This window comes from Anastrepha obliqua, chromosome 4 (genome assembly GCF_027943255.1).
Source record: "Anastrepha obliqua isolate idAnaObli1 chromosome 4, idAnaObli1_1.0, whole genome shotgun sequence".
Lineage (NCBI taxonomy): Eukaryota > Metazoa > Arthropoda > Insecta > Diptera > Tephritidae > Anastrepha > Anastrepha obliqua.
In genome coordinates this window covers 54,569,822-54,814,961 of record NC_072895.1, presented here as the reverse complement: position 1 = coordinate 54,814,961, position 245,140 = coordinate 54,569,822, and the positions used below count along the sequence as shown (strand labels likewise).

Here is a 245,140-nt window from a genome sequence, read left to right as displayed (position 1 = left end):
ATAAATACTGTTCACGGAGAGGGTACCGTGAGTGTAAGGACTGCGCAAAGTGGTTTTCAAAATTCCGAAATGGTAACTGCGCCGTGGAGGATGCCCCGCGCGCTGGTCGTCCTTAAGTCTTTAACTCCGACGCCTTGCTCGAACTCGTGGAGCTGAGCCTAATTTGACAATCGATATGATAGCTCAGAGGTTAAATTCATCGAATAAATAGTTCACAGGCATCTGATTCAGTTGGGAAAGGTTTCAAAGCTGGGAATAGACTTTCTGTCGCCAACCTTTAGCAGAGAGTGAATGTGTGTTCTCAGCTGCTGCAACGGCTTGAAAATGAAAGTTTTTTGAACGGTAGCGTTACTGGTGATGAAAAATGGGTCCTTTACAATAATCCTGTTTGCAAACGCCAATGGTTAGATAAACATGAAGCACCAGAACCGACCCCTAGAGATGGCCTTCACTCCAAGAAGATTCTCCTGCTATTTGGTGGCATATGGCTGGTATTGTTTATTATGAACTTCTGGAACCAAACCAGTCGATATCTGTTGATTATTATTCCCATCAGCTATCAAACCTGAATGAGGCACTTAAAAAAAAACGACCGTCTTTAGTGAATAGACCCAAAGTTTTGTTTCACCCCGACAACACAAGACCTAATACCGCAAGGCAAATATTAGGCAAGCTGAACGAGCTCGGATGGGATCTAATGCCACATCCACCATACTCTCCGGATATTGCACTTTGTCATTATCACCCTTTCCGTGGACTTCAATCCCATATGAGTAACAAGAACTACTCCTCAAAGGAAGCTACAAAAAGGGATATCGAAGCGTATTTTGGCTCCAAGGACAACCATTTTTTTGAGCAGGGAATTAATATACAAATTTGCCTAAACGTTGGGAAGACATTGTAAATAATGAAGGAAAATATATTATTGATTTATAAATACCTACTTTAAACATCTTTTTTATTAATCTCAAAACCACCTTTAAAAAACGAACAAACTTATGGACTGACCTGATAAGTGCAAATACTTATTTTTCACCAGATGAATGCAGTTTTTAATTAAAATTATAATAATGATAATAATATCCTATAATAATAATATTTTTTTTATTTTTTTATTTTATAAAGGTTTACATAACAATAAAATTATTATACAAACTGAAAGTAGTGCAGGGCTAGCATCGGGGGCTTTCGGTTGGAAATAATAATAATAAAATCCTAAAATTTAACGAAATACAATCCAAGTATTTTCAGTTAATTCATTTATATAATTTTTATTCGCATTAGCTTTATTTTAATTAGCACTTTTTTTATTCTTTCATTTGTTTATGCGTGAAAATATTGTTGCTGTTGTTTATTAGGGTGTATAAGTTTTTTTGTTGGTGTTTTTTTTTTTAAATTTAATTGGAAGGATGTTGAGTGAAATGAAAATTAAATATTTTACATTTACATTTAAATGTATAGTCGAATATGTGTATGTATGTAATAACGTATGTATGTAAATATCAAAGTTGGTCTCTGATAGTTACACTAATCGGCATTTAGGAATATCTTATAAAAATCACATTAATTAGGCAAGTTTGTAGGGGGTAATGTCTTTTTGGTTACAAACAACAGTATATACATTTTTCATTTGCGTACCTACAATACTTATAAACAATTAGGTCATTCAACATGTTACACGTATATTATCGTATTATGCAGAGCCGAGGCGAGAATTTTATGAACGAATTTGTTCATATTAATTAATTTTTTTACATGCATATAATTAGACTTGTAATGTGTGTATGTATAAGTTAATAATTAATATACTCGGACTGTTCACTTGTGATCTCTGCACGAAGTTAAATCAGCGAAATAGAATTATTACTTGTTCGTTTATTGGTCAAATCCGTACTGAAATATAAATGACAAAATATTCTTAACATAAGCTAGCCCTGACCTATAATCGCTGTGTCAGCGATTATGCTGAATGGATTATGTTTCAACGTCGCGACGGCGCATGGAATGTTGACGGCAACGTATTGTGGAGTTTGGCATAATTGGCATTAAACATTGTTGCAGCTTTGCTGATCGTGCAGAACTGCAGTCGTTGACTTTGTCTGACCGGATGTGTTAACTTATATATAAGTAGATACAATACATAAAAGTATTTGTTAACGAATATTCATCAGTCCTCGCTATGCATATTGAGAATGAGAAATACATTTTTGAATATATACAGTGAGTGTCACTAGAAATCGCACAACTTTTCTGAGCTTTTATATTTTCAATGACAAATTTTGTTTGGTGGTTTATTATTTTAAATGATTAGAATTCAAAGTCAATGACTTTTTAAAAATCTTTTAGAAATCCACAAATTTTAAATAATTATAACCGAAGTTTGTGTGGCTGCGTAGTTTTTAGCATATTCAATTATCCTACAACACAGTTCGACAAATTTTAACTTTCAACTCAACATTTAAATCATTGCGTTCTAGTTTGTGCTGCAGTAGCTGTGTTGCTGAACAATGTTCTTAGGCATTACTGAATCGACTGTGTGGCGGATATCACCGATAGACGTGCTCATGGGGGCATTTAAATGATGTCATTTCTCACAGATAATTGATAAGAGCTGTATTTCGAATAAAAATAATGAAATCTGAAAGTGCCTAAATTTGTACATGTTTGTTTTAAAACAACATTTGGGCGCGTCTTTTGAAATACCCTTTAGTAGATTTGAATAAAATAATAATTACTTACTGCTGCAGGCATGCTCTGGATAATTATTCAATGAATATATGTGCATACATATGTACATTGCCATGTATGGCTGTGGGTGTACTTATATATGTATGTATAATGTAATTGTCAAGTCTAAACCACGCTGAATGTGGCCCATCCCATCTCGCCGAGCACCGAAATTAAGCAGCGTCGGGCGTTGTTAGTAGTTGGATGCGGGACCGCCTAGGAAAACCACGTGATGGTTGTGCGGTCTTAACAACTCCTTTTTTATTGTCTAGTACTTTTTGTTTCTAGATAGGGTAGATAGACTCTTTATTTTCTTTTGGTTTGACCTTAACAAATATTAAAATAAAATAATAATAATAAAGAACTTACGACAATTATTTTGTCTTCGTCTGTCGGTATATACAACAAATTGAAATGCACATATAAACATAAACATTTTTGTTTTTAATATTTAATAGTATTTCTTCACATTTAAACTTCTACATTTCAAGGCATCAGTGATGTACCAAAAATTTGTCAAATATACGTATCGGGATCTTTTCAAAATTGGACACCTAGCACTAGCAAAAATATTGGAAATAAAACTCGTGAGTTTTTGAACCGTCAAGCATTCTTCATGCTTTCAGAAACCTTTAAACACAAATATGTTCTTGATAAATTTTATTTTATTCTACGTACACTATCAGCGTCATAAAAAATATCAGACATTCGTTATATGAAGAAAATTGTCAAAACTCAACGTCAACCTTACACTTTATTGAAGTCAAATTTAAGGGGATATACAACTGTATAACCTGACTTTTTCTAAACATTTTGACATGAAGGTGAAAAATATTTATGGAAATTTGCCAATATTTTATAAATTTTATAAAAAGTTTCAAACTTTTTGTATTAGTTTTTGTTATAGAATGATTTCGAATGGTATGATTTTACAAGCAAAAACAAAATAAATAAATAGTCAAAACTTGTAAATACACATTACAGTACAGCAGATATTTAGAATATATACATATTGCGAACATTTTCCATAAAACAGAAAAAGATAATTCCAATACTTAATATTTTTATTGCACTTTTTGTTTGATCTTTCCATGGTTGATTCTTCGTAAAACCCATCGCACTGACGCAAGCGCAACTCCGAGCGCTACAACTACAACAGCTACCGCCAGTGCGATAACATCCAGTAAATAAAATTGATACCATTTCAGATCCAAACCAGCAGCGCGCAAATGACGTGCGCCTTTGTGACGTATCACATAATCGATCCAGTAGAGTGCCGTCTCCCGTGGACCCATGGGACGATCGCGGAAAATTCGCGAGATCCGTTTGATAGCGTCACGATAGGTTGAGTTGTAGAGCAATTGCTGCAGACCATTCTTCAAATCCTCACTTGTAATTGTCTTGAAATCCAAAGTAATGGCATAGCCGCCATGCTCAGCTTTCTTCAAATTTAGATACTATGTGGAGGGGAGAGAAAACACAGATAAAGTTAAAAATATTGTATTGAAATATGCGCTCTCAAGTATTTAGAACTTTTTTACTGTATGTAAGGTACTCGTATGAGATCTTTTCGCTGTAAGTTTATTTTCATCAATGCCTGACAAAGCGTTCAATATGGAATTAATTGGCAGTTGGCTACAAAAGTGCTAGTTCAATATTTGGGCTGTCTATATCTGTAAACTATCATCGTAATAAGTTTATCAGACTGCTATACTACCTGTGAACTCCTAATTTGACGCTGACATTTAAAATATTCACAAAGAGCGAACTAATTCGTCGCCAGCTATCCAGATCTTAGTGAAAACTAAATTGATTTAATGAAAAAAAAATTTGATGAAAAAAAATTGGAAATTAAGTTGATTAAAATCGTTGGAATAAATAAGTATACTATAAGTTGCTTGGGGAGTGTTTGGTAAGGACATCGTATTGCTCAGTAAAATACGACGTTCGCTGGCATTATGATTAAGCTAATAAAATACAAATTTCAAATATTACTTTAATATATACGTGAACAGTCAAGCAGCAACAAGGGCAATAAGCCCATATTGTATTAAGTCCAAAACTGTTCGACGGATCAGGGAGGCCATAGAAAGGCTAGCCGCAAACAGTAGGCTGCATATCTATTGCGTGCTTGGTCACAAAAGCATTATGGGTAACGAAATAGTAGATAAGATAGCAAAAAGTGCTGTTAGACTACCTTTTGAACAAGAGAACGACATACCAAAACCGCTAAATACAATATACAATGAAATGTACGACTATATGAAAAGGCGAGTGGAAGATAGGTGGACCAATCTAACCATATGCAAAACAGCAAGAGCCATGTGTGGAACTAACGACAAAAAACTGACTCAATTCGTACTTACGCTCTCGCGAAAGGACTGCAGAACTATCATAGGTATGCTAACAGGTCATAATCTATTGGCTGCATATGCGTACAAGATAGGGAATGCTAACACGCACAAATGCAGGAAATGCAGAGAGGATGTTGAGAAAACTTTAGAACACCTCCTGTGCGATTGTCTGGCATTATCAAAAATGCCTTTCAAATGCCTGGGAGTCCCATTGTTTGAGAGTCTGGAGGACGTCTCAAAAGCGGATCTCCCAGCGCTGCTTAGATTCGCCAAAACCGCTAACATCCTACATGATGTCTACTTTAGGTATTCATAGAGGTCGGTCTTCATCTGGTATCGTTAGGGACCAAAAGGTCTATACGTGGCTTGTTGCCAACCAGGCTAACCTAACATAACTTGATAGTGGAGAGTGAAGGCGATAATGTCCTCCTTTTTTGATTTTAAGGCTACTGTTCACAAAGAATTTATACCACTGGGTTACCGTTGCTGCACAATTGCTTAAAACCGTCATTTTCGGCATAGTCAATGTTTTCGTTCAAAGTCCGATCCTATATTCAATTTACCTGATCAAAGAAAAATGGTATTCCTAGTATTGGCACGGCATGATACACGGCTTCTTGTGTGCCAAAGAGCCCACCGTGAGCGATGAAAATGCGCACATTAGGGTGTGCCAAGATATCATTTTGTGGCATCCATTTTTTTATCATAACATTTTTTGGTAAATTTGCAATGCTATCATTTTCGAATTTCCATAAGACGCGTTGTTTCAGTTGACGGAATACGTCAAGGAAAACCTTCAGCTTTTCTGGAGCCATATCCTTACTCTGAACTTGAGTGCCCAAACTGAAGTAAATTGCACCATTTTCTGCTTCATCCAAAAATTTCTGTAGATCAGTGGGAAGTGGCTTTGGTGGATAAATATGCATGCCACCGACATTGATCATGCTATCTATTGTGGGAGCGGCCGACGATAACGGTGTATAGTTATTAATTAATATAGCAGACAAATTCCTATCCATAGCCGATACACTTGGGAACTTTACTGGGGAAGAGGTGGAAATAAATATAATAAGTTGACTTTTTCATTTCATTCATGTTTGCGAAATATTTTCAGTTTCTTACTTGGTAAATGTCCAAAGTATTTCTTCACCAGCTCATCCATTTCTGGAAAGATTTTAAATTCTCGATAGAGGTCATAATGTAATGAATGATAGGTATTTTGTACACGTTCCCAGAAAGTCATATGCTCGGTAAATTCTAGGATATTAAGAGGCACATAAGACCAAGGTGTGATAATGCCAAACATCTGACTCATATAGGCTTGTTGGGCAAATGTTGCAGAGCTCATTACTGGTATATTGTAGATGTGGGCCAATGCTAGAAATGCTTCTTGTTGGCATTGTTCTACCAGTAACAAATCGTAAACACCTTCGGTTTGTTTGGCATTGATGATGTCTTGCACTTTGGGCTGTTTGAGCGCATGTTCCGTGCCAGTTAAGGAAATGATTTTCGCAAATTTCAATAAATTTGATACATCATTTTTCATTTCAAGGAGCGGATTTGCGCCAAATTTTTCCGCACCTGTAAGGAAAAAGGCATTAAAGTTTGGAATATCTCATATATGTGTGTACATATAGTATAACAACTCACTATCCTTCCAGTAATCGTATTCTGGTTCAATAAGTATCTCTGTGTAGTTGCTGCCCAATTTCTGAGGTTCTAGTGTTAGTGCGGTTATCATGGTGACCTATTAATTATTTGGTAGAGAAATTAGTTTAATTTCGTTGACTACAATTTAGATAAAATAATAGTTCTACCTGATGGCCATGTTTAACTAACTCGCTAATCAGCGCACGATGCATCATGAAGTGACTTCTGGCTGGGAGTGCGTACACAGCGAGTATTTTGGCACCATCAGTAGATGGTGTTTGAGCGACTAGAATAGCCAATGCTAATACAGTAAAAACGATTTTTGAAAGCTATTTGAAAGATAATGAAAAATAAACTTTAATAAATGTTTCGCAAAAATATGTTTAATTATATCTGCTTAGGTGTACTGTGCTAATATTGATTAATTATTTTTTTGTATTTTACTTTTTGATATATTCACTGCAGTGTTGAGTATCTTGTTTAGGGCATTACCGTAGACGTCCTCGTTGGTTAAGGCCAGAAAGGAAGCCAGAAAGATATCGGAATAAATGGGAATGAGCTTGAGATCGATAATTTAATTAGGGCTAAGAGCCCTACGACTAAAAAACGTGCGCAGATATGGCACTAGCCAGGAACTCGATTTCAGCTATGTCCAACTTAAACTCGTGCTAAAAAATACTAAGAACTATCACTCAAAATTCCAAAAATTTATAGTTATCTTTAGTCATTAAGGAGACCCGGTGGTTTAGAAATTTCAAAGTATGGTATCTTAAGAATGTACTGTGAAATTTTCATGCGGAAATTCCCAATATTATAGCTTCTACAGCCCATCAGCTAGGTAGAGAGCGGTCCGTGCGCTCCTATATCTCAAATTTTGAACTTATTTATCTGGAAGCGACTTTCCAATAAATAATTACAAAGTGACTTTTGTAGTATATATCAAAAAATAACCTCATCACGGATAAATAACTGGCTTTTAAAAGAAAACATGGAATTTTAGTCGCACTTTCACCTAACCAGCGTTTTATTAGTGATTTGCACTCAACCAAAAATCATGCATAAAAGCCCATGTAATCCTTGTACTACTGTCCTCCTGAGGTAACGGACCAATAGTATATAATATAAAATTGTTAAAACATTCTTAACTGACCACAAATGCCAAGCCCAAGTCAAAGGTGCATACTCCTCCGCATAGTTGTCTTGAGAAAGCTCAACCAAATGTAATTTAAATACGAAACAAAGGACTTCAGAATCTATGCAGGTACCGCCATTTTTTACACAAAGATGAGAAACATCTCATCAGAAAAAGCTATGTTCACTCATTTACGCCGGAACATAAATTCTTGGGTGAAAATTTCAATGCTAAAAACGACAAATATAAAGTTCTGCATATTTTTATCGTATGTCGGAACCATAGCTGCCATCTCATGAAACTAACAAATATGTAGGATATGTTACGACTCTCAATAATGTTACGACTTGGCAAAACTTTGCCAAGTTTATACCCTAGTTAGTAATTTTCTTTCAAACACTTTTAGAACAGTATCCCGATGTAAACGCACTAACAAGATGTAGCCCAAAATTAACAAGACTGGCGTGATAAAAATGTTTTTGATGGCGCCATCTTTCTAATGAGTTAGTTCGTTGAAAGTTACATCCCTAGCTGACTTCCAGTGAAAGATTGGTGACATTCGGTTCAGTGGAAGCGAAGTTATTGCGTCTAAAGTGTCAGTATGTTTGTGTCATCGGTACAAAAATGAGTTTCGAACAAAGAGCTAATATCAAATTTTGTTTTAAAATCGGTAAAACCTTTTACCGAAACATTTGAATTGATGAAAAAAGGGTATGGCGATGATTGTAGATCCCGTGTCAGAGTTCATGAGTGGTTCACACGTTTCAAAGATGGTTGTGAGGACAATGGGGAGTTTTTTAAGGCGGCAATATAACTTTTGGGAAGCATACTTGTATTTTGAATCAAGGCTATATAAGTATATAAGTATAAGTTTTTTATGTACCAATTAAGTGTTTTTTTAGTTCGTCGAATCGACAATCATTCATACTAACGTACGCAAAATAGGGTTGGTACTCTAGTTCGATTAGCCACACTTCTCAAAACTTTAATAAAGTTTATCTATACTATTCAAAAGCAAATCTTCTTTGTAGGCTCTTAAAATAGGCAGAGCTAGCCGACGTGCATCCTTTAGTGTTTTTAGAGATGCAGCGCATTATTGCTCAACAACATGGTTTTGGAATTCCAAAAAATAGCAGCCGTTATCCTTGCAGCCAATTTTGACTCCTTTAACTTACAAGACGAAGCCGCACCACATGGATGTCTGATCCAATGCAGATTTCTTGGGTTGAACAAATGTTTCTTCTCTAGTAAGAGTTTGGTTCATAAAGACATTTCCTTTCTCGTGCAACTTTGATGAACTCTTGACCCGCTATTGATGTGCTGACTTTGACATACTAAAATTTTTTTGAAGTACGTTCAAAATGGTACATAGATGGTAGATACTCCAACTATTTCCACGATTTGCCTCATTTTCAAACGTTCGTTTTCCAGAATAAGTTTTTCGATTTTTTCTACGATGTTTGAGGACGCTGATCATACTAAATTCTCTCACTGTTTTGCCTGAACAGACTACGCCACAAAAAATCATTGCTTTTCAGAATAAAGGTATCCACAAATAGATGGTATATCTTCCGTAATTTGTTTTTTCCGTAGAGAAGAAATTAATCAGGCAACGAGAAGGATTTGTTAAAGTATAAAATGCAAATATTTTAGTTTGGTATAATGAATAAATATATCTATTTGTTTTGATTTTTTATTATCTAGCATTTTTTAATAATTATTGTTTTTTGAATTCTCCACCTAATTACTATTATCAATAATGTTTCTTTATTAATTCATAACTTCGAAGTAATCGTGAAAGCTGATTCATGAATACTTTGTTGCACTTGAGTTGTCTGCATCAGCGCGTGGTATCATACGTTGATTATCTTAATTTGAATGCCGTGCAGGCACAGTATTAGACCGGGGAAAAACTAAAAAAACTGTGTGCTATTTTATTTGTGGCTTACCAGATCTCAATCGGACGTTATTGTGAAATTTAGAGCAGCTGCAAAGTAGGGGTGACAAGCAAAAATGTTTATCAAAGCTTTTTTCTGTGTATAGTGTGGACAACTATAAAATGATACGCCCACCAATGTTCAATCGACTGTTTTGTCACTTATGTAAATAAATTATTATTATAAATCCCGATTATTTACTTTTAAGTTTGTAGTAAAGCATATCTCGCTACCCAATTCCGTTTTAATATGCAACATTGCTCAAGAAAGTTTTTTCTTTGCCTACCAAAGTGTTCATTAGAAGTGTCGGTTAGGAGAGGGCACACTGTATAAAGGAATCTGCTTAAAAAATCTGCCTTCTGGTCCAAATAGATTTATTTTTACTTCATCTGCAAAAAGTACGGTCCTCCAAAACGGTCAAGTCTTATTTGGATGGTTACGCGCAAATTGCAATCTCTTGCTTCTATTTCTTGCACTTAAGAAACGTTACGGGCTATTCTACAATTTAAATTTGCCTACCTCAGTACTCTTCGAACAGTTTCTGGATGGTCTTGCCTAAATACTTTTTGGCCATTTCAGTTAACTTTTCAGCGCTTGTTGCTGCATTTTTCTACACTCGTCGCATTAGTCACTGACACTCATTATCGGAGAAAATTTGATTTGGAGCCTGTCCCTTATTTACCACACGATTTTTATGCATAAGGCATTCAATAATGAGCTGAACTTTTGACGAACTTAAATATACAATTTGACTTATTTTACGAGGCGACGTGTCGTTTTTGAAATGCTCTTAAACTAGATCACACTTTTCTATTGAAGTACGATCTCGCATATTAAAAATAAAATTGTTTAAGCTTGCGCCGGAAATAGCTGCATCATGTAGGCTGTGGAGTGAATTCCATGTATGTTTTTGTTTTGTTATATTAATTTTTTTTTATATTACAGTTAAGGGAGTGGGCACGTTTTGTAATTTATGTACGTTGAGAGATGTAATAAACCCAAATAAATGAGATGTCTGCTTATTCCGTTTCTGCACTTTCGTAAAATATTCGGCAATATATAAAACTTCACTTCACCTTTTTCTGGGTATTTAGCTTCTAACGGAGTCGATTAATACATTTTTTTACAATCCTTACATGCATCCGAAGCTGATTGTCAATATTGGTTTTCATCATCAAATTTGGTGAACTTATCAGGCTAGCAAGTTTAGTGACTTGAGACTGGCATAGATTACTGATTGTCAGCCTGAGCCTCATTTGATTATCAATTGCTTTCGTCGATGCTCGGTTAGGGCACACACTATTTAATTTTTAACGAAAACGTAGAAAAATCACTCGGTGATTAGTTTGGCTCAAAGGACGAACAATTTTTGGCAAAACCTTCACGAATTGCTTGAGAGATGTGAAAGTATTATATATGTATCCAGTACTCTTCGGTTTCATAGATATAAATATAACTGGTGGTTGAAGTTTTATCCATTCACTTTATTTTAATCCACTTAATTTAATCCACCATGAAATGAGTTTTATGATTTTTCTATCGGTTTTGTGCCACCTTTTGAGCTCAAATCAAGGAAATCAGGATTGTCATTGCCTGCCGAGGATAACCACTAACCTTGTCTATTATTTGATGTTTCATGTCCGGGGCTCGAAGTACCGAATGGTTTAGGGCTGGCTGCCGTAGCTCGGACTTTTTTTTAATTAATTTGAAATAAAAAAAAAAAAATTTATATTGAAATTTCAATTTGATATTTAATTTCACATAATCAGTACAAACTTGCCAACAAATGGTTGAATGATAATTTTAAAATTTTTGGCGACAGAGAACAAACGAAAAAATAAAAAATTTCATATCGACACTTCCTTTGCGTTTTGTAAATTAAATTTGAGTACGAGTATATCCCACTCCAATTACCATTTTTATTTCCTACGATTAAAATAATTACTAATTTATTAATTTCACTTTTAATTTCATTGGCGGGACTTAGTTAAGTACAAGGCCACCGCACTCTTTAGAATAAGTTCTTCTACTAAAATCATAAGTTAATTTTCTTTCAATTAGGTCTAGCTTTTATTGAAAAGTCTTGAGAATATTTTTTTATGCTTCTAAGACTACCAAGTGTAAAAACGTTTACAAAGAGAGTTGCCAACCGTCGTTGAAACCGAAATTTCATTTCATATTTGCTTAGAAGTGCAATAATTGGCGCTTACACTCTTTTTGAGTGTTTGGCCGAGCTCTTCCTCCTATTTGTGGTGTGTATGTTGTTGTTGTTCCACAAATGAAGGGACCTACAGTTTTAAGCCGACTCCAAACCGCAGATATATTTTTATGAGGAGCTTTCTCATGGCAGAAATACACTCGGAGGTTTGCCATCGCTTGCACTTTCTCGTTATTTTGGTGTTTCACCGAGATTCAAACCTACGTTCTCCGAATAGTAGTCACGCACCAACCCAATCGGCTACGGCGCCCGCAGTAATGTTCTTTGCGATTATTCTGCTGAAAATCTGCTTGCGTCAGCTCTTTTACAGCTTCAATGGATACTTCGGTATAGAATAGACGTTTTTTTCGATCTTAGTTCTTATAAAACAATTGAATGATATTGGTGGATATTACAAGACATATCATATGTTCATATATACTCAATTTTAAGGGCAATAAATGATAAAATGTAATGAGATTATAAAGATGAACATAGGTTATTTATTATATCATTATTTTACTGGTTAGAATAAATTCTAAATCATATCTAAAAAGCCGTCATCTATCTTGTGGAGAAAATCCAATTGCTTGTGGCTCTGAAATATGAGGGTTCTGGCTTGACTTAACCCGGTGCATAAATCCAAAAGGTGTGAAGTTGGAAAATTCATAACCCATAAATTGGGCAGACTCTTTACCGCCAGCAGAGGATAATGAGGGATACGGCCAATTCTAAAAGGAACAAATGAACAAAGGAAAATTTTGAAACCAAATGCTTTTCGTTGGCGTTACTAACAAATTGTAATGCAATGTAATGAGGCTTTACCACCAGTTTTAACCGCCTGATCTGCATATTGGATTTCTTAGATTCAAACATGTCCAGGTGCACATATAATCTGTATTGATTTTCTGTTTTAACAGAGAATGTCACGAGTTTTCGAAATTATATTTGATATGTGGGAGCTGTTTAAAAGTGCTCCGATCAGCTTAGGAAATAGTAGAGCGAAGATCGCATGACGCAAGGGCCGGTGGGTAGGGCAATTGATTTCACACTGGAGTGCTTTACTTGGCTAGAAAGCACTGAGTAGTCGCATTGTCTCCGATGTTTCCTAAAGCTTTTGCGGGGATCGCATATTTCCATCCATTAATGATATTTCCATCCATTTCTAACGTGAAAATTAATTTTGTTGGTCTCTAATCTGTGAAATTTTGTTAAACCTATTCTAAACTTTCAATCTTTGTTTACTGCCTTGTTGTTTTTGCCTCACTGCTATTATCCATTCAAGGCGCCTTCAGTGCTACTAAATTTCCATATGATCGCATATTCTGCAATATTAATATAATGATATTAATGATTGAATAATTTGAAAATTTTTGTACGTCATATATGTATATCAAATTATTCTCCTATAACGGCAACACTGCTTCAACCATATAATCTAATTTAAAAGCGTGTTGCTTAATACCGATAAGAAAACTAGACGAACTCATGTGGACAAATGTCTCTTTCTTTTAACCAAATATAAAATTTACATAGGCATATGTGTACGTATTAACGATGTTTGATATGCTAAATGGGTAAAGGGTAGTCCGAAATCGACTAGTGTATTACGAGGTCTTTGGCTTTGTGTGATTGTGGCTTTGTGTTTGGATACTATTTACAATTATATCCCACAAACGATTTTGTTTAATGCCTTTATAAGTGAAAAAGTATATATTTTATTAGATGTAAAATGTACTGAATTTTCTCCTTGTTGACTTTCGTTGTTAATTTCTTGTAACTCACAATTGAATGAAAACAAAAAAATTAACCCAGCAAAAGAATGTTTTAGTGTGTAATGTCACCTTGACAACGAGCATAAACTTTAAATTGTTTAACCGATATATCGATCACTGCATCTACAGAGAAGATAATGTATAATATTTTGGCCGTTAAGCCATCATTAATTCAAGGGGACAAACATGAATATTGGTGCGTGCCGTAACTGTACATATTGCTGGTGGAAACCTGATCCATCACCTCCGCGCGGTAACAGCTGGTAACGTCTGTGTATTGGTCAAATAATGTGACTTGTTGCCCGATACACACTTGCCCGGTGCACAGGTGGCTAAAATAGACAAACTTCTAATTCAAGGAGGAACAGCACATGTTGAGGGATGAATGGCTAAGAAGAGTCATTGAAGGATATGCCAGTGGGTAAATATATTAGAGTGTCTCCCCATGTCAGAGGCTTCTTTCCACAATAATCTAATCGGCTTCGAACTAAGAAGACGTAGAATGATTTCAAGGTCAAGGGATTAGTGAAGTCTTCCACATTACGACGTAAAATTCCAGCCCAATCATAGAACAAGCTTTGGACACAAAGTTATCAATATGTTTCGAGAACATCAGTCTTTAATATCCTCTCGGCGAAAGAATAAACTCTTTATTTGCAAATTCTTAATGCAGAATGTAAGCGATCATAGTAATACATTGATGTGATTTGCTTAGACATTCATTGAAGTGAATTGTATTGCGTTACGCTATTGAAGAGGATACGAGTTTTCAAAACATGGGGCAGACCCTGCCTGATCCGTGTGTGCGAATATTCAGTTCTGACGTTGCTTGCACAACATTTGTTGAAAGAGCAAATCATCACATGATTGCGAATAAAGTAAAAATATGTGATTTGTCGCATTATAACATCATAAACTGTTTGGAAAAATTGTGTAAGAATATCACAAGAATCCGGCTCATTATCCAAAACAGCGCCGACATAGTTTAAACAATTTTAAAGCTAAAGGGAGTATAGATTTGATTCAATTCTAAACACATAATGTTTAATCAAGTGCTCGTGAAGATAATTGAACTCCCTTTTCAAGCGGAGTGAGCATATACAAAACATAGTCAACAAAATTAAAAAAAGCACAAAATTACTTAAAGGATAGCGAATGAAGAATGAATTTACATCACCACATTTGTCGTGTTATTTTCTTTCTTTTGCTTTCGATTATCTATTTTATGTCTCAAATTAAGTCAAAAATCATACAGATATAGTAACCATGAGAAGAGAAAATACAAAATTACTCCTTTCCGAATTACTATCAAAGAATGCTCACGGATATTCTCAAAGGTCACTGCAAATTGTGTAGTCTTCAGCACAGTATTCGCATATGGTCCACAAAAATCCTGTTGTTTCTGTAACCCAGCACACGCTCTTCTCTAATGTGAAGATTGAGCCATCTCGGTCTGGTGCGGCCGGAATAAAGGCACATACGCTGTGCCCAGCCCAACTCAATCTTAGGTTTATTAAGAGAAGTGGATTTGGATGAGGTACGGTGAAGAGTAGAGGGCACAAAAACCCATGAGGTCGAAGTGCAAGCCTCATTTACTTTCACTTATTCAAGTATATACGTGATTCAGCATATATGAAAAAATATTCAAGTCTAATGACAATAAAATACAAATTTGTTTTGGCTGATAAGAACACTATTTATGGCAGATAAGAACACCAGACAAATGTCTTTTTTTATACCGATTATGATATGTGCATACTACTACCTACTTATATGCATATTAATGGTATTCGATATGCTAAATGCGTAAAGTGTAGTCCGACTAGAACCACTAGTGTACCACGAAGCCTAATAATAATCACTCTACACCTGGATCCATCGGACGACATGATCCAGCCAACGTAGCCGCTGGATCCAGGTATGGTAGAGGTAGGTAGAGGTAGAGTGATTATTATTCGCTGTATTATGTCTATGCTCATACAGCTCATCGTTCCATCGCCTGCGATATTCACCGTTGGCAATGTGCAAAGGTCCAAAAATCTTCTGCAGAATATTTCGCTCAAACACTCCAAGCGACGCCTCATCGGATGTTGTCATCGTCCACGCTTCTGCGCCATACGTTAGGATGGTCATGATGAGAGCCTCTTAGAGTGTTAGGTTTGTTCGTCGAGAAAGGGCTTTACTACTTAATTGTCTACTTAGTCCAAAGTAGCCATTGTTGGCAAGAGAGATTCTATATTGGATTCCAGGGCAATGTTGTTTATTTAATTTTAGCAAATCTAGAAATAATATACGTTATTTTTTACAGACTACAAAAACAAACACTCTATAATAATGTGCATGTATATGTGTATATATAGCCCTTGCGTGAGTATTGATGTTGTTCCACAAATAATTCATACTTATCTATATAATTCAAAATATGCGCCGAAGGTGCAAAAGATTCAGCTGAAGAAGCGTGCAGCAAGCAAGCCGACATCAACACTGGCACGACAGAGACAGGTGAAGAAACGACCGAAAGTGAATTCACTGTAGACAACTCGCTGCTACCTCACGAAAATGAGGGAATCGGTGACTTTAACAGCGAGTTCGACTCGTTGATACAAGCATCGTGCCCAAACAACTAGGTAAACAAATTTGAAAGTTTACTTAGAAGATGGAAAATTAAAAGCCAATGAATATCAAATTTTATTAAATTCTTACAATGTTTCATGTATTCGAGCATAGAAGTTATGAGCCGTTCTACGTCCCTCCAGTAAGATTAAATCATCACTCCCCAGCAATTACACCACTGATGGTAACAAAGATAAAACAGAGTGAAAGAATACTTGTCGTATTTCTTAAAGACTTCATAGACAGTGCGACATCAAAAATCAAACCGCACCGGACCTTTTTTTTCTGAAAATATACCTATTCAATAGCAAAACCCTCGCTGGGTTTTTAAAAGTTAGCTCGACTTTTTTTTTATTGCGTTTTGAAGTTTTCTGTTTTCATGAGATTTTGGAGTTTTACCTGTACGCTAAATTTGACTTATAAATCGACCTTTGTTTGATTTAATCGATTTATTTTGTCATAGCTTGATGCAGAAATTTCGTACATGTACAAATAAACTTATTTTGAGAAGAACCTATATCTCAATACGCAATTTTGAATACCAAAATTTCGAAAAATTGTATGTTTTTACCATTTTTTACTGTAATTATGAAAATATTTAAAATTTCTCACTATTTCTTCTAGCAAAAATGTTGCAAAATGTACTAAAAAAGTCATTTATAAGATAAAAACATAAAACTGAACTTTAAGTTTGTTATTTTCTAAAAAAAATTAATTTTTAACAAGATTTTTCTTCATAAAAATAATTTTTTTTAAATATCTAAAAACTCTGTAGGTAAAAATATTAAATAGATTAAGTAAAAAGAATATAGACTTGAATTCTTATAATTTTTTTTTTTTTATTAAAATAAAGAATTTTTACGTACTAAAACCTTAGAGACGAGCTCTTTTCGACAATGATTGAATTTCAACATCATCATTATCAGAGTAATCAGATTCATCAGTAAAGAATTCCATGCCTGTCTCTTCTTCTTCTACCTCATATTCTTTTTCCTCCTGGTTACTCCATTTTCCTTCATTTTCTTCCTGGTCGTATTGAAAAATATGTTTACTCCACCAACATATTTCGGCTAGTATGGCACCTGGAGCTCGATTTCCTCGGTATCTTGACTCAAATGGCATCGCAGTTTGATGGTAGCGCTCTCCTTGCTCATCTGATTCTGTCGACAATTGTTGACTAAAATAGTCCAAATGTTGGTGAAGAAAGTGAATTTTTAGCGACATATGGACCCCAATTTTGGAAAAAGCATCTAGCATTCGTCGCACAGATTCTTTGTAATTTGGAGAACGATGTTTGCCTAAAAGTCCAACGATTATTTCTTTTAACGATTCCCACGCAACGATTTCATTGTTTATTAGGACCCTATTAAAGTCTTCAGACTTTACCAATTTGCGAATGTCAGGACCATTTAAAACGCCTGAAAGAAATTAAAAAAAATATGAAAAAATATATATACAAATAAATGATATATATGTTTGCATCTGGAAATAAATGTATCTCAGAATCTCACCATTTTTCAATTTTGCATCACTGATCTTCGGAAAAATGTCACGTAGGCAGGAAAACCGCTCATCCCTTTTAGCAACAACCATCAGGAAATTTTTCACAATTCCTAGCTTGATGTGAAGTGGTGGCAAAATTATTTTTTTGGATGATACAAGTTCTTTGTGAATTCTATTGGCGTCTTTCTTTTCACTTTCATCTCTCATTTTCCAATCGTTTTTTTGGTAGGGGATCACCCTTTGTAACGACTATCCCAATCACACAAAAAACACATGTGTTTAATGTAGCCAACTTGAAGACCGGTAAGCATAGCAATCACCTTCAAGTCACAACATACACGCCAATTGTGATTTTGATAATCGACCAATTTTAAAATGCGATCCATTTTTTCAAATATTTCTTTGGTATCGGTTCCGTACGCAATTGGTACCGACGGCTTTGAGTTGGTTTTGTCAAGTAAAACAGCTTTTAAACTAAATTTCGAACTGTCAATAAATAGCCTCCAGTCGTCTGGACTGTATTTAATTCCCATTTCACTCATCAACTTTACAATATTGTGACAATGAGCAAACGTCTTTTCCTCATTAACCGTAAAACAATGATTGAATTGTTCTTTCCTATTTCGATACGCCGTAACTTTCGTACCTCTTTCTAACAAGTTATTTGATTTTAACATTGATGCTAATATTTCTGATTTCCGCTGTGTTAGTTCCAATTTAGCAGCAATTTCATCTAATTTACTTTGCGTTATTAGAATCGGCTGGTCTGACGTTGATGGTTCGGGAACATACTCGGAGTGTATATGAAATAATGATGGCTGTGTCATAACAGAAAAAGATTCACTTAAAGCATCAAAATTGGGACATTTTGGCACTGGAATATTTTCATTATGATCAAGCGGTAATTGTACACACTGGACTGAAACGTATTTTTTGTTTTTCGCTTTCTTTTTGTTCAATCCGATCACAGTATTTGCACAACTATAACAATTTTTTGGATCATGTTCTTCTGGATTGTGCCATAGCATTGGCATTCCAAAAGGCATTCTGCTTTGTTTTTTGTGCAACCAATTAACTAAACCAACATAACAAGCTCTACACACTATGTTTGGCGCCCAAGGTACATTCAAAATAACTTCACGATCAAAATAATGTCTGTATGCCACAGTAAAATCATCACTGATTGATCCATGCTTTTCACTCGCTGGTGTGAAACGTCCACAACAATAGCAGAAAACGTTAATATTTGCCGGACAATTGTACATTTTTTATTTTCTTAATTCATAAAAAATTCACGTAAATGAAATTAATAAATTCAAATATATATTTATTATTTTTACTGATAGTATAAAATATTTAAAAGAATTTAACTATGGAAAATATTTAGCGCGTCAAATGTGTTTTACGAGTTGTTATGCACGAACCTGATCTCCAAAGACTGCTGCGATCTTAGAACAGGTAAAAAAAATTATTTTCATAATTACAGTAAAAAATGGTAAAAACATACAATTTTTCGAAATTTTGGTATTCAAAATTGCGTATTGAGATATAGGTTCTTCTCAAAATAGGTTTATTTGTACATGTACGAAATTTCTGCATCAAGCTATGACAAAATAAATCGATTAAATCAAACAAAGGCCGATTTATAAGTCAAATTTAGCGTACAGGTAAAACTCCAAAATCTCATGAAAATAGAAAACTTCAAAACGCAATAAAAAAAAAATCGAGCTAATAAATTACTCAGTAATAGGATTTTTGAATCAAATATTACGCACAGATCCGAATTATCATACAGAGTAGTGAGAAGTGATTTCTTAACTAAATATTCCTTAGACTTTCAAAACGATATTTGAAAATATTTCCTGAAATTTAGGTGAAGGAGATTTTTTATCACACCCTGACGTGACGTGCGAGATTTGGTCGAGAGATGAGTGGAGCATGCACGAATCGGAAAAACTTGAAATTAACTTAAAGCTTTTTATCTGCATATAATATCGGCCGGCGTAGCCGAATAGCGTAACTACCAATCGGAAGGGCGCAGGTTTGAAACCCCAGAGTACGTAACACCAATTAATAGAAAAGGTTTTTTCTAATAGTGGTCGCCACTCGGCAGAGAATAAATGTATTTCACAAAAAAATGATTTGTCGTTCGGAGTGGGCTTAAAACTGTAGAAGATCTAGTGAAAGAATGCGAAGAAACTTTAATAAATTCAAACCACTTTGATTTCGTATATAGTTTGGAAACAGGCATGCAATTAACAACATCATTTTTATTGCCAACCTTCAGTATAGATGTGATGGATAATAAGCTAAGAAAAACCATAATTTTCCGCAAACGGAGAGCTTTAATACCCTAAATTCCATTGCAAACATCATCGATAGTTAGCGAGAAATTTGCATGTAGATTGCATTTGTAACATAGCATATGATAGAGTTTCTTTAAACCTCTTATTAATTAATACTACTACAGGCATCTATTACAAGAGTCAATGGCATCATTTCCCGGTAAGAATTAAGTGAGACTCGGTGCTGTCTCAAAGTCTCCAGCCTAGTGCTGGTCATGAAACAGTTCAACTTTCTGCAGGGAAGTGAGCCGCTTAAATATATGTATGTATGTAGTACAATAGCACAAAAATACATTTGTAAATTGGCGTAATAGTAAACGTAAAACGTGTTTCTAAGATTTGTGGATTTTTGCAAGTCATTCCGTGATTATTGACTTTTATATCATTCAACGCATATGTGCGTTTTTATCAACGATGATTTGCAAAAATCCAGTATTACAATTACCCACCCGTGAGCACATAAGGGTGGGTCTATCGGTAATTTCACATTCAATTTTGAATGAAATTTGTGAACAATATTTAAGAAGTTCAAATAAAGAAAATATCTTTGGAAAATATTAAAGGGTTTGCCAATAACAGGTGTTAGGTGTTAAAAAGTAGAGATGATTAACGATTTTTTATGGCCGGAACTGGATGATATTGATCTGGACAACGTTTATTTTCAACTAGACGGCGCTTCGTGCCACACAAGCAGCGAAACCACTGATCTTTTACGGGAAAAAATTCCGGACCGTGTTATCTCTCGAAGAGGTGATCACAATTGGCTACCGAGATTTTGTGATTTAAAACCTTGTGACTTTTTTCTTTGGAGCCACGTGAAAGAGAAGGTCTACGCCAACAGCCTAGGGTCGATTCAAGACCTCAAAGATGGAATTCGTGAGGCTATCGAGGACATAGGGCAGCCACTTTGCAATTCGGTTATGGAAAATTTCATGAAAAGGATATTGTCCTGTAAGCGTGATCGTGGTGGTAATTTGCCTGATGTTATTTTCCACTATTACTTGCACACCTTTCTCTTTATAATGAAATAAACATCCGACCATTTATATTAAAAAATAGCATTTTTCTTTGAATATCAAAATAACACCTCTTATTGGAAAACCCTTTATATAATATTTACCTGCGTTTTTATAGCAATTCTAAAAAGATATCATTTCAAAGTTCACCCTTTATATGTGAATACGCGTAGATCATAGATGATTTGCGTGCAAAAATTATTTCAGCATGGCGTTGGCACCTGTTGTGTTTAAAAACAAATTAATTTATTAAAAAATAGACAAAGGTATTACAGCTTAGTATTACAGACAAACATTTTTAAGAAATATGTATATAAATTTATTTAAAAAAATGTATTGATGATAAAAAAGTGTACAAAAGTAGATTAATATCAGGCTTTAACTCAATAATATGTATTTTTATAGAGCGTTGCCGTCTAATTTAAACCAAATGTATTTAGTATAAGGGTATCAAATAAATAAAAATTTAGTATAAGGGTATCAAATAAATGGTGCTAAAAACTCCTAAGGCGTAAATGGTAAATAATAGTACAGCTGAAAAAAGTATTAGATGTCAGTATGGCGTAAATTATCACTGAGAACATTTTAATTTTTCAAAAATTAATCAGCCAATATTGAGTTTGAATAACTTTTGTGTTAAATAAAAAAAAATTGTATATAATTTTGAGTGATGGAAATGTTTATTTTGAATTTTACGCGCTCCATTTTGACTGTTTGTACATACACTACAGCTGTCGACTTCACAATTGCCACATCGGACGCCATTTGCAGAAATTATAAGTCTTCCGATGGGCTTATTAATTGTGGTCCTCCTTGTATAAATAAGGAAACATTTTCTTATGCGATTTGCGGTACGGTATCGTTGAAAAGGTTATACCTATGTCAGACAGTTAGGTTAAGTTAGCCAGGTTGCTTGTCTCAGACAAGATACTTGGTGGCCCTAAGGCCCATTTTGGTACCTGCATTTGATGTCCTTACCCTAACTGAGTTGCTTAAAAAATACAATGGAATCTTCGAACGCGTATAAGATGCATATTTTATATTTTTTTTTATAAAAGTGGTAAAAATGCAACAACTGCTGCTGCAGAAATAAATACTGTTCACGGAGAGGGTACAGTGAGTGTAAGGACTGGGCAAAGTGGTTTTCAAAATTCCGAAGTTGTAACTGCGACGTGCAGAATGCTCCGCGCGCTGGTCGTCCTGAAGTATTTAACTCCGACGCCTTGCTCGAACTCGTGGAGCTGAGCCTAATTTGACAGTCGATATGATAGCTCAGAGGTTAAATTCATCGCATGGAACAGTTCACAGCCACCTGATTCAGTTGGGAAAGCTGGGAAAATGGGTTCCGAGTAGACTTTCCGTCGCCAACCTTCAGCAGAGAGTGAATGTGTGTTCTCAGCTGCTGCAACGGCTTGAAAATGAAAGATTTTTAAACGTATCGTTACTGGTGATGAAAAATGGGTCCTTTACAATAATCCTGTTTGCAAACGCCAATGGTTAGATAAACATGAAGCACCAGAACCGACCCCTAGAGATGGCCTTCACCCCAAGAAGATTCTCCTGTCTATTTGGTGGTATATGGCTGGTATTGTTTATTATGAACTTCTGGAACCAAACCAGACGATAACTGCTGATTATTATTCCCATCAGCTATCAAACCTGAATGAGGCACTTAAAAAAAACGACCGTCTTTAGTGAATAGACCCAAAGTTTTGTTTCACCACGACAACGCAAGACCTAATACCGCAAGGCAAATATTAGGCGAGCTGAACGAGCTCGGATGAGAGCTAATGCCACATCCACTATACTCTCCCGATATTGCACCTTGTGAATATCACCCTTTACGTGGACTTCAATCCCATATGAGTAACAAAAACTACTCCTCAAAGGAAACTACAAAAAGGGATATCGAAGCGTATTTTGGCTCCAAGGACAAACATTTTTTTGAGCAGAGAATTACAAATTTGCCTAAACGTTGGGAAGACATTGTAAATAATGAAGGAAAATATATTATTGATTAATAAATTCTTTAAACATCTTTTTTATTAATCTTAAAACCACCGTTAAAAAACGCACAAACTTATGGACTGACCTGATAAGTGCAAATACTTATTCTTCACCAGCTGAACGCAGTTTTTTATTAAAATTATAATAATGATAATAATATCCTATAATAATAATATTTATTTTTATTTTTTTATTTTATAAAGGTTGTAGTGCAGCGCTAGCATCGGACGCTTTCGGCTGGAAATAATAATAATAAAATCACAAAATTTAATGAAATACAATCCAAGTATTTTCAGTTGATTCATTTATATAACTTTGTTCGCATTAGCTTTATTTTAATTAGCACCTTTTTCATTCTTTCATTTGTTTATGCGTGAAAATATTGTTGCTGTTGTTTATTAGGGTGTATAAGTTTTTTTGTTGGTGTGTTTTTTTTTTTAATTTAATTGGAAGGATGTTGAGTGAAATGAAAATTAAATATTTTACATTTACATTTAAATGTATAGTCGAATATGTGTGAGTACACACGTATGTATGTATATAAATATCCAAGTTAATCGCTGGTAGTTACACTAATCGGCATTTAGGAATATCTTATAAAAATCACATTAATTAGGCAAGTTTGTAGTGGCCAATGTCTTTTTGATCTCACAATTACAATTTTATGGTTACGAACAACAGTACAGTAGATTCTGTTTTTATGCGGTAGATACGTTCCGCAAGAAGCAGCATAAAAAAAACAGCATAAAAAAAGCTACTAGTTCTATAGTAAAACTATAGATACGTTTCAAATGCTAAAACCGCATAAATCTGAAATAATGTAATAAAATCGCATAAAAAAGGGCACTAGTCCCATATTATAACTATAGGTACGTTCCATAGACCGCATGAATCTGTGATGAGTTTTTGCTTAGCTGGTTTAGAATCTTGTTTATATGTACAATTCCCGATAGGTCGGCATGCATTTTGTAATTTAAAAAAAACCGTACTATTTCAAAACCGCATAAAAAAAAGCCGCATAAAAACAGAACCTACTGTATATACATTTTTTATTCGCGCACCTACAATACTTATAAATAATTAGGCCGTTCAACATGTTACACATATATTATCGTATTATGCAGCGTCCAGGAGAGAATTTTATGAAAATATTTATTCATGTTAATTAGTTGTTTTACATGCATATAAGTAGAAACATAAGAGTATTTGTTAACGAATATTCATCAGTCCTCGCTACGCATATTGAGAATGAGAAATACATTTTTGAATATATACAGTGAGTGTCACTAGAAATCGCACAACTTTTCTGAGCTTTCAATGACAAATTTTGTTTTTTATTATTTAAAATGATTGTAATTCAAAGTCACTGACTTTTTAAAAATCTTTTAGAAATTCACAAATTTTAAATAATTATAACCAAAGTTTGTGTGGCTGCGTAGTTTTTAGCCTATTCAATTATCCTACAACACAGTGCGACAAATTTTAACTTTCAACTCAAATTTTATATGATTGCTTTCTAGTTTGTGCTGCTGTAGCTGTGTTGCTGAACAATCTTCTTAGGCATTACTGAATCGACTGTTTGGCGGATATCACCGATAGAAGTGCTCAGGGTGGGCATTTAAATGATGTCATTTTTCACAGATAATTGATAAGAGCTGTTTTTGACCAAAAATAATGAATTCTGAAAGTGCCTAAATTTGTACATGTTTATTTTAAAACAACATTTGGGCGCGTCTTTTGAAATACCCTTAAGTAGATTTGAGTAAAATAATAATTACTTACTGCTGCAGGCATGCTCTGGATAATTATTCAATGAATATATGTGCATACATATGTATGTGCATACATATATATAATTCAATTGTCAAGTCTAAACCACGCTGAATGTGGCCCATCGGATCTCGCCGAACACCGAAATTAAGCAGCGTCGGGCGTTGTTAGTATGTACTTGGATGGGGAACACCACGTGATGGTTGTGCGGCCTTAACAACTCTTTTTTTATTGCCTAGTATCTTTTGTTTCTAGATAGGGTAGATAAACTCTTTATTTTCTTTTGGTTTGACCTTAACAAAGATTAAAGTAAAATAATAATAATAAAGAACTTACGACAATTATTTTGTCTTCGTCTGTCGGTATATACAACAAATTGAAATGCACATATAGACATAAACATTTTTGTTTTTAATATTTAATAGTATTTCTTTACATTTAAACTTCTACATTTCAGAGCATCAGTGATATACCAACCATTAATGACTTAATTAAAAAAGCAAAAATATTGGAAATAAAATTCGTCAGTTCTTGAACCGTCAAGCATTCTTCATGCTTTGAGAAACCTTTAAACACAAATATGTTCTTGATAAACGTTATTTTATTTCAACGTCAACCTTACACTTTATTGAAGTCAAATTTAAAGGGATATACAACTGCATAACCTGACTTTTTCTAAAAATTTTGACTAGAACGTGAGAAATATTTATGGAAATTTGCCAATATTTTATAAATTTTATACAAAGTTTCAAACTTTTTGTATTCGTTTTTGTGAATGATTTCAAATGGTATGATTTTAAACAATCAAAAACAAAACAAATAAATAGTCAAACTTGTAAATACACATTACAGTACAGTAAATATTTAGAGTATATACATATTGCGAACATTTTCCATAAAACAGAAAAAGATAATCCCTATACTTAATATTTTTATTGTACTTTTTGTTTGATCTTTCCATCGTTGATTCTTCGTAAAACCCATCGCAATGACGCAAGCGCAACTCCGAGCGCTACAACTACAACAGCTACAGCCAGTGCGATAACATCCAGTAAATAAAATTGATACCATTTCAGATCCAAACCAGCAGCGCGCAAATGACGAGCACCTTTGTGACGTATCACATAATCGATCCAGTAGAGTGCCGTCTCCCGTGGACCCATGGGACGATCGTGGAAAATTCGCGAGATCCGTTTGATAGTGTCACGATAGGTTGAGTTGTAGAGCAATTGTTGCAGTCCATTCTTCAAATCCTCACTTGTAAGTGTCTTGAAATCCAAAGTAATGGCATAGCCACCATGCTCAGCTTTCTTCAAATTTAGATACTATGTGGAGGGGAGAGAAAAAACACAGAAAGTTTAAAAATATTGTATTGAAATATTCGCTCTCAAGTGCTTAGAACTTTTTTACTGTATGTAAGGTATGCGATGTTTTCGCTGTAAGTGTATTTTCATCAATGACTGACAAAGAGTTCAATATGGAATTAATCGGCGATTGGCTACAAAAGTGTTCGTTCAATATTTGGACTGCCTATATCTGTAAACTATCATCGTACTAAGTTTATCAGACTGCTATACTACCTGCGAACTCCTAATAAAAATAAACGCTGACATTTAAAATATTCACAAAAAGCGAACTAATCCGTCGCCAGCTAGCCAGATCTTAGTGAAAAATAAATTGTTTTAGACTATGGTTGGAATAAATAAGGATGCTGAGGAAACTTTAGAACACCTTCTGTGCGTTTGTCCGGCATTATCAAAAACGCCTTTAAAATGCGTGGGAGCCCCATTGTTTGAGGGACTGGAGGACGTCTCAAAAGCGGATCTCCCAGCGCTGCTTAGATTCGCCAAAAGCGCTAACATCCTACATGATGTCTACTTTAGGTATTCATAGAGGTCGGTCTCCTATCGCTCTATCCTCTCCTATCCGTCTGGTATCGCTAGGGACCAAAAGGTCTATACGTGGCTTGTTGCCAACCAGGCTAACCTAACATAACTTAGTAGTGGAGAGTGAAGGCGATAATGTTCTTCTTTTTTGATTTTAAGGCTATTCTTCACAAAGAATTTACCGTTACCGTTGCTGCACAATTGCATTAAAACCATCATTTTCGGCATAGTCAATGTTTTTTTTCAAAGTCCGATCCTATATTCAATTTACCTGATCAAAGAAAAATGGTATTCCTAGTATTGGCACGGCATGATACACGGCTTCTTGGGTGCCAAACAGGCCCCCGTGAGCAATGAAAACGCGCACATTAGGGTGTGCTAAGATATCATTTTGTGGCATCCATTTTTTTATCATAACATTTTTTGGTAAATTTGCAATGCTATCATTTTCGAATTTCCATAAGACGCGTTGTTTCAGTTGACTGAACACATCAAGGAAAACCTTCAGCTTTTCTGGTGGCATATCCTTACTCTGAACTTGACTTCCCAAACTGAAGTAAACTACGCCATTTTCTGCTTCATCCAAAAATTTCTGTAGATCAGTGGGAAGTGGCTTTGGTGGATAAATATGCATGCCACCGACATTGATCATGCTATCTATTGTGGGAGCGGCCGACGATAACGGTGTATAGTTATTAATTAATATAGCAGACAAATTCCTATCCATAGCCGATACACTTGGGAACTTTACTGGGGAAGAGGTGGAAATAAATATAATAAGTTGACTTTTTCATTTCATTCATGTTTGCGAAATATTTTCAGTTTCTTACTTGGTAAATGTCCAAAGTATTTCTTCACCAGCTCATCCATTTCTGGAAAGATTTTAAATTCTCGATAGAGGTCATAATGTAATGAATGATAGGTATTTTGTACACGTTCCCAGAAAGTCATATGCTCGGTAAATTCTAGGATATTAAGAGGCACATAAGACCAAGGTGTGATAATGCCAAACATCTGACTCATATAGGCTTGTTGGGCAAATGTTGCAGAGCTCATTACTGGTATATTGTAGATGTGGGCCAATGCTAGAAATGCTTCTTGTAGGCATTGTTCTACCAGTAACAAATCGTAGACACCTTCGGTTTGTTTGGCATTAATGATGTCTTGCACTTTGGGCTGTTTAAGCGCATGTTCTGTGCCAGTTAAGGAAATGATTTTCAGGAATTTCAATAAATTTGATACTACATTTTTCATTTCAAAGATCGGATTTGCGCCAAATTTTTCCGCACCTGTAAGGAAAAAGCATTAAAATTTGGAATATCTCATATATGTACACATCGCATAACAACTCACTATCCTTCCAGTAATCGTATTCCGGTTCAATAAGTATCTCTGTGTAGTTGCTGCCCAATTTCTGAGGTTCTAGTGTTAGTGCGGTTATCATGGTGACCTATTGATTATTTGGTAGAGAAATTAGTTTAATTTCATTGACTACAATTTAGATAAAATAATAGTTCTACCTGATGGCCATGTTTAACTAACTCATTAATCAGCGCACGATGCATCATGAAGTGACTTCTGGCTGGGTGTGCGTACACAGCGAGTATTTTGGCACCATCAGTAGATGGTGTTTGAGCGACAAGAATAGCCAGTGCTAATACAGTAAAAACGATTTTTAAAAGCTATTTGAAAGACAATAAAAATAAACTTTAATAAATGTTTCGCAAAAATATGTTAAATTATATCTGCCTAGGTGTACTGTGAAAATATTGATTAATTATTTTTTTGTATTTTACTTTTTGATATATTTACTGCAGTGTTGAGTATCTTGTTTAGGGCATTACCGTAGACGTCCTCGTTGGTTAAGGCCAGAAAGAAAGTCAGAGAGATATCGGAATAAATGGGAATGAGTTTGAGATCAAAAATTTAATTAGGGCTAAGAGCCATACTACCAGAAAACGTGCGCAGATATGACACTAGCCAGGAACTCGATTTCAGCTATGTCCAACTTAAACTCGTGCTAAAAAATGCTAAGAACTATCACTCAAAATTCCAAAAATGCATAGTTATCTTTAGTCATTAAGGGGACCCGGTGGTTTAGAAATTTTAAGGTATGGTATCTTAAGAATATACTGTGAAATTTCCAGTAGTAGTATATATTATATCAAAAAATAACCTCATCACGGATAAATAACTGGCTTTTAAAAGAAAACATGGAATTTTAGTCGCACTTTCACCTAACCAGCGTTTTATTAGTGATTTGCACTCAACCAGAAATCATGCATAAAAGCCTATATAATCCTTGTACTACTGTCATCCTGAGGTAACGGAGCAATAGTATATAATATAAAATCTTTAAACCATTCTTAACTGACCACAAATGCCAAACCCAAGTCAAAGGTGCATACTCCTCCGCATAGTTGTCTCGAGAAAAAGGGGTACGTACTTTTTATTATAACATTTTATAAGCTTAACCAAATGGAATTTAAATACAAAACAATGGACTACAGAATCTATGCAGGCACCGCCATTTTTTACACAAAAATGAGAGACATCTCAACAGAAGAAGGTACGTTCACTCAGTTACGGCAGAACATAAATTCTTGGTTGAAAATTTCAATGCTAAAAACGACAAATGTAAAGTTCACTTTTAGAACAGTATCCCGATGTAAACGCACTAACAAGATGTAGCCCAAAATTAACAAGACTGGCGTGATAAAAATGTTTTTGATGGCGCCATCTTTCTAATGAGTTAGTTCGTTGAAAGTTACATCCCTAGCTGACTTCCAGTGAAAGATTGGTGACATTCGGTTCAGTGGAAGCGAAGTTATTGCGTCTAAAGTGTCAGTATGTTTGTGTCATCGGTACAAAAATGAGTTTCGAACAAAGAGCTAATATCAAATTTTGTTTTAAAATCGGTAAAACCTTTTACCGAAACATTTGAATTGATGAAAAAAGTTTATGGCGATGATTGTAGATCCCCTGTCAGAGTTCATGAGTGGTTCACACGTTTCAAAGATGGTTGTGAGGACATAAAGGACAATGAACTTACCGTCCAAAATCAGTAATCACCGAAAACTTCATAAAATTGTTCATAATTTTATCAGAAATTAACCGAAAAGTCTGTGCACGTTTTATTCCGCACAAGTTAACTGAGAACCAAAAATTTTTCAGAATTCAACATTCGAAACGTGGTGTTTCCAACATCAACCTAAACCTAAGCGTCAAAGTGCCGAATGCAAGGCCCAGTCGAACCACATCCCAAGAAATCGCGTTTGGAAAAGTCGAAAATCAAGTCGATGCTCATTTGATTTTACGATTCCAAGGTAATTGTGCACAAGTAGCTCGTACCAACGGGTCAAACCGTCAATGCAATTTTCTATTTTGGTGTTTTTAAGCGTTTGTTGCAACGCATTCGCATTATTGCATGATAATGCACCATCTCATCGATCCACTCTTGTGATTAATTTTTTGACTAGAAATCACATTTTAACCATCAATCACTCACCGTATTCGCCGGATATGGCTTCCTGTGACTTTACCTATTCGGAAAATTCCATTTGGCCATGAAAGGAAAACGTTTTGCGTGCGAAGAGGCATCCAAAAGGCTTGCAGCGACATCCTGAAAGACATTTCGGTCAATGACCTGAAACACTCTTTCGAAAAGCTTTTAGATCGCGCAAAACAGTGTATAGAGGCCAGAGGGGACTATTTTGAATAAATAAACTTGAAGTTATTAGAACAAAGACCCTGTCGTTTCTATTTTAGCTCAGTCTGGTTTATTTTGAACTTCACCTTGTATTAAGTATTTTCAGCTCTGCGTCGTTGAATCTATAACTGCAAAAACGTAGACATTTCAGTACAACCAATTTGTCCTAGAATCAACACCTAAGACACAAGACTATGGAAAACCTCTTTAATAAATAACGACTTGCATGTCCTCTGTAAAAACACGACGAATAATGATATTTTTAAACAAAACTACCATAAACTAATCAACTTGTTTAATTATATAGCTGCCTTGACAGATGGCTTCAAAATTGTCTACAGCCATTGGGTCACTTACAACTGGTGGACGGCTACTTTTCTATAGCTCCATTTTTTCAGCAGAGACATCAGCAGTTCTGAAAGCAACTCAGCACGCAACAAACAATCAGAGACAAATTCGTAATATGTATGGATAGTTTATATGTTTGTCAAGCTATAAAAAATATCTAGAATGACGACTAATAGTTTTCCAGATTAGAGACAAACTACTCGTAATTAGACATACAAACAAGTTAAAAGTCCTATGGATTCCCAGTCATAAAGGCAATAAAGACAGTGAGCACGTCGATGCTGAAGCTAAAAATAAATATTCTCTACATCTTCTACTATTGGCCTGCTTACACTAATAAACAATCACGTTAAAAAATAAGTGGGCCACATTCCACTCCTCGTGTGCTTTATTAATCCCTATCTGCAGCAAATCCTTTGTTCCGGCTTCCCTTACAAAACATTAAATTACCACGCTCACACATCTAAGGAATGGCCGCTGTTGTTTGTCGTCGCTGTAGCGGTCGAGTTTCTACCCGACATATCCTTGACTTCTGTCCATCTAATAACAAATATTGCACAAACAAATACTGTAGGCCCTAGTTGCTAGTGTGCTAGAAAGTAAGGCTTGTATTGTATATTTTGCCTGAATAATAATAATAATTGTAACAATACATTTCTTTGTTTTGATTATTCTTCTTTAAGTCTCCTCCAAAAGAAGTAGTTCTCGTCGATTCGATGACTGTCACATCTTTAGAATCAACTTCAGTTTGGTTTAGACTGGAATTCCGATAAACTTTAACGTACGGTTATGTACTGTTGAACGAGTTGGTGCGTGATTACTATTCGGAAGTGTACAGGTTCAAATCTGAGGGCATGAAACATGAATTGAAAGAAAAAGTTGTTTCTAATAGCGATTGCCCTTCGGCAGGCAATGACAAACCTCCGAGTGTATTTCTGCCATGAAAAGCTTTTCACAAAAACTATCTGCCGTTCGGATTCGACATGCATTAGGTCCCTCCATTTGTAGAACAACAACAAGACACACGACTACTAAAATGAGGAGGAGCTCGGCCAAACTCCCAATGAAAAGTGTAAGCATCAAATATAGAGTTCCAAAAAGTTCCCGGAACAACTGCCAGGTGACGCCCTTAGTCAACTGCTTTGAGTTCTGTTTTTGTTTTTTTTTTTATTGTAAACATTTGTAAAAATTACGCCGTCTTGAGTAAATGCGAAAACTTAAAAACGTTGGAAAACCTTCAAAATGTTGGAAAACTGTTTTGGTAATGATACTCTAAAGAAAACAGCCATTCACGAGTGGCATGAATGCTTCAAAAAAGATCGTGAGTCCATCGAGGATGACGAGCGTAGTCGCTGGCAGGTCGTCGACATCGAAAGCTTATGAAATCATCAATAAAGTGAAAGAAAAGTTGATCAATAGCCACTATCGGTGAGTTGGAAGAGGTCTTAAACATTGTTAGGGATCCATACAGGATATTGTAGTTAATGCTTTAGGTTTGCGCCGTATTGCTAAAGGGTTGATCCGGAAGGATTTGAATATCTTACAGCAAAGGGACCGCGTTGATATCGCCAAAGACATGATTTTCAAGGCTGAATTCGACCCAGCATTCATCAAACGTACTTTAGTGGACACGGGACGTGGATCTACGAGTATGGATAGCGTCGAATGAACTAAGACACTACGTTGTTTTCAGTCAAAAATGAAAGCGAGGTTAACGGTTTTTATGGATATACGGAATAGGACACCACGAATTTTTGCCAGAATGGCGAACAAGTAATAAGGAGTATTATTTGGGCATTATGAGATGTTAATGTGAAGCAATTCGTAAAAAAAAATTGTGGTGCTGTGATAGCACACCGTCTTACAGCGCCATCATTATCTATGAATTTTTGACCAAACAAGAAACGAATACCATCCATCGAATTCATTTGATATGACTCACTGTGATTTTTTCTATATGATCGAGTATGGAAATCTCTATTGAAAATGTGTTTTAACAGCCGCAAATGGCTATTACTAAAGCAGAGCTCCAGAAATGTTTCGAAAGCTAGATAAAACGCGCTGGCATAAATGCGTTGCAGTTAATGGGGAGTTTTTTTAAGGCGACAATATAACTTTTGGGAAGCACACTTGTAACTATTTTGAATCAAGGCTATATAAATATATAAGTAAGTGTTTTATTTGTTCGATTATCAAATGTAATAAAACAATATTAGTTCACTTTTACAACACTTCGTCGAATCGACAATCATTCATACTAACGTACGTAAATATGGTTGGTACTCTAGTTCGATTAGCCACACTTCTCAAAACTTTAATAAAGTTTATCTATACCATTTAAAAACAAATCTTCTTTCTAGGCTCCTAAAATAGGCAGAGCTAGCCGACATCACTTCATCCCCTTTGATGACTCTAGTGAACGAGCGCACTCTCATATAAAGGGGTACTTCTCGTGCCCATTTTCTATCCTTTTTGGCTTATTGCTCAACAACATGGTTTTGGAATTCCAAAAAATAGTAGCCGTTATCCTTGCAGCCAATTTTGACTCCTTTAACTTACAAGGCGAAGCCGAACCACATGGATGTCTGATTCGATGCCGATTTCTTGGGTTGAACAAATGTTTCTTTCTAGTAAGTTTGGTTCATAAAGACATTTCCAGTTTGGTTCATAAAGACATTTCCTTTCTCGCGCAACTTTGATGAACTCTTGACCCGCTTTGATGTGCTGACCTTGACATACTAAAATGTTTTTAAAGTACGTTCAAAATGGTACATAGATGATAGATACTCCAACTATTTCGACGATTTCCCTCATTTTCAAACGTTCGTTTTCCAGAATAAGTTTTTCGATTTTTATTACGATGTTTGAGGACGCTGATCATGTTAAATTCTCTCACTGTTTTGCCTGAACAGACTACGCCACAAAAAAAAAGTGCTTTTCAGAATAAAGGTCTCCACAATAGATGATATATCTTCCGTAATTTTTTCCGGTAGAGAAGAAGTTAATCAGGCAACGAGAAGGATTTGTTAAAGTATAAAATGCAAATATTTTGAGTTTGGCATAATGAATAAATGTATCAAATTGTTTTGATTTTTTATTATCTAACATTTTTTATTATTGTTTTTTGAATTCTCCACCTAATTACTATTATCAATAATGTTTCTTTATTAATTCATAACTTCGAAGCAATCGTGAAAGCTGATTCATGAATACTTTGTTGCACTTGAGTTGTCTGCATCAGCGCGAGGTATCATACGTTGATTATAATTAAGATAATTATCTTAATTTAGACCTTTCTTCTCAGTATTTTAAGACGCCTTCTTGCTGGTTTGAAAGTATACTAGTTCGACAATAGTGCGGATCCATTTAGTGTTATATTATAGTGAAAATCAAATAGGATAGTAAAAATCAACCCATGGAATATTATCGGGTTTGCGAATTCATTATCTCAGGTATGAAATATGGTATCAATGATATCAAACAGATGGCAGAATTTATTGAAGTTAGTAGTCCAACCCATGTGTATATATTTATTCTGATGCTTTGTAAGGTTTCAGTCCGCGTCTTTCCAATCGCGTTAGGTTGACTCAGGATAGCAATTATTGACTAGAGGACTTTGACTTAGATCAACTAGAGTCTAACTTTGTTTTTATGCTTAAAAGTTGCACGTGCTTGCCCATATACAAAGATGGTAAATATCCTGCTAGCTGAGGTTACCAACTTATTTTTGGTACTGGTCGACCTCAACGCGTCGATAAAGTAAACAATTCGTGTTTTATTTGATTAAAACGAAGGCGAAAATGAAACGAGGTAACAATTTCTTGAATAAAAGTTCATTGTTTGATGAATATGAACAAAAGTTAATTTGAATTATAGTATATATATGCGTATATACAGTCGCTCATACCTTACTTGATGCAGATACGGCTTTTTTGTCAAATGCTCTATATTTCATAATATTTTGCCAAAATGCTAGAACAGAGACATCTTATTTATTTTGCTTTATTTTATTTTAGTGGAGCGCCCGGGGGTTTTGACCTCGGATCTCATAGGGATTGAATGAATTGCCATGTAACCAACAGGATTTTCTTTTGTATGCTCTAAATTGTAACTTCTATCAATATTATAATATATTGTGCAGGTAATTTTTTCATTGTTTAAACAAAAAAATATGAAATATTAATACATTGGAGTATAATACTTAGTTGTTTTTTTTTAGTTCTACGTTAAATTTTTCTTAAATAGATAAAGACAAACATCTTCCCAACGTTCCATTTTATTTGAAGGGTCGAAGAGACCTTGAGCAGGTAGTCAAACTTGAAGAGGGGAACGGCAGCTGCGGCGTACTATGAATTTGTTCTGGCTAGTTCAGTTATAAGTAACCCGTGTTGAGTGAATGTTGTGAATACGCAATAGTGAAAATTTCGTGGTTTTATTTAAAACTTCCAAAATTTTGCAAAAGTGTTTAGTTATCGGAGCATCTTGAAAACCTCGCATATTTCTGACGCAAGTTTCAAGAACAATTGTTTTTTTACCGAGTGGTTTTTATTACATTGTTTAGTAAGTTATTTATAATTAAAAACTTCAATTGATAATTATGTTATTCATTAAAATAAATAAAAATTAATCATGGTTAAAATGCCATAACTTTATTATAGGGTTATTAAATTGTTTTCTATTTCAGCTTTCCGATGATGGATCAACCATCAACTAGCAGCCTTACTGATGAAGGTAGCTGTATAATATGCGAAAAATTGGGTTCATCTTCTGGTACAAATGTAATCTTGGAGAAATAGTGAAAATCAGTAGAGGGATAACAACTTTGAAAGCTACTTCAAGTGAGCGACAGGATGGTTTGTTACCTCACTTACAAGCTGAATTTGTATACGCTCATTCAGGTTGTCGTGGAAAATATATTCACCAAAAATATATTGATGCCAATAAAAAGGAAAATATTACTGCATCGTCTCCTCCAAGAAAAAACTCCGGAGTTCCATTCATTCGTCTCACTTCGATTGGGAAAATAACTGTTTCATTTGTGGACAAGAAGCTAATCCAATAAAAGAAGCCAAATTGAATAAGAATAGGAGACGAATAATTTGAGCGATGACGTCCGAAAATTTATCACTGCACAGAAGGATGATTATTATAGAGAAATGCATAAAAGAATTTCGGATGTAATAGATTTACAAGCACTTAAAGCAAAATATCACAAAGATTGTTTAAAATCGCTTCTTAAATCCGTGGAGCAGAAAGATGTTGAGAACAAAATTAACACATTAGTTTCGAAAATAGACGCAGCAATGGAAGAAATATTTAAGTACATCGAAGAAAATGAAGACTGCCAGTTTACGATGCAACAGCTCAAAAATATAATAACAACTGATCATGTCCCGGATGAAAAAACTATTCGAAAGCGATTAATAGATCGCTACCATGATGATATCATTATATCATGTAAATTTGGATCAAACACAATTATTTAAATATTGTTGTAATTTCTGAAGACATTGACGTCTTGGTTGTGTTAACGGCATTGGCGCCTAGTGATCGTGAAATACATTTTTTAAAACCATCCCGAGGCAAAGTTAATCAACAAATATTTTCATCGAAAAGTTTAGAAAAATCTCTACCAGCATGTAAAGAACATGTTCTATTTTTACTTGCTTTCACGGGCTGTGATACTACTTCTGCGTTTTACAATAAAAGTTTATCAAAAATTTTGAGAAGCGGAATGATCTACATGACTCAGCAGCAGTATTTAAAAATGTACATGAAGATGCAAATAATATATTTCAAGCTGGTATTACATGTATTTTGGGACTGTAGGGTGCTTCGGCAAAAATGACAGATTTGAATACATTCAGGTTCAATTCTTTCATCAAAGCAACTGCCAAAGATTCAAGTGTTCTTTTATCTTCGTTACCTCCCACATCTGATGCAGCATTTGAACACTTAAAACGGGTTTACCTACAAATCCAGATGTGGTTAGGGAATGATTTAATCATCGAAAATTGGGGATGGAACTATTCCAATAGGTATTATTATTATTATTATTATCCAATATTTACGAATCAATTACCTGCTCCGGAAAATTTATTAAAAATGTTATTTTGCAATTGCAAAAAAGGATGTGGAGCTGCATGCGGATGCCGAAAAAGTGGATTATACTGCAGTGTAACATGCCTACTGTGCAACGACGACAGCTGTCTAAACGTAGCGCCTATGATTAACATCAGTGAAATTGAAGATGATATTTGAAAAAATTTAAATTTTTCAATAGACAAATTTTTTTGTTAATTAATTTTTTTCTTTTAAATAGTCACAATTTTTTTTGTTTTTAATAATTAAATCGATTTTACTTTTATGCTAATATATAATAACAGAAAACATTTTTTTATTTTTTTTGTATGCTAATTATTTAAATAAACAAATAGTTTACATAATATTTTTTTGTTACCCTTTAATTATCCATAATCTATTTATTTTATCAGTTGCTTCCACTTCTGCTACAAAAAAAATAAATTCTACAACGTTATTTGCATTATAGCACATAAGTTATTGTAATCGTAAATTTTTGCTATTTAAAAATCAAATATACAACTTTTAAATAGGTAGAGATTATTATTTATGTTTTTCACAACACATTTTCGCAAAGATAATTTAATTTCATGTAGTCCCTAAGACATCCTAGGTTTTAATGTTTTTAACGCTCCAGACACTCCACTATTTCTCAACATAAAATACAAAAAAGTCTTCACTTGCTTCAATGTAATACAAAAAAAGAAAAGAAAAAACGAATACAAAAACATACAGACAATTCACGCCACAGCTTAAATGATGCAACGTAAAAGAGAACAACTATTTATTTCTAATTTCTAACATTTGAAGATATTTAGTACCTTTTTGTTATCAATTACAGCTTGAACTGTACGTGAAATAGAGGAAACAAATATTTTTGTGTATTCTGGACTAATTTGGTTCCACTCTTCAAGTAACGCCTTTTTAAGATCGGATTTGCTAAGGATGCCATAATTTCTTATATTTGTCTTCAAAAGCGACCATAAAATTTCGATGGCGTTAACATCCGGTGATTGCGCAGGAGTTTGAACAATGTGGAGACATTTATATATTAACCATATTTATATTATTTGTGACTTGTGCTTAAGGTCGTTCGCTATCTTGATAAAAACGAAAGTCATTTTCAATTTGTATTTTTCCAGCGCTTTGAACCAAATTTTCTCTTGCAGAAGTTTTAAATAAGCATAGTTTTTCATTGTTTCTTTGATAAAGATGAAATTTCCAGCTCCATTTGATAACGTGCGTGCCAAAACCATAAAGTTGCCACCGCCATACTTTATAGCAGCTGGCAAATTTTAAGTTTTGAGCTCCGTGTTGGCTTCGTGCCATATAAAAAATCTGCCATCTGATCCAAATGGATTTATTTTTACCTCATCTGCAGCAAGTACGGTCCTCCAAAACGGTGGAGTCTTATTTAAATGGTTACGCGCAAATTGCAATTTCTTGCTTCAATTTCTTGCACTTAAGAAACGTTACGGGCTATTCTACCATTTAAATTTGCCTACCTCAGTACTCTTCGAACAGTTTCTGGATGGTCTTGCCTAAATACTTTTTGGCCATTTAAGTTAACTTTTCAGCACTTGTTGCTGGATTTTTCAACACTCGTCGCATTAGCCACTGACACTCATTCTCCGTGAAAGTTTTATTTGGAGCCTGTTCCTTATTTACCACACGATTCTTATGCATAAGGCATAATGAGCTGAACTTTTGACGAACTTAAATGTACAATTTGACTTATTTTACGAGGCAACGTTTCGTTTTTGAAATGCTCCTAAACTAGATCACACTTTTCTATTGAAGTACGCTCTCGCATATTAAAAATAAAATTGCATTTGTTTAAGCTTGCGCCAGAAATAGCTGTATTTTTAATTGCATCATGTAGGCTGTGGAGTGAATTCCATGCATGTTTTTGTTTTGTTGTTTTTTTTTTTTTTGGATTACAGTTAAGGGAGTTGTAGTTTACGTTGAGAGATGTAATAAAGCCGAATAAAAGAGATGTCTGCTTATTCCGTTTTTGCATTTTCCCAAAATATTAGGCAATACATAACACTTCACAAAAAAATCGTATCTGCATCATATGGCGCTTACACCCTTTTCTGGGTACTTAGCCTCTAACGGAGTCGATAAATACATTTTCTTACAATCCTTAAATGCATCCCGAAGCTGATTGTCTGTATTGGTTTTCATCATCAAATTTGATGAACTTTTCGGGATCGCAAGTCACAGCATACCCGAATCCTCTCAAGTTACAAAAGCAGTACATAACATAAAATTACAAATTTAGTGACTTGAGACTGGCATAGATTACTGATTGTCCGCCTGAGCCTCATTTGATTATCAATTGCTTTCGTCGATGCTCGGTTAGGGTGCACAGTATTTCATTTTTAACGAAAACGTAGAAAAATCGCTTGGTGATTAGTTTGGCTCAAAGGACGAACAATTTTTGGCAAAACCTTCACAAATTGCTTGAGAGATGTGAAAATATTATATATATATCCAGTACACTTCGGTTTCATAGGTATAAATATAACTGGTGGTTGAAGTTTTATCCATTCACTTTATTTTTATCCACTTGTTACTTTGTTTTCAAATATGAAGTCAGTTTTATGATTTTTCCATCGGTTTTGTGCCAAATCAATTTTTTTTTTTGAGATCAAATCAAGGAAATCAGGATTGTCATTGCCTGCCGAGGATAACCACTAACCTTGTCTATTATTTGATGTTTCATGTCCGGGGCTTCGAACCCCGGGAAGTACCGAATGGTTTTAGGGCTGGCTGCCGTAGCTCGGACTTTTTTTTAATTAATTTGAAATAAAAAAAAAAAAATTTATATTGAAATTTCAATTTGATATTTAATTTCACATAATCAGTACAAACTTGCCAACAAATGTTTCCATGATAATTTTAAAATTTTTGGCGACAGAGAACAAACGAAAAAAAAAATGATTTTATATCGACACTTCCTTTGCTTTTTGTAAATTAAATTTGAGTACGAGTATATCCCATTCCAATTACCATTTTTATTTCCTACGATTAAAATAAATACTAATTTATTAATTTCACTTTTAATTTCATTGGCAGGACTTAGTTAAGTACAAGGCCACCGCACTCTTTAGAATAAGTTCTTCTACTAAAATCATAAGTTCATTTTCTTTCAATTAGGTCTAGCTTTTATTGAAAAATCTTGAGAATATTTTTTTATGCTTCTAAGACTACCAAGTGTAAAAACGTTTACAAAGAGAGTTGCCAACCGTCGTTGATACCGAAATTTCATTTCATATTTACTTAGAAGTGCAGTAATTGGCGCTTACACTCTTTTTGAGTGTTTGGCCGAGCTCTTCCTCCTATTTGTACTTGTTGTTCCACAAATGAAGGGACCTACAGTTTTAAGCCGACTCCAAACAGCAGATATATTTTTATGAGGAGCTTTCTCATGCCAGAAATAGTAGTCACGCACCAACCCAATCGGCTATGGCGGCCGCAGTAATGTTCTTTGCGACTCTTCTGCTGAAAGTCTGCTTGAGTCAGCTCCTTTACAGCTTCAATGGATACTTCGGTGTGGAATGGATGTTTTTTTCGATCTTAATTTTTATAAAACAATTGGTAGATGTTACAGGACATATCATATGTACATACACAATTTTGAAGGCAATAAATGATAAAATGTAATGAGATTATAAAGATGAACATAGGAGAGTAATATTTATTATATCATTATTTTACTGGTTAGAATAAATTCCAAATCATATCTAAAAAGCCGTCATCTATCTTGTGGAGAAAATCTAATGGCTTGTGGCTCTGAAATATGAGGGTTCTGACTTGACTTAACCCGGCGCATAAATCCAAAAGGTGTGAAGTTGGAAAATTGATAACCCATAAATTGGACAGACTCTTTACCGCCAGTAGATGATAATGAGGGATACGGCCAATTCTAAAAGGAACAAATGAACAAAAGAAAATTTTGAAAGCAAATGCTTTTCGTTGGCGTTACTAACAAATTGTAATGCAATGTAATGAGGCCTTAGCACCAGTTTTAACCACCTGATCTGCATATTGGTTTCCTTAGATTCAAACATGTCCAGGTGCACATATAATATTTATTGATTTTCTGTGTTAACAGAGAATGTCACGAGTTTTTGAAATTATATAATATTATATTTGATATGTGGGAGCTGTTTAAAAGTGCTCCGATCAGCTTAGGAAATAGGAGAGTGAAGATCGCATGGCGCAAGGACGGGTGGGTAGGGGGGTTGATTTCACACTGGAGTGCTTTACATGGCAAGAAAGCACTGAGTAGTCGCATTGTCTCGGTAGAGATGTCCTTTGATGTTTTCTAAAGCTTTTGCGGGGATCGCATATTTTCATCCATTGATGATATTGCCATCTATTTTGCCATCTCTAATCTGTGAAATTTTGTTGACGTATTCTAAACTTTCAATCTTCGTTTACTATCTTGTTGTTTTTGCTTCACTGCTATTATCGCTTCAAGGTGCCTTCAGTGTTACTAAATTTCCATATAATCGCATGTTCTGCAATATATTAATATAATGATATTAATGATTGAATAATTTGAAAATTTTTATCAAATTATAACGTTATCCTATAACGGCAACACTGCTTCAACCATATAATCTAATTTAAAAGCGTGTTGCTTAATACCGATAAGAAAACTAGACGCACTCATGTGGACAAATGTCTCTTTCTTTTAACCAAATGTAACATTTACATAGGTATGTGTGCACATATTAACGATGCTTGATATGCTAAATTGGTAAAGGGTAGTCCGAAATCTACTAGTGTACTACGAGGTCTTTGGATTTGTGTGATTGTGGCTTTGTGTTTGGATACTATTTACAATTATATCCCACAAACGATTTTGTTTAATGCCTTTATAAGTGAAAAAGTATATATTTTATTAGATGTAAAATGTACCGAATTTTCTCCTTGTTGACTTCCGTTGTTAACTTCTTGTAACTCACAATTGAATGAAAACAAAAAAATTAACTCAGCAAAAGAATTTAGTATGAAATGTCACCTTGACAACGTGCATAAACTTTAAATTGTTTGACCGATATTCAGGAGATATCGATCCCTACACCAATCTACCGAGAAAATAATGTATTTTGGCCGTTAAGCCATCATTAATTCAAGCCGACAAACATGAATATTGGTGCGTGCCGTAACTGTATTGCTGGTGGAAACCTGGTCCATCACCTCCGCGCGGTAACAGCTATTAACGGCTGCGTATTGGTCAACTTATGTGACTTGTTGCCCGATACACAGGTGGCTAAAATAGACATACTACAAATTCCAGGAAGAACAGCACATGTCGAGCGATGCATAGCTAAGAAGAGTCAATGAAGGATATGTCAGTGGGTAAATATATTAGAGTGTCTCCCCATGTCAGAGCCTTCTTTCCATAATAATCTAGTCGGCTTTGAACTAAGAAGACGTAGAATGATTTCAAGGCCAAGAACAAACTCTTTATTTGCAAATTCTTAATGCAGAATGTGAGCGATCATAGTAACACATTGATGTGATTTGCTTAGACATTCATTGAAGTGAATTGTATTGGGTTGCGCTATTGAAGAGGATACGAGTTTTCAAAACACAGGGCAGACCCTGCCTGATCCGTGTGTGCGAATATTCAGTTCTGACGTTGCTTGCACAACATTTGTTGAAAGAGCAAATCATCACATGATTGCGAATAATGTAAAAAATTTTCATTTGTCGCATTATAACATCATAAACAGTTTCATGGCTCATTATCCGAAACTGCGCCGTTATAGTTTAAACAATTATAAAGCTAAAGGGATTATACATTTGATTCAATTCTAAACACTTAATGTTTATTCAAGTGCTCGTGAAGATAATTGAACTCCCTTTTCAAGCAGAGAGTGAGCATATACAAAACATAGACAACAAAATTAAAAAAAGCACAAAATTACTTAAAAGATAGCAAATGAAGAAATGTTGATCACCACCATTTGTCGTGTTTGTTTTTTTTTTTTGCTTTTGATTATTTATTTTATGTCTCAACGTAAGTCAAAAATCATATAAGTATAGTATCCATGAGAAGAGAAAATACAAAATTACTCCTTTCCGAATTACTATCAAAGAATGCTCACGGGTATTCTCAAAGGTCACTGCAGATTGTGTAGTCTTCTGTTCAGTATTCGCATATGGTCCACTAACTCCTGTTGTTTCTGTAACCCAGTACACGATGTTCTCTAATGCGAAGGTTGAGGCATCTCGGTCTGAGTATGTACGTGATTCAGCATATATGAAAAAATATTCAAGTCTAATGACACCAAAACACAAATTTGTTTTGGCTGATAAGAACACTGTTTATAGCTGATAAGAACACCAGACAAACGTCTTTTTTTATACCAAATATGATATGTGCATATACTTATATGCATATTAATGGTATTCGATGTGCTAAATGCGTAAAGTGTAGTCCGACTAGAAATACTAGTGTACCACGAAGCCTAATAATAATCACTCTACACCTGGATCCATTCGGACGACATGATCCAGCCAACGTAGCCGCTGGATCTTTATTCGCTGTACAAGCAATTGGGGTAAGGTATCGTAAGTGTCGTATTCTGATATATCAGAAACGTCTAAAACTATACTGAGTGGCTTCGCAGAGTACCGCAGAAGTCAAATTAGGAATTTTCACACCGTCAAACAATACTAGGCCAATGCTTCGAGTCCTCTAAACCTCATTTAACCGTCAAAAACTCTAGAAAATATGGATAATCCGACACTTGTAACAACCAGTGAATCTCCTAACTAAATATTTAATTTTACAAGCAAATTGGAGTTGAATTAATTCGTCATCAACCTCTCGCTGTATGCAGACACAATGGCCCCTATTATGAGCAACATTCGATCTTCGACTGTAGTCGAAAGTGCTGATCGAACGAATTTTCATTTGGTATTATGGTGCTCATTCGTTGAAGAATAGGACTATTGTTAATTTCGATCGCTCGACGCATTTACAATAGATAATTTTTTCTCAGCTGATACAGCAAATCAAAATAAAAGAAAAACCGATTATGTTGAAATTCTTTGCTAACATTATTTTTAAAAGTTAAAAAAGTATTTTTTGTGAAAATGAGTACAACGGAGTTGTGGTTCGACGATTCATCGGACGATGAAAGATTAGTGGAACTAGCTAGAAGTAGAAAACAGTTGAGGGACGCATCCAACCCCCTAGAAATGGCTTCCACTGAGTAAATTTAGAATTTTCAAAATGTGTTGACGTACTTAATATTACAGAAATTTCCTTACAGATTTTTAAAGAACTTTAGATTATCTAAAGAGGCGTTGGTGAACCTACTGTCCAGTACAGAAAACCAGTTGCAGCAGTGCACCCGAGCCAAATTGATTCCAAATATTTTAAAGCTAGACACAGTTCTGCGATTTTGTGCTCAGGGATCGTACCAATTGAGTATTGGTAATGAAGATATGCTAGGACTTGCTCAACCCACTGTGTACGATGATGCTGAAGATATTGAAGTGGAGTCAAATAACGGAAAAGTAGAAAACATAAGAAATGAAATTTTGAGAATATTAAAGAAAAATCTAAAAAGTATTAAATAGAAACCTTTACGCCACAGTTTCTGTTTTATTTTTGTTATAAATTTTTTTTATTCAATTATTCGTCATTCGAAAAAAATATGTATTTCAGTTCCTCTACGTGTTTCAGCCCATACCTGCCAAGGGAAAATAAAAATGTATTTCTATAAACATCACAAAAAAAACCATTATTAAGCTTAATCCATTTTGCTGCCGTTCTCACTGGTGGTCCCAAGCAATTCAGCTCCGTTGTAAATTCCTCCCATTTTTTTGCTGCTTGAACTTTGGTGCAAATCCCTTTTGCGAATTGTGGATTCGCCTTTCTAATTGTTGTTTGGTACTCACGACTTTCGACCTACATAAAATTAACAAAATTAGTATATATTTATTATTTGGTTACTATAAAACCATAAATAATCGCAAACAACTTACACTTTAACAAGTTTTCCCTCAATACGCTACACAATCGAAAGCAAAATTGCATTCGACTCTAAATTCGGTAAACAGCGAAAATTTCGATAGGGTTGCACCGCTCATAATACCAAATTGACATTCGATTTTCGATCTTCGAAAACCAGCGAATATCGAAGATCGAATGTAACTCATAATAGGGGCCAATATTAAATTTTTCTTATTTACCCACAGACGAACCTAGTAAGCAACTATAGCAAGTGGCGAATAGATAAAGGAACATAAATACACAAATACACAATACACAAATTGCATTTGTTTGTAACGTAGTGACTTATACCAGTTTTATTAGGTATAACCATACGCGCTAGCCACGAATCTTACGATAACTCTGTTGTTGTTTTCACTTGCACGTTTTTCGTCAAACTAGACGCGTAATTATTTGTTGCATACGCTCAGGCGCAAAATGAAAAATAATGTCTCGGATGTTTACTTGCACATAACTAATGAAAATCTATACGATTTTATTGAAGCCCAAATGGTGCGAAAAGATCTTTCAAGTCTTGATGTGATTTTTCTGAGATATCCTCGAAGTAAGCATAGCGTTGAGAGATAATTTATAACTTAAATGGAATATCGCCGACTACTAGTTTATTTATATATAAAGAATCTGAGTAAACCTTATGGATATATGTATATATATAATTGGTGCTTACACCCTTTATTGCGTGCTTGGCCAAGCTCCTCCCCGAATTTATGGTGTGAGTCTTGATAATTTTGCACAAATGCAGGGACCTACATTTTTAAGCCGACTCCGAACGGCAGATGGTTTTTGTGACGATTTTTTCATGGCAGCATACACTCGGAGGCTGTGCCATTGTCTGCCAAAGAGCGATGGCTATTATTGTAGAAAAACGTTTATGTATTATTTGATGTTCATGCACGAAGATTCGAACCTGTGCATTGTCGAATGGTAGGCATTTACCAACCCATTCGGCTACGGCGGCTGCCGGCTGTGTATGTTGAAACTGAAATTTGAAAGGTCGAGCCAAGAAGCACCGAGAGATTTGGTAACTCCTTAAACCCTCAGACTAAAAGGCTCATTGTAATTAAATCTCTGGAAAGTGCAGGTGTAGACAGCCAACGAGGAAAAAGGAGAGAAGTATTAGAAGGAAAAAGATAGGATAGAATAGAGGATAGATAGTTAGACCTGTGAGAATTTTTGAGATTCTATAAAAAATCTGAAAATATCCTCCAGTTTGAGAGAATGCATCTTACTTGTTCTCATATCATCCGAACCTAAAATTTGTAGCCTTGCTCTAGCAAATGCGGGACACTCACAGAGAAAATGCTAAGTGCCATGCGCCTCCTCTAAGCAAGAGAAACAAATCGGGTCCTCAATGATTTCAATGATGGACATATGTTCACCCCATAGATTGTGTCCTGCAATAATACCGACCATCGACCGAACGTCTCTTCTTCCAAGTTTTAGAAGTTTAGAAGACAGTTTTCTCTTCAGGCTTATCACAAAATACTTAACAGTTCTGCAGCGTTCCAGACCGGGCAGTCGCTCTTAATGTAAATTGCATACATAATCGCTAAACTACTTCTTGATTCCTGCAGAACTGATTCCGATTATTGGCTCTGGTCTCTGTGGGGGAACCGTAGATCCACAGTTGGCTAATTCATCAGCAATGTCATTCCCTTGAACCCCGCAGTGTCCTGAAAGCAACATTAGTACGAGCTTATTCTACCTTGCGACAGAATTAAGCTTTTACTTACATTCTTGAACAATTTTGAGGTTTCCTTTGCGTTCTCCAGAGCCTTTAGCGCAGCCCTACTGTCACTAAAGACTCCAGTCTGTTTCCCGCTCCATCTCTGCCCAATTATCCATTCTGCTACGTTCAGAATGGCAAAATTTTCCATTTGAAAAATAATTGCCCTTCCACCCATAGCGTAATGATACCTATCACTCTAGTTTAAGTACCAGTCGGCTCCAGAATCTATTTCACACTTGGACCCATCGGTGAAGAAAATATCCGTTAAACCTCTTTGAATGCATTCTGGATTACTCCATTGCGTGACATCAAATTTTCCTTTCAAATGAAACTATAGGTATAAGATCATCCTTAGGTGCCATAGACAGTGGATACTGCACAGATATCATCTTAAAGATTTCTCTGTGCCTCGAAGTTTCGTGTTCGTGCCAGAGACGTCTTCGTGTCTTAAGATCCGGCTGTGTAACTGAGAGAAAAATAGGTGCAAATCCTTATTCTTCACCAGCTGAATGCAGTTTTTTATTAAAATTTGTTTTCCTTGTTCACTTCTCTCGGGAGCATAGGGCCTGGACAAGACTCTTCCATCGTACACGGTTCCGTGCTGTTGTTTTTGCACCGTCCCATGAGATGTCGGCAACTGCTAGTTCGCGCAGGATCCACCTTCTTCAAGTGTTTTTTGATCACCGCGACCTTTGCTTCCTTGAGGGTTCCAGTCAAGTGCCATCCTTGTGATGCTATCTGGTGGTTTTCTCAGTGTGTGACTTATCCATCTCCGCTTTCTGCGTTGGATTTGCCCAAGAATGGGTTCCTCGTTCATTAACACAATCTTTATTAAAATTATAATAATGATAATAATGTCTTTTAATAATAATAAAACCCCAAAATTTAATGAAATACAATCCAAGTAATATATTTTCAGTTGATTTATTTATATAATTTTTATTCGCATTAGCTTTATTTTAATTAGCACATTTTTTATTCTTTCATTTGTTTATGCGTGAAAATATTGTTGCTGTTGTTTATTAGGGTGTATAGGTTTTTTGTTGGTGTTTTTTTTTTATTTAATTGGGAGGTTGTTGAGTGAAATGAAAATTAAATATTTTACATTTACATTTAAATTTATAGTCGAATATGTGTGAGTACACACGTATGTATGTATGCAAATATCCAAGTTAATCGCTGGTAGTTACACTAATCGGCATTTAGGAATATCTTATAAAAATCACATTAATTAGGCAAGTTTGTAGTGGGCAATGTCTTTTTGATCTCACAATTACATTCTTATGGTTACGAACAACAGTATATACAATACATTTTTTATTTGCGTACCTACAATACTTATAAATAATTAGGTCGTTCAACATGTTACACATACATATATTATTGTATTATGCAGCGTCCAGGAGAGAATTTTATGAACAAATTTGTTCATATTAATTAATTTTTTTACATGCATATAATTAGACTTATAATGTGTGTATGTATTGTATATATAAGTAGATACGTAAAAGTATTTGTAAACGAATATTCATCAGTCCTCGCTATGCACATTAAGAATGGGAAATACATTTTTGAATATATACAGTGAGTGTCACTAGAAATCGCACAGCATTTCTGAGCTTTTTAATTTTCAATGACAAATTTTGTTTGGTGGTTTATTATTTAAAATGATAGTTTATCTTCTAACAAAAATATTATAATTCAAAATCACTGATTTTTTTTTAATCTTTTAGAAATCCACAAATTTTAAATAATTATAACCAAAGTTTGTATGGCTGCGTAGTTTTTAGCCTATTCAATTAACATACAACACAGTGCGAAAAATTTTAACTTTCAACTCAAATTTTAAATCACTGCTTTCTAGTTTTTCACCATCACGTCAGGATTACCGTTTAAAAGGCCACAAAGTTTCAGTTAAGACCCAGCATTAAAAATGTTTTATAATTCTATTAAATTATATGACATATCATTAGAGGTATTAAATGCAAAAAAAATTTATAAATAATTCAAAAATATGTATTTATTTTTTCAACACAATCCGTGCCAAAAAATTTTAAAAATATTTTTTGTCTTTCAATTTTTCGACATATAGTAGGCAAATGGATATCAACTCAAGGGAGATTGTAAGGGAAATTCGAAAATATGACCATTCCAAAAATGAGTTTTTTTCAATTTTTTTTCTTCAAATACAGAAAAGAATATAGAAACAAAAGTTTTTGTTTAACTAAAAACTTGTAAGAAAAAGCCTACATCTGCGCCAGCTCAACACATGACTATCAATTTAACTGAGAGTACAGTAGCCGTATACTCTGCATTCTCTCAACGGTAAATGAAATGAGAATTGAAATAGTTTTGTCGCAAATTTCAAGTTATTACTATTATCAATTTAGAAAATATGCGATTTTCCGGATCACCTTAAGCATTTTGTCTATAAAACGCACTCATATTCCCACTTATTACTGAGTTAATAAATTAAAGTCGAAATTGGCAAGCTTTAATAACTTTTCTGATATAAATTGAAACTTTTGTTTTCCATGGGCTACTACTTATACTTTTAACTTTATGTTATTGGGAGCACGCTGTGGTTACTTTAAATTTACTTCGTGTGGCTTAAAGAAAACAATAAAAATTGAGATTTCTAAACACAAAAGCCAATAAATTCTACGCCAGCCTCCTACACCGCCTACATTTCTGACCGCCTGATAGAAATAAAAAATAAAGTACAGAAAATCATTTTATTTGCTTTATCGCTTGAAATAGGCAACAGAAATTTTACTTAATAGTAATTCGATGTCAGCCACTTAAGCTTAATTTAGGTGCTCTTGGGTGACATCGAGAAATCAAAACTGTAGAGAAAAAAAATGTGTACGACCACGGCGGTTCTCCAAGTGTATGTCCTGTTTGTATGCTTGGAGGTGGTGGATGTACTTTTTGTAATAGGTAATAATTTTGACTACTGGCGAAATAAATACATAATTCATTGTATTCATTGACATTTCATCATGGAAAGACTGACTACTCAACAAAGTTTACAATTCGTACAATTGTATTATGAAAATCGACGCTCTGTGAAAAGTGTTCACCTCGTGCTCAGCCTAACTTGTGGTGTTCAGCGATGAGATCCATTATAGGCTTAATTACTACGTGAATAAATAAAATTGCCGTATTTGGGCTGAAGAGCAGCCTGAAGCTATTCTAGAACAGCCATTACATCCATTGAAAACAACCGTTGAGTGGGGCTTATGGGCTTGAGGAATCATCGGCTCATACTTTTTCAAAGACAAGGCGGACGCCAATGTAACAGTAAATATCTAACGCTAACGCGCCATGATAAGCGAATTTATAGCCCGTGACCTCCACAGCATTTGATTCCAATAAGACGGCGTTACTTGCCACACACCCCCTGAAATAATGGATTTACTGCGTCGTCGTTTCGGTTTACAATTCATATCTCATGATATCACACCTTTCGACTTTTATTTGTGGGGCTAAGTGGTTAAACCAGATTTGAATTAGGTATTCGAAGCCAACATATCCTCTGGCGAGTCGTTCAAAATTGGTTTTTACGGATGCCCGTATTCGGGCGCAGTTGCGGCCAACTATAGAAACGGATTATCTGTGTAAAAGTAAATGTCATGATTGTTTCTACACAAAAGTAATAAAGATTGCTCAATTCGAATTTTCGTCGTTTTATTTCAACTTAAAATCCGATACCTCTAAACTGTTATCCTTTACATAGGGTGTCTCAAAGAAAAAAGTTGCAGCTTTTCTATCGTTATTATAAAACTCAAACTTCAACACCTCATATTCAACAACAAATTTCAACTTTCATATTTCAACACCTCAGTTAAAATCATTCCGAAAAATATTAAGATTAACCTGGGCTGGACTGATTTGAAAATACCTCCAAAACGTTTTTTTTTATATTGTAAATACAAATAAAAATCAAATTTCTTAAACTTCTTATTTTTTCACTCCTTTGCCGAAATATTTCCGAAAAATATTAAAATTTACCCCGAAATATAACGTTTTTTATAAATAAAATTTGTTTTTGAAAATATTTTTTCTAAAAAATTACATCATATGATAGAAGAGTTTAAGCTTAAAATGTCCGCACAAAAATATCTATAAGTTTACCAATGGTATAAAAATAATGATCCAGCTCACATAAATCAAATCATTTCCCGGAAATATTTTGGAGGAAATTTTTAAATATATGAATTATTATAATTCCGATGGAAAACCAGAACCGAGTTTTTTTTAGTATATATGTATATTGAGTGAGAAGTACGCAAAGCGTTTTGAGGTGGTATTTTTATGCACGCATTAGAAAGGGCCGAAATTATCGTACGCCACGGCTGCAAAAGTTATTAAAAAATCACAAAAGTTTGTTGTGATGTGGACTTCCGCGAGCGTGGCATGAAGTGAGTCACGACAAAAAAGCAGGATAAGGTGATCGTCCAACTTTTTAAGCGGGACCCTTCTTTGTGACTACGCCAAACACAATCAGTTCTTCAACACCATCGAACGTCGACTAAAGGAGGCGAACATATCCTACCGTCCCACATCATCAAAACCACTGCTCTCAGAAAAACACATTGAGAAACAAGAAAACAAGAAAATGGCGTCACAGTATTGGACTGGCCTTCCCAGTCGCTAGACGCCAACCTCATTGAAAATATGTGGGGAACTATGAAAACTCATCTTGCCGGAAGGCCAGTCCATGATTTAAAGCAATTCGTGCGTCAAGTTCGCAAACTCTAGTCCTGTTTATCGACGAGCTACGCAGAAAAGCTGTTTTAAAGCATGAAGAAGATGCCAGGCTATACTCGACAACGAAGAAGTCTACACGGCTTATTGAGTAACTACGACTCTTAGTCTTGTACATACTTTCACATAAAAAAAATTTAAATATATCGTCCCCTTAGTATAACAATAGCCTATGTGCTCATAGGCTATTATTTTTTTATTGAATTTTTGGATTCTCCATCGTCGATTTTATATGTGGTCAAACTTTTGTCAAATTCTAGTTCCACAAAGTGGGTCAAAACGTCAGTCAAAAAATAATAAATATTTACAGACATAACGAGATTTGAGTGAGTGCTACTTTCGACATAAAGTTTGAAATTCATTTTCTCAAAACATCAAAAAATTTATAGGCTATTTTAATACTAAGGGGACGATATATCTTTAATACTGCATTAATAATCGCGGTTCCTTTTTTCTGACACAGACTGTTTATCAGGATATGTGTAAGGATATATACTTCTGGAAAACGGTAGAAATATAACCAAATCGCTACCTTTTGTATTTAGTTATTTTATTGCTCTAAGGTTATATCTGTGGAAAGCCCGCACTGAATTTGAGTCGAAGAATAAAAAAGCTACTCTGAAGAATGGGGGTAGTTCTGTGAAGATGTGGGGGTGCCTTTCGAGCGCAAGTATCAAAAATATCCATTGCATTCATGTGTAAAGGCAATATGGATAAATTTCATCTAAAACATCCTTAAAGCTAATGTTAGGCAAAATGCCGAACGGACGTTCTTCTCTTCTTCTTAATTGGCGCGATAACCGCTTACGCGATTTTGGCCGAGTTTAACAAAGCGCGCCAGTCGTTTCTTTCTCGTGCTAACCGGCGCCAATTGGACACACCAAGTGAAGCCAAGTCCTTCTCCACCTGATCTTTCCAACGCAGAGGAGGCCTTCCTCTTCCTCTACTACCACCAGCTGGTACCGCATCGAATACTTTCAGTGCCGGAGCGTTTGTATCCATTCGGACGACATGACCCAGCCAACGTAGCCGCTGGATCTTTATTCGCTGTGCTATGTCTATGTCGTCGTAAAGCTCATACAGCTCATCGTTCCATCGTCTGCGATATTCGCCGTTGCCAACGTGCAAAGGTCCAAAAATCTTGCGCAGAATCTTTCTCTCAAACACTCCAAGCGTCGCTTCATCGGATGTTGTCATCGTCCAAGCTTCTGCGCCATACGTAAGGACGGGCATGATGAGAGTCTTGTAGAGTGTTAGTTTTGTTCGACGAGAGAGGACTTTACTGCTCAGTTGCCTACTTAGTCCAAAGTAGCACTTGTTGGCAAGAGAGATTCTACGTTGGATTTCAAGGCTGACATTGTTATCGGTGTTAATGCTGGTTCCTAAATAGACGAAGTCTTTTACAACCTCGAAATTATAACTGTCTACAGTGACGTGGGTGCCGATACGCGAGTGCGCCGACTGTTTGTTTGAAGACAGGAGGTACTTCGTTTTGTCCTCGTTCACCACCAAACCCATTCGCTTTGCCTCTTTATCCAGTTTGGAGAACGCAGAACTAACAGCGCGGTTGTTAAGGCCGATGATGTCAATATCATCGGCATACGCCAACAATTGTACGCTCTTATAAAAAATTGTGCCTGAGCGATTAAGTTCTGCGGCTCGTACGATGCTCTCCAACATCAGGTTAAAGAAGTCACACGACAGCGAGTCACCCTGTCTGAAACCTCGTTTGGTATCAAACGGCTCGGAGAGGTCCTTCCCAATTCTGACGGCGCTGCTGGTGTTGAGCAACGTCATCCTACATAGCCGTATTAGTTTTGCGGGGATACCAAATTCAGACATCGCGGCATACAGGTAACTCCTTTCCGTACTGTCGAATGCAGCTTTGAAGTCGACGAAAAGATGGTGCGTGTCGATTCTTCTTTCATGGGTCTTTTCCAAGATTTGGCGTATTGTGAATATTTGGTCGATGGTAGACTTTCCAGGTCTGAAGCCACACTGATAAGGTCCAATCAGTTGGTTGACGGTGGGCTTCAGCCTTTCACACAATACGCTCGCTAGAACCTTATAGGCGATATTTAGAAGACTAATCCCGCGGTAATTGGCACAAATTGCAGGATCGCCCTTCTTATGGATTGGGCAGAGCACACTTAAATTCCAATCGGCAGGCATGCTTTCATCCGACCATATTTTGCATAGGAGCTGATGCATGCACCTTACCAGCTCCTCGCCGCCATGTTTGAATAGCTCAGCCGGCAGTCCGTCGGCGCCCGCGGCTTTGTTGTTCTTTAGCCGCGTTATCGCTATTCTCACCTCGTCATGATCGGGTAGCGGAACGACAATTCCGTCGTCAACGATTGGGGTATCGGGATCTTCACTTTCTCGGTGACATGCGCAGCTGTCACTGTTTAATAGGTTCGAGAAGTGTTCCCTCCATAATCTAAGATTGCTCTGTACGTCAGTCACCAGTTCGCCGTCTTTGTTCTTACAGGAAAACGCCCCGGTCTTGAAACCTTCTGTAAGCCGCCGAACTTTCTGGTAGAATTTTCGGGCGTTGTTCCTGTTGGCCAGCATCTCAAGCTCTTCGCACTCACGTATTTCGGCCTCTCGTTTCTTCTTTCGGATAATACGTCTCTCTTCCTTTTTCAGCTCTCTGTAGCGATCCCACATGGCTCGCGTTGCGCCCGATCGCAGCGTGGCTCTATAGGCGGCATCTTTTCTTTCTGCGGCAGCATGACACTCCTCGTCGTACCAATTGTTTTTTCGGGCTCGCCGGAATCCGATTTCTTCTTCGGCGGCGGTACGTAGGGAACGAGAAATGTTGCTCCATTGCTCGCGCATGCCGGGTTGTTGGGCAGTGCTCTCCGAGAGCAGGAGTGAGAGTCGAGTGGCGAATCTTCTGGCTGTCTGTTGTGATTGCAGCTTTTCGATGTCGAACATTCTTTGCGTAGGTAGATGTACGTTTTTTGCTGCACAGAGGCGGGTGCGCAGTTTGGCTGCAACAAGGTAATGATCCGAGTCGATGTTGGGTCCTCGGATCGTACGTACATCTAATACACTAGAAGCGTGTCTTCCATCTATCACAACATGATCGATCTGGTTTCGCGTTTTTCGATCAGGAGACAGCCAGGTGGCTTGGTGAATCTTCTTATGCTGGAATCTGGTGCTGCAGACTACCATGTTTCGGGCCCCGGCGAAGTCGATCAGCCTCTGTCCGTTACCGGATGTTTCGTTGTGCAGGCTGAATTTTCCGACTGTGGGACCAAAAATTCCCTCCTTGCCCACCCTGGCGTTGAAGTCGCCAAGCACGATTTTTATGTCGTGGCGGGGGCAGCGCTCATAGGAACGTTCCAGGCGCTCATAGAAGGAATCTTTGGTCGCATCGTCCTTCTCTTCCGTCGGGGCGTGGGCGCAAATTAGCGATATGTTGAAGAAACGGGCTTTGATGCGGATTGTTGCGAGACGCTCGTCCACCGGAGTGAACGACAGTACTTGGCGACGAAGTCTCTCTCCCACAACAAATCCGACACCGAATTTGCGCTCCTTTACATGGCAGCTGTAGTAGACGTCGCAAGGTCCCATGGTTTTCTTTCCTTGCCCCGTCCATCGCATCTCTTGGATGGCAGTGATGTCAGCCTTTACTCTCACGAGGACATCAACCAGCCGGGCAGAGGCACCTTCCCCATTAAGGGACCGGACATTCCAGGTGCATGCCCTCAAATCATAATCCTTAGTTCGTTTGCAGGGGTCGTCATCAGTATAGGGAGGTCTCATCCGAGGCTTTTTAAAACTTTTCATTGGGGGCGATTTTTAAGTGGCGGGTCCCAAACCCAACGCACAACCAGCTATCCTGGAATGTTTCGCCTTCTCACGTTAGCTCACTCCCGAACGGATGTTCGGAAGCTACCCAGAGGATACGTGGGCTAATCCCGGCCGTTGTGAGCTGCTTGAACCATATGCAGAAGAATCGTCCTGGCCATTCCCAAGTGAATGGCGATCAGTAACTTTCCCCACTTGCGTGGACTTCTACACATGGAACCATCCTCGAACGGACGTTTATAACGCACAATTTTGCCTATCAGGACAACGACCCGAATCACATCACCATAACCGCCAAGATATTGCTGATCTACAACGGCTCTAAAATACTCCAAATAACCGCGGAATGGCCTGATCTCAATACAATCAAGAATGCTTCGGAGGTATTGCCCAGAAAATTAAAAAATAAAGTCTTGCGGACATTTGTAAAATTTGGAAGAAGCTGTGTCAAGACGTTTATATTTTGTAATAAAAGCCAAATAATTAGCCACCAAATACTGATGAGGGAATTTTGTAAAATATTTTAAGGGAATTCTATGATACATGGTGACAAAAAATAGCTGTATACAAACTTTTCTGTGCAATTAGATGAATGTACAATTTTTTTAGCGAATGCTCTTATTTTGTGATTGTTGTGTGTGTTCTGAAGTACAAAAAAAAGTATTCGTTTCTGTTACAGCTCTTTTTAAATACTTTGTGTAACGATGTCAGGAAGTCAGTCGCTCAGCTATTATAGCCCTGCGTCAGCTAGGAGCACGCAACTGCGAGTTAGCACGGCAGCTTGGAATTGAACGTTCATTGGTTTCTCGAACGATCAAACGATTTAAGGAGCTTGGTAATGAAGGTGACCGTCCTGGAAGAGGAAGAAAACGAACTTTAAACACTTCTAACAGCCGAAAAATCATCAAAAAAAGAGTTCAACGAAATTTTATGGTCTCGATGAGGAAAATTGTTCGTGAGACAGGCATAAATCGTGAATCAGTTCGCCTTATAGCAAAAAAAGAACTTGGACTTAAGCCTTATACACTACAAAAATGCCAGCTGCTCACGGATGAAAACAAGAAAGTAAGACTCGAAAGATGTCGCTCGCTCCAACGTCGAGTCGCAGGTACGGGCTGGGAAAACAAGCTCAAAATCATTTACAGAAGCCCCTGGATCTTCGTCCATTGTTGAACATCGTCAAAATTTGCGATCTGTCATGGTATGGGGTGGAATTTGCGCCAGTGGCAAGACTCCTCTGATTTTCATAGACCAAGGCATATTAGAGGCAGTTGTTCTTCCCTGGTCCCAGCAGCACTTTAGTGACGATGAGTGGACGTTTCAATAGGACTCGGCACCAGCCCACAGAGCAAAAACAACCCAAGAGTGGTGCAAAGCCGATTTCCCCTCTTTCATTACTTCCCAAGAATGGCCACCCTACTCACCGGATTTGAATCGATCCAACAGCACGAAATCATCATTATCATCGTCCTTTAGCGTTACAACCCGGGGTGGGTTTCAGTCTTCTCTACGATATACCTCCAGGTCTCTCTGTCTCCTGCTAGATATTTTCAGTCGGGCGTACTTCGAGCGTTCTTAGGTCTTAGTTACCTACGCAGACGACCTTTAATTCTCATCATGGATTTTTGCTGCATTACAAGTTTTTAAGCATACATGCCTTCCATTCTTAGAACATGTCCAATCCTGTCCTTAGGTTTTGTGCTTTGATGAATTTGACAATGTCCTCGCCATGCATAAATTGGAGTAACTCTTCATAGGTGCATATTATGTAATTACCTCTTTCGGGAACAATCATGGACCACACTTCCGAGCCATGTGTAGCAATGGGTCTCACTATTGTTTTATATATACTCAGTTTGCAAGTACCAAATAGTCTCTTCGATTTAAATAGGTGCTTATGGCCAAAGCATGTTTTATTTGCCGTAATTATTCGGTCCTGGATACACTCTGTAGCGCGTCTGTCGTTTATGGTTAAGACGCCCAAATACACCTTTTCTCTCAATGCTTCCAGATAGCTCCATATACTTATATTTTTATTGGTTGACCGCGAGCCCAACTCTTCCTGCTGCTTTTTCCATGTTTTCGAATAAGTCGTTAAGGTAGCGCTAGTTTCGAGCAAGAAGGGCGACGTCGACCGATTGGGCAATTACTAAACCTGACCGATTGAATACGTTTTTGGAGATGGTAAAATTTTTAATTGCATGATGCACAAAATATAGCACTAAATGTGTTAGCCGCAAAAAATACCTTTGTAAAATTTGTTCTGAGACATATCTGATCGATGCTTAGTAATAGCACTACTTAGCGTAAGAACTCTACTTCTATATTTTGTGCTTTTATAAATTAGTTTTCTATTTATTAAATTAAAAATGCTATATTCCTTGAATTATATTCAAAATAGTTTCTTTCATATGCTGGGTAATATTGACCCATTAATGTCGCATGCGTTTCTTTTCACGACGATAGTATAAGGGTTGAGCTTTTTTTTGACGCACAAAATATAATAAACATAAGATGAAAATTAAATATTTGGATGCCATTAAGATAGTTTAAATTTTTATTTCAAATCATTTTGTTAATAGGCATAATTTGCTTTAAACTTACATTTGAAATCATTTAGTAGGAAACTCGTGAAAATTATTAAAATGCATGCACACATACTAGGTTGCTCAATAAGTTTTGAAGTCGATGAGAGAAGGCGTTGCTACTAGCCCGAATTCTTTTTGTTATTGTTGGTTATTTCATATGAACGTAAGTGAAGTTTCATTTCAATTACTTCTTTTTCACAAGTCATTTATTATCGACGTGTACTATTTTCTACAATGGGAAAAAATCAAGTGATTAATATTTATTTTCGGAAGGTTTAAACGCAAACGAAATTTATGAACGAAGTGTATAAGGACTTTTCGCCATCAATTAGGACAGTAGAAAGATGGGTTGCTGAATTTAAACGTGGGCGTACAAGCCGTGACCAGATCCACGTCAAGGACGTCCACAAACAGCAACAACATCAGAAATTGTAGAAAAAATACAGGATATCGTATGGGAAATCATCGAGTGACTGAAAGAGATTTTGTAGAAGCCCTAAGCATCTCATTGGGCAGTGTAAGCAATGTTTTGACTTAAGTATTGAGTTTCAGAAAGCTGTGTGCGCAATGGATGGCACATTCGCTAACAATGGAACAACAACACATTCGATTGCGACATTCTCATCAGCATTTTGAGCGTTTTCGAAAGGGTAAAGTGGATGTTGTGCGTCGATTCATTACTGTGGATGAAGCTTGGGCCTACGACTATGATGCTAAATCAAAATAAAATGCTAAAAAGTGGTGTAAAACGGGGGTTTCAGCTCAGAAACGAGTTCGTGTCTAGAAATCGGGGAAGAAGGTTTTGGCATCAGTGTTTGTGATTCGAAGGGAATTTGGTTGTTGATAACTTGCAAACTGGTAAAACAATAAATTCTGAAAGACTCAGTGTGCAAAAGAAAATAGATCTTTTTCAACAGGACAATGCACCGTGTCACAAGAGCATTTTAACAATGGCTAAAATCCATGAATAAAACTCCGAATTGTTGGAGCATCCAGATTGGGCACCTACCAACTTCCTGAAAAAATTCATGCGTGAAAGCGTCTTTCATTAAATGATGAGGTTATAACTGCTGTGGAAGCATATTTTACAGCCCTCACTACATTCTCACTTCTGGGATGAAATTCATAAATTGGAATCTCCTTGGAAGAAGTATATTGATCTTGCGGGAGACTGTACTGTATAATAAAGTGTATTTCCAACCATAAAACTGTATTTTGTTTATCGAACCGCAAAACTTATTGAACAACCGAGTACATAAATCAAAAGTAAATTCCCCACAAAATTCGAAAACCTCACTGTCTTTGCTAAAGCAAATATTTTTAATAAATAAATAGTGTTGTGTTTGTTTTTTTCGTTTATTATATACAATATTTTTATTGTAAGCCTTAATAGTATTGTTATTTAGTAGGAGTTACAAGGTATGTATTTATGTATTTATGAATTTATCGTATTCACTTCGCTTTTTTTATTTTTTTGTGCTTATACATACATTTATACATGCTTATGTATGTATTTTAGTATATAGAAAACCTTCGAAAACGCTTAAATATCAATGTTGCACATTCTATGGACACTTTCAGGCGATAGCAAAAAAACGAATGCTACCTTACATTACAAACTCTTAAAACAAATACACAAAATAAGGTTAGTCGAACTAAAGTTGCTTTTATAGTTGTACATACATACATATGTATGAAAATAAAATGTATACGAAATAAGTTATAAAATGCTTCGTACGTCACTATCGAGCGCCGTTCCTCCAACTCGCCAAATATTTTTTACTTCCAATCACCAATTTATGTTGTACTTTGTTAGCGTGCCATGTTTTCCATAAGCTGCCACAAATATTACAAATACTTGGATATGTAGTGTTTTTGTATTAGACGACCCGATTTCTTTTTACATATATAAAAACGTATTAACTGCTAATCGTTGAAATTGGAGGTCTGTGGTGGGACTCTTGGGTAGAGCTGTGAATGAGAAAGGGAACGGAAGAAAATAATATTAAATTTATTGTGAAATATAACAAACAAGGGGACACAAAGTTAATCATCCAATTTTGTTTTTCAATAACTTTTTTACTAAGTGAAAAAATAAACAAAAAAATTATTTTGAGTGATGGAAATCTTTCTTTCCACCTTTACGCGCTCTATTGCTTGTGCGTTTGTATACTGCAGATGTCTAGCTTGCAAGTGTCAAATATGATTGATGTACGCCACCACTTGCAAAAATTATAAATTTTCCGATAAGATGATTAATTTTGCGCCACCTTGTGTAATTGTGATAGTAATAAAAAATTATTAAAAATGCCTACACTGGAAAAAAAATTATTTTAGTTTTCGCAAAAATTTAGTTAGGTTTTTACTATTTTTTGTACTTGTACAGTAATGTGCAAAGCAACTGCAACAGTATTGAGCAACTTTTCGGCCGCAGTCAAACATTGCAGAGACCAACACAAATTTTGAACCGAACTCAAACCTAGGACTTTTGGTATACTAAATCCGAATCTGAAGTAAGAATAAAAACAGATTCGTATAAAGTGAGACGCAAAGCAAGCAGTATGCTTTAAATTCAACAGAGTGCCGACGAAATGTTTTTTTATACGATTAACCGATCTCCATTATAAATACTTGTACAGTGAAAGTTCCATGGAGCGATGTTCTAATAAGCAGGTAACGGGCCTATAATGGGACTGCCACAAAGGGTTCGTTGCTGCAACAAAATTGACTGAAAGAGAGTCGACTATGCCAAATAAATGCCGTACGCCAAGCCGGAATGCACAAAAACTGGCAACTTTCTACTTTTGCCGCACGGCAAGTGCGGCCAAAATGGCAACTGATTAAAAAAGAACAATTTTTTATCGCGCAAATTTTTATCGATGGTGTTTTTTATTATATCAAAGTAAATGCAGAAAATAAATGGAACTTAAATTGATTGAATCAATTCGAATGCACCTTTATCATTTCGGTAAAAGAGTAGAAAAAAGATTCCGCTTAACCAAGTTGTCCTGAAAAATTAATTCGCGTTCCGATCCGCAACCACCGGTTACGACTACGCTAAATTCTATTAAAACCCTCTTTCGCTTCAATAAACATTAGATCCATAACATATTTCACAACCAATAAAAACTTGATTATGCTCAACGAAATATATTATTTGCTTTCACGGGAAGAACATCTATTTGTTTTTATCTGCGGCAATACTTTCGCTGTGGCTCCACGGAACGCTTTCACGTCACTTCGGTCAAATGCGTTGCCACAACGAACCCATTGTGGCAGGCCTATTAATGCAATATTCGTCGCAGCATTTCGCTCAGTAAAACATAACCAAGATGAAATTCGCATCAGCTGATTGACAAATAAAAAATTAAAAAATGCAACAGCGAAAGGCGGAAGTAAGTAATATCGTTTGTACACTGAGAGCTGATTCTGTCAACCAGCGACAGCAAAATTAAAAAAAAAAAATATCATCGAATTTTACCAGAGGAACTTTGTCGTCACTTTGCTCAGAGGAACCCATTCGCGTTTCGAGAGAATTAGGATTAGGAAATTTTATTGTAGTACAACTTTTTTGACATTTCTAAAAGCGGCAGTCCCTCATAAGTAAAAAAATTGAACATCATAGTAGCTTTCATTGTACATTAAAAATGGTTGATAACGCGTACTGGCTAACTCTTTAGCTAAAAAAAATTATGAAAAATTATATTAAAAAAAAGAATATTAGTTATTGTTAAATACCCTCCCTTTGATATTCACGTTCTTTTCATGCCTTCTTAGTCACATTAATCTTGCTATACTCACCCCCAGCAGATTTCTGGGCACGTATCCTTCCTCATCGTTCGCATTCTTTGCCCACCACCATTCACTTTCGGCATCATCGCCTTTTCGCAGGATAACCAAACGATCGTTGACTTGGAATGTAAGTTCGTCGCTGTTTTGAGCATCATACGAGAATACCGCATACACTTCGCCATTATGAAGTATACCGAGTTTCTCTTGAATACCTGCAAAGAGGTAAATGAGAATATAATGATAATGTATGAATGATTATTTAGAAAGGCTTCTGCAAACACTTACTGTATAAATACTCGGAGCAACCATCGAAACCTTCTTCATCCTCCTCGCATTTCTCCGCAGGTGTTTCATGATCTGACAGTGTCGATGCAAACAGACATGCACCATTTTCCACCAAGAACTTCACCATGGACAAATTATTGCAACTGGCCGCACAATGCAGTGGCGTCCAACCGTCGGAGTCTTGTGCATTCACGTCGCAACCAAATTCCACAAGAAATCTGTAAAGAGTGCATAGAAAGTGGAGCAGGGAAATGCAAACATGCATTTTTATTTAGGCGTTCAAACTAACTTTTAATCTCCACTTACTTGACTATGTCAAAATGACCCGCACAGATGGCGTTATGCAACGCAGTGATGCCTTCGTCATTCGCTGCGCTAGGATTTGCAACCTGCATTGCGGTCTTTTTCACCAATTCCAACTCACCCTCCAGACTAGCGTCTAGCAATAAAGCAAGCGGATCAAAACTCACACGACGCGCTAATTTTGGTTTACCGTTGCTAGCCGTCGCCGATGCGAGTGAGGAGGTGTTTGGCGCACTACCGGTGGAAGCGGCACGCCGCTTGAGGCCACTGTTATCGGTGGTGGTAGATTCACTTCCGCTCACGCCATCGCTGTGCCGTTCTATCTTATCCAATTCATCCATGCTGGAACTGGATTGAGAATTGCTGTTAGGCGAATGCTGTTGGTGTGTTGGTTGAGCGCTTGTCGCTGACGGCACTTGTGGTGGCGAATACTGCGGTGGCTGTTCGGGTGAAGAGGCAGCCGAAGATGGCGCGCTATTCGCACCAGTTGAGCGATTCATACTGCTGGTACCAGCGACGCCACCACCCACACCACCGTTAACACTTTCCGGCGCATCTTTGTTGCGCTCGCCTCTGTGGCAACCATCCGCAGGGTACAGAAAAGATGTTGCAGCTGGCACATCCATTTTGCGTGCAGCTTGTAGTGGCGGCTTAGGTACACTGTTGCCTAACTTAAGACGCGGCTGCTCGCACATAGGCTGCTTACGTATTGTCAGCGGTTTCGCCTTGATCGGCAGATTATCATTGATATTGAGCGTTTGCAGGCCTTGTGTGGCTTGTTGTAATTCAACTGCTGCGGCAGCTGCTATTGAAGCCGCGTGCACGGCAGGTTTCTTTAACATCGACGTAGACGCTGTTGTTGTTGTTGCTGCTGTTGTATTCGTAGCGCCGCTTGAGCTGTGGTCGTTCGTATGCTCTGTGGGCGATATTTTGCTGGGCTTAGGTGGCAATGCGGGTCGATCAGAATACGCTGCGTTCGCTGTTGTCGATGCTGAGCTTGTTGTCGCTGTTGCTGTGGCACTCACCACATTTGGCGCAACACGGTTTACTTTTGGACTGTAGGTAATCATTTTCGGTATAGAGCTGGTCACTGATGTAGGTGCTACGCTGCTGATGGGTTTTCGCGGCGGTATCGCCAAACTACCGGATACATGCGTCTGTAGCGGTTTCGGTTTCGCATGCACGCTGTCACCACTGGCGGTTGTAGTCGTCGACGCGCTTGTATGTGCCACAGCGGTGGCCAGCGACTTATTAGCAGCGCCCAAAGGCATACTGTGCACGGTCAATTGTTGCTGCTGTTGAATGTGTTGCTTCTCTGTCAACGCTTCGTTTGCTGCGCCTTCGCATTTCCTCTCCAATTCGTTGCGTTCCTTTGCTGCCGCTGCTGCGCTATTTAATTTACTGATCATGGCCGTTGCTGAGGTGGCGGAACCGATGCTTTTCGGTATTTTACTGCCAGTTGTCGTGACCCCGGCTGTGGTGGTGGTGGTGGTGTTGACCGAGCCTGTTGACGACGATGAGGTAATTGATGATGCCTCAGTAGCACGCGCAGCTGCCTCGGCCGCTTTGGCCGCCTCCGCCGCCTTCAGCAAGTCCCGCTTTTTCGGACCCACTTCGGCATAGATGTGCATCGATGTATCCACTTCCACGGGCTTAGTTGGTTCCGCGGCTTTAGCGGCCGCCAGCGATGCTGTTAGCATTTTCTTCGCCAACTTTGATTCGTCACTTTCACCACTAAAGAACGACGTCTGCGTATTAGCGGCATTTGTGCCGCTGTTGAGCACATGCACATTTGGCGCGCCGCCTTGTGGACTGTGCGTAGCGGCAGTTATGTTGAGTTTCATGTGCGTCAAATCTTGTATCAGCTGATTTTGCTGATTGGTGTTAGCGGTGGCAGCTGCATGTTTCAATATATTGCCTGCGCCCAAGTAGCCGCTTCCAGGTGCGATCGCCGACTTCTGTGGCGTATGTATGTATGGCTCGACAGCAGCTACATTGCCGCGTTGCATACTCCGATTCGGTTCACGATTGATAATATTAGGGAACTTTGAAGAGTTATGTTGCTGTTGCGCAGTAGTTAATAGATTACTAGCTTGTTTTTGCAGCAATTGCTGTTTGAGTGCGGCCACGCCTTGTTTGTGGTGGTTGGTTTGTTGGTGATTGTACGCGGCATTGGTCTTAGGGTTATTGTACGCGTGCGCCGCAGGCTGATGTGACGGTTGCTGAGACGCAGACTGTTGGTGCTGTTGCTGTTGTTGTTGCTGGTGTAGTTGATTTTGATTTTGCATATTATTTTGTAAATTGGCGGTTTTTTTACGTTGCAGCCTTGTCTGTAGCTCGTAAATGCGCTGGTCAACGGAGCGCAGTTCAGCCTGCCGTTGCTGCAATGCCTCACGTTGCAAATGTAAGCGGGCATCTTGTTGCAGCGATAGTTGATTACGATACTAAGGGTGCAAGTTTTAAAGAATTTGTATTAAAATTGAAAAAGTTATTATAAAATATGGCCTAGGCTATTCGGAACTTACCACCAATTCACGCCGCAACTTCTCGAGTTCCCGTGATGCTTGTGGCGGCAAGGGCTGTGCATTGCCATTATTACCACCAGTTGATAGCAGATTTATTGGACAGCGACGATCGCGTCTTAATTCCTCCAGTTGTCTAGTGAGCGCTTCCACCTTCGCAACTGCCAAACTAAGCTCTTTCTCCTTTTCACTAAAAAGAGCTCGAATCGAGTCCAGATCGTTGCCTATGGTATGAAAAAATTTACATTTTGTTTAAAAAAAGGTGGAATAGACAATACAAATAAAAACACAGTAATGGAAAAGGCGACATAAATATTATTTTAAAACATTTTTCTTAATATTTGGTGTTGAAAAGAAACTCAATGTGTGGGTGCAATATTAATTACCGCATACGAGTTTTTAAACTGAATTGACGCCTGGGACTATTTGCGGAAATATAACGAAGGTGGCACTTTTTTTTAAGCGGATGGTATTCAAAGCCATTTTAACGGCCAAAGCGGTTTCGTTGTGGGTTTGGTGGAATTGATAAAAATTATTGGGATGCGAAATAAGTTCGTAGCGTTTTTATCGAAGACTTTTATTTAAACAAAAAACAATAATTCTATCAATAAGTTAATCAAGTATATATTCATGGCTACTGTTTACAACCACTTTCCACCTCTCGACCACTTTGTTAATGCCGTTCCACCAAAAATCGCTGGGTCTGGTGACAAAGAAGTTGTTGAGCCAGTTTGTAAGGACCTCTTTGTTATCGAAGGTAACACCCTTCATATGGTTTGACAGGGAACAGAAATGATGGTAAGCGGTCGGTGAAAGTTCAGGAGAATATGACGGATGCTGAAGCACCTCCCATTCCAGCTCTTAGAGTGCGGCTTTGACGATTTGTGCAACATGGGGCCTGGAGTTGTCGTGAAGGAGTCTGGTTTGACCATGTTGATCAGGCCTTTTCAGTCGAATAGCCTCATTCACGCGGTATAGGTGGGCAATGTAGAGCTCCTTGTTGACCGTGGCATTCTTTTCGAGCATTTCCCAGTGCACCATCTTCACTGGATGAAGATCCGGTTTCATTCACAGCTTTGGCGTATCTCCTGGACCCACCCACTCCTTTCTTTGCTTCATATTGAAGTATATGCACCCTTTCCAATCTCGTGTGACGATTCGGTACAAAATGCGTTGTTTATGATTTGCGTTTGAAAATATACTCGTACACTGCCGAGTATATGGGTATGAGTGCATGGTGATTTTTTTATATAATATTTAAACTGTTCTTCGAGCTAAACTTTTTTTTTAATTGTTTATGCCATAACCAAAACCAACTAAATCAAATTTTCAAACTATATACAAGATTAAGAAAACTTTAACAAATATTCCGCTAAATAATTAACTATTAGAAATTTTAGTATTCACTTACTTTAGGCTTACGAAATTTTAGTAAAATAAGTGCGGCCGCTGTAGACGAATGGGTTGGTGCGTGACTACCATTCGGAATTCACAGAGAGAACGCAGGTTCGAATCTCGGTGAAACACCAAAATTAAGAAAAACATTTTTCTAATAGCGGTCGCCCCTCGGCAGGCAATGGCGAATCTCCGAGTGTATTTCTGCCATGAAAAAAGCTCCTCATAAAAATATCTGCCGTTCGGAGTCGGCTTGAAACTGTAGGTCACTCCATTTGCGGAAAAACATCAAGACGCACACCACAAATAGGAGGAGGAGCTCGGCCAAACACCCAAAAAGGGTGTATGCGCCAGCTATATATAGTTGTAAGTGGGTAAAAAGTCGCGTTGATTTCAATTTGTTTTGTTTTTGCAGCAGGTTTGAAATACACAAATTAAAGCGATGTTATTATGAAATTAACCCAAGGGACTGCTGCGTGTTAACAATTTTTCTTTTCAGTGTAAATTTATTAAAAAACAACAAATTTTTAAAGTTTACCTTAATTCGATTGGCTTTTTTAGGCATTCTCTACGAGATTAACAACACAAGCTTTATGATTTAACTTAGCAAATAGAAACTAACTCCAATACTTATACATATCCTAACAATTACAACTTAATGGGACGTATAATTTGATAGTTTCAATTTCAACGCTTTCAAGTCACGAACCACAAGCCACATATTAAACTGAAACTTTTCACACAATGGCGCAAAAATATCCTTCCACCGAAGAATTAATTTCATCAGCAAACATTTTAGTGTAAACGGTTATTTGACGGCAGAGGTCAAACTAGTTCGCGAGTAACTTGAATTGAACTAGTTGCAAAATTACTAGTGTGAGGTGAGTATTATAACAAAATTTTCTACTAGATATTACTATAAAAGAAGAGTGTTTCATATAATGTGCGAAATGAGGATTAGATGAATAGACAAAGTGAATGTTGTTGACGTGCTCAATCATTTGCTTCTGCTTGCTCATTATGAACTAGTTAAGTAACTGGTATGACAATAAAGCGTTAATTCAATAGTTCATTAACTGTAACAGTTATGATAGAGAAGCTTACTAGTTTGTTACATCGTATTGTCACAATTGATTTTTTATAGGGATTTGCCATGTCAAAAATACCAGTCGCTAGCATGGAAAACGATGGAAGACGAACCAAGTACTTCAGCTGCAAAGCCAACTGGTACTAAAGTACCAGTGGCCACAGGGATTACTATATGGTATGACGTGCTCTGTCCAGTTGTTTAGCGCACGCACCCCCCCCAACTGATCCATGTCACGACATATTGCATAAATGAATCCCTCACCATATCGAAAAACTTTTAACCGGTTTTCGTTTTGAACACTCGTCAACCGCCATTAACATTTTAATTAGTTAACAGCTTTAAAGGTATTATGAGAGGTTTGGATGAGAAAGCGCAATTTGTGGCGTACGCAAAAGCCATAATCCAAGCGCCTCTCCACCTAATAGCCAGCTGTAGGGATGACCTTGCGCAGCGTAGTTAGATATCATTGGCAGGATAAAGATGGGATGTACCGGCATGTAAATAAGTATATGTGGATGTATATTCATGTAAATATATTCCACTAATTTCACTCAAAGGAAATTTAGCATAATTTTTTTTTTTTTGCTTTGGCAAGCGGAAAACAGGCTAGTGCTGACGAGCTGTGAATACCGAGCCGGTTATAATCCGCTTAGCAAGGATTTCGTATACCTAAGAATTCGCGTGCTTACCGGTGCCGAGTTTGACGAGTCCGTAGTACCTCAGACTGCATGCCACATGCTATACGCCAGATGTAACATTCTACATGTTACATGATATACGAATGCCCGAAGGGGCATAAGAGAATGTGAAAGTTGATGAGTAGGTGAAGTTAAATGTGTGCGTGTTAAGGCAACGCGTAGGGTTGAAGTCAAATTGTGGAACGGTTGAAAGCAACACGCTTGCCTCTCAAATAAATCCAATTACGTTTGTAGAACATAATGTAGAATAATGTTAAGAGGCAGCCTAATCTTGTGTAACAAAAAAACAAACAAAAAATTTAGCAAAGTGCAATAATGGCAGGAATAGTGCTCCTGTTGAGCACGAGCAGGAAATGGTGGCGTCGAAAAGTAGAAATTGAAACAAAGAAGAGGCGGTGAATGAAATTTTCATAACTTTACAACATGCAAATTAAGAATTTCTCGCATTTCTCCGCTTATTGCCCTACCCTCACTTGAAACCGCCAAGCAAAGCATTGTTGCTTGTCCACTTTGCCGAAAGACACTTTAGTGCTCATGACGACTGGACATGACGATGGGCTATGGCTGCTTTTGCACCGCTGGTGCATGGCAAGTGGCGGATGGCATGTAGCGTGTGGCGTATGTTCACATGTGGCACTAGTTTTTGTGGGAAAAGGAACAAGGAGCATGTGCGCCACACTAAACACAATCCCCACAGAGCTGCAATAGGTATAGAACAGTCAACAAAGCCACTTATGTATGTATGTTTATAACAGCGAAAAAGAGGAGCCACTTTAGATATCAAACACACCCACACACATATTTTCATTTACATATAAATACAATACATATTTATCACTACACTCCTGCATACCATTTCAGCTAGGTATGCAGTTTAGGGTATACCGTTGTCTTGTTTGATACTTACTCAGCGTAACATTGTAAGTCTTCTGTAAGTCCACTTGACCTCGCAGCGCACGCAAGCGTCGCAATTTGGATTCCTGCGCCTCCACGCGCTCCCGTAAACGTCGCAGGCGTTCACCTTCAGCGCTGGCGACCGCGTTGCGCACCTCTTGTGATTTAAGGAAACGCAAACGCTGCTCCTTGGTAGCCAACAGCTGGTGTTGTGAGTCGATTTGCTGTTGTTGTCGCAGTGCCATCGCCCGTAATTCGGCTGATGTCAGCCTGCCAGGCACCTACGCGAGGCGAATGTGGTTGTTGTAAAGAGAATACACAGGTATGTGTATGTACGAAGTGATGTGAGTATTGCGGATGTGAGAAAATGTTAATTTCATCATAATCAGCAGCAGCAGTAACGATGGCGACAGTTCGTCGAGCAGGTGAAGCGCGAATGCGTGAATGCGTGAATTCAATTTGAATTTTATTGATGTTGATAGTGATAGTAATGGCGGCGTAGTTGGTAAAGTTGGTGATGCCGTTGACGTTGGTGTTGACGTTGATAATCCCATAAAGTCATTGAAGTGATTGGAGCGTAGTCGAATCAGCGAATATTTAAAATGAAGAGAGAAAGAAAAGGAAGATACATTTAATGAAAATGATGTAAGCCAAAATTGTATGAATGCGACCATAAGCTGTAATAATGAAGATAAACAGTAAGCTACAAGGTAATCAATCATAAGCAATAATCAATGTAATAAATAAAAATAAATTTAAGGTAATTGCGACAGGTTTATTTAGTAAGAAAAAAAATTAAATATGCAGTGCTTACATTATACCTGTGGGAACAAGCAATAACTGCCTAAGTGCAAAATGATGCTTACGGAAAAAACAATTTCTGAGTAAGCTGTAATTTCTTCGATCTTTAAGAGAGCTTAAGAAGGCATATCACACGGTGTGTGCAAGTTCGTGACTTAATAATTCTTTCTCAAAAAAGGAGATGCTATATCGAAGCACGCCAGTATCTACAGCACAGCCAAACTTGTGTGAATGCAGTGGAATATGCGAAAATCATAATAAGTATTAACGCTAAGCATAATAAATATATTGTATTGGCAGAAGATAGGATCCAAAGCTGAATGGGTTTGAGCGCGACGACCATTAGGTAGGCCCCGGTGTCGAAACCCACAATGAAACACTAAATGATAGAAAATGTTCGTCTCTCGACAGTCAATGGCTAACTTTCGATAATATTTCTGTAATGATAAAGCTTCTCTATCTGCCGTTCGGGGGCATTGGGCGTTTATTCCCACTTTTACAGACTTGTGTCCAATTGAATCTGGACTCACTCCCATTCCTCTAAGAGAACAACAGATGAAGTGTACCATTTCAATGTGTGTTTCACTGGAAGATTTGTAGATGGATTGAGAGGAAATGGATGACGCTTTAGTAAGAAAGCGGGAATCAAAGTACTAATAGTTAAAATTAATTCTGAAAGTCTAGTGGCAATCAAGGCATCATGCTCACTCACTTGTAGTGCAATCGAAATCCGTCCAGAAATATCTGGCCTACCTTTTAGTCGCATTTAAATATTTCGTCATAGAACTTATCGTCCCCTTAGTATTAAAATAGCCAATAAATTTTTTGATGTTTTGAGAAAATGAATTTCAAACTTTTTGTCGAAAGTAGCTCTCACTCAAATCTCGTTATGTCTGTAAATATTTATTATTTTTTAACTGACGTTTTGACCCACTTTGTGGAACTAGAATTTGACAAAATTTTGACCACATATAAAATCGACGATGGAGAATCCAAAAATTCAATAAAGAAATAATAGCCTATGAGCACAAAGGCTATTGTTATACTAAGGGGACGTTATAAGGCTACCGGCCATGCTCGAGTAAACTCATCGAGCACTGGATGAAAACACGGACTTGTTGTGTTCTCCTGAGTACGGATAGATTGATTGGAAGCGATTCTGGAACTAAACAAATCGAATCTTGTGTTAGTGCTCGGGGCCTTAACCAGTCACTGTTCGATTGAAATTCAAGTGACTAAATTCAGCAAAATCTGCAGTATTTGCAAGGGAGAAAGTGGGTTGTAATTACATCGGATTCTACTCCTAAGTTGTTTTATTTTGCGAGGCTGAGTTTTAACATTTTGGCTCTAGCTTTTTAAATAAATGCAGGTTTAGATAATAGGCACCTCAGGGGGGTTTTCTCATCTGCATTTTTTCTTCTGAAATTTCTACCTGGTCACCGCTCATCTACTCCCTCATCCTTATATTTCTTTCCTATCCTAACGTGAGGTTTTTTCTTAATGGTATCAAAGTGGATGGCTTGCGCCGTACCCGAATTCACAAACCACTGTGGTCATGGAACATCAAGAGATAAAAAAAGTTTTTCTAATAGTAGTCAGCCTCTTTTTGCTAAATCTGGGGTGGCTTAGGCAATGGTAAATCTCTGCGTGTATTCATGCCATGAAAAAGTTACGCATAACTTTATCTGTCCCATGCAGTTGGCATACAACTGTAGAGGGACTCTGGAAGACACAACAAACTTAGGAGAAGTTTAAATAGAGGTTGCTTTCTGTACACAAACGTCTTCCGTTTCTCCAGAGCTACCAGAGTGAGCGTGATCTGCTGCACGACACACCAGATTGTCAGAAAACAAAAGCGATAACGTCTGGCGCAGCTCAAGGATCTATTCTTGGCCCCGATCTCTGGAATCTAAGCTACGATGATATATTGAGCATAGAAGTGCCAGAAGATACATATCTAGTGAGATATGCGGTCGACATACTTGCGGTCATACAAGCTCGGAACACTTAGGACGCTAGAAGGAAGCTAAACCAAGTCATGTTAAGGAACTCGCCAAACATAAAACCGAAGTCATCCTTATGACACGAGGTCACATGCCACTCGAGGTCAGTATGCAAATAGACGACACGTCTTTCTTATTCTTCTTAATTGGCGCGATAGCCGTTTTCGCGATTTTGGCCGAGCTTAACAAAGCGCGCCAGTCGTTTCTTTCTCGTGATAACCGGCGCCAATTGCACACACCAAATGAAGCCAAGTCCTTCTGCACCTGATCTTTCCAACGCATGGGAGGACTTCTTCTTCCTCTGCTACCACCATCTTCCTCTGGTACCGCATCGAATACTTTCAGAGCGTTTGTATCCATTCGGATGACATGACCCAGCCAACGTAGCCGCTGGATCTTTATTCGCTGCGCTATGTTTTCGTAAAGCTCATACAACTCATCGTTCCATCGTCTGCGATATTTGCCGTTGCCAACGTGCAAAGGTCCAAAAACTTTGCCATAATCTTTCTCTTAAAGTCTCCAAGCGTCGCTTTATCGCATTTTGTCATCGGGCATGATGAGGGCCTTGTAGAGTGCTATATTAGTTTTGTTGGTCGAGAGATGACTTTACTACTCATTTGCCTACTTAGTCCAAAGTAGCACTTGTTGACAAGAAAGATTCTACGTAGGAAATCAAGGCTGACATTAGTATAACTGTAAATGCTGGTTCCTAAATATACGAAATCTTTTACAGCCTCGAAATTATAACTGTCAATAGAGACGTGGGTGCCGATATGCGGCACCGGAGGTAATTCGTTTTGTCCTCGTTCACCACCAGACCCATTCGCTTTGCCTCTTTATCCAGTTTGGAGAAGGCAGAACTAACAACGCGGTTGTTAAGGCCGATGATGTCGATATCATCGGCATACGCCAACAACTGTATGCTTTTATAAAAAAATTGTGCCTGAACGATTAAGTTCTGTTCACACGACAGCGAGTCACCCTGTCTGAAACCTCGTTTGGTATCAAACGGCGCGGAGAGGTCCTTCCCAATTCTGGCGGCGCTGCTCGTAGTGAGCAACGTCATCTTGCATAGCCGTATTAGTTTTGCGGGGACACCAAATTCAGACGACACGTCCTTAGTGACCCAAAAAGTAGTGAAATATTGTACTTAGGTATTCAACTTGACTTCAGGCTTACTATCTGGGCCCAGCGGCATGCGGATACATCGGTGGGCCAACTATAGACATCGGTGGGCCAACACAGAGCAAAAGAAAGGTAATTATGGCGGCCACAAGCTCAATTCTCCTGTACGGCAGCGAAGCAATTTTTGATATCAGCGGGCAGATACCAGTCGAACTCATGGTCCGGCCACGAATGGATGTGTGCGACTTCAAGAGGAAACACGTCATCACTAGCTTCTGAGAACGGAAACTATGCTGCTGTGGCAAAGCAGATGGGGCCCTGAACCGAGTGGCCGATGGACGGGGGAACTTATTCCATCTATTGGCAAATGGGGCCAAAGGAACTACGGGGAAGTGAACTACTTCATAACTCACTTCCACTCGGGCCACGGATACTTCCGGACATACCTATACCGCATGGGCAAGGTAAGCGATTCCAAGAGCATATACTGCGAAGCGCTGAGCGATGACGCTAAATACACGTTTTTTAGTTGTGACAGATGGCTCGCGAAAAGAAATGCTCTGGAGAAGCAGATTGGCGACATCGCCCCGAGCAACATAATCAGCAAAATGCTCGAACGCGAGGATAACTGGAACGTGGTAAAGAAATACATCGAGAACGTACTAGGAAAAAAAAGATTGACCTCGACATAGTGCAACAAGGCGAAGCCGCACATATAGAGAATAAGAAGACGAGTCTATAGCATGAAAGCAGGCGATAAATATAGTGGATCCAGACGTGGGTGGGTAGAACTGGTCCTTTATGGATGCCGTTCTGGGCCCTTCAAAATATTTTTTAGATTCCTTTTTCACGCACGAAAGTTGCCTATTTTGCACTCTCCATACGAAACGGTTAAGGTGTGTACATTTTTACATTATCTTCGTAAGGATCACAGTGCTATCAAAATAGCAGCATAAATTTTAAAAATAAAACACAAAATTCACTTTCTCATGCATAATAAATAAGGATCAACCAAAGTAGCAAAGTATCAAAGCCTCATAAGCTTACTTACTTATGACTATTATCACTTTTTACTAAAGGAACTAAGAGCAGCAACGCCAAAATTGGAAGTTGAGTTGACGCAAAGAAAATCCATTTACATGATATACATACACATGCACACATACATACATACATACATACATACGAGCATACACGTACCAAGCGAAAAATATCCATTTAATGAACACTTTAACGCCATCTCAAACTTCGCCAAGGTTTTGCTGCAAATTAGCTTGGTGGTCAACACGCACAGTGTCAGCAACACCTCATGGCATGCACAGGTCACGTCTCACTAGTTAATGTATGTATGTATGTATATATTATATTACATGTACGAATAACTTACATTTAGCTTTGGTTCTGCAGTCACCACCACAGTGGGCGTAACACCTATGCCGGCAATGGCGATGGCACTGCGTGACGCTTTCGGTGCGGGCAGCATAGTCGGTGGCATTTTTGGCAAATTACCGGAGACAGGACGACACACACAGGTAAGCATTGTTTGAAACGCTGCCGAGGGATGCGATGTGGCGGTAATGCGTTGCGGTTGTCGCTAACGCACACGCGGCGCACTAATGCCGGACGCTGCGGTTTCAAATGGCGAACACACGCACACTCTGCCCGTATGACACGCTGCTGACGTATACAGAAATAATGAGAGAATTATATGGAAAGTTGTTAAAAGCACAACAACATCACAGTGAACAGCGAAAATTACATAGCAAAAATCTCACACATCAACAATGACAATTTAAGCGCGTTTGGTTTTTGTTGGTGTTGTAGTACATAATATTATACGTGAGTGCGAGCATAATCATGCACGTCCTGCTGATGCTATTATAATCATGTGACCAGCATTCGTGGCTGCAAGCTGGGCCATTGCCAATGACAGTTGTTGATGCAACTGTTTGTTGTTTTGACATTCACAAATCACTTAACCAACACACCGTGCACACGTTTCAATTTGACTCGTTTTTTTTTTTGTTTTTGGTTTTATTATTCTCGCTTCTGATATTCGAGCACTTGTTCTGTTGAGAAGAAAGCCCTTGTGCCCTTACGTTCCCTAACAGTCAAGCGATTTTATTCGTTGTTTTTTTTTTTTGGTTTTGGTTGTCAGTGGGTGTCCATTTTTGATAATTTACGGTGCTATGCCCATATATGCGCCTAATGGGCCATTAGGCATATGCTTATTCACTTAATGTGCTTCTTCTTTTTACTATTTCTTCTGGCTTTTTTTTTTTAGTTTAGCGTAGAAAACTTTTACTGATGTCTGCTGTTGACTTGCACTTCAATTTAATTCACTCCGTTAACTGCTTTGTCCATATTCACTTGTCTGCCTTCATCGCACTTGAAATTCCACTAAGGATATGTGAAGCTATTTTCATGGCTATTGTGTTGCTGGCATGTGCGTAAGGTTGGAGGTATTTGTGTGAGTGTTTTTTTGTTTTTTTTTTTGTGTAATTGTTTGGGTACCTTGCACTAACTTATTGTTGCCTATGGCAACTACAATGTGAACACCGACAATAACAATAGCAGCAGCAGCAACAACTACAGCAATTTAAATAATAAGGGTGACAGCAGCAGTAGTAGCAGCTATGTATAGTAAATACAACTGGTATTTGTTAAAAGACCCAGTAAACCACCAATAAATGGAATTCGGAAACGAAACGAATTAGAAAATAAGTTTATTCAATTTGCTAGAAAAAGTTCGAAACAATGCACTGCGTAAAATAACTATAGTGCAGGTACTCATTCAAATATCTGATTATTTATTTGTTTGTCATTTAAGTTATAAAAAAACAGTATTTTTCATAAGAATATAATTTTTTTTTTTTAAATACAGTTCATTCTCCTATAAAAACCATATTAATCCAAGTTTCAAAGTTTGCACAATTAAAAAAAAAAAATTGTAGAACTTTACCCCTAAATTTCACACTTTTAAATCAGGATATGTAGAAAATTTTCAATGCATTCGGCATTAGATAATTGGTGAAATTGGATGAATATTTAAAAATGTTGTACAATGTTTGAAAAACGGATTTATTTAATATGCCAAAAGTTATAGTCCAAACATATATATACATATTTTTTATATATATGACCCTATTATTGTGTCACTCACTTAACGTGGGTCGTTTGAAAAGTCCGTGCAAAAATAAAAACTATTTATTTGTGTGGGGTAACCTTTTTAGGTTAAGACACATCGTCCAACGTTGTTCAAGTTTGTCGAAAAATAGAAATTCGTTTCTGCAATCACATCCTCGTTTGAATAAAACCTCCAACCATTTCTCCGAGAGATCCAAAGGAGCCAATTCTGTAGAATAGGGGGCATTTGACACGATTTGGGTCCCTGTTTCGTATTTACCTAGGCGTGATTGGAAGAGGGAAATAACTCGACTTCCCCGATTCAAACGAATGCTTAACCAAAACAAACAGAGCGATTTGGCTGAAACTTATTGTGTGTTTTTCTGAGAGATGCTTCTAACTAAATAGAAAATCGATAGTCGCCAGTAGTGCGACTTAGCATGAACTTTTCAAACGAACCTCGTACATATTTCTGTTGTTTGCATAAAGAGTTATGGCAGTCTTATAATAATAAAGGCGCAAAAGATCAGTGTAGAATATCAATAAACAGGTACCATAGATAGAATCGGATACATTTAGAGACCCTAGTAGACTGCTTTACACTTACTGGTACAGCAACCAAAGTGGGAGGCCATAATATAACCGTTGTGCTCTATTAAATTTTACGCCTTTTTATTTTAATAATTAATTGAATCCATGGAAAATTCTCTAAATAAAGAAAAGCTTTGAATCGTTCAAGTGAGAACTCAGGTTCCACTACTTTACAGGTTCACCTTTAGGAAGTTGGAATTTTAGTTAATATTTTTTGCATTTTTTCACTAGTAATTTTTGGTTCGGAGCAATAATATTTCATATAAAAATTTCTATATAGTTTTTTCCACATTAACCATCGAAAATGTATAAGCAAGCTTTTAATAAATATTTCCCATTTTGTGTAATCTTTCTGAGAGCTTGCAGAGCCGTTAAAGGGTTAAGATAAGCTATAGATATGGAGAATAAGATATTAAAGACTAAATTAGGTCCCAGTCATGTAAAAACATGAATTCTCGAGTCTAACTCTATCCCAATAAGTTTACACTGGCCAGTAAAGGTCTGGGCATAGTTTCGTTTTTATAAAAATTTAGTTCTTGCTATAAAAAAACCGTGTAAATCCGGGAATGAAGCATCAACTGATAGACCAAGAATTTCAGAATAGCGGTCGCCCCTCGCCAGATAATGGCAAAGCTCTAAGTCCCTCTGCCTTTAGGAAACTCCAAACCAAATACCAAAAAAAAGAAAAACCATCTGCCAATCGGAGTCGGCTTAAAACTGTAGATCCCTCCATTTATGAAACAACATCAAGACGTACGCCACAAATATATAAAATGGTTCAAAACAGTTCTATGACCGATCTTTAGCTCCTGGGCGATGATACAACTAACAACATGGCGCTCAACTCCGATTATTTCTGTGATTTTGTCGACATTTTATTTAACATAAAAAATCCTTGAATGGAATCGACGAAACCACAATTGCAAGTAGTTAGCTGTTACAGTAAAAACATCATTCACAATTTTATTATAGCTGCCTTTATCAAAGAAAAAGTGTAAAATGTACTGATGTTGCTGACTTCCACTGTTAATACCCTGTAGCTCACTCACACTAGCAAACAAAAAACCAGAAAAAATTTTTTAGTGTGAAAAGTCACCTTGACAACGAACATAAACTTTAAGTTGTTTGATCGAAACTTTACGGAATATTGATCACTACAGGCATGTAAGGAGAAAATAATGTGTGTTTTTGAGAAAAAATGTATTTCCCAGCCATATTTAAAAGTCACGTCGGGAGAAGTACTTGGAAATGCCAGCATCGTGTCTAAGGGGCTATGATGGCCTTTCAGTTCTATCGGAAAGAGGCGTGACTTACAACTATGCGGAGGTGGTAAACTGGGCGATTATCACTGTTTTAAACCCGCCTCCCAGATGTTTTGCTAGAAGAAACTTAACGAGATTTCCTTACATTGTGTTAAGTTTTCCATATAAAATTGCAAGTTTGGGAAGCATGTAAATTTCGTACAAACCCTATTTGGTGTGCTAAATTATGCGCATAATTTGTGTGCTGTAGAATGCTTCGACAACAACAAAAAAAAAAACACAGAGTGGCAAACCAAAGGTGAATGTATAACTTCACCTGCAGGCCATACGCTAGCACCCAATCCCACCAATACAAATAAAACACGTTATTTGATAGCAGCAACACTGCAAAGGACCCGTAGTTAATGGGAAAGGTCATACTAGTTCGAGAGTGACTAGAATTGTACCAATTATAAACTTGTCTATTACAGCTCGATGTAAAACAAAATATTCGTATAACTATTTTTTGTTGTTTTTATTTTTGTTAGATTTTTAATAGAGATGTCTAGTAATTTTTTGTATTAAAATGTAAATTTGGTTTAAACTATTTTAAAAGAATCCAAATATTTAGTTTTCCAATTTGTGTTTTGCTAAATCGGTGCTGAGCTCACAAAATAAAAATACGAAAAGTAAAAATGTAAAGTTAAGAGACAAGTTTGTGTAGTATTTTTATATAATTCATAAACAAATATTTTTCAAATGTTCATGTGTCATTTATCAATTTTTTTTCAACAAGCCCAAAACTGGTGATTTTCGCCACAAATTGTACGAGAATTTTTGGTGTCTATTATGAACTAGTTCACTAACTGGTATAAAAGTAATGTTTGAGCGTAGGAGTTCACTAAATGGTATGATGCTATTCCATGGGTTGACAATGGACATTTTAAAAGCCATATTCAAAATATCAGTCGCTAGTATTGAAAAAATATAGAAAAGAAAGTACTACTTTAGGTGTAAACTAAATCGATGGTAAAGTAATTTAGTTCTAGTGGGTTTGATCGCAGAGAATAGATTATAGGCTCCCATCACACAGAATCTTCTACACACGATTATTTAAGGATAACGGCAAATCAAAAATGGCAGCAACTTCAACACCAATGCCTACACTATGCAAATGACAGAAATGAACTGGTAAAAATTTTAAATTTCCCAATACATACATACTCGTTTATACCCTTTCACAAACTACCAAATATGTACAAAGGAGTAAAAAAAGTCGCACAATGCATACAACTTTATAAGTCATTAGAGTGAATTTTGTAGGAGTATACAAACAGGCGCACAAATACACGTTAACCACACATATACTATACATTTGTACAAAGCCACCGGCAAGGGCTTCAAGCACAGTCACGCAGTCGACCGATACCACCGACACTTCCTGTCATTGATGTCAACCAGTGTATATCCTTGTTGTTGTTCACCCCCTTACATGTAATGTTGCGTGTGTGTGGTCATTCTATTATTGTTTGCTTGCTTTGCTTCTAGATATTGTTAAAGTAAATGCTTTTTTCTTTTGCTTTTACGATTATTATTATTATTATTATTATTGTAGTCGTAGTAGTGATTTATAACATAGTTATTTGTTGTTGTTCTTGCTGCTTTGTTGAGCAACAAGCTTTATATTGATTTGACCCTTTTTTAATGCCGCTGGAATAAGTCAATGCCAAGCATGCACGCACAGTCATTACAACAATAACAACAAAAAAAAAGAAAATATACGAAAGACAGCAACAAATTGCTCTGCAAATAAAAGTTAGTCATGAGAAAATGGTAGCGAATAGCAAAATTTGCAGGCACGTACATTTAAGTATCCCACAGAGAAATATAAACTGCAATTAGTTATGATACAGTTTTTGCTTAGATGACATGAAACGACTAACCCAGTTTCTGTCTATTAGACGATTCTTAGTACGCTTGGTGAGTCGCTTTGTGTTTGTTGGACAAAATCAGCATGAATAATTTCAATTTTCAAGGTTACGTGGTGGTTTTAGAATCACTTCTTAAAGATTCCATTGAAGAATTCTTTGATATTTTCTTTGATTAGTCCCCAACATCAAGATAATAAAAGCAGCACTTCGCTGTATATTAGGTAGGGGATGGATTTTTGCTGATCTTATCATCTCCACAAATATCCAAGCCCTTTAATAGACTAAGTCATGTAATTTGATACTTTTTAATTACGTCTTTTGGGGTAGCCAGACAAATATTAATAAATTGCTTGAATTGACAAACTAGAAGCCGGTATTCGGTAAATTTGGAGCAGAGCTCACATGGTGCGTACTTTCCTTGCGTACAGAGTTCTTGTAAAGCCAATATGGAAAATCTACAATAAATTACAAAGCGCTCTAGATGGGATATTAAAATAGATTCGCTCCAGAAGGAAGGGGTAATCCACAGCACCTGGAATAATATCAAATAGGAAAGTTTAAGACAAAGTAAATAGCCGAGACTTCAGATGTTTCAGATTAATAAGCAGGGTAGGGGTATGGGTTTTATTAGCATATCTAGTAAAAGTGAACTTTGCGTCAAAAATAGCACCTAAGTACACAATTTCACTGCCCGATCGCAGACGACAATTGGATATATGCAAGAGAAGATGTATCCAAAGAAGAAAAACATTTGGCGCAAGAATGTGGTAACAATTCGAAATACTTTACAACACTTGATTACTACAACACTTGTAGTACACTATGAAAGAAGATTTTCAAGCTCTTTTTGGAGCACTGTTGTTTGAGAGCACATAACAGGGGTGTATAAAAAAATTCTGTCAACTCATAAGCTCTCGCAAAAGAAGATTCGTACATTAATGCTTAGGAAGGAAAGAATAGAAAGTTGTACACGCCTTAAGGAAAACTGGGAACTGACAACCGGAACTATTTGGTATTTTAGTTTCTGCATAGTTGTAAGCGGATTTTGTCTCAGAAGACCCTTAGAGAAATTTTCCGAGGAATAATTTTCTGATTAATTTTAACCCTGCCACCTTCAGACAAATACTAAAAAATTGGTTCACACAGATATTAAAGTTACACACAGCTATAGTAACAAAAAATGTTGACCAGTTTTGACTACTTTTCTTTTGCTTTTGAAATTTTCATTATATATATATATAATTGGCGCGTACACTCTTTTTGGGTATTTGGCCGAGCTCCTCCTCCTATTTGTGGTGTGCGTCTTGCTGTTGTTCATTACTATCATATAAGTCAAAGTTTCGAACTTTGTTAAAATTTGAGAAAAATGCGAACTTTCATCAAAATTTCAAAGTTTTTAATCAGAAGTTCCAACAAAGAACTTGAGTACTCAGTTCTTTAGCCCATTACATTTTGGTATATTAAAGTCGAAGTTTGAATCGGCTTAAAATTCTTGTTGATTTTCGTTATATGCAGATATATGGGCATATGAGTATAGTAGAAACCAACTAATAAAAATATTTTTTGTTCAAATCTCCGGTATTTTAGTTATGCCTCCCTCTTCAATAGAAGCTCTCCAAATACGAGCCATTCGGCTTCCCTACAGGGTATAGGTAAATATGAAATTATATTTATATGATATTTGTGCCTGTGTACACACGTAAAAGGTCACACATTCTTAAAATTGCATACGATAATATAATGCAAAGTATTTACTTATTTACACACAGTTATAGAAAATGGAAGCAACGGGGGCTCGGATAAGTTCTGTGCGTGTGTGTGTGTTGCGTTTGTTGGAACGTATCAAGTTCAACGTCGGTCCTTGGATAGACTACTTTGTTTTCCATTATCATGAAAGCTTGCATACTACTGACACAAAAACATTGCCAATAATATGGATGAAAAGCGCGCGTACGGACTGATGGATGGTTCCTTTCGAAATGAGCTCGGCTGATAGGAGGGAAGCGAAGTAAATTTATACAGCTGGACGCACGCAACCTTTTACAAATTTCATGTGTGACTCAGCAAGCCACATCAGTCAAGAAAGCAAAGCAACTTTGATACAACAACTAAAAAACAACAAAAGCAACAGTTATGGCTGTGACATTTTTGGCTCCATGCTTTGATTCTACAAATATACGAGTATACGAGTAATATTATATGTATGTATGAGTGTAGTGCGCGCAACATGCAGCGAAACAAATGGTAAGTAAACTTAATGTATGAATGTGTGTAGCGTTGGTGTGTAAATGCGTGTGTATGCGCGCGCAGTTATGCTTTGGGAGCATGTAGGAGGGTGTTTCGAAAATGAGGCATTAGTCGAGTAAAAGCAGTTAAGTGGTTTGGAAGGTGCTGCAACGAGATGGAAGCATGCCATGCGTAACAGTTCGTTTCGGGTTTTTCGCTAGTAAAACCGGCAGTGCAGCATTTGCCAAATACTCGTATAAGAGCAGCAGTAGCAACAGTAGATATGTATGTTCTTTCAGTAGCAGTAACATTAAGCTATTTATGTATTTACTTTTCTGGTTGTTTGTTTAAATTTGAGTTTAGTTGCTCTGTGCGTTGACTACACGCTCGATTGGCTGTTGCCCAGCTGGTTGGCTTATGACTGGGATGTGAGCGTTGAGCCCTCTTACTATTGTACTGATTAGCTAACCGAGCTACTGTGCAAAGCAAATAAAATATAAAATAATAAAGGATATACAAATAAAAACATTTGGAGTTTTGAATACCATAAATGTCGAGATCAAAATGCGGATAAATAGGGATAATAGTAAAACATAACAGTTTCCGTTCCACATATGTTTGTACGTACGTATATATCATAAATACATGCTTATTAGGGCGGGACTATTAGTATGGAACGATTTTTCCGACATTTTTTCTAACAGGTTGGGATTATACATAAAATTCTAGGAGCTCCTCAAATTTTGAAAGAAGAAAGTTTGAACAATGGTGCACAATTTTTTTGCAACGAAAGCTGTTTACAATTTTATTGACTTATTTTGAAAAATTAGCTATGAAAAGACAAAATTCAGTTTTTATTTTTGTTAAGATGGATATTACACATTAACCCATTTCGATATATGCAACGATCTTTTTAACCATTGTATCCTTTGTATCATATCGTTTTGAGTCTGGGGGGTTCGCCTGGAACTTGTTCTTTTTAGAACCTTCTTGATATACACTAGCGAGGTAGCAAGGGAAGAATAAATAAAATAAAATATTCTCTTTCTCTTTTCTTATGTTCAGCATCTGACAATTGCTTATTCACTTTTTTATGCTCAGTGTCTGTCCAAAGCCTATTTCTTTTAGGACGAAAAGAAGACTTACTGACATAAACCAGTTGTAAAAAAAATTTAAAGTTTTTGTGGTTCGAAAGACGTTTAGCCAACCAAATAAATATCCCGCGTATCAAAAAAGTTGCCAAAATATTCAACCGGGAATAAAATGTCATTAACTTCCCTGATATTGTGTTATTTTCAAACAGTATCTGGAAGCTTCGAATGACTTTGGCCTCTATTTGAATAACCTCTGACCTATTGTTTTAAGCAAACACCAACAGAACTGCAGGTTTCTTGTTCGCATCCTTCCAAAATTATCTCAACAAGAAAATCAATCACACAGTTTTTCCTCTTTTCACGATCCCTTCGAAATTCCTCTCCAGCCTTGCAGAATTATCGAGCTTTTCATCTTCACTTTCTTCATCAATAGAGGCATCCCAATCAAAGTCCCAGTCCCAGTAAAAATAATTTAAAATCAAAATTATTGTAAATACGTAGTTAATTAAAAAAAGCATTACTGGTTCGAAGAAAAAAACTTTTAAGTATTAGGACTATGAATAAGTTCGTGCGGTTTTTTTTCGAAATTTGAAACTTTATTGACGTAAAATGGTTACAAATTTAATATTCAAAGTATTGTCCATCGCTTACTACTACTTTTTCCCATCTTTCTGGCAATTCACGGATTCCCTTTGTGAAAAATTCGGTCGGTTTTGCCGCAATCCACGAATCGATCCATTTTTTGACTTCATCGTAATTACGGAAGTGCTGGTCAGCCAGGCCATGTTGCATCGATCGGAAGAGATAGTAATCGGATGGCGCAAGGTCTGGACTATACGGCGGGTGGGGTAGGACATCCCATTTGAGCGTTTCTAAGTATGTTTTGACCACTTGTGCAACATGTGGCCGAGCATTGTCATGTTGCAAAATAACTTTGTCGTGTCTATCGGCGTATTGCGGCCGTTTTTCTCGCAGTGCTCGGCTCAAACGCATCAATTATCGTCGGTAGACATCCCCCGTAATCGTTTCATTCGGTTTCAGTAGCTCATAATACACAACACCCAGCTGGTCCCACCAGATACACAGCATAACCTTCACGCCATGAATATTCTGCGCCGACGTCGATGTTGAAGCATGGCCAGGGTATCCATACGTTGCCCGACGTTTTGGATTGTCGTAATGGACCCACTTTTCATCGCCAGTCACAATTCGATGCAAAAAACCCTTTCTTTTGTGCCATTGAAGCAGTTGTTCGCATGCCATAAAACGGCGTTCAACGTCTCTTGGCTTCAATTCATACGGCACCCAATGGCCTACCTTTCGGATCATTCCCATGGCTTTTAAACGTTTGGAAATGGTTGATTGATCAACTCCCAAAGTTTTTGCAACCTCTTCTTGCGTTTGAGCCGGATCTTGATCGAGCAATTCCTCCAATTCGGTATCCATGAACTTTGGCGGCGCACCCTCGCGTTCTTCGTCTTCCAAGCCAAAATCACCACTTTTAAAGCGTGCAAACCACTTCTGGCACGTTCGCTCAGCTAGAGCATGCTCACCATAAACTTCCACCAAGATACGATGACTTTCGGCTGCTTTTTTCTTCATATTAAAGAATTCCCCGCAAAAACACATTATTTGGCACGAAATTCGAAATTTTCAAGTGTGGTAAAAATATTGTTGTTTACGCTTCAAATGAAAAACTTATACTGACGTTTGTGCCTTACGACAGTAGCTCTCCAATGAATGTTTGGAAATGTGGATCGATGGAATAATAATCAAGTTACGCCATCTGTTGTAAAACCGCACGAACTTATTCATAGTCCTATTATAAAAATATATTTGTTTGCACAAGTTTTATTTTCATTTGCATATAAAAACAAATTACATACACTAAATTTCCTATTACAATATTAAGCAATTAAAATAATTTGCTTTGTAGTACTATCTTGAGTTGTTTAAATAAAAATAGATATCCCAAGTAGAAGGTTCACTATACTTTAGTCAATAAAAATCTTCATATTAACTTCGAATCAACCGAAGATAGCATCTTTAAAAATTTGGACAGTCGAAACTGACTTTTCTAATAATAATATGTACAATCCGTATCTGCTCGGAGCTATGTCGAAAAATGAGTTGAGCCGCCCTAATGAATATACAACGTATCACATACAATTATTTGTTAATCAGCCAAATGTTTATTTACTCAGGCCTCAACATTCATTGAATAATTAGCACAAAGCTCAACACTCGACCCGACATTTTGATAGCATTGTGAGTAGGGCAAGAGATCTATTTCGTCAATATGGGAGAAAAAAGTTAAAAAAATCAGTCAGGTAGAGCTACAAACTCCATAAAACAATTGGCCCTAATATTCATTTTAATAAATCGAAATAATTTTCAAATAAATTGCATTTGTTTGGACACAGCTTCGAAATTGGCTAGAGTCGCAGATTTAACATCCTTTTTTATACCACAGCTTCTACAAAAATAATACATATAAATAAACATAATAGACATATCTGCGTCTTTGACTGGGTAACTGATTTCTGGCTATAATTAGTATGAACATTTGTCGACACTGAATGAAATTAGCTAGTTGTGAATACTAGTGATGAGCAACTATTGTACATTGCCGAAAATATACCCAACTCAGCAACAGGGGTCAGTTATGAGTGCTATACATCCTTCATTCCAAAAAATTGAATTTGGTTTCGAAATGACATGTCTCTGACAGTCATACTCAAAATACCCCGTCTCGTCTGCAGCAACAATCACTTTGAGAATGTTTGAAATCTTAAGAGCATATTCATGTTAGGAGTACACATGCTTGGATCAACAGTAGCGCGATGAATTACCTAGTTTAAACTATTGTTTTTTTGGTATTTAGTTTTTACGTATTTTTAAAGGTACCTATGTATTCTGCGACATAAAAGCCACTGCTCTAAGCTCAAGCTTTAAACTTTGTACAAAGTTCACAAGAATTTCATACAAATACATCAAAATTACTAACTTTTTATTAAGAATATTTAAGAAATTTCTCTGAATATAGTTTTATAGCCTATTCAATAGTAGCAAAGTTCAGGTGTCTTCGCTGAGATGTTGAGCATTTTATTCTATATAAAATACTTTCGAACAAATGTTTTATATCGAAGCAAATGCGTAACGCCACAACAAACAAAAAAATTGTCAGTAATCAACGCAATCCGCGAGCGACTTCAAAATTTCACTTATACTTGAATTGAATGGGCTATAGAACTGGATGCCTTGGCACCTTAAAGTTTTCTAAAGATTCTGGTTAAAAAGTTTAAAACTTTGATAAACGTTTTTTTTTTTAATTTTTTAAATTTTTGTTAAGTTTGTACAAAGCTGGGAGCTTTGAGCTATCTTGTTTTTCAGAATGCACTGCAAAAACTTAAAGAAAAAAATTAAATACAAAAAACTTGGTAATGCGTTGCGCTACTATCACTTTAAACGCAGGCGTACTTATTTCTAGTAAAAATTAATCAAAATAATAATCTTAATGCATAACAAAAATGTAGTTAAATAAATCATGAAACGTTTTAATTCTAACTATCATTATGGCCACAGTTAACAAAGTTTAAGAACCAGAGATTTGCGGAAGGAAAATTGATCTTGAAAGATTTATAGATTGCATTGAATTTCAGAAGAGCTTTCGTGCCGGTTGCGTTTGTTACAAACGGAAAGTACCGCGAAAGAAGCCAATATGAACTGCATGGATTTTGAATTAATAAGATCGCATTTGGAATAGTAGAAGGGAATGGGGCATGAAAATTAAGAGGTAGTGGAGAAAAGTGAATGAACATTTTTCGATTAATATAATGCGCATAAAGGTCTCCAAACGAATGGTACGCGTTCCAGTTCTGAGCGAGCAAGTGACATGTGTAGCAACTTACGAGTGTTATTAACTTTAACACAGCGTAAGATTTTGACATAATAATTAAATTAATTTGATTAGTAAAAGTGAACTTTGCATAAAAAATAATACCCAAGTCCTTAATTTCATTTGATAAACATGAAACGACGGGTGCGCCTGTAGGCTAACGGCTGTCATAAATTGCTTTTGGTCTATCGCAGAACAAGCTGCCAAAATGGACATCCCTCACAACACATACTGTCACAGTTGTAAACAACCGGAGAAAATGGAAATAATCTTCCATTTCCTCTGTAAATGCCCTGCCCTATGGAAGGGCAAAATGTTAACCCTGGGTAAAGCACTGATCGAGAGTCTCGAACAAATGTCTAGCTTAGACGTCAACAGCCTAATAAGGTTCCTAAACCGCACAGACTGGATATAGTCTTGCTGTAAATAACTACTAAGTTGGTAGCGAGGATGTGGCAAAAAAACGGTGCGGAAGCGCTAGTTGGATCTTGGATGAATCACCATTCTAACCAACCAACCAACCAACCAAACTTACTTTCATATATATCATGAATGCAGTCTTAAAATAAAGCTCGTATCAATGTGATATCTAACACCTTTGTTTTTTATTTAAATTTCGATGCCTTATCATTTTTATCTGGTCACCCTATATATGTATGTATGTATTATAGATGTACATGTGTGTGTGTGCAATGTTTCGAATCTACATGTAATTATACACCTATATCGTTGAAATGCTAACAAACGAGCTTTTGCTTGTGCGTGTTGTGAGAGATAATATTTACATTTGGCTTGCAGCATTTGCGGCATTTGATATGTTAATTAATTTGCACTTTCACTGCCGCATGCACCTCACATACGATGCGCCACGGAGACCATTGTCACTGCATAGTGAGTTTTGTTATTCCAGCACCAAACTGTTAACAAAAATAGTTTGCCACTAGCAAAACAAAATTTTACCAAACAACAATAAGAATAACAACAAACAAAACTTTGCATTTTTGGCATGCGTGAGAAGGGGAAGGAAAAGGTGTGGTGTGTTGTTTGTCTGCATGCAATGAAAAGTAGCTGCTGTGGATCAGCTATTCAACTTTTGAAAAGTTCGTAAGTAAATATTGTGGCTTTCATTGGCTATACTCTTATTGACCGTTGCGTCGCTCTGTCGCCTAGGCACCTATTTGCCTTCTGTATTTTTGTTCTTTATTGGTAGTTGCTGGCAATTGGTTAAGCAGCCATGCCGCCACCTGCGTCTCTAACCTCTCTCTTACTCGCCGCTCTCTTGTCACTCTTTCCATTGCGTACGCTTGAAATTGGAAATGGAAAAGTAATTTCCCATTTACATGCTAAATGGCAAGAAAATACAATAAAGTTACTCTGGTAAAACTCTTTTGCCGCTGTCGCTTTTCATTGCCAGCCACTGAAGTTATGGCTACTTTTTTTATATAAAAGAAACTAATACAGGGTCTCTCAAGTTTTAGTTTCTTTCTTAGAAGTGTTTCGTTTTGACAGCAGTCACAGTTTGACGGTTTTTCATTTAAGAGACGTTAATTAGATAGTCTACAATTTACTAATATAAGTACGTTTTGGCATAAAAACGGTACAAAAACAATTAAAAATCCTTTTAGAAAATGGTGATTCGTAAAAAATTGTGAATATTGCCGCTCATTATACTCATCTAAATGGGGTCGGAATAAAAGAAGTTAATTGCAAAATTTGCATAAGACATAAAAATACAAGTAGAAGTTCCTCCCGGCAGTTCCATTGAAAATCTGACTAAAGGCGCTCATAGTAATCGAGATACAGTGGCGAGCGTAACTGCATATATAGTTTTTGTTTTTAATTTACAATTCTTTTCAAGCTAGAATATTTTTGGAATTATTTTTATTAATCACTATTTATTTTTTAACAAATACCAAATAAATCAAACTTGGTACAAAATTTAGAAAAGTTCAACAAATTTTCATCTTAATTCTGAGTTTTTTAACCTGAATCTTTAAAAAAATGTCGAGTATAGAGTAACATTTTTCATGATGTTTTAGTAAAATAACTGCAAGTTTAAGTAGCTAACAAATTGTTTGAGCTAAATTTTGGTTTTTCCTAATGGCACTTTGCGCCTTACTCCATATAAAACTTAATTTCTTGAGGAAACCAATGCGCAAGGCAGTTTGCAAAAAAAAAAAACAATTGTTTAAATCAACTCCACTTTTTAGTAATTGCACTAATTATATGACACAAAAAAAGCACAAGACCCGTCATCGGTTTATTCGCATCGGGTTATAAATCTGCATACGAGAGACTTTTCCAAAAATTCAAATAAAAAAATTAAAAATTACGCTGAAAATTTGTTGGAATATTGTAAAAAGTAGAAAAGTGTGATTTATATGGATTTGTTTAAAGAAGAATAATTAAAAACAAATTAATGCACTGTGTAATGATGGTATGAGATAGCTCTGGTTGGCTGTATATGCCCGTTGGGGGTCGTAAAATGGTATGAAAACGGTGCTGCCAGACTGCTACTTCAACCTGTACATGTATTTTAGTTGAACAAGCCAACGAAGCAATAGCAACAAAGCACACACCCAATAAAATATTAAATTTGTTGTAAACAGGATTCCCGGGAAAAATGATTTAACGATTACTAGAAATAAGGCTTCAGGTCGAACTTTCAGGATTACATTTTTGGAAAATTGGGTTTTTAACAAAAAATAAATTGTATATAAAATATCTATAGCACAGGGGCTTATTAATATTTTTTTCAAAATGTATTTGTTTCTCACCTAATTAAAAAAACAATTTTCACTTTTTTCAATTCATTTTTTTTGTCACTCTATTACCAAATAAAACCAAATTTTACACTTTGTGATACTTACAAGAAAATTATTTACTATACAACAAATTTTCAATCTTTCTGATCAGAATTAGTAAAATATTTAAATTGAATGAATTTTAAAATTTTTTTTCTTGGCGGTATTGGGTGCTTTCAGTTATATAAGAAAAATGTGGACCATTTGTTATGTAGAGAATATACACAAGGTCGCCAAGAAAAAAAATGTCAAACTCAAAGCAAGTTTTGAGCTACTTGCACTTTGTCATACCAAAATTCAGTAGACTATAAAACTGCGTTCTCCAAATCTGTTTAACATTTTTTCTGACATTTTGATCAAACTTTTTTGAAATTTTTGTTAAATTTGCACAAAGTTTGAAACTTTACTTACACGGTTTCTGTAAGAGAATGAACTATATCTTCATCAAAAAATGTTATAAAAAATATTGTTCTTATTACCACAAAAGCCATAAACTCAAAATTTCAAATGTAATATATTCAACAAATTTCCATCCAAACTTCAAACTTTTTCATCAAAATCTCTAGAACAATTCAAGATATGCAGTTTTATAGTGCATAGGCTTTTCATATAGAAATATTAAAATCCAATTTTCATGTGGCTCAAAAATTACGTTGGGTTTGACAGAAAATGCGTTGCATCGTCTATAGAAAAAATTCTGAAAAATCAACTCCAGTTTTCAGCCGCTTTAAACTGGAATATTATTACCTCAAAATCCAGTGGCATTTTTAAAAATTTTTTTTTTTCGAAACTTCTGAATAAAAAGTTAATAGTTTGTTGTTTTTTTTTTAATTTTGTATTGTGATAAATGATTTTTGTTATAGTATAGTAATATGTCGCACTGCTATTATTGCGACGAAAACTGAATACATTTTTTTTTAATTTTTATTGCAGTATGAACTATAATTTTCATAAAAAGAAATTTTAAAAATATTAAAAATATAACAAAAAAATACATAAACAGTGAAAACTTTGCAATATGTTTTGTTATGTTATTATGTTATTGTATTATTGCGAACATAAGTGTATATTCGACAGTTATGTATAAAAATATGTTGATCTAAAATGAGACTTTAATATAAAAGAATATTACTGAAAATATGTGCAGTAAACGCTTACTGTAACCCCTTTACAATGATATACCAAAAATAGTTGAAACTTTGGTGAATATCAACATTAAAAAACCAAGATAAAGCTCAAAATATCATCGGCAATTTCTTAAAAAGAAACGAAATCTGTAAGCGTGCGCGCGGGTGTCTATTATAAACATCATTTAGCACTCATAAACTGTAGACAATCTACAATAACATGTGCACCAACAGACAGATAATGAATTCCCATGCAAACTATGTAAACTTAATAACGAAGCTCGAACTTTAAAGACCCTGCAATTCGTACAACCAAAAGCAAGGGAAGTACAGCTATAAAGGAGGAAGAGATATGTACGATTAGTTATACGCATGCATACACTTGTACATGTTTTGTTTGTCTGTTGCGGCGAAAGTGTAGAAGCAGGCCAAGTGCAAAATAAAAGTGTGGCGTGAACACACACAAGTGGCAAGCAGTTGAAGTCCTTGCATTGCAGGCACGCACAAGACTCGCCCGGCCGCAGTCACAAGCAGCCGCATTTGCTAGTAAATACAAATACAAAATATAAATACAAAACACAAATACAAAAACAAACATAAACACTTTGCACTTTTCAACTTTTCTACTTGTACTTTTACAAATTACAATTCGCAAAAGAAGCCAATAAAGCAATTCTTTTGTATTACTTTCCAAGTACAATGCATATGGGGCCATTTTGCGAGTGGAGCACTGAGTGAAGACGATTCCTATTTCTGTTGAAATGTACCAACTATGCCCGTTCATACTTAGTACAGATGCTACCTTTAATAATTAATGGACATCAATGAATTGAAGGCGGTATTTAGAATCACAAGATACCCAAACATGCACACACACACAGGTAGATCTAAGTGATTATGTCAGTATGTCAGTTGGCCATAAATTTAATTTATTTTTCGCAATTTGCATGAATTGTGGTTTTTCAGGTGCTCTTAAAATTATTTGCAAGTTCCCTTTAAGTAAGATATTAAATAATGGCAAAGCGTGACAAAAGCTACTTGAAAAAAATTATATGCAATAGGGCAAAATTTTATTCTCACAACACACGGGCGCATCAACTCGTGTAATGCGTTTTTTAGGTTGGTAATAGTACCGTTGACATCTGTGCTAAATTTCATGTTAATATAAGACGCCCTTCAAAGTGTGGCCTTGACGGCTAAGTTAAAAGCGATACAATACACGGGAATGGTGAAATAAGTCACTGAAAATGCAAGCATGGACTTTATTCTGCCATAAAAGTTTATTTTATTTTTCAATGTATGCTTCCGGTAGCTCTATACCCTTCAACAAACTTTCCTCCAATTCTTTAATGCCTTTAAAATTACATGACTTCTGGAGACCTTTTAAAAATAAGCGTGTATTTCGTCGATGACTCAATCAACGCATATCTCCTACCGACGAGTCATTTCTTCATATTTAGAAACAGGAAATAGTGGCAAGTAGAGTAGTTGAACCTAGAGAATATTTCAAATGATACATGAAAGAATGAGTTTACAAACGGATTCATGCAATTATGGCATTGCAACTGCGGACTCGTGCGCCGTTGCGTTTTTATCGTAGAAGAGTTTTTTTCTTAATAAATGCATTCAGCTATGCTCTATTGGTGTGCGTTCAAAAGTCAGTCGCTGGAGCGCGTTTTGAAATTATGAAGTGTATAAAAATTTTAAGTTTTGTTGTTTTTATTGTAATAAAGAGTATAGCAGTCACCATAGCTTACCCGTCTTTGCACGACTGTCAATCGCATTCCTGAAACCAACAGAAAATAAAATTTTCTAGTAGCAATCCCTTTAGCAATGAAAAAAAAAAAAATTGACTTCCAAAAACAAAAGCATTATCTGCTGTTCGGAGTAGGCTTACAACTATACATATACGTATATAATTGTCACGTACTCCCTTTTTGGGTGTTTGGCCGAGCTCCTCCTCCTATTTGTGGCGTACGTCTTGATGTTGTTCCACAAATGGAGGGACCTACAGTTTGAAGCCGACTCCGAACGGCAGATATTTTTTATAAGGAGCTTTTTCATGGCAGAAATACACTCGGAGGTTTGCCATTGAATGCCGAGGGTCGACCACTATTAGAACAAAACTTTTTCTTTTTCTTCTTGGTAGTTACGCACCAACCCATTCGACTACGGCGGCCGCCAATTATAATAGGTGAAGTAAAAAGTTCATTTTATGCTAAGTGGCAATCCACTTCAAAAAAAGTATTATAACTGTTTTGAGCGATGCCATGTCAAATGAAAAAACTGAAAAAGTATTGAAACCAAAATATTTAAAAATAAATTTATTTTCAAATTTTCTTCTCATATTTTCCGTAATAGCTCAGATTATACTTAGTAAAGCGTTTTTCAATAGGTGCGCTTCAACTTTTTTCCGATAGGGAGGGCGAACGACGCAATATTTTTTTATTTTTCGCTTGTCATTTGTAAACTTCATAAGCATACATTTCATCATGGAGCGCTACACACTTGAGCAACGATTGCAAATCGTGCAAATTTTTTATGAAAATAATCGTTCTGTTGCTGTTGCTGTTTTTCCAAAAAATCATCTTCAGTGATAAAGCTCACTTTTGGCTCAATAGCTTTGTCAACAAGCAAAATATGCGTTACTGGGTAGAAAGCAATCCACACGTGATTCATGAGGCACCGTTGTATCCCGAAAAAATCACTGTTTGGTGCAACAACTGATTTGTTGAAGAGTAAGTTCGATGAGCGCATTATTTCCAGAAATGGACCGGTCGAATGGCCGCCGCGCTCGTGTGATTTGACGCCTCTAGACTATTTTCTTTGGGGTTATGTGAAGTCATTGGTCTACAGTAACAAGCCGGCGACGATTTGTGAGCTCAGAGCCAATATTGAACGCGAAATTGCTGGAATTTCGGCCGAATTTCGGCAAAAGAGTGGTCGAAAATTGGGTTCAACGATTGGACTTCGTAAAACGTGCACGCGGTGGTCATGCGAAAGAAATCGAATTTCATACTTAAATGTATATGTTCAAACTCGATAATAAAAAAAAAATTAGTTAAAAAAGTCAAACCGTTTGTGTTTTATTCAAAAAAAAAGTTGAAAGTTGAAGGGCTTAAGTTTCCTAAAGGGATCTCATAACTTTTCGAGTTAAATTGTAGTACGTAAAGCGAGCCACTAAAAAATACGATGCTACTGCTTACTACTGCTTTACTTACGATCTGCTTGCAAGTGTACGTAGCGATGCTGCGATCGGTAGGTAATATACGAGTGCGTATGCTAGCATTCGTTTTCTCCAGTTAAAATATTCATTGCTTTCTAACGTCTAAATTTTTTTTTTTTAATTTTTTGTTTGAGCAAAAAGAAATCCATTATTTTCGCGGTAGATAGCTGTAACGATCGATATCTCGTAAAGTATTGATCAAACGATTTAACTTTTATACTCATTGTCAAGGTGACATTTCACACTAAAGAAATTTTGCTGCTTTTTGTTTATTCCATTCAGTTATGAGTTGCAGGGTGTTAACAATCGAAGTAATAAAAGAGAAAAATTGGTACATTTTCAATTTTTCTTTGCTAAACTCGAAAATGCAAGCCATGTCTCTGAAATTGTGATTGGTGCAGATACTAAACAGCTAATTACGTTACATGCAATTTTGGTTTAGTCGATTCCCTTAGGCATTTTTGTTATTAAAGAAAATCCCGATAATGTCGATAAAATCACAGAAATAACCGAAGTTGACCAGCATGTTAGAAGTCTTAGCATCGCCCAGGAGCTAAAAATCGATCCCAAAACAGTTTTAAATCAGTTACACAAAATAATATAAAAAATATTTACAAATTTTAACATATTTTGTCATTTTTGAACACCACTCAAAACATTAAAACCAGCCATTTGAACAAAACATAATTTTTCCCCAAATATTTCCTTTTTTAAATATATTTTATTCTAGAAAATTATAAAAGTGCTAAAAAAAATCGAAAATATTACACTTCAAAAATTTTTTAAGAAAACTTACAAACTTATTCTATTTTTTTTTTGTTCAAAATTTACAAAAGAAATTTATTTTGTCGTTTTTGAAAACCACTCACAATCATTTCGAACTAAACATAATTTTTTATGTTCCAAATATTTTCTTTTACTTAAAGTATATTTTAATCTAAAAATTTATAAAAATGTTACAAAGAACTGAAAATATTACAATTTAAAAGCTTTTGAAAAAACTTTACAAACATTTTGTATTTTTTGTTCAAAAATTAAAAAAAAAAGAAATATTTTGCCATTTTTAAAAACCACTCAGAATCGTTTCGAACTAAACATAATTTTTTTCCGAAATATTTTCTTTTTTATGTGTATTTTATTCTAGAAAATTATAAAAGTGCTATAAAAAATCGAAAATATTACACTTCAAAAGCTTTTTAAAAAAATTTATAAATAATTTATATTCAAAATTTTTCCATGTTGCATAAATTTACCAATTTTTTTCTAAATTTTTCAGTTTACTTCTTATTATACTTAAGCCTATAAATGCACTAATTTTCGGAAAAATCTACGAAAATATCCAAACACCTGGGATCACTTGATATGGAAACGCTCACATGACAAAACCTTAATGCTTATCCACGATTGCTGCCAAAAACACCGTTGCACAACCGACACAGAAAGAAACGCGCTAAACTCTAAATCAGCGCTCTCAATGGCGTGCTTCCTACTCTCACTAAATCGTGTATTTATACAAATATAATACATTTATCTTTCTAGGTGTGATCTATAAGCTTACATGGAAGAAATTACCCAAATTAAAATTTAGAATGCTAACACTGAGTTGAGAAGATGATTTTGGAAGCCATTAAATAACTTTTGACATATTGAATACACGAAATAAAACCGCTTTCAGCTCCTTTGTGCAATCACATTGATGCTTTTATCCCTTTCAATGCTCGAAGAAGCCAATTTGACTTATTGAGCACACACACACGCAAACGCACACTCAAGTCACTTACCTATATAAAACACAATACGCATATTCACATACACAGCTTCTTGATGTGCTTAAGGCACCTTTAAGTGGAAGTTCTTATGATGGTTGTCAGCAAAGTGACTGTTGTTTTTGCCATCTCTGTGTGGAAGCGATGTCAGTGCAAACGGCAGCGGTGACAAGTGCAACCAGCAGTAAAGTACAGCACAGCAATTTCACGTGAATGGTTGTAAGGTCACAAGGAGTAAAAAAGTGCCAACAACAAATCGCATAACGAAATGCACACACACATACACACATTTGTATATATGTGCAAATATATGCATGTATCATACATGTAAGCACATACTATATGTGCCTAAGTATGTGCAAACACGTTCAAAAGCAAGCATTGTAAGCATTACAAGAAAAGTCTTTCCAAACGGATTTACGGCCTCTAAGCGAATTAATTTGAGTGCGTGATTTTCTTGCTTTACACATATGTACTACATATATTTGTAGATATGTATGTGTAGTTTATTGTACGCCTGCTCCATGAAAAGTTGATCAATTTTAATTTTAAATTTATTGCAATTGTAATTTGTCAGATACTTGGGTTAATATTGGCCCACAAGTAAGTACATGCAGATATACTACATTCTTGCATATATAGCATACACTCACTAACACCAGTAGAAAGTTCATTGGAATATATGTATACCTGGTCACACACAGACGCACACATCCAACCAAACTCATACTTTTGCCAACGTAACGTAAACGTCCCGCGGGTGCTGTCGACTGCTAAATTGTGCAAAACTTTTCACTTTTTCGATTCTTTATCTGTAGTTGTGTACATATAATATTATACGTTTATATGTTGTAGTATGTATGTGTGCGTAACGTGCGGTTGAACACACTTAAAACTTGTTACGATTGTTAAATGAAATCTAGAGTGTGGAGCAGTGACAAATGCAGCCGCACATCATTTCCTGTACAACCAGAAAAAAAAGGTATAAAAAGAAATTAAAATAAAAAACTGAAAAACTCACTCATTATGCCACACCAAAACACTCGACTGCCCATTTGCTGGCGCAACAGACCAGCATTATTCGAGCTTGTCCAAGCACTGCAGCAGACAAGCGTTACTCAACTGTTCCTAATGCACAGTGGGATAGCGCAGGAAAACTCTTTGAGATCTTGATAAAGCAGAGGCTTAGCGAAGCCGTAGAGAACAGTGGCGGCCTCTCTGACAGGCAGCATGGCTTTAGAAGTGGAGCCATCCAAGATGTAATAGCTAGCGTAGAACATGCCCAGGCAGGTAACCGATACTCCAAACGCTTAGTATTACAAGCCACACTGGATATTAGAAATGCTTTCGACAGTTTAAGTTGGGACGCCCGTAAGGGTAAAGGTAAAATTCAAGATCCCGAATAATCTATTGAAGATTATACGTAACTATCTAAGCAATCACGTGCTCTTATACGAAACGCGAGAAGGGTGTAAGACTAAACAAATAACAGCAGGTGCGGCCCAAGGATCAATACTCGGACCTGAGCTCTGGAATTCAAGCTATGATGAAATCCTTCGAATAGAGATGCCTGAGGATGTGCATTTAGTGGGATACGCTGATGACATTGCAGCTGTAATAATCGCCCGAAACACTGAAGAAGCCAAAAGGAAGTTAAATCAGGTGATGATCCGAGTTCAGACATGGCTAGAAGACCATGGATTAAAGCTGGCCACAGCGAAAACAGAGCTAATCCTTCTAACGAATAGACATATCTCATTAGAAGTAGACATACAAATACTCGATGCCACTTTATCGACAAAAAGAGTGGTCAAGTACCTAGGAGTGCAATTAGACACAAGGCTAACTTACTGGGCGCATATAAACCATGTTGCCACAAGAGCTGCCAAAGTAAGCGGCATGTTAAGTAAGCTCATGGCAAACCTTGGAGGGCCAACGCAGAACAAGCGAAAACTTTTAATGGGCACGACGATCTTATACGGATGCGAAATATGGGCAGATTTGCTAAGGGTGCAATGCCTGCGCTCTCAGGGTGGCTTTGTCATACAGAACGGTATCTGAAGCAGCGGTGTTAGTTATCAGCGGAACCATCCATATAGATATTCTAGCACAAGAGCGCAAACGGCGATGGGAGACAAAAAACACAGGAATCCCAGTACCACGTTTCTCTCTGAACGGTATGGTAGATGGACAGCGAGACTAATATTTGATCTAAAAAAGTGGGTAGAAAGAAAGCACGGTGAGGTTAACTATTACCTCACACAGTTTTTGTCCGGACATGGGACCTTTCGCAAGTATCTGTGGCGAATGGGAAAAGTGAGCCAACCAAACTGCATATATGGAGATACTGAGTATGATGATACGGAGCACACCTTCTTTAAATGCGAGAGGTGGAACGTAGAGAGAACACGTCTGCAACGAGCTGTTGGTGTGTTTACACCTGAAGAAATTATCGAGAAAATGATGATAGACGAAGAAAAATGGAATGCCGTTGCAAATTTTGTGGAGGATATTTTCCGAAAAAAGAAGCGCGAAATGGAAACTTATGCCGAAGACCATTGAGCATAGGTTTCTCAAAATAGGCAGGCGTGGACGCAGGGTGAGTAAGTAAGTGTCCTTCTTAGGATGCCGTCTTGGCCCTCTACCTCGAAGCAATGCGGATGCAGTAACGGGGTGGAGGGAAAAATCCACGAGAAGAGGAGGGATATTTTTTGTGGAATCACCACACACGTTTTGAGTAATGCATACAGCAAATTCTACAGATTTTTTTCCCGTCATACATTTTTTTTCCTTTTTGGATTTTTTAATGCAAACTCGTATATATTGGACACTCAACAAAACTCCAAATTTTTCAGCTGATTATTTCTTCTGAGTGACTTCGTGATATTGCTAATGTGGAAAATCTCAACAAAAGGAAAATGTGATTCTAAGTGAAATACTGGGGGAAAATTTTTTTAAGTCATAATAATAGGTAAGCCTGGCTTTACGAAATTTACTTATTTTTTAGTTAGACATTTAGTCTTTCAGTTACTTAAACATACCAAATTTTTAAAATGGGATATCTAGAAACATCACTTCCATGCTCTTTTTCCATACAATGCTTTTTACAACATTCCTAGTAATTTCAAACCACTAAAAACATTGCTTCAATATTGGCGGCCATTGCTTCAAAATAGAGCTAGTTAAATAGCGTGGGTATGGCGGTTAACGAGGGTAAAGCAAAGTATATGCTGTCCACCGGAAAAGATACACAGCGTTTTGGATCCAGCATTTCAGCGGACAACTATACTTTTGAAATTGTGAAGGATTTTATATATCTTGACACTGCCGTCTCAACAACAAACGATGATGCACCGACGCATCACATTTGCTAATATGTAGATGTTACTATGGTCTCAGTAAGCAAATGTGTAGCAGAGACCTCTCTCGCCCGACAAAACTAACACTCTACATGACGTTCATTTTACCCGTGCCATTCTATGGTGCTGAAGCATGGGTTGTGTCGTAGACTAATGCGGCTGCATTGAATCTTGGCGTATTCTTCGGAAATTCTTCGGTCCTCTTCGTGTTGGCGATAACTACTTCCACCGAATGATCCACGAGCTGTATGAGCTCTACGACGATGTGAACATAGTTAAGCGCATCAATATTCAACGCTTGCGCTGGGTGTGCTACGTCGAGCGTATGGATGCAGAAGCTCCAGCGAAGAAGATGTTCAGATGGCAAGTTAAAGGGCAACGACTAGGAGAAGACTTATTTTTAGGCCAAGTTATAGGCTAATATATGGACGAAGACTAACTGATTAACATTAACTAAAAACAAATTAGAATGAAATTAAAATTGAGAAGCCGTTAAACCTTACATACCTAACCCATGGTGCTTAGAAAGGTAGATTTGTAGAATCCCTGTATTTGTAAGGATTCTTCACCCATAATTCATTTCATTTTGTGTTATAGCCAATTAAATTTTAGTATAATAAGAAAAGCTTGATTTTTAACAACTTTTTTATCGCACGTACTTTGTACAGAAACAAACAAATGACATTAACAGCGAAAGAAAATTATATACCCAAAATTATACTAGAAAGTTTGATTTGCATTGTTGAAATTTTGGTGAAAATTTTGCAGAGTTTTCATAATTTTTTAATTTTTGCACAAAGCTTATGTTTTATAATGATTTAAACTTTTATAAAAAAATTAACAAACACTAAGTAAAAAAGTGACCCTGGTCAAAATATCACACACCTATGGTACATATTTTATTATCCATGCGTGTATATATACATATACCTACTGATTCCCTATAGTGAATTTAAGAGAACTTTTCCAATCTTCGTTAGATAAAATATCATATTCATTTTGGCTGGGATGCTGCAGGAGTAGGAGAGTTTTAATGGTTATAATTCCGAATTGTTCCTATGGCATATTCACTCAAAGTTTTTCAAATTTGCCTGAAACTTTCAAAGATGAAAGAATCCGAAGAAGGGAAGTATTTTATCCTTTTGATCGTACAAATATAACCAATTGGACTTTGGAAACACTATTTTATGTTGTGTCGTTATTGCAAACCTGAAAATCGTTTCTTTATACATTTTGAATATCCAGATTAAAGGAATATATTATTTCAATTTTATGAGCATGTTTCGAATGCGACTTAATAATTTAGCGATATCAAATTATTTAACTGACAAATAGTCAACTCTGGAGCTCAAGAACCCACCCAGTTTTATTTAAATTATGCATTTTAAGCATCATAGCTTCGAAAAAAAAGTAAATTGAAAATTTGTAAAAAAAAAAAAATTTAAATACTGCGACCTACTCAAACATGCAACACTCTTCCCACTGTTTCAGTGGGAAAAATAGTGTATAAGTGGCCGCTGCATTTGTGTTTCATTTGATTTCTCTTACCCAGTTACAATAGTTTATTTTTCGGTTTACATATTACATCAATTTTTTTTTAATATTCCGTTTCTTTTTTTCTTCTGTTCCGCTTGAGTTCGGCAAAGTAGATTTTGCCGCTTTATTGAACAGGCAAAGATAAAAATGTAGTTGACACTTGGCAAATTTCCGCACAAACACACACACATACAATTAAATTGCATTAACAGACTTTCTCTCTAACATTCATTTGCACGCTAATACTCACACAAAAGCGCAAAAACACATTCATTTTGTTACGCTTGCCGTGAGTGCTGCTGGCATTGTGCCACTCCACGCTGATATACATGGCGTATACGTAACATTTTAGAATGAGTACGAAGCTATGCGAAATAATAGATATCCATCCACAATCGAATTGTGGGCGAAAAGTCGATGGTCACTCTAAATACAAGCCCAAGTATTGCTTGTACGCACACACAAATATACTATTCGTACTCATACAAGCACCCAAACACGTTCATGTAAGCGTACCTACGTACGTACAATAGATTGGTTATTTAGTTAGTTGAGAGCGAGTGCGCAATTTATTTTCCATTTATCTTCCTCTTTTCCTTCTCCCCTTCTCCCCCTTCTGCTTTCACTTTTTACAATTGTCGAACCCATTTGATATGTGGCATATATGATGCCGATAACAACAAATAGGAAATGGAATTTGTTAGACTCAATAAGTGGCCACGTATCAGTTGGCACACAGAAGATATAACATGTGGGTTGGTACTTACACTCGTACACTGAAGTGTGCACAGAGAGTGCAGATAGGGCAAAGTGCACAATAGTTGCAAGCGCTTACTGCAGGGTGCTGATAAAGAAGCGTTCGCTTCGCCTTTCTTGTTTTGTTGCAGCTGATGGTATGTGGTATGTGGCATGTGGCATGTGGCATTGACAATGGTAACACAGCACAAGCAATGCTACACAAAAATGGCCAACCAACCATTAGAATTTTCTTTCCCAATTCAACCCACAGCACTCATTTTCTATTATCTTGCACGACTTCTATATAACAGTAGTTGTGTGTATGTAGTTGTTGGTCTTGTTGTAGTAATCACATATTATTGACATTTGTCATGTGACTTAGTTGTATTAAATTATGACATGAAATGTCAGGGACCCACATAAAGGAACTACTTACATACGCACTCATACATATATAATATTAGGATCAAAGAAAAGGATTGCCAGGCATTGGAAGGCACAGCACATTGCGGCGGTGTGCTGATTGTGCACTAACACAGTCTTGCATAGGTTTCCAAATGAATAAGAGAGTATACATACATACAGAGAGAGTATGCATATGTTCTATATATGTACATATAGATAGTATATATGTTTAATACAATAATAAATATATGTGCATGTATGTGTGTGGTATTTTGTATGTGCTCTGTTTGGTGCTTTCGATTTGGCCTTCAACTTTTATTTTCATTTCTTTACATTCCATGCTAGAAGGTCATGAGAATGTGACAAGTGAAACACGAAAGTGATTAGTGGTGAGATTTATGAAAAATTAATTACTCAAAGTGACTAAAAGGCATACTATGTAATTCTAGACTTTCGAATTTTCCAAGGGCGTATCCTCCTTTGTTTGGTAAATTTATAATAAAAATTATGTAAGGACTCCACTAAGGTGGAGGCCAAATATGTGTATTATTGTTAACAGATTTTTTTTGTTTGTTTTGTGGTTGGGATTAAATTAATAAAAATATTGTGTTACGTATGACCCTGATTAAGTTTATGGTCGAGATTCCCTTCCAATTTGAGTGGTATGAGATAGATTTGGCATTAAGATTTGTAAATTTGGGCTTCTCCACACAAATTTTATATAATCTGGCGTTTGCGAGGAGAAGAGGAAATAATAAAATACTATCGTTAATTTTAAACTAAATTAAGTAAATAAATAGAATAATTTTTGGGGCGACTCTTAGTCCGAGGATGGAAACTTGATTTATGTAACTGCATGGTATAAGATTGCTCATAATTGAAGTGACACTGAATCAATTCACATATGAATGTGAATGTGGTTGCTGCACTAAGAGCTACCATTACAATTACTACTATAGAAACTTGTGCCAGTTAGGAGTAGTAATGAATGCCAAATTTTGAAAGGCAGCTGTACTGCTCATTTGGGTATTTCTGTTTTTTTTTTGTTTCTTTTTTTCCACTGAATTCAAGTCAGCTATCTGGTGCTCGCCTTGTAGTTGAAATTCAACTAGTTTTAGCTTCGTCTTTACCTTTGCCTCTTATCTTTATCCCACTCCCTATCTCTATCTCTGTATTTTTATCTCAATCTTCATCTCTCTTTATACCTCTACCTCTTATTTTAACTCAATCTTAATCTCAATCTCCATCTCGATCTCAATCTGAACCTTAATCTCAAACTCAATTCCTCTCTTTTTCTCTATCTCTATATCTATCTCTATCTCTATCTCTATCTCTATCTCTATCTCTATCTCTATCTCTATCTCTATCTCTATCTCTATCTCTATCTCTATCTCTATCTCTATCTCTATCTCTATCTCTATCTCTATCTCTATCTCTATCTCTATCTCTATCTCTATCTCTATCTCTATCTCTATCTCTACCTCTACCTCTACCTCTATCTATATCTCTACCTCTTTCTCTATTTCTACCTCTATCTGCTTCATTTTTTTGGCTTTATCCTTTTTTCTATTTACATATTTACTTTTACCTTAAATTTATTCTAATTTGAAACTTAAATCGCTGCTTCACACGTTAGAGTAGACATTTCAGAATCATAGATATTGATCTACACGGTTTGGAATTGGTATAAGTGGCATTACTAAAATAAGTTTTTCGCTTTGTATTTAACTAATTTCAAATTTCATTAATTTCCTTCCTTCCAGCACTAAAATACCACTCGAAGTAAAAATCGATCACAAGAAAGTAGATATTATATGTTCCTTTTATTGCAAAAGCTTAACTTTGTTAGTAGGAGCCTAAATAGTACTAAGAGGTTCTCTAATTTGATTAAACAATTGACTTTCAATTATACGAGGTGTGCTCAAAAGGTATCGCAATTTTTTTTTGTTTTTTCAAAAATTATTTATATAATATCTATTTTGTCCCCTTCAAAGTAGTCCCCATGAGATATTATGCATTTGTGCCAACGTTTTTTCCAATCTTCGAAGCTCTTCAAAGAATAATTTTTTTTATCTGTTCAGCTCCTCCTTCGATGCCGTCTTTATCTCGTCAATCGTAGTTTCGGAAAAAGTCAGTCAAGAAAAAGTCACAGGGGGCAAGATCTGAGGAATACGGTGGCTGTGACATCATTAGTGTGTGGTTTTTGGCCAAAAAGTCGCGCACAGGCAACATGTGCATAACGGGCATAATCGTGATCCAAGAGCCAATTTTCGTTCTTCCACAAATCTGGGCGTTTCTGGCGGATTGCTTCACGCAAATTGAGCATAACTTGCAGGTAATATTCCTTATTGACCGTTTTACCCTGTGGCAAGAACTCATGATGCACAACGCCTCTGCAATCGAAGAAAACGGTAAGCAAAACTTTTACATTCGACCGAACTTGGCGCGCTTTTTTCGGTCTTGGTTCGTGCGGCAGCTTCAATTGAGATGACTGAGCTTTGATTTCCACATCATAACCATAAACAAACGATTCGTCACCAATTATGACACTCTGGAGCAAATTTGGGTCGTCGCGGACAGAGTCCAACATCTCATTAGCAATGTTTATGCGATGCTGCTTTTGGTCGAAATTGAGCAGTGTTGGTACGAATTTTGTGGCGGCCCGTCTCATGATCAAATCATTGAACAAAATCGAATAGCACGAGCAAATCGTCCATTTTCTTCACTTCATCAATTTTTTCGTCTGTTGTTGAAGTGCTCTGGCGTCCGGCACGCTTTTCGCCGTTCACATCCCCTCGGCTTTTTGAGAACATTTTGTACCACCGATAATCGTTGGTTTGGTCCAATGTACCTTCTCCGTATGACACAGTCTACATTCGGAATGCATCCGTGCACTTAATTTCCTTTTTCACACAATTTGGATACAGTTTCTTTGATCCATCTTTTTGAATAGGTAAAAATCGAAGACGAGTCGAAACACGTGCAAGCAAAGCAGCTGTTATTTTTGCATTTTGTTATTTAATACCTTGTGACGTTTTCTTTGGGGCCATGTGAAAGAGAAGGTATACGCCAACACATGGAAATCGTGAGGCTATCGAGGACATAGGGCAGCCACTTTGCAATTCGGTTATAGAAAATTTCAAGAAAAGGATATTGCCCTGTAAGCGTGATCGTGGTGGTCATTTGCCTGATGTTATTTTCCACTATTAATGGTATACCTTCCTCTTTATAATGAAATAAACATCCGATCATTTATATTAAAAAAAAAACATTTTTTTTTGAATCTCAAAATAACACCTCTTATTAAAAAACCATCTTCCCAAAAATTTCACATAAGAGACAGCCCATTACAATCGGTGCAACAACTACTTATGAACGCATCTCCAAAAATAAAACTGATGTGGATCCCATCTCACTCAGGCATCTTGGGCAATGAACAAGCAGACCTAGCTGCAAAATCCTCGTTAAAAGACTGTCTTCACGTCTTCATGCCATTTGATGTGAAGTCACTAAAAACCTATTACTCTAACGCTCTACGTAAACATCTTAATGAGGAATGGTCAACTTACACACATCCATACAAAGATATAAACCCTCTCGGTGCACAAATCAAACTTCCAACCAACACTTCAACATGGGCCAACAGATGCTTCACACGCCTCAGATTGGGGCACACACTTATAACGCATGAATATATTTTGCAATCGAAATCTCAACCCAAGTGCCACTTCTGCAACAATAACAACCTAACAATTCAGCATATTTTATCAGATTGCCCAAATCTTCACGCTCAACGCTCTCAAGCATTTCAAACACAGAACACACTCCCGTTAATCCTACGATACCCCTCAGAATCTAATATAAGACTAATTGTTAACTTTCTTAAAGATATTGAAATGTTTCACTTAATTTAAACCTTTAGTAATAAGTATTATAACCCCCTCAGAATCTAATATAAGACAAATTGTTAACTTCCTTAAAGATATTGAAATGTTTCACTTAATTTAAACCTTTAGTAATAAGTATTATAACCATATGACTAAGCCGATAGCCTTGGTAGCTTGTGCTAAAAAGTTATTTTGTAATTTTAATTATAGATAACAAATAAATAATAATAATAATAAAAAACCATTTATTAGAAAGTTCATTTTTCTTTTCAGTTGCGTTACTATAGTGGATATTAAAGCTAAGTTCAATTAAGTGGTGGCTATATTTACTCCATGTGATGTAGCAAACCAGTGTATTTGAAGGAATGGTAGAGATTCCGGATGTCTATTGACCTGGGACTGTTAAGCATTCAAAAATCCATATATTAAAATATAGATGCCTCGGATTTACACTTCCTTCCTAGTCGCCAAAAAGCATTTGCGAAGAGTTTCATGGCAGGCTTGCCTGCCAGCCAGTTACAAGTGTTGCGAATAGAACAATGGTGAAAGTAAATTAGCAATTTAAAGCTTCTTTCTGCTTCTAGGACTTTTCAAAAGGTACATTTTATATTAAAACATTGAAAGAACGAAAAAATCTTAAAAAGAACCGAAGAAATTTTACTGCAGAAAATGCTGTTCCAAAAAATTCGTAGCGTACTTCGAAGCCAGCTTATCCTGCACTCATTAGATACCCGTGGGGAGGTGCTATTACAATGTAAAGATTTAATTTCGGACTAGTTACCAGAGTAGATTGTGATAGACTGTGTAAAATAGGTAAATTTTTTAGAAAATATTTAAGTATTAAAATAAATAGTAAATAAAAAAAAAACTATTTTTAAAAGGCACATTTTATACTACAAAATTTAAAAAACGAAATCTATATAAATCTTAAAGAGAACTGAAAAAATTTCACTGTAAAAAATAATATTCCTAATTTTTCAACATTAAATATATCTCAAAAGTATTAAAGTTTGAAAAAATTACGCTGGAATAAAATTTTCTTTTCTCCCTCTAATTCAGACAATGGAAATTCTTACACTAACTTTGTAGCAAAAATTGTATAATTCCCACTCGCTTTTAGTTTTGCGCGATTTCACAAATAGATATATGTAGTAATGCTTTATGTACCACTTATCGTTATGACATTTAAGACAACTCACAAATTCGACAGTTTTCATAAATTACAAATACTGCTGTCAAACTTCTCGCAAACTTAAATGAAGTAAGTTTCGATTTTCCCTCAACTCGTCCACAATACAGTTAAGTTTTAAACAAATTCAACGAACTTGGTATTTCAATATTCCAAAGATAATTTCTGTGGTGCATAATTAAATGTTGTTAGTAAAATTGCAGGAAATTTTAGCACACTTCAAAGTAAAATAACAAAATGGAAAATCTACCTGCAAATGGCCGTGGCAGTGAGGATGGAATGCTCGTTTTATTGACACCTGCTATGTTGCGACTTCTCCTTGAAACACAACTTCGAAATAGAAAATGTTAATATATTTTGGATGATGTTAAGTTATTTGATAACTTTTGGCTATGTGTGCATGCAGTTTGAAAGAATGGACATTTTACAGCATAAGCGCAAAAATTTTGGAATTTATATGGTGCGATATATTGTGCTTGTAATTGTAATGTAGTCTTAGGGGTAGAAAAGATAGTAAAATTTTGCTGATAATTTCCGTGAGTCTCAATTAAGTGAGTCTCAATATAGTTTTAATGGATGGACGCTTTAGCAAACGTCACTGGATTAGTAGAGCACAATTATCCCTTCAAAATAAGTTACTTTAAAGATTTCAAAACAGCGGGTTTTTGTCTAAAGATGCCCTAGTACCTCAAAAATTACATACTTAATGGATTCAAGTGCGACAAATGTTTAGATATAATACTTCTCTTTTGAATTACGACCCCCAACGCAGAAAAATTTAAACTCCTCTCTCTCGAGATTACTTACATTTTTCTATGCAGCCGGACTTTAAACTCGACAAAATTCCGATCGAAAACTCGGAATCATTCTGCAAGAAAGTACGGATGTATCTTGATTTATTTATGGATGGATTTATATTGCATATTTTTTTTTAACAAACTGTTGAAATTTTTCTTATTCAGAAAATATGCTGTAATTCCATAGCTACTCAAGCTTGAAAAAAAAATATGCAAGATGTCCGGTGGTCGAATTAGGAATTAAATTCAAAGCTTCTCCAAAACCGCATATGAGCGGAAGGAGTACCGCTTTAGCTTCACCATTCGTGCGTTTTATTTAGTCACGATGTCGTAGTGGACGGGTGAACAACGAGTGTAGTAGTATTCAACGTTTGCATGATATCCCAAGTGAAGATTTGATTCGTTCATAGGTTTCTACTTTCATTTCAATAGAAGTGTAAATAAGAAAAATTTAGTATTGTTTGTCATTTATAGGACAGAACTCATGGTTTGGTGTTCATTGTCAAACAGTGGACAATTGAACCATATTTTTTTTTCTTTTTTTTGAAAATCGTCGATGGCAAGCAATTCCTGTGGATAGTGTCACTTATCGACGCGTGCTGAAAGATTGTTTTTTGCCAATAATGTGAGAACATCCTTCCTTCAGTACACACACATGGTTTCAGTAAAATGACGCCACGCCGCACACGGCCAGAGAGACCATGGTGATACTACGTGATACCTTTCCTAACAAACTGACTGCCATTTTGGTTGCATATCCTGGACACCCAAAACGCCCGATCTTACTTTTATGGATTTTATTCTGTGAGGGTATCTTAAAAGTAAATTCTATAAAAAAACCCATCGACCACCTCAGCACTCAAGGAAAATATACGTAAAGAGGCCAGATTCCAGAGTTTATCCGACGTAACGGTTGACACTAATAATTATAAATAATAAAAAAATTGCATTTGTTTTCTTTTTAATACTCATTCAAATAAAATTATATCTTTAGTAATTCCTTTTTTCTGTCTCCAACTAAGTAAAAAATACGTCTATTATAAAATTTTGTATATATAAACTTAGTCAGGGCATGAAATCGCTCGTTGATTTTCTATGATTTTTTTCTTTCTTGGCAGTGTTGCACATTTTTTCCATATAAAAAAGTCGTTCTCTAGCATAACAACAGAAAATGATCTAGCAAATTTTTTCATACCTTATTCTAATAGCCTTAGCAAAATTGGGGGTTAGAACCTTCAAATAAATTACAATATCTGCTAATCTATATCTTTGGATAAGCTCATTTTGCCATGACAATACCTCGGACAACCTACATAATTTGTAGCACTGGCAGGTACAGTTGTCTAAATTGATTTCACAAAATTTCACATATTTTGCATTACACAAAGGCTGAGTGCACAAATCCCGCAATAATTTCTTAGATTTGTAGCAATTTTTTGTTTGTTTTCTATTTACAAACCATGAAAAGACGAGATGTTGAAGTACATAGTAGCATCAAAAAATAGAAATCACTTTCCATTACGGAAATTGATATTTCAAATGCAGGAGCAACACAAAGCCATAGGCAATGTCGACATTGGAATAGAAAAGTTCACGCCTGCCTGTTGATGTCAATGCTAATCTCCGGCACAGTCTGAACGCAGACAATTGTACAAAATATGCAGTTCGTCATACAAGTAAAACAAAAACAACAAAGATTGCGAGTAAGCAAATATTAGGACAATGGTGTTTGAAAAAAGTGAGCGAAAAATATGATTGTGTCAAAAAGCAAAAAACCCCTATAGGGCATTCTACTAATGACTAGCTTTTTTCCATATTACTATCCATGTAGAATTTCCTTCTGCTATGCTCCACAAAATGTTCCTTTTTGGACTATTCAGAACTATTACTGATGAGGACAGACGAGATTCAGGAAGCTCGGCAACACTTTTTCGGTACTCCATGTCGAAGAATCAAATACCGTTTCTTACCATATGTACTATGATTTTTGAAACTCGTACTATTGCAGGCTCTCTCCCGGAGGCGATTCATGAGCTAATAAGTCAACTTTTACTTTCGATATTTTACAAGTCGAGTATATATATTTTCATCTTGAATCTCCCTAAACATTATTTTTGAGTCATCAGAATTAATTATTTGCCACAATCAATGTCGCTAAAATCGGGGTACGGAAAACCAAAGTTTTTAAGCAGACCTTGCAGAGCTCTTTGACTAAGATATATCTATGAGACACAAACCACAAACAAAGATAACCTAGCAGTAGTCCAGTGAGCATTACTTCGATTCTCGAGTTATGCCAAAAGATGCTCAGTTAAATTTTTCGAAAGGATGAATTATATTAAATCTCAAACATGCCCAGCATCCTACACTGGAGCTGGCATCCATGCGATTAAATAAACTTTAACGTTCTCTTTCCCTTTTATTTTCCTTTTACGCCATTTAATAGAGCTCACTCGCCTGGACAATGCTTAAAAGCTATATATGGACAATGACGGACGCGACGAACGGACATATCAGCAGACAGTAGATTTAGTGGGTAACCGGACTAATACGGACGACAAATGTGACGCAACAAAAAGGACCACGATCACCATACACTGCGCAACAAAAGACGTTAACCCGACGAACGAAGGACAGATTAATCATTGTAACTCCGGCCAAATTCAAGCGAAGTACAACAATTTGTGCAAAATTTAATGTTTATTTGTGAATAAATATAATCTATTGGGTGCTTGACCGAACTCCGTCTCCTATTTATAGTGTGCATTTTCATGTTTTCTAGAGTTTGAGAGATTCAAAGTTTTATGCCGCCTCCGACCTATAGATAGTATTTTATGAGGAGCTTTTTCATGGTAGAAATACACTCAGAGGCTTGGAATTGCCTGCCGAGGAGCCACCTCTATTAGAAAAAACTTTTTCTATCGTTTGGTGTTTCATGTCCGAGAAATACCGAATTTTAGTCATGACCTAGCCCATTAAGCTACGGCGACTGCCACAATAAGCCGTTTAGTTGGTACGCATGACAATATAATGGGTCAAACAGCTGCAAAGGCGACAGGGAAATTACTCCCCATTAACGTTTAGGTAAACGCGATTGTTATGTAGTAGGACACACCTCACAGTACACAGTACTGCCCATTCTACTACCGAGCTTCAAGCCAGCTGGGTGTTCATAGATATATTCAGCTTTTCGAACAGCGTCTGGACTACACTTAGGTTTATGGTTCGATCGAAAAAATAAAGAATGTATAGCCTTCCAGCTTTACTGAAACCAGATAATTTTTTTGAAACACATTACGCACATGTGTGAGTAGGAAGGCTGTTTTCCAACTTCGTGCTATTACTCGTACTTTTTGGTCTTAATATTGTCATACTTCGAGGGCAGATGCATTTGCTTGCAAATTGGGAATCAAAGTAGCAATTTTGAATCTGGAATATTTTTCTAGGGTTTCCTACAGGGATCGTTTACTCCTTAGATTGCTGTTCGATTGAACATACGTTTACAAATACACAAATATGCATTTATGATATCTCACTGACCATGAGTGATAGCCTTAAAGTACAATCCAATGCTTACACAAATTATGCAGTTCAACCAATACGAAAACTTTCCAAAAAATATGGGCAAAAAATTTCAAAAAGAGAAAAGGTAATTCAGCAAACGGTGGCAATTTTATTTTCACAAAGCTTATGGACGATTGAGTACGGTTATAATATCGACAGCTTCAAGGACGAGTTAGTTGGGCGGAAATTACCAAATAGCAAGTAAAAGTTCACAAAACAGAACAATTACACAAATATTAGCGCACATGTTTACTTATTAAAGCTCTGCATGTGTTTGTTTACATCACAATTTTGTTCACTGAATTCGATTTCTTGGAAATGAACGTATTACAGTTTTACAAAATTTTGGTAACAGTAATAATTGCGTTCCAATTTCAATTTCAAAGGCAGAAGCCTGTTATGATTTTCTAGTTCATCGAATCGAAAAAGTCGAAATACAGGTGCGCACGTATGCAACATTTAGAGCGAGTAGCAAAAATTTGGTAATATTTTCGTAAATTTACCATAATAGCAGAAAACTTATTTCAGCGGTTAAAAGGGTTAAACAATTTTGAAATTCTAATTTATTGTTATCTTATTAAATAGTATAAAAAATGTCTAGAATATTCGTATAAAAGTTTAAGCCAATTTGAAGAAAAGTAAGGAGATGAAGCCTTCGAAAGGTCTGCTCTTTAAGCCAGGTCATCCTGAAGACATACCTTTATTCTCAAAACAGCATATTCAAAAAGTTAACTGCTGGACTTCTCAAAAGAAAATAAACACAAATTATACCAAAAATTATACACACAAATTCAACTTAAAATTTTTTTTCCTATGTCAAAACATAAGTGGGGTGTTCAATGTATTCTCGGTATGAAGGTAATTTACTAGTGAGGTGGATAACTTAATAGTAGCAATAAAAAGTTACACTATTTTACTGTATAGACACAAAATTTGAAATAATTACGATTATTAATTACGTAGTAATTCGCCCTGAAAGAAGATCGCAATAATTGACGATATTGTTGTAAAAAGGCAAACACTGCGCTATGATAAATTCTCTTACAAAATCAAAAGCAAGTCAAAGAACTATTACCTACAATTCACAAGTAGTCAAGTGAATTTAAAGGTGGGAAGGAGAGTATTGAAAATGCGGTCTCATTTCTACCGCTATAGAGAGAAATGTGAAAAACGATTCGAAAGTTATAGTGGGCGATACCCAAATAGAGGCCAAATTATTAGATTATTCTTCATGATCATTTTAGTTTCTCAAAAGTGTATGCAAGATGGGTACCGCAAATGTTTACGACACCTCAAAAGCAAGTGCGTTTGGAACTGCTGCAGAGTTTTTTTACTCCTACGCTAGCACTTTGCATAATTTAAGGGAAGCAACTAAAGAAAGAAAAAAATAAAAATACGGGAAAACTAACTTCCGGGTTGCCAGTATGAAAACAGCGCGTTTTTCGGAGGACACTGTCTTGTCTGTATAAACCTGGCTATAGATTTCCGTGTAAAAAAATGTATCGACAACCGAGTGCTCAAGCTTTTTTCGGACAAGGAGTAAATTTTTTTTTCACAAGACATTCAAAAACAAACTAAAAGTTATAGAAATTGTATCGAAGATAAATAATACAATATTTATATATGTAGAAGAAAGTGATAGTCACACTATTTACAACTCAACGACTGGACCGATTTGGCTGAAAATTGGTGGGGAGCTTAGAAACAGGAGACGGACATAGGATACTTCTTATCCCGTTTGACTGCGTTCCCGTGTGATGTGTCACGTCACTATAAAACGTGGTACAACAAAAACGCATCTGACATGGAATAGCAAAACGCAAATGACAGCTAAACGTAATTTAGTCTATAGTTAAGTATGGTTTAATTTAATTTAAAAAATATTAATTTTGTCATAAATTCGATAATTATATTTTGTCAGAAATCAATAATCACCAGTAATTTGTATTCTCTTTGAATCATCATTAAAAATGCCGCGACCAAGATGATCGAGTCTTTTCCCGCAAAGCCGTAATACAAGAAAGATACCAAACATTGCGAATGAAAGGACTCAAAAAAAACAAGAAATTTCCCGTGAAGAGCGTCGCGCTAGTATGGCTCGACTTCGTGGGAACAAAGGAGATCAACAAGCAGATAATTTTCGATGCACAAGAAGATATTTATCAGGTGCTGATTTGAATCGAGCAGTGTTTCGACACGATTGCAGGACTGATTACTGCTTGCATCCTAGCGTATGCATTGAGCCAGTGGAAATTGTTTGCGAGTATTGTGGTGCATTGAAGTTTTCCCTAGATTGTACTGCCTGAAATCGCTATTATTGACTCAGAATTCCTCTAACTTTGTCTCGTCGAGAGACGAACTTATCATCAAATTATTTCCAAACATCATCACTAACTGGTTGAGTGAGCGAGCAATTTTAGCAGCTAAAAATTAAGATGTAGATGACCTAAAGTTTAGGTCCTAAACTACATAACTCAGAATGAGATCATTGGAATAATGCATTCATACAAATCTATTGACTGTATAACAAATGAAGATCAAGCCACCAATTGAATTTTTAAACTCCTTGGATTTACCTAGCTTACCACCGCACAATTCACGCCTAAAGGTTGGCTCCGTAGTAATCATAGCCGACATAAACCAACCACAACTGTGTAACGGTACGCGTTTGGTGGTAAGTAAATTGATGAACAATGTGGTTTACGCGACGATACTCAAACGAAAATGCGAAGGTGAGAAAGTTGTCATTCCGAGAATCTCGATGTTCCCAACCGATATGCCGTTTGAGTTTAAAATACTTAAATTTTCGATCCGTCTTGTATTCGCCATTACCATTAACAAAACACAAGGCCAATCTTTGAAAGTTTGTGGTCTGAATCCATGTTTTTCCCATGGACAATTATATCTGGCCCGTTCACGGGTTGGAAGACCATCTGCTTTGATAATAAAGCAAAAATTGTAGTGTATCACAAAATGCTTAACTGAAAAGTGCAATCTATGCACCAAAATAGGCAATAAAGAATCATTAAAATACTTAATTTTTTTTTATTTATATTTTCTAATAAAAAATTGAACTTAATAAAATCCAAAATCTGCTTATTTATCGCCTCTAGGCCCGAACAAAATTCGACGGGTCAGCTAGTACTTATATGGGTTGTTCAATAGGTGCGCTTCAACTTTTTTCCGATAGGGAGGGCGAACGACGCAATATTTTTTATTTTTCGCTTGTCATTTGTAAACTTCATTAGTATACATATCATCATGGAACGCTACACACTTAAGCAACGATTGCAAATCGTGCAAATTTTTTATGAAAATAATCGTTCTGTTGCTGCTACTTTAAGAGCATTACGGCCATTTTACGGTCCATTTAACAAGTCGTCCCGTTTTGGGGTTATGTGAAGTCATTGGTCTACAGTAACAAGCCGGCGACGATTTGTGAGCTCAGAGCCAATATTGAACGCGAAATTGCTGGAATTTCGGCCGATTTATGCAAAAGAGTGGTCGAAAATTGGGTTCAACGATTGGACTTCGTAAAACGTTCACGCGGTGGTCATGCAAAAGAAATCGAATTTCATACTCAAATGTATATGTTCAAACTCGATAATAAAAAAAAAAAATTATATAAAAAAGTCAAACCGTTTGTGTTTTATTCAAAAAAGTTCAAAAGTTGAAGCGCTCTTACTGAAAAACCCTATATATTGTATATTCGACTTGTTTTTCCTAATAATATCGAATACATTGAAGGTCTCGCGCACATAAGTATTATAAGCAAAGATAAATAGTTTAGCCTTTTTGTCTTATTTCGGTTTAATGTGTCATGAGTTATTCTGACAACGTCTGACGGTTCGCGGGAAATGAAGTTCCAATGACTAAATTTTCAAACGAAAATTTCACAACATTTTCTGCAAATTTTTATATTTGATATGTTGCCAAGTTTGAAAAGAGTAGTTCATTCAGTGAAAAGAAAAGTGAAAATGACAAAATTCAATATTTAGATTGGCGTCCGATATACCCAAATGAATATATCGAAGTGTGGAGTAGGAGCTTGCTTGGCATTGCCGAGTGGTGGTCACTCAAAATATTTTTTTTCCATTTGGCAAAAAAAGTTATTCAAAAATAAGATTGGATGGATATGAACGTGTCAAATAATGCAAGCAAATGATTCTAAAAATCGGAAATTCTTGAAGTTCTGTTGTATTTTCTTTGAAACCTTTCCGTGAAATTAAAAAATATAAAACAAATTGCATTACCATTTTCGTGACATTTGCCAATAAATTTTCAACTTTGTGCAGCGATCGGTGATAGGCGGTAAATTTTTTCACGTAAATCGAAAGAACAGACTCTCACTTTGCATTTATTTGTAATAACAAGACTAAGCCAACTTATTTTCACCCGAAGCAAAATTGCAAACGCTATATTTTGTAATGTCATTCGCGTAAATTCTTGGAACAATTTACGTTAAAATCACTTTTTTATCAATTTGTTAATAAAAAAATATATTATTGGTGCTTGCATTGAAACTGTAGGTCCCTCCATTTGTGGAACAATACAAGAACAAGGAGGAGGAACTCGGCCAAACAACCAAAATGGGTGTACGCGCCAATTACATATATATATGTATATAATATTGATCTTATTTTGAAGGAGCAATATTTTTCGTAAGTCGCATCTTTCTCTTGTATGTATAATAAAATCACATTCAAGCATCATAAACTGCAATTAACAGGCCTTTGTGTACGCCACTGTGGCGTATGAGTAACACGAAGTGGGAATACCGTATGTTTGTTTTAAACGAAAACTGTAGATGACAATGAAAAAAGGAGAATAAATAAAGTGCTAAATATGAATACTAACTTCATTTTATGAGCACACTGGCACACAGGTTGGTTGAAAAGTATTGAAAGTGACACCTATTAATCAGTTGAGGAAAACAAACTTGTATTTATATCTATTTATTAAAAACGCGCATTCCCTTTATTTTAACCTCTTACTTTTCAACTAACTTGTTCTTATAAAGCGCCTATATGATATGAGAAATGAATTCCTCGCTTTTTGAAAATTAAGTCTACGAAAACTCGATAATAAAGTTGCCACATTAATTTTATTGTGTAATTAAATTTTACGTCGGTCAATTTTGGCATGCAATAGCACAAGAGTATAATATTCATATAGACTTAAGTGTTTATAACACACACAGAAACGTATGCTTACACAAACACATACCAAAAAGCCATTTCAGCTATAAAGTAACGATAAATTAATAATTAAAAATTTTCTTTTGCTTTAGACGTTGCCGCACAAGCTGCTTGAAGCTGGTGCTGGCTTGAGTCGCAGCATCATGCGCTTGTAGATATATTCATACACATAAACACATACATACTTATGTAGCAAAAATGAAAAGTGCCAAAGGAAGTGGAAATTATAGTTGAACATTTTAACCAAATTACTCCAGCGAGGCAGCTCGCCATAGCTGGCCTTCTTTCAGTTCCCTATTTCCAAATATACTTATTATATACTCATCACTGATGCTTTACGCCATCACTCAAGCCAAGAGTGCAGCAATAAGGCAATGGCAGCATTGATGTGAAAAATGAGAATAAGAAGCAGCAGAAGTGACTGCAGCGGTAAAAAAAGGCTATATAAACGACAACCAAATAAGTGAATAAAGTAAATGAAGTGTATAACACTTTCCGTATTGATGCAAATTTTCCTTTTCGTTGTTAATGGAAATTGCATTGTAACTGGAACTAAACGATGATGAGTATCGGGTGATGAAGAATGCGCAAACAAAAAATGAATGAATGTAGTTGGACTATTGTTTTTGTTTTTCTTATTTGATTTATTGTTGCTTTTACCGCTGCTGCTCTTTGCATCAAACCAATGACAGCGTCAATATAAATGAATTTTTTTTTCTTGTTTTACTACATTCAACAAGGCAGTCGTCGTCCTTTCGAACACATTTCTTCATTTTACCTCATCTTGTTTCCTTTCTCCTCCTCCTCATCTACATGTAATATACTAGCAAGCAGAAAATGCACCACGAGTTTACTATCATTTCTATAAGTAGAAAATCTGCAATAATCCTTCGCTGCATAGAATGCAATTTAACCACCACTGGTTGTGGATTTTTTCTTCTTACTTCTATTTGGCTATTCAAGCTTGAAGAGCATAATTTGCAATCGAATGAAATATTGCTGTCCTCTATTTTTACGTGTATTTTATTTTTCTTATTTTTTAACTGCATTGTGTGAATGAAAACGTGAAATAAGTTTAATTTGCTGCAAGAAAGAAATACTCAGTGAAATTAGTTTTGTAAGCTTCTTTCAACAAATTTACGGGGATCAGAGGAGAGGTACTCCTTTCACTAAGTAATCTTTGAATGGCGTATATTGTGGCATAAGACTTTTAAAGCAAGGGAATTTTGCTGCGAAACCTGGTTAAAGAAAGTGGTTCTTCAGTCAATGAAAATACATTTACACAACAAAAATGGCCACTAAAAGAATTAACGTAGAATTATTTGAATTATATAAATACTTTAAAGTACCAGTTATTTAAGCGGCAGATAAATCCTTCGCATACACAATCCGAAGACTGTGAATTTCTTTCGTTAGTCTACCAACCATTTAGCTTTAAATTGAGTTTAGTTCTGCAAATTTTAACCATTAACTTATTTCAAGTGGCACTGAAATTTTAATCGCCTGAAAAAAAAAATCGCCAGAACAGGCAGTTGAATATGGGGAGTTCAACGGAAAAAGCAACTAACTAAAAGCCAGCAAACGAACAGTGAAATCGATTCCCGCAGCTGAAAATAGAAAGAGTGACATGCAAAATAAGAGTAAAATGTGCTTTTCACGCACTCACGAGCTACCATCAAAGGTTGCAAATTTTTCGCAGAAAAAATATTTATAAATACTTTTGTCTACCTGTATACATACATACGCACAGAGCGGTAGTTTATTTCCCAAAAGTAAAGGACGATAATAGTTTTTTGCTTTCCCCCGAAATACGTAAGAGTATATAAATTTATAAATGTGTATAACAGACCCTGACAGTATTTAAACTAATAGATTCTGAGTTTCGCAACCACTGCGGACTAAATAGTAAAAAATTCTTATAGCAGTCGATAGTGAAACAATACAGCAGTATTTTGGTGGACATAATAATTCCAACTTAATGTGAAGTATATACATACATATTAAAAAATCTACAAATCTTTTTGCATTCTCAGGTAAACAAATTTTTATGGCCATATTAAATTTGCAATTTTTCGTCTGAGTGTTTTTATTATAGGTATACGAAGGGTATAAGTATAAAAAGGGTTAAAATTCATATCTGAGCGAAATATTTAATGGGAGTACATAAAGTAAAATGTCACGAGGAATAATTTTATAAAGCATGTTAGCTCAGTAGTTCTCACCAAAGATCCGCTTAAACCCTCTTATGTAAATTTCTAGACCTTAAATAACATTATCATTGTGATTAATTCAAGAAAACTAAAAATAACAATGCCGATAAGCCTATAAATATGCAAAATTGTTCTTAGCCAACGTTCGGAGCGAATGGGAGCTAAGAAAGGATCTCAGAGTCTGTGCAGAATTTGGTTGTTATACCGCAAGTAGGTCACTGAAAACAAGATATTTTTAAAAGAAATGAAATTGGGATACGTCCCTGCATTCAAAATGTATATTAGGTATAAAATAAGTAAAAGTATAGAGATAAAAGAGAATTATTTTGAGGGATGGAAATCTTTATTTTGATCTTTACACGCTCCCAAAAATCAAATATGATTCACGTACGATGCCGTTTGCAAAATTATCAATTTTGCGATAAGGTGATTAATATTGTGCCACCTTGTACCTAAATTTCAGCGCAATTTAGTGATTCCGAATGTGACCCAAGGGATGACAGCTATCAGAAATTTTTTTTTCATTTTAATTTTAGTTCAATTCATTTAGTTACATGAAATGCATCTTATGGTCGCTTAACTTGCATCCAGTGAAATTTTTTGAAGAAAAAGAAATCCCTTATTTTTGGGTAAAATTTTTGCGAAAGTGGTTAAAAAGTGTTCTATCGTCGATTTTTAGCTCCTTGGCGATGCTACGACAACTAGCATGCCGATCAACTTCGATTATACTTCGATCGACATTTTTTTGGCATTGAAAATAAATCAACGGGATCGACGAAACCAAAATTGCTTGTAGCATCATTAGATGTTACAGTATGGGCACCATAAACCCGCAATCATAATTTCAGCGGCATGGCTTACACTTTCGCCTTTATCATAGAAAAACTGTGAAATGTACAAAATTTTCACTTTGTTGACCTCCATTGTAACACCCTATAACTCACAACTGAATTCAGCAAACAAAAAACAGAAAACAATTTTTTTAGTAGGAATTTTTGTATAAAAAAGTATAAGTTTGAACTGGATGTTGCATTGGCTGGTGCATATAATGATCGAAATTGTTTTTATATGAAAGATCACACCCAACAACGTCAAATCAGACTGCAACGCACTGTAGATAACGGCGTATAGTAGTACCTTGACACTCTACTCCAAGAGGCATAGTCCCAATTTTAATTTTTGAGAATATATCACTCCTTATACTGGCATAATGACATACCGCCGATTTCTTTTCTTGTGGGCTTATAACAGTAACGGCTGGGCTATGTAAGTTATAAACCTTCAAATAGCTTTAAGGGGTATCCGTAGTCTAGAGCTCGAAAATTTAAAGTATTTTCAGACATTTTTTTTACAATAAAAAAAATTTAAAACGATATTTACATTTTTAGGCTTTTTATTTAACTTCTTTTACATACAAAAATGAAAAAAAGAAAATTTTTATTTAAAGAGTTTAGTTAAAAAGTTGAAGTTGATCCTCCCGAAAAATTGGACCTGGACGGTGTTGTCCATTTTGGCCCTTCTATTTATCTGAAACTCAAAAACCAAAAACTTATTATTCAGTATGACTGAAGCTATATCCCGTACTAGAATAAAAAAAAATATTGGACAAAATGGCGCGGTTATGAATTTGACACTCTAAAAATCGGGGTTTTTAAAGTTTTTTTGTAAAAAAAATACGAAATAATTGAAATTACAATTTGATTCTAAAAAGTTTAGTTAAAAAGTTGAAGTTGATCCTCCCGAAAAATTGGACCTGGACGGTGTTGTCCATTTTGGCTCTTCTATTTATCTGAAACACAAAAACCAAAAACTTATTATTCAGTATGACTGAAGCTATATCCCGTACTAGAATAAAAAAAAATATTGGACAAAATGGCGCGGTTATGAATTTGACACTCTAAAAATCGGGGTTTTTAAATTTTTTTTGTTAAAAAAAAATACGAAATAATTGAAATTACAATTTGATTCTAGTACGAGCGATAGCCATTCAAATTAAATTTCACACTATTCGGTGGAATATTGTTTTTTTTTTTTGTTTTTGACAACATCAGGCCGATAAAAGTCGTTTCGAGATAAATGAGTTTAAAAATTGAGCTACAGGAGCGCGGATCGCTCTCTACCTGGTTAATGGGCTCTAGGAGATATAATATTGGGAATTCCCGCATGAAAATTTCACAGTATATTCTTAAGATACAATACTTTCGAAATATCCAAAAAGCAAAAAACCAATTTTTTGAAATTTCTAGGCCACCGGGACCCATTAAGTGGAAACGAATGACTTTTTCATTGCGGGTTTTGCTTTTATTTGAAAATATGGCTAATTACTGCACACAATTTCATTCTTTCTTCTTGATATTATAACAATTTGGTTGTTATATTAAAAACAATCAGTAGTTCAAGTTTCAAGCGTTAGTTGCATCACTCTTATTTTTTTGTGAAGGCCTATAGGCCATATATCTGAGTATCACTGTCACATTATGATATATGGTACATTGGATACGAAATTCATGTACGCCAGAGTTCACAATAATAACAGCACGACATATTGCAAAGTTTTGGCTACTTATTTATTTTACATTTCATTTTTTTTAATTTCATTTTTGTTTTAAATATGAACGTAACTTAAAGTTTAGAGCTTGGTGTATGATTAAAAAAAAAAATGTGCATCAAAATTTCGAACCTTTTAACAAGAATTTTTAGAAAAATTCAATTTTGAAGCAACTGAAAAACCGCTGATGTATTCATTATATGCAAGAAAACTCATAAGACCGTTAACAAAACAAAACAACAATAAGCAACATAAATAATCAACGCAAATAAATTAAAAATAAGTAAGTAACTAAAACTTCTGCAATATATGGCGCTGCTATTCTTGAGAGCTCAGCCTTGTTTCTCCTTCTTACTATACTTCAGACCTGCTAGTACCGAAAAAGCGCAAAGAACTACATTTGTTGGCGATACTTGTATCTCCGTGGAGCCTATGGTGATAAGTATCTAGGCAAGACTTTGAATGGAAAGCTCAAGTAGAAAGAGTATAGAAAAATTAAAGCTGTTGAACTCAATTTAAAACAGCAAAAGCTTCAATAGTTAATTGGCAGAAATACTGAGCTGTCAAGCCTACTCGCACGGGTGCTTACTCATTTACAACTTAGTGCTAAAATTAGTGTGGACCTATGGTCTTCACTTACATTACACAATCAACATTGATGTTATACAGCACCGCCAAAATAAAGCATTTAGGGGAACCCTTAAAGCTCTCTGATACGGGCGTGATGAAGATCTGCGCAAGGCCTTAGCTATAAAAACTATATCAGATTCAGTCAATGTCTTTGCCATGAAAAATGCTGAAAGGATAAATATACCCGTACTAAGTAACTGTTACAAGAAGATTAAAGAGAAAAACCTCAAGACTTAATTGTCCATATTCTATGATTTGAAGTTGAATTTTGTTAAAGGGTTGGGGGTAGTCAGAGGTCCGAAAAAATGATGATTTTCAATAATTTTCTTTTTTTGCTAGTCAGTTGCTGTATTTTACGAAAATGAAAACATAGTACATAATATCATACATCATGTTTCGGCTTGACTTTAGAAAACTTAAAAATTAAAATTAAATTAATAATTGTAAAAGTTAACGCTGTTTGTGTGGAGCCCGTGTTTCCAGAAATCTCTTGCGGTGATCTTCACTAGCATCCCCAAGGATCTAAAAGCAATCGGACAAGAGAAATTAGTTTTATTAATAGATAATCTTGTGCCTGATCGAAGCTTTTTTTTTCAAAATTATCAATATGGCGACCTCGGGAAATATTTTTCAAATTTTCGAGAAAAAAAACAGACAATTAGTTGTTAAAAAAAAATCGAAATTTTTGAAAAAAAAATGTTTCGATTAGTATAAACCAGTATAAATTTTATTCAAACCTACCACGAGGCTTTTAAGTTAAAGTGATCACCAGTTCAAAAAACATAGTTTTGAGAAAAATGCATTTAAAGTTTTGCTATATGCTCTGGAGCGCCCGAGCGCCCTTTGTAAATTGCTGAATAACTCGAAAAGTATTTGTCGGATTCACTTCAAATTTTCACACAATATTTTAAAATATTATACTTTAAGAAAATGCAATGTAGTTTTTTGAAAATTCTGACTACCCCTTACGCCTTAACTGAAAATTAATTATTAGTTTTAAGAATACCTATAACATTTGAATAAAATTAAAAATAATAAAAAAATCTATAAGTAGGGTTGTAATGCAAAATTTAAAATTGGGAGCATGCTATTTGGGGTTATGCCAGCGTACCTGCTCTTCTACTTATTCATATTTTTTGAGTTACCTATTAGTATGTGCAATATGTCTTGGGTTACCCGCTATATATAATATCAAGGTGCTGGGTGTAATATTTACTATGCTATTTGCATAATGATCAAATAATGTCTGACCCATTAGCCTTTTTTTAATTTCTAATTGTTGTAAGGCAATGTTCATACATATTTTTTAATTAGCCTCTTAACAACTCTCAAGGTAATGTCCCACGCAGCATACAAATAGCGCCAAGCATACAAACATACATACGAGTACAATATATCATCCAAAAGTGTGAATTACATTGTTACGCTCACACATTTTCATTTTCGCTTGTCTTATTTTATTTTCTTGTCATAATACTGTCATTAAAAATGAAGACAACAAACGTAAAAGGGTCTGTAATACACAACAACAAAAATTGCATGAGTGCAGAGCGCTTGATTATAAATCCCAAATTACGAATTAAAACAGTCAACAAGCTACTGAAAAAAATTTAAAAAGCAAAAATAATAAAAAAAAAAACAAAAAAAAATGATATACAATTTGACCTTACATGCAAAGCTGGGTAGACAAAGTTGGCAAAATGTGTTAGAAAAAACGGTAAAAGAAGAGTTGGAAAAAAATTTAAGCAAAGTAAAACAAAATGGTAAAAGTATGGTACACGAGAATATGCATAGTCTGGTGGCTAAAAGGGCGCAATATGCGCAGAGCAACCACGATGACGACATAATTTACAAAGTTTACAAAGAAATCCACTCAAAGTGGCAAAAGTGGCGCTGTTTAGGTGAGTTGGTTAGGTTGTAATTTTTGTTTTGTTTTTGTAATTATGTTTCATTTTTTGTTTAAATGATTTGTAGCATTTTGTACACTATGTAGGTATGTAGGTGCGTATGGTGTATACTTATTTTTCTTACATTTGAATGTTTTTACGCCTTCATTACTTTCAACTATTGCTGTTGCATTTTACAACACTCGCCAACAAACAACAACAAGCCCATTCACACGAAGTGCGCCGTACACAAGACAGCATGATTTCGAACAAGAACAAGAACACTCACAATAAATAAATATATAAATATTAGGTATATAAAAGATTTGTATTTGTATATGAGCACCCTGTTTGTGCCCATTTGTCGACTTAAAACAGCGTGAATGTAAATAAAAATGAGCTCTTTCGCAATGTTGCATCTTCATTAAAAATTTAAAAAGCGTAAATGCCTACAACGCCGTCGCCACCACCCACGCCAGAGATCTACATTTGTGTGTATGTACTGCAATGATGAATGCAGCCTCTCGCCACGCTTAAACTGAATTGTCGGCGTTGTTGCCATTCATATTCGCACTACTACCGCTGCCACCACCGCCGCTGCTGCATTCACATATATGTAAGTATGTATGTACTTGCATGTAAACAAAACTCGTTGGCATCTAACCTCGCTCGGTTACCTGAACTGCTGAGAGTCTCTGGTTAACAAACATACATAAAGGCGCTCGCTAACTTATGAGCTGTTTGAAGCCGCAACCAGTACAGCCCCGTTTGTTTCTTTTTTTTCTTTTTTGATTTTTTTTTTTTTTTAGAAAAATATGCGCCTCAAAGCTAGTTGAATCAGACTGAAAGGAAGTGCATGTAAAACATGCAGCAGCTTGAGTTGGTGAAGTTGAAGGATGATGTTGGTGGTAGTAATGGCGGGTTGGCAAAAGCAAAGCTAAACCAATTCAACAGTCAGTAAACAAACAGCAAGCCAGTCAGGCGGGTAAGCAGTCAAACCAACCAACAAGTCAGCCAACCAACCAACCAGCCAACCACCCAACCACATTGGTCGCGAATTTTGTGAATTGGCGCATTCAACCGCCCCGCTATGACGCCGGTAGACCAACCTTCCAGCCAGTCGTGTAACCGAGCCAGCTGCCAACATGTTGACGGCAATAGACGCGGCAACAGCCACGACGACAGTATTATCATAAGCGCCACTATGTAAATATGTAGATGCCTTAGCGTTAGCTCCAACCACAGTGAGTCACTGTTGCTTTATCCATGAGCCCATAAATAAGTGAATTTACCTAAATTCATGCATAAGGGGGCACCAACAAAGGTTCGCTTTCAGGCAGTAATCATTATTTACTGTAAAAAAAATTAAGTATAGATCTAATAGTGACTGGCGGCTTAATATTATTATTAACGGGCCATTATATATTTCGACCTTTGATTGGGTTTGAAGTCGTACGACCTATGTAGGTGAATGAGTCTTCGTCTTGTAAGAGCTGGACGGTCAGATAGGATGTGGTCTGAAGTTTCATCATCCAGTTCATAAAAACGGTAGTTGCCTGCTTAAGCTTATCCTAATTTCCTGAAATCATTACGTATGCTAGAATATACCGAATCGTTTCGTATATAGTAGTGAATGAGAGTTTTTAAGCTTTTTCTAACCAGATTTAGCAGCCTATTTGTTGCTCTTCTGGAGGGAAGGATAAACTGTTTAGTCTTTGTCTTCTCAGCCTTTGATACTTTCCTTTATGTGGATTTTGGTCAGCCCATAAAAGGAATGGAATTTTTAAGTCGCGTCTAATTTTCTTAGGTAGCCCATTTATTCACTACCGTCGTAAGCTTCAAGTTCTTCTACCTTACTCCAAACAATCGGTGTGTTTCCAGGGCAGTGTAGCATTCCTCAACCCGTTGTTGGCTGTTTTTCTATGAGACTACAGTGCTTTGCTGTCTGACAAAATGTAGATAAGCTTCTAAGGTGTCGCTCTTAATGGACATTCTCTGCAACAAACCTCTGTGCTATGAATCTTCGCTTAAAAGACTGTGGAATAACCGTCCATGGGTGTCTATTTTTAAAAATTCGATCCAAAGGCACCTGCACCAGTTCTACTATCCAGTTGTGTAACAGAACTCCGAGTCCATATATTGAACGGCTTTCCCGCCTCCTAAGGTACCCCATATAAAGGAGGCATCTTGAAATTCCCAGAGATCTTTAGCGCAAAGATTATTGCATCATTTAATTTGCGCTATAGGATTGTTTGTGAATTTCATTGCAATTTCCATGTGTCCAATGAAATTTCCAATCTTTTAGTCAGAAATATTATTAAGTTTCACTCCTCCTAAAGTAGCAGGTGCCACTAAAGATCATGTCCAATCAAGAATAGCTTAGACTAGCACTCCAACTCGTTTTTGGTATATCTGTACCGTGAAGAAATTGCAGAGATGTGCGTTTCAGTTTCTAATGAGCTTTATCGCCTTGAAGATTCACTGTCTCATCACAACCCCATTTGCGTATATTAAAAATAAGAAGTACACATAACAGGGCAACATAAAACATACATATTTGTCGGCCTGAAATATTCTATAAGAATTTCTAATTTGCTTTTGAATCAATTTTTTCAAATTTCGCATTTTTAATCAGGACTTTCAGATAAAATCCGAGTATGCAGGATTATATCCCATCGAATATATAAACAAGAACTTTTGCATGAAATTTTGTAGTATGCACCTCAAATCTGGGTAGATTTATATAATATTTAAGACAAAAAGAGAAACATATTTTTGAGAAGCTTCAGCAATGCCACTTTATTCTTCTTCTTCGTTCCGAGTTCGCGAGGTTATTATAGAAGCCCTAAAAATTGGTTAATTTGTAGGCTTCAATTTAATAAATAAACTGAAGAAAGTTTGAATAAAATTTAATATTTTGAAGATTTATGCAATGTTGACCAAATTGGTATAGAATTTCTTAAAGTGAAATACTTTAAAAATTCTAAATTGATATAAAAACCCCTTGCTCGTGCTTTGTATCTGTGTAGATGCTGCTATCTTCCTTTCGTGAGAGCGAGATACATTTCGATGATATGCATGTCAGCTGGAGCAAAAGAGAAATTTTTGTATTTCGGTGAAAGGTGCTTTTGAGATTTTTTTTGCATGTAGGCCACACAGCTTTTGTAAAACTCGTTCGCAGGACATTAGTATACGGCAATTACAGTCCGTCTAGTAGAAGCGTGGCCGCCATAACTTGAAAACTAATTGACCAATTCAATTCTTACAAATTGCATTATATGGGCTTATAATATTTATCCGTAAGTTGTGGAGGTAATCGGCTCCAAATCTAGCAAATTTGCCTTGATAACTCTTTGGGCGTCTACATCTGATCTCCTTGAGTTTTTGCTTAACTTTTGTCTAAAGATTTTCAATAGCGTTGGCATCGGGCGACTGTTAAGGCCAATCTAAACTTTGAATCTCATTTTACTATTTCTCCTATGGCTTTCATGCTTGGGATCGTTGCCATCTTTAAAAATCCAAGGTTGGCTAATTCTTCCAAACATCTTCGGAACTAACGGTAATAATGCCTTTTATAAAATTCATCCAAACTGCATTCGAATTGGCGATACAAACAATTACATGAACAAATCCTTTTTTGGAGAAGCAGCCTTAACTGAATGCTTAACAGTTCGTTGAAGTTGTCGATTATCAGAAGTGCACTAAGACCCACGTTTGCAACTATTCGCCCAAAAGGAAGGTGCATCCGTAAATAATACATGTCCCAAATCCCGCTCTGAATTTTCCATATCCGTTGCAATCCTTTTTACAATTTATGTTAAGGAGAGCTTCCGTATTTTCAAAGTGCTCCGAAATTTGAAGTTTTCTGCACATAATCGTCCGTAAATTGTGTTTTTGGATACATTAAAACCACTTTTTTTAAAACTTCTGCAGCTTCACGCAAGGCTAAGTTCGGCTTTATCGCAAAAAAAGCAACGATATTCTGATCTCGCTTTGGATAGTTATTTTCCTTTTTTGGCCTCGTCCGTTGTAGGCGCCAACATTTTTAACTTCTATGTACCATTGCATTCATATATTTATGAGCGTCTCCGACTACTTCAAATATTTTGCTGCAGCTGCACGTGACATTTTTGGACTTTTATAGTGTGCACATAAGAAAACTGCTTCAAATAGCTTTTCATGCACGGAACTAATTTAATAAAAACAACTTACGCTTTCTAATTTTCTCACAAAATTAACAAATTGCACAACGCGTATTGCGAAAAGGATACACTTATTCAGCAGCATTTACATTTTTTTCTAACGGAACTCTAAGTTTAAGGGGACAGATACCTTAAAATTTCATAAAAAGTTAATACAATCCTTTAAGAATATGTCAAAAAAATTTTAGAAAGCAATTTTAAGTATTTCCTATATTATAGATCGTCAACCGTGACGACTCTATTCTTTACGTTCGAGCGCTGGGAGAGGTATAGTTACGTTGTATTCAAACTTTAGACGCGTTTTTCTCAAAACTATATTTTTCGTGCATGATAACTCGAAAAGTTAATATTGGCGTGCATGATAACTCGAAAAGTTATTAACCGATCTAACTGCAATTTTGCACACATCTTTTTTATGATATTACTTTCTATGTGAATTTACAAGTTTTCGAAAATTTTTCGATTCATTTCTTCATTCATTCATTTTTTTTTAAAGCATTTTATTCCACGAATTTGTTTTTTTTAATTTTTTTCTTTAAATTCATATAGAAATTATGACATTAATAAACAAAAAAATTTTTGGGTTTCTGTATTCAGGTCACTGACGCATTTGCTACAATGTCCGCCGATTGAAAAGCCCCACTGCAACCTTCCTGGAAGAATTGAGTGTAATTCCGCCATTTTAAATGATTAAAATAAAAAAATAAATTTATATTATTATAATATATAAATAGACTGTGTGCCAATTTTGAAAAAAACGTCTTCATTTTAAATAATTTTAATGAAAATCAGGGAAAATGTGGCCGTTTACAAGTATCTGTCCCCTTAAATTTTGCCGAGCACGCTTACACTAGACCAAAAGCATTTGCTTCGTTTTATTTTCAACGGATGAGTACAACCTGTTCGGCCTTGCTGAGCTAAGCTCACATGAAGATCTTTGATTCCCTCCAGTAATTTGTGTGGCACATATTCACCCATTTTCCGACTGTGGCTTCAATAGACAGAAAAGTGAATGATTTTCCGATACATAATTCTGAGTGAACGTAAAGGTGAAAGTGGAAGCGGCAAACCTCGAAAACTTATACTTACAAATATTTATCGTAGACAGTATTTTTTCTGTAGTAAAGTAAGCGAACTTTTGTTAATACCTCTGCACATTCCTACTCGTACACACACCAATACAAACATACACACACATCAATATACATACGTATATACAAAAATGTTTGCGAATTTTGTCAAAAATAACTGCAATGAATGAGCACCCAAGATATGCCCGCACTCGCGTCCATCTCCCCTCATTATTCAACCTCGTTTCACCATCATCTGCTTGGCTAAGCTCTTTAGCTGTCTGGTTGGTTGACTTTGTTTTGCTTGAAATGTGGATGTTTTGATGGAGACGTTGACGTTGACGTTGATGGTCGAGTCGCATAGAATCGCGTAATTGTATCTCACAAATTGCACTCATTAAACAGACACAAGCACACAAACAAACACACACATATACATAAGCGGGGAATGGCAAATATTAATACAAACTAACAGCACTTGAAAGTCATAGTGAAGACCTAAATAGCGAAGCTATGGCAGTGCTATGCACGAATACAGTGCGACAGATTGGCATTCACTTGGACGCCTAGATATTTGGCTTAATAACTTCGCCAGCAACGAACAAACAAACAGGCAGAAAAAAATTGCATCGCATGTCTGTTTCGCCACTCGACGTTTAATAGGCATAATGACTGCAGGAGATTCATCTTCTTTCTTTTGACTACCCACTTTCTACACACAGAAGGTAATCTTGTGGTTCTCTACCGAGATGCAGCCCCATCCTCCTTTACCTCTCTTTGCCAGTGACATATTTTTCTGCAATTTCCTATATTCTGCACCACTGACTTCCTTTTACCGCTTCAAAATTACTTCGCCCATTAGCACTAAGCTAACGTGTCTCACCAACGGCCCTAATGAACAGTAAGCGTTATTGGAACGCACACTTAGATATGCCTTAACGGCCGTAGCCGCCTGTATCAATGAAAATGCAATTGAGCCAATATTGATTTAAATGACATAAACATAAAAATCCCAAAGATCTCTTATGCATGTGGTGGTGTAGACAACTTTAGTAAACACCAACATGCACACACATACACATCCAAATAAATATGTATATATATATATGTATTGTAACGCAAATAACTTGAACAGCTTTCATATCGCAAACGCAGTTATTTACAATAAAGCCAAAGCAACAAAATACTTATGGCAGTGGCGCAACATTGAGATACTCAGCAAATACTTATGCAATACTCATAAGCCTCTAAATGGCTTTCTTAGTATTTCAATTGTAATTGCGTTTGCGATTGGCCGTTTCCCTGTGTGTTGGTTTTGCGTGTTGCTATCACATGCAATAAGGCAATTTGTGACAGATGTGACAGCTGCTGTGAATGGCTGCTGCTTGAAGTTGGAGTCATCAGGGAAATTAGAGCATAAGCGGTGTACTGAAATTTCTCAATCCATTTAAATTTATTTGGTTTGTTTTTGTATACCGCAGGAAGTGTATTTTGTTGTTCTAGGCTGTGCTATTGTACTCGTATACTTCGTTCAATGACTCTGCTTTGTTGCTTAATTACGAATGGTAGTGATTATACAATCTCCATTTTTATTATCATCAGCTGAATTACTTAGATGAAATTAGCATTTTGTTCTGAAGTAGCCGATTTTATTAAACGTCAACATAATACAACAACGCACAGCTGGAACCAGATATGAACTGCTAGTGGTAGTGGTTGCTTATCCCAATCAACGCAAGGACAATTTGTAATACGATCCAATCAAACTGTTTTTTCTGCAAGCCTCTTTCACTTAGATGATCAATCGTCTCTATCCATATTTTCTTTGCTTGCAAAGTCCATACAAACATTTCTCTTTTTGAATTTCAGTTTGTGCAAAGTCAAGGCATGCGACAAGTGAGTCTCTTGTTACTCAGGCGAACACCAGGTCATCAAACATTGTGCGACAGTAAAAACTATCCAAGAAATATTTTACCTGCAGTTGATATTAGAGTTTCTATATAGAAATGCTGTATACTCAGTTTTTCCATATCTCATCATTTTATCTTTTTAAAGGACTTTAGAGTTTGAAAGAACTAAATTTTCCAAAAATTGTTTATAATGCTTAAACTCACTCCTTGATATTAAAATGGTTATCAAACGAAATATTATACATCCAGCTAGTAAACAACAATTTGATTTTCAGATACCTACTGCTGCTATTGTTAGGATAGATAGTAGCATCTCAGGAATTTCTCAGTAATTGAAATTAAAAACAAATAAATGAATAGTTAATGTAATAATGAAAGTTAGGCTCCTAATTATAGATTTATAAGTATGTGGTCGTTCTTTCTGTTCTTTTAATATTAATAATCGAACCATCTATCCTTTTTCTTCGCGGTATATTATTGTTTTTTTTTTTTTGTAGTTTCCAAACGCCTATTTGGAACGCCAAACGATAGAAAAAGTAGTTTCCTACTACCTGTCACTCATCGGCAGGCAATAGCAAACCTCCAACTGTATTTCGGCAATTAAAAACATATCATAAAAAATAATTTGCCGGTTTAAAGGAAGATAATCAAGATGCACACCACAAATAGGTACTGCCTAGCTTTTAGATGTTCCGAAGTTGTAAGCGACAAAATTAAAAAGTTCCAAGTTTAGTTTAGTTGAATATATTTTGTTTGCCGAGGACTATGGATGTTATGAGTATCAACCACAATAAAGCAAGACATATAATGGTAAACGGGTATCCGGTGAAATTTGTCGAAAATATCTGCTACCTCGGCTGCACTATCAGGGCAGGCGGGGAACCAGATGAGGATGTCAACTGCAGGCTAAACAAAACAAGGGCGTTGTTCGGGTGAATTCATATATTAGGGGCAAGTTCGCAAATCTGCAGACAATCTAAAGTGCAATTCTTCAGCTCATGTGTGAAGTCAGTATTGTTGTACGAAAGTGAAACATGGCTGAGCTTTATCATCAAACATGGTCGATCACTATCAGTAAAGACTCGCTGTGGAGATCAATGAACGAGGAACCCATTTGATGGTAAATCAAGCGCAGAAAGTGGCGATGGATAGGTCACACGCTCGAAAACCAAAAAATAGCATCACGAGAATGTCACAAAATCAATTTTTTTTAAGTATATGGGTGATCAATTAAGAAGAGTTTTTTCATTTGCATTTTTTTTTTACAGATCGCGAGCGAGTTGTGGCAAACTGTCATCGTGGATTTGTTGAACAGCGTTTGGCATTTCATCATGGAAAGACTCACACCGCAACAACGTCTACAAATTATTCAACTGTATTATGAAAATCAGCGTTCTGTTGCCATACAGCTCGTGAAACAATGACTTTATTGAGAAGTCATTTCGGAGAGCAGCTGATTTCACGTTTAGGACCTGTGAGTTGACCACCAAGATCTTGTGATATCACCCCTTTGGACTTTTTTCTTTGGGGATTCGTGAAGTCCAAGGTCAATGCTGATAAACCAGCTACGATTGAAGCTCTGGAAGCCATGCGTGTTATTCACGAAATGCTCGAACGAGTGATTGAAAATTGGACCTTCAGAATGGACCCCCTTAAGCGTAGTTGCGGTCAACATTTGAATGAAGTCATATTCAAAAAGTAAATATCAAAGAATGTCCTTTCAAATGATAAATAAAGGTTTTGAACATAATTTACATTTTTGTTTTTTTTTAACTATTGAAAAAAGCACCTCATGATTGATCAGAAAAAATTTTTTTTTCAATGCTCATAACTTAGTCAAAAATGAACCGATTTTAATAATTTTGGGTTCAAAATGATCGTCATTACTTACACGAGCGATTTCATGTAGAAACAGTTGCATTTTTTATTTTGCAAAAAACAAAAAGTGCGAAACAGGTTTTTTACTCAAAAATTCATTACTCAAAAACAACTCATTTTAGCTACTAGGCATTCAGCTCAATTAAAGTTTGAGATGTCCTTTTGATTAGGAAAAAGTTATAAAAACAAAAAAAATACACTTTTTGAAATATTGAATTTCGAAAAAATTTCAATTTTTTTTTCTTTTTTCCTAAATAAAAAATTTTCAACTACTTGTTTGCAATTGTTTCTACACGAAGTCGCTCGTGTAAGTAATGACGATCATTTTAAATCCAGAATTATTAAAATCGGTTCATTTTTGACTAAGTTATGAGCATTTAAAAAAATTTTTTTCTTATATAATTAAAAAAAATCGAGTTTGAGCCGAAAAACAAAATTGCCGATAACTCTTGAAAAAAATTTTCTTCGGGCGAACAAAAAAATACGTGTCTCGTTATTTTGACCAGAGAGCAACATATTTCAGTTACATCGAAATCGAAGAACATGACCCGAATAGCCCGGTTGAATTGAAATGGAAAGCATCAGTAGCAATATTCTCAAAAGAGCGTCCACTTTTTGGTCTTCCAGTCGTTTTTCCATCCTCGACAGAACCAGTTTCTTGAAATTTGTTCACCAATCTTTGAATTGTCGACTCATACGGTCCCACTAAAAAAATTACGAATTTTGAGATGTGTTGCTCTTAAATATTGACCATTTTCATAAGTATCAATAATTTTAATATTTTTTTATAATTTTTTTTTTTTTTGTAAAATTGTACATCTGTATACTAGAAAAATGTCAAAGATGAGATAAAAACAGTTCCCGTCTAGTAATTATTCACTACTAACATCTAGGTGTCACTTTTGAAAGTCCCTTTACAAAAGTGCGGAACTTGCACTGTGTAAAAAAATTCCCCATTAGTACTGACAGCATTTCGTCCATTAAAGCCATAAAAACCAACCAATGTGAGTACCGTGCCATAAAGGCAACTGATGCAATGAGCGGATCGACGAAACAGCCCGCCTTATGTCCATTGTTTCCAGTTTATTGAAAAAATTGTATTATTTTATTTATTTATATAAACAGACACATAAAAAAACATATTGACTCTATTAAACTGCCAGAATGGAATACGTTTATGCATCAATATACTGTATTCAACCGCATGCCGAAGTCAACTCCTCACCCAAGCAGTGCACCTCGATATTTCGGTATTTAACAAGCCAACATGCCCGACTTATAATAGGGCGCACCGAGCTCACACACATACATACAGCTCCTTACAGGAGATACCCAACAACAATGCTCATTTCGTGGTAATAACCCATCAGCTGGCCGCACCTTAGAAAATATCAGGAAGAAACAGTTAGGATAAAATAAACCTATTGATTTACTAACCACTGTTTCTGCTGCCACTATAATTTCTTGAAATAAATTATTAAAAGATTGAAGACTGAACTATCATGTTTTAATGTGATTTGCTAATAATGACACAAACTCTTATCAAACTATCGAGTGGTAAGCCCTGGCACGTACTTGTTTTCGTGCTTGTATTAGTTTTAATATTACATATTACTTCATTTCTAATAAAAAATAAAAAAATAAGTTAATTATCATCAACCCTAGAAGTTTCCATTCTAACTTTTCTTTTACTCCGGTCTCGTCTCCTTTGGACTAAAGCACTTTTTAAATATTTCAATCCATTTATCATCGTTGTGCTGTGCAAGTTGCTTTCATTGGTAATTTAATCGTATAATCTTGCAACCAGCATGAAAACTGTAGCACTGCTTGTGACAGCAAATATCAGAACTATCCCTCCCCCAGTCTTTGCCTGTTACTGCTTATGTTAATGGTATTTTCGCATGCTGGTATCGTCTCCATATCACTCACCATATTTCTTAATTCAAGTCTATGATTCTGTTATATATTATACAAATATTTTATGTAGTTCATTGTTGTTCGAGCAGCTGTCACAAACGTTTTCTCGTTCATCTCTACTAAAGAGCTTTTCATTCAGCTTACATTGTAACTTCCTAACAATGCCACCTGTGCAATGCTCACTTTCTGCTTAGCTTTGTTCTTGAAGTTCTTGAACACCTAACAACCATTAGTTATTGTTTCAAACAGCTGTCATGTCTCCGTTTGCAGTTGTTTCACTAATCATCTGCTTCAAGTTGTTGGTGTTGTCGCATTTTATTTTTTGCCCGCATTGCTTGCCAGCATCCGCATCTCTTGCATTTCCTTGCAGCAAAATTCACTAACTACACACCCCTATCCTATTTCCTATATTTTTTTATTCCACTTGCGGTCACGTGGCTTTGTTACGTGCTCTTAATCCTACTTTATAATTTGTAACTGTATTTTGCGCACCCAACCCTTATAGTTAGCCTCATTGCCACATTCCCACATAGCCGATGTTTAGCCTTACAACCCATTTTTTCAAAGTTCAACACCTTACATGCTTTATGCTCTCATTCGTTTTGCATGTCCAATCCATGCGTTTGGCCATCGAGCACATTTCAATCGCTTTTTGTGCACTTGCTTGTCCATGACCGATCCTTCGAACGATTTTAACGACTTTTTTGTGTAGTTACAAATATCTTTGTTGCTTGCAGCTTCATAATTTTTCACCTTAATGACCATGCACATACAGTGACAACAAAGCAAACATACACTCATGAGCAAGCAAACAGCCGACAAACTCATGACTCGCCCATTCATTTAAACTCGCCTGTGCACACATTCCTATTTAAATATGCATGAATCGTACGAGGGACATACACATGTGAAGTCGGAGGCACACGTATGCACACACACACACACAGGTCACCAAATATTCACAGTTGTCTACTCCAATACAATCGAGCTAATTTATCTCATCCCTTCAGTAGGTACTTTTGTACGCCACTTTCCATCAACAACCAATATTTTCCGTTTTTGCTGTGTTCCTGTAAGTACTACATCCTCCTCTTCACGGTCGTTTGTGGTGTTAATACTGTAGCAAACATAGCCTGCCAAGTAGGGGGGAGAAGTTATCACTGTCGCAAATTGCGGCCAAGATAATCGCTTTATTGCCAATATTTTGCATACGCCACGGTTTTTGTATCGCATTTTAATAACCTTTCTTCTCAAACGTCACCTACTTAAGCATATGTTGCACTATGGCAAAGGGAGTGGCGTACAAAGAAGTGCCGAAAAGAGGAAGTTCAAGAAAAGGTCGTTGTGTGCCGGAATGATTTGATGTCGCAACAGCTGAACGTTTAGTATGGGTTTGTCGTTTGCCGTTTACCGTTTGCCGTATACCATATCACTTGTGCAATGACAGCACATCTAATGTCATAGCTTTTGTTGTTGCTGCCGCATTCATTACTAACTTTTTCTGATTTTTTTCACACGCTTCTTACTCGTACATTCAAACTTGTTGTTACTCTGAATGTTTTTACTCTCCAATTCACTTCTCGTTTTGTTTTGTTTCGCTGCGGTGTGTTTGCATTTGATTTGGTTAGACCCCTTTAGTAGCTGATTTTTGCTTGATTTACTTTGTTGTTTTTGTTTTTAAACCTACATATTTTACTTCATTCGTTGTGTGCTGTCTTTTTTTTTATTTTTTTTTTTTTTTTTGTTGGTTTTATTAAATTCACTGACACGAAAACTTTTCTATGGCTCACGCACGATATACCCTTTTGTTGGCTCTTATAGCAAGGCTATTTTGCGAGACTCCGAGTTCTAAGTACTTTGTTTGTTTTCTATGTCGTATATATTACACGAATACGCACGAAAAGTCAACGAGTTTATAGTTCAAAGCTAGACTCTCGTATACCGTTACGTACCGCACAATACATAACCACAATGTGCAAAGTCAAAATTCCAACTAAACTCATTGGCCAAAGAAATTTGATTGCGCTACCAAAGCCAAAAGTGCATAGAACGCAAGTTCGGTTAGGACAACCGAGCAAACAAGTCAAACCGAAAGGCAAGCCAACCCACAGGCAGCCGAGCCAAAGTCGAGCAAGTGAAAGGGCTGCTGAGCACGGGCTCACACGTATGTTGGGTGGTTGAGTGAGTATGCTGGGTGACCTGATAGAGCTTGTGCTTATCATATCGTTTTGTTTTGAGTGACTTCGGAGTGATTTGTATTTGGTATTACGAGCATGTTCGAATAAGCAACTGAGTGTGCTCGTCTGCTTCTGAGTGTGTTCGGACGAACTGCTGCGTGTGTGGGTTGCATGCCTGCAGGCAAAGAAGTTCGCACCACACACCACTATACATACATATATACATACAAGGCAGTGATGGTAATTAAAATAATTAAATTGTACCGAATTAAAAGCATACAAGAAAATAATATAAAAGATTTAGAATATAGAGAAGAGTGTGCATATTTTTGTACCTCGATCGGGAGACTACCGAAAGTATTAAGAATTACACGTGCATCTAGGACTACGGTTATTTTAATCCAAAGCTCAAAATTTAAATTAGTATTATTTTAATCGTTAAGCGAGTTAACCTTAAATTACAATTACAGTCAAGTTAATTTAGAAAAAACTTTAGTAGTCTTAAAACCTTCAATGATTACAATAATTCTAGAATTATAATTTTTTGAATAATTCTAAAGGAAGTAACTTGAGAAATATGAGAGAAGTTCAGTAAAAACAAAAACTTTCAAGGTAAATACTGTATTTCTAGGAGAACATCAAACATTTTTTTTTAATTGTTCAAATTTTTCTATAAGTTTTCCATATATAATTTTTGAGCTCTTCTTTTCTGGAAATGATGATACAATTGATTCCGAATTTTTCAAAAATACCATTTTTAAAGACTGAAATTGAATATCATTATCGTTTAGCTTTTAGTCGTAATTTTTACCACCGAACACTTACAAGTTTTGTCTTTATTACTAGTATAAAAATAAGTATTTTGTTAGCATTGAAGTTTTAGCTACATATTTAAGATATTTTTTTCATTTAAAAATGGCAGTGTTAAGCTTAAGAATTTTTGTTTGCTGATTAAAATCGATATAATATAGTAAAAGTACCGACCGCCGTAGCCGAATGGCTTGGTGCGTGACTACCATTCGGAATTCAGAGTGAACGTAGATTCGAATCTCGGTGAAAGACCAAAATGAAGAAAAACTTTCTTCTAATAGCGGTCGCCCCTCGGCAGGCAATGGCAAACCTCCGAGTGGATTTCTGCTATGAACAAGCTCCTCATAAAAAATATCTGCCGTTCGGAGTCGGCTTGAAACGGTAGGTACGTCCACTTGTTGAACAACATCAAGACGCACGTCACAAATAGGAGGAGAAGCTCGGTCAAACACCCAAAAAGGGTGTACGCACCAATTATATATATATTCAAAAGTAACAGTTATAGCAGTGAAAACGAAGGACTAAAATTAAAGCAGTCTTTCATCGAACAAACTTAAATTATGATCACAGAAATCTAAATTTCAACATTTTCAAAAATTGCAACTACTGCAACCGGATTTTAAGTATGTTTGATGAAAGATTACTTCAAATTTAATAGGAATTTTTAAACTTTTTAAGATTACCGTAATCATAATACTTTTGTATTAGGAGTCCTTACCGCACTGCTCTGCGTGATGTTTATTACCATGCAGCTACTCAGATCTCAGTGAATTCGACAGTATTAGTTGTTTAGCTCCATTAACCTAACCTAACTTTTAAAGCTTGCTTACTATCGCTAACTATTTTTGCACTTTCTGGTTAGTTCTCGTACATACTTTATCTACGTTTACGACATGACATAGTTATATTCATCTTTCCATTTCAGTCTGCACATTCTGGAATTCAAATTTAATGAATTTTATTGTAAACATCGTTAAGGGAGCGGCAGTGCCGACGATTGTAATACTTACTACTATTACTACTACAAATTCTCATAAATTAGCTGCTATATCTAAGATCTTCCCTTCAAAACGAATTAAATCAACTCGGCTAATCTAAGAGAAACTGGTGTGTTAACAGTGACTGTCGTATTACATTCAGTAAGGTACTATTAGGAGCGCACAGAGAAGTAAGTACCCATATAAACGAAGGATCATTAATTAAGGGTTCGTGATAGTAGTTTTGCGCATAAAATCACTTTTTCCTAAGTTTCTAGCATAAATATGTATTTGAGTTGGATATACAGACCAGAAGCTGTTGCCAGTAAAACGGTAATAAGAAAAAGCACTTGTTTGAGTTAATTCTTTGCGATAGAAATGCTTAATATTTCTGAAACTTAAAAGAGTTCTTGACTGAGATAAAATTATTGGTGAAAATATAATGAAAACCTCACATGTACCGGACTAGCCCATATCAATATTACTTTATAAAGGTTTACAATTACTTTGGCGTTAATTCGTTTAAAATGATAAGTATAAGAAGAATGTATGATGCAAAAAGTATAATAAAAATTTAACTGAAAAATTTAGAAAAAATAATATTTATGATTCTGACATTGAAAATTAAGATATATAGTTTTTTCTGAAGTGAATTATTTTGGCATAAAATATTTGCATTGTTTTGGCATAAAATATTTAAAAAAAATTGTGATATTTAAAGTAAATTGCGAAATAAGTGTACTTTTGAAGTTAAACCAACGTTAAACGTCACTGATTGCAAGGCGATTGAAGGCTCAGGTGTAATATGAAGTAAAATAAATTCGTAGGTTCAACATACTTAAGCAGCTGAAGTAAACATATGAGATATGGTAGATAATAAGGAAGCGAATGATAATTTTTCTAAACAAGTATGTAATAAATTATTGTATTAAAAATTGTATATTGTTTCTTTCCGTGGGGTTGGGAATAATTCTACGTTTCATGAGAGCCACAAAATGGTTCCACGAAGGAAAGTAAATGGGGTTCCTGTGTAGCACAGTGGTATCACAACGGACCTGTAAGGTCTAAGTGAGTTGGTCGTGCAGACCGACTACAACCATAACCTAACCCTAACCTTCTTTCCAATGAGGAATTGAAGTAATTTTGGGTATCAAGTTTTGAATCATGAAAAAATATAGTTAAAATTGGGTGTAAATAAAATGTATCAAAAAATACCGTAAACAGGTACAATTGCACTCTACCCTCCATCACTGACACATGTTGCAATTGGTTGTTGTATTGACACTGACATGGAAGTTTGAAGAGTAGGGGAAAGATTAAAAGCAACACTGACATGACCGACCCCAATGATGACGCTTACATCGAGTTAATATTAAATGGAGTCAATGTGCAACTAGATATGTATGAATAAACGAGTGTGAAGAAGTAGGGACAAGGGAAAGGGTGAGTATGTTAAGAGCATTTGATAATAGCGGCAAGAAAGTTGGAAAAATGGTTGTAGGGGTAGTGAGAAAGCGAGGACAGCATGAAAAGGGTCAAAAAGCAACCAAGAAACGGACAGTGTAGAGAGAAAAGTTTCGCCAAGTAAGAAAAGGGTGCGACGTAGGATTAAACACGGACGTTTGTTATACGAAAATTGTTGCATGAAGGGAGTGTGCACAATGCTTGAGGCGCTTGTTGTTGCAACATCAGCGCTTCATACATTGCCACGCGTAGGCAGCAATGCAAGGTTGCACATACATGCATACGCCCAAAAACAAACTTTCGTTTTTTGTGCTACGCATTGCAGCGGTTCATTTTCACAGCTGTGCGCAGCGTTGCCAGATGTTGGCAATTGTAGTGCAATGCAAGTATGAATGGCTGCAAGTAGATACAAAACGAAATAAAAGTAAAATAAATGACTTCACCTTCCGGCTGGCTGTCAGCGTTTTGTTTGAATTATTGATGGAAATTAAAATTTTGCTCGATGTGCGCGGGCGAAGCAGACAAAACATCGCAAGAGATAATCGCAATAAGGAGAAAGGATGTGCTACCAATGGGGAGCTAGCAGCTGCTTGAACAACTGGCGCAACGGAAGTCAACTAAAACAGTTGTTTCGTGACAGTAACGGCATACATTTTCAGAAGTATATACTTACATATATGTATATAAATATGGGTGTGTATGTATATGCTTGCGCTTGTCTATTTGAAATTGTGTTGAGAACATGTTGCGCGCAATTCGAGTTACAGCAAGACGATGAAACAGATTGGCCAAGGCTCTGTCTGCCACGAACGTGCCACAAGGCATTGCACAAATGAAGAACGTGCCCGCGGTGGCAATTGGCGAGCCATCACCGTAGGTAGAGTGTGCTAGCTTAAAATGTGGCGGCGGCAGGTTTGATGCTTGATCTGAGGCCAAAACTGAGGCACCACCAGTTGTGTCAGCCGCCATTTGTCTAACAGCCGCTCAGTTAAAAAATGTATTTTGTTTATTGCCTTAATAACAGTTGTTAGCTGCCACATCTATCCTCTTTAACTGCACATACAAATGTGGGGAGTCGACAATCATCACTTACGTTACCATTTGATGGCGTGAGCGTTCAAAGAGTGCGCCCACATCGAAATGAGTAATGCCACTTTGGCGCACATCCTTCAATTTTTTCTTTCCATTTTTTTCTTTTTATTTTATTTGTTTTATGCACATTTATTTTAGCTAACTTTCACCAAATGCTGTGGCAACATATGCGTGTATGTATGTAATTGGACCAATGTGTTTCGCTTTACTCTTTTCTGTTGCTTGCGTTTCTCAAGCCTTTGGCGTTCGCTGAGTTTATCATACTGTTATTATGTATTATTGTATTATTATCATACCGAACGTTCCTGCTTGGATTTTGCACTGAATTATTATTTCTTCTTTGTTTTATATGCCTACCAGCTACAAGCTCGGACTTGCTGTGGCACGTCAACTGCACAATAGCTTCATTTATTTAGATACCACTGTTTCATTGTAAGTACGTGTATTATTCCGCATTGCTTTTACCTTCTTGTATTTTGTTTTTGTGTTGCTAATATTTGTTTTATCTTCCCTTCGGCTGCCCCACGCCACAACTCCTGGCTCATGTCAACGTTTGCTGTTGTCGTCCTTATATCCTCTGGCTCGTGGCTGCTTGCCTGCCACTTAGCTGTCTCAAATTAATTTACTTAAAAATACAATTTGACATTGAACGCAACGAAATGTAAACATTGCATGCTGAAATGAATTAAAAATGCATAGCATCGCCATAGATATAGCAGTAACATCAGCAGCAGATGCAGAGAAATACCTGCAAGCCAATAGGAAATGAAGGAAGTAGGATTTAAATAAGTTAAAACACACCTTATTGTAAAGTAAACTTTCTCTTGGTCATGCCCAAAATAAAAAAAATCGAATTTCCAAAAGCATATTGTTAGGTTAGGTCACCTAGGCTGATCAACAATGCCCTCATAAAGACCATGCATACATATAATATACTATGTATGTATATATGTATATGTGTTGCGCTTCTTGATGTTGCTCCACAAATGGGGCGACCTACAGTTTTACGCCGCCTCTGAACTGCAGATGGTTTGTTTTTTGAAGACAAAATACCCTCGGAGGTTGCCTGCCGACCACTGTTAAAAGAACTTTTCTGCCACTTGCAATTTCATGCCCACGTACTAATAAAATCAAATAAAATTATTGTGATATTTATTTTTGTGCATGCATTTGTTTTTTGAAATGTTTAATGCCAAAAAATTCGTGTTTTCAAAAATATTGAACGTAATTTCGAAATTATTGGCATTGCTAACCTATTTAAACAACCACTTGAGCTAACCCACGTCACGAATTGGACCACAGCGATATTTATTCTAATACTGATTAGGCAAACCCACTTTTGAGTTTATAATTCCCTTTATAAATATGGAAAATTCGAGAAGTAACTTAGTTCTCTCGATAGTTAGAAGCACCAAAGTTCTTTGAATGTTTTTAAGCAATTCTTGCCTTTGGAAAAAATCCAGAAAAATCCTATATTTTTCCAAATGTAAAGACTCAAAGCAAAGTTAAAAGGATTATGGAAAAAGTTCTTGTATACAACTGTACATTTTCCCACGAAATTTGGCAAAACTGTTTTCCAAGAAAGAAAAAGAAGATGAAAATATCTAGTTGAGATACCGGAGAGAATTTCAAACTTTTCTTCTTATATCTTCTTGTTGTTGATGGTGTTATTAATGGATCAAAATACCGGTTGAAAGAAATTGGAATATTTGTTACATCCTTTTTGTTTGTGCAAATTACAAAAAGCGTTCACAAAATTGATCCACAAAAAATAAAAGTTGTCAAAGGGTTAATGTGCTGGTTTAGGTTGTTAATGGTTTAATTTTCCTTTAATTAAATATAATATAAAGCTATTCTATTGTAAATATTTATTACGATTTTTATTTCGTTTATGTAGCTGTGATTAATTTTCCAGAGAAAAGGCGTTGAATGGGTAATTCCGGTATGCACCAATAATATGCGATATTTAATATTTTCAATATTTTTTCAAAAAATTGTTTTACTTCTGGACTTCAGAGTAATAAGAAGTAAACTGGAAGGATTTGGAAAAAATTTAACAATTTTCAGATCTATTGAAATTTTGGTGTTGAGTTTTTTAAGGGGAAACATGTTCGTTTCTTTTTAGAATAAAATATATTTCTAAAAAAAATATTTGAGAAAAAATAAATGTAAATAATAATAGTAATAATAATAATAATAAACATAATAATAATAAAAGGAATTATTTTATAGTAACAACAATTATTTGATAATAAAATATATTAATAAATTTCGGAATTTTTTTTTTATAGTTTTAGTAAAACACCTCACATTTTCTTTTAATATCAGTAAAAAAATTTTAGTAAAAATTTTTATCAAAAAAAATGTATTTTATAATAAAAAATATTGTATAAGGCACGAAATTATAAAAAACTAATAAAAAAAGTAATTACAATATTATTTTATAATAAAAGAGATTAAAAAAATATGTTCACATTTTTTTAATATGATCAAAAAATGATTCCTAAAAATTCGTATAAAAAAATCATATTATAATAATAAAAAAAATATTTTATGTGAAAAAATGTTTTTATATTATTAAAAAACAATTTTTTTTATTATTATCATAACATATTTTTTTATTATTTCTTTTATTATTTTTTGTCTTATATAATATTTTTTATTATAAAATAATTTTATTTTTGATAAAGTTTTTAGAAAAACTTGTTTGATCAGGTTTAAGAAGTCTGAGGTGTTTTTCAAAAGTAACAAAAAAAAAATTTTTTCCTAAAAAATTTTTAACAAAACAGAAAAAATGCCCCAAAAGAAATGATTAAATAATAAAAAAATAATAATTTTTGAAGGAATAGAAAACCATTATATTCTGCATTGAAAAAATTTCAATTATTAAATTTTTCTCAAAATATTTTCAGTTGACTGGTTTTTGTACTCAAGTCTACAAATAAACTAATTTTCTGAAGAATTGACGACAATGTCCAAAATACTTGGATTACTTATATGGAATCGTCCCATTATCATGTAAAAGGAGGAGCCTTATATATTAGGGGAAAAATATTTGTAATTCTTTATTTGGTAGTTTTATTTCATTTGAAATTTTATTCGCCTACATAAATTTATACTATAAGCAATATATGAGCAAAATATCTTTGGACATTTCCAAAATTCACATGTAAAAAATATGTGGGACTTAAATCAAGAAAATTAAATTAAAAAATAAAAATTAATGCTCATATTGAAAATAACTGGTATTGGTTTCTATGCCAGTGAAAATACGTCAAATTTATCCAGTATTGGTATACAATACACCCCCAACACATCCAATTCCACCCTAGGATCTAATTTAATGCAACAAGTTTAAAATATTTAAAATACTTTCCATGTAATATTTCTTTTCTTGTAACGCCAACTTAGCAACAAAAAAATATCCTCCTATGTACTGTAAGTTAGGAAAACTGAAACAAACACACATGCAACAGTGCCCCAGAGTATTCTGCACTGGCGCATTCAACCATAACTGCGCCTTTGTAGAGGACACAGTGAGCAGCCCAGGCAGCATTTGAGAAATTATGTCCGCTGAGACTTTCGGTGGTTTGCATAACACAATTTCAACAGCGTAGCGTGAGCGTCTAGCTGCCTAAGCTGACTTGTTAGCTGCCTAGTTAGCAAAAGAACTATGTATGTATGTATGTGTTTTGTATATGTAAGAAAGCTATGCAATTGCTTAGCTGAAGGGCTGCCTGCTTGCTTGCTTGCTTGCCTGCCTTGATGGCTGGTTAGTTCGATGAATGCAGGGTGGTTAGCGATGGTGCTTGGACGTGCTGCCTTAGTCTACCCGCCATAAAACTTAATGCGTATGTGTATACATATATACGAATAGGGGGCGCTGAGTTTGAGACATTGGAATAATTGTCATCTGCATGCCATGACACGATGAAACTTAGCTGCGCTCATTCCTCAAGCTAACGTGGCGTAGAATTTTCATTTGTTTTCGCGGCAAAAGTTTTTTATTCAAATATTTTTTTTTTTTTTTTGCATTGCTTCCTTGCTTGTCGCTCTCTAGTAAAGCAAGTCAAAGTAAACACACATACACGCACATGTACATATTTAAATTGAAATTTATGTACGTTGGTGTGGATGTGTGTGCATGTGGTGGTATTGCGCGAGGCCGAGCCAAACAATAACTAAGCTGTGACTAGCCTGCATAAGCAAGCGCCCTTCTCTTGGCCATTTCATTAAATTCTATTTATGCTTTTATTTAATTTTTCCAACCCCATTACCCCCTGCTTCTCTTGTTCGAGTAAACTTTCAACTTGATCCTGCCTCATTTCAATTGTTCTAATGTTGCATGGGATACCTTTTTTTCGTACGTACGTTCTTCATTTTATTTTAGCTTAGCATTGTTGACGAAAACGTATTGTAATCGCGCGTATTTATGCATATACAGGGTGAGGCATGCGGTTTTGGATAAATTTATAACTTACTGTTTGTGTACTTGTCTAGAAATGTGAGACTAGGAATGCCTTGATGATTGTACTCGCATACGCAGGCACTGATATGTATTTAGGTATGTACATTTATTTAAATAACAAATGTTGGCATACATATATTTGGTTTGTTTTTATTGTTCGTACTTACAATATCGTCCAAGTTGTTCGTCGGCTCCTTCATACCATGTCGTAGATGCGCAAGCACAGCAATCTGCAAATTAAATAAAAAGCAAAATAGAAAAGTTAAATACAGCAAAACGCAATACATACATACAAACGCACACACACAAACAAATAAATATATATAATTAAGGAAATACATTTACAAAATGGGGGTTCGAGTCCAACAATAATAATATAGCATTAATTGAATGGGTGGCTGAGGTGGTTGCCTGCTGCTGATGGTAGTTTGCGTGAGTTGGCTGATTTGAACACCAGCTTAGTACTTGTATGTATGTATGTAGATATTTGGAGGGCGCGCACAAAGGCGTCATTTCAATTGCCGCTACTTTTATAAGTTATTTGCATTTAAATGTCGTTTGTTGATAACAATTAAAATAAATGTCTGTCCGCGCACATTTGTACAGCCACGTGGCATGACAGTCGAATAGAACTTTCAAAACTTTGCCAAATATTTTCCCAAAAACGTTATGGTTTGCTGCCACCACTCAGCGCTCAGCTTGGGTTGGCTTGGCACGGTTGGTTGAACTTCAAATGCAACGATCAGCATTTGACTTAACGGCTGATACAGCGAACGACCGAACGTCATGCCACAAGGTTTAGCCGCTGCCACTACCAATACCATCGTCATTGTCAGTGTCATTGTCATTGGCAAAGCCAATATGCGCACCCCTCGCTTGCTGGGTTTGTGGCAGCCGTCTCGTCATGCCGCATAATTGCCGGTGATTTAATCTTACGAATTTCCGCTATTTAAACAACACTTAAAAAATCATTTCGAAATTTTTACTTTGCCGCTTCGTTTGGGGGCGTTTTCCTTATCACATTATGAGCGTAAATAATTGTCATTCATTAGGCGATTCGGGAAGCAGATGTACACATTTAGAGGCTGTAGTCAGTAATTAATCAAATTGATATTGAATTGTTAGGAGGGGATTGCGGTAGTCATCGTCGAAATACATAAACAAGGCTTAAAAACTCAAAACCATTATACTAAATATAAAAACTAAAATTAATGTTTGGTTATATATAATAACACTGTGCGAAAAAATGAGATGAAAACAAAAAGACAAGAAACAAATCAATGCTGTACTTTTGTCGTCAATCGCATACTGCTGAGAATACCTCTACTGCAATTTTGCCGGAACATTTTGTGGTACATTTTAACCGTCCATCGACCCTGCTCACTTAACATTTTTCAGATTTTTAAAAATAAGGATCAAAATGAACCACACGGGTAAGAGATGTTAGGTTAAAAAGTTCCATATGCTGGGTTGTAAATAGTAAATGTAGTTTCATATGAGTTTTTTTTCAAATAATTTAGATCAACTTCATACCGAATTAAGAAAAATGTATAAAAAATTGCGAATTTCAAGGACAAAACGGCAGGTAATCCAATATTCTGCAACCCAATGAATTAAATAAGAATTTCTAAAAACGTTTGTTTAATGTAAATATTAACGATTTAAATAAAACCGATTTAGTTTTTTAAGCAATATAAAAGAAATGGCGGCTGCATATTTATAATTGTGCTTTGAAAAATTTGTTTGAGATATGAAGATTGCTAGAGCAGCTGACTTCTTTTTTCCAGCGATTTGCTCATTTGAATGGTCGGTTTGTGTTTTGTTGTTGCTCTGTACTTGTATGTGTCCGATGGAAATTTGTATATTAAAATCAGAAAATTGCTCTAGTGACGACACTTTACTTGAACTGCCCTTGAAAAAATGTCGCCTTGAGAAAATCGTGATTCAAGTGTACGATGCGGTAAACATTGGACTGGGAGGGGTATGCACCAAAAGCAAAATAGAGATATTTGGACATTTTTTATAATTTAATCCTTTGAGTATTTAAATTTTTATATAATTTGGCATATTTCTTTTTTAATATTTTCTTGCCTTTTAATTTGTACAGTAGTCTTACCCATGAATAAAGTAAGTAGTCAGCTTAATTCTGCTATGTGCGACTCCGATATGGATCGCTGCTCTGCGTGCTAAATGCTTTGCAAAAAAATGTCCATGCTTAGCCGTATGTTGCATGTTTATTTGTTGGAAACAAACAGAAAATGATTTCTATCTGCGTGCAATGCAACGAATTGCCGTTAATTAATAAATAAATCAATATATTTTTCATGCAATTTAATCAAAAATTAAAACTTTGATTATGCGCGCAGATTTTTTTCTTATTATGTTTATTAATAGCTGAGGCTCTTCTCAGTAGTTCCTGAAAATTCAAAAACAAAGTTGCTTTCAAAAAAAAAAAAATGTTACAAAGAAAATAAAATTTTTTCCAAAAAAAAGGGATCCAAATCATTAAAAAAATTTAATTAAAAACATAAATTTTTTCATAATTTTTTTTAATTCTTTTTTTGTTTTTTGAAATATGACCAAACAAATTTTTTTTTAAATATGACAAGAAAATTTTTTCACATTTTTTTCAACAACTCCAAATATTTTTTTGATTACTTTTTTATTTAAATATTTTTTTTCTCCAATATATTTTTTTAGCGTATTTTATGATAAAAAAGTACTAACAAGTTTTGTAAAAATGTTATGAAGAACCGAAAATATGATATTTCACTTTAAAAGCTCCCTAACTCATAATTAAATTTTCATCATTAAGTTATTTTATTACCTTATTATTACTAATTTTATTAATTATATGAATTATTACATATTTTTGATTTTTTAAATTTACTTCTCAATTAATCAAGCCAACAAATAAACCAATTTTCAATAAAATGTACTACAATTTCCAAAATACGACCAAAAACATTTTTGTTTTTTAATTTTTATCAAAATATTATAAAACACCAAAAAAATATTTGTTTAATCAGTTTTTTATTTCAGTATTTTTTCTCAAATATTTCTTTTAGTATATTTTACGCTAAAAAATCACGAAAAAGTTTTTTAAAGAAATTAAAAGAACCAAAAATGTTACACGTTAAGAGCTCTACAACTTATAATTGCAATATTATATATTATTATAATTAAATTTTCAACAAAGAATTATTTTATTATTATATATTTAATTAACTGATTAATTTTATTAATTATGATTTTTTTCATTTATCTTTTCAATTCACTTCTCGTTTGGCTTGAGCAACAAAAAAATCAGTTTTCGAAAAAATTCACTACAATTTCCAAAATACTTGCATCCCTGGATTTGAGTTGGGTTCCTAAGAAATAATATTTTTGTAGGAAATTAGCAAGCTAAGTAGCTTTGAGATCCAAATATTAAAATAAATATTGACTGTACGAATTTGAGCCACTACCGCAGCGATCGAGATTGAATTCATACAAATTGGGTGTCTACGTATTAGGTGGATTGTAATTCAGTATATAAATATATAAAGAAATCAGTAATTGTAAATAAAAAATGTTTTTTTTTGTTTTGTGAAAGCTTAATAAACAACTTTACTTTAATGGTCAATTATATGCATCCTGCACCCACAAAATTTATTTTGATTATACAGAAATGAGAAAATAAACAATATAGAGCGTGTTAAGGCCTATATATGTTCCGTTAACTTCTAGTAGGAGCATAAAGCATCAAATATAAATTTTTACATAAGAATGAACGCTTTTTTGTAGACAGAGCTTTTCTATTGATTTTTTGCTGATTCGCTTAAATCGAAAACTGATATCTGAAATAAGTTTTTATTGATTCCGAAAACGCGTTTAAAAATTTGTGAATATTTGTGTGATTTGGTTAAAAAAAAATATATCTTTCTGTGAACAAGTATGTATATGTGCATGAACATGTGTATTTCTTGGAAAACTAAACAAATATTTTAATTTGATTTCTTGATTCAAAAAATATAATATTAATCACATTAAATAATACTCATACAGCAAAACCAAGTTTTGTTTTAAATTTTTTTCTGTTGCTTGTTAAAAATGACATTTCAAACGGTATTGTAACACACATCTCACCAAATGGCATTGACAATCCAAGGCATTTTAAGAGAGTGAAACGAGTGTGTGTGTAGAGGTGGAAGTATGTGGGAGTTGAAGTGCTATTTGGGCATTTCTTCTAACGACGCTGACACAATTGACATTTCTGTAGGAGTAAGCGCACTCACATAAATGTAAGTATGTGTTATCTAGCAAGAGCCATACAAACATATGTTCAAACGTACATAACTATGAGCTGAAATAAATGCACATACGTACGTATATACCCTGCGCGGAAAATCTGAAGTAATCTAACCCATTTCTTGTTCAGAAAGATGAATGAAGGAATAAAAAATTGCGTACACTGAAGTTTAAAGAGGGTGTAACTTTGACGTCATTGCAGATTTGTTGTGTGCGAAAACGCGATGATTTGAGGAAAACATTAAAAGTCGGTTAGGTTAGTTTAGGTTTGGCACTCGCATCGCAGGGACAGCGATCTTACTTAGACCACGAATTGAGTCCGTTGTGAGCAAATTATAAGTAAGTTTAAGTTAATTTAAAAAAGGTAAATAATAAGCAAATTTGCAACAAAGCTTTCCAATCACATCAGCTTAACAGCTGAAACTATAAAATTTACTGAACCATGGTTCAGAATCAGTATGATTTTTTTTTTTTTTTTGATCATTTCGTTACTGACGTTGCCAGTACAGACAATTGTTTTCAAAGTTTAACACTGTCCAAGTAGGAAATTATATGTAAATAGTCCGCCAATTCCACGCCTGCTAAAATCATCGTGACGATATAGGTAAGGTAACTCATGACTTCAGAGGCAATAAGTTACTGCTTCCAAAAGTGCTGCAAGATATGGTGGTTTTTCGAACTCAATAAATAAAAAGTTCTTGTATCATATTTGAATTTAAACATTTAGTTATCTAAATATATAAATTTAAGTAGAATTCATATAAATAAATAAAATAGTTTTACAAAACCACAAAAACTGAAATTAGTTCCAATTTTGACACGAACCGACTCTACATAGAATCAACTGATTGTGCACTAAACTATTGACTATTACGAGACCAGCAGCATGGGCTAGAATATATTTTTATTTCACATTGTTGAACTTAACCTTGGTTGTGAACCCTGCAAATGATAGGAAGCGCGGGAACTACTGATTCTTTCTAGAAAATTGTTTTGTAAAATTCACCAGTTTCTTTTATGAAAAGGGAAACGTTCCCACGACAGGCGGTTCTAAGTTGCAGGAACGGCCCGGATTTATACCCGATTGAGGACTGTCACTCCAGCAGCATTCCTCGTACATGTATGGAGAATGTTTATGCTGTTACTACAACAACCACAACATGAAAAGAGAAAGTACACGAATAATTCGTTACAATTCGTTACAGTGCTAGATACAAGTGGATTTTCCTGCAGGGTATATGTATTGTATATAGAAAGTGTCTACACATGCAATTCATTTAAGCGCAAACTCTTGCATTTCTACTATACTATACTATAGAACCATGCAAGTACATATAAGTACAGCTCTTGTTCTCAATAATAGCAGCGCGTGGTTAAATTTTAAGGGCCGATGTTGAATGTGAACCACACCTAAACGTCAACGACACCGTTGGACTTTTTCTTTGGAGTTATTTGAAAAAATAGGTGTATGTCGATAAGCCAGCAACAATTCAAGAGCTAAAGGATCAGATAATTCGGCACATTAACGGCATAAAACCTCAATTATGCCTCAGCGTCATCGAAAATTTGGACCATCGGGTGGAGGGATGCCGCCGAGGCCGCGGCGACCATTTGACCGATATTTTGTTCCATGCGTAATTGAGCCATACCAGTATTATCATAGTAAAGAAAAATGACTATAATTTCCTGAACAAATTGCATTCTATTCAAAGTCAACACCGGCCCTTAACACTGAACCACCCTTTATAACAATAATACTTTGATTATTTATTTGTTTTTCATTTAATTTTTTATACAAATATAGTTCATTCTACAACAAAAATCATATACTTAAGTTTAAGATTTTGTGGCTAGACATTTTTATGAAAATTAGAACTTTTTTTTCGAAATTTCTAGAAAAATTTTTATAGTTAAATGTGCCTCAAAATTCGCGTTGATATTTAGTAACATTTTTTGTTATGTATTTTCTGCCTTGTAACGAATGCCAAAATCTCTTTATATTAGAGGACAAGACCACGACTTTAAATTTGCACTTTATTGTATCAAAATTGAATGGACTCACACCCAAAAGTTTTGATTGGAAAGTGCGCAATTTTGATGCTAATTTGTTGAGTTTATTTAATTTTCTACTCAGTTTGAAACTTACGAGAGTGAACTATAATTTAAAAAAAGATATGAAAAATTAAATAAAACAGTATTAAATAATCAAAAATTTACAAAATGGCGCGCTGCTATTATTGCTCACATAGGTGTGCATATCTACTTGTACTTGAATACATAAGTTCGTATGAATATAAAAGCCAGCATGTGCCTTCAGACTCACTCGCTCATCATTCGGTTGCCATTTGCAACTGTGCAATAACTGCAACCACAAACAAATGCAAATACTACATATTTACATGCATAACTACATATTTATTTATGTATTAATTGTTTTCGACTCAGTTGAACCCAGCTTCCGACTCAATTTTCTGATGCACTTACGTACATACTTACATATGTACATGCTTACATATATACATTTGCAATTATATTGTTTGTGTCACAAATACATCAGCTGCGTGCTGCTATTGTTGCAGCGTTTTCCAAAGTGTCTACAGCAATTAAAAGCGAGAAAATATTCGTAATAGTAATTTGGTAGGAACTCTTGATTGACAAGGAAATTGGACAATGGCATTGAAAGTTGAAAATATCAGATATTGAGCTAAATTTTTGTGTTTTAATGGTTTTGCGGCTCTTTTGCATGGAATTCTTATGAAACAGTCGTCAATGACTTGGAATGGAACTTTTTGGATTCAAACCATTGCCTTCTTTCAAGTGTTTATGCATATTTTTTCGTTTTTATGATTTTTCTAGACTTCAAGACTTATTGGTTCCAAAATGAAAAAAGAAGCTCATGCACATATCTACGTATACCACATATTTGCATAAGTACACATATTTTATTATTTGTATGTAGATATGTACATATCCACTATAGTACATTTACATATGTACATACTTATGTTTGTATAAATCATTTGCTGAGTTTTATGTTTTACGAATTTTGTATCTAGGCCTCTTCTTTTCGGCAAGCGCTAACAAGTGGCGTATACATAGATGAAGCTACTGGTATAAATGAACATGCCGGTTATTTGATTGAGCCGCTAACACTACACACAGCATCTGACGTTTTTCTAAATGATTTCAAAGATGTTTAAAATTTCCGAGAGCGTTGTAAACTTTCTTTCTCAATTAGTGGTCTTAGCCAACATCGATTTGTCAAAGGCAGCTCAAACGTGCCTTTTGTAAAGGGAGTCAAGTCGGTTGTGATTACATAGATATTTCGAAAGCCCTCGACAGAGTTTTACACATACATAGTTATGACATCCAAACTGTTTCGTGCGACACCAGAAATCAATACCTTATACAAATACTACTTTCGCAGGTCTTTCTAACAATAAACCTGTTTGGAATCCGTTGAAAATTTTCATCAAATCCCCTTGACTATCGATGTATTAATATGGACGACGATGATAAGGCGCGCTTCTTAAGTCAATAGTCGAAAATATTGATAAAATATGGAAATCGTGGAGTGGGATGACCATGCAGGTACCTATTCCAATGGTGAAGAACGGGAGATTAGCCGGAAAACCTTTTGAGACAATTTATAATACTCTGTTTTCAAGAGTAAGCTCCTCGATAGCCGAAGAAAATTGCGCTGAGCAGACCTAAATGATTGCTAAATAAAATTTGATGAGATTCAAAGAGAATAATCTACTACATACAGGGTTGGCCATATTAAACTGACCCATTGAGTAACCCTATAACTTTTTACTGTAATTTGAAATCTAAGGTTTACGTCAACAAGCCAAAGACACTAGGCGCACTTAAGGCCAATATCTGACGGGAAATAGCCGCCATATCGGCCGAGACGCTGGCCAAATCTATGGAAAACGGCGAAAAACGGGCACATTACGCTATACGAGCTAAGGGCGACCACTTGCGCGATATCATATTCAAAAAGTGATGTAAACGAATCTCCTTGAACTAAATTAAATGTTTTTCACAATGAAACACAAAAAAATGTTTCTTTTTCCATATTTTTTTAATAATCACATGGGTCAGTTTAATATGGCCAACCCTGTACATATCCAAATACGTGCTAAGGGCGACCACTTGCGCGATATCATATTCAAAAAGTGATGTAAACGAATCTCCTTGAACTAAATTAAATGTTTTTCACAATGAAACACAAAAAAATGTTTCTTTTTCCATATTTTTTTAATAATCACATGGGTCAGTTTAATATGGCCAACCCTGTATGTGTTACTGCCATTAAACCCAGCACTCAATTCGCACCTATTGGCGAATAAGGAGGATTTGTTTTCCTTATGGAGCACACTTCTTTAGCGACGCGCTAGAAACTCCGATGGAAGATTTCACTGCATCCACCGTAAAAGTCTAAACTGGCAGCCAAACGAGAATCGCCTTTTCACAAAATTGAAAATTTTTCTGGACGATTCAAAACTGCAAGTTTTCATCATTAGGGTCGAAGACTTCTTCAGTTGCAGAATTCTAAAATTGCTTTTAAGATGGGCAAAAGTTATCGTACGAAACGGCATATACTGAATCTAAATCTGATAAAACTCATTACGTTAATTTCATCGACGAATTAAAACAAAAAAATCAGGACTTTTGCTAATTTTTCTTCGCTCAAATTTTTATGGGTTAACGATTTGGACTGTAATATTTTCTGCACACTTTCGGCTGGATTTTGATATATTATATATAGGTAACTAAATCCCTCAATCCAGCTAGACGCATTTGTCTGTATGAAAAATAGAGTAAATTACATGCAAAGCTTCTTGCAGTTAAAAATGGTGAAGCAACATTCGATCTTCGAAGTGCGTACCACTAAATGCTGAGTAATTGCTTCTTCCTTCGACATGCTTTATTATTTAATATGGCAGTTCTAAAATACATCAACCATTATTCGTTAATGGCGCCCTATCAAAAGTAATCTAATAGAGTCAATTCTGCTTCTAGGGTGCGAATTTATATCACCATTAAGGCTGATGATGTGGATTTTGGCTTTTTGAGCTTAGTTTTCGGTTTCGGATATTCTACTTTAATATTTTCCCAACTTTATTCAAGCAGAAAACGACCTATTTCGTAAATGTATAACCTAAACCTAAATTGTCAACATATGTCAACGTAAAAAAATACCGATAGTTCAAACTCAAAACGCTAAATCTTACATCCTGTAGTATGGCCACTGTGTCTCCTTTTTTCAGTTGAACGAAATGAAAAATTGAACGAAGCGGCCACTGTGCCACCTTTTTTCAGTTCGCTCTGTAAGTGCGTGTCCTGTCGATAAAAATGAAAATTAATTAGATGGCACTAGGACTGGCGAACTAGTCGCTTGTGGCAGTGCTTCCCAGCTGCGCGTAATAGTACTGGCTCCAGCACACTTTTATTTGTATATTGAAGCATTGCCATGTGCCCAGTAGGGTCACTTTGTGTTGACTCATTTAGTATTCTGAGCGTTTTTGAGGCAAAGTGTAATTCTATACGATTAATTGTTCTCGGTAACATTGACATTTATCAGTTCATATCAGATTGCACAATTACAGACGATTACAACAAATCTGTTCGCAGTATGGCATTTTTAAAGCATAAAATTTGACGTAAATACTAAATGTATTGTTATGAAAAATGTTTGTGATATTGGGAATTTAATTTAATTGGAAGAGATGCAAATGAAGGAAAATATTTGGTTATTGCTGCGCGAATATTAAAAAAAAATTTTAATTAGCGCCTTTGGCGTGTGAATTCCGGTTTCATTGGTATTTATTTGGTATAAGGCAGAACATTCAAGTGCAGAGGCCATATACTTGAAATATTGTATACTCCAGATATAAATTCTGCCAGTTATAAATACTCAGCGCCAAAAATACCCAAGCTAAGATTTGTTTTGCTTCTTCAATTATTAATATTTTTGATTATTTTATTGTTTAGCTTCAGGTATTCTAAGGCGTACAGGTATCCTAAGGTGGTTGAGTATTTCTAATATGTAACTTCAGTTGCGTCATTTATCATTGTCATTTGTCAGTGTAGTTGTACATGTTTGTTAACACTCGTAGCTTGTGTGAATGTTGGTTTGCGAGTGAGATTATGAATGAATGAATGTATAATGGAAATTTCGAAAAAAATTTTTTTCCTTTTCAATCTCTTATCGCATATTTTCTTATGATACCCACAACCGCCTGTTGGATGTGCGGCAGTTTACCAGTAGCTCATATGTGTTTGGTTGTATGGAATGCAGCTACAAATTTGAAAAGAGAGATTCTTGAATTTGTGTGAATGATAGAAACGTGGGTGGCGTAGGCATGTTAAAAAGGATACTTTGATTTGAAAAGCGGCATTTTTGTAGCCGAATAAATAACTACTTAACATTTGGTTAAGTCTTTCTTTTTTACTTAAAATAATCTATCTATTTAGAATGAGAATTTATATTAGAAATGTAGACGTCGAGAACGCCTTATAATGAATGTATAATAAAAAGTTAAAATTGTTAAGTTGTCACGTATTTTTGTTTTTTGTTATTTTTTTTTTTCTTTCTACTCATTTTTACCCGCCTCGACTTCAGTTTAGTTATTAGTTATTTAATAATTAAATTAAATTTAATCCTTTCGGAATAATTCTCAGAAACGATTTCATAGAAAAAAAAAATTCTTCACGATGTGAAGTAGAAAACACATTAGCGAAAAATCGTAAATTCAAAGGTTTATTAAAAAAATAAATAATTGGCGCCCACACTTCTTTTTGGTTTTCGGCCGAGCTCCCACTCCTATTTGTGGTGTGCGTCTTGATGTTGATCCAAAAATGAAGGGACCTACAGTTTTAAGCCGACTCCGAACGTACAATGGTTTTTTATGAGGAGCTTTTTCATGGCAGAAATACACTCTGAGGTTTGTCATTGCTTGCCGGGGGGCCACCGCTATTAGAAAAAACTCGACGCGTACAGTTATGGCAGTCAACGCCAAAACTTTATTGAGCAGCCATTTTCAACTCTCAGAACTTGGTTGAGATTTTATTAATAATTTTTATTAACTGATATGGCCTTTAACTAGAAACAGGAAACATATTGGACTCTTGAACTAACATCTAAATAAGTGGACGTACAACTTAAACAAACATACATATAATATATATATTTTTTTAATCATCTTTAAAACGGGATATCTCAAAAACGGAATATCTCTTAAACATCATTTAATATTAATAAATTGGGTAAGGGAATAAGTTTCCGTCCTTTCTTAGCCAAAGTTACGAATTATTTAAAAAATTAAATAAAACAAGATATTATGTAAAGTATGTGCCATTGGAAGCTGCAACTTCACTCCATCTTTCAGGCAGCATATGAATTCCCCTGACGAAAAATTCGAGTTCTTTTGACTTGATCTATTTATTAAGTCAGTTTGCGATACTCTCGTAAAAAGTGAACCGCTCTCCATTGCTCAGAACAGATGGTAATCCGAAGAGGCAATGTCTGGGGAATACGACGGATGGGGCAGATTTCCCAACTCAGTTCCTCTAAAGATTTCTGAACCGATTTAGCAACGTGTGGCCTGGCGTTGTCATGCAGCAAAATCATTTTGTCATGTCTACCGTCCCATTTCGGCCGTTTTTCTTTGAGAGCTCGATTCAATCGCATTAGCTGCAGTCGGTAACGATCGCCAGTATTGGTTTAAGGAATTCACTATAGATGATACCCTTCTGATCCCACCTTTGAGCATGAATATTTTTTTTCGCTGTCGATGGACCTGGTTGATCTGGCAGGCTCCAACATTTTCGACACTCAGTGACGATGCGATGCAGAAAACTTTTCTGCCGTTCAAGAAACATCTCACACGTCACCAAACATCTCTCTATATCCCTCTCCTTCAATTCATGTGGCATTCAGTTACCTGCTTTCTGGACAATTCCCATCGCGTGCAAATGTTTACCGACGGTTGATCTGTCAACATCCAACTCTTTAGACATATCATCAAGCGTTGGACCAATGCGTCTTTATCCAATAATTGTAATAGAGGGTTTTTGGACACCGAGATCTTGTAATTTAACACCTTGCGAATTTTTTCTTTGGGACCACGTGAAAGAGGAGATCTACGCCAACCGTTCAGGGTCGATTCAAGACCTCAAAGATAGAATTCGTGAGGCCATCGAGGATATAGGGCAGCCACTTTGCAATTCGGTTATAGAAAATTTCATGAAAAAGATATTGTCCTATTAGTGTGGTCGTGAAGGTAATTTTCTGATGTTATTTGTCACTATTAACGGCATACCTTGGAAAACTCATTAGTTGAGTAACTTCGAATTTTTTCGATGCTTCTTAGCCATATTTATAATTCACGTTGAAATTGCCACTTTAGAAGCATCGAAACCACTCCTTACAAGTTGTATTTGATGGGGCGTGATAGCCATAAATATTGAGCAAAATACGACACGTTTCAGCTGCACTTTTCTTTAAAAGGTAATAATGAAGCATGACATACCGCAATTGCTGTTTTTTCGGCACCAACGTAGACATTTTTGACGTCAGATAAAAATGGATCTTTACGCTTCAAAGGAGTGTCAATAATGCGATCGAGACCTAACATATACACCTTCAATTCACCAGTATATTATTATAGCGAACACAAAAATAGTATCAGCAGCGACACCTCTTTTACGAGGGCGGAAACTCACCTTATGAAGGCCAAAAAAGAAAAAACATAAATATTCTATGTGCGTTAGCGTTAAGATAAATACAATAAATAATTCCGTTTGAACTTTTTGAACACATTTGATTTTTTTGAGTATTAAAACGCGTGGAAAAAAATGTTCCAAAACAAAAAATTTTAATTTTTATAAAAAGCACCGCAGCAAAATTTTTAACCCATTCGAAAATTCCCCTTCACCCCTTTCGCTTTATTTGGAGCAGTAACCAATCACACTCATATCTGGCTTTTACTTTCCATTAGTTGGTCAATAAAATTTAAATTGAATAAAGCTTTATTTTCTGATTCAATGGCAGCCTCTCTTATATTCATTATCAAATTACAAAGCAAATGATAATTGAATTTTCTCGAAGTGTTAATTAACGTACAAACAAATACAATGCATTGTAAAATATCTCTTATCAAATACGTACAGCCGTACATACTCTATGTATGTACAGATTTGTGTGTAATAAATTGATTCGTGTTGATTTTAATTGTTTTAGACTAATAAATAGCTGCAAACATACACACATACCTATACTTATATATGAGCGCATACAAGTGCGTATGGCGTTGGATAGGTGCATTTAAAAGCAACTTCGCATTTCATTTGCATACTAACAGAATTTTAAATTATTCTACTTCCATAGCAACCGTTGGCAATTCACTCTAAAGACCTTGAACTACAAGTCACCATTTCACAAATTTGATGTGACCTCTGCAAATCACATCTTAATGAGCTGCTCGTAATTTTAAAGTCATCTGGAAACATATGCACATACATTCAAACACGCACACATACAAATGCAATTACCTTGAACTAACTTTATTAAGCTCACCTACATACATATATCTTGTATGTATGTGTGTACGTTTGCAGTATCAAAATCTTAGTTATCTGCAACTTATTTTAATAGCGCAATTAATCTGGAGCATAATTTTCAGCAAAAGTTACCAAGATTTAAATTAAGATAGAAGATATGTAATTTTGGTTTTAATTACAGAACTTGCATGCATGCACCCATACACACGTACCATGAAGGAAACTTATTCACTCAGCCGTGAAATTAAACTTGACCATGCAAACCATCCAGGATAATGTCGCAATAAATTTAAATTTAAAATTTCCTTGTACACCATAAGTGTATTTGATAAGAAACTATTAAACGTGGTCCTTTATTCTAGTTAAGCCATATGATAATCAGATCAACTGATGGGAAGTAGCGCAATTTTGTATGCACGTAACCATTCATTGTTGCCGGGAAAGCCATCGTGTCTTCTTAAGGACATTATTGTTTAAGCCGTTTGTTATTCATTTGGTTATATGACAAGGTGTCCAAATACAGGGTGGCTGATGAAAGCCGCTACCAAAAAAAAATTGACTAACTTTTTTTCTTTTTAAGTTATGTGTTCCATTTTTATTTTAATGTGCAGATTGATCTTTAAAATTTATTTATTAAAATGGATAACTGGGACACGCAAATAAGAATTTGGATAGTCCGCCGCTATCACGCACTGGAGTCCGTAGTTTTGGTACAGAGAGAGTACAGGCGGATGTTTGGCGGCGATCCCCCGAGCAGATGGACCATAATGAGACAGGTGAATAATTTTGCTGAGCAAGAAACAGTCGCAAGAAGGCCTTATCATCGAAACCCACCAGTTCGGACGGAGGAAACGATCGCTGCTGTAGCTGCAGCTATACAAAGCAATCCAAGGGTTTCAACAAGAAGCTTATCTGCTCAACTTGGTGTCAGCCGACAGTCTTTGCAAACGATAATGCACAAAGATTTAGACTTATTTCCCTACAAAATTCAAATGGTTAACAAACTGAATGCAGCAGACTTGCCGATTCGCTTGGAATTTTGCCAGAAGATCCTGCAAATGGTGGAAGAACTGCCTTTTCATGTCTGATGAGGCCCATTTCGATTTAAACGGCAATGTGAACAAACAAAATTGTCGCATATGGAGTACTTCTAACCCACAGATACTCCACGAGACGGAATTGCATCCTCTTCGTGTGCGGTTTCTTCACGCTGTATTGTCGGGCCTTATTTTTTTGAAGAAAATGGTCACACCGTTACGGTTACTGGAGACCGTTATTTGAAAATGCTGAAAGAATTTTTCTATCCAGAACTACGCCGAAAGAGAATTCCTTTCAACTCAGTGTGGTTTCAACAAGATGGGGCAACGTCTCACATAGCCCAGACTGTTATGACAGAGTTGCGACGAAAATTTCCCAATAAACTGATTTCAAGAAACTCCGAATTTCGTTGGCCCCCCAGGTCGCCTGACCTTACTGCACCTGACTTTTTCTTGTGGGGTTTATGTAAAGAAGAAGTTTATAAAACAAAGCCAACAAATTTGGATGAACTAAAACAATCCATTCGGGCAACAATTGCGACTATTCCTGTCGCAACTCTCAAAGAAGCAATGAACAACTTTTTACTAAGATGCCGCACTTGTGTCAACGAGCATGGGGAGCATTTAAATTCAATTATTTTTAAAACTAGTTAAGCTACATTTAATAAAATTTAATGACCTTCAACTTGAAAAAAAATAAATGAATTCCATACACTAAAAAAAAAGTTATTTGAGTTTCTTAATGTAGCAAAATTCATCAGCCACCCTGTATTAACCGTTTTCGAGATACCATATTCGATTTTAAAGAATATTTTAAAATATAGTTTTTTTTTTCTTACATACTTTTACTTAACGGGATTTTAGTACACTTTGTACACCGCCGGATCCAAAACCATCGATGGTAGCGAATCTGTATGGTATTTACTTAGACGAAGACACAATGTACTCCTACGCTGCAGGACAGATGCTTACGGTATTCTTAACTGAAGTTTATGCCATCTTCACCGTAGCATACTGGCTAATTGAGGAAAAGTGCCTAGGTGGGGTAGGTACTATTGGAATTTTTAGCGACAGTCAAGCTACACTGAGAGCCCTTGCTAACCCATACTGCTTTTCGAAACTGGTCGGTGAATGTAAGCCAAAACTGAACTGTGTTGCAAAACACAACAAAGTTTGTCTTATTTGCGCGCCCGGACACTGCGGTATTACAGGGAAAAAGTTGGTTGATAAACTGGCCAAAGAAGGCTCGGCAAGCACACCACTGGGCCCTTAACACTTCCGAGGGCTCAATTCTGCATCGGTTGAACTATTGATTGATGACTTCATGAGGTCTCCTCATAGAAGACGCTAGTCTGAGTTAGGTTCCTGCAGAGTAGCTAAGTGCTTTGTGAAAGAACCGAACAGGAAATTAGGACCTGAGATACTGGTAGGTGTAATCACAGGGCACCAAACCTGTGGTCAGCAAATCGCTACCACGCTATGAATTAAGTTGCCTCGAAAAACTATTAATAACCTTTAAAATATCAACCTGAGCTCAGTATGTCATAATATTCGGGTATATGAAATAAAAATTCAGAAGTAATGCTTTCGTAAAACATTTTAAATCATTATGCCCTTATTTGCGAGCGTCTTTGATGTTGTTCCAAAACTGGAGGGACCTACAGTTTCAAGTCGACTCCTAACGGCAAATATTTTTTATGAAGAGCTTTTTTATGGCAGAAATTCACGCGGAGGTTTGCCATTGCTTGCCGAGGAGCAACCGCTATCAGAAAAAACTTGTTTCTTCATTTTGGTCTTTCACCGTTCTCTCTGAATTCCGAATGGTATTCACGCACCAACCCATTCGGCTACGGCTGGATGGAGCTATAGGCCTACCAAATACCATAAATAGTGCGGAATGTCCTCCCTCTAAAGACACTCCTTTAAGCTGCCCATCATTATACTCAATTATACTCAAATTCATGCCATCCTGATGGGGATAATAAAAAAATGCATTGTGAAACCGTCAGAAATGGATAGTGAAACCTCTCATATCGCTATACCGCATGGCTCTATATTCTAGCAGAAAAACTGCAACTGTCAGGGACACAACATATTTTTATTCTTTAACAACATCGAAATCATTTTCCCATAAAATTTTAAAAAATCTCGTGATGCTAGAGTTTTCTCATCCTCTCTGCTACACTGTAGTAGAGCTTTAGTGGGTGAGAGTTTGGTTGAAGATTTTACTAGGCGTCGGATACTTGAAACAAGTAAAAAGGACCTTCGTGTTTTGTAATTTACAAATATTGCTCAAGTGTTTATTTAAATATATTCTGAAAAAGTAAAGAAATACGTAAATATATTATATACATACATACATATGTACATATATGTGTACCTGGATTGCTCTTTTGGGAATAAGAGATTCGTTAATATTCCGGAATTACTTGCATGCATACACACGTCCATACAAATGTATGTATGTATAAGTACACATCCAGAAATATGGAAAACAACTCCATTGAGGCTGAAAGGATTCCATTAAATTACTCACATGTATGTATGTGTGTTTGTATGCATTTAAACATGCCTCTCCTTGTACTACAGCAATTATATTCATTTATTCATAATTCCTATGTGATTACATGCGGTAGGTGTGTATTTACATACATTCACACATGCATACATATAATACATACACTTGCGTGCATGCAAGTACACATTTATGCTTTTAGTTACGCTGGTTAATCACAGTTTATGACACACATTTATGCAATTTGTGGAAAGTTCAAACGCTGATCAATTCCATTCACTCAGCCAATGCGGGCAAGTAAACACAACAATTTAAGTAAATGTATGTATGTACATAGGTACAAATTTTAAATGAAATTCCATAAATGCATTGCACAAATTGCGCATCTAAACTCATGCACTTGTAAATATGTATGTATGTGTATACAGCCGTTGAAAAATACTTAAGACCGATGCTTTGGCAACCATGTGTGCGCATCTTTTATCGAGTACGGTGCCGTTACGATACTTTTTGCGCTTGAAAATATTTGCTGTTATCCCATTCATTGAAATGCGTTCCTGTATATATAATATTTCTCTTAAAGGGTTCACATTGATTTTTTGCGTTTTAGTAGGAGCACTGAAATTTTATGAGAAATATATTTAAGAACGATTTGGTCTTCGTCCAAAATTTTGTGAATTGTTTTTTTATTTTTTATATTGTAACTTGTACAGTCTGTTACGTAAGAGCGTAGTCACTGTTAAATAATAACAAGAATTGATTTTTCGAAAATTCGCAAATTTATTGCTACACTACATGCAAATACCTCAGTAGCAAGTCCAATCTCCTGCATTGTCAATTATGGCCTGCCACCGTCGGGGCATACTTTCTACTAGTTTTTCTGCATATTCTACCGGAAAAGACCTCCAAATTTTCCGAATTTGTCGAGAAAGTTGATCTAAATTACATGGCTTGCGTCTGCGAAGCTGCATTTTCATCAGAGCCCACACATTTTCTATGGGACTTGCATCCGGTGACTGAGATGGCCAATCTAAAGTGACAACTCCGTTTTGCGCCTTCCACTCGCTACACGCTCAACTCCGATGTTTCGGAACGTTGTCCTTTTGAAGGATCCAGCTTTCATTTTTCTTGATATACCATTGCTTAGCAGATGGTAACAAGGCCTTTTGATATATTTTTGTTCATTTTTTCGGCATTTAAATTCTCGGCTAATTAAAAAAAAAGTACCGAAAGCTTTGTTCGAGAAGCACCCCCAAATATGGACCTTGACGGGGTGTTTAACAGTCCGTTGAAGCATTCTAGTAGTGGAGGTTGTCCGGGCGTGTTTGATGCTCGGAAATGCCCAGAAGGAGGGTTCATAAAAAAATTACTTTGCTCCAATCGCAGTCCAAGTTTTCCTTCGCCCATTCCACTCGTTTTTCAACATGTTTTGCACTCAACATTGGTTTTTCCAAAGTACTGCGATATTTCAGTTCATTGGCAAGCAAGTGCGTTCCGTAAGATATGTCAACACCTTTTGCTTTCAATTTCACAGCAGCTCCACGTAATGACAAAGTTGGATCTTTCGAGGACAATGCGAGAATCTTTTTTTTTGTATTTTTTTATACATTGCTTGCACTTCCGCAATCAGAAAAATCATCAACGTTACCGACCTTTTTATAGCGATTTATCCACTTGCTAACGAACTGCTTCGACTTTCCCATATATTTCGCAGCAGCAGTTAGCGCTAATTTGGGTCCTTTTTCATGCGAACATAGAAAAATTGCCTCAAAGAGAGAGGCGTAAACAGCACTCATTTCGAAAAACCATTCAATTGAAGACTAAATTTGACAGACTGCTGACTTTTTACAAAAAGCATGAAGGACTGAGGTGCCCCCTATGTCATAGAAAAAGAAACATGACGCTCTGTTTTTTTATCTACGTGTAACAGTGACCACGCTCTTATGTAACAGACTGTAAGTAAGTAGAAATTAAAGTATTTGGAGTATTCCTACAACATTTAACTTTAGTGGAAACGATTCAATAATGTCGAAAAGGTAAAATTCAGCTCTGCGAAAGACTGTATTATGCTACTGTGCTATTTCAACACATTTAAACGATTAAGAAGCAATGGTTTTTCAAAGCATTTGAAATATTTTGTAAGTTAGAAGAAGCAGAAAACGTTTCCATTAGATTGTCAAAACAGGATCTCAGAAAGAGTGCTGCTGGCATCAATCGAAAAAGCAAGCATCGGAAAGTAGAGCCTCACGGTTGACTGCCACAGAAAAAGCTAAAATTACTAACATCATCGTAACGACAACGATGAATTGAGTTTGCTCGAGCGCACATATGTACAGAGTGGGCCATATAGCTTTTGATTTTTGAACCACCTATGTTTTTGAGAATGGTAACACAAATGACATGTCAAATGTGTTCATAATTTACTTAAAGGTTTGACATTTACGAAATTGGACGCTATACGCTTGAACAAAATTAGGAAATATTGAAAACCTGTGGGGAGCCGTTAAGGACAAATGCTATGCGAACCATCCAAAGACGATTTATGCTTTAAAACACGAAATGGTCTAATGGTCTACTGTAAAGCCAGTCGTGGCAGTCATTTGAACGATATTATTTTTCATTCATAAATGACAATGTTCAATCTTCAAAATAAAAAAAAGGTTTGAAAAAATATTAATTAGTTTTTTTTATAGCCGATTCAAAAAGCAAATTTTACATGGCCCACCCTATATATTGAACTCAAAATCAAATTAAACGAAAATAATTTGGTCTAGAAGGTAGGAAGTACGAGCGGCAGCTTTTGACCACAAGTTCGTCTCACCAATCATAAAGCAGGTCAAAAATGGTGTGGAGCTGGTTTTCGTGGGGCGGTGTCAGGCCAATTAATCGTATTGAGGGCAATATACTCGTAGATGCGGTCAAGATAATGATCCGAAGCACACTTCTCGTGTGGAAAAACGTTTTCCGAAGCCAATTTGATCACTGTTCTAGATTTCGCATCTTCGAGTGCCAACTTAATTCCAATAGACATCTTTAGAACGGCGTAAATAAAGCGCTCAGCATGCAGAATATCACAAAGCAGGATCAGTAATTTGAAGAGACCAAGGCGGCGTGAGAATCTATTCTAGTTGAACGTTGTAGAGGCTTAATAATGTCAATGCAAACTGTGCAGCAATAATAAAGCAAAAAGAGATTTCAACAAAAATGTTATTGCAAACTTTTCCATTTCGCCTGCGTTTTTTATGATTTGACTATTATTTTGCTTCGTTCTTAAGTACTTTTCTCGCATTGTATTAACTTTTGTACATTATGTTTCTCTTAGGCAAAAAAACTGATACAGATTAATTATTTTTTAAATTAAAATTAATAAAAAAAAGAAAACCTATTAAAAAACCTTTAAAATAAAAACATAAAACACCATTTAAAATAAAACCTAATATTCAAAACGTTTAAGTCATTTTATTAATCTCAAATGTGGAGAACTGGGTATTGTTCTTAAGTATTTTTCAACGGCTGTATAAACAAACTAATATACGTATGTATATACATATGTATGAAATGTAGTTATGCGAGTGGATTTCTCAATTCGCTAGTGATAATTAAAGCATCCACACCAGTAAACAAACGCAAATATGCCCACGCCTGCGAGGATGGCGCGCTAATTTGCAAATATGCATAAATACATACGAGCACATACATACATAGTAAATGCATGTGTAGGTAGGTATGTACTCATACAATTTTCATTTCATTTATCAGTGGCGCTCATTGAGGCATCGAATATCGTATAAATAAATTATTGTTGCGGTAATTAAATCTTTATCAGTGACAATTTGATGCAATTGATAAATCTACGGTGTACAAATGTACATATGTATGTACTAATCCATACGTATAAAAGAAGATAATAAAAAATGTGTATTTAATGCATTTGGGCTTGTAGAAAACTTTGAACGCATGTACATACACACACACACATGTGTATAAATAAATGTATGTATATACATACATATATCCACACTATAGAAAATGTAAATCAGCAGTATAACTATTTCAGCTGACGCACAACGACCAGAATAATAAAATAAATAAGAGGAAAATCCTAAATAAATAAAATGCAAAAATAATAATTTAATGTAAATACACTTACGCAATCAGTTTAGTTTGCTTATTTGATTTGCTATAATATACGTATGTATGTCGTGCACCTACAGCCGTGTGTTGAGGCATTCAAACCCTGATTATTTTAAAAAATTTAGTATTTTGAGATTGCTAGGAGCTCGGGATATTTCGGAATTTTTCGGGATTAACGGTATTTTTCCGAACAATCAATAACACTGTCGAAGTGCAAAATTTGCGCAAAGATTTTGATGGTTGATTTTACTTAATCGGTATCTTTTAAACTAATTTGCGTCACCAGTTTTGTCAGATTGGCTCGAGTTTTAGAGACAACGTTATTTGGAAATTTCTTTCGGGCCTGCCGAAATTACAAAATATGATCACTCGGTAGCCTCACACTTGAACATTCGGTTCTGTTTGAGCTGCCTATATCTATGTTAAAGTGATTCGATGTTGAAAATTGTCTGGCATAACTGAGGTTATACTGAAAATCAGTCCTGTGCAATGTTTCAGCGGAGTTTTTTAAGCCTGTAGGACTTATTTACAAAAAGTTAAAATTGGCTCAAATTTATTTAAACAAATAATTGAAATGTAAAAAACAAAAATAATAAAGAATAACAAAAACTAAAAAAATGTATTGTGAATAGTTCTTTGTATCGTATATTATATATGTATATTAAGAATGAAATGTCCCTCCATTTAAAAAATTGTATTGGTGGTTTTTAAAATGAATTCTCAGCGGCCGCAACCGAAACCTTAAAGTATCGTTATCTTGAAAACTGGATCCAATCTAACAAACCGGGGGACGCCACTGAATTTAGAAAGCCCACATTAAGTGCAACCAACTATCTAAGCCTCTGACCTCAAAAGCGAAATTAAAAACCGGGCACTGAGTACCTGTTATTATATGAGCACTTACTAACATCATTTCAATTATTATTATTATTTTTTTAAATAACTACAATTTTACCAATTACTTATGGTACCGGACGGGGAAATACAAATTTAAAATTTTCAAATTCTTAGCGCCAGAGTTTCGGGACATTAATGTGACAAACTCAGTGATTCCGCGGTTTTTAGGACCAGTCATTAAATATTTAGCATACCAGTCTCATATTAACCTAAAGTTTTCTGATCTCAAGCAATGATTCGCGTACAATCAGCCGTATTTTACTCCAAGAAAGCCCGCATAATCAAAAGTGGTAAATGCTGGTTAAGCTCCACTTGTTTAGCACTTGCTTTCAGCGAAGCACTTACAGAGCAACACTTTAAAAAGACGTTAAAAAAATCGTGGAAATTAGCTCGGTGGCTGGCTTGGCTTGAGAGAAGACATGACGGAGGAATCTATTCTAACAGGTATAGAATTAGTATTCAAAAATTCGTGATCGTATTCATATTTTCTTTTATTAATCAATACGAAAGTGCCTAAAAACGCTTTTATCTAAGTATTAAATCCAATTTTAAAACATCTTAAAAATATTGAATAGCTAATCGTTTTACCTGCAAGACAAAATTTCTGTTTGTTGCAATTTCAGCGGCTTCTGAGAAACACTTTTCAAATACTTGGTTGCTTGTATCAGGGATTGTACTTATCAGGAGCGACAATAGACTATATGTATAAATTAATAAAATAATTGAAATGGTTTTATTAATTAGGTTGTAGTATCATGTTGCATGAGTAGTGGACGTCCTCACGCGCTAATTGAATGCTGGGTAGCCATTCGCGAAGTGGTACAACCAACCAAGCAAGCGGAAAGCTTAAATAAACTTTTACGAGCTTCACCGCATAAGAAATTTTCAACTTCCTATTAATTAGTTTTTGCAAAATGAAATGAAATTTTAAAATTTTCACTTTCAAGCGATTCTTTACCAGATGCCACACATCTGATTGAACTTGGCAACTGGGATCTTGCCTCTCGATTTCTCAGTATCTTATTCTCTTTTACCGTTTAACAATTCTTTAGAACATGCCACTCATCCATTTGAATTTGATAATCGGGATCCCGGCACTCGATATCTCAGTATCACAAATACCACTGTGAGCACAATGGCGAATTAAGCCGCACGTTAAAATATTTATTTTAATCTCAACTGCAATTATATCGGGTGTTTTTTTATGAGTTTGAGAACTTTAAATGAAAATATATATACATAATTGGCCCTTACACCCTTTTTGGGTGCTTCGCCGAGCTCTTCCTCCTATTTGTGGCGTTCGTCATCATGAAGTTGTACAAATCTAAATCTCTACAGTTTTAAGCCGACTCCGAACCACAGATATTTTTTATCAGGAGCTTTTTCATGGCGGCAATACATGCGAAGGTTCGCCATTGCCTGCCGAGGGGCGACCGCTATTAGAAAAAACGTTTTCTTCTTTTTGGTGCTTCACGGAGATTCGAACCTACGTCTTCCGAATGTTAGACACGCACCAACCAAATGATAATACAAAAGAGAAATATTATGGAAATACCTTTTTTAGCGTAATGGTAGTTAATTTCATGGCATTTATTTTTTGATTATGATATCCAGCATATGTGCGCCGCGGCTACAAGTAACATGGTTCATTTGATCACTCAAACTTTTGATTACTTTTTTCCAGAAATCTGGCCGTACGGGGTCAATAGTGGCTTGAGTATTGCGATAAATAGAGTAAATAAGAATAATAAAATAGGTTGTTAAGCGCGCTGTATGGTAAGTTGCGCCGACTTGTTCGACTCAAATATCATCGATGTTTAGCGGATTAATTCTGAAAACAAAAATTCAGTCGATAGCGCTCGTCATTCACCGTAACGGCGCTCCTTTCTCCTTCTGAGAAAATAAGGAAAAAAACAATGATGCCACCAGCGAGTAGACCGCACATAAAATGGTCGAAATGCTCTATGGACTTGACAAACAAATTTATTTTAAACGATTCATGATGATTTGCCACACCTTACGGAATGTCAATTCAGTCTGCCATTCTCAGCTGTCAAACCATAGTTTTCGATATTGATAGTTTTCATGCCACTAAAAATACACCCGATATATACATTTGTATGAGGATGTAACATTTCTCTGGGAAATATAAAATGTACGTGTACTACAGGATTATAAAAAAAACACTTTGGGGTAATAAAATTTAAAAGAGTTTTTAAATTCCACTTATTTCCGCTATCCACCCAAGCCTTGATTTTGTTAAGCGTGATTTTAATTATATATTAAAGGATTATTATAAAATCATTTAATTTTAAAATATTGCAGAAAGAAACTATGTCTTGGAATGCATTGGCATGCAAATGGTAGAGTTAATGATATAGAGTTAGCATTAACACTCGTTTTTAGTATGCAGACTTGGCAGTTATACAGTAATTTTTTTAAGCCGCCCAATTCTTCCAACAATGTTTCAAAAATGTAAATAAAGATACTTCGAACAGGCGTATTTTGTAACATGTTTATAATTTTTTTTTTAATTTTTTTAAATAAATTGTTTTTTAACATTTTGATATATCTTCGATTCATTCTAACCAATTTCAAAATTAATGATACTGTCAAAAATAATGGGATCACGTGACATGAAATCACTCATTATCAGATTTTACGTGATTATGATGCACAGTATTTCCATAGCTCCTAGTTCTCTTAAAATAGGCTAAGCCATGGGGCTATGAAATTTTTAGTGAAAAATAATTCTGAAAGTATAACGTCCCCTTTCTGTGTTAACCTCGTAACTTCATTTTTTTCCAAATTGAGATTTTTAGTGAAGAACACTTCTTAGCACAATTAAAGCAAATTCACGAACACATAGTAGATGGAAGCTTAACCGAAAATTTTTCTGCAAAAGTGTCACCTATTCGCCATGGATTAAAAGCACCTCTCAATGTTTCCCGCTGCATTTGGAGTATTCTTAAATGTTGCTACCTTTCTCCACTCAAAAATACCAATACCGAACTTCCAATAAAATCCATTTTATTCGCAAACAAAGGAAAATAATTGCAAAATAGCGCTAAAGATATAATTTTCGAACTCAAATTTGTTAGTTTACTTCTCATGCCAGCTGGTGTCGAAAAATCGGAATTTGGCATTTAAGTTTGGCAAACTTTTTTCGAGTTCACATGGATTCAGTGGGCCTCTTCTTTTCGCCAAGAGTTAGCAAGTGGCGAATAGATTAAGCAACTGGTAGAAATGAACATATGTATGTTGGCGAAGCGGGAAGGGAGCTGCCTTAAATTGCATGTGTTGGTAAGGCAGTGCGTCTAATGAGCTACAGCCATACTCGCTAGCGGTGAACCTTACTCGCTAACTTTGTTGTTGCTTTCGCATGCACATTTTTTCTCAAGTTAAGCGAGCATAGAGATGTAGAGCGGAGAAATGGCGAATAGAAGAGGCCCAGTAATAAAAATTTTTAGTAAACATTACGGAGGGTTGTAGTCGTGACTTTTCTAAGGTGATATGGCTAACTTCGTTTTTAGACTTTTAGATTCTGAGGTAGTAGTTTTTCAACTGATTACCCTAATACAGGCATTAACTAAATTACTTTTTATAGCCACTCAGTATGTGGAACTGTTTTTTTTTTTCAGTTATATTTTTAAACATTCCTAATAAGTAAATCTATTTTTCTAAAAATTAATAGCATGATTTGTTTTACGTTTTCATTTGCTTACCATTTATACTGGGATTAGTTGCCTGAATATGTATTTAGCAACATATTAATTATACATTGAACGCATTTGTTAGCCAACCGCAATTTCCAATTAATAATAAGCAAATAATTTTATTATTGCTATTACCATAGTGAATGTAGTGAACTGTTGTGATTATCTTACGTATGAAAATTTAACTGTTAATTTGAAATTTACGATCAAAACGAGATTGTACACTCCATAAAATTGTAATAACGCATACTGTCAAATTCTGGCTAGTTATTTATTCATTTTTTAATTTCAATGGCAAACCTCCGAGTGTATTTTTGCCATGAAAAGGCTCCTCATAAAAAATATCTGCCATTCGGAGTCGGCTTGAAACTGTAGGTCTCTCCATTTCTCTCTCATACTCAATAAAATAGAGGAAAGGTGAAATATCGTCAGTGAACAAAATTATATAAAATCAAAGAAGGTTTTGAGGGACCTCAAACTTGCATTTTGATTAAAATTTGTAACTTGAATTATTATTATTATTATCAAACTTGTTATAGTATGAAGTATGTATGTATATATAAATAGATTGCGCGTACACTCCTTTTGGGTGTTTGGCTGAGCTCCTCCTCCTATTTGTGGCGTGCGGGTGAAGGACGGGACCTACAGTTTCAAGCCCACTCCGAACGGCAGATATTGTTTATGAGGATCTTTTTCATAGCAGAAATATACTAGGAGGTTTGCCATTGCCTACCGTGGGGCGACCGCTATTAGAACAATTTTTCTTCATTTTGATGTTTCACCGAGATTCGAATCTAACGTTCTCTCTGAGTTCCGAATGCTAGTCACGTACCAATCCATTAGGCTACGGCGGAATGTATAAACAAATAAGTAGCAAATGAGGCTTTGACTACAAACTACACATAAAAGCTACTCTCGCTTCCACCGTGGGCAGCCACTTAGGTTCTTCACATGCCCTTACCTGGACAATTTGTAATATAGTTGATGAGCATGACTGACTTTTAAGCTACAAAGCTCGCCTTTCTAGAGAGAACCTGAAGCCGCGAACAAAGCGCCTAAGCAGTTTAGAAATATGAATGTGAGAAGTGAAATGTGTAAAAGTATATGGAAATTCTTACCAATTCTCAAATAAAAGAAAGAAGAACTTGCTTCAATTTAATAAAGAAGATTAACGACCACAAAATGGATTTTTAGATGTTGACGGTTTTTAACATAACAAGATCCTTAGATTCTTAATATGCAATGCCCTCAGTCCGAAATGAAAACTATTATTTTGGCAATTATTTAATTCTTTTTTTTTTCTTTCTAAATTTGGAATTTTTTATGAATATATGACTTGTTTTAAGATAAAAATGACTTTTGACTTAATCTTTGAAGAAACCTTTCAAAGGCGTTTTTCTGGAAAACTTGACTTTGATTGGTAACCATATACGAACTGAATCATTGGTGATGCCTATACAAACAGTGAAGATAACGAAGAGTACTTCAGAATTTTTAGTGCGAATTTCTAAGAGCACTTTTAAGATTTCTTGGCCTGGAATATCTGCAAGCGGATGCTATGAAAGAGGGTTAACTAGGATTGTGAAATGTCCTCAATGTCTAATGTCAATTCGAATGTTAAAACATTTACATTTTTTTAATGAGTACCACAATGAGTGCCATCATGATTATTACCTATAGTTGAAGGTGTGATACTTTCATAAAAATCTAGTTGGTTTCCACGCATCAAAAATAAGTAAAAATAAAAAATATAATAAAAATAAGAACCAAAGATATATTTTTATGTGCATTTAAAATATTCATTAGTTATTCAATAATAAAATTTCCGATTTTTTTTTTTAAATATGCGGCCTGCCATATATGTATGTTATATTTATAAGCAAGTAATTTGTTTTAGCAAAAACCTGTAACTGCATATAAAATTTCAAAACAAATAAAAGCGAACTCAATTAGCGTACCAAAATGCCATAAAGCCTTCCATCAAAAAAAAAATCGCTGAAAAAGCATGTTTTTCATGCATAAAGCGAAAAAGTGCAGGGCCTCTCAAGTGGGATTTTCCTTTTAAATTTAATTTTATGACATCTTTCTAGAAAATGAGCGATTTGTGGTACAGAGTCTACAATTTATGGATGATATTTTCCTATTTCCTTCACCTTTCTTTTAAATTAGCTTTCGATGACATTTTGACATAATTTTGGCTCCATCGCGACAATTTTGGACTGCATATTGGCTTTCAATAGCCTCAATTGCATCCAGTTTCCTTTTCCATCTTTGAGATGGTCGCACAGGAAATAATCGAACGGTTTTAAATCGCGCAAAAATCGTTTAAAAAACCGTGAAACAATTTCTTGAAGGTCATTTGTTTTCAATTAATTGATTGCTTCGCTGCCTGTGTGGCATGTTGCATGAATTTGTTGAAACCAAATACTATGTATATATGCAATATTTATGGCATCAGTCATAGGGGCACGTATTAACGCCCACTTGTGTTCAAATAATTAAGTCGCTTTATCTTAGCAAAATTTTTTTCGTTATTTTTTTATTATTATACTCTTATAGTTCCAAATTTTATGCAAAATTTACAAAAACTTAACCAATTTCAAGAAGACTTCGGATCAAATACCTCATGGGGGCGAAAATTCTCATCATCAACATCAAAAAAATTATAAAAAATCAATGCGGATTTTGGGCTTTTTAAACATTAACTCAAATTGAATGGATTATAAAACTGTTTATCCAGAAATTTTCCAACGGTTCTTATAAAGAAGTTGACTATTTCGATGCTACCTTTTTAGAATTGGTAAAATTTTAGTGAATTTTCTTAGAGTTTGATTTATAAGGCTTGTTTTTATACAACGGACTATGTGTTTATAGTTTAACGAAAAAAATTTAGCATGAAAAATGTAACGAATATTGCAAAAAGACGAAGCTCTTTATTACTTCCCCTTACAGCAGACACATTTTCTATTAAACGGACCGGATTAGCATTCACTAGAGTTTTTACCAACAACTTTGACTTGTAAGGCCCTAGACTACGTTTTAATACAATCTGACGGCCATATAAATTTAAATACAATCTGACGCGTTAAATGCTTTTACCGAGCTACATAAATATAAATTTTAAAAATTCCATATAAGATAATTTACCTTACTTAGCGTAACTTAAAATAATATTAAAAACTATTAAAAAAAGTTTAAATTGAATTTGAAAAGCAACAATGAATTGAAAGGATTACAAAATGCAATTTATAAACGCAGATAAAAGATTAAAAAAAGTGTGAAATAATCTGCCTCTGATGGCGATAAGTGACAAAACGGTGCGACACAAGGACTACTTTTTGTAGCTTGGTTGAATACATTTTGAAAGGCTGCCGAAAACATGCAGACATGAAAAAGTGAGTAATTAAGTCGTAAAAAATCAATGTGGCATATTTTTTTTCGCTAGCTACTCGTACTGGCATGGCGGAATTATGCCTGCAGGAAAAATAGAGAAGCAACTTTCTGACTCTGAAGTAGTTTTCGAGTTTTGGCAAGTGCTAAAGGAAAGTGATTGGGGTATTAGTAGTTGCTAAAAAGTATGCAAATTTGTATACGTTCCAATAAAAAAAGACAAGAAAAGGCGAAACCTACCAATGACGTGAGCTTAAATTATGGAAGTTTATTAGACTTGAAGAGTTTGACGCCCACTTGTTTTCCAAAAATAGGATATTTCTATTCATAAAATAGAATAACCTGTTATTAATAGTTTTATAGTTATAATTAAACAGGATGTTGAGTGGCGCACACCACTGTTTAGTGCCTATCGTCTTTGAAAAGGCTTTCGACACTCTCAAACACGACACGGCCCTTGTCTGCAAAGGCGTTCCGGAAAAAAATCATCAATCCCTTCAAAGAATTATATACTGATTCAAGTTGCAGAGTTAGACATGAAAACATCTTGAGCAATAGTACCAAGTAAAAGCAGGAGTAAGGCAGGAATGCGTGTTATACCCGCTTCTATTCAACCTACTGCTGGACTTAATAATGCAGCAAGCTTCAGCGGCTAATAGTGACTATGCTGATGACAGCTGTGTGTTGGCATACAAATTCACACATACACAGTCAAAGACGGAGGCTGTAAGCGATTTCGCAGCTAAAGCAGACCTGAGGATTGGCATTGCAAAGCAAAGGTGATGTGCCTCAACACCACTGAACCGCGAATCTTCCGCATACGCCGTACTAAAATCGAAGAAATGAACGAATTCCGCTATCTTGGAAGCATCATGAACAGAACTGGAGGGTCAGAAGCTGGCATACGCAATCGAATAGCAAAAGATCCCGCTGTCTTTGACATGGTAGACAAAGTTTGGTAATCTTCGTATATATCCAGGGATACGAAATTAAGAATCTTCGAATCAAACGTGAAGTTTGTTATTCTGTATGGCTGCAAAACATGAAATATGACAATTTGCGATGTACAAGCTCTGCAAGCATTCATCAAGCGTTGTTTTCGAAGGATTGTGCGCGTTTTCTTGCCAAACACCGTTCCCAACCCTAACCTGTTTATCTCCATATATGGCGACGAAAATGGAAGTGGATTGGGCATACACTTAGGTATTGCGAAAGCTGCCTTAGACTGGTGCCTACAAGGGAGTCACAGGTGCGGGAGACCATCAAACACGTGGATACGACTAGTTGAAACAGGAGCGTTCATGACGACAAGTCAAATTTCTAGCGTTGAATAAACCTAACTTTAACTTTTTTGTTGAGGTCCTATGTTCCTCCTAGGAACCACGGGGAAAAAAATATATGTAATGGTTTTATACACAATTCGTGTTGAACTGATGTTTGGTTATCAATCTGCTCTAAATCTACTGAGCTCAATACTTAAAGGCAAACAACAAGAGATAAACTAATCGTCAGATATATATAAAAAAACAGAAGTGTACTGGAAAGGGTACAAAGGGCAGCATACAGGCTTAGCACGAAAACTTCTCCAAGGCTCTTGAGCATCTACTGTGCCTTCTCCCTATAGAACTCTATGAAAAATGTCTGACCAATTGTAACATAATCAGACTAAATGAATGCAATGTGTACACGAAAATTCTCGAAACTCTTCCGGGAACATATAGCGAACATATATTCCGACCACATAGCTCCACAAATTTTTCACAAGAACCCCAAAAAGGTGTGAATGGGATAAAGTTAAGGGGTTGATAGTGGCATCCTCTCAACCTACTGCTAGATTTTGAGGTAATTAGATAGCCAAGACCTGGAAGGAATGAACACAGAACTTGATTACTTATCTAGACTCGGCTTCCATAGTTCAGTAGAGGCAACTACACTGAGCTTTTACGGTAGACAAGTTAGCTGAAAGGTATGATTAATGCTCCCTTTTTGAAAAGATTACGACAGTTCCACCAATTGCCACTCTTGAATTCCATATTATGAAAGATACTACTCGCTTAGCTGATGCGGGGAAGGTCACAAACTGACGAAATCACTTCTCTCCACTTTCACTGGAACAATACAGAACCCCGGCTTCTTTAAGGTTTAGAACGGACTAAAACATCTACTCGAGCTCATGCGAAACTCTCGCATGATGAGATTTTATAAGCACACACACCGCGCTAGCAAATTTCTCAAGAAGTGCGCGATTTTGACTGATCATTTGGGACTTATTTTGGGAAGGTTTGATTTAGATCGCTGATAGGTATATGTTATTTTAAGTGTCAGACTTAATCCTGCGAAATGGAAAGGACTAATTTATGACTTTGTTTGCATTTGTTTTTTTTTTTTTTTTTTTTTGGGATAAGCGTTTTTCACAAGCATTGCAAAATGCAATAGTTTCTGACTGGGAAAGAAAGAAATATATAACCAGCCTGCACCTCGAGTTCATTAGAAGGGCGGCAGTAGGAAAAAAGTGACTGACACACTCGTAAACATGTGAAGCCATCTGTTGGCACGTACCAATGGTCGCATGCTATTGTCAAACGCTATTTAGTTTCTATTGTTATTCGTGTTGTTGCGTTTTTTATTGCCAAAGTTTGCACAGCTCACCGCAGTTTGCAAGCTCAGGCGCCGTTAGCTGTTTGACGTTAACACACTTTTTTCGTCTGTCAAAGTGTTAGCTTTCGCGCTTTTGTTTCTATTGTGTTGCATGTGCACGTGTTCAAGCACACACACACGCACGCGTATGCGCGTAACATTCACTAATATATGTATGTATGTAGACACAAAAAAATGCTGTCATATGCATTGCGTTGAAAATGAAAGGAAATTTCTTGAACGCTCCTGCTCCTGCCTCTATCTCTGGACGAGAAGAGCGAGCAGCAAAAACGTTTCGGCGATGTTGTGTGATTTTCTATACAATAACCATGTTTTTCACCGCCAACAATGAAAAACGTTTGCCACCATTCAAAACTCCTTTCAATGACTTGCACTCTCAATTTTTCACGGATTTTTCTTCTGCCCATCTTTCTTTGTGTGGGGAAAAGTTTGCTGAGTATTACATTTCCGCGTGAAATTATGGTTTTAGGTTTGTATGCAATAGCATAAGTATGTAGAAAGGCGTATGCATATGTAAATTTTTAAATCACTTTTCGTAAAATAAAATGCAAAAAAGAAAAAATGAAAAAAGACAAAAATGGAAAAAAGAAAAAAATGAAAAAAAATATTTTTTGTTAGAGAAATTATGAATTGATTACTTAAATAATTTAACATCCTTCCAAATCTGAGTTTTCAGTTAGTTCATGTTTGTGCAACAATACATGCATATGTACATATAGAAGTAAAGCGAAGTGACTTGAGTGTGATGCTTCGGTCTTGGGATGTTGCACCAAAAAAATGTGCATACAATCGATCAATCTGCTAAAAGAGGAGATAATTGACTTGGCTGATATCGTTGCCTGACATAATAAGCTCTCAGCGGAGCAGAACCAGATTTCTCTTGTGCCTTTTAATGTTATTTACTGCTGGCATATTAATGAGACGGATTTGTAGACGAAGCCAGGCTAGGACGCCAAGTTTGTCTCTCTGCGATGGTTAATTGTCAAAAGATAAGATGTGCGTTATAACCAAAAATCTGCTGGTGTGCGCAAAGAAACAATTGCTCGAATTTAGTAATCATTCGAGTGATATCGAAAAGAGTATTGTTTCGGGTATCTGAGCAAGATATCGAGTACTGAATAATTATTAAATACTGTGAAAAAGTATCGATGCCAAGTATGAAACTCGAAAAAAGCATCGATTAAAAAGGTACTTGCTTCTGTGGGAAAAATAAAGTGACTAATCTTTTAGCCAAAAAAGAAGCAAGCATGTCTCTAATTGATCCTAAGCCTTTCTGGGGACTTACCACATGAACGAATTCCTTAGAAGGTTGGAGGAGAAGAAATTCGTTGAACACTGGCCGGACAGATGAATTTCTGATAAACTACTTTCGCTCAGCAGAGTAGACTTATGACTTTTAACTGGTTAACTATAGTCTGACGACATATCACTTAAACAAAATTGGTCTCTCTCAGACAATCAACTGCCGATACTATGAAAAATCGGGCATATTCTTGTTGAAAAAATCAGAACATATTCTTGAAGAATGTCCTGCACCAGACAGAAAATATAAATGTAAATTGTGAAACAAAAAAAAACCAAAATATGCTAAAATTTTTAAAAAGCCTTAAATCCTAAGGCACTTCAGCAGGCTTTGCACAACAGACTCTTGGTCGCAGTGCGCAGTAGCCTAGGGCCTCGTAGGGCATTTTCATGTAAAATATAGAAGTCGTTAGCATTGAAAAGTTATACTATAGAAGATGAGCTGCTTCAGGCGAAAAACAAGCTGGTTTTAGAGTAGTGCAGAACTACATAGGAGGTTTGACTGCAGCGAAAAACATGTACATTAAGGTGCTTGTTGTAGTTGTTGTTGTTGTTTTTGGAGTGGTTCAATATTTCCACTGAAATAATCCTAATTAGTGACCATCACCGTTTTACTACCATTGTCTCGTGTCACCTTCCCTTTGCTCCATTCGGCTCTCGGTGGAAAACGTACCGTAAAGCCTTTCTCGAAGTTAAGGTCGGGGACTTTGTAGTCTGATCTGTTTTTGAGCAGCGAGGATCCCTGTAAGAGGATCTAACTGTGACCGTACGACTTTGTTATTCAGCTTCCTATGTCTCTGAGTCTCACCGCGCTGCAAGTAGCGATTGTTTTAATGTGTATATCTAATGGTAGCAGATGAGTTAGTACATTGAGCGCTTCAGTAGGACTGGTGCTAAGCGCTCCTGTAGTTAAGTTACACACTGTTCTTTGTATTTTGTTCAGCTTAGTTTTGTTGTATTTCTTTTCTGTTGCAGGCCACCAAACTAGTGCCGCATAGTATTGGCCTTACAATGTACACAGCCATTGGATAGTTTTGGTTGGAGACCCCATTTTTTACCTCACATTCCCTTACTCCTCTTAAGGTGCATCATTCTCCATTTAAAATAAAATCGATGATTTTTTTTTTCGGAATTATAAAACGTATTATATATTACAATATGTTAAGAATTCCGCCAAAAATTTCAGGAAATATGTTAAGCGTTCACGGGAGCTGATCCGATTTGCGTGAACCGAATCGAGCTTTATTTATAAACAAAATTATTAAATATTTTTATTATTTACACCAAAGAATAGAAGAAATTTAAGGTCTGCATAAAAATGTTTAAAAACTTTATTAGAAGAATCAAAATAATGACATTTAAACAAAAATGGAAGGTCAATAGATTAATTTTCAAGGAAATTTAAATAGTAAGAAAATAACTTTTCAGCGATAACTTAAAATTGAAATTTGAAAAGGTCGAGCCAAGGAGCACCAGGAGATTTGGTGGCTCCTAAAACACTCAGGCTAAAAAGCCCATTGTATTTAAAACTCTGGAAAGGGGGTAGATAGCTTGACTAGTGAGGGAAGGAGAAAAGTATCAGAGAAAGAGATAGGAAAGAGTATAGGCAGAGATAGAGATAGTTAGTCCTGTGAGAATTTTCCAGATTCTTTGACAAATCTGTAAATATCCTCCAGTTTTAGAGAACGAATATTACTCATTCTAATGACATCAGAACCCAAAACTCGTAGCCGTGCTCTAGCAAAGGCAGGACACTCACAGAGAAAGTGATCAGTGCTATCCGCCTCCTCCAAGCACGACAGGCCAGCGATAACTTAGAAGTATTAATAAGTCAAAATTTAGCTGAGTTGTACGAGTCTTTTAAACCTATATCAAAAAAAAAAAATTCAAGTTATTGTCAATTTTCAGTTATGCTTAAGCTCTGTTGTTATCTAAGATAATTTTTTGGAAAAAATATGTTTAAAAAATAATTTTATTTATAAAAAAATCGCGATTTTTAAAGGTATTTAATAATTGTACTAGCTCACTTTAACAGATCCTCATATTTTTCCGAAATATTTTGGCAATGGTTTCAAACTACAATCAATTTTATGATTTCGGTAGAAAAAACAAAGAGGCACCCTAATGTACATACATATATTGCCATCAGCTTCAATCTACACACAAAGTTTACACAATCAGTGCGTAATTGCGCCGATGCTAAGGTTACAGTTACTGCCAGCTCCAAATATTAGTTGTATACGTATGTAGGTGGTGGGAAATTCGAAGCTCAGTTCGCAAAGCTGTAATTAGGTAACCTTCAACGTAAACCTAATATTTTTAAAGTCATTGTTCGCATAAAATACACAGGTAATAATTTTTGGGTATAGAAATTTTTTATCGGAATTTATTAAACGTAATTTCAAACATTTTTTCTACATAATTTATATTTGGGGTGTTCCTGAGACTTCCGCTTTTGCCTTTCGAATTGGAACTCTTGATAAATTACACGTCGTTAGTTTTTAGCCTCAAGTCAACCACCAAAAGTTTCGCTAATGTCTACAATGACAAGCCAACCAGTTAGTTCTACAGCTCTAACTACAATTGTGTGTGAAAGCAAACCCCACATAAACATTATCGGATGAAATAATCTTTTTTGGCCAAAAAATAAAAAAAAGCAATGCTGTGAGAAAAAATGTAAATGAGAAACTTTAGAAGTAAAAATAAAATGAACGCTCCCCTATGCGCAGCAATAAAATATGCTTTTTATTTATTTTTATAATATCGCAGTTGAAATGAAGAGATAGGGTCAACCACGCGAATGCTGGAAATGCACGTAGGATCCCCTCAGAAATGCAATGTGCGAATGGTTGCCGGTGCATCTGCCAAGTGCCGAGGCGAGTGGATTACAGCTGCCAAATGCTCTGACACTCTTTCGTAAAAAACAAAACAAAAACATATTTTAAATGTGTACATTTGCACTCGCTGAGTACATATGTTAAATGTTTATACATATGCATACATATATTAGATTTGTATATTTACTTGCAAGTAATATGAACACTGCTCGGTTTTTGCCTGTCAGCAGAAAGTCAGTAGAGCGTCTGCGGTTTGTTGCCGCAGACTGGAGCAAATTTTCGCCACAAAGTAGTGGTAAGCTCTACCGCAACGAATGGCACCGAGCAGGCCCTCAATTCACCAACGGTAAGACCCAATTTAAGAGCTGTAAAACTCCTCTGGGCTTTCCGTTTGCCTTATTAGACAATGTAGTCATTTATACTCAGATGTCAATCGGATTTTAGTACATACCTACATACATATACATACATATTTTCGTTTCAATTTGTGAATGTGTTTTATAACCGGCGCAGTACTTATCATATTACTTTAAAATACTAATTTTGTACAGGATCTTTCAAATTCTAGTTTCTTTTTCTTAAATTAATACAATCAATTATTTTGAATGGAAGTTCAATATCTGTTTATTGACATACCTACACATATGCATACATAAATGGTATGGAGTGTGCCATGCAAAAATTCTGATCCAATTTTCATAGCGCTATGATGCATTTTGCTATTCCAGTTCCGTCATGCGAACAAGGCAAACAAGGCTACTAACTACTAATTAGCAAGAAATGCAAAACGACAACATAGCAAGCAATGGAGAAACCAGTATTATACATACTATGGCCCAGAGACATAGCAATAACGACGAGTGAAGAGGAGGAATTGAGGAGACTGAAGGTGAATGTTTTAAGAAAAATATATCGACCAGTAAAGGGAAGCGACAAGTGCAGAGTAAGAACCAATGACGAGATTAATGATCTAGTACAAGGAGAGGACATAGTGAGATTTATAAAGTCCCAAAGGATCAGATGGGCATGATATGTGACGTACTCGGGCAAAACTGATGTTACCTGTCATGTCCGACCGACTGTCGCAGATCCTACTGTCATTAAGCAGAAGGAACTGTATGCAGCTGATTGGACTGATGACGGGCCAATTTCTATGAGCGAAGCACAACGACAGTGCACTCTGTCCAGCATGTGCTGAAAAGGATGAGACGGACACTTTCTGGTCGAATCAGGCTTGAGGTCTTAGACACTGATGTTTTAAGAAGCGACCACCTTGACTCCTTGGCACCACAGATCCGATCAGATTTCTTCGGCGGTCGAGTAGATTTAAAGAAAATTAAAAAGGGAACCCGAGTGCAGTACAATGGACTTAATTGTGTCTGAGTGCTGTACTTGCTAGTCTCTCCCGACAAAAAACACCTCGTATGTGGAATCGGATAGAGTTCAGAAAGACCTGGCAATGGTTCGAAGCCAGGGAATACCCAAACTGCGGTGGAAAAACGAAGTAGCAAAAGACCTTCAGAAATTGGTTGAAGACACTTGTGAACGCCAATAATAGTGAAAAGTGGTCTTGAAAATGAAGGCTCCCAAGGAACTGCAGTGCCAAATGGTGATGATTATGTTGACGAGTTCCGTCATATATGGTCATGAAATCCAAAATAAACAGCACAGCTAATCAAGGATTGCTCAGAACTTAATATATACGACCTTCATAATGCTTTTTAACAAAGAGCGGACTGCGCTCCGGTGAAGATTTCCATCAAATCAGCTCTGCGCTAAATGAGAAATTTTTCAAGACAATTATGCATATTTGGAGAACTGTCTCAGCAATTTTGCGTCGAATATTACGTTTCAAAGCTTAAATTGTTTACGGTTTACTCAAATCAATTCTGCATTTAAGATGGTCGCAAAAAAAATAGTTCAGGATATGAAATCGAGCGAACTTGGTGGCCAAAATGGTGTCATGTGCAGTGAAGTTGCCAAAAATTTGCAATAAATTCATAGTTTCTTTGGTTAAGCCCACAGCAACGATAAGGCCATTAACCGGCTCTTAGCGAAGGAGTCAGCTGATTGGCTGACATAACCGAGGACAAGGCAGAAGTTACTCGCTTAATTTCGTTTTTCACCATAGCTGATGGTCAAACCTGGTATTCTAACATTCTTGACAAAACTTGATACATTGTGCTAAGTTCCTACTTGGGTGTACTGCATGTCAAGGTTATTTGGCTGTTTCAAGTTCTTCCATAACCTGCAAAAATATTAATGTATAGTAACCCTTGGTAACAAGATGAGACGACTTTCGTCCTCCTTGACTAATATATGTATGTGATGCATAAACGCTCAAATATCTACTACGCGCTGATACCCGAATCAGCTGTATTAAAAATGCGATCTTACAACCTAAGGTTTCCCTATTTAAAGTCATATATATCCTTAAACTTTCCTCTGATTTTCTTGGAGTTCTCGAAATATTTGACTTAAGAAAAATATAAACAAATAGAAAATATTTTTTTTTTTAAATAAATCCATTTTATTTGCTTAAGATTTCTTGACAAAGCTACATTATCTGGACACCTATGGTTAAAGTAATATATTTTCGCTGGTTTTTGTTTGATTTTCATGAAATTGTGACACAAAATTCTGGTAATATTTTAATTCAAAAAAATATACAATAAAAATAACTAAAAATTGATTTTTTGGAAAATAAATCAGTTTTAGTTACTCAAAACCAATCAGAAATCAATTTAGAAGTAAAGGCCTCTGCAGACAGTTTTACTGTTAGAAAGGAGGTGCGAAGTCTTACATCTGAGCTTTTTAAGAACTGCGCCAAAATCTTTAAAAGTACTTTTTTCTAAACGTGTTGCACGGCCACTAGTAGACTTAACTTGTCCTCAGTAAATACAAGCAATTGGTGCACTTCATACTTCACTCCAAACTCACATACTTCGCTCCAAATTACTTTTCTTATTTGCTTCATCACTTTTCTTTCCAACTACATTTTTACTCATCTTTTGTTGCGCCTTCATTGTGCCTAAGTGGCCAAAAACTTACGCACAGCTAGCGCAATGCGAACGGAGCAAAAAGCATAAGCAAATGTTTTGACTTCGGCGAGCCCAAAAATTTGGTTAATCAGCGCACTCCAGTCAAAATTTTTCCATACAACTTTTATAGCCATTTTGCGCCGATATTCTATTGTTATTGCTGTAGTTGTTGTGGCTCTTACATTGCGTTTTTTGTGCGTTGTGATTTTCATATTTGATTTCCTACACCTAATTTGCATAATTTGCAGTATATACGAATTTTTCAATTTTTTTTTCATTTTTTATCGCTAAGCCAAGTCACTTCACTACCACAGCAGAGGAAACAGACACACGAACGTTCTCAGCTGAGAATGTTGTATATTTTATATGCGTTGTCAAATTTATTTATTTTTTATTCTTGCACATTTTCACTGACGCTGATAAAATTTTTCATGAATGCAAATTTAGTGAAAAATCTCTCCAGCAGGGGGTTGTTTAGCTAGAGGCGCGCGCGTAACTTTACTTTATATTCGAATACGCTGAGTATAGAATTATCATTGCCGTGAAGCACACAGCTGGTCAAATCTAATCATACTGCCAACGCTCGCTTGCACTGTTGTGCGTTTGGAAGTAAGTAGAAGTCGTTTGGCTGCTTCAGTGAGTTTGCTATTGGAGGCGGTTATGGTACTCTAAAGATTTGCTCGAAGCCCCTAACGTGAATTGAGTATAGAATGGCTGCGCGTGGGTGCCATACATTCACTCACTCGCTCACTCAATTCATACATGCATTCGCCTCAATAGAAAAGGCGTACCCAAGCATCCTGGTATACATACACTTACTTATCCATACATATGCATATGCATACATACGTACAAGTATGTTGTTAAACCTTTAAAATTTATGCAAAATTTCGCCTATTTGCTGATATCATCAACTTGGATAGACCCACAAATGTCTCAGCTGTATGAATTTCAGACGGCAGCATGAAAACCCCCGTTAACAGATGCAAAATGTGCTGCCATCACACATAGAAATGCATAAAAATCTAAATAAAATGCAAATACATGAGCAAATGAATATGCAGTTTTAGTGAAATTGTGGAGTCATATCTTTCAAATGTTATATATGTAGGTGTATAAGTATATATATGTCCTTATATATATAATTGACGCATGTATCACTTCCTAAGTGTCTTGCTGATCTTCTCCTCCTGTTTGAGCTATGCATCTTGCCGCATCCGAAAAACAAATCGTTTTTTATGATAGCAATACTTATACTCTCATAGCTTAGCGATTGCGTATCTAGGAGCGGCAGCTTTTAGAAAATATTTTTCTATCACTTGGTGCTCCATGTCAACTACGTGCAGTAAACCCGGAGTCAACCGAAGTAGTCTAAGTTAAGTATAAAATAATATTATATTACGTGCGCAACTAAGTTCTCGCTGTTTTTTTGATGAAAATACAACTTTATTCTGAAAAAATGGTTACAAGTGCATCATTGAAAGTATTCCCCATCGCTGGCTATTACTTTTTCCCATCTTTCTGGTGATCTCGTATACCCTCGCGGTAAAACTGTTCATCTTTTGAGGCTATCCACGGATCAAGCCATTTTTTGATGTCTCCATACGAATGGAGCTGCTGGTCAGCTATACCATGTGCCATCGATCGGAACAGGTGATAATCGGACGATGCAATATCTGGATAATATGGCGGGTGGGGTGGGATTTTCCATTTCAGTGTTTTCAGGTAGGTTTTAACGGGTTTGGCAACGTGAGGCCGAGCGTTGTCATGCTGTAGAATCACTGTTTCATGCCTCTCCGCGTATTGCGGCCGCTTCTCGCACAGTGCTCGGCTCAATCGTATCAATTGAAGTCGATACCGATCCCCAGTGATGGTATCGCTTGGTTTTAATAGTTCATAATAAATAACCTCAACTTGGTCCCACCAAATACATAGCATAACACAAGCCGACAAAATTTAACCAACATTCAGACCCAGAAACCAGACTATATATTTCCGAAAGTTTATGATGCGCTGAATCCAAATCTGGCCTCAGAATTGCTCTATCAGCTCTGGTTTTCGAGATATTCTAACCTAAAAGTGCAAAAACACCGTTTTTCCCCATATTTGAGGTTATGTAGCCTTGCAGATGTTTTCTTTCACCAAAATTAAAGAATGGCATCTTTAAATACAAGCCTTCTTTTTTCAAATGGCGTTAAGTTTGCTCAAATATCATTTTTTTCGCTGAGATATCGCATTTTGAAATTTTCATGTTTCGGCACAAAATCAGACATTTTCACAAAACCAAAAGTATATGATAACAAAACAAAATCACTAATGTGTCGAAGCAGTATATTTACCTTATGTCTAAGCTTGGCTTATGACGTTTAGGTTATGTTAGAATCGACTAGCACACACTGCTGGCGGTATTTATTGACACACAGCGGAAACTTTTATGAAATATGAAATTTTAGCCGGCAGACAAATTTTAGCCCCTGCGCCAGTTTAAAGCTAACATATAACTTGCTGCGCGTTTGTTTGAAAGTTGTAAACTGAGAAGGCTGCATAGAGCGATTCCATTTCAAGAAAATAATTAAAAGTAAACTGAAAAAATTAAAACCAAAAATTAAATAAATTCAAGACTTATTCAATGGGCATTTTGGTATAAAAACTCTGTAAAATATCTTCGATTATTTAACACTATTACGAACAGTCTGGCAGCACAGTAAGTTGTAAATAGCACTATTGCTCTATTGCAGTTCTGCAACTCCTGTTCATCACTAATTGGTCGATAAAAAGCGAAGAAAAAAGGAAAAAGTTTAGGAAAGCGGATTCCGTGTGAGCAAAGAAAGAGGCAGTATTTTAGTAGAGGGCAGAGCAACTCGAAATAATTTTTTAATCCTTTGCAAACAACCTAAATTTAATAAATAAATATATTCCGGATCGCAAAAGTTGTATCAAACACTTTATTAATTTTTTTTCAATTTTAGGATAAAATATAATTAAATTTATTTTTTTTTTTGGGAAAACAATTATGTATTACATTCAAAGAATTTTGTAATTTTTTTTTTGTAATTTTTTTTTGTAATTTTCAAACTGCTCCCATCGCAGATTTTTATCATACTTTTGTCTTTTTTTTTGGTTTTATTAATACCTGACACTATTTCTGCTTTCTTATTTTTTGATTTTTTTGTTTTAATTTCTTAGGATAAAATATCTTCTTCGTTTTTAGTTAGGAATCTTTCTCATGAATATTCCATACTAAATATGTGTTAATATTATATTTAAACATGAAATTAAGTACAATGGATTAAAAGTGAGTGAAATTGAATTTTTGTATCTTTATGTGTTAAATGAAATCATGTATGGACTAAACTGATGTTACCTGTCATGTCCGATCGACTGTCGCAAACCCTCCTGTCATTAAGCAGAAGGGAGTGCAGACAGATGGTTGGACTGATGACGCCCACTTTCTGTGGGCGAAGCACATGACTTTTTAATGACTTGAATCATTATGCTAAGTTTCCATTGAGTCGGTATTTTTCGGTTTTGAATTATTTTCGTGAAAAACTTGAGTAGTTCAGACAGTAGAAAAGAGCCGGTTAACCATTGCATAAGCTTGGTTGTGGTTAACTCGATTTCATATTCGGAAAATATTTATATACTTTTTAAAACATTTTGTATGGGGAAAATTTTTATATTTTATAATGTTATATTAAGATTAGTTTAGAGCTAAAAAACAAAACTTCAAAAACGAGGCTATCCAATTCCTTTGTAAAATAGGTGCTAAAAATGCTCTTTGAAAAGAATAATGGGTTAAAAAAAAATCATAGGTTATATAAATTTCAAATATTTGGACTATTCTTTAAATTATTTTAACCGACCAAAGCAACAGATACATCAAATTAAAGGTAATCAAATTTGATTCGCCAGTGATTCCTTTGAAAATTTCTTAAAACTAGCATATCTAAAAAAAATTGGGAAATGACCAAAAAAAAATTAAAAATAAATATAAAATAATAGAAATACTCATTTTTGTATTGATCACACTTTAGTAAAATTTGAAAAGTGGCAAACACAGAATCGCTTACTTAAAATACTGAGGATACTTTGGCGACTGATTTTGCATAGGAATTAGATGGTTGATTTCTTGGGTAAAAAAATCTTTAGTAATTTTTAAGCCTGTGTAGTACGGTGAATTTTCTTCATTGGGACCTTAAATATGCAAAAAAAAATGTAAGTTTTTAGCTCTCTCTCTCTCTCTGATGTTGTAGAGAAATTTTGGAGCCGAAAATTTTTATTGTTTTTAGAAAAAATAAAAAAAAATTCGTAAAACTTTTGCATCTCGGCTGAATGCGACTGGAAAAAAGGCCCACACGCTCAACCCAAATCAGCTCCATCATAGGTTTATTAAAGGGCTGCGTTTGGATGAGGTAATGTAATGAGTAGAGGGCAGATATCTCATTTTCATTCATTCATTTATTAAAAACTTTTGTAGATATATTGCAATTAAACTATTAATGTGGCAAAAAACATTCCAGCGTTATGTGAAGGCTATTAACATTTCTGCCCACTGATATGTTAATCACGATAATGAATGTCTTAATGCCTGAATGTCTTAAATATTATTAAAAAATTAGAACAAAATTTTTTTTGGAATTTCGTGGAAAAAATTTTACTAATATATTTCAATTTTTTTACTGGTTTTTGTGATTTGTAATGGCCGCCGTAGCCGAATGGGTTGGTGCGTGACTACCATTCGCAATTCACAGAGAGAACGTCGGTTCTAATCTCGGTGAAAACACCAAAATTAAGAAAAAACATTTTTCTAATAGCGGTCGCCTCTCGGCAGGCAATGGCAAACCTCCGAGTGTATTTCTGCCATGAAAAAGCTCCTCATAAAAATATCTGCCGTTCGGAGTCGGCTTAAAATTGTAGGTCCCTCCATTTGTGGAACAACATCAAGACGCACACCACAAATAAGAGGAGAAGCTCGACCAAACACCCAAAAAGGGTGTACGCGCCAATTATATATGTATATATAATCGAATTATTAACAATAAAATAGTGGCATTCCAGCAGGAATATTTTTTTGAATTTTGTTGCCAAATAGTATTGTTTTATCTACGGCTATTTTCTTTCAGATTTCTACCATCGTTGGATAGTCAACTCTCCACCCTATTCCGTAAATAAACAAAGGGGTGGCAACTAAATCGCTAGATGTGTATGCTTATGTAAACAATATGTAGCTAGAACCCCTTCTCAATCCATTGATAATATATTTTTTGCATATTCCAGTTCTTGATTAATAAAAATTCTGAGGCATTAAAAATTTAATTATTCCACATCAATCACTCGTTTGAATTATCTGAGATCCCGCAGTTGATAAATCAAAAATAAGTGGCCACACTTGTGTATATATATGTCGAATAATATTTGAATCAGAATTATGAACACAGATTCGACTATTAACTAAATATTATATAATAGTTACATACATATGTACATATTTCTATGCTACACCAATTGAGTTGTCATGCCCGCATGGAATACTGCATGATTTCAAAACAAATGTGGAGGAAAATATTAAAATTGCCACGAATCCATAGAGATTGAAATATTTGCATATATGTACATACGTACATGCGTACATACACCCATAACAAATATGTTCATTAAATATTTGCTTGCATCTGGGTACGCTGATCGAATGTCATACATGACCATATTAACATACATACATACATACATGCACACATATAGTACATATGATAAAGCTACAAATTGGGTCTCAATTAAAATTTTACAAACCAAATTTGCCAATTCCATTTGGGAAAATTTAGTTAAACCTTTATAACTACTGTGACATTTCACAACAGGGGAGCGGAAGCGAAAAGCACGTAAAGTAAATTACTACATTGGGTAACAGGGAGCGAGCGAGCGAGCGCAAGCGTGACATATTTTTTATATAACAAAAACAAAAACACAATTGAGAGCAATTGGGAGTGGTGCCAACAGGATCTTTGCGTGCAGGCCCATGAGCCCACACACACATTTATAGATAACTATCTGGCGGCTGTATTGGGCAGGCGGATGCCACGGTGAGTCAACTATTAAATATGCAACACACAGAGCCACATGCATTCCTACATAAATGTTCAAATATTCCGGTGCTCAAATGTTGCTACAGTGTATGGATATTTGTAGGTAAACAAAAAAACATTCATTTGCTTTGCTTGTAGGTAAATACTCACACATTCATGTGAGTGTATGCGGGTGTGTGTGTGCATTGTATAAACAGTGGCACATGCCGGTACACTGCCCTGCAGGGAAAACCTGTAGCTGTAGTGAAGTAAATATTAGCCGCATTTTTCTACGCGCATATGTTAAACAAATATCAAATCAATATTTATTGAAGTAAATTACGCACCGAAAAATGCAATCGGTAAGAACACTTTTCCATTAATAGAATACTGAAAGTGTGTTGACATTTCGTTTAATATATTCGATCGATAAAGCAGATTGCAAAAAGCCAATAAAAATAACATAAAAAATCCACCGATTTCTTACACAACTATTTCATACGAAGCTATTTCAGTGCGCTTATCGTCCATACAAAAATATGTACATATATGGCTCACTGCAATACTGAAGCTATTGCGAAATATATGAGCTAGTTGGGTTAGCATATTTACTTGAGTAGGGTTCAACAAATAAAATTAAGTCACAAATCAAGCCATTTCTTTCATTTGGTCAAGAATGATGGATGTGCTTTTTAGAAGGCTTTTGCTTTGCTTTGTCTGGCAATGACTGAATTTACTACAATTAAAGGAAGATTCACATGTAACTAGATTAACTCCTAATCCGTAATTAAAAAGCGAAATTACCCATAATAAATGTGCGTGTAGCGTAGTACACATAACGAAAGTGAAACTTTCAAGGCAGACAAAGAAAGAGGGACAGAGCCGAGAGAGAATGAGAGAGAGAGAGAGAGAGAGAAAGACTATATATCTAAATAAATTCACAACATTTGCAGAGAATACAAATAGACAAAATTTACATAAAACGGAGAATTTTTGACCGGTGTAGGTAAACGCCGGACACAAACCGTGGCAACAAAGCGCACTACTCCGAGCGTTTATCACCCGCACAAACGCAGCGATTCCAGGACCGCAACAATGGCACAAATTACCTCAAGGCAATACCAATAAATCCGACGCCGGAATGGATAACACTATATAATACGCATAAGCACTAGCCAAGAAACGGATATAAGCGCCAAAATGTAGGCACCAAAAAAACGCCGAAAAATGGTACCAAAAAACGCCCCAGACAGTAGGCACCAAGGAACTATAACGCCAAAAAGTATGCTCCAAAAATATTTTTCTTACAAGTTTGCACCAACAAACAAGCGTCAAAAAGTATGCAGCGTTATTTCTCACTAGAAATTAGCCACCCCAAGGAGAAACTCAGGAAAAATAGCCTAAAGTGTATCTAAGACATATATTTATAAAGTATAGCTCTCTCTTTCCTTTTCCTCTGCGTTATATCTTTTTTCTCTCTCGCGGAACAAAAATGTCCCAAACCTTGCATGGCCTTGAAATTTTACTTTCCATTCTCGCTCGTCCATCGACGCCTAAGAAGCTTCACTTCAAAAATTTCTCTCCCGAAATCTGCGAACATAAAATACTTCCAGACTATTACCACATTTTTTACATACTACCCTGTGTTATAATATGTTCACATATAACTAGACTATCTACTTTTTCGTGCGTAACTCCCAATCAGTAATTAAAAAGCGAGATTACCCACACAAAATTTCTATCTCGAAATCCGAGATTATAAAATAGTCTTAGATTATAATGATACTTCTTCCGTACAACCCTGTATTTTCTGTGCTATCAATAATTATTACTACGAGTGCAAGCAGAAACGTCAAAGTAAAAACTAAATAAAATGGACGCCTTCAAAGAAAAGAGGTTTGTCTACAATATATACATAATTCTAGTAAATTTTTTATTAGATATTATTAAATATGCATCCATATTGTAGAGAAAAGCGTGTGTCCGTAGACGCTTTGAGCTGTTATTGCTTTTTATAAAATATAATGTCGAATTTCGCATGCGTTGGTTGGTTGAAGTGGTGACTCATCCAGAATCCAAATAGCGCTTCCGCACCATTTTGTTGCCACATTTACGCATGCGTATTGCTCCCATAATATTTTGCAACCTCAGTAAACGTCGTTTACGCATTTCATCCAACTATGTATTACTAGCAACGAATTGCGCAATTAAATTAACTCTTGCTTCTCTTTACCTTTTAACATGTCGTTGATAATTAGACAAACCAAAAGCACTAAAATATGCCACCAAACCAATTTCTAGGAAGAAAAACTTGTTTTCGATTTCGATAACTCTTCCAATTTCGTATTGTTAGATTAGGTTAAGTTTGGTTTGACAGCCGCATCACACATAGGGATAGCGATGCTACTTAGACCACAAAATGGGGCCGGTGTTGAGGCGCAGGGGCTGGGCTACATTTCCCTTTCCATATTGAACCATCCTGAGCTTTTGACAAAGCGTAAAAGGTTGTTGATACCTAAAGTGTATAGATTATCTATATTCGTTAAGAATTAGGATCTTAAATATCGGTTCCTGCTTCAGACTAGAGCCGGGCATGACATTCAACGGTGTTGAATTGTTTCCAACTCCTCCTCATTCTTGCAGCTACGACAGAAATCATGCCCAATCTCCTTGCATGATTTCCTATAAGACAATGTCCTATGAAAGCCTCTACTAAGGTCCTAATTTGAATAATTAGATTTAGCCTAGGCCATGTTTGCCTAAAAATTTCACTTTGATTCAATTCAATTTGATTTACAGAACTGATCTTATTGTTGTGAGTAAAATACAGGAAATTACATTGTAATACCGAGGCGACAATAAGCAGCCATATTTTTTGATAACTAAAAATTAAAAAAAAACCATCTCCAATACATATATTTTTTCATTATTTTCGCGAAATGCGCAGTCTGGGTTCTGAAATCCAGAGAAATCGATCAGTTGACTTGTTTTGAAAGAAAGATTCTAAAAAAAAAATATGGACCTGTACGACTTGAAGACGGTACTTACCACATTCGGTACAACGACGAGTTAGACACATTTATCAAAGGTGCATATGGAATCAGGTACGTCAAAGCGCAAAGGATTCGATCCATATTGGTCACATTTTACGAATGGGCAAGAACAAAACCCTAAAAAAGATCTTCGAAACAAAACCACAAGGTGACAGAGGAAGAGGCCAGCCGAGAAAACGATGGAGAGATGAGATCGAAGGCGACTTTGGAGCTATGGGCATACCGAATATCATACGAAAAGCTGATGACCGAGTGACATGGAGGCGATTTGTAACGAAAGCAATGGTTCACCCCGTACTGTGATGCTATGATGGTGATGATACAACAAGAGCCAAATAAAATCAAAAACTATCAAACTGTGAAATTGTGAAATTGTGCACTTATTCCGAAAAATTAGAAAAAAAAAAGCACATGGGCTCCTAAAACTCAACTGTCGTTTTTCCTGCAGAGTATGTAGAATATTTAAGCACATGCGTAAGTGAGAAAACGCAAATATAAATTGTAATTGAAATTCATATAATATTCATTTATAAGCCTATATACATTCAATTTTTTCTATTTTCCAAAAATAACTTTTTCATTATTCTTTTATTTATTTTTTTATAGTTCATGCAGCACCCCACGCTCAGCATTTGCGCACTGTCGCGAAATGATACGCTTAACTATAAGCGCATTTTTTGTGGGCGCGCATATAAAATTAAGTGATGGCGTAGATGCACCGTGCGCAAAAAATGATAAAATAATGGTTTAAAACAAAAAATTTAAAAAAAATATGTAAAACATAATATATTAAAAAAATATTATACAAAAAATATTAATAATGAAAAACATACAATAATTAAAAAAAAAAATTTAATGTTGTGCTTAAGTGTCCCGTATCCGGCCAAACCCCGCATTTACACCCTCTATTCCAAAAAGCCGAACTTTTTATAGATGAAAAGAATTTACTGTGCCATAGTCTATTGTGAACTTCTGATATATGTAAGTGTAAGATTTGGATGTAAATAACTTGGGTTAGATAAATAATTGGAATTTGTTAGCTATACACCGAAGAAAAAACAACCTATGCACCCTACTTGTGATTAAAAATTGTGTTATTTAATTTTTGCTATTTAATTTTAACTAACTTTTAAAATGGTTCGTTCTGTAAAAAAAGCCACTTGAATCGAATTTCTAAACTTTGTACAAAATTCATCACATTTTCATAAAACTTTTTCGACTTTACAATTAGCATTTTTAGAAAACTTTTGAGCATGCCCAATTTTATAGTCCAGTGTATAGTAAAGTAAAGGTTTGAAGTGCCCAGAAGTGGACAATTGTTGCTTACGGTGTTGAACTAGTCCTTTATATAGAAATATGTTTTATATCGAAGAAATTGCACAATCCGAGCAACAAAAAAGTCATTACAAATTAACACGATTTCCGTGTCATTTTAGACGCTCTATACTTCTACTTCACTCTATTATACTAAAACTGCATCCTCAAAAGTTTTCTGAAGATTCTGAAAAAGCATTAGAGGTATTTTGAAGACCCACTCTGAAGAAAGTGTCAATAGTAATGAAGCTTTATATGGCGGATTTGCAAGTTAGCAGGTTTGTAAGTACAGAATCCTATTTGCATCCTACAATGAATAAGTGACTAGGCACAAATGGTTGAAGTGCACCTGGCACTCCTCAAGTAGCACTAAAGCGCAGATATCTACAGCCAACCAGAGCTGTTGATATAATGGAGAAGATTGATTGGATTCAGGTTGACGCACTGCCCCAGGCTGTCGAAGAAAGGTGCTCCCAGTGACCTTAGTCTTCTAGCTGCCAAACCCGGACATTTACAGAGAAGATGCTCAACGGCCTCCTTCTCTAAAAGGTACCCATAGCTTCTGCAACAGGGGGTTAATTGGTAACCCTAGCTTTTCCGCGTGTGTGCCGATCGTCCAGTGACCGGTAAACACAGCTACGAGTTTGGAAATTGAATGGCGAGGAGTCCAAAGAACTTTCTGAGTCCTTCGTATATCGTATTGGGGCCGAAGGCTTTTCGAAATAGCACATGAAGAAATCGAGCTCCATCTTTTCTGCGTTTTCCTGAGAAATAATTTGTGCAGTTCCCCTTTAACAACTGTCAAGGGCATGCCGATGACCGGATAGGAGGTCTCTTAAGGAGGAGTAAATAAATAAAATTTTCGGTTCTGCATGACGCTCAAGTCACTGTTTGGTGTGAAGTATGAACCAACAACATTACCGAGTTATTCGTTTTTGAGGGTGACGAAAGGCGTATTGTTACTGTCAATAGAGACTAATATCGATCCATGATCAACAAATTTTTGCAATCATTCATCAAGGAAATTCAGTTAGAAGATTATTGGTTCCAGCAGGATGATGCAGCCGATAAATTTGCTTAAGAAATGTTCCCCCGGCGGCTCAACCCCAAAAACAGCATTTTCGCTCGATCGATTTGATGGAAGCGATGGAGTTTTTCCTGTGAGACTTTTTAAATGCAAAGGTAAACACTAATAAATCTCAAGCACTCGAGTCTCCGAAGGTCAATATTCGCAAGGAAATCGACGGCGTAAACCCACAAATATTCCAAAATGATATGAAAAATGCATACAAAATAGTCGAAATGTGCGTCACTGAAAATTTTAACCATCTTCTGGGTATTATTTATGTTGATTGAAAATGAATTGTAATATATCATATCAAATAAAATAATAAAAAACTTCTTTTTTTTCAATTTCCAAGTGTAGACGAAACACCCTGTATATAGTTCATTGGTTTATCTCTTTAAAAAACTTTAACTATACATACATATTAAGTACACAATTAAAACAAAACAAAAACACATTCAGAGCTGCAGTAGAAAAGTTGGGTAATAGCTTCTAACCAGCTTAATAGAGACATTATGTGTATAGAGGCCCCTTCAACGCCTTTCTGGAGCATAGGGAATCGACATTAACCCTAGTATAATTATCACTTTCTATAATTCATAATACTAAATTCGCTGTACCGCACTATTTATAGTATCCCAAATAAGAGGGATCTACATCATTTAGTGACTCCTAGAAAATAATATATTAGCATTAGGTAATATTATACTTCTCCCTAGAAGCGAGTTAACCAAATTGAACAAAATCTAAATTAATTAATATAATTAAATTCTTAAACTTAGTAGATGAGTGATTTTATGGGTATAGTATCAGCAGTAGTCTCGGTTTCAATGTCCATGGGCGTAAAAAATTTAATTTTTTCTCTTAGTCTCCGAAAGGCAGTGGTAAATGTGCGCTAGTGTTTCTGATTCTTTTAATTGTAAGAAGGAAATATTGTATAAAAACTACAGCTTCCCATATAAGCCATCACCACACACTGTGCCTATACACGCTTCATTGCGCTCGTCAGTGCGACATATTGAACCGAAATGGTTAGCAGCAGCATATGCGGCAATATCGTTACTATATATGCCATTGGACCCCAGAATGCCCCATGAGATGCTATTCGCGATTCGCAATGCACGCTGCCGCGGCTAGTCAGATCAATGCGAGTTGGGGCGTAAAAAACAAGCAAGTCACGCAATGCAAGTACACTAATGAGAAATGATGTAACACCACTCGTTTCAGCAATCGGTATTTTCATCAGTACTGAGTAGCATCAAGCGTTGCAATGGCCTCACTATTTTGCTCCCACACTTTCTACTGTTATTTCCAATTCCTTCCACTGACATGAGGCAGCTATGGAATTTATTCCCCACATTTAACCTTTCCACAACGAATCTATTATTTGTTTTTTTTTTTCTTTATGGATCATATAATATTTCTTGTTGATGATCAGTTAAGAATAGGTTACAGTTAGGAAAAAAAACCTGCTGCGACGTGGCGCAAAATTAATGAACCTATCGGAAGACTTATAATTTTTGTAAATGGTCTCGTACGTCAATCATATTTGACGCTTGTGGACTAGACAACTGTGCTATAAAAACAGACAAGCAATGAAGTGCGTAGAAGGTCAAAATAAAGTTTTCGATCACTTAAAATCATTTATTTATATTTTTATTTAGTAAAAAAGTTATTCAAAACCAAAATTTAATGATTAATTTTGTATTTATCTATCCTTAAAACAAGTAATAGACAGAGTTGCCATAAGTGAAGATTTATAAGTACTAGAAATTTTCGTTTTAATAAATGAACAGAAAAATCTCTAAATGAGGATTAAAATTCCGTACGAAAATATTTTCATAGTGAAGACAAGAGGCAGTTGAGGATTTTTTTAAATTTTTCAAACATTATATTTGCAGCATTGCATGCGAAGGTAGGCCAGCTAGATATTTATGTATACCTACATTACAAAGAGATTCCCAATAAGAGGTGTTATTTTGATATTCAAAGAAAAATGCTATTTTTTAATATAAATGATAGGATGTTCATTTCATTATAAAGAGGAAGGTATGCTGCTAATAGTGGAAAATGACATCAGGTAAATGACCACCACGGCCACGATTACAGGACAATATCCTTTTCATGAAATTTTCCATAACCGAATTTCAAAGTAGCTGCCCTATGTCCTCGATAGCCTCACGAATTCCATCTTTGAGGTCTTGAAGCGACCCTGAGCTGTTGGCGTAGACCTTCTCTCTCACGTGGCCTCAAAGAAAGAAGACAACAGGGTGTTAATCACAAGATCTCGGTGGCCAATTGTGATCACCTCTTCGAGAGATAACACGGTCCGGAATTTTTTCTGGTAAAAGATCAATGGCTTCGTTGCTTGTGTGGCACGAAGTACCGTCTAGTTGAAAATAAACGTTGTCCAGATCAATACCATCCAATTCCGGCCACACAAAATCGTTAGTTATCTCTCCGAAATAGCGGACTATTCAAAATAACACCTGTTATTGGAAAACCCTTTACATTGACTAAATTTGATCTGCTCAAAAGACTGTGCTGCAATTTTAAATAAGAAAATAGTGAAAAAACCTATTTGTTAAAACCTATTTAGAAGCAAACTTCTAATTAATTTTTAAGCACTTGAATACTGAATACTTTGAGTAACTGACCCAGCTATGTGAAAATTACTTTGGACCTCTAAAGAACATGAACATCGCATGTCAAGTAACCAAATTATAACTTAAAAAAAATGTCAGCTGTTTTTAGAAGGAGAAAAAACTCTTTATGGTGCCGAAATCCTCTATTTCTTTTACTGACTTTTTCCACTTTTTTTCCTATGGCCCCCGAGCCGGTCTAAGGCAAAAATATTCTTAGTTATAAGACAAAGTAGGACAATACCATATAAATATTTTGCAGAGGACACTGCACGACAATGAACATCAACGATTTACAACCCAACAAAATACTGATCTTGCGAAAACCCATAGGGTTCATCGGTGGAATACAATTTAGTTGAATTTTAAATGGTTGACATCGCTAAGAACAACAAGTATATGTTTCTATATAAACTTAAGCAAACGCTAACAGATGATAAGAGTTCTTGAAGATGTCTTCTAATTGAGGTGCAAATATCGAAGAATAAATAAAATCTGTAGCGATCCGTGTACAAGGCAAAGTTAAGATATGTACAATAGTGCAAACTTAACATAAAATGGCAAAGTTAAAAGTAAATAATAAAATAAATGTTTTAATATTTGTAGCATATCCGCATGCGCATAGTAGCCGCAACAAAGCAGCAATTTAATTTGTGGTTTTATTAGCAAATCGGAGTTGAGTTTACAAAATATATGTACGAAAAGAAATTTTTTTTTTTGTAATAATTAAATTATATGGTTTGATCGAAACTTTACGAGATATCTATCACTACAGCCATCTACCGAGAAACTAATGGACCTGGATAATACCTGGGGAGTACAGGTATATTGAAACAAATATGTAATTCATTAGAATCTTGAGTAGATAACGGTTACTGGCATGAATAGTGTTACATCATGTTACAGTATTGCACGCCAATGTACATACCTGCATGCATACGTATGCGTGCACATGAACAAACGAAACGTGTATGTAAAAAAGGGCAGATATGTTGAAAAAGTAAAACTAAAAAACTAAAGCAGATAAACTTTAAAATTAAAACAAAATATATTGAAAAACAATTTAAGTAAAAAAAAAAAAAATAAAAAAAAAAAATCGCGAATGAGTGAGTTAAAGTAATGCAAGGCATATTTGGCGCAAGCGAATGAAGTAAGCGTTGAACCAGAAACGGGATTGCTACGCGCGCTGTTGATATTTTGAAATTGGAATTCGAATTGAAAGGGAAATTTCAAATCAGCGCGCGAATAAAGAACTACAAAATAAAAAAATTAAAATGAAAATGAAAATAAAAATAAAAGTAGAAAAACAACGGCTCCAAACAGAGTAGTGGCTTACTTGGCGACGCATGGCCGGCATGCGCATGGGTGCACATAGGAGCCAACGAATTAATGTGTATGCATGTATGTATAACTCAAATGAATGCGGGTGTGGATGCCAAATTCAAAGGCATGTAGTGAGTGCTACTCGTAGTTTGTAGCTTTCCGCTTATTTGGAAATACATGTATGTATGTATGTGTGTATTCATATGTATGTGTGTGTATGTTAGTATATAATCGTGTTTGGAGCTATTCATATGTTTGTACAGCTATAGATACATACATATGTGTTTTATGAAGTAAACAAACGTGACTTGTACACTATTGGTGTTACTGACCTCAGTTGATGCGCCGTTGCAGGTTCAACGATTGCCAAATACTAGCTGCTTACTGCAATGGAAATCTCTTATGGATGTTTGCTGAAATGTTGAGCGTGTGTATGTGTATGTAAGTGTGTAAGTGCGGTAGGTCGGCCGCACAGTCGATCACACTGTGGGATCGGTTCGGTTGGCTGATTGCCCTTATGGCTGCACTCGGCTCTTGAATTGTTGAGTGAAATGAAAAATTGCTGAATTGATGGATTGCCAATAGAGTTTTAGACTTTTTCTTCTATTTATCGCTATGCACAAATGTATGTTTGTATGATAACTTGCTGAATTGCTGAATTGCCGAACTACAGAATTGTTGAATTGTTATATTGACAAGTTGTTGATTGGATGTCAGCAACTACGCTAAGCGGCGTGTAGTGTAGCACCTTTTTCAGGCGAAGCTATGATTCGTTTGTTTATTAATTATTGAAATTTTGTATTACTTTTAAAAAAACAAAAATTCACTATTTTATTTTATTTTAATTATTTTTTTTGCGCCCTTATGTGCATACGCATATTGCGAATTTTAGATATTTTTTTTTATAATTCATGTATGCTATTGAAAGTTTTGTAAAGATTTTTGCGATTTGCACAATTTAACTTTTCGCATATTTTATTTAAAACGTGCAAACTACTCTGCTATGATATTTAATATTTTAAATTTTAATTTCCATTTGGGATTCTTCCTTCACTCATATTCAGTTTTTCTTTCTTTGTACAGATTCTGCGAAATGTCATTTCAAATTTCTAGGCTTTAATTTCAGACACTTTTAAATTTTTTAACTAGCTTTTTTATTTTTCTTGTCACCATTATTTTTTTGTTTCATTTGAGTTTCTGTTCTTATCAATATGTATACATTTTTGTGTTTTTTATAATTTAAATAATCTTTTTAATTTTTAATATCTATTAAAATTTACACTTTTTGAATTTTTACATTTGTTTTTGTTTTTTCTGGCTTCTATTAGTTTTTGTTAGTTTGCGCCCCATCAAAAATTTGTATGCTCTACTTTTAATTCACATTTCTAAACACAATTTTATTATTTTTATTTGTATACTTTCATCCAATTTCGGTTTGTTCATTTCTTCGTTCACTTCTCACATTTCAACACCTTTTCTTTACACTTCGTTCACTCACTTTTTCTTTAACTTAATTATAACCATTTGCGTTTGAGACTCTTCACCAGTTTGTTCACTTCGTCCTACTACGTAAATATTTCGGTATTTCTCTTAGTAGTATTTTTTACTTTGTTATTGTTGTTTTGTAAACCACCTTTCAAGATTTCTAAGTTCAGCTGCTGCTGCCATATTCACTGAAAGAAAGAAAACATAAATAACACAACTTTTTTTACTACATATTTCACATTTCTTTACAAGAAACCTGACGAAAACCGGTAAATGCCTTTAACATAGAAATTTGTGTTAATCATTTAAGCGTGGAATTGTTGTTTAATTTTTGTTTTTGTTTTTGTTACGGCGGCATTTGCTTGCCTAAGCACGAGTTTTTATGATGCATTATTAATTTGGAATTTTTCACATTTTTAGTTAAATTATTTACATTTTCCCTTTTTTACTTCAGATATGTTCATATATATATGATATATACTGTTTTAGCATCTAAGAAACACCATATTTTGTACGAGCACCACATCTACTATTGCCTTCTATGCAACTGACGGCAATCGGCAAGATCATCGGAAATTCACAAACTATGAAATGCAGTCCCAATTCAGAGTTCCGCTCACGTTTGTCTCAATTGCTTGACTTGTTTGATTTCTTTAATTTTTCCTTCGTACATACCGTGCAGGAAAGCGTGAGGCGGTGAAATTAGATTCTGTTTCAGAACTAGCGTGATTTAATCAATTATGCACCACTTTGCCACATACGACATCCATGTGTGAAATTAATATGTCACATTTGAATGCCAATAAAGTGTAAACTATCAAAGTTATAAGTTAAAAAAGAGTAATCACAAAAAAAAAACATCGAAATTAAAGAAAAATTTAAACAAATTAAAAACAGCTAAAAATTAGAAAAAATTTACTATAAGTGTTAAAGGGAAGCACACTAGTTACAAAAAAAAATGTTTTCAAAATAATATCCAAATAAATTTTTTTACTAAATTAAATTTTTTTTTACTAAATTAAAAAAACAAATTTAAAAAAATTTTTTTACTACATTAAAAAAAATTAAGAAAAAAATTGTTTTACTAAATTAAAAAAAAATTTACCAAATTAAAAAAAAATTTGCTAAATTAAAAAAAAATGTATTAAATTAAAAAAAAAAAATGTTTACTAAATAAAAAAAAAAATTACCAAATTAAAATTTGTACTACATTAAAATTTTTTTTACTATATTAAATTTTTTTTAGAAATTTAAAAAAATTAAAACTATTACAAAAATTACAAAACTTTGAAAATGTTAAATAGAAAATTGTTTTTCGTCCCCCCTGAATCAAACATAGGCCCTGAATGTTACGCTGGTACTCTAAAACTTCTACTACTGCAGGTACATACATATTGTAGATTTAAAGTTTAGTTTAAAACTATGTAGTTCCGAACGAGTACTAGTTTCAAACCACAAGCAGGCGTGGGCGATTAACACTGCCTAAGACATAGTCGTGTAAAATTCACCAATTGTTAATAGGGAAACCATCAGCACACACCAGTCACACTTCTAAAATCACGCAGAAGCACATTACTCCGGAGCCAATTGTTATTCCTGCAGGGTACACGCTGCCGCACACATGCGTGTATACGAGCACTCAATTGTCAAATTGACGCAGTCGGTTGTTTTCTTTTATTGTTGCTTTTATTGCGTTTCCTTCCTTTTTATTACACTGTGGTAGGCGTAAAAACCGACGAAAAGAATAATACAAATCTGATAGCACTTATGGCATCCACCCCCGCTTCAAAAAATAACAAAAAAATAGAAAGCGCCGCATGATCGACAAAGAGCAATGCAGGAAGTGAGAGAGTGATAAAGCGCAGCTCACTATTGATTATATAAGTATAGGCAAATTGATTTTTGGAATTTTCCGCGCAGGAAAGGCAAAAAATTCAATGAAACAAACAAACAAAAAAAGAGGAAGAACCAACGAGAATAAGTGGGGAGCCAAGAATGAATAAAATAGTAGACACATACACTTGCTCAGAAAGGTTTGCTTATTTTTTGTACTGACGTCCCTCAATTGTCAAACGCGCCATTTTTTTCGCGGTTTTTGGAAGTCCTCACTGCATGTTCTGTATTCTCTGGATGTTCTGTATTCGTGGATTACGTCAAGAATAATTACTAAGATTCAGGTGGGAAAAACAGCGTAATTTTGCCGTGCCGACAAAGTAGATGTGATATTTGATATGATAAAGGAGCGTCAAAAGAGCGCAGATTCGTAAATAAAATTGAAAACTTAGGTAAGATTATTGTAAACGATGAAGATAATTGAAACGAAAATAGTAGAAAAAAAGGTACACAATTTAATTAAAAATTAAAAAAAAAAAATAAAAACCTATGACTACATCAGCTTAGCTGCTGATGCTATAAACTTAAATAAGACCCGAGGATCGCCGAAAGCGAGAAAAAGAAATGAATTTGTAAGTATTTTTATAATTCGTGCTTTAACAATTTAATACGCAGCATTTTAATTGATTTAATTTAAAAATCACAAAATTCGAAAAGTTTGTTTATTTTCGGTGCTTACATCACTCAAAATGCAGGGTGGGCCATATAGCGTTTGCTTTTTGAACCACCTATTTTTTTGAGAATGGTAACACAGATGACATGTCAAATGTGCTCATAATTTACTTAAAGGTTTGACATTTACGAAATGGGACGCTATACGCTTGAACAAAATTGGGAAATATTGAAAACCTATTTCCAAAGTGGTGAGTCTTCTTCTTCTTTTCTGATTTTCACATCGGTGGCTACGTCAATAAGCAAAATTGTCGGCTTTGGGGCTCAGAAAATCCACACGTTACTGTAGAGAAGCAAATGCATCCACAACGAGTCACTGTTTGGCGCGGTTTTTGGTCTGACGGCATCATCGGGCCATGTTTTTTCGAAAATGAGCGAGGAGCCGCGGTTACAGTAAATGGCGAGCGTTACCGTGACATGCTCAACGAGTTTTTGTTCCAATTCGTTCCGCGGAGATGCGATAATGACTTTCAGTCAGGATTTCTAGCAACTATCAACATCACATATGATTAAAAACACTATGTGTGGACCATTTTTTAGAAGCTTTAAAAACGATGGGGAAGAATAATCTATCCGTCTCCTCTTAAACTGCCTCGCACTGCGCAGAATTGGGTTTCGGCTTCTAAAGTTACCATTTTTAGCAACTCTAACTCAGAACAATAACTTAAAAGACATATTAATTCTAGACTCATTAAGCTTTTAATCAAGCTGTCACGCCATCCTCCATCCCTTCTTGAGCCTAAGTGGGCGAAAAGGATATGTGTGCAACTCCTTCTCTTCTATTTTCCACTTTCATAAACTGTTTACAATGAGCGAACTATTCATATCTTCGCTAAGTAGAACTTGGTGAAAATGGAATTGACAGCAAGATTATATGGAACTGTTGTCGGGCTAATGACTAAAATAGTGAAGTGTTTTAGAGCAAGATTTTGCGAAGTAGTTGAGCAATTCATCTACAAAGGGAGATCAACATGAATGCCGACTATAACGTTATCCTTAAAATCTAACGCGTAATGACCCTAACCCAAAAGTGCTTGGACTGACTTGGAAATTAAATTACTAAGATACGACGAATAAAAAACAGGGACAGTAAATATTTCAACCGATTAATAATGAGATGTACCCTACATGATAATACTAGTAAAGGTTGATACGCCCAGTATCTTCTTCAAGATGTAGACGACTTAATATTCCAGACAAAACGAGTGCATGACACTCGGAGATTTGCCGCTGACTGTCGATTAGAGATTTCTATTAGAAGATACCTTTTGTGTACCACACACATTTTAATGTTGTGGTTCAGTGTAAATTTTGAGCCCAGAGTCGACTGCTGATGTATCACGGCCAAGAATGAGAAAAACGGCTTACTCTAACGAATTAAGTCACAGTGCCACCGCTGGCTCTGGTACTTAGCATAACTAATTATTTATAGAAGGATCGATGTAGCATCTTCAGGTGGCAAGTATAGAAGAATTATTTCGCTTAATATTGCCAATTCAATAGCTGAGTGAAGTACCGAATTCGGGAACTTATATTAAAAAGAAAAAAGTTTGGGAGTCTACCATAGAACCCCATGTAAAATGATATGTTCGCTACAGGGCTTAATGACCCCACTGTTCATCTTTGACGTAGGGCAGCGAGTTTGCTGAATGTATGTATGTGTTTAATTTTGTTAATTACCAAACTTCTGCTTTAATTTATGGCTAACCAACAACCTATCTTAATATAAATTCATACCGAAGCTAACTGACAAATGAGCGCTAAACGGGCATTAAAAAAGCGCTTTTTTAGCCAAATTCCGAGTAAGATTCCGTTTTTCGGATTAAGTTCTGAATAATTGATTGAACAGACATTAGCTAACGACCCTTAGATTCGCAAAGTAAAGGAGGCACACGAATTGCAAAAATTGTCTGATGAGGAGTTTTTGAGTGGTTATCTGAGCAATTCAAGTAAGTGAGTTGTTAGAGATGAAAATACTATCACCAAATCCCACAATGAGTCATAGCAAAGCTTTGTAGGAGATTTCTAAAGTAAAAACAAACATAAGCTCATGTTAACCCCATTATAAGAAAAGAGAAAATAAAAAATAGCAACAATTAATTTAGCAACAAAGGGAGGAAGTTCGTGGTTTGTTTCCTTTACTTCGCTTAGCGGTTGTCGGTTTTGTTGTACCATAGTTCCCATTGTATTTGGTAGCTCATGTTGTTTTGCATTTTTTTTTTTCACTTTGCATTGCGGTTGTTTTTTTTTCCCATGGTTGGTGTTTGAGGTACATATATAATATATGTATAAGCATGTGTATATAGGTATATATATTGTTGCTTATATTACATTATTGTTGCGCGCCGTCTTTTCTTTATTTTATTTATTATTGGGCTGCCTACGTCTGTCACAACGTCGGTACTTTACCGCTTCCTTCTCATTTGTTTCCTTTTACGAAGCGTGGTATGTCACTCGCTTGCCTTACAATTGGTTTGGCTGCCACAAACCAACGTTTCCCTTTGACTGTTCCTCTCTATGAGCTCCGCACCCACAAACAATTGAAAAATCACATTCACATTGCATTGTAGATTTAGTTTTTTTTGTTTTGTCTTTTTCGCCTCCGCTTCTATCGCAGCTCCGAGCCCAGAGCTCAGAGTTGCGACCACAGCTCAGCTCAAACAACCAAACCATTCGCTAGCGGTTGTTGGCGGCGAGGAGTCATTCAAATCATTTGTTGTTGGCCGTTTACCGATTGTTGTAATTTTTATTGTTGTCTGTGTTGGCAATATTGCTTGCGGCTGTCAACATTGAGCAGAGCAAAATCACTGAACCCCAAGCAAAATGTGGGCATGCTAAGAAGAGCAGCATAGCGATGCTGACGACTGCGACGTCATAAACAATACCAAAAAAAAAAATACTAACAACAAAAATAAAGAAGAGCAATACAACAATGAAAACCAGTAGATGACAGTGAACGTAGCAAATTCAGCCAACAACCAGATCGGCAACAACAAAAACTGGAATGTGTGGAGTCCATTGAAAAGCAACAGTTGGGAGCGCGTGTGTGGAAGCTGCGCTACGCTGGGTTGGCTGTAATCGAGAGATGTACAGACACTGAGAGCGCATAGTGGAGCGACATCACATGGGCAATAGCAACAATGTTGTGTTGATGCCAGCAGCACATTCCAATGCGAACGTCGGCTTAGGCAGAGACTGCAAAGCTACAATGAGCTGAGCAACAAGAAAAGCAGCAGAGCGGCCGAGCGGCAACATATGGCGCTGTTTAGAGTTTTTACTTCTACTTGTGAGTTGTTGTCGTGATGATTATTTTCATTACTCCAATATTTATGTATGCATGTATTTGTAAATGTGTGCACGTGTGTTTGCAGTAATATATCGTCGCTATCCCGTTGCTTCTTCTTCTTCTTCTGCCTGTTGCTCCTCTGGTTAACAACGATCTTGACGTTGCGCATAGCAATAGGGAAATGGAGTGGAACGCATGCTGGCTGGTGACTATACTCGTACATGCAAACAAATACATCTACACACATTCATTAATGGAGCATACACGATAGTTGTAGCTGAAATTCAAGTCGTCTATTAAAACAAGAGCAATTACAAAAAACAACAACAATACTGGTAGCAGCACAAATGTACATACATATGTATGGGCATGCTTGTAGGTATTGTATATTTTGCAAAAATTGTGATACTCGGTTGTTTGGCGACTTTTCATCGCGACAGGCCAGTTTTGCGCTGTTTCATTGCTGCAATTCAAGATCGGTCAACGATATCGCTTCGCCAAAGTTGATGGCGAAGTTAATCACTCAAGCGGCAACTGTCAAGCAATCAACCATAAATATGTATCGAATCGAGGTAATAGGCACGATAACTAGGCAACTTAGCGGAGGAAACCAAACGCTCCGGTTTCTATGTATCATCGAATAAATTCTCAATATATCAATTCAAACTGTTCACAAACAGTACTGATTTACGAGTCATTCGCGCAATCAATCCAATCCATCCATCCATTTATCCCACTTTCAATTCTGCAATGCCTACATATGTATGTATGTCTATGTGCATGCATACATATGTACATGCAAAGCTTTCTTTCCAGCACCGCAACAAGCTATAACCTCGTACATTCATCCATCCATCCATCCGTATAGTGAACAGAACATTTATTGCAACTGCATAAATTTAAACAAATACATACATACATATAAATCTGTATATCTGCCCATTCTATTAAGGAGACCAACGTTCACGCAATCCGCCATACAGCCATACCACCAAACTGCCTTTCCGCCACTCCATAAAAGTCACTTAGTCAACCAGCCAGCCTACTTATTTGTATTGTGGTCCACCATCAAATGAATTGGTTAGTGAATGTGTCGCCGCTAATCAATAGCCAATAGACAAGATGGCCAACAGCCATTAATACGCATACTAGTCATTTGAGCGTTTGAATGACCGGATGAATAACGGATGGGCGGATGAACAAATAGGCGGTTGGCGGTTGGCGGTTAAGTTGGTTACTTGTTGAACGGACGGATGCTTGTACCAGTGAAATGTGCATTTATTGAAGTAGGCAGGTGACGAGGCGTCTAAACTGTTTTGTTGGGATGGGAAAGTGTTGAGGAACTGGTGGGAAGTTGGTAGAGGAAATTAACAAAAAAAGAAAAACGATTAAAAACAAAACGATCCCCTCAAGCCAAAAGGGATATACTAAGAATAACCAATGCTACCATTAGCTCAGGTGCTCGCTAAAGCCGCAGGAAGTTCAGATTTCTTGCTGAATTAACCCCTGAGATCTCAAGGTCATGGAACATGTTGTTCCCGATATTCAGTTTTTCAAACACGTAATGACTGAACTGATATAAAAAGACTTGGATAGAGTAATCTAAAATAAAAATGAATAAATAAATAATTGCCGCGTACACTGTTTGTGGTGTACGTCTTGATATTGTTGCACAAGTGGAGTAACCTACAACACTCCCGAATGGTAGTCACGAACCAATCCATTCGGCTACGGTGGCGACTTAAAACCTACAAGATAAACCACAACATGGTTGCATAGTACACGGACGGATCCCTCATAAGATGCAGGGACCAGTGAAAAGATACTCGGAAGCGCTAGGCAAGAATAAAACCATATGCCAAGTGGAAGTCTACGCAAGAGCAAAGTATACTCGCTAATACTAATAGTCAGACAGAAATCAAGGCTTTTAACTTTTTCTAGGTTACATCAAAACTGGTGCTGGAATGTCTTGAAACCTGGGCCTACCAACACTATATCGAGACGAAGCAACAATTAACGGAGTGACGGTACTCAGAAGATCTAAACCATGAAATATAGCGATAAAGTCGATCAAAAAGTATGATTTTGTATATTTTCTTTCACATCCTGCATCCGCCTATTTAACCAAAACCACATTATTGCCGCTCCGTAACCCCTTATATTTAACTGTTATGGACTTCATTACCTATTTTGATACAACTGAAGTTACCTAATCGTGGAAAGTATTTTGAGATAAGTCAGGATATTCCAGAGAATTAGAAAAGATAAGAGAGAGTTCCAAGTATCAAAAGTTGATTCGAAAAGGGCTTTGAAAGGTGGAAAGATTGGAAGAGGGATACGAATATGTATGGGTTGCCAGGGAGATTATTAAGAAAAGAGAATATAATTAATTGTAATGCGAAGCAGAATCGTTTTCGTTTTAATGACGAATTAGTGGTGATTTTCAAACAGAGCACACATGTTGTTCTTGTGCAGAGAGAGCACTCCGTTTTATGAGTGGGAGGATCTGAGAAAAATAATTCGTTGAAATATGGATTTCAGCTTATACATAGGTTTGATCAATTATACGACTAATTGAATGTAATGTCGTTATGTAGAAAAATTCTTTTTAATAGAGACAGATTTTACCACATATTATTGCTTTGTCTAGAAGAAATGCACTCACAAGCTCATTAAGAACTATCATCAGAGATAATGGATTTCAAGTTCTCATGAAGAATATATCCCTGCTCCACCCAATTGTACGCTTTAGACTATAATTTTAAAGTGGCTTTCGATCGAACTTAAATCGATTCTTAAATCTCCACAATTCGTAATCAGACTGGATCCTTCAAAAACTCAGAGCAAAATAAAGATGTCAGTAATCTCTTCCATAACTTGAACTAGCGACTTTAATGGCCCAACAGCAGGAAAATGTGTTCCTCATAATTAAACCTTCATAGGTTAGGTTAGGTTAGCAATATGTTGGCAATAAGCCACGCTTAGACTTTTTGTTCCCTAGCGATACCAGATGGAGATCGACCTCTATGAATACTGAAAGTAAACATCATGTAGGATGTTAGCGCTTTTGGCGAATCAAAGCAAAGCTGGGAGATCCGCTTTTGCGACGTCCTCCAGACGCTCAAACAGTGGGGCTCCCAGGCGTTTTAAACGCGTTTTTAATACTGCCGGACACACGCACAGAAGGTTATCTAAAACCTTCATAAATAGTTAACAAATGCTACACATGAGGAATGCTACGTTGATGAAATTGTTTGCTTTCAGTTAGTCTACAAATAGTAATGGGTACGTTTAAACCGTACGACATGGAAACTATGGGACCATTACTCCAAGGCGAATAAGGTAAGGAGACGAATTTTTTATATTCGTAAAAAGAATCTAAAAATGTTACCAATAAGTTCTTAAGAAAAAATAAGAGCCAACGTCAAGCTCATACTTCTTCAATATTCGAAGGTGTAAAGAGTTGAATATAATGGGGATCATGAATCTGCAGCTTCGGACGCATTATATTGAGCTGAAGAAGTCAGAGAACTCGTTTTTTATGAATAAAAGCCGAAAATTCTACCAAAAAGTTCTGCGGCTTTTATGACTTGTTGAGATTTATGTAAAAGTAAGAAAAAAATAAAAATAAGAAAGAAAAATGCAGAATAATGTCAGGAGAAGAATAATGTAAAGAGATCCAAAAGCATGCAAATGATGTGCCTGAACCCAAAACCTCATACACAAATGTCTCATAACCCGATGAAACCACGGTAACTAACTAGTTTTGATCTATTTCAGATACAGATGTGCTCGGAGAAGATTAAGTAGCCAGCAAATGAAATGGAATGATGAATTGAGGAGGCGACCATTAGTTCCTTTAACTTTAGTAAAACCCACAAATCTAAGATCAAGGTAGGCATGAAAATTCATTAATAAATGAAAATACTGTGGTAAACTGTCTCAGAAAATCTTCAGCTAGCACCGCTAGCCAGCATCAGAAAACAAGGCAGATCAGTTAGCCAGTACGGACACCGACACGATAATGACCAACTTCATCTCAGTATTACAAAAACTAAAAACCGCCGCAAACACCGCACGTATCATTGCGACATCCAAAAGCGGACAACCAACCGCGCAATCAAGCGTAAACACACACAAACAAACACAGCGATTTCCAGTTCATTTCGCATCTCGCGGCTTACAGCTCACATTTCGCAAAAGAAAAAGAAAAAAACCGAAAAAAATCACGTTTATACCGTTTTCGTAGTCGCGGCGGTTTGATGTTGATTTTTCAAGAGCAAATCTCTGTTTGTAACGCGATGCGATGCGGTGCGCTGCCATGTGTGGTGAGGTGAGTAGTAGTAATGGTAGAGAAAAAAAGTTGCAAAGGGGCAATGCAGGGTCGGTGAGTTGGCGCAAATGTGGAGTGAAGTTTAGTGAAGTGAAGCGCTCGATTGATGGCCGCACAATTCGCTGAAATACAATATACCAAAGAGCGTTAAGCTGATAGTTTGAAAACTTTACGGCCGCTGCGCTGCGGTGAGCGCTAGATAGCGCTGCCAACCGATGGAGTTGATGCTGTGATGGTGCTGATGGAACTCTATAGCTTTGTGCCATTGTTGTATTCGCTTGCTTTTAGTTGAAATTAAATGCTGTGATTTTTTTTAACGATTTGAAGTAATTGTAGGAAGTAAGCGATGATTATATTGATTGGATTATTTTTGATTTTTTTTTATCTTAACTTGACTTTGCGTACGTTTGTTTTTATTCTTCGTTAATTATTTGTAATTTTGAAATTTAATAGATTTTTTTATACATACATACACACATACATACATACATAAATCTTAGCTTCGAAACTTCTTTGCACACATGTAAGCATGCATGTATGTACAAATGTACGTGTGAAGGCTTTTTTGAATTTTTTTAGCTGTTATTTATAGGTTTCAACGACGTCACTTTTCAGCGTTGGTAACTGCCATAGCAACCAATACACAGGCGCGGTTCAAATTGCACACATGCTCACAGACATTTGTGTAATCATTATGGTATGTATGCAAGTGTGTATGCCTGTACATGCACACATATATATTTACACAGAAGAATGCACGCTTGCTAACCACACTCAGGAATTTCTGGCGTTTTTGCCGTTCCTACCGAAATTTCTTAATTTTTCGAATGCTTTGTGAAATTTTCTAAACACAATGACTACCAATTATTACTTATTTCCTTATTCGGCCACTTTTTCGACACCTTTTCCACCACTTATTTATCATTTATGTTATTTTTCTTGCTTTTATTCACTCGCGTTTAGTTTAACTGCCTTTTCTACAACTCTTCCTGTGCTTGTATCTTCCAAAACAAAAACTTGTTTAATTGCACTGCGTCATTGAGAAACCGTTGAGTTGAAAATGTTAAACGTTGTGCATTTGTACGTACATATGTATATACTTCTACATATATGTACGTATACATGACCGATGCGGCAAAATAGATACTATATAATATAACTCTGTTTAGTGTTTTTTGCATTTTTGTGTTACGCCTACTTTTGGAATTTTTTACACTTTTTCACCTTCAACGCTTCTCATCAGCTACATCTTTTCATGTTTTCTTAATTTTTTCTTCAATTAAATGCGCGGCGTCTCGCGTCTACATATTTCTTTGGGTCCCCAAAGCGACACACACACAACTAAAACCAAATTCATTTATACATGTAGTACATTACATACAACTGCACACATGTGCACACACCTTAACATAAGTAGACAGCAAGCGGGCCTGCCTCAAAAACACCAAATTGGTAACGCGCGCACACGCTCTAACTTCCTGCAACAATACTCCGTAAAACACGTCCGCAAACAGGTAAATACGTTGGAAAACTATCTGAGCCATACTTCGACTTAGGCGAGCTCACCGTCAACGTCAACGCAAACAATCAACCAGCTAGCTAGACAGCAAGCAGATATGCCGCTCAGCGGTATATTCACTTACATATGTATATGTGTGAGTGAGTGTGCAAAGAGCAAGTAGCGTCGCCGCTCAATACACCTTTCTTTAAAGGCGTATCAAATTAACTAAAACGCCATCGTAAGAGACTGCTGCTAAGTGCTATCCAAATGCTGCATACATACTCTGCTATAATTCATAATACTCCTACACTTCTAATCATTTTCAAGTCTCATTTTAAAAGTCTCCATATATTTCAGTTCTCCACCGATCTTACGAGCACGTTTTAGGCAATGACGCTCTTTCCCATGTATATAGCGCGCTCATGAAATGCCTGCTCGACACGAAATGCTCGCGCAATCAAATTTTCCCACGAAACACCAACAGGCGAAATTTATCCGCATAGGTGCCGAATCGGTAAATGTCAATAACGGCCATACTCACTCTCGGCTGCATGATCGTTAAATTTTTGTAAGCCAACATTGGCTACTAAATTTGCTGTTGTTGCCGTTGCCTGCCTTTTCGTGCCAGTTCGCTTCGAGCTAAAACATTCGTGTCGTTGGTGTAGCCAGTCGTTGATGCTTTGAATTTTTTGTGGTTATCAACCTTTTCTCAGTCTCAGGTAAGTGCGATGTTCTCACTCTCTTTAGAGTATATGTATGTTTGCTTTGGCACTCTATCGGACCTGTATTTCGTGTTAGTGTGTCTGTATTTACTACATGTTTACCTATCAATGTAAATTCTCCCTTTCTGCGTTAGCATCACAACTACACATGTGCAAACTCCTTATTGCATTTGAATAGCATGGTCGCGTTGCCAACTATTTGCAGTATTAGAAAAATTTCGCTTATTTGAATAGAAGTGTAAAATAACGTCATTGCGAAACCAATGCGGTGAATGAAGATTATAAAACGATATATTTTTGAGTGTTAGTTATACATTTATACATTCCTTTAAAAAATAGTATTAAGTATGAGGGAATTATAGGTTTTAGTTAGCGGAGAAAAACACTGCTGAAGGTGCCATATGACGCTGTGAACTGCATATGTACGTATAGTCATCCCTTAATATGAAACTCTGATTAAGCTGGCATGATATCAGAGTGCGAAGGTCACTATTTATATTAGTGATAATTCTTGGGACCAATTTATCATTGCTAAAGAACTTCGGCTGATATTTGATCTAAGTTTATACTACCAAATCGGATAACCTTTTTATAGATGGATTTTAGTATTTTCCTAATAAGGCTCAGGAGTGTAGGAGCATTACGAGAGTACTTCTTATCCAAGCTCCCAAATTGAACACAGATATGTGCTGGAAGCGATTCAAAAGGAATTAACGAAGCAAATTCACTCTACTTAACAAATTTCTTCATAGTTATATATAATACTATGCGGCAGGCAATTTTATATACAAAAAATCATTATATGCGCAAAACTGAGGTTCAAATATAAAGAAACAGGGTTTCGGGTTCTTCTCTCTGACATCCGGACTGGTTTTAGAGGCTGGGAAAATTTTCTGTAAATTGTTCTATTTGCAGGGTTGAGGAAGTAAGTTCAAAAAAGTTGAAGAAAAACACTAATTTGGAGATTTATTCAAAGTTGAAAATTTTTGTATCGAGTGTTTTAAAGCCAAATATTGTCGGTGCATAAAATATATATCTCATTTATTTAATTTTGTTTTTTAGAAAAATATTTTCGGAACATTTATGAGAGTGGAGAACTACGTAGTTTTACTTGGTGTGTCCAATTGGCGCCGGTAACAACGAGAAGGAAATGGTGCGCTTTGTTAAGCTCTTAAGAAGAAGAAGAAAGTGGACTAATGCTCAGTAATCCCTTAAATTTTCACAGTGGGATTTCATTAACTTTTCGAATTATATTATATTCAATTATGTTCAGTAAACTATTAAAAAACTCTTTCTAGCGAAAGAAGGAAAAATATACAAGCAGAGACGTATAGCGATATGAAGACTGAGCTCGTAGCTTGACATACAAAACCAAATATTTTAAAAACTTCCTATCGGATCAAGTCGTTTTCGACTGGCTCAAATAATCCATTGAAGATAGACGCATACATATGTATGTATGTGTATACATATATATGTACATTTTAATCAATTTGGACTATTTTCTTCTGTTTTTTAGTCTTATGTTTTTGTAAAAGTATAGCTCATTTTCTAGCGAAAACCATACGAGTCCACGTTTCAAACTTTATATAAGAATTTCACAAACTTTTCACCACAAATGCAAGCCATGTTTTTTAAATAAATTAATGAGATCTTTCAGGAGCATGCCAAAAATCTTTCTAGAAATTTTAATTAAAAACAGTGGTGTACTACCGTTTTGAAGTGGGTGTTCTTATATATTTTGTTATCTTCATTTTGAAAATAGTCAGTGTTCCGAGAGTTTCACAGTGAAAATACTTTCTACTCACTGCCATTCAGCTACACACCTTATAAAATTTCAATATGTGTATGTATATGCGGATATTAATATTTGAGTGTCACAGAGTAAGCACAGTTTGAAAGCCATAGGTTTGGAAAAAGTGGTTTGTTAATTAACTCGCCGCAGTATACAAAGCAAAGACATGAACCACAAAATACGCGTATACTTCCGTTGGACCACACATTACTTCCGATGGCTTGCGTGATTTGTTTTGTGCGCCATATAAGATATCAATAAATAAAACAATTATACATGCACTTGCGATATGTACTCAACGGTTTAAAATTAATACATTTGGTGGATTAAAAATAGTCAACAATAGCAGCAATCAAAAACAGGAAAGATGTGACGAAAACAAATAAGGAAGTGGCTACAACTCTTACTAAGAGCAGAAGAATGCAGCAAATACCACCTACCAATTTACTTTAAGAATAATATTCATTGAGCATGAACACGTTCCACAATACATTTGACAGCCACTGTAAGGTGCCACATGATTTTCTGCGCAAGTCAACAGCAGCCACATTTCGAAATCAAATATTTTCCACTAAATAAACACCTAAGTTGGATATTTTCTTTTTATTTTGAAAAAATCCACAAGACCGCCAAGGTCAAAATCTAACGCGAGTTTTGAGCTTCAAGCTCGGAATTTATTATACAAAAATTTAATGGTCAATTAAACTGCATAATAGAAATTTTGTAATTTTTTTAAGTAAACAGTTTGAAATTTTAATGAAAGTTTGATGGTTTTTTTTATATTTATTTAAGAATGAATTATGCTTTTGTTTTTTGAAATATTTGAAAGTTAAAAAAAAAATAGAAACGTAGTCAAAATTTTTTCCACCGTTATGTGAACAAAATTACAATCAACTTGACCACAAGTGCGTAGGTATAAATACTATAAATAAAAATAAATAAATTTACGATTGCTCCATAAGTAGGCACAAGAAAATAATAAAAAAAATTTCTAACCAAATGTTACCAAAATATTTAAGAAACGGCCAATATTGAGCATAAAAGAAGAAATTTTGTATACATTGCAAAATTGTCTAGCCGAGATGAGAAATTCAGAGAAATTTTTAGACTTAAAAATACTAGAAAATTAAAAGGCACCAATAATTTTGACTTGAGTACTCAAACCGTGTGTAGTAGGGCGGGTCGATTTAAAAATCGCTCATTGCTCTGTGAAAATCGTATTCTAGGGATCAAAATAAGAAACTTTGCCGAAGGAACCATACCTCTGAAACGAATTCTGATGTCCCCCAATTTGGGTCGAACGAAAAATCCCACTTTGACCCATTTAGAGTGCTCCAATCGAGTCCAAATGTATGACCGATCCCCATTAACTTTGGACGGCCGATCCACCCATGCCAATCGAAGCCCATCGAAAATGAGCGAAGAGCGGCGGTTACAGCAAATGGCGAGCGTTGCCATGACATGCTCAACGAGTTGTTTCCAAAAATTGAAGAGGATGACATGGACGACATTTGGTTTCAACAGAACGGTGCAACTTGTCACACTGCCAAAGTTACACTCGAACTTTTGGCTACTGTTTTTGAAAACCGAATAATCAGCCGAAATTCCGATATCAATTGGCCGCCTCGGAGCTGGGATTTAAGCCCGTTGGACTATTTTTTGTGGAGAGCCGTTAAGGACAACTGCTATGCGAACCATCCAGAGACAATTGATGCTTTAAAACACGAAATCGAAGTTGCCATTCATGAAATTGGAGCCCAAACAATCGAAAATGTGCTCAAAAATTGGGTTGATCGAATGGCTTACTCTAAAGCCAGTCGTGGCAGTCATTTGAACGACATTATTTTTCAGTCATAAATGACAATGTTCAATCCAACCCTTTGAAAAAATATTAATTAGTTTTTTTTGATAGCCGATTCATAAAGCAAATCATCAAATCACCATCCACCCTTATTAGTAAAACTTTTAAATCTTCAAACCCAAATATTATGCACCTTTGTTGACTTTTGACATGTATATTTTTGTATCTATGGTCGTCTACATATTTCAACGGTAGTGAACAGCGCGCAATAGTCTAAACGTTTAACATTAGAATTGGAAGTCAGTGTACACGAGCAAATCAGTCTCACACACACACTCAAAAGAACAAGGCCCTAATATGACTAAACATTTTTTTGGCACTCTTATGACTGGTTGTGTACTCTGCGGAAAGCCATAAATGAGAATAACTTTTAAGCACCTAAGTCAAGCTAAATAAATAAATATAAAAACGGCTGTAAAATAAAACGCTAATATTCGTGAAGAATTCGGCGTGCCGATAAAGGTACAAAGATGAGAAGTGAGTGAGAGGCGAGGCAAAGCACAAAACAGCGGAGGAAATAATACAGCAACTCAGGGCTTGGAACAACACCACCTCGCTCGCACACCTCTGCGGGTAATTAAAATTTGCTTCAGCTGCCGAGCACTTGTGGCATTATAGAGATAATCAAGTTGGAAGCTAACAAACTGTGGAATGCTACTTATGTACCTATGGTAGGTATATGAGTCCTTGAAGATAGTAAGATATAGAGCGTAGAGGATTTGAATTCAAATTTTATTCAATCAACGCGGCAGCCAAAGCGCGCACTGCCAATTGCCGTAATTTTTACTGTCAAAAGTACGTAGCTACCCACGTGTACATGTGTATGTGCCTGTACACCTTGGTGCCATCAGCAGCCACCCTCGTCATGACAAAAAGTGAATGAAAGCTGCCGCAGTCGTAAAAACCTGTTGATTTAATTTACGCACATTAGGATGGCTAGACTACTTTGCCCAACCCTGTTTTGCGTGTTCCATTAAATACATATATACGTCTATGTAACAATAACAACTTCGTGAAAGCTTATAAAACTGGGTGTCAGTAATAAAACTTTTAACTAAAAACTTCTTCGTATCCCATTTATTGCCATTCTTACTCCTTCGACAGAATCAACTTCGAGCCACTTTCCGTGCGTCCTTTGGCTGCTACGGTTGTAAAATTATGAACTCGTAAAAAAGTTTGCGAATTTTTTTTTTTCCTTCTTCTCTTTTGCTCAACGACATTGGAGGCATTAAAGTTTGCGTTTTTATTGTTTTTCTTGATTATGTTTAGCTAAGCCATTAATTTTGTAAACTTGGCTTTGTAGAAGTATGCAAGTCCCAGATATTTGCTACAAATGGTAAGAAATGACATTTACGCCTTCTGCACGCTGTAATATTTTTGCCTCTTCTCGTAGAAAATTTATGCAAAACCAAAATTTAATTAAAAAAGTATTTGTGTTAAAGAAAATGCACTTAATAGAAATTGTTTAAATCTACATACAGTCTGATAAAAAATTATAAAATAGCACAACATTTTCATCAATTTTGATAACATTTTTCCTTTCGTTAATTTTCAGTTATTTTCTATAAAGTTAAATAAAATAAAATTTTAAATTTTGTGCGAATAAAAACAAATCAACGAACCTTCATCAAAATCTGTAACCTTTTAATCAGAATCAGAAAAATTTAGAGTATACAGATTTTTAGCCCATTGAATTTGCGTAAGTTTAAAGGGACTCAAATGATTTTTGGTAATTTTTTTCCTTAGTCAAAATTTCGAGCATGGAAGAAAATGCATAACCCTTTGAACAAAAACATTACAGCTTCTTTAAAGTTGCACTTTGTTACATTAAAATTTAATGGAACTGAACTATATTTTTAGAAAAATTTATGAAAATTAAAAAAAAGAACAAATCAAACTGTTGTGGTAAAAATGTTGTTAAAAATGTTGTGGTACTCGAGTTTTTTCAAAGGTTTTTTTTAATTGCAGTCGCCCCTCGGCAGGTAATGGCAAACTTTCTAGAGTATTTCTGCCCTGAAAAAGCTACTCACAAAAATCCATTAACCATTTGGAGTCAGTTTAAACATAGATTAAAAGATATAGTTATAATTAATACTTAAAAAGAGTATTTTCTGATTTATACCAAATTTCATAATGATGCTAAGTCTATGACTGTGGAGTAAAGAGCTACAGCGGCTAAAGTTTCTTAAGACGCTAGAAGTCAAGAACTACTGCTAAATTTAGTTTGTAGGGGGCATAAATACAGAGCAACTAGCAAGCGCCATCAGAGCCATTCTCGTGATGCTATATAATGGTTTTCTAATCGTGTTACCTAACCATCGCCACTTCCCGCTTTTAATTTTCATTAGGATGGGCTCCGCGTTTGTTGATCACCACAACGCGTCGTTGCTGGTGGTGTTCGGCCAGAAGATGCAATACATAACAATGGAATACTTTGCGTATAATTTTCCGAACACATTTCAAAAATCGCTTTCTTTATAAACCATGAAGCTGTAAGCAAGACTCTTAGGTCGGTAACGACCAGTTCACAATATGTTTACTATCCTATCAACAGAACAGCATCCATCTGAACTAGGCCTCGGCCTACAGTAGTGTTTTAAGAAATGAAAAAACATATGATTGCGCGAGAAAATGGATTCAGACAGGGAAAATCGATCACAAGCATTTAAGGGGTCCCGGTAGTGTAGCGCTCGAAAATGTAGGGTATTTTCAGGGTTTTTTTTTACAATAAGAAAATTTTTAAACGAAACTTTTTTTACATACAAAAATTAAAAAAAAAAAAATTTAAATATTAATAATTCAAAAAATGGACGTGTTGACCATTTTGACTCTACTATTTATCGGAAACACAAAAACCAAAAAAATTATTAATCAGTATGACTGTAGCTATGACCCGCACTAGAATAAAAAAAATTGACAGAATGTGGGGGTTTTAAATTTCATCTCTAAAAATCGGGTTTTTTTTTCAATTTTTTTTTAGTAATAAAATACGAAATAATTCAAGTAATAATATGATTCTAATACGGGCGATAGCCACTGATATTGTGAACAACATAGTACAATTTCAGACGATTCGGTTTAATAGTTTATTTTATTTTTTGACAACACCAGGCCGAAAAAGTAGTTTTGAGATAATTGAGTTTAAGTTTTAAGAGTGGCCGCGTGACGAATCTGACTAAACTTGCTAAAACGGCTGTAGTGTATCGAACATACTGAGAATAATCCTTCCAAAAATTTAACAGTATATTCTTAAAAACCTATACTTTCAAAATATTAAAAAAAAAAAATGATTTTTTTTAAATTCTAGACCACCGGGACCCCTTAAGGCCCTGTTTCCAGTTTTTACAAGTTGGGAAGCAGACGGGTACATCTAACCAACAAAGAGGGATCCATCCAGTGCTGGTTTTAGTAATATGTAATTTTGAAAATGAAAGCTCCTTCCACTAGAAATATTGACAGAGAGCCACTGTCATATCTCCGCGAAACGAATGCATCACTTTAGGCTTGAACAATGTTGGGAAATATTGCATAAGTATTGGTCAATGATTTTGCTTGAAAAATCACCTCTGCTTATGCAGAACAGATTGCAGATGCAGAAAACGCACACAACTCTTTGTGGACAGAAATTGAATACACGGACTTCGACGATCTTTGAATTCACCAAGATGGCGCGTCAAGCCCATACCCCAATCAATATTTTGCGCGCCAAGTTCCGTAATCGCGTTATCAGTCATCTTGGCATTGCTAATTCAAGACCTCCAAGCTGCGATTTGACACCGTTAGACTATTTTTTATAGAGTATCCTGAAGGACCGATATTATGCGAATAATGCAAAAACAATTCTGATCCTTAAAGCAAATGTTACCAAGATTTTGTAAAACTGGGTTAATAGTGCGCTACTGCAAAGTCCGACGAGTTAGTTATATGAATGAGTTTTTGAGTTTTTAAAAAGAAACCACTATATGGACATTAGGTGGCTTGTCTTGCCTTGTCTTCATTCTCACATTCGATAAACAAAGGGCGTTTTTACATACTCATATATAACTTTTCCCGAGGCATTGGACTATTGCCATGGTACTCTCGAGTTCTAAACGCCACATAACAATTTTCATGGCAGCTGTAAATATGAAAAAGAAGTAGAGTTCCGGCAGCACTCACTCTCCAAGTATTTGATTAGGTTAGGAGGAGCTGAGTGGATTCGCCAAAAGATCGAATCATTACAACGACTAGTTCCGATAAGAGTAGAGCTGTAGTTACGGGACACTTAAATGCGCCGTTGGGGTCACTAACTTAAATATTTTTTTAAAAACAGCATATGAAACTTGACTTAGACTTACATACCTATATAATTTATTAAATAATGTAAGCCCAAAGAGATAAGAGGCTAAAACATACTACCTTACTCAAAAGCAACTTCAGTCCAATTAGTCCCTATTTATGATTTTATTAGCTTTGATTAGCTATTTATGATTATTACGCACTTTTTAAGTTTTAGATTGGCCGTATACCTATTTTGATACGTCTTCTTGGATGGATTACGCGGCATTAGAAGATGCTTACCATGATTTCTGCTACTTCACCGTTTGCCCTATATGCTGTTGAGTGGGCATTTAATCTTCGCTCTTTGAGGTCAAAGGCCTATTCTACCTGCCACAAAAGTATCTTTCTTACCAAGATCCAATCGCGCCTATCAAGTCAAGTTACCCAAATATTTTGGACATTGTTGCTAAGGCCTACAAAGAAACCAATTAAAAAAAAAATACTAGGATGTCCAAAATACTGGGATCAAATGAGATGGAATCGTTCAACAATAGAACACGGCTGCCAGGAAGCTTCTTCTGACTACGCTCTCGAATAAACGTCTAAAAGCAACTTTATAAGCTTTGATAGCAGTAATATATTGTAATATTTATTTATGCATGTACAAATATATTCTTGCATAAATGCTCTTTACATGAAGAAAAATATGAGTAAGGTCCGAGGGTTTAGAGTACATGAATTTATTGTTGGATGCCCTTTTGTACCTCTGCATATGAGAGCTCTGAAGTCTAATGAAGTTGAATATCTTACTTGATTCATGTTCCTCTAGCACACCCTGTAGGCAAACACATTGAATATTGCTCCACATTCCAAAATAGCATAACAATAAAAGTACCTAAAGGAATAAGAAATAAGAAATAAACCAAAACGAAGAAGTAGAAAAACCATTGGCGTGAAGGAAACCTGCAATTAAATCACACCTTGAGGTGGAATAATTTAACATAAATTTATCACAGACATTTTAGCGTAATAATAGAATAAAGCCTAGACAACCGAAGCCGACTAAGGACAACAACAGCAACAATAAACTAACAATTAAATCAGGATGTCAGTGAGGATAAATTTGGTGAAATTAAAAGAAATTGGAAATGGTTCTAGGGCGACTCAAATAGCGCAAGGGCATTACGAATGTAATCTAAGGGAGTAATGGGTTATACAATTTTTTTCTATCTTTTGATTTTTCATGTACGAATACTTCCAAATAGTAGTCATGCAACAGCCCATTCGGAACGGCGGCCGCATGTAAGTACTTAGTCACAGAAAAATGGCAAGGAAACTGCCTGGCTGATGATCTAACTCCGCAGGGGATATCGGAGGAGGTTCATTCGTGTAAAGAGGGCGGATTTGGGTTAACTTGTCTAGGCGTGGTCTGCTGCTGGAAAGGTGGAATGCGTGTTAACTCGGCAGAGCCAGACAAGAACACAGGCTGGTAAGTTCTAGAGCTCCTTCTTGCCACACTTGTATCAGAGGTGGTCAGGGGGGCAGTTAAGGTAAACAAAGCCCTAAGCAAAGAGTATAGTCTGTTAGTCCTTTTGCAGATCTAAAATTGTGATTAATATTTTATTTTTGGCTATGCTGAATTTAATGGGATGTAAGCCATATCAATATTTTACAGGCCCTTCTACAGTATTCGCAAGCCCTCTTACTTTCGTTACCCACCTATCTTCTTTCGGCCGGAGCTTCAATGTCCATACATAGTAATGACGCCCATATATAGTAACTATATTGACACCAGTTCTCTCCGAGTAAATTTCTGTTGAGAGAAATTGTACAGAAAAAAGCTAAATAAACTAAAAATAACAAAAAAAAAAACAAAAAATGCGAAATTTTATAGGCCGAGATGGGAAAGCACTTAATTTTTTATGTGGACATTTGTTAAGTACTTTAGAGTTATGCTAAGAGGCGCATTCTTAAAGCTCCAACACAGGCTGTTGCGAAAATTTGTTTTATTTTAAATTAGACAAACATATTTCTGTTCTAAACTAGAGCGCAGACTATGCAAATATTTATATTAAAGAATATTGGTCGAAATGACCAAATCGCCTCTTCTCACTGGGGTTAATTTTGTAAGCTAGTTTTCGCTAAACTTTGTCTAAGCTTTGCACTAAATTTTTAAGTCATCCACATCAAGAACAACATTTTCAATTCAGAGCCGAATGGGTTGGCGCGTGACTTCCATTCCGGAATTCAGAGAGAACGTAGATTCAAATCTCGGTGAAAGATGAAAATAAAGAAAAAAGCTTTTTCTAATAGCGGTCACCCTTCGGCAGACAATGGCAAACCTCGGAGTGTATTTCTGCCATGAAAAAGCTCATCATAAAAAATATATGCCGATCGTAATCGGCTTGAAACTCTAGGTCCCTCCATTTAAGGAACAGCAGACACACGCCACAAATAGAAAGAGAAGCTCGGCCAAACACCCAGAAAGGGTGTACGCGTCAATTACATATATATATATAACGATCCTAGCTATATTAATAAAACTATACCATTGCAAATGGAATGATTTTTCATAAAAATTTTTTACGAGGGTTTGCATAGGTCCAAAGATGAAACTCAAGCTTGTTATCAAGCTTGTAATTAATCAAAAAAAAAATTATAAAAAATAATGCAACTGCATTTCAGAACACACACACTTTTACTCTGTGTGTTTTAATTCTGTCATCAATTGGACTTTTTAACCTACTAAGTACCTTTTAGACTGGTTGCTGATTTCTGTTTCGCCACAAATATTCTTCTGTACTCCTTATACATTTTAGTAACTTATTCGATATGATCATATGTATACTTTAATTAACAACAAATTCAGTACAAAATGCAGTAAAAAATTTCATGATTTTCATGCTAAATTTCCAGAACTTCAGTGGGTTGATCAAACGTATATTTGGTTACGTTCACTAACTACACAGCTTTTATGACTAAAAGTAGTGGTAACTCCTACTTGAACATTTGAACAAGTCTAGGCAATTAAAAAAAAATCCTCTTATAGAAACACCCTGTGCTCACATATATGTATATTTGTTCTGAGTAAATTTCTCCTTGAATTATGGTAAAATACTCCATCACGGAAGGCCCTTTCTCGGTATCAACTTTGTCTAGCTATCATTTGCTATTAGGCACCGCCTGCATGCTTTGTTAGGTGACAAGTGTCAATTCTACTTACATAATTCTTTTTAGCTTGCATTCATATACAGACATATACTCGTACTTATATATTTCCCAAATTGACACTGATGGTGCTGCTACTGTCTCAAAAGTTTTGGTAAGCATTTGAATTTAAAGAGGATTATTGATAGGTAGGCAAAATTGAAAAAAAAATGCAGGGATAGTATAAAAATGAAGATTTGTGTGAATGTGAATTTGTGAATGGCAATAGCAGGCAAAAACAAATGTAAGAAAACATGCAGCAAATTAACTGAGGTAAACTAATTAAACTTGTTATTTTTATTCTTCTTGTTTATTTATTCTTCCATTTCTAAAACGTTCTGCCCTTTCAACTGGTTAATTTTTTTTTAATTTTTATAAAAGTCACTTTGAGACTTGTTATATTAACATATCGATGCGTTGGATTCTTGAAATTTTCATCATTACTCAGATATCGCAAAAACATATGTTATACATATACATACATAGATATACTTATAAATTTTAGACTGCCAGCAAAAAAAATATAATAAAAGTTAGTTTGAAGTAATATTAAGAGTTAAGTAAGCAAATTTAGATTCTACTTGAAATTAGGAGAAAAAAAGTTGATTAGCGCCTAGCTTTAATGATAATTTCGAGCCCCCAAAATTGTAAGAGAAGTATCTTTACTTAAATTTTATGTGCTGGAATTGTGCCCAGCACTGATGCATAAGCGGATTTTACTAGAAGAAAAAATAAAACCCAATAAAATTAGGTGTATACTAAAATATATTGAGAAGTACTCTGGATCCATAAAGGTGGCACAATAAATCTTTCAGACCGCGGTGCTAAATGCCTTTATAATAATGCGAGGATTGCCTTTTATATTTGATGCCCAATAATGAAAACACAGTAAATTAGTGAAAATGGGTTCATTGTTTTCAAAAATATGGTGCTCTGCTTGGAAGTTAATAGACTTTTGCATTCACTCGAACCAATTTTCAAAGCACTTTTGCCACTCAGAAGTGGATACCTCTAATACCAACTAGGTATTTAATACCAACTTCAGACGTTGACCCCGCATTTTATTTTTGATATTCGAGAACAAAAAGAAATCATTAGGTGCCAAATCAGGGCTGTAAGGCAGATAACGGCAGGCAATGGCAAGCCTTCGAGTGTATTTCTGCCATGAAAAAGCTCCTCACAAAAAATATCTGCCGTTTGGAGTCGGCTTGAAAATGTAGGTCCCTCCATTTGTGGAACAACAACAAGAAGCACACGACAAATAGGAGGAGGAGCGCGGCCAAATACCCAAAAAGAGTGCACGCGCCAATTATATTTATATATATATAACGCAGATAACTCATTAATTCCATCTTTTGAATGCTCAAAAACTCAATGTTGGGAGCCAATACTCCTCGAGGGTTGTCATCTTGCCGTGATGAGGGGGTTCAGTGAATGCCATGATCCCGAGAGCGTTACCAACTGCAGTCTAGGTTTCGACCTAAACATAACTGCTCTATGGTTATAATAAAACTACTTGATGACATAAGGATACAGTTTAACAACGGTAACCTACCTCTTCTTTGCCTTCTGCATTTATCTAAAGCAATTGATTGGGTAAATCATGATCTTGGTTGCAAAATGCTTAAGTACTGAATTGACCTGTCTGCAATTTCAGAATTGTTATTTTTAAGTTTGCATTGTTCCTCAATATACCAAAAGCCAGTTATCACCCCCGTTAGTCTGCAGGCATGCCTTCGTTTCATATTGGTCAACACTGACGTTTGTTTGTGGTTGTAGGAGGGCCATAACGTCCTGCTGAATTTGCATGTTGTCTGGTCACTCCATCTACAGTCACTCTTGCCAGTTCATTTGCTTTTTCATTTTCGTCAATGTTCCGATGTCCTGGGAGCCAGATTAAGGGAACTTTATGGTATACACTCAGGGTGGTAAGGTTACTTCTATTTTGTTTCACCAGTTTAGAGGTTTTTGCAACTGAGTCCAGGGCTTTGATTGCAGCTTAGCTAACCGAAAAAATAGTAGTGATAAGTAGCCTACAGGATTCCCCGATTGCCAGTACTTCCGCCCAGAAGACAGTGTTGTTATTAGGGAGACGCACAGATTTTTCAATTTTAAGTCTATGCGAATATCTATCTGCTCCATCACCACAACCCATTTTAGAGCCATCTAGATAGACTGCAGTGTTTAAGTTTGTTTATTAAAAGTTATTTCCTTCATTCCTCCCGAAATGGAAAGTAGGTAGCAAAATTCGGATGATGTGGTCGAGGTGAACTGAGTTTGTCGCAATAATAAACTGTAATGTCCATAAGTTGTTTCACACCAGCGATCCGCTTCATTTAACCTAAGTGCACTCATGGTAGCCATCTTCTTGATATGGAGATCAACCGGAATTACATGTGTCTGTGTATTGAGAGCCTCCCTAAAGCATGATGTAGTTCGCGCACTTTTATTGCATATACAGTCGGCAGAAAGTGTACACAGAATTATTCCTTCGCTTTCTTTTAGAGGCCGTCTTCTAGGCCACATTGCCGTTATTGCTCTTAAAGAAAATCTCTCCTTATAGAAATGAAATTAAGAAAGATAAAAATTCACATTTCACAAAACTAAGCTACATATTTAGCTAACTACGTACTTAGATACTGACAGCGTCATAGGAAAGTGTACACCATATATTGATAAGTTTATACAATTTTTTTTTTTTAATTTAAATTAAATTTATACAAAACCCATATAAGGCAACTAACTAACTAATTTTTAAGAATTTGCTAGTTTTTCGTGTTCTTCTTTTCCTTTATATAGTTTTCTGAAGTCCAGCATAGTTTCCCGACATATTTTTTTTTATTTCTGATAAAAATTTTATATGTGAATAAGTATTTTCTTTACCTTATTATTATTATTTCTTTATGTGAATAAAATCCTAGCATTTTATTATATTATCTGAGATCTTTCATTAAGAAGTTGTCAGCGACCCCCTAGTGAATTGCTAGTAAACTGCTTATTTTACAAAAATAAAAACAACGCATTAATGCATCATGTTTCGACTTGACCTTAGCAAAATTTCGACAACAAAAAATTAATAATTGTAAAAGTTATCGCTGTTTGTGTGAAGCCCGTTTCTCCAGAAGTCCCTTGCGGTGATCATCACAAGTCCTTGGAGATTCATTTCAAATCAATCGGACAAGAGAAATCAGATTTTTTTTTAATAAATCGCAGCCTTCTTCAAAATTAACAATACGGCGGCCTCAGGAAATATTTTTCAGTTTTTCGAGAAAAAAAACTGACAACTAATTGTTTCAGAAAATGGAAATTAAAAAAAAAATTTAAATCTCTCGATCAAATATGAGTTTTTCACGTTTTTCAAAAGCAGTATAAATTTTATTGAAATCTACCAAACGGTTTTTAAGTTATAGTGATCACCAGTTCAAAAAATACGGTTTTGAGAAAAAGGCATTTAAAGTTTAGCTATCGAGCTCCGGCGCACCCGAATGCTATTTGTTAATTGTTGAATAACTTCCAAAGTATTTGTGGCATTAACTTCAAATATACACATAATATTTTTAATATTTTAAGAAAATGCAAAAAAATCCAATTTTTTGAAAATTAACACCTAACCTAACCCTAACACCCTAAATTAAATTAATCAATTCCTTTTAAATTTATTTTATCTAAATACGAAATTAATGTAAATTACGAAAAAAATGTAAATAAAAACTCTGTGGAAAAAAGTTTATGAACTGTGTCGTTTACGTCAAAAAAAAAATTGTTATGTCCACCGAAACATTTTTTTGTCGCTATTTGTAGCGGAGTTTTTTAGACTACTCAATACTTAATTTACACTTAATTCATATGAATTTGTATTTAGAAGCCAAAAAATTGGATTGGCTACTTCACAATGAATTCATAATAAAAAAGCCAGAAAAAGGTGGTTAACTACCAAGACATCATCATCCTTTACTCGTTTTCAACATTTCATATGAATTTTAGTTCTGGTTTTTTGGTAGTACAACTTAACTAAATTTAACGGTATTTACTTTTAAATCAACAAATGCAGATTTTGCATAAAAAAATTTATATTTTCAGTCAATATTTATTAAGTTTGACAAGCAACATTCATACACCATAATGATTAATAATTTTAATATTCCAATAGAGAGGAGAAAGTGCTAAGTCGTTTAATGTTTTTTTTTTTCTTTTTCAAAAGTCACAGTTATGTACATATGTATATAAAAATGAGTTTTTGTTGATATTTCTCCCAATTTAACATTCGGCATTCTTCCAGTCCATTCCCAGCACATTCTCCCCCACGTGACTACAATGAATCATACGGGGGTGGGGTTATATTTGGGCCAAGTTAATCAAGTCGCACAGCGCCGCTTTGTTTCGGATGAGTGCATTGCAACCCAAAAACCAAATAAGCAATAATAACAATAAATTTGGCGAAAAGGAGGAAACGTATAGAAAGCAACAATAAAAAATGGAACAATTGAGTGGTGTAAATACACGGGTATTTATCGTAAATATTAAAAGCAATGTGTGTGTGTGTATTTGTGTATGCACTTTTTATGTCGGCTCGTAGTGTTGACAAGTGGGTCACCTAGCTGTCAATGACTTTCGCTAGCAGAGGTAACGAAAAAAAGAAAATTTGGAGAGCAACAAATATTAAGGAAATTATATTCTAACATATTGTACATACGTATACATATCTACAAAATGTACCATACATACATACATAAAATGTGTACACATCTGCGTGTATACACGTACTTTTGAATCAATTCTCACAAATTTGCCTGAGCTGATTAATTTTTTTCTTGCACCTACAAATCCTACGTACAAATCAAATCATTCAACCCATTCGTTCATTGAGTGGTCAGCTTGTTCAGGTTCACTGCGCTCTAAGCGTGAAAACGGAGAACGCCCACACATTACAGCGGATGTTAATCTCATAATTCAGTAGTCGGGAACAATATAGCATGTTTTCACGCACTTCTATTGATTTTTTTGGTTTAGGGTAGAATTGTGAATGCCGCTAACCTGTGGAAATATGTGTCACGGGCTAATAAAAAGGTAAATAAGAGTGTTATTTTAAGTCCAGAAACATTTGTGAATCATATGTGCCAAGTGATGATAATAATCTCTATATAATATAGGGTGGTAAAAAAGTTCGGTGACCGATTTTCGAATATCTCTCAGGGGAATGTATAGCAACTGACGAGTATTTAATTGATTAGTGGCATTTTATAGATTCAAATTTCAGGTCTTTGTTGCTAGCAGAAAATTTCTTAATGAAAAGTGGCTTGCATATTTGAAGATAAATGCAAGTTTTAAACATTTTGCCATATTTTGTTGTTTTTTTTTACTATGTGAAAGCGAAGACTGTGTAGTTCGCTGCTAAAAAAGAAGTGTTATTTATGGGCATAATCTGGTATTTGAGTGATTTCATGTAAAAATTGATTTATTTGTAGACTTGAATGTAATAAGAAAATAAATTAAAATGTTTGTACTTAAAAAATATTTAATAGTTTTGAATTTATTCATGTTGAAAATTTTAGTACTTTTTTTTTGAAAAATATTTAATACTTTTAAATTTATTCATATTGAAAATTATGGTATAGAAATTTTTAAAATGAAATATTTTCGGAGCTTTTCAAAAATTTTATAATTTAAATTTTTTGTATCTTTTATGTTAACATATATTTATAACATACTGGTATAACATAACACATGTGTTCAAATTAAAAACAAATATAATATATACAAATTTTCCACTTTTAAACTGAATCTTTAGAAAACTTAAAGGTAGGAAGTTTTATAGCCCTGCATAGATTTAGATTAGTTAGGTTATACTGGCTGGCCCAAGCCACGTAGTGACTATTTTGGTCGAAAACTAGGACATGCTACCTGGGTGCTAACAGCTTTGAAAGGCTAGAATCTATTCCTAAACTGGAGCTCGAGCGATTCCTAAATTCGCGAACAGTACGCGCATCTTGAGTGATGCATATTTTCGCTGAATAAGACTCTGCTGAGATATAAATATCACAAAAAAATTCCAAAAATTATGAACAAAAAATTTTATTTTTTTATTTCAAAAAAATTATTTAACAAGTATATTTTATACCAAATTACTGAGAAAAAGATTAATAAAAATTATTATAAAAAATATTAAAAAATAGCCCAAAGAACCAAACTTTTCAACATTACCCAGATTACTTCACTCGCCTGCAAAAAAAAACTAATTATGAGAGAAATGGACGAAAATGTTCAAAATGCCTCGTTCGCTCTGGGAATTTCAATATTATTTAAGATAAGTGAAATGGGAAATTATGGAATTATTGGAAGATGGAGAACGCAATTTTTTTTTTCTTATTGCCTGAGTTCGGTATATCATTTGTTATATCAGGTCAGTCCATAAGTTCGTGCGTATTTTACCCATAATTTCACTTTTGTACGATTTTTGCATACAAAACATTATTCGCGGAATATAACGGAACTATTTATATTTTCTTTGATATATTGTGCATTCAACAAGTGATTTTAATCGTGGATAGAAGCACGTGTTGTTAAAAAATAAAATGGAATCTTCGAACGCGTATAAGAGGCATATTTTGTATTTTTTTTTTTTAAGTGGTAAAAATGCAACAACTGCTGCTGCAGAAATAAACACTGTTCACGGAGAGGATACCGTGAGTATACAGACTGCGCAAAGTGGTTTTCGAAATTCCGAAGTTGTAACTGCGACGTGGAGGATGCCCCGCGCGCTGGTCGTCCTGAAGTCTTTGCCTTGCTCGAACTCGTGGAAGCTGAGCCAAATTTGACAGTCGATATTATTAAATTCATCGCATGGAATAGTTCACAGTTCACAGGCACCTGGTTCAGTTGGGAAAGGTTTCAAAGCTGGGAACCTTCCGTCGCCAACCTTCCGCATAGAGTGAATGTGTGCTCTCAGCTGCTGCAACGGCTTGAAAATGAAAGTTTTTCGAAAGGTATCGTTACTGGTGATGAAAAATGGGTCCTTTACAATAATCCTGTTTGCAAATGTCAATGGTTAGATAAAGATGAAACACCAGAACCGACCCCTAGAGATGGCCTTCAGCCCAGAAGATTCTCCTGTCTATTTGGTGGGATATGGCCGGTATTGTTTATTATGAACATCTGGAACCAAACCAGACGATAACTACTGATTATTATTCCCACCAGCTATCAAACCTGAATGAGGCACTTAAAAAAATCGACCGTCTTTAGTGAATAGACCCAAAGTTTTGTTTCACCACGACAACGCAAGACCTCATACCACAAGGCAAACATTAGGCAAGCTGAACGAGCTCGGATGGGAGCTAATGCCGCATCCACCATACTCTCTGGATATTGCACCTTGTGATTATCACCTTTTCCGTGAACTTCAATCCCATATGAGTAACAAGAACTGCTAGCTATAAAAAGGGATATCGCAGCGTATTTTGGCTCCAAGGACAAACAATTTTTTGAGCAGTGAATTAAAAATTTGCCTAAAAGTTGGGAAGACATTGTAAATAATGAAGGAAAATATATTATTGATTAATAAATACTTTCAACATCTATTTTATTAATTTTAAAACCACCTTTAAAAAATGCACGAACTTATGGACTGACCTGATAAATAGCGACTGCTGAATAAAAAGTTGCAATCCCTTTTTTCAACATTTATTAAACGCCACTTTAATTTTTTCAACTGATGTACAGAAGTTTCGTATTCAGCGATCTCAAAAGCCACTTGTACCATTGTATCCTTCATTAAATATATACATGAATTCTTTGTGTGTCGTAATCGAAAAGAAACTGGATATGCATCAACAATTTTGTGTTTTACTTTTGTGCTAAAATTAATTTCATCTACTTTTTTGTTCACTATAACTGAAGTGAAATCTTTAAGCTGGAAAGCACTACAAGTAAACTAAATTTACTTTTGAATATTTCTTGTTTTTTTTAACAGAAAAAATAAACAAAAATTAAGGAACCTTTTTCGAGCAGATTTATAAAGCTTACTGAATTTCTGATTACCGGTCTGAAGACCTCTATACATTTTTTTAATGAATTTTGTTCAGATTCACTACCGAACTTTTCAGATCACCCAATAATAAATAAATATTTCTTCTTCTGTAACTCTACAGAGAAAAAATTTTAAGTTCAATAAATAACAATACAACTTGTGGCTCTGACTCTGACGTTTTCCGCGATCGCCAGTTGACAACAAATAATCCACAAACTACAGGTGTTAGTCAGAACTTTATTGGCTTAATATATACGTAATTTTTGATTCAGAAAGTACCGGGAATGTTTAAATAAAACAAAACAGAGTTAAATTTCAGCCAAATATATTTTTTCTCCTTCAAAATATGACCCATCTGAAGCAACACACATGTGCCAACGGTTAACCCAGTCCTCCAAGAACCTCTGGTAGCCCGACGAAGGAATGCCTCCTTCAGCTTCTTCATTGCATTCTCTTGATCTCCTCTATCGACTGAAATCTCCTTCCACGAAGTGGTAACCTCAACTTGGGAAACAAAAAGAAGTCGCACGGCGCCATATCAGGTGAATACGGTGCTTGTACGATGGCATTCACTTGGTGTTTGGTCAAATAATCCAGCACAATTTGGGCTCGGTGCCATGGCGCATTATCTTCATGCGAATTCCAAGAATTGTTTGCCCACATTTCCGGCCGTTTGTGACGTACAGCATCTCTCAAAACGGTTAAATAGTGTCAGATGTGTGCTTTACAGTCGTACCAACATAAGATCAAAATATGGACCGGCTTCCACGTGCGCGGTTCATTTAAATTAAACATTTCCGGTACTTTTCGATCATGGGGTATGAAACCTAATACATGCAAATCAATTACTAAGCAGACAAACCCAATTTGTTCGCATAAAAAATAAAATTTCGAAAAATTAGCTAAAATAATAAAACGTAAAGGGAAACACATTGCCTGTTGCTATTTTTATTAGAGCAACCCAATGATGCCGTCAGCAGTCACGCCCATCACGTAGCACGCGGTATTAAAGACGCACAAGAGTCAAAAAACAAAAAAGTAAAAAAAAGTGTGATGTAGAAAAATTCTACATCAAATAGAGCAGCTGAAAAATACTCCACGAAAGAATTATGAAAATTTCGAAAAGTTTTCGAAATACTAGAGCAGCGCTACGTGAGGTGAAACAAGCTAAGCATGTGAGTAAAAAAAGTTTCCAAATATACAGTGAGAAATTAGCAAAAGTAGACTATAGCATAGCAGACACATAAATGTGTGTTTGCATAAGTGTTGGCAACATAGGTATACAATTTTTAAACATATAAATGATTTACTAAACGCACTGCAAGTAGTCTACGCAGGTATTTTTAATTTAAAAGAAAATCCTATAACTTCTTGGTATTATTATTATTTATTGGTGAACTATAATTGAGTTCTGCTAATGACAAAAATGGAAGGTAGTTACCGTCACGGGTATAGAGTACAAGAAAAGGCGAATGTATCTAACACTTTCTGTACCTGGAAGTCACCATCATCATCAAACAGCGATTACACTTCAGGATGAGCGCTAACTTCGTCCAGAATCCACTTCCAATCAGCATGCAATAAATTACCAGCTCCTAACTCGGAGCTTTTTCAGGTCGCCTATAACTTGATCAAGCCCGGTTAACCTTGAAATGTAAATCATAAAAGTTGTTAGTCAGAACTTTATTGGCTTAATATACCTATACTATATATAGTTTTTGAGTTGTCATATATGGTATATATGAAATATAATAAAAATCAATTACTATGCAATTAGAGAGTTTGTTGTTAAAAAGGATTTTTGAGGGTGGCTGTCCTTCATGCGCACAGTGTGTTCTAACCATAGAAGCCTTTGGGATTTAATGTGTTTAACGTAACCTTCTCCCCTACCTAAGTTCAGCAACTCTTCGTTGTAGCGTAATCGGTACATTCTATGGTTGTAGCGTATGGTGTCAAACACCCTTCGGATCACTTTTCGCTCGCACACTCTTAAGCTGCCTTCGTCTGTGCTTGTCATTGTCCAGCAATCGCAGCGGTGCGACAGCATCGGCAGTATTATTGACTGGTAGAGACGAAGTTTACACTCACATGTTAGAAGTTTAGACTTCAGCTATTTTATGTGGGCGTAATATACTTTGTTTGCTGCCAATATTCTGTATTGTATCGCGCCGTAACAACTATTGTCATTTTTAATTAACACTCACAAATATTTAAAGTGTTGAACTTCCTCAAAGGTGCGCGAGATCTTCAGATATTCAGTTTTGCCTTCAGAGTCGTCTTTTTCAAAACAGCTTTGACAGTTTTTGCTGTACTACTACTTGTCAGAGTTGCAATTACCTACTGAATGTGTTTTCTGCTGACACCCAAGTCGAGAAGCGCTTCAGAGATTTTGTCTCGGATAAAACTGTCAAAAGCGTCCTTGAGATCAAGGAACAGAACGCGCACGTCTACGTTGCATTCATAGCATATTTCAATATTTTGCTTAAGCATAAAGACTTGGTATGTTGTTGATCGATTTGGGTGAAAGCAGCCGTGGTATTTACCCCAGATTTTATCTTGTGCCGCAGAAAGCCGGGAAGCGAGGATTGGAGAGAAGATTTTATATGTGATGTTACGGAGTGTGCTTTCATTTCACAATTCAATTTGTCTCCTCACCAACCCTATAAGCCACGCATCTGGGATGCAGACTCGGCGCCATATTCTTATTCTTACCTGGATGTGTGTACTTCAAATTTATGGAGGACCAATTTATCGAAAACCTAAAATTCTAATCAAAGTTTCGTTGGAACGAGTGGCTGAATGAGCCAAAAGTGGTTTAGGAATACGTAGGAATAGGCTAGGTGAAATATTTCCAACTCAATTTCAGATAAGAAGTAAAATGATACTATTTTGATAAATTTTTGAATTTATTTTTGAAAACTTCCTCATCTTTCTCATAAGGAATAAAATAAAAAAAAAATATATTTTTTAGCAAATTTTCATTTTTCGAAGTTAAATTACAGCACAAAACTCATTTTCCATCACTATTGAAAATTTTAAAAACATTTTATTAGTTTCCCCTTAAGGAATCTCCGTAGTTATCGCTGCAAGTTTTAACTGACTTTTACCAATTTTATGCATAAACAAACGCTATAAACTAATGTTCGAAAAATTTTAAACATTTTTACCAAACTTAAGAAAAACTAATGATGCAGAAAGTTTTTATTTTTCTTCCTCTATATGATGCAATGACACACTCCATGACACTCTGAAAAATGTATTTTTTAAAGGTATTCCTTGTGGAACGAAAAACGTATGGCACATCTCCGCACCTCACCCTACACCTATGCCATACATACAGTCCGCAACAAAAAAATAGCACATTACCATTTTAACCAGTTTGACATACTTTTGTTCTTTTATTTTTAAAAGCTCATTATTTTTTGTTTTGATATAGATTCTCTCTGCAACCTCTTCATTTCTCTGATCCACTACCACCCCACAGTGCTCGGGGCATGCTAAAAAATCTGGCGTCCCTTGTCAATACTGTCCTGAAGTCCTTGAATAGATTGGCCATAATGCTCCTCACAAAACTTTACGATTTTACTATCCATTTCACGTCAAAACAGCTAAATCAAATTACTATCATTTTGCTTCTATTACGAAGGATCTTACTGAGTTAAATAGTATCAAGAGACTATTCGGCCTATAGTAGATTTTGCTATGAAAAGATTTCTTTACCATTCGTGCATTGCGTCCCACCATTCATAGCAGCTCTCTTTTGTTCTAGAATGTTAGAATTACTTTTAAATAAGTATCTAATCTGTAAGGTTCTTGTAATGATAGGCTTAAATAAATAAATAACTGAAAAAAAATCTTATAAATCCGGTTTTAAGACTCATAAAAGATTAGAAAAATTCTAGAAATTTTACATCACAATTCCACGATTTTTAGTTAGAATCTTTTTTAAACAGATTTTTGGGATCCATTTGTTTTTTTTTTTTAGTATAATAAAGTGCAAGTTTGCAGTAGCTGAAAAATGTCATTAGTTTTTTATAGTTAGTTTTTATAGCAGTTCTATTTCACCTCAAATTGGTGCATAGTTTAACAGGCAGAGCGATGCTATATATGTGTATATAATTGGCGCGTACACCCTTTTTGGGTGTTTGGGCGAGCTCCTCTTCCTATTTGTGGCGTGCGTCTTGATGTTGTTCCACAATTGGAGGGACCTACAGTTTCAAGCCGACTCCGAACGGCAGATATTTTTTTGAGGAGCTTTTTCATGGCAGAATACACTCGGAGGTTTGCCATTGACTGCCGAGGGGCGACCGCTATTAGAAAAATGTGTTTCTTAATTTTTGGGGTTTCGCCGAGATTCGAGCCTACGTTCTCTCTGTGAATTTCGAATGGTAGATACGCACCAACCAATTCGGCTACGGCGGCCGCTGATGCAAAACCTTGCCGAAAATATTGAAAATATTTCACATCCTTAGAAGCCACCGCCGATATATCTCGCACCTATTAAAATCAACAAAATCTCTAATTTTACAAGTACTTTCGTAATGAGTAAAAATGTTGGCGGTTAAAGAATATTTTGAATATGTTAGGAAAATACATAAAATAAAATGTAAATATTTATTACAGCCTCAACAACACCAAAAACACACTGCACTCACACACTGGACTTGCAAAGAAAAACAGCTGCAGGTGCAAAACTTACAAATGCCTTCAAGTGCGTAAACGTCACTAACGTGGCGCTGCAGGTGAATGCCAACGCAAGCAAGCGAAGAACAACAACCCAACAAGGGCTAGAGCAAGCTATTGTATGTATGTATGTATGATATGTTGACATTTGAAAGAATGCCGGCCAGAAGAAAGTGGATCAAAAACAAGTAATGACGTCATTGTTTCACACACAACCAAACAAAGATGGGAAAAATTTGTAAATCAGCGCCAAATGCAATAACATCAAAAACAAAACCAAAGTGGAAGTTCTTCAAACACAAAGAGCTATCGGGTGTTGTTGAAATACATACTTATATATGGTACAAACATACGTTTATAGTTGTATAAAAATAGGTATGTGTAGATATGTAGAAGCGTATATACACATATACAAGTATGTATGTGCGATAGGCCATCTCTTTTGAAATAGTGGCGAGATGAGCTTTTCTGTGATGTCACTTTGGAAAATTGAGAGTAGGTGAGTGCGAACGAATGAGGGCAGCTGAGAGAGCGGCAACTCCAAACTTACTACGAAGAGTACCTTAATAATGCCACCAATATGACCCGATTTTTGTTGTTCTACAGAATTGTAAATGCTGAATAAGTGTAAGAAAGAAAAACAAGTATGCTAACGGACGGTTCTAAGCAAAGTGGCGCACTGGCCGTATGTGTGAAAATGAAACAATTTTGTTTTAGTAGAGTGCAAGGTTACTTGCAGTTAAAAAAATTTTTTTAAAAATTGTATAACCTAGTATAACTAAATATTATAAAAAAATAGAGCTCTTCTTACCTCTGACAAAGAAAGTTACTTTTAGGGACTTTAAAGAGGGTGATAAACTATTTCCACCTTGAAGAGTGCTTAAAATTTTTAACTTTCTCAATTGCGTGACAAAAATTAACTTTTTGTTTATAAAACTATGGCAAGACTGGAGTCAGAATTCGCTATTTTATTTAACTATTTTCAAAGCTATAGTGCTCGTGAGTAAAACAGCTACTACACAAAATGTATTAATTAATGTATGTTTAATTTTCTTCAGCTTAAAGTTAACTACAAATTTTAAAGGCCATATCAACTAAATTTAAAGATATCGGCTGGAGTGTTTACCAGAGTTGTGTGAGAATGAAAATGTTTTTAGTGGCATGATAAATTTATTTTTTGCAATTATTTATTTATTTAGAAAAATCATTTAACTATTGACTGAACGGCTATTCAGATTAAAAAGATGGTAAAAGAGAAAAATAGAATAGTAATAGAATTGGAAATCTTGTTTAGTTTTCGAAGTAAACGCATTCTTTGCAAAACTGTAGGGAAGTTCTTCATATAAAATGTATGACAGGAACGAAGAGTCCAGGTTAGAATAACTAACTAAATACCATGAACTATCAGTAGTGAGAGGCATCAAAACCACAAATTATCACGCCAACAGAAGTCAAAGAGAGAATTTTTTTTTTATTTTGAAGAACCTTAGGTAAATTAAAAGTATACGGTATTTATAGCAAAGGATGGCATTAGAAGCGAGCTAAGGAACTTAAAGAAGACGTTTTCAACACGCTCGACACTATCAATTGAAATTTTTTTACCAGAGCTCTAAAATAGCATGAAGTGAACGAAAGATGTGTACAGTAGTTTCAAGGTGCGCGAATATGGGAAGTTAGAACGATTTACAAAGTTGATGTGTTTATATAATATATGATTACAGACAAAAACCATGAACCATTCCTATGTAAAATCCGTCGCTGAGTCCATATATATATTTTTTTTGACATTCAGTTTTTGTGGTTGAAGAGAACAAGGTAAATTATAAACATTTCTAATATCTGGAGAACACTCTATTTACTATATTTCGTATGTCTTATATTCCTTTATACCTTCTATATTGTCCTATTCCACTTCTTCTCATCCTATTCTTTTCTTTGTTATTTGATCCCGAATGATGTTAGGTACATACATGTGAAAGTATATTTCTTGATATACTATCCTTTTCCATTCGGTTCCATCCCATTCCATCCCATCCCATCTTATACAAACCGTCCCCTGCCCCATCCAAACTCATGCTATCGTTTTGTATTGTATCTCATCCTAATTTATCCCATCGAATCTTATTCTAACTCCTTTCTTCTATTATCCTACTCTATCCTATTTTTTTAAATAATATGTATGCTATACGTTCTCATCACGTTTTCTCTCTTATACGAGTATATCTTATTTAATCCTATCCAGTTTTATCTTATGCACTCCATGTTACCCTATTCATATCCTATCTATAGGATACTACTGTCTGTCTTATCCCATTCATCCTATTCTACTCTATCCTACCTACCTACAATACTATTTATCCTATCCTATCTTATTCAATCCTATTCTAACTCCCACTAGATCTGACTTTATCTATTCCACTCTATTCCATTCCATTCTTTACGATCTTATAGATTACTATATATTATTTTCAACCCCATTACTCTTCAGCCCTAGCTCCTTATATTCAATCCACTTTGAACTCCTATAATAAAAAAATTTCAAACAGACTCTCACCTTTATTTTTCCCAAGCACTGAAAACTCATTAAGGCCCTCGACTCATTTGAAATGGTGTTTTTGGATGTTTCTTCAAAAGCGCGTAAAACGGAAACGAAAAAAGATTTTTTTTTCTTTTCAGTATATTACTTTTTGATCCATTGTTGAAAAATAAATTTTTTGTCAGCCTTTAAAACATGATCTTCCAAAAAAAAGTATGTCGCTGGCAATACCGATTCCGGGAGTCAAAGGTGTCTGAATTATATAGCGTAAATTTCGTTATCGTGTAAATTACGATCTTTCAAAACAAAAAATTAGACAAACTGGAGGACGTTCAAAGATGAAGCCCTATTTTTTGACTTTTTTTCATTACTTAAAAAGTCCGAAAAAATACTGAAACATTTCTTTCCGAATGATCGTAGATAACACGATAACGACATCAATTTTTATTTTTTCAAAATAGGCTCAGTAGAACCAACAATATCTGTGTCCATTGTCCATGTGACAACTTTTGAAACGAACGTCGTATGGCCAAAAAAACTTTTATGTTTTAACAATGGATCAAAAAGTAAAATACTAAAAAGAAAAATAAAAAATCTTTTTTCGTTTCCGTTTTACACGCTCTTAAAGAAACACCCAAACAACACCATTTCAAATGAGGCGAGGACCTAAAGTTTTCTTTCCACAAATTTAGCGCCCTACATAGGCCATCTAAAACCTTCATGACGCCACTGGCCTTCTGCTCTTGTTTTATTTGCTCAGTGAAGCTTTTGTGCTGAGAGCGAATGAATGTTAGCAATTACCCAAAAAGTTGCTACGACGCTGCGACTACGAAAAGGAGTTCGTGTCGAGCGGACATTGGCCTCGTGAGCGTGTGCTGTCAGCGTCGCAGCTGCTTTATGCAGAAAATACTGCCCAGTGACGCTTAGGTGCACTGCAATAAAAATAAAAATTAAAAATAACAAAAACATGTAGATTGCGATGAATGCATGAAGAAAATAATAAGTAAATAAAAAATACTAAGAAAAAAAGAACAAAAACCACTCAGAAAAATATATGTAAATGCAATGAAAGATGTATAGGTATGTGAGTGAAGTGTAGAGCGGAGGAGAGGTAGAGACGACAGTACGCAATCACAGCCAAGAAAAGCACAATCGACTGCCACTTCAAGTTGGGCACTCGAGGGCGAGCATTCGCGGGATTTAATTTTTGATACTATCCCATTGCACTCGACTGCACAAATCCTAGGTATTGAAACAAACAGGCAACGAAGAGCACGCACATACTATAAACTCACTCACACCCACACACAGACATGTAATGCCGGCTATGCCAGACTACCGCAGAAAACGTGAGCTGCGACAGCGACTGCAGCAGTGAGGAAAAGCAAAAGCAGCTGCTTTGTGCTAAAGGAAAATTCAGTTCGGAAAATTTAGTTGATAGCCGACAAACAACGCGTTAAGACGACAATCGAAGAGCTCGGCAAATACAAATATTTTATTGAAAGGCAAACGCCGCGGTGGTAATATTGAAATGTGTATACTCCAATTCACAATCTATTCTAATTTTAATTTGTGAATATTGAGAAGAGGCAAAAAAGCGAAATTGAGCAAATATAACAACAAAAAAATACATATATGTATGGATATAAAAAATGAGACCATTGGTCTCTATTTTCGAAAGTCATTATTTTAAGAATTTATTTAAGGTATTCACGTAAAAAAAGCACACGCAGTAGAAAATCGACAACAAATGCAACAATACGAAAAAACCTACGGTGAAATATTGAAACGGAAAACGGAAATTGTGCGGCACTCAACGGACGTTTGTTGTGGCCGTTAACGGTTTATATTTTACGTACGTGAGTTGATTGGTAAGCGTTTTCGCCGGTACGCCATTTGCGGAATTGCAGTAAATTCAAAAACTGAAAAAAAAAACAAATATTTGCAACCAAATAGTGAGAATGCAGTAAATGCTAAAAACTAGCGTAGGGCATGAAAAATAGTTGTGAAATGTGGTAAACTTTTTTGCGCGTACAAGTGTTACGAGGAGTGTACGTGAGTCGAAAAGTAAGTCTTTGTGAATTCAATAAAAACAAAAGCCGACAAATTTAGTGCAAATTAATAGAAACTAAATTGTTTCCAATAGCAGATGGGTGGGAAACATTACACAAGGGTCGGGTAGAGAAAATAGTGGAGACCTGCGTAAAGTAGCGAAAAATGAGAAATGCCTACCATACAGGTGATCAATTGATGAATTTAAAAATATATGCGACATCTGTACTAAGTAAGAAAGTTACAAACCTTCAATTGGCCTCCAATTTAAGGTGATTTATTGCAATAAATTTCTGTGCTCGTAAATTTGTTGCTTGCTAGACTTTTATACTTCCCAGAAACCAATAAGAACCAGACATAAAAAATGGCGTTAGGAGGAAAAATGGCTTTAGGAGGAATAAATGGCGTTAGGAGGAATAAATGATAAAATCAAATGAAGAAAAAAAAAGAAATTAAATTTAAGAAAAATTATTTGAAAGACGCAAAAAAGTTAAACAAATCAAAGAAACGTTACGATTATTGTAAAACTAAAATAATTCAACTGGGCTAACACTTTTTTTTAAATTTGGGATAGCTGGGCTCCCAATAATATAATAGCAAATTAATTTAAAAAAATCTATTCATATAAAGTCAGTCAAAAAAGAATGGAAAGAATTTTTTTATTTTTTCAACAATATTGGCAATATTCTTTAAACTACATTTTTTCGTTAATTTTGCGTGAAAATATAGTTTTTAGTATAATAAAAGTCCTATAAATCAAAGTTTAAACTTTGCCCAAAATTAAAAAAAAATCGTCAAATTGTTATGACAATTTCATGACTCGTAATTTATAAATTTTTTTTCTGGCAAACAATTTTACCACTAGTTTCACAAAAAGCAAGCTTGAAGTTGCTAAAAATTCCGTTTTGTTTTTAATAATTTAACCAGCTACTGCCTCTGCATTTTCTTCACTTCCAGCGTTCATGCAGTGTATGGAGGAATATGTGCATGACCGTTAGCAAAAGAAAAAATATGTTGCTTATATTACAAAAGTTTCAAAACCAACGAAAAATATTCCCATGAAAGACAATGCGCATTTTGTAAAAAAATCACTGCTCCAAAACTTTTTTGACATACTGTAAATCATTAGTGAGCCTAAACTGTGCATGCAGAAAGTAAAAAGTAAACAAAATAACAAAGTATATTAGTTTACAAAAAACTTACAAAAGCACAACCACCTTCTGTGCCACTGTCCTGCTCTATACAGGCGAAGATTCGCAATTCTACGTAGATAACTGTGACAAGGATTGATCGGTGCATATTTGTTTTAGAATAGATCAGGATAAGGTGAGGCATCACAGCCAGCCATGAGTCTGATATATCTCATATTGGGCAACAACCTAGCCTAACCTAACCTTGCTACGGAATTAAATATGTATCACCAAATAGTTGTAAAGTATTTGATAAAGGCTCGGTACAAAACGAAGAACGAAGGATAGATGTCACATACGAAGACTTTGCATTGAATTTTCATTTGCGAAGCTATGCTTTAACACAAAGTAATTAAGAAATTTTCTAAATCAATTCTTCTTCATATATGGCGCTAGACATTCTCGAATGTGAACCGAGATCAAAAGGCTTACCCAGTTCTGCCACTTCTTTACGAAGTTATGTCAATAATTCATACTTAGTGCAGAAAGGTACTTGTGAATACCGTTTTAGCTTTCGGTAGAAAACCAACCATATAATACCATAATGTACAAAGAAAACCAGGAAAGAAGAAAGTTGAAGCTTTTTAAATTTTAGACTTTTAGTTGCTACCGTAGACCAGACGATTTGGTTGGAACTCTGCTGCTAAAAATTGGTTAGATTAAAACAAGCAATACAATTTAAGTGACCAGAATTGATTAAGTGAAAGGGATTCTCATGTTACATTAGATTGATACTTGACGAGTGATAACCACGACAGATTTTACAAAGCATTGCATTAAATGACGGTAACACGCAGAATTATTGATTTTGATAATTTATTTGTCTCTTATTTAATTGCAATAATAAAATATAGTTAATTTTCTTTCAAAAATCGCATAAATCCAAGCTTCTAATTTTGTGCGAATTTCAATGTAATTCAACAAGTTTTCATCAAATT

At 35.7% G+C, this 245,140-nt stretch overlaps 3 protein-coding genes across 10 annotated transcripts; all 3 read right to left on the bottom strand.

Moving 5' to 3' along the window:
• Positions 1 to 3,745: 3,745 nt before the first annotated feature.
• On the bottom strand, positions 3,746 to 11,438 carry LOC129244153 (UDP-glucosyltransferase 2-like). Its single transcript, XM_054881769.1, has 6 exons — positions 11,415 to 11,438; positions 6,899 to 7,060; positions 6,732 to 6,828; positions 6,204 to 6,662; positions 5,645 to 6,123; positions 3,746 to 4,184 (listed from the first exon to the last, which is right to left on the bottom strand). Exons 1-6 carry the CDS (start codon positions 11,436 to 11,438, stop codon positions 3,792 to 3,794), a joined length of 1,614 nt encoding a protein of 537 aa, XP_054737744.1. The 3' UTR covers positions 3,746 to 3,791.
• Positions 11,439 to 25,958: 14,520 nt separating this feature from the next.
• Positions 25,959 to 39,866, bottom strand: LOC129244767 (UDP-glucosyltransferase 2-like). The gene is made up of 6 exons (XM_054882593.1): positions 39,755 to 39,866; positions 28,433 to 28,594; positions 28,266 to 28,362; positions 27,743 to 28,201; positions 27,184 to 27,662; positions 25,959 to 26,351 (listed from the first exon to the last, which is right to left on the bottom strand). The coding sequence occupies exons 1-6, from the start codon at positions 39,776 to 39,778 to the stop codon at positions 25,959 to 25,961; spliced, it is 1,614 nt and encodes a 537-aa protein (XP_054738568.1). The 5' UTR covers positions 39,779 to 39,866.
• A 19,495-nt stretch (positions 39,867 to 59,361) lies between these two features.
• On the bottom strand, positions 59,362 to 213,912 carry LOC129244638 (apoptosis-stimulating of p53 protein 1). 8 transcript variants are annotated; one of them, XM_054882377.1, is made up of 9 exons: positions 213,773 to 213,912; positions 201,033 to 202,373; positions 146,021 to 146,083; positions 68,996 to 69,263; positions 64,909 to 65,129; positions 62,387 to 64,827; positions 62,081 to 62,298; positions 61,805 to 62,007; positions 59,362 to 59,974 (listed from the first exon to the last, which is right to left on the bottom strand). In XM_054882377.1, exons 3-9 carry the CDS (start codon positions 146,051 to 146,053, stop codon positions 59,930 to 59,932), a joined length of 3,429 nt encoding a protein of 1,142 aa, XP_054738352.1. In that variant the 5' UTR covers positions 146,054 to 146,083; positions 201,033 to 202,373; positions 213,773 to 213,912; the 3' UTR covers positions 59,362 to 59,929. The 8 variants fall into 8 exon arrangements, with proteins under 8 accessions (XP_054738352.1, XP_054738356.1, XP_054738353.1 ...); XM_054882381.1 differs by lacking the exon at positions 213,773 to 213,912 and adding an exon at positions 213,241 to 213,259; XM_054882378.1 differs by lacking the exon at positions 213,773 to 213,912 and adding an exon at positions 202,635 to 202,689.
• Between the last annotated feature and the right edge of the window lie 31,228 nt (positions 213,913 to 245,140).

What these genes read in the sequence shown, in the direction of transcription:
- LOC129244153 (XM_054881769.1), bottom strand. Translation starts at nt 11,438, where the DNA reads ATGAAACATCAAATAATAGACAAG. An exon ending in ATACTTTGGACATTTACCAA is followed by an intron (nt 6,124 to 6,203) that starts GTAAGAAACTGA and finishes CCTCTTCCCCAG; the next exon opens with TAAAGTTCCCAAGTGTATCG. An exon ending in TACCATTTTTCTTTGATCAG is followed by an intron (nt 4,185 to 5,644) that starts GTAAATTGAATA and finishes CCCTCCACATAG; the next exon opens with TATCTAAATTTGAAGAAAGC.
- LOC129244767 (XM_054882593.1), bottom strand. Translation starts at nt 39,778, where the DNA reads ATGAAACATCAAATAATAGACAAG. An exon ending in TAGTTAAACATGGCCATCAG is followed by an intron (nt 28,363 to 28,432) that starts GTAGAACTATTA and finishes AATAATCAATAG; the next exon opens with GTCACCATGATAACCGCACT. An exon ending in ATACGATTACTGGAAGGATA is followed by an intron (nt 28,202 to 28,265) that starts GTGAGTTGTTAT and finishes TTTTCCTTACAG; the next exon opens with GTGCGGAAAAATTTGGCGCA.
- LOC129244638 (XM_054882375.1), bottom strand. Translation starts at nt 74,451, where the DNA reads ATGCTTACCTGTGTGTGTCGTCCTGTCTCCGGTAATTTGCCAAAAATG. An exon ending in CTGCAGAACCAAAGCTAAAT is followed by an intron (nt 69,264 to 74,298) that starts GTAAGTTATTCG and finishes CGCCTCGCGTAG; the next exon opens with GTGCCTGGCAGGCTGACATC. An exon ending in TTGCTCCGAGTATTTATACA is followed by an intron (nt 62,008 to 62,080) that starts GTAAGTGTTTGC and finishes ACCTCTTTGCAG; the next exon opens with GTATTCAAGAGAAACTCGGT.